The 288,358-nt window shown below is 40.1% G+C and overlaps 1 protein-coding gene, 1 long non-coding RNA gene and 2 other non-coding genes across 10 annotated transcripts; 2 read left to right on the top strand and 2 right to left on the bottom strand.

Annotated features, from left to right (window-relative positions):
- Nucleotides 1–96,777: 96,777 nt before the first annotated feature.
- Nucleotides 96,778–139,223, bottom strand: LOC120892932 (uncharacterized). Of its 3 annotated transcripts, none has more exons than XR_013423878.1 (7): nt 138,476–139,223; nt 125,546–125,800; nt 123,592–123,672; nt 122,241–122,435; nt 104,394–104,523; nt 102,530–102,649; nt 96,778–98,191 (listed from the first exon to the last, which is right to left on the bottom strand). It is a non-coding gene; the product is annotated as an uncharacterized LOC120892932 (long non-coding RNA). The 3 variants fall into 3 exon arrangements; XR_013423879.1 differs by lacking the exon at nt 138,476–139,223 and adding an exon at nt 138,277–138,402; XR_005737770.2 differs by lacking the exons at nt 96,778–98,191; nt 102,530–102,649; nt 104,394–104,523 and adding an exon at nt 120,841–122,023.
- Nucleotides 109,311–109,417, top strand: LOC120883777 (U6 spliceosomal RNA). The gene has a single exon (XR_005725976.1). It is a non-coding gene; the product is annotated as a U6 spliceosomal RNA (small nuclear RNA).
- Grhl2 (grainyhead like transcription factor 2) lies at nt 138,258–285,930 on the top strand. Of its 5 annotated transcripts, none has more exons than XM_078016847.1 (16): nt 138,258–138,414; nt 180,553–180,748; nt 188,884–188,951; nt 193,360–193,753; nt 199,539–199,594; nt 201,609–201,765; nt 205,226–205,337; nt 226,628–226,722; nt 243,950–244,108; nt 252,582–252,669; nt 253,118–253,257; nt 258,456–258,487; nt 265,520–265,611; nt 269,725–269,810; nt 281,021–281,085; nt 283,036–285,930. In XM_078016847.1, exons 2-16 carry the CDS (start codon nt 180,581–180,583, stop codon nt 283,148–283,150), a joined length of 1,827 nt encoding a protein of 608 aa, XP_077872973.1. In that variant the 5' UTR covers nt 138,258–138,414; nt 180,553–180,580; the 3' UTR covers nt 283,151–285,930. The 5 variants fall into 5 exon arrangements, with proteins under 5 accessions (XP_077872973.1, XP_040149738.2, XP_040149737.2 ...); XM_040293804.2 differs by lacking the exon at nt 138,258–138,414 and adding an exon at nt 138,488–138,617 and having other exon boundaries at nt 265,523–265,611; XM_040293803.2 differs by lacking the exon at nt 138,258–138,414 and adding an exon at nt 138,488–138,617.
- LOC120883869 (U6 spliceosomal RNA) lies at nt 181,467–181,573 on the bottom strand. Its single transcript, XR_005726048.2, has one exon. It is a non-coding gene; the product is annotated as a U6 spliceosomal RNA (small nuclear RNA).
- Nucleotides 285,931–288,358: the final 2,428 nt, after the last annotated feature.

Genomic DNA, 288,358 nt, shown 5'->3' with positions numbered 1-288,358 from the left:
CCCTAGGATAGGGGCAGAAGGAGCAGCAAAGCAATACATCCAGTTAACCATTCAGACTCTGGAGTTCACGTTCTTTGTTTTCAGGAAACTTTAAGAGCAGAGTCCATGAGTTTTGCTTATAATCTGCCTGGCTGCTCATTCATTTGTTCTGTTTACAAGATATTTAATACTCACATTGTTCTGACAGTATGCCAGGAATCTTCAGCTGAGATAGCTTTGTGTGGTCAACAAGCTGATTGATCTCCTTTCTGATTTGTTTGGTGTTTGGTCTCATTAGTTGAACTCATGCTATGCAGGTTGTTAAATATTTTGATGTAACATCTCTGTAATGGAATAATAGTTTATAAAACCAACCAAGTTTTGTTTGTTTGTTTCTTTTCTTTTTTTTTTCTTACAAGAATCTCATAGTGTTCCTGGTACTTCTCCTGTCAGTTTGCAAGAATATTCCAGTCTATGGTATTAGTCAGTAAAAGCGAGAATATGCTGCAATAATAATAAGAAAAATTACAAAAATCTCAATGGCTTAACATAAAATAATTTATTTCTCATTCATGCTACACATGGGTCAGTTCAGATTCTGTCTCATACAGTAACTCAGGGACTCAGGCTAATGGACATGCCATTATCATATATCTGTATTATGTGGGTATGTCCTCCTCCTCCTCAGTAGTCACAACAGGAAAACTGAGCACATGGATATTTGTATATGAGTGCAGGGACATGACATTCATAATTTTAACTCACATTTCATGGCCAGAACTAGTCAAGTAGCCCTACAAGGTGCTTTGCCTCATGAAAGGGAAGAACCAGCAAAAATGTTGAGATAAGAAAGAGTCAACTGAGTTTCAAAACCTTTGGTAATGAGAAAAGCTGGGAGATATAGAGGTATAAAATTGCAAATGTTTGGGTTTGAGCCTTAGGAACTCTACCAAAGAATTCAAAGAAATATATATATGAATACAGAAATACAGACTGGAGAGAAAATACGTAAAAATTTCTTTTTTTTTTTAAAGAGAGAGAGAGAGGAGAGAGAGAGAGAGAGAGAGAGAGAGAGAGAGAGAGAGAGAGAGAGAGAATTTTTTTTTAATATTTATTTTCTAGTTCTCGGCGGACACAACATCTTTGTTTGTATGTGGTGCTGAGGATCGAACCCGGGCTGAACGCATGCCAGGCGAGCGCGCTACCGCTTGAGCCACATCCCCAGCCCCAGGTAAAAATTTCTGATAATTATTCAAAAAAAAAAAAAAGAGGTGAGTCAAAGGGATAAGTAATGGGGTTAGACTCGGGTAGAACTCTGAAAAGGTTTCCCTGGATTGAGAGGTAGGTTTAGTAGTATTTAAGAGTCTAACAAAACTGTCTCTCTCTACCCAGAGATCTTATTGATAAATCCGCTATGAAAAAGGAGATGGAGATGGCAGCATGTAGTATGTCTGGGAGGAGAAGGTCTAAGACAGTCCTTTGCCTTCTTATTTTCATTTATTTATTTATTTTTGGTACTAGGGATTGAACCCAGGGACGCTTTACCCCTGAGCCACATCCTCGGTCCTTTTTTTTTTTTTTTTAAATTTTGAGACAGGGTCTTGCTACATGGCCCAGGGTGGCCTCAAACCTTTAATCCTTCTGCCCCAGCCTCCTGAGAAGCTGGGGTTCCAAGTGTGTGCTATTGTGTCTGGCTGCATTCTTATTTCCTAAAAGCACACACACAAAAAAGATTCCCAGATCCCAGGGATCTCCAAGAACATGTCAGAGGTAGACTGGGAGAGGGCCAGACAACCTGCAGAGCCTCGTGGTAGGAGGATGCAGAGTGGGTGGAAGGTTAGACAACCTTGGGAGTAGATGGAAAACAGATGCCCTGGAGACAGCAGCAGAGAAGGCTGGAGACCACAGACCTGCAGGGCCATGTACGCCTCCAAGGACAGATGACAAGAACTCAGACTTCTGGACGTTCTTTGCATCCTTCCTTTAATGTGTGGCTCTTGACCCTTTTCTTTCCACACCCCTGTGTACCATAACTAGATCCCTGCTCCAGTTCTTGCCCTCACACAGGATTCCCCAGCACCTGTCGATGTAACACACACATCTAAACCCAATACAGAAATCATGGGTCCCAGCAGAGGACTCTGGAGTGTCCTCTAGATATGGCGACTGGCTTTCCCCAGAGCAAGGGATTCAGGACAGCAGGACAGATGTTGCAGTGTCTTTGATGGTCTAACCTTGGAAGTCACATTCCATTGTTTCTTCATAATTCCATTGGTCAATCCCACCAAAGTCACGTGGATGTAGAGTCAGAGAGAACAGTGTCCTAAAAGGGGAACTAGGGTTTGTTTATTAGAAGTCAAGTGCCTATTGGGTAGGCAGAACCAGAGTCCACTACACCTGGTAATAACCTGGACTACTCTCTACTTCTTTACCCCAGTCAGCTCTTAGAAAAATGGAAATGATTTGAAAATTCACCAGGAAGTATTAAAATTGATGTTATACAAGAGTTATTCATCTGTATGTTTTCATGGGAATATAACGTTAGTCCCAAAGAAGGAAGCTATGAGGAGGTAATTTCAGGAACTGGTGAAATCCACATGACAGCCTTTTGGAATAGGAAAGCAAAAAGAGTCCTATTGCCCCTCAAGTGAGGCTACAGTCAGCTCTCCATGTCCATGGGTTCCACATCCATGCATTCAACCAACTGTACATGGAAAATATTTGGAAAATAAAATTGCATCTGCCCTGAGCATGTACAGACTTTTTTCCTGGTCACTATTCCATGAACAATATAATGTAACAACTATTTGCCTAGTGCTTGCATGGTATCAAGTGTCATATGTAATCTAGAGATGATTTTAAGCATATGGGAAGATGTTCATAGGTTACATGTAACTACCATGCCTATACAGGGGACTTGGGCAACCTTAAATTTTGGGATCTGTAAGGAATGGATCCAATCTTCTGTGGATACTCAGAGATTATATTTCTATATCCCTACTTCTAGCTATCCTGCATCTGTTCATTTTATGCCACATCTTAAAAACAGCTCTGTTGAGATATGCTTTATATACAACTATACACATATTTAAAATAAAATTATTTGATAAACTTGACGTAGATACACTCCCATGAAGCCAAGCAAGATAATAAAGATATTTTTCAACACCACAGCTTTTGCTGTGTTTCCTTGTAATCCCTTCCTACTGCCCCACCCCGTCACTATAGATCAGTTTGCATTGTCTATAATTTTATATAAATGACACCATATGGTATGTACTCATTTTCCTTTGTCTTCTTTCTCTAAGCATAATTATTTTGAGATTCATCCATTTTCTAATGTATATCAATAGCTTGTTATGGTTTAGATGTGAGGTGTCCTCTAAAAGCTCACAAGTGAGACAATGCAGGAAAGTTCAGAGGAGAAATGATTGGGTTATAGCCTTAACCTGATCAGTGAATCAATCCCCGATGGGATTAACTGAGTGGCAACTGGAGACAGGTGGGGTGTGGCTGGAGGAAGTGGTTCATTGGGGGTGCGGCTATGGAGTATATATTTGGTATCTCAAGAGTGAGACTCTGCTTACTGATCATCCTGTGAGCCAAGTCCCTGTCCTGCATGATGTTCAGCCTCACCTGGACCCCTGAGGCATGGCACTGGAATTTTATGGACTGAGACCTCTGGAGAACTACTCCATTGCATGAATATATCACATTTGTTTATGCATTCACCTGTGCATGGACAGAACTTTCAGATATTTGGTTCATTTGATTCTAAAGTATTTCATGTTTTTTGATGCCCATTGTAAGTAATATTTCAATTTCTGATATTTATTGCTAGTTTATAGAAATAAAACTGATTTTGTACATTAGTCTTTGTGTCCTTCAACTTTGTCAAATTCACATATTTGTTCTAGCAACTTTTTAAGATTCCTCTGGTATTCTACATAGTCAAACAAGTCATCTGTGTATACAGATGATTTTCTTTCTTCCTTTTCAAGTTGAATAACTTTTATTTATTTTTCTTGCTTTATTATACTGGCTGGAATATCCAGTCCTGGCTGGAAATGATGAGAGAAGATATCTTTTTCTTGTTCTTCTTCTGTGTTGGTTAGCTTTCTGTTGCTGTGATAAAATACCTGAGAAAATGAACTTAAAAAGAAGGAAAGGTTTACTTTGGCTCCCATGGTTGCTTGACCCCTTTGCTTTGGGTCTATGGCAAGGCAAACATCATGGTACAGAATGTGTGGCAGAGGAAGCTGCTAAATTTGTTGTGACTTGGAAGGAGAAAAAGAAAGAGAGGAAGGGGCTGGGAACAAAATATGTCCTTTGAGAGCATATCTCTAATGGCCACTTCTTCTCACCAGGACCCACCTTATAAAGTTTCCAGCACCTCCTAATAGCCCATTAACCTATTAATCCATATATGGATTAATTCATTCATGAGGACAGAGTCCTCATGATCTATTCACCTCCTGAAGACCCCACCTCTGAACATTGCTCCACTGGGGACCAAGTCTTCAACACATGAGCTTATGGGGGACATTTAAAATCCAAATAATAATATCCTCTTAAAGGGAAAATATTGAATCTTTGAAAGTATTGAAAGTCAGAAGGATTTGATTTATTTTTTCCTACTAAGCATATCAACTATAGGTTTTTGGCAGGCAAGATTTATCAAGTTGATAAAGCTTAAATAAAATCCTCTTGTAACCCTGTTCTTTCTGTAAACTTTTTTAAAATTCAAGAGTAGATATTGGACTTTATTAAATACTTTTTCTCCATCTATAAGATTATCATATATTTTTATCTTAACATGATGCATTGCATTGATTGATTTCCAAATATTAAAACAATCTTACACTTCTGGGTTAAACCCCAGTGACTTAGGTATTATTGGGTTTGAATTGTTAAAACACAAAGAATATTTGAAATTATATCCAGAAGGGATTTTGGTTTATAGTTTCTTATAATATCTTTGTCTGATTTTAGAATACTGGCTTCATATAAAATGAGTTGGGAAATATTTTCTCCCCTTTGATTTCCTGGAAGATTTTGCCTAAGTTTGGAATCATTTCTTCCTTAAGTCTTTGGTGGAATTTATCAATAAAGCCATCTGTTCTAGAAAATGTCTTTGTGGGAAGGCTTTTAACTGCAAATTCAATATCTTTTGTAGTTACAGGGCCATTCAGGTTATCTATTTCTTTCCTGAGTAGTCCTGTTAATTTATAGTTTTCAGGGACATTGACCATTTCATCAAAGTTGTCATGTTAATTGCCATAAAATTGTTAACAATTGTCCATTTTTATCCTTTTAGTATATGTGGAATCTATAGCAATGTCATCTGTCTCATTCTTGATATTGGTAATTTCTGGTAATTTGTATCTTTTTTCTTCTTGATCAATTTGGCTGGAGATTTACAAATTTTATTGGTCTCAAAGCTTTTGGTTTTATTGATTTTACTCTATTTTGAGGGAGGGGGGCTTATTTCCTTTACTGATTACTTTCTTTCTTCCTCTTCTTCTTCTTGCTCTTTTTTTTTTTTGGTCAGATGAGGTTTTGCGATGTGGCCCAGACTACCTTTAAACTCATGACCTCCTGCTTCAGCCTATCTGGGATCATAGGTGCATGCCTGAGTGTCTGGCTTTGATTTGTACTCTGACATTCATTAGTTTCTTGGATTTACTTACCTCTTGGCTTCACTTGCTCTTTTTTTTTTTTCTACTTTCCTAAAATAGAAGCAAAAGTCATTGATTGGAAAGCACTCTTTTTTTTTTTCCTAAAATTTAGATTTGGCACTATACATTTTCTGCAAAGAACTGCTTTAGCAGAACTCCACACATTTTAAATTTTTATTTTCATACACTTCAAAATACATTCTGTTTTGCCTTTTATTTCTTTTTTGACTCATGGGATAAAATGTGCAATTTAGTTTAAAAATCCTTGGAGTTTCAGAAAGCTTTAATTTCATTATGGTCATAAAATGGGCCTGATATAAGTTGAACACTTTCAGAATTATTGAGACTTGTTTTATGATCTAAAATATGGCCTATGCTGGTCAATGTTCTATGCACACTTGAAAAGGATGTGTATGCAGATCTTGAGTGGCTTGTTCATAAATGTCAGGTAAAGTTGGTTGATGATGTTATTCAAAATTTGCATATCATCGTTGATTTTCTTTCTACCTGCTCTATCCATTGTTGAGAGAGAGGTTTTGAAATTGTAGACTTTTAAATGTCTCTCTCCCAGTTAAACCAGTTTTTATTTTATGTATTTTGAATCTAATAATAATTTGAATTATTAGACACATAAACATTTAGGATTGTTATATTTTCCAGATGAATGGACCTCTTATTTTTTATTCCTGGTAATATTCTTTGCTCTGAAATATATTCTGGCTGGCACTGATAAAGCACTTTGTGCATTACTTTATTTAACACTAGCAATAATCCCACAAGGCAGGAGTAGGGGATTTAGGTAGCTTATTCAGGTCCAGGATTTGAAGCTTTTAGTTTGCTTCAAGCAATCACCTTCTTAACACCATTAATAGGGACTACCATGAGCTATTGTTAAATCAAAATAAAGCAATTACAATACTTTGAGAAGAAGCACTTCATGTCAGGGTATCTGATAAACAAAGATAACTGGGAACAGTTATCTCTGCTCTCTGAACACAGTATTTGCCCTAGCAGACTCACATACAGGCACGCTTGGAGACTTGCAGGTTTGACAGCTAATAGAGGTCAGTCACTCAAACCTCTTTGCTGCTTCCTCAGATAAAAGTGTTGAAGTCACTTAAAAAATAAAATGTGTGTTTGTAAGAGCATAACCTTACTGCACTGACTTCTATTCCTTTGATAAGCTTCAGCGAAAAATAACCATGAAGTTAAAAAAAACAAGCTATTTTACCATCTGAGTTATGCTTTTGCTCTCAGAATCTTGTATAAAATTTATGTTTTCAAATCATATTTCTCTTATAATAGTCCTGCAGGAAGTATAGTGGATTGTGCATTTGCATTAAAAGAATAATTGTTGCTTTAATAGAAGGAGGCTAAACACACAATGACTTTGTTATTTTTTTTGCATGACTATGCTGTATGGTAGGTATTCTTATTTTCTTTTGGTATTGGGGATTGAACCCTGGGGTGCTTGCTTTACCACTGGGCCACATCCCCAGCTCCCCCATTTCTTTTCTTCCCATTTTGAGACATGGTCTCACTAAGTTGCTTAGGGCCTTGTTAAGTTGTTGAGGCTACTCTCAAATTTGTGATCCTCCTGCCTCAGCCTCCTGAGTCACTGGGATTACAGCACCTGGCTCAGGTATTATTTTCATTTTACAAATGAAGAAACTGAGTCTCAGGTTTACACAGCCAATAAATGGGAAAGAGATATTGTGACATCAGATCTCCTCTTAGCACACAGCATGACTTCTGTTACTAGGCAATGCATCCATCACCATTTTCTTCCCATAATTCATATTTATTAAATGTAAAGGCTAAAGTAAAATTTAAAAATAAAAGATTTAATCTTGTAATTTCTGCTTTTAAATGGAAGCATATTCCCTGCAGGAAGAGTATGTAATTGGAAGCTGATGTTTGGGTTGACGAGTTCTATAAATGTCATACTAAGTTGTGGGTTGGAACACAAATTGTTGCAATCCATATTTAGTTTAAAGTTTGACAGCTGATTCACATTCTGACCAAGTATCTGATACACAAAATTCTACTGTGATGTTTTGGCCAGCAGATGGCGATATTGTGTCATAACAGATAGAAATCTTCATTAGGACCTCAGGACCTCAGGACCTCAGTCACAGATACCAGTAGTCAGTCACCTAATGGAAAGGTAAATTCTCCTAGTACATTTCACTTTTTTAGAGATCCCCAATCCAGTCATTTCAGCATCTAAGATCCCACTCAAAAAGTTAAGCAAGGTAGAAAACAGAAGCATTTGCTGCAGAAAAATGGTTGCAGAGTTGACGCATAGAGGTGAGTTCCTGTCACTTGTTTGTGAGAGGTAGTGAGCGCCTTCACTTGGGGTCTAATGTCTTATTTTAGAGATGGTTCTAATCTAACTTTGTGGTACATAACAGGTTAAAAATAGCTATTTGGAAGAGGGAAAACTGTTAGAGGCAGATACAAAGACTCAAGTTCAGAAAGCCATAGTAAGACTGAGAAATTTAAAAAGAAAGAAAAGAGAAAATAAAAGAACCAAAAAAATTGGTTCTTGAAACATGAAGACCTGGGACTAAATAGACAGAGACAGACAACTCCTGAGTGTATCCGTGTATAAGAGCTCAGCTGAAAAGAAGGCTTCAGGCATCTATTGAGTGTGAGTTATGTTTCAAATGCTCAAGTTTATAAAGCAAGCAGATGTATAATGCAGTAGAGATGAAGAATATTCCATGGCAATGGAGGAAAAGGGTTTGCTGCCAGCAGCAGTTTCAGTAACAGGGAGAATGGATTCTGCACAGCGAGAGAAAGCTCTTGGGCTCCAGAGGCAGATCCTCCGGGGAACACATTCCAGCTGAGATGTGTGTGGTAGGAGCATCAGCAGGTGTCTGGCACTCCCTAAGCCTGGATTTCCTCATCTGTGAAATGGGGACTGAAAGGTTTGGGTGAGCAAGACTAGAGATAACATAGGTCAGGCCAAGCATATTTAAATTTCATTTTTAAAATTCAAGTTTGGCAAAAATGCAAATGGAAGGTCAAAATCTCCACTGTTATTAGGATTCCCAGAACCTTCAGTTTCCCCTTCCCTTTGACAGGTCTGGGGCTGGTCCCACAGTCAGGTTCAGGGTTCTGGATGCAGCTGGCAGTACAAAGTTCTCTGTGCTTGCTGCAAAAGTACCCAGCACCCAGCCCTGTCTCTGTGACTAGGGGTCCCTAAATGACTGCTCTGTCTCCTGCATCACTAGTCACTCCTGGAAGAAAGAACACTAAGGGCCACTTGAGCAATTAGCTGTTCTTAGTGCTGTTTGTCCTGCAAATACCTCTAGCCATGTCCTTACTGAGGCCCCACATTCCAGTATGGCCCATGCTTGCAGGGTCCAGGAGCGATTTGGCTAAGCCACTGTCAGAAGATCCAATCCAGGTTCATGAACAGCACTGACCTTGGGATGAGCCACCCAACTTTGGACAGTTCCTGATAGGCCAAGCCTGTCTGTTTCCATTATGTGGAATATTCATTCCCCAACACCTCCCTGCTTCCCCCGCCTGATTACTTTTAGCATCTGGTGGCTTTGAGGACAGCTCAGTGATCCCATGTTGGGCTGCAAAGTAGAATCCTACTGTAATAAAGTACCTTAAACTTGGTGGCTAGTGGTAGGGTTCTTGCCTACTGTACTTGAGGCCCTGGATTTGATCCTCAGCATTGAGATGGGGGGAAAAGTGGGAATAAAATTATTCTCTCCAACCCTGGAAGTCAGAAGTCTGAAATCAGTGTTGCTCCCTCTGAAGGCTCCCTTGGTGGGTAAGTACATGTGTAGCATTTGTTGACAATGCCAAACTGTTTTCCAAAGTAGATCCACAAATTTGCATGCTTATCCCAAGCATGTGAGCATTCCCCTTGGTTTACATCTTCATCATCATTTGATATTGGTCAATCTTTTTAATTTCAATGATTCTTGTGGGAGTGTATCATAATCATTATGGTTTAATTTTTTTTTCTGGTACCTGGGGATTGAATCCAGGGGTGCTTTACTTTGGTCCACATTCCTAGTTTTTTTCATTTTTCATTTTGAGATGAGGTCTCACTTATGTTGCAGAGGCTGACCTTGAACTTGTGATCTTCATGCCATTGCCTTTTAAGTAGCTGCACCACGGCTCCTAGCTGTTTTAATTATTTTTGCCCAATGAATAATGAAACCAGTTTAGTGATCATTTACGTATAATTTTTAGGTGTGCAGTTTAGCTTCACTATCATTTGAATATCTGTATGTGTATATGAAGTATCTATTCATCTCTCTTGCCTCACTTTCTATTGGGTGGTCTCTCTCTCTCTCTCTCTCTCTCTCTCTCTCTCTCTCTCTCTCTCTCTCTCTTATGCTGGAGGTTGAACCTAGGGCTCCAAGAATACTAGAAAAGCAAGCACTCTATCACTGAGCTACATCCTATCCATTTTATTATCTACCAATAATTTTTTTATTATTACCAATAAATTGTCTAGGCTGGTCTTGAATTTGTGGTCCTCTTGCTTTAGCCTCTGGACAAGCTGCTATTACAGCTTGTCTATTGTTTTTGTAGAATTAGCTTGTAGGAACTCTATTCTGAACACTGTTGCTTACATATATTATAAATTTATAATCTGCTTCATCATTTGCCCTTTTTACTCTTATGCTGTTTTTTAAAACATATACATTTCAACAAACATTTTTAAAACAAAAACATTTCAACGTATACAAAAATAGAGGAAAGTAATATAATGAACCTACATATTTCCATTGCCAGTTTCAACTCAAGGCAAATGTTTTTCATGTGTATATCACCCCATCTCTTTATCCTATCTCCTGTGCCCACTCCACAAATGCAGAATATTTTGTATCAAATCCCAGCTATCAGTCCTTTCATGTATAAATATTTTAGTACGCACTGCAAAGAGATAAGGACTCTTAAAATAGCAAACCATTACCAATCTTAAAAGTATGAACAAGAATTCCTTAGTATCTACCAATAAATGCTAGTTTGGTTTTATATTTACTTTACTACAGTGTTTTCTCTGTTTTATTGTCTGACAATAAAAACAGTGATTCAGTTTCCCATCTCTGTGCATTTTCTTCCTTTTTCTTTTGTTATTGGACTAGCTAGCTCTTCAATAGATGTGAGTAGCTTTTAGTGTTTTGTCTTATTGTCATTGTTGGCTTTTAAAATGTGGTTTCTCTAGCATTTATGACAGGTATCCCTACCTTTGCTCTCTATGTTCAGTTCAGACAGTTTCATGTCTTTAAATTCAAGATGTTTTCTTCTATAATATCTAATCCCAATCTAATCCAAATTTCAATGTATGCTATTAATTCCATACAATGAAAATTTTATTTTTATATGTATTTTTATTTATAGAATTTCCATTTATTTTATAAATTTCTTCCAATGCTCACCTCATTATATTTATGTTATTTTTTATATCCATTAGCATATGGAACATATGTTAGTAGCTGTTTAATATTCTCTTCTGCTAAACTTATCATCTCCATCATTTCTGGATATGTTTCTATTTAATACTGTTCTCCTGATTATAGATCACATTCTTCTACTTCTTCATAAATGTACTAATCTTTTTACTGAATGATGAACATTATGAATATGTTAATATATTTTGTTGTATTCTTTTAATATTGGGCTTTGCAGGTTGATAGGCAGAATTAATACTGTCTAAATGGCCACATTACCAAAACCATTATACACATTTAATGCAATCCCCACTAAAATACAAATGACGTTCTTCACAGAACTAGAAAAAAACAGCTCTAAAATTCATTTGGAAGAATAAAAGACCCAGAATAGCCAAGCCAATCTTGAGCAAGAAGAGTGCTATTGGAGGCATCTCAATACCTCATCTCAAATTATACTATAGAATTATAGTAACAAAATGAGCATGGTACCGGCATTAAAACAGACATGAAGACCAATGAAATAGAATAGAAAACACAGAGACGAACCATATAGGTACAGTCATCGGATACTTGACAAAGGCACCAAAAAAATATGTTGGCTTTTTAAACAAATGGTGCTGGGAATACTGTATATCTACATGCAGAAGAATGAAACTCCATCCCTATAGCTCACTCTGCACAAAAGTCAAACCAAAGTGAATTAAAGATCTAGGAATTAGACCAGAAACTTTGCAACTGCTAGAAGAAAATAAGGTCAGCACTCCAACATATTGGTGCAGCTACTAAACTCCTTAACAAGACCCCTAATATTCAAGAAATAAAACCCATAATCAATAAGTGGGATAATAATCAAATTTTAAAAACTTCTGCACAGCAAAGAAAACAATTAAGAACTTGAATAGAGAACCTACAAAAATGGGAGAAAATTTTTGCCTCTTACTCTTCCGACAGGAGACTAATATCTAGAATATTTATAGAACTAAAAAAAACTGAACACCAAAAAAATCAATTAACTCAATCAATAAATGGACAAATGAATAAACAGATATTTCTCAAAAGAAAAAATGTCAATGGCCTATGAATATATGAAAAATGTTCAACATTTCTAGGAATCAGGGAAATGCCAATCAAAACTACATTGAGATTCTATTTCACTCTGTTAGAATGGCAATCATCAAGAATACAAATAATAATAAATGCTGACAAGGATATGGGGGAAAAGGTACATTGTTGGTGGGACTTCATATCAGTACAACCACTTTGGAAAACAATACAGAGATTCTTAAAAGAATGGGACTAGAACTACCATATGACTCAATTAACCCACTCCTCAATATTTATCCAAAAAGAATTATAATCGGCATACTATAGAGATAAAGGCACATCAATGTTTATAGCAGTGCAGTGCAATTTATGATTGCAAAGTTATGAAACCAGCCCATGTGCTTGTCAACAGATGAATGAATTAAGAAAATGTGGCATATATACACCATGGAGTTTTACTCAGTCATAAAGAAGAATGGAATTATATATATCATGTACCTATAAATAGTTGGAACTGGAAGACATCATGCTAAGTAAAATATGGGGGGTATGGATCTCACAAAAATAGAGGGACGATCAGTGGGTTAGAGGAAGGAAATTGGTGGGGAGGGTGGAAGGACAGGAAAAGGGAGGAAATGAAGAAAGAATCAGAAAAAATTAAACTATATATATATATATATATATATATATAATCAGACAAAATTAAATCCCACCTTTATGTATCTATAAAGCATCAATTAAAAAAACATAAATAGAAGGAAGACCAGTAGAATAGAGGAAGGGCAACAGGGGGAGGGTAAAAGGAAGCAGTGGAGACTGAAATGGAGCAAATTAAATTCCATGCATGTTTGATTATGTCAGAATGAACCCCACCATCATGCACTAATAAAAGCATTTTTAAAAAGAGTATTGGGCTTTGTTATGTCTGGCAGTTTAGTTAGTTGTGGATATGTTTGAGACATTAGTGGATTATTTTTTAGCACATTTGGGAAGGTGACCTGGAATACTCTCTGCAGCTATTTTAGCTCCCTTATTAAATATGACCCTTCTGCAGTCTCCACTGAGTCATCTGTGTATTCAACCAATCCTTTCCACTCTAGTGGGTAGGAATTCAAACATCCCCTGGCTGTCTCGTATTTAATGTGAAAATATATTTTAGGTTAGCTTTCTAGCAATATGTTGCCAGATTAAAAGTCATGTACATATTAAATGTTGATTAAATTTTTCTTCAAAGGGGTTTTACCAGTTCCTTCTCTCAGTAACCACATATGAAACAACATGAGTTTTCAATAGCAATAAACATTGTACCAAGCTCGATTTTTGAAAACTGGATGGCTCTAACATTATAATCTTATTCTCGTATATTTTTATGATTATAAATTGAGTATTTTACACTGAAGGGGAATTTGTATCTACTGAATTTTATTTATGGTTTATTTTTGTACTGGATTGTTTTTCAGTTTTATAAGAGATTTTTAGATGTTTTAATTTAACACTTACACATTAAAGGAATATATATTACATAAAGTTGCCTCCCACCTTGATATTTGTCATTTGATTATCCTTAAATGCATAGCTTAGCTGTTTTTTAAAAGTACTTTATTTTTTTGAGAGCAGTTTTAGATTCACAGCAAAATGAAGAGGAAGGTACAGAGAATTCTTATGTTCATCCTGCCCTTACCCATGCAGTCTTCCCCGTTATCAACATCTCCCACCAATGTGGCACTTTTTTTTTTTTTTGTATTTGATGAACTTGTATTGATGTATCATCATCATCACCTAATGCACTAGATTTCACACTTGCTGTACATTAGATGAGTTGGGCAGATGTATAGTGACATGTAGTTATCATGGTATCATACAGAGAAATTTCACTATGCTAGAAGTCCTGTGTGCTCTTCCCATTCATCCCTTTGCTTCCTCTTCCCACCCTTTCACCTTTGGAAACACTGATCTTTTAACGGTTCCACAGTTTGGTCTTTTCAAAGCTTGATAGCTCTTTTCTTTTTAGTGATGACTAATATTCCATTTTCTCCATGTACCCGAGTTTACTTCTCCATTCATCTACTAAGAAACATCTTGGTTGCTTCCAAGCTTCTACAGTTATGAATAAGCTGCTGCATAAACATCCATGTGCAGGGTTTTATGTGGACATAAGTTTTCAACTCCTTTGGGTAAATGCCAAGGAGTACAATCGCTGGATTGTGTGGTAACAGCATATTTAGTTTTGTAAGAAATTGTCTTCTAAAGTGGCTGCATCATTTTGTATTTCCACCAGCAATGAATGAGAGTTCCAATGAATGAGATATTCCACATCTTAACCAGCTGTGGGGTTGTCAGTGTTCTGGGCTTTGGATGTTCTGTTGTACAACTTATGATGCTTGCCTTGTGGCTTTGGGTCGTGTGCTTTGCTATGCCACTCTGAGATTATATTTTATTTCTCTACTTCCATAGTTTTTAAAAAATGTTAGAACATCTGTCTTATGTAGGATTTACCTCTATTCTATGAGAAATAGAGGAAGAATCAAGTTTTATATTTTTCCAAATAGCTGGTCAGTTTCCCCACAATTTATTGTCTAGTCTAACTTGTCTGACAGGTTTGAAATGCCACCTTTACAAGATTCCAAGTAAGCATATGTGTTGGCTTTCTTCATGGGTTCTCTTTTTCATACCATTGCATCTCCTGTTTATATCCTTACTAGATGAAGAAAATGGGACTCTATTCATTCACAGGCTTTACTATCCATTAGGGCTTCTCTCAGTACGGACTCTTTCCCCTCCCTGGGAATTTTCTTTGCATTCATTCCTTTGAATTCCAGTTGTACTGTAAAATTCTTTGTTACAGAATGCTATTGTTGAGGTAACATTAACTCTATTGACTAATTGCTTTGAATATGATTTGTCCCTCATGGTGAAGGTTGGTCCACAATGTAATGGTGTCATGAGGTGGTGTGGCCTATAAGACATTTAAGGGGCATGAGGGACTTGCCCTCAGGGATGGATTAATGTTGTTGTTGTTGTTTTTTTCAAGAGATTGGGGTAATTCTTAGGAGTCTATATTAGGTTTTATGGGACTGTATTAGTTACCACTGGATGCGATTGTTATAAAGCAAATTTGGCTTTCTCAGCTGGCTCTCCTACCTCCTCTCTTGCCATATGAATTTTCTCTCTCACACACATATGTTCCTGCCATATGATGCCATCCACCATGAGGCCCTCACTAGAATTTGGTGTTGGCATAATGCTCTTAGACTTCTTCATAAAGTATTCAACTGCAGGTATTTTATCATAGCAACACAAAACAGAATAAGACATTGATTTAGAGATATTTGGCTTTTTCACAAAAAAGTCCTTTTTTCCAAAAATAAGAAACTTGCTATCTTACTCAATCCTTTATTTTTCTATGTATAAGCTTTCCATATTTTTTATTTAGTTTTTCATATTTTATTGGTTGTGTTAAAAAGGATATTTCTTGTTATATTTCTCAACTGGTTATTGTTTGTATTAAAATATTATAATAAATTATTTATATTAATAAATGAACTACCTTTTGATGTTCTCTTTAGTTCCAAAATTTGGGGATGAGCTTCCTGAGTGCTCTAAAAATATAATCTTCCTGTCAGTAAACCATGATAATTTTGCCTCGTTTCTAATATTTACACTTCTTGTTTCTTTACCTAACTGCACTGGATGGTGCTCCCAGAACTCTTAGGCGACTGTGGGAGTGTGACCACTGTGATTCGTCCCTGATTTGAACATTGTCTTTTGTCTTTGGTGTGGGAAGGCTTGCAGCTGAGTCAAGGTCAGAGCTTCCCTGCTTCTTTCCTAGGCCAGGCTGGGAAACTTGGGGAGTGCATTCTGCCTGGGATCAGTCACCTCACTGGGGCTATGCACTGAGATGTGAGCTCAGTGGCAAAGGATTTGTTACTTGCTGTATTCACTATGGATGTCTCTCTCTATTCCAGTCTGTAAGAACGCATGATTGAAAAAAGTAGCTGCCTCAGACAGGACTTAGTTATTTCTGGTTTCTTAACCAAGCAGTTTCTCACAACATACGTCATTTCCAATAGTATTTTTTTTTTTTTAGTTATTAACTATAACTCATTTGCCTTTCGCCACTGGGACCTTGTGTGTGTTTATTCAAACAGTCTCTTTTTCCAACTGCATTTTAAGTGTTTAAAGTTCTAGAATCAAATCATATACCTTTGCACACACCCAGTCCCCAGCACGAAGATAGCATTTATTAAACCATCAGCAAGTGATTAATTAAAGATAATTATGTGAAAGCACTTTTACCTTAGGAGAGTACACAGTACACTTTGTATAAGACACAAGTTTTTAAGAGTGATGAGGCTGGTTGTCTTAGTCATCTCTGGGTATCCTTTCCAGGATCAAATGAGAGAATAGATAGGACAGTCGTTTGAATATGTGGAACATTACTAAAGCTGACTTTCCATTTCACATATCATATTGTAGTGAAATGATGAATTTTGTTTGTATTCTTAACTAGACCATGACCTTTCCAAGGATAGGAACTAAATTTTATTTATCCTTGAATTCCTGGCACCCACCCCAGGTCTTGGCATGTTATGAGTACTTAATCAATGTTTGTGGAACTGAGCAGAACTATAATCAGCAAAAAGTCTCATGATATGAGGACAGTTGTGCTGTTGGTCTGAGGGTCACATGAGACACAGCTCCCATTAGAAACAGCCACAATGGATCCACCACCAAAAAAGAGGCCCATCTTTGAGGACTTCCAGCATCAGTCCTTGGAGTTTCTCAGCTCTGGTTTCTGATGGTTCATCTGGGAATGAACTCATGCTCTGGGGCTGTATCTACTGCTATTAAGAGCTATTAACTTATTTTATCCTTTTACTATTTTTCATTTCACTTAGGTTCATTCCCTAATCAGAAGATATGCAATTTGGGGGAATGGATATTATTATATTTTAAAAAGATTTCTGTGCTCCAGACACAACATATTATCCCTAGTGCTGACCCAGGCTTATCTGAGTCTATTTTCTGCTCTTCTGTCCCTGGAATGATCTCTTAACTTCCCTAGCTACTGATTTCCATATTTCTAAACTCTGGAATCTCCTTTTGCTGCTCTCTGGATGCTTGGCTCATGAAATGGTACCAATAATCACCATTTATGGTGGGGTGACCCTCTGCCAAGCACTGAATGCTGCGCTGTTTTAGTCAGCTTTTTTGCTGCTGTGACCAAAAAGCCTGACAAGAGCAATTTTAGAGGAGGAGAAGTTTATTTGGTGGCTCACGGTTTCAGAGGTTTCAGTCCATAGATGGCTGGCTTCATTCCTCAGGGCCTTAAGTGAAGCAGAACATCATGGTGGAAAAGTGAGGTGGAGGACATCTTTTCAAGACGTGGCACCAGGAAGCAAAGACAGACCTCTGCTCACTAAGGATAAAATATAAACCCCAAGGGCACCTGACCACCTCCAGCCACAACCTACCTGCCAGCTAATCCACTCAGGTGGATTAATGCACTGATTAGGTTAAGGCTCTCAATCAGTTCACCTCTGAATTTCTTGATTGTCTCACACATGAGCTTTGGGTGGAACACCTCATATCTAACCATAACAAGCACAAAACACAGAGAAAGTATCACCACACGTACCTTGCCATGACCATACGTTTGGAAGTTCTTTTCTGCTTTCTTCAAACAAGACAATTTGGCCATCGGGATTTCGGGAGGAACATGCAGTCTCAGTGGAGAGTTCAGGTTGCTCTACTTCATGATGTGATTGAAGACCTCAGTAAAATTTAACATGGTTATTCAATTTCCCAGTTGACTTTGAAGCACCTTAGAAACTGTCTTGAAGGTACAAAGTCTGCCAGTTTCTAAAGTGTGGGGAAATTGCAGCTGGGGAGTTTTAAAAGGACACCCATGGCTTTTGGCCTGCCTGGGTGGAAGACCTTGTTTGAAAACCATATTCTGGGCATATCTGTAATCCCAGTGGCTCAGGAGGCTGAGGCAGGAAGATTCAGAGTTCAAAGCCAGCCTCAGCAAAAGTGGGGCACTAAGCAACTCAGCGAGACCCTGCCTCTTTAGGGCTGGGGATGTGGCTCAATGGTTGAGTGCCCCTGGGTTCAATCACGCCAGGGCTCGAGTCCGTGCAGACTGGAATAGTGGTTCCTGAACGTTTTGAGTTTGTCCCTCACTAGTGAAACTGAAATCAGTATTGTGTCCATGCGTCTGCATTTTAATATCTATTTAAAAATTTTGAGCATATACAATTACACCATAAAATATACCATGTATGCCATAAGATATATATTAAATAGGAATATTTTAAAAGATATGAGACAAATTGAAAAAAAACTTAACAATAATATTAATATCTATATGAGACCAAATTATAGTAGAAGCTATATGATTGAAAGCTTTTTGTTATTACTATTTTTAAAATCTATTTCAGCACTCCATAATTCAGTATCTGAGTCCAAAGTTGGCTTATATTAATACTGATTTTTGATGGCTGTCCAGGTCTTAAAAAATTATCTCATAGGACTGGGGATATAGCTCAGTTGGTAGAGTGCTTGTCTTGCATGCACAAGGCCCTGGGTTCAATCCCCAGTACTACAAAAAGAAAAAAAAAACAGAAAAGAAAAAATTACATTTAGAGATGGAAAAGCAAGTAGAGAAGCTTGTCATTGGCCACATGTACCAAATGATATTTGTTTTCTACTTTGTTCACATTGTTCACTTTATAGAAAAACAAATGAAAGCCCAGGGAAGTTCTGAACTTTCCAAGAGCCCCAGTCTCCTGACCCCCAGGACAACACTTCTACAATCCAGGGAAAACCAGGTTCCATCCATTGACATCTTGCTTTACAAAATTCTCATGTCAGTTCACATGGAAGTGTTTGGGGTTTGTCTCTCTCCAAGTAACTGATTTCTGAAGGCAAAGGCCATGTCTCTCTTTTGTTACAAGTCCCCTCCGTGCCTAGGGGACAGTGGGGGAGAAAGGAGAGAGGAAGGAATCTGCTTCCACACCTCCTAACCCACAGCCTGCACGAGCTGGGGCTCCCCAACACATAGACTGTCTCCCCTCAGAGGGAAAGTTTCCTGCTTGTGCTCAGAAGCGTGCTTCTCTCTCCCATCTGAAAGTGTCCAGTGGTTCCTGGCACCTGGACCCAGCATGTGATTATCAGCCATCAAATTAACTTTATTTACCTTTTTGTCATAAACACAGGGCAGTCGGTTCTTTGTTTGCAGTGGCTTATTAAATCACACACTGATTTATGAAGCACAGCATGGCCAGAAGTAGAAGTGCCGATTAAAAGGGATCATTTATTCGAGTCAAACCTCAGAATAGGATTAGCCAGGACTTCCTGTGGGAAGATTGTGAAATGGCCCACTAAAACATCTTTGTGGGCTGTTTCTCTTAGGTCCTCCTATTTTCCTTCTTGTTCTTATGACATAATGAATCTGGGAGCACATGATATCACAACCAGGTATTTCCACTGGCCTCCTGAGAGTGAGCTTCAGGTAGGGCCAAGTGATTTCTGGAGAACCAAGACAGTATGCAATCCACTTCTCCTGGTGGAGATGACACAGCTCCATTTTCATTTCAGTTCAATAAGACTAAACTGGAGTTCCATGGGAGAAGCAAATTCTTTTGTTGACTGAACACTCATGTTGGCTTTCAGCAAATTCACACACACACACACACACACACACACACACACACACACACACACCCTCCTCTTTGGGAGGAATTACTCCTTCTCCCATGGACTCCAACCATGTAGTTCTGGTCATGCAATCACAACATCTCCTTCGGATCACATTGAGAGGAGGGATATGACTCAAATCATGCCTGAGTTCTTTCCTACCCCAGGGAGACTTCATAAGATTGGAAGTCTTCCATGATGGTGATGGTTGGGGCACCATAGTCTCAATGGACCAGGTTGGGAAGGTCCATGTAGACAGCATTCCACAGCCATGTTCCCTCCCTGTGGATTATTAAGTCCATCCATCTTTGGAGGAACATAAGAGCTTATGAGTGCAGAGAAGCAAAATGAGAACAGAAAGACAATCATCTTTAGCTACCACCCTGGCCTTTCCTAGTCACATGAGCTCCAAAATAACACCTTTCACCTAAACTAGTTTGAATTGAGTTTACATTACTTAAAACTAAAATTACCCCAATTAAAATGACTCTCCTTTACTTACCCAGTGCTTGGATCCATGGGCAGTTTAAGAGGATGAAGATGAATATATTTTACATCTGTGCTCAAGGAACTCAGAGTCTATGGGAGGAGAAAGATAACAAATAGCAACGCCGAGGCTGCTGTCAGAGAGGAAATGGGTACCGAGTGGGAGGGTTGAGGGAAAGAGCTAAAACCAAATGAAAGTTTGAACCTGGCCTGCAAGTCTCTGGAGACCAAGCAAATAAAGACCAACAGGGAGAGCACCTGTCCCTTCACTTACAAGCATTGCCCCAGTCCCTCATCTGCAAATTGGAGATAGTAATAGTGCCTATCTTATAGGTGTGGGTGAATATTAAATGATAGAATGCTTATAAAACGTTTAGCACAGTAAAAGTTTAGAAAATATTCATGATTGTTATCATCTCACTCTAAGGGCAAGAACCACAGCCATATATTTTTAGGGAGGACTGAAGGAATCCAGTCCTAATTTTGCTTGATGGGTTCTCCTGGAAACTAGAACATGAAACAATTCTAGTGAACCTTGATGACCAGGTGATTGAGTTTTGCTTATTATAAGGATCGAGCATTCATTGTACTTGGCACACTGTTGGGATTTAGCAGAAATAGCATCAAATTGGAAATCTGGTTGTGACAACAAAATGGATTGAGCTAATATGGATATTCCTTCTCCTATAAATACATAGAAATGCTAGATAAGATGAAACTAAATGACTTCTTCTGATTAGAGAGAGAGAGAGAGAGAGAGAGAGAGAGAGAGAGAGAGAGAGAGATGTGTGTGTGTGTGGGGGGGTGGGGAGAAATTCTTTCCAAGTGCCTGAAATACAGAACCAGAAATGAAAAAGATCTAAAACAATTATAATGAAATGTTAATATGTGTTAAGCTGGCTACTAAGCAAATGGGTGTATGTTATATAATGTTCTTTATTTTTTTAAAATCAGTTTGAAATATTTCATGACTTAAAGTGATGCTTTCAGTCACTTATTTTTAGATACAGGATAAGTGGCCCAGGCTGGAATTGAACTAAGGATCCTCTAGCTTTACTCTACCAAGGAGCTGGGATTACAGGCATAAAAGTGCTGGTTTTTAAAAGGAATACAGAAGACTTTGCATTGCAGCTAGTGCCTCTGAGTCTAATGTTGCTGCATAACCTTGGCAATGATCAACTCAGTTTCCTCATCTGCAAGCCATAAAAGGGTGATTGTGGGTTTTTGTAGAAGGAGGTTATACCACATGCCCAGGCCTTGGGCTCAGCGTCCTCATTTTCCCTCTTAGTTCCTTCCAACCTAACAGCCTCATGAGGCATGGATCATGTTCTTAGTGACTCCTTCTGGATCCAGAATGAGCCTAGGACTACCATGGACATCAATACTATAACATGCATGGCCATGTTAAGCACCCAGCGGTACTCAACCACTAAGCCACATCTCCACTCCTTTTAAAAATATCTTATTTAGAGACCAGGTCTCACGAGTTGCTTAGGGCCCTACTAAGTAGCTGAGGCTGACTTTGAATTTGCAATTCTCCTGTCTCAGCCTCCCAGGTTTCTGGGATTACAGACATGTGCCTCCACACCCAGCTCCAGGCCAGTTTTAAAGCATGTTGTTCTAACTACATATGGTAGTACATGCCTGTAAGACCAACAGCTCATGAGGCTGAGGCAGGAGGATTTCAAGGTCAAAGCCAGCCTCAGCAAAAGTGAGGCACTAAGCCACTCAGTGAGATCCTGTCTCTAAATAAAATACAAAATAGGGCTGTGAATGTGGCTCAGTGGGCTCAGTGCCCCTGTGTTCAATCTCCATTACCAAAACAACAATAACAAACAAAAAACATGTTGTTCTAGTTGGCTTGTCTGTTTGTTTTCTCACGATTAGATGTGGGTTTGATGTTTTCAGCAAGAATACAGGATACAGAGATAGTGTTCCTCTCAGTATATCCCATTTGTGTTGTATAAATTCTGTTAGTTCCTTTATTGATAAGGTTGCATTTATCTCCTGGATAAAGTGGTGGCTCCTGGAATTCTTCATTATGAAGGCAACTTTTTTCTTTATAATTAATGAATAGTCTTTGTGGTTAAACAGTGGTTTAACATCACACAGTGGTTTTAACATCAACTGATATATTTGCATGAACCATTGCGGTGGTTATAACATTCTTGGGCTTCTTTTTTGTCTGGCTGCCTGTTCTCTGTATTGTTTTACAGTTTCCTGTTTCCTGTAGTTCATCTCTTATGTTCCAACCCTCCCTAATCCCTCACTTCTAAATCTGTGACTCATTTGCCATTTTGTTTTTCTGTCTCACCTATTTCTCTTGCTGTGATCCATGATCTCATCTGGTTGGTGGTGTGCCTCCTTCAGAGTTTAGCATTGTTCATTTTGTAACCCAATATCTAATACTCTGACCTGCCTAGGTTGACCTGCAGTCCATCTCTTGTGAACTGTACTTCCACATGTCCGTCATGGACAGTTCCTGCATGGGAAATGGTAGATTCTGGAACTCTATCTAAATATCATGCTTTCAAAACAATTTTTTTAAAAACCAGATTCACAGTAAATAATGCACAAACACATGCACAATTACCTTTAACTCTCCTACTTGTGATGCATTCTGCTTGTATTTAATTTTATATTTTTAAAATGCTTTTCAACCTACCTGATTTCATATGCTGCAATGGCTGTCAGTCCCATATTTTTAAAAACATTGTGTTAAAGCTGAATGCACCAGATGCTCAGAGATCCCTCCTTCTTGTCAATACAGAACATTCATTTGGTGACCACTCTGTCACTGTCTTATCTGAGCTATAATTATGGAAACTTAGGGTTGGAAGGGCCCTTGAAAGTCTTCAACCTCACTCTCCATTTGTCACTTAATTCTCTCCACCACTATCCCACCTACTTAAGGTATTATTAGCTTCTCTTTAAACATCTCCAGTGACGCAGAATTTACTACCTTCCCACTTTGGTAAATTCCCAATCCTGGCTAAGGCCATCATTTTGTTTAAGGTCTGAAAGGCCATGTAGGACTAGTTGACTCCCTCTTACACTTGATCGGTCACTAAAGATGGCCATCATGCCTTCAAGTCCTCCTTTATCCATTTCCATCAGTGAATCCCTGGATTATCTCTGCGTGATTTCTACAATTTTTGCCTTTGTGATCACCCACACTGGGGCACTTTTGTCAATATACTTCTAGAACTGTGACATTAGCATTGGGTACATTATTCTGGCTCTTTTCTGTTGCTATATTTTCTCTTAGGTTGTTGTTTAATTTGTGGTTTCATGTCTTGTCTGCCTTATTGATTAACATCCTTTATATATGGTGACTGCATTTTATAAGGGAAACATACTTTACTTATGTAACTCTTACTTATGTAAGTAAGAGAGTCTTTATCCTCCAATAAAACAAAAGTACATCCAAATAATGTAGTTTAGAAGCTACATGCTCATTCTATTGATACCTTAATCACTCTTTAGAAATTACATTCCATCTGGGAGAGAATGATGGAGAAACATTTGCAGCAAGGCACACAGGGGACTTTCAAGTAAGTTCAGGCCTGACTTCTTGGAATACAACCCCATACAGTCATTCAGGGCTCTGTTCTCAAAAAGGTTCCTCACTTGGTTTAGTGCTTTGCTGTTGTGGTTAGAAATTCTTGATAATGTTACCTTTGAGCACATGTTTTGTAAAAGAAATTTGATGGGACATTGGGACATGAATGTGATCAGAGGAGAAACATGGAAAAAAGAAAAACTTTGACATCTCAAAATATTGAATAGCATTTTATTCTTGCTTTTTGAGCAAGGGAAACTTCATGTTCATTTTGCACAAGTCCAATAATTATGTAGCCAGTTCTGGCTAGGATTCTGTTTCTTAGCCTGAATGGTAAATATGTAGGAATATATTTTATTATTCTTTGGGCAGTTTATATTTGTTTTATACTCTTTTGAATGTATGATACTTTTATAAGAAAGTAAAATAAGAGAATATTTTAAAAATCACTCAAGAACTGCTTTCAGATCCTGAGGGACTCTTTTTATAGATCCAGGAAGGGCTGGTCTACCTTTTGAAAAAATGCACTTTATTTTTAGATGCAGTCAAAGTACTTTTGGATATGATTCTGATGGAAATGTCTTTGGTAATGACTTTAGTGGGAAATGTCACCTTAATTTACACATAAAATTGTTATTAAGACTGATTTTACATATGGTTATAAACTGAGCTTTAGAAAGCTCTAAAAAGTGTTTTGAATATTCTTTGTTATATTTAAACATCACTAGCTTGCTTAGAAGCTTCTGGAACGACCTGTGAAAGCCACAGTCCTGTTATGATTATTTAGAAATTAGGCAAACATGTTTATTTCTCTATGCAGTTCTTAGACATTGTGAAAGAATATTGATTTATTTCATAATTTGTTCTTCCAAAAATTTAAGGACAATTCACTTTGTGAGAGAGCATAAATTATCTTTGGCTTTAAAGAAATTATATTTGTTATTTGGCTATAATTTATGTAGAAAACATGCATCTATGATAAACAGGTGTCCTTAATCGACACTCCACTCCACCTGAAGACTTGATATAAGGTCTGAAGATAATGTTATTTACTTTTAACTAATCACCACCTTTTCCTCTGCTTGGTTGGACATTAGGTAGAACTTTATTTTTCTTTTCCATGACTTTAATCATTATGGCTTAATTTAAATCAAAATAGATGAGCCAGATCATTGTGTCTGAATTCTAAAGTAATATCTAACACATTTAACCTGTAAATTGTGCTCTGCATAACTTCTGGCAATGGTAACACAGTGGACATAATTAATGACATTCATGGGCTAGTTTTTCCATGATGCTAGTTTCTTTTTTTCTCTGGGAAAGGAATAGGACAGAAGAGTCATTAAGGTGATAAAATAAGACACTGTGGTCCATGAGATTTCCCATCTGTCTCAAGTGCTTTCCTGTTTCACCAAGTTAGCAGGGAGCCTGACCCCTTCAGCTAGTTCTCCATTAACCAAGAAAGGAAGGTATGGGACTCTGGCACAGACTTCAGGGAGCTGGTCCCCAGGGTTCAAGACTGGTATTCTATGGCTAGCTCCTGCCAGTTTGCTAGAACCTGTTTTGCACATTTTTTCCCAACTCATATTGAATTAACCTCGTGTCAATAACCTGAAATTGGCCTTGGTGGGATTGTTTTCACTAAGGAAACAAGAGAATGCAAAACTTCTCTTTGGGGGCAGACCATTATTAAAACACCAGCTCACCACTAGCCAATACCATACTGAGACCAGGGCCCACCAAACAGAGAAAGACAAACAGAGAAAGCTAGCGGGATGTCTGTTCACTCAAGGTTTACTTGATCATACTGCAGGAAAATAACCCAAGATCAAAATAGTGAGGTCTGACCTAGAAAGCTCACACCTGTAGCTTGGCTGACTCTTGCAACAGAATTTATTAAATCTTCCTTACATTTTTCTACTCAACTATTTTGGGAGAAGGGGCACATTTGTTCTTCCATGAGCAGGCCTGGCCTGTCATGAGAACTAGAAAGATGTCCATGGGCATCATTTGGAATAGGCCCCTGAAAGCCATATAGTCTCTTTGTATATGTGATCATTTCTTTTTTATCTAAACATCAAAGGGAAAAGAAAAGAAAATTAGATAAAATTTTATTTGTTAAAAGGAAAAATAGAGTAAAAGAAAATATTAACCGAATTTAAATAGAAGAAAAGGATTGAATAGCTTGTTTATAGTCTTTCTCATGTCTGTAGTTTTCCACTTGATTTTGCATGCGTTTACACATCTTAGTGGAATGCATACATGGTAACCATTTTGAATGGCACACGTATTGTCATCCTCTGTGAATTGGGTGGAGAGCGAATCGACCGGTTGAAGATAAATGCTGTTCAAGAAATCCAAGGCTGCATGTGTATTGGACAGAGCCTGTCATTGTTATTCCCTCTGCGGATTTGAAGTCAAAGGGTGCCTGCTTCCATTCCAGCTCACATTGTCTAAACTGAATGGAGAGGATGATGGATTGAATCCACTTACCAGAATGACATAGACAAAGTCTTACCCAGAAATGTGCAGTGTTAAATATTTTTCTCTCTGTAGAAATGAAATAATTTCTTTTCCCCCTTTTAAGATTAATATCTAGTTCCCAGTCTCATTAAATTGTCATTTTTACATTCAAAATTGACATTACTGGTCATATCAGTTTTATTCTCACTTAACACTGTGAATACTTTTATAAAAAGGCACATAAAATTTTCACTTCAGAAATGTCTGGAGACTCTCTTCTGTTTTTGTGTGATTATATGTGGAGAAGAATTAAGGGTAACTACTGCAGGAAGTGTGAGAAACTGGTAGCATTTAATTAAATGCGTTCTGAATGTTTGGGGGAAATATTCTAAGTTTATTCAACATTTGGGCAGCTGCCATCTTTTTCAGATCACAGCTAATATTCAACTCTGGAGGAAAAAAGGCTTCTAATTCCAAAAATTATTGAATGCTAAATACCTTGTTGAAAAAAAAATCAAGGCTGAAAATGTCAACTTTGGAATGTAGGAAAACACTGAGGTTCTCATAGCAATGTTAATTTGCTCTTCTCATTAGCCATTTTAGTGTTGGTAAAGATGGGAAAACGTGACTCCCTGTGAGTGATGTGGAGTAAGCTCTTAATTAAATTACAAGGTTCCTCCATTTCCTGGCTGGACACAGAAAAGACTTTGTTGGACTGCTAGAAGAAGAAGAATAGGGCCCTTTGTGATCCTGATAAGTGGAACCTGTGGCTGGGAAGAAGTGAGAGAGAAATGCTCTTGGAAAGACTCTGGGCTGTAAAGGGCTGGCCAGGGCTAGTCTCCACTGCTTTATTATAAAGTAAGTTGCTTTGGTTTGGTTTGGACATGGTTTGAGTATATTTCCCAAAGATTCATGTCTTGGTCCCACACATGGCGGTGTTGAGATGGTGAGACCTTTAAGAGGCGGAGCCAAGCGGAAGGTGATTAGGTCATTGAGGGTGCACCTTCAAAAGGGATTAGTGTAGGAGGTCTCAAAGGACCTCAGTTCATTCCGGTGAGAACTATAAAGGAGCCTGGCATTTCTCTTCATGTAATTTCTCCCTCTTGCTTATGTCTTACATGATGCCACCTACCTCATTGTGATGTAGCCAGAAGGCCCCTGACCAGAACTGAACAGAGTTGGTGCCATGTTCTTGGACCGCCAAAATTCTGAGCTCAATAAACTTCTTTTCTTTATAAATTTTCAGCTTTAGATTTTTTTTATAGTAACATCAAACAGTCTAAGACGTAAGTTAATGACAATTGAATTTTATGATGGCTGCCCCCACTGAGAAGCAGATGGCCTTGCGATTCTGGGAGATTTAGAATTCTAGGGGTACTACACAGTATTGGGACTTAGGACCCCAAGGCTCACAATCTATTTTTATGGGCTAAATCTTACATTTTTTGCTTAACTATCTTTAATTCCTGAATTGTTCTTAAAACTATGGCCATCATCATTGGTTTCTGATCTATCCTTTTGTCCTGCTTCCAAAAGGCCATTGCTCAACAACTCCTGAAAATGGCACTCAGGTTAATGTCTTATTGTAAAATAAATCTTTGAGATCATCTGTACCAAGTGCCTCAAAACTGGCCTGGAGAGGTAAGTTCCAAGAAACTCATCAGGTACAGAGCTACCTGATGAGTTAGGGACAAAATGGAAACTATATTTCCAGACCCTTGCTAGCTAACTGAATGATCCTGGCATTTAAATCTCTGACTTGGATCCCACATGAAACAGAGATAGCAATGCCTATTTCACATTTTTCCATGTGTGACAAATTAAATGAAATAATGAATTATAACTGCTAATCCAGTATCTTTGTTAAGACCTCATAATTTATTTATTTAGATTCCTTTTCTCCACTCTCTTCTCCTTGGCCATACATATGTTGTTCTAAAAAGGATTTTAAATGGGATGCTTTGTGCATATTGTTTGTTTTCTTCTTTTCCCAATTCTAAATTCTTTGTTTATCTGCCTACCTGGGATTTCTTATTAGGGAAGGACAAGAAATGTTGTCAAAGTGATGTCTAATTGGTTCCTTGCAGCCCCAAACATACCATTTACTATATCTGATTCCTCTGAATCCTTAAACTATTTCAATTTGGATCAAGTCCAATCAACTATAAGCAAACGTTCAAGGTATTCTTAGGGAATAAATGAGAGGCAGTCCATAAACTCTAACCCAGTGATTCTCCACCAAGGCAGTACCTTATGGTCCCTTGGAAACCTGCCACGATACTACTGCTTTTAAGAATGAAGAGCCTTTAAAATTTCATGCAATTTGACTCAGAAATTCCACCTTCAGAATCCATGTATTCTAAGGAAATGGAAATGTGGACAAGGAAATATGCTTAGAACATGGCATGCATTTTTTAAAGCATCTTCCAAGTACAGTTAGAACATTGGGGAATGATTATGTAAAATATGATATATGTATAAACTATTGCAGATCCCTTTAAAATTAGATTTATGCTATAGTGTTGGAAGTCAGTTAGCATGCCACTTGGGGTGAAGAGTATAACTGGAGAAGCATGTGCAAGGTTGGGGGTTTATGGGGTGCTGGTAAAATCTATTTTTTCATCTGAGTACTTATTATACATGTGTGTTCACCTAGCAAAATTGATCAAGCTATGCTCTTGGAAAACACACTTTCAAAAAACAGTAAAATATGCATAAAAATTACTAACTATTTTAAGTGTACAGTACAGTAGTGTTAAGCAGGTTCACACTTTTTTTGTGATATCAAACTTGCAAAATTGCCATTGTATCCATTAAGCATCAACACCCCAGTCCCTCTCCACCCACCAATGGCACCCACCATTCTAGTTTCTGTCTCTGAATTCAATGACTCTAGTTGTCTCATGTAAGTGAAATCAGAATAGCATTTATCTTTTTGTAACTGTCTTATTTCACTTAGCATAATGTTCTTATGTTTCACTGGTATTGTAGCCGAATTTCCTCCTTTTTAAGGCTGGATCATATTTCATTATACATATATCTCCCATGTTTTGTTTACCTATATATCCACTGATAGATGCTTGAGTTGCTTTCACCTCTGGGTATTGTGAGCATTGCTGCTATGAACATAGATGAACAAACACTGATTCAAACTTCTGCTTTCAACTCTTTTGGATATGGACACAAAAGTGGAATTACTAGAAATATATGCACTTTTAATGCATATGTTATACTCCAATAAAAATTAACTTAAAAATATCAAAGCCTGGTTTTACCTCTAGAAGTTCTTAGTGAAAGATCTAGGGTCAACCTGGGCATCAGAATTTGTGAAGCCTCCCCAGGGGATTCTCACATACCACCAAGGTGAGAAGCCCTGACTCAAGAGTTGTGTTTTGTATATTCTCACAAACAATTGGCAGAGAGAAGTACATAATTCGGCATCTTTTAATTCGGAATCATTTCCATCACATGGTGACCTAACCTGACCAGGATGGTTTGTCAGTCAATACTTGTGCTTCCCATCAACTGCAGGTAGAGGGAGTCGGCACACTTGGTCCTCAGCTCAGCCTTCAACAGGGTGCACAGAGCTGGCCTTTCTATTGTTGGAACAGGGGGTGGGTGCCTTGGAAAGGTGACTGAAGGAATAGCAGGGAGGGCCTCACCTCCACACACATACAAAATATTTTTCCCCCCAAGAGCTGCCCTCAAGTCTTCATCTCCTTTTTTTGTATTATTGAAAATCCTTCCAACAAATAAACCACTTTTAAAAACCATCTGGCCCTGGAGGGTTTATATGTGGACTATCAGCCATTCAAACTATATATACTATGAATCAGTTCAAATAGATGTTTTTTCCATAAGAAATCAGGTCTTGAACGCAGGGTTTTCCAGCCTTAGCATTATTGACTTCTGGCTAATTCTTTAATGGTTCAGGGGTTGTGCTGTGCATTGTAATACATTTAGCAACATCTCTGGCCTCTAGCCATGAGAGATGACACTAGCATTCTACCCTCAGTTGTAATCAGTAAAAATGCCTTTAGACATTAATTAATTTCCCTCCCCCATCAAGAATCATTACATTGAAGGAATGGGAATTTGGAGGGAAGAATAAGAAATTTTAAAACAATGAAAATTTAGAGGTTAGTAGAGCTGGATCAGGTTGACACCCTCTGACGTCTCACCATCTACTTGTATGTCAGCTGCAGGAAACCCCCTGATTTGTTGTAGGAGTGACAAGCAGGTGCACCATGGGAAATAGCAGGGCCCTGTTATGAAATATATCTTACACCTACCTAGAAGCTGTGCCATTTGGCAGCTTCCTGCTCTCCTCTTAGCCCTTACTGCTTCCAAGATGTGAGATGTTGTGCGGTTAGGTTCATTGTGGAACCATCTTGCTTCAGGGCCACAGAAATGTTTCCAGTTTTCCTGGTGACAAAGCTACCTCTTGTGAGTGCCATAATTACAGCTTGTTCATGAACACAGCATCAGGTCATTCACCACATTTACACACCAATTCAAGTTCCCAAAGTGCTTTCATTCAAATCTGCCCTGATTCGAATGCCCCTGCTGCTGACAGTGGAGACATATGTAAACACAGACAGAAGGGAGGCACGTTGCTGCTGAGGACTGAAGTCTGCTTCCCTGAGGGACAGGAACCTCTGGCCCAGACGTCCAGCCACCTCTTCCTTTCAACCCCTTTGCCCTCTTTTGAGAATGACATTTAACAGCTACTTTCCAAGACTGTCTCTGATGGATACCTTTCTCCCTCCACTTTGCTCTCTCCACCTGGCTCCTGTTTCATCAGGACCCCCCTCTCTGAGAGGAAGAGTCAGCCAGCACAGCTGGAGGTGCAGCTGGCTTGTGCCTGAGCCTCCTCTGGGCAGCTCCACCCAGCTCAGCTCCTGCCCCAACTGGGCGGCCATTTTGCAATAAGAGGCACTGAGTAAACAAAGCATTGCCCCGGGAGATTGGCTCCGATTTAACAGAGGATGTGTGCAGGCTTTCAGTGCTCCTCGGCCCACAAGCTTTAACCACTGTACAAACTGATTTAGAACACTAAAGCACAACTGTTTGTTTAGCGCCTTTATTGACTCAATTCCGGCCTCTCAGGCAGGTGGCCTGGCGGCCACTAAGTCATTGTCCTGACTTGGTTCTCCTCAGTGACACTGTGGCCTCCCTGCAGAGAGTTCCTCTTTTTAATTTCTTTTTTCTGGTCCTTGGAAAATCAGCCTATCAATTCAACGCTTACAGGTGTAGTGTTTCATTTTTAAAGAGGCATGGTTCACCCAAGTCACTATTTTCAGCTGTCACATGGTGTTTGTTGTGTAATAGGGACTTTTTCACTTTCCTCTTGGAAAGCTTAAGGCTGATTTCATGAGGAGTGCTGTCACTGTTCCAGTGTATTAACTCCTTCTGATCCTGGGGCCTCATTTGTCAATGGGTTCCAAAGTGCCCTAATGGCCAATTAAGATGGACCACAAAGCTTCTGCAAACCTTCCGTGGCGCCTAATCCACTGCTGATTAGGCCTGAAGTAGCATCTTGGAAAAAAGAAACAGGAAAGAAAAAAATGTTTTCATTGTCCATTGGTATAATGATATCATTTATTAAGCATATACTCTGAACAAAGGCCACGCCTAGTGTTTCTGTTTAGGTGCATTTGCTAAGTTATCATCACCATGAACTTTCATCCTGGACCTTATTGCTACCTGTTGTCAGGCAAGGAAAGTGAGGACCAGAAAAGTTAAGTGGCTTGCCCATCATCAATAATATCTGGAAGTAGAGCAGGGATTTGAGCCCAAATCTGTCTGACTCCAAAGCCTGTGCCATGAGCCCCACCTCAGCCATCTCTGTATGACCTAGCCACCTTCCCATGCACCCCAGTCCTTCGGGAGAAAAGGAAACCCTAAAAGACCTTAAGTAGGGACAGCAGTCATGGGGAATTGTCCAGGGAGCTCAGTCAACGGTGGCACAGGGCATGCACACACATTCACCCAGACACACAGGCACACACTTAGACATGCATATACATTTATCTGTACACTCAGTTTTTAAATTTGCATGTGCATTCATATACTTAGGAACACACACTGCCACACACACACATGCACACTCACACTTTCACACAATCTACCATCAACACTTATATGCACGTATTCATTCACACTCTCTACATCATTGTGTCACACACTCCCAAATGCATTCATATAGTCACAAACTTCCCATTTATACAAATTCTTACATACTCATATACATTCATTTACATAATCCGTATACTTGCACACATGCACTCTCAAACACAGAGACACACAGATACTCATGCATATGCACACCTCTCCCTTCTTGAACAGAAACTGAGCACACACTGTAGTTCAAGGTCAGGAGGCTAATACCTAATGTCAATAACCTAGCGTATACTGTGGGGTCCTGCAACCTTCCAAAGTCACTTGAAATAATCAGAGAACGTATAGAAAGGACCCTGAAAAAAAAAAAAAAAAGAAAGGACCCTGAACTTGTTGCAAGGAAATTGGTCTCCATGCTAACTTTAATTGCCCTTAGCATTCATGAGTCAGGTGCTTGGCACCAGGCCCTCTGCTCAGAGCACACCCTTTGGAGCCTCAGATATTAGCTCTGTGACCTTGGCAAGTAACTTACCCTTCTTTTGCCTCCGTTTCCTCATCTGTAGATTGGTGCTAATGTTTGTGCTTACCTTATAGAATTATAAGTATTAAAAAGGCTAATGCAGCTAGAGGACCAGGGTGGGGCCTGTGTGTGTTTAAAAACAGTGGGCTATTGATGGCTTGGCTTGGCTCCCCGTTATTAATCAGTAACAATGAACACTAACAGCCTATATCAATTTGAGATTTTGATACAGAAATGTCTCTAAGGAGACATTTATCAAGCATTAAAGTCTTTCTGTTCTGGTAGCTTCAATTTAAAAACACACTGGAAAAAGCTGCAGGGCAGGGGAGATGGCCCTTTACCTTCTCAGTCTCAGAGCATCCTTGACTCCCTTAGGTGATCAATAATAAACTCAGTCACCCAGGTCAGATGGGCAGCATTGCAGACAGCTGGAAAGGCAATTTTCTGCCCTCCCCCCGAAGTTAAATTAATTAATCTTCATTTTATGAGAATTTTGCAAAACCCAATTGGAGAAGGAATCATGCAATAAATAAGAATTTCATTTTTGAGCTCAGCTTCAATTGGGAAGAATCTAAGAATTAACATGTACAACCTGTTATTCAAAGACATATAAGATACAAAAGATGGAGGTATATCTTGAATCTTCTATAAGTCATAGAAGAAACAGTGCAGTTATTTCAATTAAGAACAGCTAGGTTAAGGACACATGATTTTTGTTATTTGTTTCCTTGGGTCAGCACTGAAATCAGTTTTCAAATCCTTCAAGTCTTCATTATCCCATCACCATCCTCTTCTGGCTTGTTTGCTCAGGTCCCCTGTGGCTTGTGGCAGTGGCAGTAACTGGGGCTGTACCTTCTCTCTCCTTTGTTCTGTGCCTTCTCTCTTCTTCTTTCCACTTTGGTCTTATGTAAAATGATCTCTCAGAAAGTCACCAGAGCAAATGCAGTAGAAGTCCCTCTCTTTTCCATCACCTCCCACCCCTGAGGTAGGTTAATCAGAAAAACACTATTTACCTTAGAATCCCAACTATTTCCTTATCAGCACTCATCTCATCAAAGGAGGGACCAGAAAGAGGCTGCTTTAACGGTCTCCAGAAATGCAAGTTCCTCTTTCTCCTTCATCTTGTAAAAGATGAATGGGGGGTCACCCCTGTGATTTTGTTTTACAATTTAATTTGCTTTTTGTTTAAGTTTACACCCATGTTTACAAAATAACTCCTATCTATGTCTAGAGAATTGTTAGAGAGATATTCACTGAATGCCGGGGAAAGTAGCATCTACGTTGATCCTTATTTATTACATTGATTTCCACTGTGCTTTTCTGAAGTGATCATGCATCTAATTCTCTATATAAATATAGATAATTCATTTTCTTTTCTGTATAGTATTCTGCATGTGAATATATCACAATTTATTTATCTATTCTATTGTAGATGTTGATTTGGTTATTTTGCAGTTTTGAGCTATTATGATAAGTGGTATGAACATTCTAGTATTTGTCCTTTGGTAAACACATACAGGTATTTCTGTTGGGTATGCACATAGGAATAAAAAAGGATATTCAAATGTTCAGCTTTACTAGTTACTACTAACAGTTTTCCAAAGTGTTTGCGCCAATTTAAATTCCCATCAGTTATACCTGAGGATTTCCATAGAACTGAAATGGAGAGTTTCAATTTTTACAAGATTTGTGCTTGATGATAATCCTGGAAATATTTTCCTAAGTCCAAAGATGATGATATATGGAGTTTTTCCAGGGAGTTCAAAGGATCATTCATTTTTCACATCAAAAAACCTTCTATGAAATAGATGGAGATGTATCTTATGCTCCCTGAAGCAGAGGAAATACAACAAAAAAAGATGGAAAATTTTTTTCTAAGTGCTCTGCTAAACTCCTATCTCTAACTCCAGCCCCAGGGCTTTGATTTCATCCACATGCATATTTGTGAATTCATTTCAGGAATGTTATGCTCATGCTGGCATCTCTACTATCACATTTGCTAGTTTCAAATAACAAAGTCTGAGTCTACTACTCCCATGCCTTAGGCATTTGATAAGTTTCCTGTGTTCTTTTTCCTGTTATTTTTCTATTGCCAGTTGATTGCATAGACCAGGACTGTTGAACTTCCAGGGAGAAAAAAAGAGTAAATTTAAAACTTTCCTTTAGTTTTGGTGACCCAGATGGGACAATAAAAATCACTCTACTCATTTTAGGGGCTGTAGGTCAGGAAACTGGACCCCCAACTAAGCCAGCACAGATTTAAGAAAACTAATTTTCAGGGGGTATTTACAGCTTATAGCAGTTGGGTAAGGATGCAATTAGCAACAGTGGTCATGCTGCCGAGGCTTGGCCTGAAATGTTATATCTTCACATGTGACCAGACCACTTTAAGGAAATGAAGATTGACTTTATGAAGTCAACAAGAGTCCTTAAGAGAAACTGGCACTAGGGAGTTATCAGTTATTCAGAACCCAAACCCTTAGCAGCCTCATCTAACCAGAAAATGGGGAACAGAAACTCCCCTCACCTGGAAGGTGTGAAGGTTAAAGACCTGGGCTGGCTGCCTTGGAGGGTATGATGCAGGCAGGCTGTCCCCTTGGAGTCTGAAAGACCAGCACCTCTTTGCGGGGACTACTCAGCAGTTGCTGTTCCCATAGCTGCCAGAGAACCCTCCTTCCTGAATGGGGCGAACAATAGAACTTGTTTCTGTCAGGGAGTGAGGACATGGAGCTGCTCAGGATCCCAGAACAACAGAAGACAAGAAGACAAGGACAGAGCAAGGAGGAGGACCAGTGTTCTCTTTTTATTTGGGGGGAAAGTATGTCTGCTGGATTAATGAAACCACAACTGCTGGTTTGAGCTGACACCTTTGACCTCTTTGTGTCTGGGCTCTGGGAAAACATGCTACCAAGGAGTTGGGGGTGTAGTTCAGTGGTACTATGCTTATCCTGCATGCACCAAAAAATAAATAAAAAGAAAGATGTTACAGTAGCAATTAGAAGAATTGTTCGCTTTGAAGTCCTAAATAAATAAATAAATCTCCTAAAGAAAACAAACAAATAAAGAGCCCCAAAATCTAATGCCATGAATCTTCCTAGCATCTTTTAGGCAATTAGCCAGCCAGTTGCAAACTCTCATTTGTCCAAGCTTGAAAATGTCCAGTTAAAACTGTTCTGAGAGCATTAAATGGAAAAAGAAATATGTCCAGGCTCCTTGCCTGGTTGTGCTTCAGATGCATCTGGAAAGCTTTCTTTTCTTTTTCTCTTTCCTTCCTTCCTTTTTTTTTTTTTGTACTGGGCCTTGAACCCAGGACCTTCTGCATGCTCTACTATTGAGCGAACCCTCAGCCCCTGGAGAGCTTGTTAACCTATGGATTTCCCTGAGCTAAGGGTGTGGCTCTCTGGTAGAGTGCTTGCCTAGCCTAGGTGAGGCCCTGGGTTTAATCCTTAGCACTGCAAAACAAACAAACAAAAAATACATTTCCCCATCCCCACTCTAGAACAATGGAGTTGAATTCCTTGAGGTTGGGACTTAGAAATCTGTGTTTAGGTTCTCAAGTGGTTCTGATTTGACTGGAGGCTACTAAACAAACAAACAAATAAACAAACAAAAAACCATGGGAATGGTTGTTGCTCTCAGTTAGTGTAAGAAAATGATAACTATCCAATACAGACTCTATAGCAAAATCCCGATCTAAGGAGGAAACATTAATTAAAGAAAACCTTTTTCCCTCCTTTAAAATATTCTATCATAATATAATGCTTTGCACACAGAAGAAAGGTTCACTTGTTGACTTTGATTCCAGTGTAATCATAATAGTAAGCAACAATTACATGGCACTTAATAATTTGCTGAATCCTTTCATGTTATTTTATTTCATTTAATCACTCAAGACCTCTTTAAGGTAGAAATAATAATCCCCAATCAACTGATGAGGACACAAGGCTTGGCAGTAAAGTGCCTCTGCTAAGGACATACATATAAATGGCAGAGCTGGGGTATAGAGCTGATCTCTCTATACCCTACTTCTCCAGGCATAAAGCATTTGACAATTCTCAATGAGTTTTGAATCACACCCAACCCCCTTCCCTTCCCTTAGATATGTTGTGAGTATCTCCCATGTACAGGTAATCTGCAGTGTACTAAGGAATGGGAGATTAAAGAGAAAGTCCCTACCCACAGAAAGATCACAAACCAGCGGGAAGATGGCAGATCATTGTGTAGAAATGCACCAAAGGTCAATGGGACAAGGTTAAAAGAGAAGAAGGGATCACCTTGCACATGTGAGTATGTGGGGTTCCTATTCCCCACTTCGAGGAAAAGTCCAGATTCCTGAAGATAAGAGGAACTTGCTTTGATGTAGTCTCACTGCAAAGAGGGGCTATTTCATTTTGAAACAATCCCTCTTCCTTCAATATCCTGTTAGTGTGGGCTTCAAATGTGTCTTGAGATATCTTTGTTTATGTTCTATAACACGTGTTTATTCCTTCATGATGAAATTTAAAAGCATGCCGTCTTCTTAGTAGTTCACTTACATAATTTTAAAAGAATTATTAATGTGCATAGGATAAATATAGAGAGGGCCTTGGGGATTCCTTTCTTGGTCTGATGTACAGGAAAATCTATTTCTAATGTACCAGGAAGCAGTTTTGTTTATAATTGCTACCTGGGCTAAAGAAACTGGGGGTAAGTAGGTATGTGTTTTCATATACCGGTGGCAGAGGTTGGTAGCAGACAAGTGTTCCAACATATTATTTCAATCCTTGTTTGCATTAGTGACAATAAACTACCTATTTTGTTTGCAAACACCTAAGTTGGTAGGTGACTACTGGATACCAGCAATTTCTTAGGCTCAGGATCCACAATGGCAAAGGAGACTGATCTATCCTGCCCTACTCTTTTCCAGACTACTGAGAACCAATGAGACCTTTCTAGAAGACTGAATGTGAGCCTTCACTTTACATGATTGCTTACCCTGCTGGACATTTCTGGATGTGGGACACACTGTCGATTGCCTGTTGATCGGTGGGCTGGTTCATCCTTTACTTTCTGGGCCTCTGTGCATTTTTCAAGTACTTGTTCTCCTTCTCCTCCTCATTGTGTCCCCCTGTGTCATACTCTTCCCCTGCTCTTTTTTTGCTCCACTGTCAGGGACTTTTAATCTAATCTTTCACCTTTTCACTGAAATTATCTTTTCCCCCCTTTTCCCAACTCTAAATAATAATACCTGATAATTGTGTGGGCTCTTCAGGCATTTAATGGGGAAAGTCCCATCATCACCTGAATCAACAAGTATCCATTGAGAGTTTGCATCCGCCAAGCTCAGAGCTCTGTACCAGGCCTCACAGAGAGTTCCCGGGCTGGTCCCAGAGCCTAGGCTGTGACAGACTCAACCACAGTCTCCTAATCCCTGATGCTAGTTCTTTTACTCTGTTGCAAGGTGATTCTCTAAGCAGCAGACCCTGAGATAAGGATTCATGTATAGGACTTTTAAAAGAATTGCTTTTGGGATCAGTACCTGTAGAGAGGAAGGGGAAGAAGCAGGATTGGGTAGAAGGAAAAGTTGAGCCACAGCACAATCTCAAAGGAAGGGTCAGGAGACTTGGAGTTCCCTAGACAGGATGACTCTAGAGCCATCTGACAGCTGAAGGTCAGGTCTCAACAGTGGGAAAAGTGAGTCTGTTGTCCACTGGGATGGACCTGGGCAGTGCACCCCAGCACCACCACCCCAGCCACACTCCCACCAGCCACTCAGCATCACATTCATCCAAAGAGGCCAACTTGGTTTGCTGCCTGGAACCTCAGTGCTCAGGGAGTGCATGCAGAAGGGCTGAGCTCCTGGAGCTAGGATTACTGCCATGTGACCAAATGGGTGTGATCAAATGAACAAGCAGATAAACAAGCAAAGACCAAAGGTGGGCAGAGGTAGGCAGTCCCATTTCCTGCATCTGGTCTTTCTTTTTTGATGCTATCCTTTATCCCTCTACTTGGAATATTCTTCATAAATCTTCACATCTCTGTTTGCATGAAACATCCTCTCTGCTGTCTCCTCTGCTCCAATCTGTATTAAGATCCTACAGATTTATTTGTAAATATTCTGTTCTTTGCCTTTGTTAAAACCTGTCACTCTGGCTGGTAGGGGACTATTGTGTGTGTATATGTGTGTGTGGCGGGGGGCTATCAGAGATTGAACTGGGGGGTCCTCAACCACTGAGCCACATCCCCAGCCCTATTTTGTATTTTATTTAGGGTCTCACTGAGTTGCTTAGCACCTCACCTGAGGCTGGCTTTGAACTCCTGATCCTCCTGTATCAGCCTCCCGAGTCACTGGGATTACAGGTGTGTGCCACCAAGCCTGGCTTGATAGGGGACCATTTATCCACTCTTTTCTTGCTATTTTACTCAGGGCCTTAGGAAGGCAGGCATACTTTTTTCTTCTTACCTGCATGTTCAGTGAGTTTTCTAATATAGTACATCTTCAATAAACACTTTTGAAATGATTGAATTATAGCAAGGGCTATATCTGGGTTCTTTGATGGCAAATGATAAAAACAGATTCTGGAATGATTAAGTAAAAGAAATGTGGGGGCCTCCCCAGGATCACAGAGAAAGCTGGGAGCAATAAAAATAAAAGAAAAAAACCCCAGACAGCACCTAGCAGCTCTGGAGGAGTCACGAGGCAGGAGCTGGACAAAGCAACCATTTTTGATCTCTGCCATTTAGCTTTTTTTTTTTTTAATCTTTTTTTTTCAGAGTTTTTTAATATTTATTTTTTAGTTTTCAGCAGACACCACATCTTTGTTTGTATGTGGTGCTGAGGATCAATCCCGGGCCGCACGCATGCCAGGCGAGCGCGCTATCGCTTGAGCCACATCCCCAGCCCTTTGCCATTTAGCTTGAGTTGGTTTTCATAGTGGACAAGGCTACAGGTCTAGCCTGGGTCATATGCTGTCCTGTCTAGAAGAGGACCAAGAGCTGATAACAATCCTACCACACTGTCCAAAAGGAAATCAGGATATAATACACATCCCCACTACAGAGGGAGAAAGGACAGTCCTAACTACTTGGGAGCAGGCAGGCATAGAGTCTACCTCTTATCCCAGTGCCAAGCATTATGGCTGCCCCCCTGCTGATGTTTTAAGGCTGGGCAGGTGTGGCAGCCATCACCTGTGCCCATCCTGTACCCTCAGCTCTTGTCCTTTCTGTACCTGCGGATAGCTCTCCCGTTGCAGTACTGAGACTTCGGCCAGTGGACCATGCTTGTGCCTGGGTGGGTGTGCTGAAGTTCAGGAAGTGTTGGGACATTCCACCCTGGGAGCAGTCTGCAGCCAGGGACAGCGAGGAGTTGCCCTTGTTCTATGCAGTTACCCGGAAGTCTCCGTGGTGACTTCTTCCCAGTCACCTCAGCATCACCTGCTCTCTTGGACACTGTAGAGACCTCCCCGCTTCCCTGTCTCACCTCCCCACTCCTCTACTAGCGATTTCTAGAATGACTTTCCAAATAAAGGACTTTCAAATCTTTGTCCCAGTTCTCCTTCTGAAGACAGTAGGCCAGAAGAAAGAGCTGAGGGACAGCTGTCTCTCAGTTATTCCTTAAAGACAAAAAACCGTGAGGCAGCTTCAGAGCATTTGCCTTCGGGTGGACTTCTTCTCACCCCTTCCTTGTGGCCCTCAGCCGTGGGCCTTCCACATTGGCTGGTCCCAGGGACTATGTGTGAGCAGAAGGGTGACTTCGTTTCCAACCAGCCTAAGGAGAATGTCATTCTGTGGATAAACTGCTGTTGAGGGTCACCCCACATACCAGGCCTCCAAAGAGGAACAGAGGCCCTCTGGGATCTGTGTTGCTGCGATAGCCTCTTGTGGCCCTCCTCCTTACCTGGGAATGGGATTTCCACAGTGACGGTCCCAAAAGATCACCCACATCATTTCTAAAATGCCAACCTCTGGAATAATGCCACGTTAGTTTCTGGTGAAGGTGGGAGGCCTGTCTCAAAGTGATCTTTAATGTAGAGCTACTTTTGCTCAAAAAGTTCCAACAGCTCCCATCAATTACAGGATGACATTTGAATTTTGAAGTGGACTCCTCTGGCTCTTCATATCTGCCCTACCTGCCTCTGTAGGACTATCTTTGGCCACTTCTCCCATGACCCTGCCTATTCTCTCTGCCTCTGCAAATGAGCCACCTGTTGTTCTATCCTGAGCCTTTGCTTTTCTTTGATCTCTTGAAATCTCTCTTCCGTGAGGTTCTTGAGAACACTTCCTGCATACCCACTCTTTCCCTCTGCTGTGTTTGGACTGTAACAGTAGCACTTCACAAGCTCCATTACAGCTGGCCACATGCAAGTCTGATTCCTCTAACAGAATATAAGCAGTCTGAAGGACAGAGTCACAGCTTTGGACTCTCCATGTCAATAGAGCTCCATAAATTTTATGATGTTTGAAATAAATAACAAATACAAGATATTAAAAAAAATTTCTCCTTTATTCCTATCCGATATTTCCAGAAGGAATGAGCTAGAGAGAAACTGTTTTTACAGAAAATTCACTTTAATATAATGTCCCCAGAGACAAGATTCTAAAATAAATAAACAGCAGGCAGCATGAAGAAATCCTAGAACTATTCATGGTACAAACCTGAAGGTTCCATTAGGAAATGAAGTGCCTGGGGCCAGAATCTTGGGACAGTTTATGGGATGATCTCTTCCTTAGACAAAAAGTTTTTTTTTTTTTTAAGTTTGTCATATACTTCTTTCAAATTCAAAACTCAAATACAATCATTGTATACACTTAAGTCCTCAAAAGGAACTTCACTGATATTTCCTAGCCAAGAACCTCTGGCAACTTCAATATCAATATTCTTCATTTTTCTCTAAAAGATTAGAGCAGGCCTATGAACAATGAAGAGTTTATGAACACCTAAGAGAGACTGGGGTTCTAAAAGTTCGAGAAGTTTCTTTGCCAAGCAATCCCAACCATACCCACCAGCAGAAAGTGAAGCAGTAATGCAACCAGGTTTTCTGGTCTTAAGCAGGTGAGCACAAACATCACAGACAAGTAGAATCCCACCCTCTCCCCTAAAAACCTTGTTGGTTTCTTAGCACTTACTACGTGCCATACACCATGAGCTTGAGCTCCATGCTTGTATATCTCATTTAATCTTTACAGGAACTTGGGAGATAAGAAAGACTTTTATGACTTGCATTTTGCAGATGAAGTTTGGAGAATTAAGAAACTGCCCAAGGTCATGGGGCTTCTCAGCTACAAGGCAAGAGTGGAATCCAACTCAGGATAATTCTGAAGCCAATACCCTTGAGCTGCTCCTTGTGAAATTACTGCATGTTAGAATCATCCTGGCATCTTGGAAAACTGCAAAAGAATTCAGACAAACAGCAATGACAAAGAGCAAAAGCAGTCTCTCTCTCTCTCTCTCTCTCTCTCTCTCTCTCTCTCTCTCTCTCTCTGTGTATGTGTGTGTGTGTGTGTGTGTGTGTTTATTTATGGTGTTAGAAAAAAATGGAGCAGAGAAGAGAGAGAGCTGTGTGGAGAAATGGTGTGTTGCACTTTTAAGTAGTGTCAGGAAAATGGCTAGGAAAATCACGTTGAGCTAACCTATCAGCACAGATCTGAAGTGCTGTGTGGATATTCAGGAAAGAGACTTTCAGACAGGGACATATGGCAAGTACAAGGCTCCATTGTAGAGCAATTGGCTGGTCTGGCCAGAGTGCCTGGGGGGGGGAATGGGGGCAGGGGAGCAGAAGATGAGGTCAGAGAATCACGAGGGACCTCATAAGCCGTCTTTTCCCTCTACATAAGTCTACTGGTCAAATTACTCATATTTTCACCTTTGTGCAAATATTTAAAATATCTTATATATAAAAGTGAGTCTGACCTGGATTACATTAAAGTTTAAGCATCTGAGCTAATGTTTGGGTTACAGAGAGGCTGGGTCAGAGAATAAGATGGGAGAGAGAAGCAGCCAGGGAGCTACCTGACCACCCATTGGGCCTTCTCACTCTAAAATGGCAAGGAACATCCCAGGAGCAAATCAAAAGATCCCAGCTTCCTCATTTTAAAAAAAAATTGGAACCAAAGATTTGTGTTTTTATTTTCCCAATTTCTGTTTATGAAAAATCAGTATTTTTTTTCTATCTTTGCTTAGTTTCTCTTGTGCCACCTTTGATTTTTATTCCACTTTCCTGACCTTGTTACAGGCTGCATCTATTTAACCAGCCACCATAAACCTGTCTTCCTCTCCTCAGTTGAATTCCCTTGCCCCACCCCTAACTCTAATTAGGCCACAGTCTTGGGTGGTGGCCATATTCTTATTATGGCCTCTGCTCTACTACCTCCTCCTGCTACCACCATCTTTTATACTCTCTTCCCACTCCTATTTGCTGGTCTTGGTCTCTGAGGTAGACTATAAGGTTGATGGCGCCTACGAAACGGTACCTCAAAATAGTCACAGCTTGCGTGGTGCCTCCTAAATTGACTCTGGGGATGGGCCATATGACTTGTTTGGGGCCAAAGGGAAATAGGATGTAAGTAGATGCCCCACTAGCACTTACACATAGAGGCTTGTATTCTGGAAGTCATCTGCCATATTGTGAAGTCACTCAGGCCAGACTTGACAATTGACACTATGCATTCAGAGACCCTAAAGGGAGAGGCGCCATCTTGAACTATCCATTGGAACATAAAGCTCCCAGGTGAACACAGTTTGGTTCTTTCAGCCACAACATGTAAACCAAGATAGCTGCACAGCTGAGCCTCTTCAGCTCCCATAAAAACTGAATATGTCTATTCAAAAAAACTGAATAGACATTACATTTGTTTTAAACCACTAAGTTTTGTGGTATGTTATTACTCACCAATAGATAACTAAATCCTCACCTCATCTGGATGAAAGCCCATATGTCCCAGGCCAGGCAGGTGTCTGCATGCCTGTGACAGCCTCCATTTCTGCCTATTTGTCCACTTCCACCAAGACCTGAACTTGAGGTCACATCTGGTTCTAGACAGTTCAGCATTGGAACCTTCAGAGCAGGAAACAAATTGAGAATATACGCAGAGTTCATTTCTCATGCTGTGTTATGACTTGTGTCATTCCTAGGGCTGCATTAGATCTGTCATTGTGCTGATTCATCGTGCTGGGAAATGAATTTCTGTCTGCATGTCTGCCAGCAGGAACCAAGTCTTTATGGTCTTCTTGCACAAGTGCACTCTAACAGCCTCTTCCTTCTGTCCTACACAGGAAGGAGGACATCTATGTTGAAACCTTTATTCATTAATGTATTTCTTAAAAGGTTAATTGTCTTAAGACTCAAATATTTAAAATTTAGCTTTAAAAATACTTAAATAAAATATTATCTTACTTCTCAATAAGAGAGTTATAGTCTTTTGCGTGTGTGTGCAGGTGAGTGCTGGAGAGAGAACCCTGGGGAGCTTTAGCACTGAATTATATCTCTAGTCATTTTTATATTTTACTTTGAGACAGGGTCTTGCTAAGTTGTTAAGGCTTGCCTTTGAACTTGCACTCCTCCTGCCTTAGCCTCCCAAGTTATTGGGATTACAGATGTGTGCCACAATACCTGACTACAGTCTAATTTTTGAAGGATGAGTTGCAAGCTCATGCTAATAAACTTAGGACACTAAATGTGCATAGAAGGGCTCCAGACTTTTAGAGGAGTGGTTTCCATCAGAAAATTGTCCTTAAGTGATTGCTAAATATGACACATCTGGTCAGAATGACTCTGTACCTTGTGTACCACAATTGCAGAGGTGACTGGTCGATGTCACCACTATATTCTCTTTCTTTGGCACACTATTGGGCAATGAAATGTGTTTAACAAATATGCATTATATGAGTAAATGGATTGTCTTTCTACAGAATTAGGTACTTTGGAAATGATGTTCTATTTCCTATAAGAAACCATATATGGCGATAAGATGAAAAGGAAAAAATGGAATAAAGAAGCCACTACTGCAAATAAGGTAAAAACTAGGACTCTTAATTCCTTAACTGATTATTTTTCATTTCATTTGAAATTTGAAAGCAAAGGTGAAAGTTTTTGAATGCAAAGGAGACTTTTAAATACAATTTTTAAAAGTAATATATGTTTGCTTTAGGTATTTTAGAAATACAGATAAGTGAATAAAATAAAAACAACCTCTAAAAACAATGAAAAAATCATTGTCTAACCTAACTACCTATAACAAAAGAAAAATTATATTTTTTTGTAACTTGCTTTATTCCTTACCAATACATTATTTTCCTTTTCATTTATTAAATCTTCTCTGCTGTTATCTGTTTTGTGTGTGTGTGTTTGCTGGGGTTTGAATGCAGGGCCTTGCACACGAATCCTGAGCTCTACCACTGAGCTACATGCCCAGCCCTGCTCTGTTTGATTTATTTGTTTGTTTGTTTATTTATTTATTTCTGAGATAGGGTCTTACTGTGTTGTTCAGGCTGGCTTGACTCCAGATCCTCCTGCCCAGCCTCCCAGGTACCATGGAATACAGGCATGTGCTACCATGCCTGGCTTTCCTGTTATTATCTTATCTAGTTAAATTGTATTACTCTATTATGTTGACTGGGGGTACCAAAGGTCTTTTGTTATTGTTTTTGATGCTGGGGATGGAACTCAGGCCTTGCATATATACTAAGTATGAGCTCTACCACTGAGCTACACTACCCCATACAAATTTTTCTTTTTTACCAGCCCTCTAATTTTGGATGTTTATTTAGTTTATATTTTTTAAAACTACAAGTAACAGTGATATAATAAACATATATGTAAAAACATCTTTGCCTATGTCCATGATTATTTTTCCCAAGGCAAAATTCTTAATAGATTTCCTGAACTGAGTGGTTTGCATTTAAGTCTTTTAAACATATTGTTAAACTTTGCTCCACAAAAACATTCGCTGTTTCTATTCCCTACATTAGCTCTTAAGAGACTCATCACTACTGATTATTATTCTTGCTTTTGTTACCTTTGTAAGTAAGATATAAAATTTTTATTTTATGTATTGATTTGCATATTCTCTTTACCTAGGAATGATACGAACTCCTTATGATATGATTTACAAGTATTTTGCCTGTGTGGTCATTTGTCTTGCATTATCTTTTGTAGTGATTTTGACATTTATATTTTCAAAAAAGGAAACAGTCAAACTGATCTGTCCTTTTTCTTTATAGTTTCTACCTTTAGTGTCATACTTAGGCTCTTTGGGTTCCAACTATTTTAAAAAATACTCATATGTATTTTCTTTTAGTATTATTGAGGTTTTGAAAAAGATTATTTTATGTTTAATCTTTTTTTATTCTTGCTCTTCACTGTGTCTTTCCTTCTGCTTTTTTTCTTTTAGTTTAATTTCTTGTACTGCTCCAATTTCTTGAAATAGATATATTGATATTCAACTTTCCTTCCTTTCTGAACTGCATTTAAGGCCCTATGTTGCTCTCAACAGAATTCCAAAAGTTTTGGGGTATGCTCCTTTTTTTTACTATTCATAATATTTTCTAATTTCTGTTATGGTTTCTTCTTTAACTCATGGATTAGTGAAATGTGTAGTTTTAGACTTCCAAACATATGGAGGATTTTTAGTTAAGATTTTTTAAAAGTTCATTTCTAGTCTAATTCTACTCCAAAGAACATATTTGGCATGACTCCTGTCTTAAAGCATACGGACAATTTTTGTTTATATTCCATGTGTGCTTACAAAGGGCCCCCAACTGCAGTTGGTGGGTGTAAGGTTCTATATATGTCAATTAGATTAAATTTATTTGTCTTCTTCTCCACGTTTCTTTTTTTTTTTCCCCCTGCTTCTTCTATCAGATTTGTTGACAAATGTGTCAAATCTCCCACTTTGATTTTGGCATTTTCTGTTTCAGTTTTATTCACATTGTATTCTGCTGGCCAGTGGTAATCTGCAAACTGTCACCCCAAAGCGCATAAGTAGGAAATTAAAATAAGCATTTAGTGACTATATTACCAATTTGATATTGCTACAGCATGCATACATGTGATCACTAAATTTGTATTCTCTTGTTTTTTAATAGTTCATTTTTATTGTATTTTTTGGAAGTAGAAATCTGCAACAGATTAAATTTGTAACGTCCCTTCACTACAGATCACACGAAAAGCACTACTTTATCTGTACTTCAATCAATCCTTGTTCATGAATTTCATCCATGTTATCAAAGGCATAGAATCTTAGAATTACAAAAATCTTTCCAGTGAACTAAAAATTATATCATTATGATTAATCCCATTTATCTCTGGTAATATCTTCTGCATCCAAAATCCACTTTTGTGATATTAAAAAAAATGGCTCCAGCTTTCTTTTTCCATCCATTTCCATACCTTTGTACTTTAGATGAGTCTTTAATAAGCAGCATACAGTAACTTTTTAAATCCTCTATGACAAACTTTATTTTTAATTGGAGTGTTTATTTATACTAAAGGTAATTACTCAATGTTTAGATTTAATCTGTAATTTTACTATTAGATTCTTTTTCCTCTTGCTGGTCTAGATTCCTTTATTCTTCTTTTTTGCCTTCTTTGGGGCTCAGAATTTTTTTTTTAATGAAAGAAGGCAGTCTCTCTTTTTTTTAAAATACTTTTTAAGATGTTTGGACCTTTATTTATTTGTTTATTTATATTCAGTGCTGAGAATTGAACCCAGGGCCTCACACATGACAGGCAAGCACTCTACCACTGAGCCACAGCCTCAGCCCCCCAGAATTTTTTTAATATTCCATTTTATTTCTTCCATTAGCTTAGTACTTCTATATAATTTTACTTTTCTGTAAAATATCCATCCTTCACTTATTAAAGTCTAATATTGCTTGGTATTTCTACTCTTTTCCAAGGTAATGTGAGAAACTTAGAATAAGTTATGAGGAGGTAAACTCCATTTACCTCCTCATAACTTATATGCCAAAATTTTTGTTTAATCTTCATGTATATGTTACCATAAGGCATTATTATTATTATTTTATACAGTCAGTTGTCATTTGAATTAGCTAGATATTTACCCTTTTGTGCTTTTATTCTTTTTGTGACCTTCATTATGAGATAATGTCATTTTTTCTGGCTGTTCTTCATTTTTTTTTTTTGGTCTTTAGTTTTACTATGGTAATTTTAATTTTATTTGTCATGTTTTGGATTTGTAGAACTTCTCAAATCTAGGGATTGATGTCTATCTTCAATTTTAGGCAATCATCAGGTATTACCTCTTAAATATTGCCTGTGCCCCATTTGGACTTTTTTCCTGAAGATATCCCAATTATACATGTATCACAAATGTTTTACTACAGACTCTGGTTTTGTTTGTTTGATTGGTTATTGTTGTTTATTTATAGTACATAGGCATACCAGATGTTGCTATGTTGTCCAGCCTGGCCTTGAACTCATGGGTTCAAGCAATTCTTCTGCATCAGCCTCCCATGTATCAGGGACTACGGTTATGTGCACTGAGCCCAGCACTTTATATTCTGTTTTTAATGCTCTTTTGTAGTTTCTCATTTTTTTTCCCTCCCCTCTGTGCTTTATTTATTCTGAGCTAGTTTCCAGTTTTCTAATTCCCTTCAATTTAGTCTTAAACTGTGGTTCAACTTACCCACTAAGTTGTTATTTTAATTATCTTATTTTCAGTTTTAGAATTTTCATTTGATATGGTTTTATAGTTTATAATCTTTTACAAAATCCTCAGACTTGTGTTGTATCTCCATAAACATAGCACCCTTGTTTTAAAATATGTAATAATTCTATTTTCTGTATTTCCTCTTAATCTATTTTTGGGTTCTCATATTCTTTATGAATTTTATTACAGACATCTAGTATTGTGAACTAGGTTATTTATTTGGGGGTTTCAGGCATTGCACATGCAAATTATAGAACAATTTAAGGTCTATGAGGACTTTATCTTCTCTCAGAAAAGATTTGTATTGGCTTTTAAGCATGTACCTGAGGTTCTAACAATTCAGAATCAATCTGATCCTGTTTCAGGCATTCAAATGTTTGGAAATTGTGTTCAATGTGAGGGTTCCTCTATTCCCACATGTACTTCCTATGTGTAGCTCTTCCAGATCTCAAACCAATGTATTGGGAATTTTCTAGAAGCTTCCTTTTAAAATTAACCTTCTATTTCAATTTTTGTTCCCTTAATTCCTCAAGACTTCAATAGTACTATAGTCTGTCTGCTTTGAAATTGGTCAATACTTCTGGGAGTAAAGCATGGCCACATTCCGGACTTACCCCTCTGAGTTTCTTTAAACTCTTAGATCTTTTTTTTTTCCCCAAGAATCAAAATTTTATTTAACATTAAACATTTATCAACTTAGTTTATAATATTACAGAATAAAGATTAAAATGTGATAATCACAACAAAGGCAGTAAAATTTAACAAGTTCAATACTAATTCAGAATGAAAAGAAAAAACTCTGCACATTGGGGAATCTCTTAAACCTGAAGAAGGGGTCTTGAAAAAATAACAGTTAACATAATACTAATTATTGAAATATAAAGAAAAATTAATAAAATGCACAAAGATTACAAAAGAAGATAGTTGAACTAGTTTTATTGCCATCTAAAATGATTGTTTACATATAAATCCTAAGAAGACTTCAAAAAATAATGATGTTACAAGATAAAATGTCAATACATAAAAATCAACTGGATTTCCATATACAAGTAACAAAGAATGGGAATATGAGATGTAAAAATTTACTGAAAGCATCAAAAATATAAGATGCATTCTTAATGAGTATGTAGGTTCTTTACTGTCAATACTGAAAACATTGAACACTTAAATACTAAGGAGTGTATAATGTTTATTGCTGAGAGGATTCAATATTTTAAGGTTTGAATTTTCCACAAATTGTTTCTTACTTTCAACAGAATTGTTCAAAATTCCATCTGGCTTTTTTTTTTTTTTTGGTAGAAATTGGAAGGAGACTTCAATTTGTTTAGCAGTACATCTTGGTGAGAATAACCAAAATAATATTTATAAAATCAAAAAATGTCCATCAAAAGATGGTGCAGTGGTCCATGAGTGTAATTCCAATGACTTGGGAGGCTGAGGCGGGAGGATCACAAGTTCAAGGCCAGCCTGGGTAACTTAGTGAGCCCCACTGAGTTCCAACATTTTCCTGTTTCTTCTGATTGCGGTTCTGTAATGTCATTCATTCATATTCCTATGTTCTCTGAATTACCTGAGTTAGCCAGGTGCAGAGGAAGCCTTAGTGAAGGGAGGGCTTGCTGAGGTTCCAGCCAAGAAAACCCAGTTGGGACAGTCAGCCCCTGGTCTAAAGGGCATGAATAAAGCTGGCACACTCCTCTTGGTTTCTTTCTTTTTTTTTTTTAAGAGAGAGTGAGGGGGGGGGGGAGAGAGAGAGAGAGAGAGAGAGAGAGAGAGAGAGAGAGAGAGAGAGAGAGAGAATTTTAATATTTATTTTTTAGTTCTCGGCGGACACAACATCTTTGTTTGTATGTGGTGCTGAGGATTGAACCCGGGCTGCACGCATGCCAGGCAAGTGCGCTACCGCTTGAGCCACATCCCCAGCTCCATCCTCTTGGTTTCCCTGAGCAGCCAGGTAAGTTCACATCCCGCCCCATCCGAACTTGCAGGGGACGGCTGAACTCTTAGATCTTAACTCTGTTAATCTTCACTGACTTTTTAGCTCATAGATGCCTTTATATTTTATACCTTTTTCAGATTTTCTGATCGTTCTCAGTAGGAGCATGGATCTGAATGTCCTAGGCTGTCATAGCAAGAAGACTGAGGTTCTTTTTCAAACTTTAATTCACTTGGGATAGATTTCATTTTGGGGTGAGTTATCATTATATTCCCAACATCATTCATTGAATAATATTTCCATAATGGTTAAAAACCATCACCATTATCAGATTCAAATGTTTTTACAATTGCCATACTGTAAATGATTCGAATCTGATTCTGAGCTTTTTATTCTATTCTACTTTTAATATTTGTGTACCAGGACCATATCATTTGCTGGTGTCAGTCTATTACTATAATTTTTATTTACTTATTTATTTATTAGTTATAGATGGACACAATACTTTTATTTTATTTATTTATGTGATGCTGAGGTTTGAGCTCAGTGCCTCACACATGCTAGGCAAGTGCTCTACCACTGAGCTATAATCCCGGCCCCATATTATTATAATTTTATAATACATTTTCAATATAGTGAGAAAAGATCTCCTCTGTTCTGTTTCTCTCTCTTTTTACAGATTTTTTTTCTCATGTCTTTTTTCCTGTGAGATGAATTTTAGAATCTTAATTATATTTCTCCACCAAAATCTCATTAAAAATTTGCTGGGAATTTTATTAAATGTATATATTTGAAATTCATCACTTTAATATATTTTTTTAATGTAGTAACATGCCTTAAATCTTTCATTACATAAGTCTTTTAAAATGTGTCCTAATCTAAGAAGGCAAAGGAGCTGGGCTTCCATACTCCCAAACCAGTTAATCATTGGATAAGCATGGCCTAGAGAGGTACAAATCACAGGTACTGCTTGTGCAGGTAATGTGTTCTAGCAACCCAAGGAAAGTTATTCCAAAGAAAAGTCTATAGTTTTAAGCTCTTAGAAATCAAAGCACAATGAAGCCAGGGGAAGAGCACACAGAAACTGTGAAGGGGTGTGAGGGGGGTCTGATGGACCATAACACATGTGTTTGTTTTGGGTGTGTGTACATTTAGTAGTTGAAATTTTTCATCCAATGTGACCAGTGTTTTTTCTTGGAAATCTGCCCAGCTTATTCATAGTAGCCTCTCTGGAGCTGCTCCCTGGGCAAACAATAGAATCATTTCAGTTTCCTTCTTCCTTAACTTGAGCATCACCTACAAACAAAGTATTGTAAACCCTACTTTGCTGCACTCCAGTATCTGTAACTTTATATTTTAGTACAACCTTAACCCCACAGCTGCCCCCAAAACTATGAAATACAAAATAACAACCACAGAGTGGTCAAGAAGAAATAATTGTAAAGTATGGTCAAGCATATATATTGGTGGCAGAAAGGAATTATGTGAGTTAAACATGGCACGTTTGTCAGCAAGCTGTTGCTTCAGTTCCAGATTGGGTCTAAGTTCTAAGAGAAGGAGACTGGGTAAATAGGGAGTGACCTCTTTTCACAAAAGGTAAAATGTGGCAATGCAGAACCAGGCTGCTCTACATGGGTAGCCTTGTAAGGATGACAGTGACTCAACAGAGCACACATATGATGGGTGTATCTATCTGCTGTGGGCTTTAGACCATTCTGAGATTCTAATGTGTTTTGACTTTGGAAGCATCTGCAAGAAGTTTGTTTCAGGGGCCCCATGAGTAGGAGAAGAGATGTCAGCAGCCCTGGGAGACCTCATAAAGCCTTTGAGGACAGCAAGTAACTATGAGATAGGCATCTCTCCAGGAAACCAGAGTTGGAGCAGAGGTGAGAAAGAGAGTGGATGTTGTGCAGCCCATGTCCATGAACACACCTGAGATGCCTGCCACAAATAGCTGGGAACGAGATGGCGTCGACTTGAGGAGGCACACACCAAGCCAAGACTAGATGTGCAAAGCATTTCTTGAGGGCAATGCCTATGATGGAATAAAAGAAGGAAGCTAGTGAAGGTGAAGGTCAACTTTCAGATCATGATGCAAGTCTGACTCCTGTGAAGAGGGATTAAGTAGAAAGAAAGTCTCGGCCAAGCTGATGGGGAGGGGTGAGCCAGCTTTTCCTGGTAGAAGTCCCATGTCCTGCAGGAACTCATTCTGTTCAGTCTTTGGCTGGGAACAGCCCCTTGGAAACACAGTCTTGGGACAAATGTGATGGTCGATCCAGAGAGGCAGCAGTTGGATCATCAGACAATCCTGTTCCCATTGTAGGAGATCTAAGCATCTCCTCTTCCTGGCCACCACAATTCTATACTACCCCACAGGGCCAGAAGAGAGAAATATCTTTTGCTAAGAATTTGTAAAGTTTGAAGCCTGGGCTAGTGTGATGTAGGTGGAGAAACTTGGATTGCAAATTTGGTTACAAATTTTTAAAACTTTGGGATCTTAAAAAGTTATAGGTCTAGTTTTTGGAACTCCTTTATCCAGAAATGGGCTTTTATTTCCTTATGATGTCTATTAAGTGAAGCAAATCTATAGTAGATAAAATTGGAAGGCATCTAAGACATCCTAGGATAACTGACTTGCACAGAGATGGTCAGAATGAGATTTTCTCACCTCAGTATATCAAAAGTCAATATGTTGTTACATTGTCTAAACCCACACAGGATTAGCTAGGGTGACAAAGGTGAGGACACGTGAAGAATCCCGGTAACACAGGGGAAATTACAAACATCTTCTACTCTAACTGCTCAGAATTACCAAGGATTTGAAAGTTGCCCAAGAAGTCCTATCTAAGGAAAAGAAAAGCTGCTCAGCATAGCCAGCATTTCAGAACACTGGTGACTCCTCCCCTAGAAAGGTGTTTAATGGAACAAAAACCTGTCCAATATGCATTTGCAATGATGCCATGGGTCAGGACTGTCAACTCAAGAATTATTTGTTCAACTGGTGCTTCAGCCACATCAAGTTGAACTTGTTCACCAACACATACACTAAGGGGTCACTCCTGGAAAGGGAGAAAGGTAAATATAGGGCAGGTAAAAGAAAGTGTGTGTAGAGGTAGCAACTTACTGAACTGGTTTTACCAGGAACCAGCAACATAACTTCTAACTCTACTCAAAGATTTGATAAGTGTGTACCTGACGGATCACCAGCCATGATTTGCAAGTGTCCTGTTTTAATCTGTGGAGGGGACATCAGAGAGATTGTTCTGTTGGTCCCACAACATTACCCACTTGGATCAGATTGCTGGACCAAACTGAAATGGTTCTAATGCAATTATTATTGAGCAAATGAATGCATGTGAAGAAATTTTAAGGCAGCTGTTCACATCTATGGTTGTGCTCAGCTCAGAGCATGGTTTTTGTTGGTGTGGTGGGACTTCCACCAAGAAGATAATTTCCTGGAAATTGCCCAGACATCTTCATCTGATCAGCTCTGGAGAATCCTGAAGTACATCTTGTTTCTGTGTTTTCTCTTACAAAAGTTGTTGAACCAGAGGCAGGAGTTTCTGGAAGACCAGATATTGTCTAAACCCTTTTCAAACACATAATCCCAATCTGTAGAAATGAGTAGCTATGGTTGAAGGGATGAGGAATGGCGATTGGGTAAAGATGGAGATAATATGTGCCCATCTCTCTGTTCCTGTGAAGTCCTTGGAGTCTCTCTTCGGGGCATGATTTGAGAACTACGATAAAGGAAATCTAGGTATTTAGAGTTGAATGGATTGATCAGTGACATTTTTTCAATCCTAGACTGCTTGTTTGACTATATGATTACAGAATGCCATCCCACATAGATTAGTCCAAGTTCTCTGGTGAATATAGATAAACTTTTCTAGAAAGAAGCATGATGACCTGAACAGAACATGAGCTTCAGATTCAGAGAACTGGATTTCAGACTTGACCCTGACACTAATAAGCTGTGTGATTTCTGCAAATAATTTTTCCAAGTCTCGGTTTCCTTCTCTTTAAAATGGGGAGAATAATGTTCACCTCAAACAACTGTTTGAGAACATCCATGTGACATGTACATGCCCTTGGCTGAGACGGACAAGAACTGTGTAAACAAACATTCTCTAGAAGCTCTTGTCTGGTTTTTCTGACACCCCTTTGTACCTTCAGAGTTCCTATCTTTGGCTACTTTGTATCTGGCACTGCAGGCCAATATCAGTGGGGCCTAGTGGGAAGTCCTTGGGTCATGGGGGCCTTGCACTTGGAAGAAAATACTGGTCTCCTAAAGTGAATTATCAGTATAGGGGGTTGTCATAAGAGTGGATCTGAGCCCTGCGTTGCTATCTGGTTCCCCATTCGATGGTGTCATCTCTTCCTTTCTTATGTGCGCTCTCTCTCTCTCTCTCTCTCTCTCTCTCTCTGTCTCTCTCTCTCTTTATTTTGTAACTTGCCCTTTTAATTTTTAAATTTTAATTAGGTATATATGGCAGCAGAATGCATTTTGATTCACTGTACACAATTGCAGCACAAGTTTACATTTCTAGGGTTGTACATGATGTAGAGTCACACCATATGTGCAGTTATACATGTACCTAGGGGAATGATGTCCATCTCATTTCACCTTTCCAATCCCCATGCCTCCTCCCCCCTCTCTCCCCTTTGTCCTATCAAAGTTCCTCCATTTTTCCCATGACCCCCCCCCACCATTATGGATCAGCTCCCACTTATCAGAGAGAATATTCAGTCTTTGGTTTTGGGGGATTGGCTTATTTCTCTTACCATGATATTCTCCAACTCCATCCATTTACCTGCAAATGTCATGATTTTATTGTCTTTTAATGCTGAGTAATATTCCATTGTGTATATATACCACAGTTTCTTTATCCATTCACCCATTGACGGACATCTAGGTTGGTTCCACAGTTTAGCTATTGTGAATTAAGCTGCTACAAACATTGATGTGGCTGCATTACTAGAGTATGCTCTTGCCATCTGCCGTGAGGTCCTCACCAGAGCTCAGCTAATGCCAATGCTGTGTCCTGAATCTCCAGAACTGTGAAATAAATAACCTTCTTTTCTCTATAAAGTTAGCCTGCTGAAAGTATTTCATTATAGTTATAGAGAATAGATCAATATAACTGGAGTCTTGTCTTGGCCTGGCGGGAATCCAACCCTGAGACCCCAGGCATGTTACCATACCTTCCTCATCAGTAAAATGAAGAAATGATCCCCATAGGCATCAACTGTGAATATGGGAACCTGAGTTACCTGCATCATTTATCCCCTTGTGTCCCACTCCTACAGGCACGTGGGAAAGTGGATGGAAAGTCAACCCTTCCATGGGCTCAAGTCTTAGGGCAGGCAGGGTACTACTTTGGGTCATTCTCTACAAGTGACTCCAAATCTGTGCCTCGCCTCTCTATCAGAGAAATTGCATTTGATGAAATCACTTGTGTGAAACCTCTTTATATTCTGCGTGCCAAGTACGTATCTTATGTCAGGTTTTCTGGCTCATGAGAAAAGAAATCCTCAGTTCTTAGTAAATCTAGCAGAAGCAACACCTTGGGCTTATCCTAATTCATGTAGAGAAGCCACCAGTGTCTATAGCACGTGATCTCACAAGTCCTTGATCCCCTGATGCCTCCCTTCTGTTCATTGTGGAAGGGCCAGCAGGAGTGAAAGGGTGTGGGGTAGTGAGTAGCAAGGATAGTAAGTTTGTGGAGCCTCATCACTGTGAGAGCCAGGTAATTTAATCTGGGGACTGTCAGATAAGCAAACAAATCTGTTAATGGTAGGAAAAAGAGTCCAGCTTCACAAACTAAGAAGAAAGATTGGGCCAGATATTAAAATGCCCTTTCCCCTTCAGAATGTTTCTCTCTCATTGCTGATTAAAAAAAAAAAAAAAAGATGAGGCAGGCATTTACATTTCACCTGGCACAGGAAGCATCATGGTAGATGCATGTTCCAAATGTTAAGAAGCCTGGCAGGAAACAGAATTTAGCAGAAAGGAGGTGAAAAAACAAGCTGCTACAGAATCCTTTGATTCTGAAGGAAAAATCCAAGGAGCGGCTCCACAGGTTGCCTTCTGGGGCTCATCCTGAGGCCAGGTAGGGTACCATCTGGTGTCATCTCAAGTGACCCCAAACCTGCACCTTGCCTCTCTTAAGTTATCAGAGAGATTGCATTTGATGAAATCATATATGTGAAAACTCTCCTATGTGTGCCAAGTGTGCATCTTGCACTGGGCTGACTGTGTTTGAGAATACTTCCGAGTAGAAGGGGACCATGAATAACAATGTTGGGGATGATGATGGTGGCTGAGTTCCATCCAGCACCAAATTCTTTTTTTTTTCTTTCTTTTCTTTCTTTTTTCTTTCTTTTTGAGAGAGAGAGAATTTTTTAATATTTATGTTTTAGTTTTCGGCGGACACAACATCTTTGTTTGTATGTGGTGCTGAGGATCGAACCAGGGCCACACGCATGCCAGGTGAGCGTGCTACCGCTTGAGCCACATCCCCAGCCCCAGCTCCGAATTCTTGCTCTTAGTTACCAGGCTATACAATGCAGTCCACAGTGAGCAGGGTGCATTTAATGAGCACAGAATCATGCTCAGCCTCTCCCAAGCATTTTACATAATCTCATTTAAATATTTACAGCAGCCTATAAGGTAGGAGCCCTTATTATTGTTGTTGGTCTTTACAGAAGAAGACAATGAAGCTTAATTGGTTCTGCAACTTGTGCAAGGTTACACAGTAATTCAAGCGATCCATTTTGGATGCAGCCCTGGGCAGTCTGATTGGCAAGCTCCACTATTTGCCATTAAGTGAAACTTCAAGAATCCATCTGCCTCTCATGGACCCAGCAGCACACAGAAATCTGGATTTCCAGGGTCCATCCCATTGGTTTGGAAAGTTCAGTGTTATATTTTAACTACTTAAGGTCTTTCTCATGAAAGCAAGATCTGGCACCTCATGGATTCTCGATGGTTTAGAGTTTGGAGCAGTTTCACTTCTCCCCTATTTAAGCTTGGGTTTGAAATATTTATTATGTACCCCCAGTAACTTCCCAGGCAAAGGCAATCCTCTATATATAAGTTGAAGGACAAGCTTTGCCCCTCCCCCCAACTCCTTGACATTGAACTTTGTCCCAACCTTTCCAAAACTGATATATTTGCAACTCAGCATTTATTTTGCTCCGATTTTATATCCCGTCAGGCTCTCCGCCCTGTCATTAGGGAGGGCCAAGCTGTCAGAACAATGCTGGCCATTCTAAATTGAGCCTCCACATCATAAAGGGCTTTAGGATTTTCTAACACTAGCCCTCCTTCAGTCTGAACATTCTAATCTCTTGCAGGCTTCCTGTCCCCAGATTTAACATTGCCTCACCCATTTGAGACCAGCCCTTTTGAAAAGACCCACTAAAGCGTTTCTAATGTCCACCTGCATTTCCTTCAGTGAATTTAGATGTAAGTTTCCTGGAGTCTTATCAGGATGAAGGATCTCAAGCCATTTCTGACGTAATCTACCCCCTTCTCAAATCCTCCTCATCCATCCCTTGTACTTTGGTTCCAGATTAAGAAAATATCAATTCTTCCTTACAAACGAATGCAGGTGCTGGCCGCCTTCCACGATTTCTTTGTCCTTATCTTTTGTAGGTCACATTATCCTTTGATATGTAAGGAAGAAATTATTTTTTTAACATCCTTGATCTTTGTTTACTATTGCTTTTGTTCCTTGGATGCTTTGAAATGGCCTTTTTGACATCTTTCTAAATACTTTGTCTTTATGAAGCAGGACCCTTACCTACTCAGTGCACTCTTGAGTGTTGATTTCTCATCTGTCTGGCATTTGGCCCAAGGTCAGTAACTTTTCCCTTATAAAGGGCCAGGTAGTGGCTTGTGGGCCACGGGGTCTCCATGGCAACTACTCTCCACAGCCACTGTAGTGGGAAGGCAGCCATAGAAAATGATTAACCAGTGAGTTTGAGTGTGTTCCATTGCCCTGTTTACCACAGAAGGGAACAGTGGCCCCAAAAGGCAAGGTGACCAATCCACCTTCATGGAGATGGCATGTGAGCGGAAGTGAATGCAGGGCAAGAGTAAGGCAATAGCGTGACTCTGTGACTGTTCCAGCCTCCAACACGTAAACACGCGTTGGCGCCATTTATTAGCAGGATAAGAGTTATAAGTTGCAGAGTGACTCTATTCCTAACAGGAAACAGTATTTTTTATCTTTGGATTTAAGTAAAAACATTTCATGAGCACTTTATCAAAGGAATGCATTACTCACTGCCATAAAATATGACAGCATTTTTGCTGAATATGCTTTCTTTTATTGTTGTTCTTATGATGAAGGCCACATTAGACAACAGCTCAAATCAATTCAAGGCAATTTACAGATGCCTAACATTTATGACATTTAAACTAAAGAAAAAGAAGAAAGAAAGGAAGTAAATTTATCTTGAAATTTTTCTTGGATGAATTACACTAAAGTATCACTAGAAGAATAATCACCTTGACCAAAGAGCAAAGAAGACACATGGGGGAAAGAACAGTGTCTTCAATAAATGATACTGGAGCGGGACACAGTGGCGTAGGTCTATAATCCCAGCAGCTTGGGAGGCTGAAGCAGGAGGATCACAAGTTTGAGGTCAACCTCAGCAACTTCCTGTTTCAAAATAAATAAATAAACAAACAAACAAACAAACCAAGAGGGCTGGAGATGTAGCTCAGTGATGAAACATTCAATCTCTAGTACCAAAAATAGATAGGTAGGTAGATAGATAGATGGATAGATAGATAGATTAAATAAATGGCACTGGAGTTTCCACTGGTAGAACAATGAAAAGAGATCCACATCTCTCACCATATTTTAAAAAAATCAACTCAAAAGAGATCAGAGACTTAAATGCAAGATCACAAACTATAAAACTAGAAGAAAACACAGGAAAAAGATCACTGACATTGGAATGGGCAAGGATTATTATTTTTTTTTTGGATAAAACCCCAAAATGAAGGTTAAAAAAAAGCAAAAATAGACCAATGGGAATGCATCAAGCCAGAAGTCTTCTGCACAACAAAAGAAACAATCAAAAAAAAATGAAGAGACGGTCTACAGAATGGGAGAAAATATTTGAAAACTATGCATCTGACAAGAGATTGATATTCAGAATACATGTGGAGTTCAACTCAATAACAAACAAACCCCCAAAATAATCCAACTAAAACTGGGCAAAATGACCTGAATTACCTTGCTCAAAAAAGACAAACAATGGCCAACAGGTATATGAAAAAATGCTCAGGATCACTAATGATCAGAGAAAAGCAAACCAAAAACAAATCAAAACAAAACAAACAAAAACCCCCACAGTATCCCTCACCCCAATTAGGATGGCTATTATCAGAAAGATAAAATATAATAAATGTTAGCATGGATGTGGAGAAATGGAACATCTGTAGACTATTGGTGGGAGTATAAATTATGACACCCATTATGGAAAATGCTATAGAGTTTCCTTAAAAAAACTAACAGTAGGGGTTGGCTTGTGGCTCATTGTTGGAGTGCTCGCCTAGCATGTGCAAGGCTCTGTGTTTTATCCTCAGTGTCACATAAAAATAAATAAACAGATGCTATTATTTTTTTAAAAGAATTCAGTTAAAAAAAAAAACTAACAGAAGTGGCATTTGATCCAGAAATACCACTACTGGGTATATACCCAAAGGAAATGAAATCAGCATTTCAAAAACACATCTGCACTGACATGTTTATTGCACAATTATTCACAAGAGCCAAGATATGGAATCAATAAATATCCATCAAGGGATGAATAGATAAAGAAAATGTAGTATATATACACAATGGAATACTAATTGGTCATGAAAAAGAAGGAAATTCTGTCATTTGTGGCAACACGATGAGCCTGTGGGACATTATGTTGAGGAGTTAAATGAGCCAGGGCAGAAAGACTAAGTCTGCATGTTCTCACTCATTGGTGGAATCTAGAAAAGCTAATCTCCTGGAAAAATAAAGTAGAATGATGGTTATGGAAATTTGGGAAGGTAGGGATGATAATGTTATATATAGAAAATCGCCTGTCAGGCCTTTGTGATTCAGGAATTCAACCAGACACACTAAAGCCCCCAGCCAAGAGACAGAGATCCACCCTTCCTGTGGGAATCCCAAAGGTGCAGGCTTCTAAAGCATTTCCCCTTCTTCAGGACTTCTCAAGAACTTAACCGCTCATCACACAAAAGCATCCCTGCCTACCCACCGCAGAGCAGGAAGGAAGTGGCTTAGCTTTCTTTTTGGGAAACAGAGCCCCTGGGACGGCCTGCCTTCCCTGTTCCCTCAGCTAGACCTGAGAAGGAGAGTTGGGCTTCCCACAGCATCTGTGCAAAACTCCTGGGCCTTCTCACTCTCTTCTCCCCTGGCTGGTTCTTGGACATACCTTCAGGGCTATCTTCCTTTTCCTCTCCATTTCTAGATCTTTAGACATGATTTGCGCTTGTTGATTCATTTATTATTTATTCCTGCCCTCGATGTCCAGTGTGGTCATGACCAAGTACCGCACTGGGGATACATGTGAGGGAGAATAGATGGAGGAGGTCCTTTGCTTTAGGAATTTACAGTCTAGCAAGGAAGACGTTGGTCAAGAAATAATCGTCTCCGTACTTACCTCTTGATGGCGAGTGCTGTGGAGAACACGTGTTCACTCATCGTTTATAGAGAACCTGCAAATGGCAGGCTGAGGACACAGTGTCCAGCACAAAGAGAGTCCCCCTCTGCTATCCCTATTTTTGTGGAAACAGACCATTAATCGAACAATCACACTCAAGAATGGTACAATTACTACGTGAGCATTTAACAGGGAGAGCTTAACAAAGCCTGAGACTCAAGGGTCGCTTTTGGCCATGGTGCTAAAGCAAGTAACTGGAAGGTACATAAGAGGCAATGAGGCCCAGCGAACTCTTCTGGTGTCTCTGCCACATACCCAGCAGCAGGTGTGACAGGTCACTCCTCCATGGCTGTGATTTCTGTATCTACCTTTTATCTTTATTTGGACTTGCCAGGAGCCACACAGACTACTCCAAACTACCCCCCCCCCCCGCCACCACACACACACCTAAAACTATACCAAGGCATCAGCCTACCTGGCTGTCATTCCTGGTACCAAGGCATCAGCCTACCTGGCTGGCATCTCTGGTCCCTGATTGCATACTTCACACAGAGAACACCCAACTGCCTTGGCTTTGCTAACCTATTACCACAGGGCTGGGACATAATAGCCACTCATTAAATTGTAACACTTAATATAAAGCACTTTATTTTCATTTCTTTGATAATTAGCTGTGATCCTTTGTGGGTAGGTGCTCTCTCCCATTATTCTCATATTCTCTGCTCCCTGGGGAAAACTTATTATTAACACGCTTCTATCTGCCTGATAACTACCCACAAACACAATGACAATAATAAACTTATACCTTTGCATCTTTTTACTTTGATAAACCTAAACCCCATAGCAGAAGATTAGTGGGAGGAATGTGCAGGGCTTCACTGATTTGCTTGTAACAATAGGACACTGCTCACCCAGGGACACAGCTTGGATGACAAGTCCACCTCCTGTCCCCATTTATTCTTTTCCATTCTTGCTCACCAGGAGTGTCTGGGCTCAGTGAGTTAAGAAAGACTCCGAGCCACAGGAACACAGAGTTCTTTCCCTGTTTTCCCAGTGGCTCTCTGAGCAAGCCACTCAAGGACCTGTGGGGACAGAAAGAGCCACAGGGCAACCCTCCTACTGACTTCTTGGGAGGTCAGAAGAGAGTCCTCATTAAGATAATTTTGGGAACATTTAGCAAAAATGAAGTTCAGGGTCAATGCTCACCATGGTTCACACTAAAGCCCTTGGTGATGTTGAGGAAGGCCAGGTAGTGCAGAGGGCAGGCACTGGAGGGGCCAGGGAACGGCAGTGCCTGCCCTGGGGCTCAGCTGAAGGACACAGACAGCCCTTTTTCACACTTCACTGCTCTCTCACGCAGTGTCCCTGCAGTGGGAACAGGCTGCAAGACCCAATGGCTCCAGTGGCCACCCAGTTCTTGTCTTGGGCTTTACTGATGGACCACAATTCATTTCCCTGGTCAGGAGGTGGGCGCCCCCTTTGATTCACGTAACCACTTCCTCTGATGTCTTTCTCTGGCCCTAATTCTTGAATGGCTCTTTCCTTTCTCAGCACAAGATGTATGATGATTTGAAGGCTCCTGGAAACCATGAACCTACCTAGGTCTGAGCTTTACAAAAGATTGTTTTAAATTGTCTATGTCATATAGTCATATGTTAAAGAATAAAATAGAGAAAATCAGGGAGCAAATATCTTAAATATGACTATTATAGGTTAAGTATCCCTTATGAGAAATGTATAGAGAAGAAGTATTTCAGATTTTAGGTTTTGGAATGTTGGCATAGATCTGCTGTCAGCTTTCTGTGACTACAATGAAATAATTGAGACCATCAACTTAAAAAGAGGAAAGGTTTGTATGGGACTCACTGATTTAGAGATTTCAGTCTAGGGTCAATTGGCTCCATTGCTTTTGGGCCTGTAGTAGGGCAGGACATTGTGGCAAGTAGCATGTGGTAGAGCAGAGTTGCTCACCTTGTGGCAAGAGGGGAAGAGGCCAGAGTCATACCATCGCCCTCCAGGGAATGGCCTGAATGACCTGATTTCCCCACTGTGTCCCACTTAAAGGTTTTTCACTACCTTCCATTAACACTACGGGCTGGGATCAAACCTCCAACTCAGGGCCTTCGGGGAACACTTATCCCAATCCTTTCAACTGGTACTCCAGATTTCAGACTTTCAGATTAGAGATGCTCAAGCTGTATGACCATTTTGATGTATTTTTCTCTGTCTCTTCTCAAAATTCACAAGGCCATCATAAATAAGCATTAAATTCAGTGCCCTGCTTGGCTTTATGTGTCTATCTGTTCTTAATATTGTAATAATTGTAATAATTTTGAATGCCTAGGTACTTCACTGTTCATGGAAAGAACAGATCCTGTTTATCTTAATTGCTCCTTAGGTTTTACATTTTCTTGCATCCAGTCTTTTCACTGGTTAGGATGGCACACTAGAAGGATCATTTTTGTATAAGATCCAGGAACATTGGTGACTGATGGTTCAGGGTTCAGTCCCCCTCTGGAAAGTTCTCTAGGGTGGAGGAAGCTGGCTTGACTCTACCTATGCCCCTTTCCTATTGCTAGCTTGGATTCAGGTCTGGCTGGTGTGTAGAACAAAGTCCGGTTCCCATGTCAATTTATGACAGTTCTGAAGGACCAGCAGAGTGTGTTGGTTTTCTATGAAACGGTCTGTGGCTCTATTGCAATGACAATTCACTCTCTCTCTTCACCCTATCCTGCTCCCCTCATTTCCTGGCAGGTGCTATTTCTAAGATCTCCCCAAATCTCTGTCTCAGAATCCATTTGCATGGGACCTGACCTTAGCTGCCAAAGTCTGGTTTTCCTCTTTCTGTCACCGGAATTTCTCACAAGTTCATTCAATTTTTCTGTTTTGTTCTTGTTTGGGTTACAACGGCTTTAAAATACCTCTTTTAAAACTTTTCAGTAGACTTTATATTTTAGAGCAGCTTCAAGTTTAGAGTAAAATTGAGCAGAAGGTACAGAGAAATCTCATATGCCCCTGCTCCACACATGCACAGTGCCCCCATTATAACATTCCTTCCCTGAGTGGTGCATTTGTTACCATTGATGATCCTACATCAATACATCTTCATCACTCAAGGTCCTCAGTTTACATTAGCCCTCACTCTGGGTGTTGTATGTTATATGAGTTTGGACAGATGTATGTGACAGAATCATACAGAGCCATAACAATTCTCTGTCCTTCTATATGCCGCCTGCTTAATTTCTGGCCACCACTGATTTTTTCACTTCCTCCATAGTTCTGCCTTTTCCAGAAAGGAATTATAGAGTATGTAGCCTTTCCAGATTGGCACTTTTTCTTAGTAATATGCATTTATGGTTCTTCCATGTCTTTTCATGAAAATCCTTCTTTTCTCTCTTCGCCTCACTGTTTCTGTTCCCCACCATCTTTTCTTTGTATGATCTGACTGTTATACAGATGCTAAATAGAAAACTTGAAAGCTAATGGTCCCATCTAATGGTTTTCCTTAGAAATAACCACGCTGCCCAGGAGCAGTGTTCAAGTGTTCTGAAATCTAAGGAAGCAAAAAATTGCTGGATGGATTTTATCCACTGGGTCAAATGAAGTAAATGCAGCAGGAACTGATATATTTATTCTTCCATAATTAATTAAGTACATGCATTAAACCCACGGGTGCAAACCTGAAAACTTGATAGAAAAATCAAACCAGTGATGACAAAATTATATGCTTTGTTGCTATTTTATTGTATGTATATTTCACTCTTTCCTTTAATTCACTCTTGTGAAAATGAGCCCACTCCTGCAATAACAAACCCCTTTCTGTGATAATGACATCAATCCACTCATGAGAGCAGAACCTTGTGTCCTAATCATCTCTTTAAGGCCCAACTCTCAACATATGTCTTGGGGATTAAATTTCCAGCACATGAACTTTGGGAACATATTCAAATCATAGAAGATGCATATTCTACTAGGATTGCTATGACAATTCTGTATTGGAATTTTTACAAAACAATTAGCAAAAAGCCCAGCACTCAATGAGTAACTGTTCAGGAAAGCCAGGCATGGTAGCACATGCCTGTAATCCCAGGACTCAGGAGGCTAAGGCAGGAGGATTGCAAATTCGAGGCCAGCCCAGGCAATTTAGCAAGATCCTGCCAAGAAGAAGAAGAAGAGGAGCAGGGAGATAACTGCTGGGCAGGTCGAGTCCTGCTGCTCAGATCAGCTCTCTGGCTGCAGTTCTCTACTTTCCCCCATTCTGTTTGGTCTGAAGGCAAAATGGATCAATATGGATTAGGTGCACAACTTTCTCAGGTCACAGGATCAGGAGGAAAGTTACAGGATACAGAGTGAAGACATCAGAAGCTCTGGCATCTTTGTGGCCCTGCCTTTTGACTTGGCTTCGTGTCACCTTCTCTCTGCACCCCTTCTCCCTCCTGCAGCCAGTACAGGGTTCTCTCATGACTGCAGCTATCCCTTGAGCCCTCCAACCAGCAGGCATTACCTGACTCCTGGACTCCCTGGAGCGGGGATCTGTTGCCTGCTCTGGCCTGGATGACCTGTCCACCTCCCTGGTCTGTGCTGAGCCTTGGCTTTAAGGAGCTGGTCTCACTCAGTCCATTGGTTTGTGTCTATGGTCCAATGCCCTGGTCAGAAAAGTACACCCTGTGCCACAGAAAGATATCTGTTCAAAACGGTTCAGTAGACAAGGATGGATGGTCAACAAAGACAGTACCAGAGATTATAAAAACCTGTAAATGTGGGATGCTCTATGAATCGAGATGTAAATGAGGACACACTAGTCAAGCGTATTTTCCCTGATCATCCTTGAATGAGTTAGAAATTTAGGAAAGAGAACGTCTTGATTTTGACCTCTTTCTCTCCTGAGCTCCTACTCGTGTGTTCCCTAGATGTCCATTTCTTTATGGGGCTTAGAAATGGGGACACAGCCACTTTCTGATATACTTCTATTCACTTCTCAGTAGCCAGGCTTTCCTTTCTGATTTACTGTGTCTTTTCTCGTCTAAATATATGATGACGACAACTTCCAAGATTTTTTTTTGTCCTGCTTTGAACTACTTGTGAAAAGCAGGCAACAATCAAATGTCCACAGAGTTTCTTTGGCTCCTTTGCAACACTTCAGCTCATCTCCTGTTTCAGGAGAGACAGGTCCTGCTTTTTTACCTCCTTCCCTGTCCGGTCAGATCTGTCCATGCCAGATCCCACAGGTGTCATCTAGCAGGGAGGTTTCCTTCCCAGGGGTTTTCTAAGCCCCATGGACTCCTTCTACGAGCTCCTTTTCTTTCTAAATCTTCCTGTCAGTACTGACCTTCCTCCAAGTTGGTCTTCATGTGCACTCTGAAACTTTTCTTTATTGAGATCGAACTCTTCTGCATCATTCACCTCGTTGGCCCCAATCGCCTCTCCTTTCTTAACTCAAACCTAAAACCTGGCACACCCCAAGAGCTATCTTATTTGAAGTCCTTTTAAGGGGACTTCATTCCTCTTTTCTCCCACATTCTCGTGTCATGTCATTTGACCACAGTGCTTGCTGGAACCCTTTGCTGTTCAACTGCAGATTGTCTAATCACTTTGCTTGGGTCATTGAGAGCTTGTCTTCCCACTCACCATTCTCCTCTCCCCCTAAACCCTGCCATCCTCACAGACACCATAAATAGCTTTGCAGACAATTTATTCAACAGCCTAGCCTCAAGGTGTCTGACACCCTCTGTTCCAGCAATTTTTGCCTGCCCACCTGCCCATCTTCCTGTCTTCCTTCCTTCCTTCTCTTCCTCCATTTCTTCCCATAAACATGTATTGAAGATCTCCGCCAAGCACTGTGATCAGCACCAACACTCCAGCAGGGGTCCAAGATGTTACTAAGTGTCTTTGGTCTGTGGTAATCTCTGGTGGTGATATCTCATCTTAGGCACAGAGATTTGACGAGCCCCGGTCCTCCCTTGCTCTCTCCTATACTCACTTCCTGATCATCTCATCCAGTCTTAAGGCTTTAAGATTCACCTTTGCACTGATACCTCCCAAATTTGCATCTCCGTCTTGTCCCAGTGCCCTAACCTCCAGTCTCCTATGTCCAGTGACGACTTGATATGTCATTTAAAATGTCTCCAGAGACACTCCTCATTCTCCAGCTGCCCTATCCCCACCCTGTACCTGCAGCCTTTTCCTCCTTCAGACTCTATCTCAGTTACATGGCAACTCCTTGCCTCCAGGTTTCTGAAGAGAAAACCCTGGGTTCATCCTTAACTCCTCCCCCTCTCTCACATCCCCTTTCAGTTTATCTGCATATCATTTAGGCTCCACCTCCAAAATAAATTCTGAGTCTGACCAAGTCTTTCCATAGACTTACTGCTACCATCTCCTCCAGGCACCATCTCCTCTCAGTTGGATTTTTGCAGAAGCCTTCTAACTGAGCTTCAGGGCTTGCTCTTCTCCAATCTAGTCTTGATACAGCTGTCAGAGGGATCCTGTTACCACCTGGATCCGATCCTGTCACCCCTTGGCTACAAATGCTCCAATGTCCTCCCATCTCCAGATACAAACCAAAGTGTCTCGGTGGCCTTTCGGTCATGACTGACCCACTGCAAACTTGCCGACCTACTTCCTGTCACTCCCTCCTCATGGCCTCACTGGCTTCTTGGCTGCTTCTTAAAGACACGATACACATTCCAGCCTCAGATCCTTTGCTCTGGCTCTTCCCTTGGGGGAGGAAAATCTTCCCTCAGAAATGTCCCTGCCTCCTCCCTCACTTCCTGCATACCTCTGCTCCAGTGCTGCCTTAGTGGTAAGGCCTCCCCTGGTCACCTGATCGTTCAGTTGACAACAATCTCACTCCTGCCTCCTGTTTTACCAACCCTCTTATACCTACCACTGCCTGCTGCATGGATTTATGGTTTAGCTTGGATGGTCTCATGCAGGAGGATTCTGGCTTGATAAAGTCAGTGACTGTCCACTTGATTTACTGCTGTACCTCAGGGCCACAAACTCCTGATGTGCAGTGAGGTCTGGTGGTGACCTAGATCTAGAAGTCTAATTGTTGAGCCTTCCTTGTCCACTGAATCCTCTAAGTCAAACAAAAGAATGGAAGGGATGGGAAGAGTTGGGGGTCTGGAGACACACTCTTTGTCTCCCCCCACCAAGGAAGTCCCCAACATACCTTGGCTGACCCCGCAGGCATCTGAGGAGCACAATTCTGAGACCAGTGATCCAGGAGATAATGTCAACCTTGTGACTATTTATGGGGTTAGAGGATGTTTTGTCCTGTGACTGTCCCTGTGGACACATACACTGGGTTCTTTTAAGATGTTCTCTAATTAAATACCTCTACCTCCAAAGAAAGTCGCTCTCCTTCTAAAAAGATAGAATTTGCTTTGCAGTGATTCACTTTGTGATGCTGTGTTCTGGAATGCTGTATGGTAAAAAGCAATGACTTCTTTGGGCACTTCTTGGTGGTGGGTGAAGAATAAGAAACCAAGATGTTCATTTTTCAACACATTTGTGAAGTGGCTGTCTTGAGCCAGGTGCCTGTGGTTACTGGAGATCCCACTGTCAACCAGACAGGGAGAAGGCCTGACCTACGGAGTTGACATTTCAGATGGCCACGCAGATAGAAGACACTCCATAAGGAATTATTTATTTGAGGGTAGTGTTGCATGCTAAAAAATTAAATTAAGACCCTGCCATAGAGAATGACCGGGGATTTGTAAAATGACTGTAGTCTTGGTCATTGTTCAGTTGTCCTGAGATTCAAGCTAATTTTCCTGTCTCAAGACTGAAGTGTAAAATTTAGTGTTCAGAATGATTATCCAGAGGAGCTGAAATATTAAATTTGTTAAACTTATTCTCATTTTTAAGGATAGAAAATAGAAAGGAAAAAGGAAAGGAGGAGGAGAAGGATAAAACAAGGTTCTAGAAAACTTTGATACAAGATAGACAAAATCCATTTAGCCCAGCAAGGACTTACTGCACTGATTAAAACTGCATCTTATTTCTTTGGCTATTTAGATAGGAAATATAGGAACTAGTACTTATAATTACTTATTTTTTTCCTGATTAAAAAATCACCTTTCTTTAGCAGAGAAAATTCTGGAGTGTTTTTAATAACTAAGTGCCTTGAGTTCAAGTATATCTCATTCTATAATCTACTTCCTTCTGAATTTATGAATGATATCCTCATTATTTGTGGTCTTTGTATAACCAGGAAGAAAAATGTCTTCAAATATTACACTTTGGGGTGGAGGTGTAGTTCAGACACCATAGGGTACCACATGCTTAGTATACTCGAGGCCCTGGGTTCAATCCCCAACACATAGAAAAAAGTTTACATTTTTTGCCAAGATCACAATATATGTTAGATCAAAGTGATCCAACTTAATTCAAATTGATTCACATCATTACTGATGTTGAAAAGGGTTCTGTGTTCATGCTGGCCATACCAACCACTTTGGTTTTCTTGCCAAAGGATGGTTGGAATCAGGTAGTTGACTAACAAGAGGCAGATGTGTCCTTCAGAGTGAATCCAATTACGCTCATTGTGATAGGGAAAGGCCCCACATCACTTGGACACTATTCCCTTCCCATTCATAGACACAGCTTTTAAACTCAGAGATATAAATAACACACACATAAGCATGGAGGGGAATTGAAGATTTTTCAAAACAAATTTCTTTTTTAAAAAATTTTTTTATTATTATTAGTTGTTCAAAACATTACAAAGCTCTTGACATATCATATTCATACATTTGATTCAATCGGATTATGAACTCCCATTTTTACCCCATATACAGATTGCAGAATCACATTGGTTACACCTCCAAAACAAATTTCTGTCATATTGAGGTTTGTGGAGAAAACAAACGGCTTGGTCAGAGAAGAGGCTCTCTAGAATGTTCCTGGTTGAGGTGGCACCAGTCTAGATAGATGCGAATTCAGGACTGTGCCATGAGTAGGATCTGGAGTTTTAAAATATAGGTCCCATGGAGATGCCTGAGTGCCAAGCTGGGACATCTTCTCTTCAACCGTGACACAAATAGTTAATAATAATCATGAGCTTCCCAGTGCATAAGAGATGCTATTTGTTACGTTCATTAGTTCATGATAGCCATGGCACATGTATACCATTGTTACACACATTTGTCAGACGTAGAAATTGAGGGTTAGTTGGAGAATTTGAGTGATCATACACCATAGGTATAAGTGAGGATTCCAACCGAGGCAGTCAGCTCTGGAAACTGCACTCATAAATATCATGCATGAAGAACGCCATTTTCATCTCATTGTATGTCGGCATTGCTTGTAAATTTTGTTAGAAGTGAAAAGACAGTTTATATTGCTAAGACCCAGAATTCCCTTCCCAAACCAGGTTGAAGACCACCCACTGAGAGCAATCAGAACATCTCTACTTAGTGTGGCCCTACTTTATCAAGAAGAGTCAATTGTAATCTCCTCAGAAAGCCTAAATCTTTACTTTGGGGAAGGGGCTTAGAGCACTCCCACAAAGCCCAGACACCTGGGGCAATAATAACAATGAGGGGACAATGGCACTGCTTGATTTTTATCTAGTGCTTGCTATGTGCTAGGGGTGCAGGCATTGTGCTAAATAAGTTACATAGATTATTTCAATGTATTCTTTTTCAAACCTTAGGAGATTGGTGCTGTTGTTATTTTGAACATTCAGATGAGGAAACCAGATTTAAGTCATTTGTCTTGCTCAAGAACATTCAAGACAGAACCTTGAGTGACAGATATTTCAACTTTCATCTACCCCATTGCAGAGCCAGAGTCCTTAACCATTAAATTCCAAGGTCAAACTGATCTAAGTGTCCAGGGTATTTGGAATCAGGTTCCATGCCTGAGTCAGAAATAATCAGGACCTGCTAAAAAGAAGGTAGAGTGAGGGTATCACAGTTCATGGATCCATGGATGCTTTGGTTAATTCTCTTATTCAACAAATGTTTCTTGTATGCTCACTGTTTGCTCAGCTAAGCTAGTTCCATTCATGAGCTCTTTAATTCATTCAGCAAACATTTACTGAGTGCTTCATTCTGAGGACATAAAGATAAGTAAGTCCCTGTCTACAGAAGCTCCACCCTGGCAAAGAGGTTGTGTTGACAACTCTGGAAAAAATAATCAGTAACCCAAACAAACAAACATACCAACCCCCACCAACCCCAGGGCTTTGTTTCTAGAATGCACTTTTCCCATCTGTGGGAGCCTGCTAGGACCCGGAGCTCACCTATGTCTGTGTATGAGGGAAACTGACTTCATATCAGCTGTTGAACGACACATATGGTGCCCATCTTAGACTGTACTTCATCATTCACTAGTGGGTTTGAGATATTCAAAAGGTAGATTTATATCTCAGAAGCGGGAATGAAGATCAAAACTCTGTACACTAGGACTTAATAGGAATTGGGGTAAAGTGGCAAAAAGAAGATGGGGATGCATTGATGGGCTTCAGGTGAGACAAGCCCCATGGCAGGGCAGAAACTAAACAAGGCTCTCTGGAGGGATACAGCAGAAGAAAGAAAATAGTTGACAGAATTTTAGAACGCTGCTATTTAAAACACTGTTTTAAAGGGAAGAACTACGGAATGAAATTGACCTAATTATGCTGTATACATATATGAATATACCACGTGAATTTCATCTTTATGTATATCTGTAAAGCATCAACTTAAAAATTATAAATAAATGGAAGGAAGACTAGTAGGGTAGAGGAAGGGGAGATGGAGAGGGAAAGAGCAAGCACTGGGAACTGAAATGAAGCAAACTATATTCTATACATGTGTGATTATGTCAAATGGAGCCACATATTATGTATAACTGTAATGCATTAATAAAAACACTTTTTAAGCCGGGCATGGTGGTGACACCTGCAATCCCCGCAGCTCACAAGGCTGAGGCAGGAGGATCGCAAGTTCAAAGCCAGCCTCAGCAAAAATAAGGTGCTAAGCAACTCAGGGAGACCTTGTCTCCAAATAAAATACAAAATAGGGATAAGGATGTGACTCAGTGGTTGAATGTGCCTGAGTTTGATTCCTGGTACAAAAAAACAAGACAAAACAAACAACAACAACAACAAAAAAGCTACTTTTTAAAAAAGTCCTAAAATGTAATCATTGAAAACTTAAAAAAACACACAGAGAGTTTGAAGTTGTTGACTATATCATGCTTGACTACAATCTAATCATCTCCTAACCTCCCCCACCAAAAATCTTCAGAGGAAAGTCTGACATGTGGGTGTTATTTGGAGGACAGAGAGGGAAGAGGAGGCAATCTGAATTGTAAATTGGAATTTGGTTCAGTAACTATTTATGAAGCATCCAGTATGTGACCGGCAACCCCGGTCACAGTCAAATGCAAAACTAAGCAAGAAACAGACCCGTTCAGTAGGATACAATAAATGCTAAAAAAGAAATGAGCAGAGTGCTATGGGATTCAAAAGGGGAGCCTCCCACAAGCAGAAGGCCTGCCTGAGCGGGAACCTGCTTGGGCAAGGCCTTGCAGTACAGGGAAGACGAGCCTGGCAGGGAGAGGCTACAAGAGCATTGGCAAATGAGAGAAGCAAAGATGCTTGGGGAGGAACAGCAAGGTCTGTGGGAGGAGCCCCAGGGCTCTGCCAGACTCATTCACTGCAGGACTAGGGAGATGGGAGAGGGGGGTAGGTCATGGAAGGATGGGTGCATCCTGGGTACATTGGCTATTCATCCATAAGTCCCAGTTTCCAGCCAGGTACAGTGGCACATGCCTGTAATCCCAGCATCTCAGGAGACGGAGGCAGAAGGATCGTGACTTCAAAGCCAGCTTCAGCAAAAGTGAGGTGCTAAGCAACTCAGTGAGACTTTGTCTCTAAATAAAATACTGGGGATGTGGCTCAGTGGTGGAGTGCCTCTGAGTTCAATCCCCAGTACCCGCCCCCTGCAAAAAAAAAAAAAATCATAAGTCCCAGATGCCAAGCTGAATTGAGAAAATATGTATATCTGTCTAATTTATAAGACTTCCCCCCCCCAGAATATATTCTGTTTTTTTGTGTTTTTTTGTTTTGTTTTGTTTTGTTTTTTTTTACAGCAGGGTTGCAGTGACTTTTCTTTTATAAAAATATAGTGATCATTAAATGGTCACTGTTGATTCTGAATGCCTTATTTGGCAAAATAAAATATTGGCAGGTAACTCTACATGACTTCCCAATGTTATCTTATTTTACCATTTATTTTATTTTACTTTGCTTTATTTACCTTTCTTTTAAGCTGCCCTATGAGATCCAGCTGCTGGAAACTGGGGCTGGGGGGAGGGGGATGGAGAAGCTCAGCTTTTGCTGAGTGAGCAACAGAGATTGGCATTTCAGGATGCAAACTGGTGAGGGATGAGGACCTTAGGGAGGTGGGTAAGGAGGCTGGAGTCACAAGCTGGGTGTAGTGTGGCATCACCAGGGACGTAAGGGAAAGATGGGAAGGGCAAGTACAAGAAATACTGGGGCTGTAAAAGTTCCAGGAGCTGCAGAGCCCGTCTGTTCACCTCTGGATTCTAGGCTCTAAGACAGTGCCTGGCCCAGTGGGTGGCAATGTGCACTTGTTGGTGAGTGGACAAGCTCAGGATTGACTGGACAGGGGAAGTAAAGGGTAGGGGCTGCTTAGTGTGATTCTTGTCTTGTTCCACTGGGTGGATGGTGAAGCCTCCAGCTGAGATGGAAGACAATAGGGAGAGGCAGAATCGGAAGAAAGGACAACTTCTGCTTTGGAGGTACTGGGTTTGGGGACTCATGGGATATCCAGGACAGCAGGGAAGCCCTTGGTGGATCTGAAGTTCTGGGAAGAGGTCCCGGCTGGAGCTGAATTCTGGAATTTCCCCTGACACCCCTTGAATATAGCCAGCTGTGGAAGAAGGAGGGAAAGTGTTTAAAGAGCTCTTTTACATGACTACTATCTGGCACACCAAATTTTATTGAATATGCCAGAAAATATGAGTATAAGAAACAGCTGCTGTACTCATGCTAAAAGGCCAGGCTGTCCTTCCCTTGCAAATTCAGATCTTGTAGGCTACCCAAGTTTCTTCTTCTAGGTTGATGTGACGTTTATTCTATTTTGGATTTATTGCAAGAACGAGAGGCAGAAAAATAGATGAATGAATAAGCATGTAGGATGAGGTTGATGAAGGATGGGGATGATGAAGGATGCTTGGTTTTTTGAGCTCTTGATATTTGGCAGGCACCATGCCAACACTTGCCTACTCCTCTGTTACAACCAAAGAAAGACCTACGTCTGGAGAGCTGCTGCCCATTTTCCCTGAGCCCCGAGTGAACACAGTCTCAGACCCAGACAACAGTGAGGAGCCAGGTCAGCTGGAGCTGGACTCAACAGGGTCACCAGCTGGTCCACAGCAGACAAGAAGACTCAGGAGTGTGGGAATAGATACTGTTGTTGTAAATCTTGAGCTTTGGGAGATTCATTACACACTATTAGGTGGCAACCGCTCATTGATACAACCAGCAATGGTGCCAAGAGGCATTTGGGAGAGTTAACCCCCTGATTCTCAAGCCACCTCAAAAGGAACAATCTAAGAGAAAAACAGAGTGTGCTATGCAAATGGAACATTAAAAAAAAAAAGCCTTAACAATGACCTTCTGACCATATGAGCCACACTCCGCTCCCATAGGAATTCTGCAGCTGTCACTGTGAATTCAGTTTCTGCCTCAGAAAATGAGCACTGCTGTGTGGGCATAGCCACCTCCAAGGGCACAGTCCATTCTCTTTACACTACTCTTTGGTTTATGGTAGCTCTGACCACCACCACCCGCCACCCCAAGTTAAAGATAAAAACTGGCATTTCCAGGGTTCCTTGAGGTCTGGAACCCTGTGGGATGTAAGCCAAGGTCTCATCTGGGGTCTATCAACAGTAGCTCTGTGTGAAGAACCAGGAAGAAGATGTGGGTTATGGATGCACCGGAACAGGATTGGGTTTGGAGGGAGAAGAAAGGTGATTCTGGAGAATGCTTTTCATCTAAAGGGGTTGTCACCTCCTGCCAGAGTGGATATGCTGCTAACTTCCTTCTCTCAAACTCTACCCTGAGATCTGGGTAAGATGTTCCGGTCTGCTGCCAGGAATGTTGGGGATAATGTGCTCCTCTTTCTGCTTCCTTTAGTGTCCATTTCACTCTTCTCTTGCATTGAATGTAGGGGGCATAAGATGTCAACTAATTGTCAACAGTTCCTTTACTTTGGCTATTTCTCTTCTTCTCTCTTTTTTTCCTCCTCTTTCTCCTTTTTCCTCCTCCCACTCCTCTTCTCTTTTTCCTCCTCTTCTCTTTTCAACATCCCCTCTCTCTCCTTTCTCTTCTCAGCTCTATCCCCTCATTTCCTGGGAATAGGTTCTAGTTGGTTCTATGTAGGCCAAACAGACATCTTGAAGGCAACTGGACTGACAGAACAGGATCCTGTTGAATAAGCATCACTGGAAAGAGCCCATCTCTTGTGAATGGGTGTGGGGTGCTAATTTAAGAGAATATTGAAAGTTCAGCAAAAGTCCCAGAGCAGTCTGTTCTTGGCAGGGTCACCCCTGTCATTCCTGTTTCTGATATTTCACACTGTGCTGGGCACACACATGGAATCCTCAGAAAGTGCAGACTGATTCTCTGATTGATTGCAGTAGCATTTTTATACCAGGAAAAATTATCATGGCAATGGTAATCCGTTTGGAGGGGCCAAGATTTCTCAGCATCCTCAGGTAACATCAGACAAATAACCAGTTAGCTAATGAATGGTCGTAACACTGCAGTCCAGCACGTTTCCTGTCTCTTCCTCACTTCTTTTTCCTGTTCTTTTACTTCCTTCAAGTAGGAGTCCAAACCTCCATCCTTCATTAACAGCTCTGCTTTGTCCCTTCCAATCTCCCCTATCATAATGGTAAAAGGGGGAAAATAATAATTCAAGAGCAAACAGTGGACAGGGCTCTGAGATCTTAATTGGGTTTTGGTGTTAGTATAATCTAACTATGTCACCCTGGGAAAATTACTTAATTTCTCAACTATAAAAGAAAAGAGAGGATACATGTTCTGTATACTGTGGTCCAGGATTCTTAAGAATCTGCAGTGTGATTCAGGGTCAGCCACAGGGTAGGAAGGCTGATGGAGGGCCTTCCACCAAGAAGACCTGAGATTTTATAACACCAGCTATAAGATTGAGAATTCTAAAAAATTTAACACTCTATCATTAAATGTGCAAGAGATCTAAATAGACATTTCTCAGAAGAAGTACAAATGGCCTACTACCAAAAGGAATCTACAGGGTCAATGCAATCCCTACCAAGATACAAATGACATTCTAGAACTAGGAAAAAACAGTTCTAAAATTTATATGGAAGAATAAAAGATCCAAAATAGCCAAAGCAGTACTTAGCAAGAAGAGCAATGCTAGAGACATCATAATACCTGTTTTCAAATTATATCAAAACTATGTGGAAAAAAACACATGATATTGGCATCAAAACAGAAATAAAGGCCAAAGGAATAGAATTGAAAACAGAGAAAACACACATAGATAAAGTCATCTGATATTCAACAAAGGTGCCAAAAACATGTTGGATAAAAGATAGTCTTTTAAACGAATGGAGCTGGGAAAACTGGATATCAACATGTAGAAGAATGGAACTAGATCTCTGTCACCCTGCACAAAAGTCAACCCAAAAGAGGGTCAAACACCTAGGAATTAGACCAGAAACTATGCAACTACTAGAAGAAAACACGGGGTCAACACTTTGGCACAGGCATCGACTTCCTTAACAAGACCCCAAAGCTCAAGAAATAAAACCAAGAATCAAAGAGTGGGATGATACCAATTAAAAAGCTTTTTCACAGCAATGGAAACAATTAAGAACATAAAGAGAAAGCCTACAGGATAGAAGATCTTTGGCAGCTACTCCTCTGACAGATGATTAATATCCAGAATACATGAAGAACTCAAAAAAAAAAACACCAGAACAAAACAACACCAATAACCCAATGGATAAATGGGCCTAAATGGACATTTCTCAATAGAAGAAATACAAATGGCCAACAAATATATGAAAACACGTTCAACATCCCTAGCAATCAGGGAAATGCAAATCCAAACTAGTCTGAAATTTCATTTCACTCTACTTAGAATGACAATCATTAAGAACAAAGTAGTAGTAAATATTGACAAGGATGTGAAGGGAAAGTTATATATTTTGGTAGAAATGCAAATCAGTACAACCACTTTGGAATGAAGTATGAAGATTCCTCAAAAGATGAGGAATGGAGCCACTGTATGACCTGGCAATCACAATCCTTGGCATTTATTGAAAGAAACCGAAAGCAACATACTATAGTGACACAGGCACAAGTTTATAGCAGTACAATCCACAATAACCAAGTTACAGAACCAGCCCAGTTGCCCATCAACAGACAAAGGGATAATGTAGTATCTAAAAACAATGGGGTTTTATTTAGCCATAAAGAAGAATGAAATTATGACTTTTGCTAGTAAATGGATGGACCTGGAAAGCATCATGCTAAGTCAAACAAGCCAGAGTCAGAAAGTCAAAGGTTGAACATTTTCTCTCATATGTGGAAGCTAGAGATAAATAAGGAAATAAAAAAGGGTAGGGGGAATCCCCTGAAAATCAAAGGGAAATCAATGCAGTAGAGAAAGGGGATTAAGGGGGAGTGAGGAGGGAGGGAAAAGGGAAAAACTGACCAAAAAGGAAACTGACCAAATTGAGCTATGTACATACATACCACCATGAATTCCATTTTTATGTATATTTATAAAACACCAATTAAAAAATTTAAAAACACCAGTTTAATAGAGGAAGGAGAACTGGAGGAGGGAAAAGAGGAAGAAAAAAAAGTACTAGAGATTGTAATAGCACAAATTATACTCCATGCATGTATGAAGATGTCAAAATGAGCCCCACAATTATGTATGACTAAAATGCACTAGTAAGAATATTTAAAAAATAAACACAAATGGCCAATAAATACATGAAAAACTATCAGGGAAATGCAAAGCAAAACTACAGTACAATTTCATCTCTTTAAAACACTCTCCGTATGTTTTTCTCAGGTCAGCATTTCACTCAATTATCCAGACTTTCTGGGTTTTATCTAAGAATCAAGGACAGATTTCTAAAACCTCTCTGGAACCACAATGTTTTAGCAACTCCAGAAAACGAAGTGGCCGTGCTTCAGCACTAAGTGATGATTTCCACTGCAAAACATGGCTGTTAATAAAATAAAAGTTTCCATTTCTTCATTGTGATCATTGGAGATGGTGTTAAGGACACTGGTGCCAGCTGGTCTTCATAGCCCATGGGAATTTTGCAAATTATTTCCTTAGGCTCATTTGGATCATATAGAAATATGACTGTTTTTTCCCCATGAAATTAGAAATCCCAAAGAAAAATTTGTCTTCAATTTAGATGACTAATTTTTGCAAACTCCTATATCAACATGCCAACTTTATTAAGTACATTTCCTTCCAGTTGTTTTACTTGTTTCTGAAGTTCTTTTTTAGTTTTGGGGTCAGATAAAGCTTATAAAATACAATGTAAAGCAAAGTGAGTAATAATTAATAGTTCACTGGAAATGTATTCATCCTTTGCAAATGCCTAGGACACTGAAAGTACAGCAAGAGTAAAGGTCAATGGAGTTATAGAGAAATGGTTTGTTTGCTCCTAGGTTGTCCTCCCCCCCAGCTTTCTGTGTATTAGGTGGAAAAGACCTGGAAAGTTACATTGTGGGGTGGAATAGTCCTTTACACCTGAAGACAGTGCAAAAGATTATTTACCAGTGCATTAGGGATATACACTATTATATTTTGCCTATTGATTTAGCACAACTAATTGTACATAAAGATTTTATAACATAAAAGAGAAAAATATTATATTTTTACTTAAGTATAAATTTTAAAAATGATTTAATCTCACTCCCATTAGAATGGCAATCATCAGAATACAAGTAACAATAGTTGCTGGTGAGAATGTGGGGGGAAGAGAAAACCGTACATTGTTGGTGCAAATTAGTACAACCACTTTGGAAAGCAGTATGGAGATTCCTCAGAAGAACAGACATAGATCAACCACATGATTCATATGACTATCCCACTCTTTAGTATTTACCCAAAAGGACTAAAATCAGCACACTATAGTGACAGAGCCACATCAATGTTTATAGCAGATAATCACAATAGTCAAAGTTAGGAACTTTATCAGATGCCTGTTAATGGATGAGTGGATAAAGAAAATGTAGTAATACACCATAGAATTGTGCTCAGTCATAAAAAAGAATGAAATTATGGCACTTGCCCCTAAATGAATGAAACTGGAGAACATCATGCTAAGTGAAATAATCTAGACTCAGAAAGTCAAGGGTCAAATGTTTTCTTTCATATGTGGAAACCACAGCAAAATATGGAGGAAAAGCTGGGCTCTGGGGGACACTTGGAAAAGTAAGGGAGTCCAATGGACTGGAGGAAGGGGATTGAAGGAGAGGAAGGAGGAACAGAAAGGGGAGAAACAGTGGAGTGAGGTTGAAAATTCTGCTGTGTACGTGAGTGTGAATATACCACAGTGAATTCCACCTTTATGTATGCCTGTAAAGTACCAATTTATAAAAACAATAAATAGATGGAGGGAAGGCCAAGAGAGTAGAGGATGGGTAATGGGTGGAGGAAAGGGGGATAGAGGGAAAAGGTACAGGGAACTGAAATAGAATAAAATATATTTCATTTATGTGCAATTATATCAAAATGAACCCACTACTATGCATAATTATAATGCACTAATAAAACATCTTTAAAAGACTACAAATGTGATCACCATATGACCCTGCTATCCCACTTCTTGGCATTTATCTAACGGATCTAAAATCAGCATACTCTAGTGATATATGCATACCAATATCTATAGCAATGCAATTTACAATAGCCAAGTTAGGGTGTCCATCAACAGATGAATGGATAAAGAAAATGTGGTATATTTGCACAATGGAGCTTTGCTCAGTAATAAAGGAGAATGAAATTATATTATTTGTTGGCAAATGGATAGGACTGGATAATATCATGCTAATAATCCAGTCTCAAAATCAAGGGTTGAATTTTTCTCTCATATGTGGAAATTAGATAGATGGGGGGATGAGAGAGAAAGAGGAAAAAGAATAAAGAAAAAAGACTAAATAAGGGATCTCACAAAAAGAGAAGAGAGACCAACAGAGAAGAGGGAAAAGGGGTCAAGAGGCTGGGAAGAGGAAAGGGTACGGTAAGGACTGGGGAATTAAATCTACCAAATTATGATTTGTTCATCTATGAATGTATGAATATATCACAATGAATCATTCATGTAGATATAAGAAATTATAATGCCCTAGTTAAAATAGCAATAGCAATAATAGAAGGAGATCAATAGAGTAGAACAAGCAAAGCAAATCTGGAGAGGGAAAGGGAAGATACTGGGGAACGAGATTGGTCAAATTGTTATCTACGTATATGAATACAGCATAATGAATTCCATTACTATGTATACTTATAATGTGCCAATAAATAAAGATTAAGAGTTCTGCTGCTAAGTGGGACAAGTTGATCTACGAGGCTCTTTTCCATAGCAGTTAATGATGTTAGAAGGGAGCAGGGAAGGTGTTCACAGAAGCTTTAAAAAGAGAGTGCTCTAATTTCTTCTCATGTAAAAGGATCCTGGACTTCAGGTTCAGGACCATTGCTCTGTCAACTCTTTTGTGGACTGCTCTAAGACCCTGTGACCCTGGCCACCTTCTTCTTGATTCTCCACTCTTAGCACCAACTACTGGTTTCCACCCTTGTAGCTGCTAAATATTTACTGAGCATCTACCCACCCATACTTGAATGCCCATGTATATAAAAATTCAGAGACTTCCAGGAATATCTCCGGATACTTTGTCTATGAAAAAATTTCTATAGGCATTTAGTAATTCCCACCTCTGGGTACCCGTTCTGTTTTGTTATAGCTGTCAAGTTCACCACCTTTTATTATACATCATATCTCTAGATGTCACATTGGATCTGACTTCCTTGACAATGGGCACTGTGTCTTCCAATTACCTTTGAGTTCCTGGTACCTAATGCAGGGCTCAGCTCCAACAGAAACATGGTGCTTGAGAAATGGATGAGTGGATGGACCAATGGATGGAAGAGTCAACATATCATTCTGTCCTCACCTCTCATAGTCCTCCTCTAATCAATGAGAAATAGACTACTTGGTCACATTTGTTTCCCCAGAGCCTAACGTGTGTGAGGCCATGGGTTCAATCCCCAGGACAGCAAAGAAAAAGGAGGAGGAGGGGGAGGAGGAGGAGGAGGGGGAGAAGGAGGAGGAGGAGGAGGAGGAAGAGGAGGAGATGAGATGGCAAAGGACACTGAGAAGGAATGGGAGGCAGGAAGAGGACTGAGGCAAACAGAACATCAGAAGGAAGACACAGTCAGTAGTGTCAAAGGCCACACTGAGATCGAGAGGGTCACGTGGCCCCTCTTGACCTACCTTTAGCGTAGAAGAGCTCTGAATGAACTTGGATGTGCTCTTCATGCTCTGTTATGGTTTGGATATGATGTGTCCCTCAAAAGCGCCTATTAATGCAAGAATACTCCAAGGTAAGCGATTAAATTATGAAATCCGTAACCTAATCAGTCTGTCCTAGTTTGAATGGACTGACTGGGTGGAAACTGTAGGCAGGTAGGGCCTGGCTGGAGGAGGTGGATCACTCGGGCATGCTCTGGAAGGGCGCATCTTCCTTAAAGCCCCTCCCCTCTTCTTTCTCTCTGCTTCCTGACCCCCCTATAAGCTGAGCAGTTTTTCTCTGCTGGGCCCTTCTCCAATGATGTGCTGCTTCACTTTGGGCCTAAAGTAAGAGTCAGCCATTTATGTAGTAAGATCTCTGAGTCCCAAATAAATTATTCTTCCTCTAAGTTGCCCTTGTTGGGTGTTTTTGGTTGCAATGATGCAAAAACTGACCAAACCATGCTCCATACCCTCTGGAAGAAGCAAATTTTCCAAAAGATCAGAGGAATCTCTTCCCCATACAGACATATCCAACTCTGGCCACAACCCTTCCTCCATTGCAAAAGCTAAAGCTGGATATGGATTGAAGAAGGTGAGCAGCTCTTCCTGCTGAGGTTTAAGTCTGGGGTGATTCTAGCCTCAGATTCCCCTGTGGTAACACAGCCAAAACTAAGCCATGACTCAGGGGGCAATCAGAATCCCAGCTAGAGCTCCAGTGTGGGTTACAGTGCAGCAGTGTTAAGCCAGGTGCATGCCAAGAAGCACTGGTTGTAGGGACTGAATATAGCTGTGAAAATAAAACAAATCTTGTAGTTAAACAAGAACCAGAAGATCAGAATCAGCTTGCGGAGCCAGAGTCTGGAAGATAGAAGCTCCCAGTCAAGAGCGAAAGAGAAAACTCTGGAGTTTGACTTCAAAGAGTGGAGTGCAACGACAGCCCCAAAGTACCAAACCCATAACAGAGATTGAAAAACCAAATGGCGGGCTGGTGCTATAGCTCAGGGGTGGAACCCTTGTCTAGCATGCAGGAGGCCCAGGGTTCCACCCCATCCCTCTGCAAAAGGAGGAAGCAGGCAGGCAGGCTAAGAGCACTGGGGAAGGCGAGATGATGCCTGGGAAATGAGAAGGTGTGCCCAGCAGGCAGTGGGTTTTCCTGTGGCATGCTGAGTTAGAGACATTGTGAGCTGCACTAGGAAGAGTGGCAGATTCAGAAGCGGCAAGGTCATTTGGGGCAGAGGGGGTGGGGGGAAAACGTCCAAACAGTGGCCTGGAGTGTAGGGTTGGTTCTGGCTGCAGGTGGCTGGAAGGGGGAGCAAAAGGCTGCAGTCCAGTGCACTCTCAGCATCTCCCCAGGGAAGGAAGAGCTACTTTTAGCCTGGTGTTGTTTCAGGGTGCAGCTCTAGAATGAAACTGGACCCGCTCCCCTCATCAATGCCAGCTTTTGACTGGGAGCAGGCAGAGCCCTGGGCCAGGCAGCCCAAATTCCCGCCTACACAAAGCAGACACCCAAACTCTCCTGGCCTGGGCCACCTGTGTGGGGCCTGCTGGGCAGAGCTCAGAAACAGTGTCTCCGTTACTCTGAGTTCAGGAAGTCTCCATTATGCTGAGCTGAGTGCTCCTAAGCAGGGCGCTGCTGCTTTGTTTAGAGCTGCCTTTGAGCAGAGAAGAACAGAGATACTGGTGTCTCCTCCCCAGTCAGGTGCTCACTTTGTTCTAAAGGACAGTCCCACTGTTGTGCACTCTGTCACCTATTCCACGGCCTTCTTCTCAGCCTACACTCTTAGGCCAAGTGAGCAGGAGATACTGCAACCTTGATTTAAAAAGCTTGAGAGCTCCTGGGCAGAAAGGAGAATACAGAAAAAAAAAACATGACAAGTGAGAATGGGAAAGGAGAGCAAGCGTGGAGACCCCAGCATGGAACATTCTAGAAGGACTTGAAATGAATCTACATATTCAAAATATAATATAAAAATAGAAAGCCTTCCTTCAGTTCAGTAATCCCCTCTAAGAGAATGAAGAAGGCTGGGAGACATTAAAGAGTGAGAATCCTTTTCTGGCCTCCTCTCGATAGTGCTATTAAGCTCCTAATAGATTCTATTTTTCTTTTATTTTTTTCCTGCCTATAAAATAGGTCATCTCTATCCACAAATCCCCAGGCAGCTATGTGAAATATATTGAAAGCATTGATAAAGATGCTCGGAGAAAATAAGTATAGCTGGTAAAGACTGGGCTACAGATTGGTAAATTCCTCCATTCCAACTGTTTTTCCAGTTGAAGAATATTTCACTGAGCATGAATGGATATTTCAACATTAACACAAGGAGACTTCCTGGGCTGCCAGCTTGGCTCTCCATCTACCTACTGGTCAAACTGGGTCAAAATATTCAATTCAGTCTCCTCATATTTTCAGTGGAAATGATTATATCTACCTTAAAAGTACTAGTGAAGATAGAGGGATATAATGGATACACAGCACATAGCATAATGCCTGACCCTTAAGCATAATGCCTTTGTGCTCAATAAACTCACCTCTGTGACAAGGTTTTTCCCTTAGTACAATGTGAGCCAGTAATCCCCTTCCCAAGAATGCATCTTAAGAAATGATGGAAACAACAGATACGGGCATAAGGGTGTTCTTTACAAAATTAATGACAGTACAAGAAAAACTGGAAAAAAAATAAATGAAAAAATATATTTATTACAAAACATACATTTTATGTACTATTCTGCAACCATTAAACTGCTATGAAGAATAGACAAAGGATTTTGAAAATGGGGAACAAAGTTGGAGAATTTACACAAATCATTTCTCATTGCTGTGAGAATACAGAAATCAAGAGAGTATAATACTAACAAAATGATAGACATACAGATTAGATTAATGAATTAAAATTAAAAGTCCAGAAATAAATTCTTACATTTATGGCTAATTGATTTTTTTACAAAGGTACCAAGATGAGTTAATGAGAAAAGGAGTCTTTTTAACAAATGGTGATGGGAGAGTTAGGTTGGGCCCTACATCATACCAAACACAAACAAAAAATTGGGCCCTACATCATACCAAACACAAACAAAAAAATAACTCCAAATGGATCAAAGACCTTAATATAAAAACTGAAAGTACAATTTTTTTTTTTTTTTTTTTTAGTTATTGGCAAACACAACATCTTTGTTTGTATGTGGTGCTGAGGATCGAACCCGGGCCGCACGCATGCCAGGCGAGCGTGCTACCACTTGAGCCACATCCCCAGCCCCTGAAAGTACAAATTAATAGGATAAAACAGGGAAAAATTCTATTAGGCCTTGGGTTATACAAAGATTTCAGAAATGTGCTGCCAAAAGTGCAAACCCTAAAAGAAAAAATAAAATTAAATTTGACTTCATCAAAAATTTAAAACATTTTTCTTTTCAAAAAATACCACTGGGCTGGGTGTGGTGGCACACAAATATATTTATTACAAAACATCCATTTTATGTACTAATCCAGCAGCTCAGGAGGCTGAGGCAAGAGTTGAAAGCCAACATCAGCAAAAGCGAAGTAAGTGCTAAGAAATTCAATGAGACCCTGTCTCTAAATAAAATTCAAAATAAGGCTGGGGATGTGGCTTAGTGGTTGAGTGCCTCTGAGTTCAATGCTCGGTACCCCCGCACACACAAAAAAATACAATTGGGACTAGGGATACACACTGATAGAGCACTTGCCTAGAATGCACAAGGTCCTAGGTTTGATCCCCAGCAATGCAAAACAAAAACAAAAGTCACAGCAAATCATATATCCAATAAAGGATATATATATATATATATATATATATATATATATATATATATTAAAACTCAGTAACAAGAAGGCAAAAAACCTAATTTTAAAACAGCAAAAGATTTGAATTAGCATTTTCACAAAGATGCATAAAAGACCAAAAACATGTTCAACATTGTTAGTTATTAGAGAATGAAATTTGAAACCACATAAAATACCACTTTCCACCCACTTTAAAAATATAAAACATATAGACAAGAATGGATTAGGGATGTACCTCAGTAGTGTTTGTGTAGAATGCACGAGACCCTGGGTTCAATCTCCTATGCTGAAAATATATATGAGGATATGGAGAAATTGGAACATTCATTTATTTATTTACAGAAATGTAATATAGTACATTCACCTTACAATAAATTTTTGTAATATTTTTGAAAAGTAAAACTGGAGTTATCATATGATTCAGCATTTCTACTCCTACTTATCTGGCCAAGAGAAATGAAAGCATATGTCCACACAGAGACTTATGTTTACTGCAACATTATCTATAACAGCTAAAATCTGCAATCAATCTAAATGTCTATCATTTGGCGACTGGTGAATGGAATATTATTCAACAACAAAAAGGGGGAAACATCTGATACCAACTACAACAGGGATGGACCTCAAAAACGTTTTGCTAAGTAAAATAAGCCAGACATGGATTTAAATGAAACCTCTAGGAAATTCAAATCTGTAAGAATAAGAGCAGAGCAGTCTTTATCTGGGCAGAGGGGAGAGTCAGGGAGCTGCACATGGGCACAAAGCACTTTCAGGAGTGATGGAATGTCCCCAAACTGGATTTATTGAAGGCTGGATAACTCTATAAAATCTACTAAAAAGCCATTGAATTATACACTAAAATGTGCAAATTCTGTGGTATATAAATTACACGTCAACAGTATAATACTTTTAAAATTGTTATGGAGATTATGTGACAACATGAACAAATTATATTTAAGTAAAATCAAACAGCTAAGGCAAAATATGAAAGAATTTAAAATAAAAATATAGGCGCTAAGGTGTTACTCATTGGTTCAGTATGTACTTAGCCTTTGCAAGGGCCTGGGTTCAAGTAATAGCTTGCAAGAAATAAATAAGTAAAATACAAAGTACATATGATTACAGTCATGGATAAGTCAAAATAAAAAGGGACTAACTATGGAGCCATAAAGGTTGCCATATCAATAAAATGAAGGAGAAGCAGAATACTGTTTTTAAATAACATATTTCATAATATACATATATAAGTGATGAGAACATATGTATTAATATTAATACATATTGCTATATATTAATTAACACAATTGATATATATATTAATAATATGTATAAATTATGAGAATTTTATGTGAAACCAGTTCTCACACTTTGGTATATTATAAATCTCCACAAATATTTACTCCAGAAAAAATAGATTAAATTTTAATTGCCTCCTCTGTACTAGGTTATTTCTCCCCGACTTCCATGGTCTTCTTAGTCATCCTAAGCTAAAGCTGAGGGGTCATGTTACCTACATCTCTAAACAGAAAAACACTAGGCTGGCTCAAAGCAGAATTTCTTTTTTGGGGGGGTGTTAGAGTCTGTAAACAAGTCAGGATGGCGCCTGGCATTTTGCCAGAGGGAATGGTTTGTGAAGTAAGGCCAGCGAGCCATTAAGTGTGGATATTCCTTATTGGTTGACTGCTGTATCTAGTTTATGTTAATTAGACAAGCTGTGTGGAATGTATAAATACCCCTCCTGTCCTACAATAAATGGCTCCCACTCCTGCTGTATCAATCTACACAAGTTGTTCGTCACCCCCCCCCCTGTTATTTTGCTGCAGCCGGACTTCAGCAGGGGGGGGGGCTGGTTATCTGGACAGTAGAAATGAATTTCCAGGCACCAGGTGTCCAGTCCTGGTGCTTGGACTTGGCTTTGGTTAGGATTTACCTTTCTTCCATCGTAAACAAGTGAAATCCCGAGTTACTGAGCAAATGATTCCTACCTCACAAACCGTGAACAAGTTCCTTGTCACATAAATTTCCACTGTATGTGCTGTCCCCTTGTCTACCGAGTGACTTTCCTAGATCTGCCCAGACTTAGCATCCATCATAACCTTTTACCTTATCTCCTTTTCTCTCCTTGAGCACTGCCTGCATCCACCCCTTACCCCATAAGCTCAAGCTTTCCCTCTTCCGGGTTCTAATGGTACACACCATTACTTATGGCTTGTACCTACCTATTTCTGTTCTTTTACCCTGTGTTGTAAAATTTAATGTTATAATCATCTGCGAATTCCAGCACATCATGATTGTGATGATGATAATGATGATGATGATTATATTAGTCTGTTAGGGCTACTGTAGGAATACCTACAGACTGGCTGCCTTAACCTACAGAAGTTTTCTCAGAGTTCTGGAAGCTAGAGATTCAGGCTACTTGTTGTCAGGACTGATTGCCTTCTGAGGCCTCTTTCCGTGACATGTAGATGGCCACGTAGCACATCTGCATTTTCCCCGTGTGTCTTCGAATGGTCTTTCCTCTCTCTATGTGTGTCTGTGTCCTGGTCTTATCATTTTATAGACAACAGACATGTTGGGGCCCACCCACATTACCTCATTTTATCTTAATTACCTCTTTAAAGCCTCCATCTCCAAATTGCCAAAGACAGCTCCATTCTGAGGTATCGGGGACAAGAACTCCCACATATGAATTGGGGCATTTGGGCACAAATCAGCTTCTAACAATGATAATGAAGAGGAAGAAGACAGCTACCATTTATTGAATGCTAACTACATTCTGAGCACTTAATTTTTTTTTCATCTGTTATTTCTTAGTCTTCAATAACCCTGTAATTATGATCAAAACTACTGTCATTTGGGGCTTATAGGTAAGGAAACAAGGCTTCAGGGAGATCAAGTAACTTACCCAAGGTCACAGAGCTAACATTTAGTGGAAATGGGATTTAATCCCATGCTACTTTGCTTCCAGAATAAAACTCTGAATCACTCTGCTCTGCTGCCTGGTATATAACAGGCCTGCAGCCCATGTTTGAAGAGTGACTGAGGAAATGAATGAAATGATGAATAGCATGGCCAGATACATTTAGGTTTAGGTGCACTACAGACTGTAGCATGGTTCTGAAGTTTACCAAAACTATACATGTGAAAGTTTGATAGATTGTTATCCTAAAAGACAATTTTATTCTTGTCTTCTAATGCAGATGGATTAGAAAGGATTCTATCAAGTTAAAACATCAAGAACTTTTTGTTTAAAAATCACAAGTTGAAATCACACAATCAGAGAACACCCGAGCTGGGAGAAGTCTCACAAACCAAATACTTTAAACTTATTCTTGAGCAAAGGAGGAAATAAATGCACTGACTTGCCATTACTTTAATGAGATGATACACATTATTAATTATGCATCATTGTTCACATTATTTATCATTGGTGTGAAGTAATCAAATTAGGTTTTCCTCTTCCTCAAGATCATTCTAGAGCAGCTGGGTCATTATGCATGTGAGGAAGCAATAGAAAAGGAGATATATTTCTTCAAAACTACCCACTAAATTCTGTTTTATCATTTGCCTTTCCCCATTGTCTGTCATCCAAGCTAGAGAAAAGGGTCTTTTTCTTCCATACACTGGCTTAGAGGAGTATTTCCAAACCATTGTTAGTGGGGGAGGGGAGCAAATTTTGTAAAATTCCCAGGGAGATTGTTGGGCTGTGCCTGGGAACTGACTTGTATCTACAGCCACATAGCTCTTGACATCATCTCCTGTCAGGGTGCTGGACTCTACAAGCTCAATCCTAGAAACTCATAAATAGAAAGAAACTCAGAGTGTGTTTAGTCAAGCTTCCTCACACCAGGAAATGATGTTGTAGGAGGTGAGAATCAATCAGAAGTTACAGCATTGGAACCAAGGGGCCTATTCCATGGATCAGCTAATATTGTCAAGTTTCACTCGGGCTCAGCAATCTCCCTAGAGTCAGGCAGGATTTTACAAAATGTGATCTGCATACCACGCATGGCTACGTAAGATATTGTTAGCTATATTTTTAGAAAACAGGACCATATTATTTTTAACTAGTTATATATTTATTTCAACTAGTTTAAGAAAAAAATAATTAGCCCATCAAAGCTATGAACTCATAGATAAAGCTAATCTGGGAGGAGCGAACAATTTTATTCAGAAATATTCTACTTTGGAAGTGAGTTGTTTTAAAGGAGAAATTAATACATAATATTAGGCAGTATGATGGTATAGCAAAAATTATGAAGGGGTGGTATTCTAATTGTTGATGTGTGGGGTACACTGGATTAGAATAATCATCTCCTTTCTAAAGATGCATTAGCTGGTACATGGAGAAGAAATGGGAACTTGCTTACAAATAGGATGAAAATATTTTTATGCACAATTCAGAGATCTGCTCTTACCCTGCTGTAGCCCTCTCCCATGAGCGCTAGGGCTACTCATTCTGTGTGACAGGAATTTCGATGGTTTTAGGGTCGCTATCAAATGGAACTCTTTTCCCCCTCTGAATGAACATAGTAAATACATCATGAGAAAGGGTTGTTTTTTTTTTTTTAATTTTCTTGATAGACTCACATATTTGGTGCTGAAATGAGGAAGGAAGGATCCCACTGCCAATGTTCTCATGGTAATCTGTCACTTATCAGATCCTGGTCTTTTATCTGAAAATTGGCAGATTAGACAGCAACCAGTCGACACTTGTTCTCCACAGCTGCTGTTCTGACATGTTTACTGTGAACAAATACATTTTGTTTTTATAGGGTGAATAATATCCTGAAAGGGCACCTTAGGCTTCTCATTGCCCAATTTCAGCTGGTCCCACATATCCTTAGCCTTTAAGTCAATTCCTTTATTTAAAATGCTTCGTTGAGCCTTCAAAATTCGCAAAGATGAGTAATAAATTAAGGTAAGGCTTTCCACAGAGTTTTACTGTGCTTGTTTTTCTTATTCACAATGTTCCCACCTTAATGATTTGTATCCGGAACATTTGTAATCAACCAGCAAAGGCTAACAGCCCCCCCAGCCCCTAGAAGGATCAAGCTTTAATCCTCAGATTTCAAGCCTGTGGGACCCAAACTCTAGGCCTGGCCTCTTTAGCCCAGTCCCCAGAGGCCCATGGGTAGTGCATTCAACCTCCCACTCCTACTGAGATGTGTGGAAACATTCACTCTGAGGCTCTATCAAAGGAATATTCCACAACAAATTGGAACAGCATGAGCTCAGCTCTGGGATCAGATCTCAGAGGCCTGTGAACGGTATGTAAGACTATAATCAAGGATGGGCAATTCCTGGGCTGGCTTTCAGACCGTCCCAGGGAACATTAGGTCCAAGGGTTCTACCAAAATGTTCCACCCTTCTGGATATTAAATGTAGTTTGAGGCGTCTTCCTGGTCTTAGCCCTATATCCTCCTTCTTACTTTCTTAAGCCTCTTTGGTCAGAGGCCATGAGATCACAGTAGCTAAGAATTTACCAGGGTTGAAACTGCAACTGCTTGGCAGTTGGAGGCCCCCAAGAGAAATGCAGCTCCAAGGTTGGGAGAGACCTTCCCTGCCAGGCACTCGTAATCTCTCAAGTCCAGGCCTTACCTAGTGCAGCTCTCCGAGTGTACCTGATTTTCCACACTCCTTTTATAGCTTCATGCTAGATGTTCTGAGCACGTCCCTGTCTGGTTTCTGGTCCTGGCTGGTGCCCATCCTGTTCCCAGAGGTAGCTCTCCTCTGGACTCTGTTCCTATCCAGCTCTTTTGGTTAATTCCCTCCACTTCTTCCTGTCATCTCTCTCCATCCGCATGTTTTGAAGCTATCCTCCCACCTCTTCTTCAACTGGAAACCGAGTTAAAACACTTCACTGCTAGCTCAGGAATTCTATGAAACACAGCTGCTTGAAGTTGACATCGGTAACCTTCTCTGAAAATTTCCATAGATCCATAGAGGGTCTTCTTCAGGCCAACCACTTCCCAAAGAATTTGAGTTGGAGATGTAAATTTTGGAGATTCTCTTTAAAAATTAGAAGAAAATGGTGGAAAATGATGACTGGAAGAAAATGCTTAGTGTATAAGAACGTGTCTTATATTTCTGCATCATCATTAAGGGTAAGGATGCCTCTTAAGAAATATCTCTAATGGTTCCTGACCATTAACAGATTCTGAAAAGCAGGCTATAGATCAGGTGAACTGGGCTCTGCTAACTGTACCTGGAGAGGATAAAGGTCTCAGGAAGACCCCTTCCAGAGGCCAGAAGCCTGTGACACAGTCCAGCTAAATGACTAAGTCAGTCAGATCCTTCTCCCAGGGATTTAGCCAAGACACCCTGAGGGAAGTTAATTCTCCAGGAACATGGAGCAGAGAAGGAGGAGGAAGGACAACGGAGGCATCATAGAGAGAGCTGCTGTGCTGTGAAAGGGAGAAATGTGAAAGGAGCAGATCACTGAGCTGCGTGGCGTCTGTCTTTCCTGAGGTTGGGTTCTCCATTTTCTTGCATGTGAATCCTTTCAATAAACCCAATTATTTCTGGAACAACTTGAGTGAGTCCTAATTAAAACCATGATACTATCTCTGAGAGAGTCTTCTGGACACTCACTTGGAGACCATGTGAGCTCTCTCCAAGGACAGGTAGGCTACTGAGCCCTAATGAGCAGTGGCTTGAACATTAGCCCAGGAGATACAGTCCTCTTACCAGAGATGACCAATAGTTTCTTCCACTTCCACTGTGGGAATTTTCAGGTTTCAGGGATAAGAACCAGTCCTCTGTATGATCAGGGCACTACTCAGGGAAGGATCGGTTCTTACCATGTTTCCATTTTTAAGTGATACAGCTCAGGACTGGACCACCTTGGGTCACATGCCAATTCCTGGCAGAGTGTGGTAGCGTAGGGTGAGGAGGAGGATTCGAAGAAGTATAAATTGATTGGTTGTCTCATCAAGACTTCTCTCAATAGGTAAATGTAGTTTCTCCAAAGAAAATCCGACCACTGCTTTCAAACGTAAGGGAAATGGATTCTGGAAAGCAAAAGCAACAAATGCTTGCCAGTGGCAGAACTTGGATTCAAATATATTTTCTACAACTTCCTAAGCTGAAGAATAATAATCTTGTCTTTGGATTAATAATCAGACTCCCTCCAACTTCTTCATATTGGCCCTGGTTTTCCAACTTGGAGTCTTATCACAGCCAACTATTCTTTCTTCCTTCCATCTTTCAATTATTTAAAGTTAATCAGCATACTTTCCCTCTTCAATCCCCCAGCCCTAATCTCCTCAACTCTTAGCTATAAAATATAAATATAACCATTTCCTTAAACTGTTCCTCACATGATATGGTTTGAATATCTTCTTCACTCTGATTGTTCTCCTAGAGACCAGATTCAGATTCCTTATTTTCCATTTAAAGTGGAAAAACACTTTTTGTTGTGGTTGTTGCTTTTTGCAGTAATGGGGACTGAATCCAGGGCCTCCCACATGCTAAGCAAGAGCTCTATCATTTGAAAACATTTTTTTTTTAAACAGCATCTCACTAAGTTCCACAGCTAGCCTCAAACTTATAATCTTCCTGCCTCAGTCTCCAAAATAGCTGGGGAGAAACCACCTTAGGAACAATTAAAGTAGACATTTTTGACATGCTTTGTCCCAAACAAAACAGAGCAGAACACCTCAGAATTGCAAAACCTTAAAGACCACATGGACATATGCTTCCACATCCTGCTTAGTGTAGACTCTAGTGTCTGATGGGTGATGTTTTGCATCTTAGCATTGCCATTTGGTAGCTATGTGGCCTCAGGTAAGTAATTTAACCTCCATGAACATGTTCCTTATCTGTCACTTGCAATCATTTTATGTATTTATGGCCCCTATTAATTTATGTATTATTTATGCAATCATTTTATGTATTTATGGCCCCTATTAATTTATGGTCCCTATTAATGAGACAATATCATTCAGAGTATATTTGCCCAGACCACAGCAGGCCTTCCATTTATTATTATTATTTATTATCATTATTTTTAACTACTTAATTATTATTTATTACTATCTCTTCATTTATTATTATTACTATTACTATTATTGTAAGTAAGTGGCCATCCAGATTCTTGATGGCCTCTGAAAGTGGGTCAGTACCCAAGAGTCACAGCTGTCCTTCAGAGTTTGCTCAAAGGCACAAGAGGAATGGACTACCTAAGGAATGCAAAGTTCAGCATTCATATATACATTAAAATAAAATAATATCAGTTAGGAAATAAAATCAGGACTCTGTAGGAAAATGTGCAACTCTACAGGGCCAGGAAAAGGCTTGGGGTGCTTCCCTTCAGGTAAGAAAACTGCAAGCTAGTTTTGCTTTTTTTCCCCTCAGGATTTGCAGAAAGCAGTAGATATGTCAGAATCCATAAAGATCGAGTTCCAGTTATCAGGAGTGAGAACAGATATGCAAATATTTGTCATTGATAAGATACGTTGTGGTCAGTGACTTCTCACACCCACAGTAAGCCTTGCTCCACAAGACTTCTGAATTTTCTAATACCCCATGAATTAGATAATTTAAAGTAGCCCTGGCATATAAATGGAGTATATGGCCTAGGAAATGGCCATTGTCCTTTGCCTGCTGAGACAGAGCCGCTGAGGGTGTCTTAGTGTGTCTGGGGTGCGGCAGAGGTGAAGTCAAGGTCTCTGGCATGGCTCATGGAATAAGAGACAAGGAATGTGAGTGTGCACCACTAAGAGGCTGTCTAGGAGACAGTTGGGGGTCACATTTTGGAGTCAGAGATAATAATAGACTCTGAGAAGTCTAATTTGTCCATAAGGAACAACACCATCTTGTTCATCATCATATAGTAAACCCCTGGCTGGTGCCTGCCTCAGAACAGGAGTTCAATAACTGAGGGAATGGATAAACTGTCTGGGCTCAGATTCTAGCTCTGCCACTTACCAAGGGTATGATCTTAGGCAAGTTCTGGAATTTTGCTGGGCTTCCATGTCCTTGTCTGTAAAATGGGGATCTTGATTCTATCTACCTGAGGGTTGTTGTACAGATTAAATAAGAAACCGTGGATAGTTTGGCATGGCCTGTAGGAAGAATTCAGTTACTGCACATGGCTATTGTTCTAGCTTTTTCTTTATTATTTCTGACTTGTGATGAATTCTGTTAAGTGACCTGTGACAAACAATCTTCATATTACACAAATAAAGAGTTAAGTTGCCCTATTAGTGCCTGTTTTACCACTAGCAGTAGTTAACAAGGGGACAGTTAAGTTTTCCTTTGCTTGTTTGTCTTCTGCCAATTGAATTTTAAGATGCTCTACTTGGCTGTAATTAACTCTTTGAACTGGCAGTGGTAATCACCAGCACCTTCTTCCTGGCCTCCCTCACTGCACTGCCTGGAGGGGATAGAAGCCCCTGAAACTGAATCTTAGGGCTGCAGACCTCTGGGGCGCACAGAGGAATACTAAGTGAATATCATTTATTTGAAGCCAACTTACTTTCTTCAGGGAGAAGAAATAATATGAAAGAAGAGGGAATTTTTTTTTTTTTTTTTTTTTTAGGGAACTAATGTGGTAATTTTAAACTAAGATTGATTACTCGGAAATTTTCAAAGTGTTTTGAGTTTGTTTTAGCCATGTTCCCTATTACAGTTTTCAAACCCCAGTTTCCTTGAATCAGAATTTCCCCCTCTAATCAGCCATGAATATGATATAGGGAAGTTGAACTGACACTATCAAAAACCCCTTTGAATTTAAAAGGAAGTCATGTTTTGTAGGCAGGTCTGTGCCTGTCAAGATTCTATATTGCATGTATATCATACATAGATACATAATATGAAATATTATCCAAATCTCTGATTATTTTAAACTCCATAAAAGAGAAAAGCTGATTATTTGCAGTTACTTTCTTTGAATATATTTTACCAAAACAGCAAATTTTGGATCCTCTTTTTGTAGTGCTGGGATTGAACCCAGGGCCTTATGCTACACAAGCACTGTGAGGAGTTACAGCCTCAATTCCAAAACTTTTAAAACATAAGCATCACCTACAATTTATTGAGAGGAAGAAAAAGAGCATTATTTTGTCTTTGGAAGCATCTTCTGCAGTAACACTAAGAGAAATAGTCAACGTTTCTAGACCATGACAAGCAAGACATTACCCTTCAAAGAATGTATCTTCTACTTTCAACAATATTATGGCCTCTTTAAAGAGGAAAAAAAATTAATAATAAAGGATGAGGATGATGACTTCTCAGTTCTATTATCTTTGGCATTTTGTACCAGTCTGGGGTTTCTCAAGTCTTGAAACAAAAAGCCCACATTCATTTTAGACATTAAAAAAAAAGTTCTGAATGCCTTTGCCATTTCTTCCTTGAGCTGTCTTTAGGGAACTATTTATTTTGCTTCTTTACTTTGCAAATAGCTAACGGCTTCCAGCCAGGGCTCAACCCAACCCTTTTGTGCCCTGCAGTCATCGATGGTCTTTAAAAGAAAACCGATTCTTTGGAATGCAGTGCGTGCACATGCCTGTCCTCGCAGCAGGCCCCACCTGCTGAGCAGGTAAACCAGATCTCCGGAGAGGCCTCTGCAGCCACATTCCAGCCCAGCAAACTCTTACTCTCTAATTGTTACCTGTCAAACAGGTCAACCAGGCACTTGGGTCTGGTCCAAAGGCACGCATGTTCCCACGAAACCCTAAACCTGCAAACCTTTGACCTTTCCATAGTTTCTAAGTTCCCTTGATTATTTTCACCAGGCTGATGTAAAGACGAAGGATGACTTTTGACTGGCCACAGCTTCCCTGTTCTCCCTTCCTTTGCGTGGTAAACCTGTTGGTGCACTGTGTAGGGTACTTGGACTCTGTACTCTGGAGTCATTCAAGATGGCAGGCAGGAAGGCACAGCTGGGATAGCAAGGGCGCCTGAAATGAAATCAGGGAGTCCTAAATCACTTGTGAGGGTCACAACCTGCCCACCCTGACCAAATAAAGAATGAATTCCCTAGAGTGGGTAAAAACTGTGAGCAGGGGCTCACAGGCAAAAACCTCCTGCCTCTGGGCTGGCAGCCCACACCTCAGCCTGAAACCCACTACTTGGAAGAGCTTGAGCAGGTTACAGGAATTATTCAGGCCTCACCTTCTCTCTCTAGTAAAATAAAGAAATAGCCTCTCCCAGCACTGGTTCTACATTGTGTGTGTGTGTGTGTGTGTGTGTGTGTGTGTGTGTGTGTGTGTGTTGTGGGCAATTTGCAGTGGTGGGGATTAAACCCAGGGTCTTGGGCATACTAGGCAAGCATTGTACCACTGAGCCACACCCCAACCCCAGTTCTGTGTTCTTTTCTCTCATTGATGCCTGCCACTTAGTCGGGACATCACACCACAGGAACGTGCTCCTTCATCACTTCTATTTGGGATTGGAGCGGGTAGGTATGGCTGACAGGACCCTGGATCAGGGAGGGCTTGTGTTGATTGAGTTACTAGGTTAGGGGACTTCCTTTAGTAGAAAAACCCTGGGCTTCCTCTTCTTGGGGACATCTGGGTAGGTATATAAACCATCTTAACCTCAACTGCCTTCTGGATTTCACCCAATGAGTTTGTTTTTTCCTAATTGAGAGAGGTGACTGTTTCAATGGCTTCAGAAGCACTGACTCGCAGTTTTATTCTGCCCATAACAAACTGAGAATCAAAACTACTGTCGAGGACAACCGAATCCAAAGGCTTCATTTTACAGAGGCAGAAACTGAGGTCTGGAGAGGAGGTACAAGTGAGCGGCCAGATGTCCCTTAACGAGTCCACTTTCTCACTTAAGGGACCGTGGGAGTCGTGTGCAGAAATTGTGTGCGAGCGAAATCACTGTCAGAGAGGTGACATCAGAAGGTGCTTCCAGGACTAGTCCGATTACAGAATTTCAAAAATCCAGCCAAGGAACATGAGCCTCTCAAGCCGGTTTCTGAGACGGTGCGGTGTGGTCAGGCCAGTTTGCTGGGGCTCTCTCCCCTTTTTGAGCCGTCAGGTTTTTCCACCAAGAGCTCAGGATTGCTTTGTGCAGAGCAGGAACTGGCGCTTCCTGCTTTGTTGGTCCAGCTCAGACTCGTCTGCCAGAGCCAAACCGGCTGGGCTGGATCCTGAGACAGAAACTTCCTCAGGGCTCTGGGCTGGTGGAGGCGGGCAGTGTGCAAACTGTGGGCCTGCTTAACATCTTCCTCCCAGCTGCTCACTTCTGCAAGTTCAGAGTGTGGAGGGTCTGCCCTCCAACCAGAAGCCCACCTGGCCTGGCCTCTGGGGGCTGTTGATTCCTCCTTTGTGCTGTGAGCATCATTATCTCACAAAGGGACTATAAGTACTGAAGGAGCCTTCAGAGGTCAAACTGGACAAACCAGTACTTTCCTCCCTGGAAAGATCTCCAACTGGGCATGATGGTGCATGCCTGTAATCCCAGCAGTTTAGGAGGCTGAGGCAGGAGGATCCCAAGTTCAAAGCCAGCCTCAGCAACTTAGTGAAACCCTAAGCAACTTAGGGAGAACTTGTCTCAAAATAAAAAATAAAAAGAGCTGAGGATGTGGCTCAGTGGTTAAGCATCCCTGTGTCCGTCCAATTGTTCAATTCCTAGTACAAAAAAAAAAAAAAAAAAGCCAGGAACAGGTAGAAAGTTTTAACAGTATGTATTTAACACAGCTAATTAGCATATCTTTCTGTTACCAAACACAAAAGTGATCATAAATAATAAACTTTTTAGCTGTTAACTTTGATCAAAGCCCAAATGCCTCCTAATTTTAATGCTTTGGCCAGGTTTAGTTTACCACGTACAAGCTGTGGAACATGAACCAAGTTTCATGGACTTTCTCATCCCAAACTTCCTAATCTCCAAAGTGGGAACTATATTGCTCTATTTACCTGAGAAGGGCCTTACACACAATATACATTTAGTCAGCATCAGCTCTTTTTGATGTTATTAATATAAAACCTACTAAAATAATGACCTACAGGGTCCAGTTTCATAATGATATGTCTGATATTTAGAAAGTAGCTTCAAACTAACTCCACGCTCTTGCCTCGTTGTTCTCGTACTGTGAAGGGAAGACAGTTCCTCACCTGCCAGAGAGGTTCCGTCCAGGTAACACCTTACCTTCTAGATTGTCTTCCCTACCCTCCCCCACCCTGCTTACTGTCTGCACTTGCCATTTCTTCACATAGAAGCAGGGATTTTAAGCAGATTTTTAGCATCAGAAACAAAGCATGATTAGAAAAGGCTCTTCGATGGAGAGGGTGGTTTTGAACTGTGGTCTATTCCAGCCTGTCTTCCTCCTCCCTTGGCTGAGCTAATTCACTGTCTGCAGAACCATGACTGATGCTGAGCATTGTTCCTTGCCCACCCTCTCCTTAGGCCACCATGCTGATCACAAATCAAGCTTTCAGAGAAAGGAGAAGAATCCCAAGACTGAGCAGATCCACCCACGGGGTAATCAATGCCCAAATCCTCAAGGGGTGACAGTTCTAATTTTTCATGTCTTGGTCTTTCTAAAACAGGTTCATGGCTACTCCAAGCCTACAACCTGGCCTGTAGGGACAGAAGGGAGAGGAACAGGTCCAGTGAGGTTTGTTGGACATTTGACCCCAGGGAAAAAGTAGATCAGTCAAGGTGCTGGTGCACTCCAATATTTATTGACTCCTGCCACTCAACCCACTGTGACCAGTGCATCCCAGATCCCATCAGTTGCACCTCCTAAGTCCCTCTCAAATCCTTTGAGGACTTCTCAGGCTCATTGTCTCCATTGCATTTCTGAGCACCAAGGATTTGTATTTGAATTGATACCACAGCCTCTTAACTGATCTTCTAACAATGGTTCTGTGGCCTCTGGTGGTCCTGTCAGGTGTTTCTCTCCAGCCTCAGCCCTGGTCTCTAACCTCTCTCTGCTCTAGGTCACACTCTTCTCTCTGCTTAGAGTATTACCCTACCTGGTCCCTCTTCATCCTTCAGGTCTCTGCTTAGAGATGGGCTTTCTACAGGGTGTCTACACCTGTGATAACTAGTCTGACACCCTTCCAACCTCCAAGTAGTGTCACAGGGGGCTTGACTTCCATCCCTGTCACCACGGTGCACTGTGCCTGGTGCAGTGCCTGACTCCCTGTGGCCTTTCTGCCTGTGTTTTCTCATAAGCTGTATAACTGTCCTAGTATACAAATGTGACCATGTCCACTTACAGGTGAAGAAAGTAAAGTTTAGACACATGACGTAACTGGCCCCAGGTCATCCAGCTAGTACAGAGGCAGAGACCACATTGTAATCTAGGCTCCTGGGATGCTGAAACCTATGCTTTTAGCTTCTATAGATGCTGTCCCATGGAATGCTCAATTCACTCCCCAATTAAACAAGGCAGGGGTCAAACAGTTAGTTAATGAGGGGCTGAGTCACTCATAAAGGAGATCAAAAGGTTCTGGCTCCTCTGAAATTCAAATCCAAGCAAACCTGTGCCCACCTCTAAGGAGGTGTGGGCTTCTTAGGAGCAGTTACCCTTTGAGTCACCCTAGATTATCATTTTTAGTTCTATGCATATTCAAAAGACATGTTCAAGGCTGAACTTTGAAAATGTTTTTATAATGATTAAGAACAATTTGGAATTATTATCCTATGTACATATATAACTGCACAACGGGTGTGATTCCACATCATGTACAACCAGAAGAATGGGAAATTATACTCCATTTATATATCATGTATCAAAATGCATTCTACTGTCATATATAACTAATGATAACAAATTTAAAAAATTTTTAAAAAGAACAATTTGGACACAGAGTACACTTTTGCTTTTTGATTAGACTCTGGTATTCATACAGAATTATGAGAAAATGGTGTCTAAGGGGAAGGTCCTCCAAATTCTTACAACATCATCACAAGAATCCTTGTTGAGTATCTCGGGCTTTATTACACTCTAGGGTTTACTATATGCAGTCACTTACACTACCAGCAAAAGTCACCCTAAAAATAGGTGAGAAGGTGACAAACTGGGGGCTGGGTGTAAGAATGCCAATACCCTACCTTCCCAGGGACCCTCAGACCACCTGAGTTCAGAGAAGAGAGACTGAATTTGAAGCTAGTGAAACAGGGACAGGTGTGGTGGCACACGCCTATAATACCAATGGCTCTGGAGGTGGAGGCTGGAGGATCACAAGTTTGATGCCAGCCTCAACAACTTAGTGAGGCCCTAAGCAATATTACAAGACCTTGTCTCAAAATAAAAAATAAAAAGGGCTGGGGATGTGGCTTGGTGGTTAAGTTCCCTGGGTTCAATCCCTGGTACAAAAAAAGAAAAAAAAAAGAAAGAAAGAAAAGAGAAAGAAACAGGACTGTCCTGTGATGGGAGAAGATGGCCAGTGACATATTCAGATGGCAGCTTGAATTTGGTACTTTTTGACTGTTTTAGAAAGGACATGGGAAAGTACAAACCAAGTATTCTCTAGCATTTCAGTCAGGCATTCCTGTGGGGACTTTAGGATTAAATGTCTGCATTAGAGCTGAGAAGGGCATGAAGGCCTGCAATGATCTAGACTCTTGCCCCGGAAGAGTCTGAGCATCAACATGATTTAGTCCAGGGCTTCGGTTAGAAATGAGCATGAACAGCTGGATGCTGTGGTGCCCTTTTGTATTCCTAGCAACTCAGGGGGCTGAGGCAGAAGGATCACAAATTTGGGGCCAGCCTCAGTAATTTAGTGAGACCCTCTGCAACTTAGTGAGACCCCGTCTCAAAACAAAAATAAAAAGGAGTAGAGATGTGTGATTTTGTTCCTCCGGGCCCTGTCTTCTCTTTGCTCCTAGCCATAGTCTGCTGCATGTTCTACTGAAGAGAAGATGGGATGCCAGACCCGAGAAAAGTAAGATTAGAAACTTATCAAAGGCAGCAGGATCATGGAAATAATGATGAGGGAAAGGAACGTTGTTCTTAAACCAAACAGCCTAAGTCCTTTCTGAGGCAAGGCTTGGCACCAAATAGTGAATATAATAAAAATTAAGGTTGATTATAAAGGGACAGGTGGTAGTGGTGTTTATAAATGTTACTTGAATATGGAAACAGAACCGAAGCCCACTGAGACAACAGTATCAGCCATTGGGTCAGCGAAGCAGAAGTCATGTTAGACGTGGAAACATTCATGACAGAAAGGACAATGGCTTCTGAAGAAACCAGCTGGGACTTTAGGAGTAAGCACGAGCACACTCAAGGCCTAGGGCTTGATACCTAGCTCTGCAAATCAAAGGAGTGTGTGAAGGTCACCTCCCCATGTGGCAAGCCCTGCTCCTGTTTATGGAAGCCCTATGCCTAAACTTGAATATCAGAAAACTCCAGGAATCAATTAGTTGCAGAGTGAAGCAATTGAAATGCATCCAACTTCCTACCTGTAAAAGGTAATTATGTTTCATAATAATCTATGATCATAACTTTCAATGGTATGGGAATACTGGGAAGAGGGAAAAGCCAGTGTAAAAATACTGACTTTTTATAATAGCCATACATGTGCGCACGGGCTCACATGTACACGTGCATGCACGTAGGCACACGCACACACAGCTTATGCTGCTCAATTACTTTAACAGGAAGTTCCTCTGTGGAAGTATATTAGGATTGAAGATGCATCTGAGTCCAGAGCAAATCAACACCAACCCAAGGAGACATTTTGGAGAGAAAGAAATAATATCATGGGCTAAAATTGGTTAACATTGGCTGGGGAACAGGCTGGGAACTACCAGCTCAACCTTTCTTTTAAAAGAGAAAATGAAAAGGTATCTATCTATCTAGAGGACATTAAATACGATTCTTATGCCAGCAAAAATTTCAAGGAACTTTATATATTAGTACAAAAAGGAACCTTCTGCCTGTCTATTGTGTGCCCTTGAACTTGTCAAGGACTTTCTGAGATACAAAGGAAATAAAGGTCATGGTCACTTACCTTCTATTTTAATCTAGTTGGGAGGACAAAATAAATGCATGCACATTGAAGCAAGGGACAAGTGAAGCAGGTTTGGATGGTTTACATTCCCCAGGGCCACAGGAAGTCAGGGATCATGAGCTGTGGAATCAATGAGAGAAGGAAAATCAGTAAAGAAATGAATTAGAGTTGGAAAGTCCCAGAATCCCCAAATAAATCATCCCTTGGAATCTTGCTAAGTATTCCCAGGGCTTATTTTGCTCTAGGACTCATCTGGTGGTATTTGTTTTTGGAGGTACCAAGGATTGAACCCTGAGCCTTGCATATACTAAGTAAATGCTTCACCACTGAGTCCCAGCCCCAGCCTTAGGACTTACTACATGTCCAGTATCTGAGGTGTGTGTTGCTTCATTTAATTCTTATCCCACAACCAAAAGACCCTAATATGGTCCCTGTTTATCAGATGAGGAAACTAAAGCACAGATAGTATAATCCTTTGGTCCTAAGACACAGGACTAGTGAGCAACCTGCAATATTACCCGCTCACCTCACCAGCCAGAGTAAATGCTTACTAGCTGTTGCAGGTGCTTGGTCCAGTGGAGAATCTATCACAGATCTCATCATCAACCTAAATATTTCTTCAAAGTAATGACTGATTTAAAATACAGAAATTTGGTTTGAAAATCCCATAGCTATCAGTACATGACCTAACTAACATAGCTACTATACAAAGGATTCTCAATAGATTACTAGCACTTAGGAGGTTTGCAAAGTTGATGTTGAAGTCTTCTCAGATGTTATTATACAGAATTCATTATACAGACTATATAATACAAAAATTTAAAGAATGTTTGTATATAAGTTTAATTTATGAACTTATAGAAGTTTACAGAGTATATTATACAGATAATTCTACAGGGTTTGGCAAAATTTTATTCTTTCTTAAATTGGAATGTCTGATTAAGTTAAATTAAGTGCATACTACCTGATTTCTTGAATCATATTTTGCCTTTGACCCTATTAAGCCTTTAAGAAAGATCCATGGGAGGTGGAAGTCTTTTACCCAGTGACAATTTGGAACAAGCCAAGAAATGGCTGAACTTCACTGACATTTCACTGAGATAACACACTGATCTCTGTTGGAGACCATCCTTTCTACTAAAATCCAACTTGAGAGGACATCAGGATAAAATAAAACTGTGAGATCTCAGATTCTCAACCTATTTTTATGGCATTAGAAATATGTTAGATTAGTTTTTTAAAAATTATTTATTTGTTCTTTTTAGTTATATATGAAGATAGAATTTTGACATATATCATATACATGTATTTTGACATATCATATATACATGGAGTATAACTTCCCACTCTTGTGCTTATACATGATGTGGAGTTACACTGGTCATGCATCCATATATGAACATAGGAATGTTATGTCTGATTCATCTACTGCTTGTCCTATGCCTATCCCCCACTCCCTTCTCCTCATTCCCTTTTGTCTAATCCAGGGAACTTCTATCCCATCACACCCCTAGCCCTGCTTATTGTGAATCAGCATCTGCATATCAGAGAGAACATTCAGCCTTTGTTTTGGGGGGATTGGCTTATTTCACTTAGCATGATAGTCTCTGGTTCCATCCATTTATCAGCAAATGCCACAATTTCATTCTTTTTTATGGCTGAGTAATATTTGTTAGATTGTTTTCTTACAGCCGCTCATACAAGAGTATTTGGATCCATTATTATAGTTAATACATTACACAAAACATTTGGATTTTTTGCATGTATTGGTGTAAAAATATCAATTATGTAAAAACAAATAAGCAGTAAAATATCTATCTCATAGACCCAAGAGAGGGTATTTATCCCAGGCACATTTTCATACATCTACACAAAGGTACTCGAGATGGGAGGATTGTTGAAAGGCTGTGGTGCTGGGAGCCATCAGTGTGTGGAGAAGACCAGGTGTGTGCATGGGAAAGGTGATGGAAGCCGACTGGATCGTCTGGTTGCACCTGCAGCAATACAGACAGAGCAGAAAAACTAACCATCAGAACAGGTCTCGAATGCAATGCAATCAATCAAGTAAAAATGCAGGCATAAAAAAAACAGCAAAACATGTTTTTATAAGAATGCATATGCACACAAGCATATACTGCATCTACATCAAATGCATTAGGATGGGATCCTGGGCAATGAAGAGGAAAGAGAATAAAGGCAGAAAACTAGAGGGGAGACTCTCATGAGCCAAGAAAATGTGCTATGAACTAATGAATGTGACCAGCTCTACTCTCCACACCCAAGGTCCAAACCATGGAGAAGAAATCCAAGCAACTCAGAAAGGGGTTTATTTTGGGTGTTTATCCTTGTAGCTCCTGAACCAGGTGCTTAAGTGTGAGGTTAATGATTGCCAGGTGGGTTCTGAAGCGCTCTGGATACACTTGGGTGCTTTCTAGGCCAGAGGCGCTCAACCTTGTGTGCACATTAGAGACATCTGGGGATACATTTTTAAAAAGCACTAGCAGGCCCTGCCCTCAGAGATTCTGCTTCAGTACTCTGAGGAGCCAGACATTGGGACTTTTTTTTTTTTTTTTTTTTTTGGTACCAGGGGTTGAACCCAGAGGTGTTTAACCACTGAGCCACATCCTCAGCCCTTTTGTTTTTTTATTTTGATACAGGGTCTGGCTGAGTTGCTTAGGGCCTCACTAAATTGCTGAGGCTGGCTTTAAACCTGCAATTCTCCTGCCTCAGCCTCCTAAGCCACTGGGATTATAAGATTGCACCACTGTGCCTGGAGACATTGGGATTTTTTCAAGGTGATTCTAATTACATTTAGAATTTAGAACCATTGCTTTAGGCTCCCCCATTACTGGCTTTTTTCTTTTTTCCCTAGTTGCAAATATTATAATTTTGGGCATATGAAAAGAGACTACTGAAAGCAGATTTTTTTTTCCTTTTGCAAAACACTAATTTCATTATTTTCAAAGAACACCAAAGACAGCAAAATTCATTTTATTCCTCTAATCATACATCCAAACTATTTGCTGGGCTGCGATAGGTGGGGCACTGAATAATTCTAGGAAATATGTCCACAGTGCAGTTTATACAAATAAATTCTTCTGCAGTTGATCAGTGCATAACCTGCCCTATTGTATATAACAGCTCAAGTGTTCCCTTTCTGTCATGCTGTAGACTAAGTACCTTGGCTATACTGGTGAACAAGATGGTATGATCACTGCCCTGGTAGAACTGGTAGACTTCCAGGGAAGTCGGTCACATGGATGGCTTCCATGAAGTGTGACAGTCCTGGGGTGGGAACTCATATCAGGACTCCTTACACAGTCTGGAGGAGGGGGGAAGGAAGGGATAGTTTGAGGAATTGAAATTTGAATCTAAACCTGAAGAATAAGTACTGGGAATAGAGAGCAGGAAGAGCTGTCCACCTGGAGGAAACATCCCTGTAAAGGCATGGGAACTTTCCTGTGTTCCCAGCATAACCCGGAAGTTAGATGAGAAACAGGAATGAAGGAAGCAAAGCCTGGTCCCAAGGGGTCTCCTGGGCCAGGCAGAGAAGTTTGGACTTTACCACAAGGATGCTGGGGGTGAAGTAACCACACCTGGACTTGAAGCTCATTCTGGCTACAAGGAGAGTGGGTGGCAGGAGCCAAGGGTGGAGGCAGGGGACTGGTACAGAGCTGTTGCACAGATCTGGGTGGGAGGAGGAGGTGGTTTGGGTGGAGCAGCAGAAGGAGTGAGGCAGACTCCTGTGAGAGAGGATCAGGAGAGACACAAGGAGGGTGCCTGGATCTGAGGGAGTGGGTCAACAACACTAGTGGTGATCTGTCTGTTGAGATAAGGAGGAGGAGAGAAGAAGCTCTGGTGGGAAGATGGATTTTGAGGGACTGATCTTGCAGGTTCAGTTCCTGGGAGCTAGATTCTGAGACACAGTTTAGAAAGCAGGTTATTTCTTAATATCTCAAAGTTTGCTCTTGAGGGTGACACCTGCAGGGTGGGGACAGGGCAGGAGTAGAGGAAGGAGACATAGAGCTGCAGGTCAGGCCTAAGGATGGCCTTGACTGTGGGATGTGGAATCTTCCAACAGGCAAAGAAACTGAACAGGGCTGGGGATGTGGCTCAAGCGGTAGCGCGCTCGCCTGGCATGCCTGCGGCCCGGGTTCGATCCTCAGCACCACATACCAACAAAGATGTTGTGTCCGCCGAAAACTAAAAAAAAAAAAAATATTAAAATTCTTTCTCTCCTCTATCTCTCTCTCTCTCTCTCTCTCTCTCTCTCTCTTTCTCTCTCTCCCTCTCTCTCTCTCTCTCTCTCTCTCTCTTTAAAAAAAAAGAAACTGAACAGACCCTCCACAGAAGAACAAATATGATCCAGTCAATAAATATGTGTTTAACACCTCTAGAAATTAGAGAAATGCAAATCAAAACTACACTGAGATTCCCTCACTCCAGTCAGAATGGCAATTATCAAGAATACAAGACAATAAATGTTGGTAAGAATGTGGGGGGAAAGATTCACTCATGTATTGATGGTGGGACTGCAAATTGGTGAAACCATTCTGGAAAGTAGTATGGAGATTCCTCAGAAAACCTGGAATGGAACCACCATTTGACTTAGTTATCCCACACCTCAGCATATACCCAAAGGATATAAAATCAGCATACTACAGTGATGTGGCCACATCAGCGTTTACAGCAGCTCAATTCACAATAGTTAAGCTCTGGAACCAACCTAGGTGCTCTTCAATAGATGAATGGATGAAGAAAACGTTGTATTATAAACAATGAATATTACTTAGCCATAAAGAAGAATGAAATTATGTTATTTGCTGGTAAATGGCTGGAACTAGAGACTCTCATGCTAAGTGAAATAAGCCAATCCCCCAAAACCAAAGGCTCAATGCTAACACACAATAAGGGGGGGGGGAGAATAGAAATTCATTGGATTAGATAAAAGGGAATGAAGGAAAGGGAGCGGGAATGAAAATGGGAAAGACAGTAGAATGAATGGGACATAACTTTCCTGTGTTTATATATGAATACTCAACCAGTGTAACTCCACATCATAAAAAAACACAAGAATGGGAAGTTATACTCCATGTATGTTTTTGTTTTGTTTTGTTTTTAAAGAGAGAGAATTTTTAATATTCATTTTTCAGTTCTCGGCGGACACAACATCTTTGTGTGGTGCTGAGGATGGAACCCGGGCCGCATGCTTGCCAGGCGAGCGCACTACCGCTTGAGCCACATCCCCAGCCCTCCATGTATGTTTAATATGTCAAAATACATACTACTTTCATGTATAACAAAAAGAATACATAAAAATAATTTTAAAAAGGAAGCAAAGTTTCTTTGTACAGTTTTTTCCACATTTATTAATTGATTAGAAACTGCATGATGCTGATTTTCTCAGGAAATCTGTGTAGTAGATTGGCGCCCTTTTTAAAAACAATTTTTCTTTCTTTTTTTTTTTTTTTTTTTTTGAGCAATGTTGACACAAAGCTGAGTCATTTGGCAGGAAAGTTTGCCAGTAAGAGTTGGGAGTGAGTGGGAGAGGCGTTTTACCACTTATCAGCCAGAAGACTCCCCGATAATAACCCCACTGGGACAGCACGTTCATGTCAACCTTAGGATTTGTAACATATTAACTCCATTTTACAGTTGAGGAAATTAAGTCTCCGAAGTCAAAGCAGCTCACAAGGTCCCAGAACCCTCACATGGCCTATGCTTCCCAAAGCCCTGGGCACCACACCAAGCTGTCTCAGGAAGAGGAAGAAGCCAGAGGGGACCGAGGTACCAGGTGGCACCTGGGAGGGGTCAGCTCAGGGGCTACCACCTGCCACCCCAATGACACTCCTCACATGGCCACACCTACTTGGCAGCAGCCTTTGATCTCTCACGTACACATTTGAAATGAGGAACAGTGTGACCAGGCTCCAGGGAAAAGAAGACAACATGGAAACCTGAGAATTGCTGGCTGGGGCTGTGCCTGGAAAGAGATTTGGGCAGGTCAGTACAGCTGCACAGTTTTGCCAGAACTTTATGTGTGCATGGGGTATGTGAATGTGTGTGTGTGTGTGTGTGTGTGTGTGTGTGTGTGTGTGAGAGAGAGAGAGAGAGAGAGAGAGAGAGAGAGAGAGAGAGAGAGAGAACAAGCAGGAACATTTGTGTCTGTGAAGGAGACGTATGTATGCATGTGAAGGTGGAAGTGTTAGTGAGCTGGGGTGTGTTTTTTGCCCATGGCTATTCCTGAGATCAAGTGTGTGTGTGTAAGACTGTGTGTCTGGGCTGTGTGCATGGCTGCAGGTCTGAGAGTGTGTACATGTCTGACTATGCTGCAGGCGTGTGCATGTTCCACCCTTAGGGGTTCAGATTAAAGGTGCCTTTGCTCCCTGGGGTTACTCTGAAACATCTGCTACTGACTGACTTAGATGCTAGAGTCATCTTCTGGCTTTCTTTAAGAGGACCAGTCTGAAGGAATACAGGCCCACAGTTACCCTGAGTCACTAATCCCTGGGAGAGAAATTCTTCCACCCTGGAAGGTATCATTTAGAGACCGTCTCAATTAGCAATCATAACACCTGAAGCTTTGAGCACTTGTATGTTTATCTTTCTCTTCAAGTTCACTCTGTTGGCTCCCTTCACCAGCCAAGTTCAAACAATCTTCTGTCTGGCAGCCACAAAGAACTCCCCAGCCCCCACCCCAAAGTAGTTAGAACCAGACAGAAGTTAGGCCGATTTCCATGATCCCTGTGTGTGTTCTGCTGCTGTTTCAAAATTTGCTTTAGTACTTGCTTCCGCAGCACGTATGCTAAAATTGGAACAATGCAGAGCAGATTAACATGGCCCCTATGCAAGGGTGATACACAAATTTATGGAGTATTCCATATTTTGTGCAGTTCTTAGAAGGTTAGTTGACAATTGTATATTCTTTCCAAGAAGTTAGACTCAAGGTATGATGGATAGCACCCAATATTAAGATTGTGACTTTCATACAAAAATATACATGTAATTGATCTATGAAATGAGAACGGAGAAATGTTGCGAGTGAATTTGTTGTTAGTATATACCTTGGAGATGAGAAAGTGTCAACATGTTTCTCCCCTTCATTTACCTTTATAAATAAAGAAAAATAATAAAATGGTGCTTTATCAGGTGCCTACTTCCATCAAGCACTTGTGATGGCTAACAATATTAAAAACACACCCAACAGAAATGCGAAAACACACACACACAAAAACTCAACAAAACTCAACCACAGGAAGAGAAATGTGCTCCCAGGTGTGCATTCTGTTGCTTAATTTTCACTTCTGGTAAAACAGAACCATTAGAGATGCCACATTGGGAAATTATCGGATTTAATGATCTACTCTGGATTTAATTATTTTGCTACTTAATTTCCTCAAGCCTCAGTTTCCCCATTAGTGAAAATGGGGACAATGCTGGATGTATCTTCTAGGTTTGAAGAACAAAATAAGATAATGCATAAAAAGAGCTTAACACGGGCCAAGCACCGAATGAGCAATCAATTTAGTTGTGTTGTTATTTTCACTGCATGTTAGGATTTGAATTATATCATATGGCGATTCTTTTTGATTATGTGCACATTTCTAGATGGGATTTCCTCTCTGCAGCCTGATGGAAAGAGAGGTGAATGGATGTTATTGGAGTCCTACACCAAGTATCCTAGGAGTAGTTGTGGCTTTATGGATGGCAGCAAGGATGCTCAGGCTGCACTGGAGAGTACAGGACTTGGGATTTCCTTAATTGTCCCCTTTGTTGGACATTTTGCATGGGCTGGTTTGGCTTGTGGGCTCTGTGATTGTCAGGCATGGAGCAAAGCCAAGAGAGATGATACCCTGTACTCCACCATAGACCAGGCTGTGACTGCCTGATGCACGGTCCTGGAAGACCTCTGGGCCTCCTTGAACTGGTGCTCTCCAAGGAACAATAGAGCTTCAAGGCAACCAATCTCAGAGAACCTTCACATCCTGTGTCACACACAGCCTGTAGCACAAATACCGCCACACGCTCTTTACTGAAACCAAATGCCTAGACACACAGTCATCGCGAGCGCTCATTCCTTAGTCTCCAGGGAGTGGGTGAGAGGTGATCCATGAACTGCTCACATATGCCCCAGCACTCAGCTCCCACACATGCAAAAGCCTCCTTGAACTCCCAGCTTCCCCTGGCATTGCCTGGTTTTCCCAGGCTCCTGAGGCCTGCACAATCTGTGTTGACCAGCATGGGGAGGGGCCCCAAGAGTTAATCCTGCCAGATGAGTCATCCATGTGGATGTCTGTCTCCTATTCTTGCTCTCCACCCAGCAAGTGCTTTTTCTCTTCAGCCCCATCCTCTCCTCCCCTCCCAGATCTTCTTGCTACCTGGCACTTAGTAGGTACTTTAAATAATTTGTCAAATCAGGGTACAATTATAAAGCAAGTGGACAAAGAAATGAAGTCTATTGCAGGATGAGGAAATGTTTAGAAATAACCCCTCAAGCCATTACATTGAGATCCCACAGGTTATAGTCAACTGTCTGCAAACCCCCCAGACAGTTGAGGAGTCCCAGCAGCCAGAGTCCAAGTATCCTGCTCTTGCTGTGACACTGTGTTCTATTTGTTCCTTCTCCCCTGCTCTTCATCTATTGCTCTTCTTTGAGAGAGACTTCAGAAAATGAGGAACAGAGGGGGTCTACCTGGGCTTCTGTTGGCCCCACCTCTCACTCGTCCATTAATGAGGGTATAACTTAGGCTGCAATCCAAACCAATAATTGTGGACTGAGAGCCTGCTATGTCGACAGCCAGGTGAAAATGAGGGAGGGCAGGAAACTCAAGCAGAGAGGAGCAGCATGCAGCTTACCCACCCAAATGGTCATGTCCAAACCTCAAGTCATGTCTACACATAGACCTGAGAAGGCAGCAGGTTTGCCTGTGTGCTTTCAGTGTGAAAAATATGTTTGTATGCACTTGTGCGTGCATGCGTGGGTGCATGTGTGTGTGTGTGTGTGTGTGTGTGTTTGTCTACTGGTTCCAGAGAAAGCCCTTTTCTCCCTCAGGTAAAAGGGAGAGGAAAGGAAAATGTTATGTAAATAATGAGCCCATAACTACACCCTGTTCATGTATGAAAATTCCAAGAATGATTAAACCTGACTGTGGCTCCAGGATAAACAAAAATTTTACCTTGCAATCTCCCAGTGTGCTTGCTCTCTCTTGCTGTCACACAGACACACACAATATAATGGTGCATGTCTACTACCTTGAAACTGGCCTGTAAAGAAGGTAGTAAAGTATGATGGAAAGGCAAAACCAACCCTGGTCAAAAGATCTGATCCTTGTCCCTGCTCAGTCACTTAACTACTGTCATCCTGGGCATAACAGATAATTGCTCCAGGGCTCAACTTGTCTATTTTTAAAAAGTAGAATAGTAATATCATTATTTATCTGCTTTACAAGGATGCTGTGATTACAGTTGTGCTTCATAGATGAAAAACACTCATTAGAAGCTGAACTTGTGTGCGTCACACAGTTGAAGACTTCCTCAAAAGTCAACTGTGGAGGGACTGGGTTTGTAGCTCAGTTTTAGAGCGCTTGCCTAGCATGTGTGAGGCACTGGATTCAATTCTCAGCACCACATATAAATAAGTAAATAAAATAAAGGTCCATCAACAACTAATAAAATGTTTTTTTTTTTAAAAAAAAGTCAACTATGGACTTCAATATACCTCTTTCAATAGGGAAGAGACCAACTAGACAGATCAACAAGGAAGCAGAAGACCCAAACAATACTATAAGTCAATAATACCTTGTAGATATCTATAGAACATGCTACTCGAAAACAGAGTACAAATTCTTAGCCAGTGTGGTGACTGATGTCTGTAGTTTCAATCTCTCAAGAGGCTGAGACAGGAGGATCACTTGCAATCAAGAGTTGAAGGCCACTCTGGACAACATGGTAGACCATGAACCATCCCTCCCCTATCTCCCACCCCACCAAAAAGGATACACACTTTCTCAAGTATATCTGGAACATTCTTCAGGAAAAACTCTGTTAGCCTATTAAACAAACCTCAATACATTTAAAAAGATAATCACAATAAAAAGAATGGTTTCTGATCATAGTGGAATAAAATTAGAAATGCATAGTTGGAAAAAACTGGGGAAACTCATAAATGTTTAAGATCAAATGACACACTCCTAAGTAACCAATGGATCAAAGAAGAAATCAAAAGGGAAATTGGAACCAAAAAACCCTTGAGATTAATGAAAATGAATTTACAACTTGAGAACTTACAGGACGCAGCTAAAATAGTGCTAAAAGGGAAATTTATAACTCTAAATGCTTTTAAGGAAAGAAGATCTCAAATAAATAACCTAAACTTCCACCTGACGACACTGGAAAAATAACACGCCAAACTTAAAGCAAGCTGAGAGAAGGAAATAAATTAATAAAACAAAGACTGAAAAACAGAGAGAAAAATAAATCAATGACACAGAAAGCTGGTTCTTTGAAAAGATCAACAAAATTTACAAACATTTAACTTTATTGACCAAAAGTCCCCTGTAAACAGACTTCATTGTAGATAGGGTGTTCACACCATCTATTCATCTTTTACCAAGGCCACAGAGGCTTTGAGAATCCAAGTATTTTGACTCCACCAGGGCTTCTGACACTCAACTCCTTCATTTACCTGTGATACCAAATCAAATGCTTGTGTATCTACTCTTAGATGAAAAGAAATATGTAAATGATTGTAGCAAATTTTACCATGAAATTAAGATCCTAAGTCCTGGAATAAGTCAAATAATTTCCTTCTACTCTTTCATGTAAATCAAAAAGTATCTTAGATTTGCCTCAAGTACTCCTCCAAGTGTTGTACCTGTTTTTTCTGGTTCCTTGAGAATAACCCAGGGCTATAATAGATGTGGCAAGAAAGAATTTAAATGATGTGCCTATAAATAGCTGTTCTCTTTCTGGGTCATAGTGATTCTTCTGGAATTATAATCCTGGACAGGAAAAAGTAGGGCAGTAGAAGAGCTGGGGCATGCATATATTAGAAAACAAGGTCAAGTTGAGGGAATGAGAATTCCCAGAACACTCCCCACCTCTTTCAGTTTTACAGAAACACTGCTCAGGTTCTGTGCAGCAGAAGCCAAGGATGCAGGACTCAGAGAAAGACAAACTTGGTATTACAATAACAAAATCAAAATCCCAGAACAGTGCTCTAATGGGGGATCCTAACATGTTGGAGCTTATGCATTCTCTAGGATCTCATGCAGAGGGCATGGGTTGGGGAAAAACCACTTTCAAACATCTAGATTTTGCTCTTTGTAAATAATAGTTTCTCCCTGGATTGCAGCAACATGATATCGCTTCATAACACAAGTTGAGCTTGCTCTTCTCTTTAGTGTGTATTTCATTTAGCTAATCAGAGTGTAGAACTTATAGACAGCAAGGGTTTTTGGTCTATTCAAGTGAGCTTGAGCTTGGGTCAGGAGAAGGAGTATTGAGACTATAATAATAAAAGATATTATACATACATACAAATGTATATGTGTGTGTGAATGATTGGGATTGAACCCAGGGCCTTGTGCATGCTAGGCAAGTGTTCTACCACTGACTACATCCCCAGTCCAACAGACAATATTTATTGGGCACTTGGTATATTCACGTGGTGTTTGAAATATTTTATTGAATGAAATTGCTTAATTTTCTCAAATACTCTATTGTTGCCAGTGCTGACTCCATTTTATAGATGAAAGAACTGAGACAGAGAAGTTAATCAGCTCAAGGTCATAAGCAGGGTAGTTGAGTTCCATTAAGTCTGTTTTCTTTTTCTTTTCTTTCTTTCCTTCCTTCCTTCCTTCCTTCCTTTCTTTCTTTCTTTCTTTTTCTTTTCTTTTCTTTCTTTCTTTTTTTAAGAATTTTTTTCCGTGCTGGGATTGTGGCTCAGTGGTAGAGTGCTTGCCTTGAACATGTGAGGCCCTGCGTTTGATTTTCAGCACCACATAAAAAAATAAATAAAATAAAGGTATTGTGTCCAATTAAAACTAACAAATAAGTAATGATTTTTCCACAATACCTTTATTCTATTTATTTATTTTTATGTGGTGCTGAGGATCAAACCCAGAGCCTCACATGTACTAGGCAAGCACTCTACCACTGAGCTACAGCCCCAGCCCTGTAACCCTGCTACACAAATATCCCCTTGGAATATTCAGATTTAGAATCTGTCTCTACTAAGCACTATTTATTATTATTATTATTACTATTATTATTATTACTATTATCATTATCCTCATTATTTCTTTCTTTTGAATTTCTACCTTTCCCCCTCTGCTCATGATCCTCCTTAGTTACTTAAATAATGAAATTAGGAATCATACTATGATAGAAAGTTAAACTGCAGCTGTAGCTCAGTGAGTTCAATTCCCAGCACTGGAAAAAAAAAAGTTAGAAATGGAAAGGACCTTTGAATTCATGTGAGCTCAGTCTATCTTCTAGAAACAAGAAGACTGAGATCTAGAATTTTCACATGGTTGTTAGATGGTTATTAATTATAGAAGAATTAGTTAAATACAGTAAAAAATAAATTTCAGTAGTTAGAAACCACTGTTATGGTTTGGATCTAGACATGTCCCTCCAAAAGCTCATATTTTAAAAGCATAATTCCCCATGCAGAAAGGTTCAGATGTGGGGCTTTCAGACAATGATTAGAGCTATAACCATATCAGTGGATTAATCCACTTGGTAGATTAATAATTTAATTGGACCACTGAATGGTAACTATAGGCAGGTGGAGCATGGCTGAAAGAAGCAGGTCACTGAGGGTGTACCACTGGGGATTATACTTTGCCTGTCTCCTTGCTCTCTCTGTGCCTCAGCTGCTGTGAGTGGAGCAACTTTCCTCCAACATGATATTCTGCTTCACCCCAGGCCCATAGCAATGGAGTCAGCCTTCTGAATCCATGAGCTCAAATAAACTTTATTTTTTTAATACTGGAGATTTAACCCATGGGTGCTCTACCACGGAGCCACATCCCCAACCCTATTTATTTATTTAGAGACACTTCATGCTAAATAGTTTAGGGCCTTTCTAAGTTGTTGAGGCTGGCTTTGAATTCAGGATCCTCCTGCCTCAGCCTTCTAAGACAATGGGATTACAGGTGTGCCCCACTGCGCCCAGCTCCCAAATAAACTTTTTTCCCCTTTAGGTCATATTAATCAGGTAATTTGAACATTTGTATAAAAATTTAATTAACAATTCTTTGTACCAGGAGTAGGGGTGTTGCTATAACGTACCTGACCATGTAGTTTAGTAGTCCTTGGAACCGGTTTATGGGAAGAATTCAGAACAATTGTGAGATTCAGGTGAAACAGGTGTAGAATGTTCTAAGTGGAGTTTAATGAATGATTCTTGTGGAAATCCCAGAAGACCAGAATGCTGAGAAAAATGCAGAGAGTAAGGACTGTGCTCATGAGCTTTCAGATGGGAATGAGGACTCGACTGGTAATTGAAATAGAGGCCATTTGTGTTACATCTTGACAAATAACCACTCTACATTTTGACCATGTCCCCAAACTTCCTGTAAGGCTAAATGTAAAAATGATGGACCAATTAGTATGACGGTACAAATTTCAAGGCAATGCAGTGTTCAGGTGGTGGCATTAATATTGCTGGCTGAAAATCAGAAGTAAAAAGTATGGAGGAAAGATTTGAAAAATTTTCAGTTGGGCCAGAGAAGAACATAGGTCCTAATAGGACCAAGGAAACTGTGGTTGTTGAAGAGATTATGGTCATTAAAAAGAAGCTAAGTACTGAGAGACAATAGGAAAGATGGCTTGAGAGCATCTCAGGAGTCAGCAAGCCTACACCCATGGCAGACTCAAGGGTGCAAAAGTAAAAAAATAATTTAAGAAACTATAGGGTATGGGGAGCACACGCCTGTAATCCCAGCAGCTCAGGATGGATGGCAGGAGGATGACAAATTCAAAGCCAACCTCAGCAACTTAGTGAGGCCCTAAGCAACTTAGTGAAACCCTGTCTCTAAATAAAATACAAAAAAAGGGCTGAGGATATGGCTCAGTGGTAAAGTGTTCCTGGATTTAATCCCTGGCAAGGTGGGAGAGAAACTATGGGGGGCACCCTGCTTACACAGGAGGCCCTAAAAAGTCATTTCTACTGGATTTATTTCACAGTGTTCATTTGCAAAAAGCTGACCAAGAACTATCAAACAATAATTTTTTCTCATAGATCCTTCTAAAATAAATTCTGGGTCTTTCTGTAAATGAGAGCTTAACACAAATATTCTGAACACAGGGTGCCTTTAGAATCACCCGAAGAGCTTGTAAAGAACACTTATGTCTAGACCCATTAAAGAATCTCTGGAGTAGAGCTCGAGCAACTGCATAGATTTTTTTTTAAATCATCTCCTGATTAATCCCAAACATAGTGAAGTTTGAAAATCGTTAGCTTACTCAATACTTTTATACCCTATTGCATGGCCAAACCAGCTCTTCATTTCCTCAAGGACTCCATTGGGGATGGTGAAATAGTTTTTTATTCCACCAAGCTGCACTTCCCAGAGTTTGGACATCATCTTAGAAAAGCAAAGTTAGCATGGCTACTAGTGTCTTAACCTGTTTGGGAGGGGGTGGGGGGGGGAAACTACCTTCATAGCATGCAATCATTTCCTAAAAAGCATGCCATTAAGTTTAAGCAAGTGAGTGTAGAAGAGGAAACACAAGCTTCTGGAAGTAAACTGGCTTATGTTTGTCTAATGCAAACATGTGTTGCAGACCTATCTGATATCCTTCTGCCTTAATCTCCCCTCTAATAGCATGCAAAGGTCTTTCTTGGGCTCCCAGTACCACCATGTGATCCCCAAACTAAAACCAAGTTAAAATCTAAAGATAGTGATAAAACAGTAAATATATGCATCCTCCCAACAGAAACAACCAGTCTGCTTGCCCAGAGGGCAAGTGTTCATGTATCAGGAGAAAGGAATGAAAGGAGAGGAAATAAAATGTCATCTGCCCAGCTTGGTCCCCGTGCCTTCTGCACTAAATAAACAGTCATTTGAATCACTTTGGTTCTTTTTTATTCTACAGAATGGTAAAGATCAGCTCTGTACTGTTTTTAGGGCTGGGGTTGCATAAAACTGCATTTTGTCAGTTTAAATAACTCATCTTCAATGAGTGTTTTTTGTGGGTTTTTTTGTTGTTGTTTTGTTTTTGTTTTTGTTTTTTTGTTTTTTTGGTTTTTTTTACAAACCTAGGTATCAAATAGAGCTGAAGAAAGCAGGGGGCGGGGGTTAAAGGGCTCATTTGTGATGTTTGCCTTCAGTAACAGGAGAGGGAAAGCAGAACACCCAGGGCTGGGTGATGCAGGCAATCAAGGCACAGGATTAACACTAAGCTGAAGGAGGAGGCAGGGACACAGGTTAGATCCAATGTGCCAGTGTATTAATGTAAGCTCTCTGAGAAGCAGCAATGAACAGAGACTAAGGCATCAGGATCCAAAAAAAAAAAAAAAAAGCAATTACAAATAGAAAAAATAATTAAAATAATTCTTATACTTTGAAATAAAAAACAAAGCGTGTGCTAGGAACATTGAATTTCTCTGTAAGTCATAGCTGGGATCATCTTGATACTGATGAAAGGATGTGTGTCAAATGATGGCCTTAGATTCTGACATCTGTGATTTTTATTCCTATAGACCTCTTGTTTCTGCACATTTCACAGCATACAGAAGATTCAACTGTAACACCCCCATACTTGCCTTCCTCCCCTTCCATCTAAGGTTTGGCCCATCTTCGAATGACAAAGAGAGCCCTGAGAGGTGAGAGCTCCCCACCCCGTGACCCTTTTCAGCCCAGCGTGGGCTGGAGTCAGGGAGGGGGCAGGCTCACCCCCATCAGAGACAGAGTGGCCTAATCAGGAGCCTCAGCCATTTTCCCAGGTGGAAAACTCTGGTGATTAGCCAGATTGTAAGCAGAGATAGGGATCCTCTGGCCAAGGTTTCTTAACCTCAAGGTTTCTTAACCTTTCATTTGCATATTCACCAACAAAGATTCTCATTGTTAAGAAGCTGCCTGAAACCTTTTTATATGCATTTAAACAAAGCGCTGGTTGCTTTCTCTAATCCCTAGGAGGAAGATAGAGAACCAAAGGGTTAGTAAAGTCTTAATACATGCTAGGCCCCTTACAAAAACAGCCATTTAAATCCCTGTTATTTTGGATCCAGTGAGGTCAACCTTATTAATTTTGATTTATAGAGATGGGGAAATGAAGCCACAAAGAGGGGACATAATTTTTCCAAGATCACACAGCACCCAGCGGTGGAGGCATATTTCAAACCTGGCTCTAGAATCCTTGCTATTGGTCTCTGTGCCACACAACCTCCTTCTCTACTCTTCTTTTGGCCCATCATTTTCTTATTCCCTTCTTTCCTTTGAAGAGAGGTTTTACTAGGCACTGCATCTTCCTGTCCCTCTCTCCTAATTCCCAGTGACAGGGCAGTTGTGGCAGACAGAGCCCCACTCCCCACCGTGGGGCCTCAGTAAGCACTTGGGAATCTCTAAACAATTTCAGCCTGATGACATTTTATAACCAGAAGGAAGAGTAAGCTGGGACTATCTTCTGATATTTCAGTCTTGCATCTCTCCTCTGGCTGTCTTATGTTCTTATGATGATATGATTCCAGTCCATCTTAGATCTCCAGGGCTCTGGAACAAGGGAGGGCAGGTTTGAAATGCATTGTGGTCCTTGTGTTGGTGAGTTCTGTTTTCACATTTGAATAAGGATAACGACGGACTCTGATGAACAGCACAAGAAAGAATATAAGCAAGGGTCTTAGTGTGGTGGCTGGCTCACAAAAGGCACCTCAGCAAATGCTCCTCTTCTTTCCTCCTCCCTGGAGTGGAGCACAAGTGCAGAATTGTGTGCCTGTCACCTCACAGCAGTCACATGGCACATTTTGCAGGGCTGGTGAGGGTGCTGAGCAGATGCCAGTGGCCCTCTAGCTGAGGCAAGTTCTTTGCCCTTATTTCTGGTTGCAGAGGCCCAGATCCAGATGACCACCTCAGAGACTTCACTGGTAAATGTGATTAAAAACTGGAGGTGAATGGTGGGGAACAGAGGGCTGGGGAGGTAACTCAGTGGAAGAACCCTTGCTTAGAATGTGCTTGCTGAGGCTGGTATGGGATATGTGAGCCTCCTGCCTCAGCCTCTGAGTGGATGGCATCATGGTGCACCGCCACATCCTGCTTAGTTTTTAATTCAACCAAATACACTCAAGTTTGTCTCCACTGCTTATTAGCTATTTATTATTAGGTATGTTATTTCACCTCTCTGAGCCTCAGGCTCAAATGTTTTCTGACATCTATGGAGTTGCTACCACATAGCAGACATTTTATGCTCACTTATCATATATATTTCTTACATAAAAGGGCTTACATACATAAGCACTCTGCAAGATGTTACTACATCCTACTTATATTTTATGCCACTGCTTATTTATTTGGTTAATGAATACCTTCTTTTATTTTTTAAAATAATTTTTTTAGTTATACCCACCAGTAGAATGTATTTTGACATACACACATGGAGTCTACCTTATTCTAATTAGGATGAACAAATATCTTCCGAGCCATGTGCTCAATGACTTCATATGTTTGTGTTCAAAAAACAAATCAGTTCCCTCCTCCTTCTGCTTAACTCACCCCACTGTCACCACAGAGTTCAACGATTACATTGAATCACATAAAATTTCAGATTTCAAAAATTAAAAAAAATGGTTAAACACATGCAGAAATAGAAACAACATCGCTGAAATTCATTTGGAATCTCAAGCAGCCCCAATTTTCCAAAACATTTTTGAAAAAGAAAAACAGGTTAGAAGACTCACACTTTCTGGCTTCAAAACTTACCGCCAAGTTACAGTAATCAAAACAGAGGGGTATTAACATAAAGATAGACCCATAAACCAATGGGACAGAAGAAACAGTCCAGACATAGGATGAGGAGATAATTGGCAAGGGGGCTGAGATCATCCAATGGGAAAGGACAGATGGTGCCAGGAAAAGTGAATATCCTCATGCAAAAGACTGAAGTTGGACCCTAGTCCAATACTATACAGAAAATGAACCCAAAATGCGCCAAACACCCGAATGTAAGATTTAAGCCATAAAACTTTTAGAAGAAAACGCAGGGCAAAAACTTCACAGAAATTGGTTTCAGTAGTGATTTTTTTTTTGGGGGGGGTATGGAAATCAATGGCACAAGCAACAAGAGAAAAAAAAACAGACAAATCGGACTTTCTGAGAAATTTTAAATTTTATTCATCAGAAGACGCTTTCAACCGAGTTAAAAGGCAATCCACAGGAGGGAGAACTACTTGCGAATCATACATCTGATAAGGCATCAATAACCAGAATATATAGAGAAATCTTAAAACTCAGCAACAACAACAACAACAACAACAAAAACAGATAATGCAATCTACAGGCAGGGGACTTGAATAGACATTTCTACAAAGAAGATCTACAAATGGTCAATAAGCACATGTAAAGATGTTTACCACCAATAATCATTAAAGAGATGCAAATCAAAGCAATGGGATACCACTTAATATCCAGGGGTGGTCACTACTGAAAAAACAAAAATCAGATGTTGGTGAGGATATGGAGAAATTGGAACCCTGGGCACCACTGGTGGGAATGTAAAATAGTATACCTGCTGGGAAACAGTATGGGGCTCCTCAAAAAATTAAAAACGGAATTACCATTTGATGCAGCAATTCCACTTCTGAGTGTATATGAAAAAAAAAACTGAAAGGAGAGTCTCAAAGAGACATTTGTACACTCATGTTCAGTAGCATTATTCCCAATAGCTAAAACATAGGAGCAACCTGTGTGTATATCAACAAAGGAATGAAATAGCTAAATGCGGTGTATACATACGATGGAAAACTATTCAGCTTTATAAAGGAAGTTATGACACGTGCTACCTGGATCAACCTTGAGGACATTATGCTGAGTGAAATAAGCTACGTACACACACACACACACACACACACACACGTGCACAACCCCTCCCAAAAAAACTAAATATATCATTCCTCTTACAGTAGATAGAGTAGTTAAAACCACACACAAAAAATCAAAAATCAAAAATACATAAAATGGGAGTTGCTGGGTGGGGGATTGGTGAGGGAGAAATATGAGTCAATATCTAATGGGTACAGAATTTCCATTTGGGAAAATTAAAAAGAGGTATGGACATGAATGGTAGAGATAATCACACATTATGAATGTGTTTAATACCACTAACCTGTACAACTAAAAACTGTACCACAATTAAAAAAAACAGTAATTTTTAAAGTGGTTAAATAGCAATTGCATATGCTCCAACATAATATGGAAGGGAGAAGTCCTGCTTGATTTACAGCAGTATCCATCTGCCAGTAGAAACTTGATTGGATTAATTTTTTCTTGACTTCTAAGAAGGCAATTGTATATATATATATATATATTAGTTGTAGTTGGACACAACACCTTTATTTTACTTATTTACTTTTAGGTGGTGCTGAGGATCTAACCCAGCACTTCACACATTCTAGGCAAGCGCTCTGAGCCACAACCTCAGCCCACCATCTCTGGATTTATTAAATCTGAATCCAAAAGCAAGTCATCAAAATAAACTGTTGAACACTCACCTAGGCATAAAACCAGAGCTCAACAGCAGTGTCCCACATTAGGAGCTGACACGTGGAAAGGAGGATACAAAGGTGAGACAACAGAGGCAGGAGGCTGGACAGACTGACCACAGCCTCCAGCCTCAGCCTGGGACATGCCAAGGCTGCTTGGGCTCTCTCCCTTTCCTGAAGCCAATCCAATTAAGCAAGAGGTACCTGAGAGAAAATGGTAGAGTCACTCCTTATGTCCATAGGTTCTGCACCTATCTATTCAACCAGCTGTGGATCAAAAATGTTTTTGGGAAAAAAATTGTCCATGCTGAACATGTGCAGACTTTTTTCCCTTGTTTTTCCTGAACAACACAGTATGGCTATTTACAGCATTGACATTGCACTGATCATTACAAACCACCTAGAGATGACTTAAAACGTACAGGAGGATGTGTGTAAGTTGTATGCAAATATTAAGCCATTTTACATAAAGGACTGAAGCATTCTTTGATTTTAGTATCTGTGGAGGGCATGGGGTGGGGGGAGGGTGTCCTGGAACAATTCCCTTGTGGATAAAGAAGGATGACTGTACTCCTTGGAACCCAGGTGAAGCACTGGAAAAGGAGACTTCTGGAAAATCTTCTGCCCAGATGTAATGGTCCTTCTATAAAAATTGGGGCAGCTCATAGAATTCCACTCTATTAGCATGAAAATGCCTTTGGCCATGTGATTACCATATCTCATCAATAACTGCTGTCAAGGGCAATTATCTATCATTATCTATGTATTGCCTTACCCTTTTAATTAGGATGCTAATGTGCAGTGTAAATAAAGCCTTCTTTGCTAATTTCAGTTGCGTACAAAGAAAAGTCTTTTTTTCTTTTTCCTCCCCCCTAGGGTTCTGGGGACTGAATTTACTCCGGTTCCTGAAGTGTGGAAAAAGTAAACACAGTTTTGTTTGGATTCCACCCTTCAGTTTCTCCAGACTAAGACACAGCAAAATGCCAGAAAGTGACCCCAAAGAAAATAATTGTTTTGGGGCATGAAAATAATGAACGGCATGAGAATGTTAATGGTAATGAAATGCAAAAGCAACAACAACAACAACAACAAAACCCTAGAGATTGTATAATTAAAGAGATTACAAAGGAAACACTTGACCTATTTTCATGTGCTTTGCATTTCCACAGAAAGGTAAGCAATTTTAAAATTTGTTAAATTTTACCTAAGCAGGTATTCATGCCATTAAAAACAAGGTCTCAGGTGGCAGTCAATATCTCACATGGTTACATCAAATTCTGATACAAGAACTTAATGAAACAATTATGAGAAGTATAAAAATACACATTTAAAAAAAATCTCCAGGCACAGTGACACATACCTGAAATCTCAGCGACTTGAGAGTTTGACGCAGCAGGATCAGAAATTCAAGGCCAGCCTGGGCAACTTAGAGAGATCCTGCCTGAAAATAAAATAAAAAGTGCTGGGGATGTAGTTCAGTGGTAGAGAGTTTGCCTAGCATGTACTAGGTTTGATCCCTGGTACCACTGAATGAATGAATGAATTAACTAATTAAATAAATCATCTACCTAAGTGACCTTAGTATTTCTTTGTGGTCCTGAATGATCCTTGCTTGCAGAGTAGACTAATTAGTGAGAATTTACTTACCTCCAGAGAATGTACTAATAGCTCCTCAGGGTACCGGTGTCTCACTGTACATCTCAGCTCATCTCTAGCAACAGTACATGGCATAGTGGATCAGCACTGATGGACCCACCAATGGGATGGCATGGACCATTTGACCCAGAGCTAACACACTCTGATGGCTTCTCCCTGGGATATGGCCTAAGTCTTGAGCTAAGGGGCAACACAAGGCATGACAGTGCCCTGAGTTGACCTCAACTAATGCTGACTACCTAACAGTCAGGAGCAGACCAGCTTCTGCCCTTCCTGAACCCAGATGTTCAGATTTCCCTTTGAGTCTGTCAGCTGCCCAAATCTTTCCATTGAAATCTGGTCCTGGTGTAGGTTGTCAGAATTCATTTCTTCTAATTGTAACTGAAAAAAAATCCTGAGGGACACAGCTCCATAGCAGTGTGTGTGCTTGTGTGTTTTCAGCCTGGAGAATTATCAGTACACGTGTACACCATGTTATAGTGGACACCTATTGGATTGTCAGTCTGATCCTTCTAAATTGATGGTGGGTGCTGGAGGAGAGGCAGGAAGGGATAGCTGTTTCTACTTGAGCCTGTCTGCCTGCCTGGAGGCTGCAGATTGGCCCATGGGTGAACAGCTGATCTAACCCAGGCCAATCTGAATTTTTTCTCCTAGGCTTTTGGAAGGGGAGTAGGGCAAGAGGAGTGGTAGAGGAAGACAGGAGGAGGGAGAATGGCTGAGAAAAAGGAAGAGGGAGTCAGTTTTCTCCACGTGGCTTACACAGTGGACTCAAAAGCAGAGCAAAGCAGATTGCCAAGAAAGAAGGAAGGGCCTGGTCAGAGAGAAGCCCAGGAAGAGGCAGCAGGAAGGTGCTCTGGGCCCTGTGCCAGCCCCTGGCAGCAGCCCTCTTTGAAGCCTGCCTGCAAGTGTGTCTGTATTCTGTGGGACACCCTGGATCCTTATAATGTGATTCCACTTGTAACCAGCTCAAGTGGGTTTCTGTATTTGCAATGCAGAATGCTAACTGGATCAAACAAAAGTTCCAAGTGCTGTGGGAACCCAGCCCAGAGAATGACCAACTCTCTAGTCGTGAGAAAGGGTCTTTTAAGGATGCCCAGATGAGGTGATGTTTCATTTCTCTTTTGTTTAGGACGTCTGCCCTCCTTTCCTTACACACTATAGCGCCGTATCTGGGGTCTTGCATATTATGCTGTACTGCTCCAAACTTAGCATTGAAACCTGTGAGATTAGTTTAATTCTATTTATAATAGAAAGCAGCTATGTGAATGTAGGTATCTGTTTTTATATTTAGGGTAACTATTCCCAAGATCCTTACAAAATTAGGATTCCAATGTTGGCATATTTCCCTTGGGATTCCACATGGTACTGCATATAATCACTTCCATTTGTATGTTCCATGAATACAGAGCAGATTTCCACCATAGATTAGGATTACAAGCCATCAGACATTGATGCTATCCTCCACAGGAACACCAGCAATGGTCACATTTCATGAGTTTTACCCAACCTTTTCCTGTCATGGTCGGCACACCTAAGAATTCTTTGGTCCCATCTAAATCCTCGTTAATGCCATTCAATAAGAGCTAACTGGAGGGTGGTGTTTCTACCTGCCTTTTCCTCAAGAGAATACCATCGTTGGTGGTTTGCCAGTGGCTTACCTGATTTGAAAATTTGGGAAGATAAACTGGGTATGTTTGTTTGGCTTCTTGCTTTCAGCTTCATTCTCTTGAACAAAATCTGCTGGAGGGTTTAGTCTGTAGGCCTGAGCGTGGGTAGGGCTGGAACCTGGAATTCAGTCTGCAGGCTCCAAGTGGCTCTTTTCATCAAATTGCATTCTCAGTGGTGCCTCTCTCAATGGAAAAGGTGACATTTTAGCCTCCATCTTCAACCTCTGTTTCTCACCCTGTTGAGAACTTAGGTTGGGAAAAAAGATGCAGTTTATTGGTGACCCAACAACTGCTCCTCCCTTTTTGCTGCCCTGTGTTCAGCACATTTAGTTGGTTCCCTGTGCTGATCAGGGAAAATCTCCTTTGCTACATTCATTAGATGCTGTTATAAGCCCTCCATCTGTAACAGGTTTAAATGCCCTGGCATCAAATTCCTAACTACATTATTGCAACAACTTCATTTTATTCAGGTATAAAAACAAACTCTATTCTCATTTTCAGTTTGGTAATGTTTTCATCTTGTATTGTTTCATTTATCCTAGTTCTTCATTTGATTTTAGAAGAGAAAATCTAGCCTTTAAAGTCAGTCATTCTTTACATAACAAACACAGAACAATATTCTTAATTTCTATAGAGAAATAGGATTTCTTTAAATTTTTTGTCTAAACTTTTTTCTACATTAATGATAAAGACGTGGGTGTGGGAAAAAAATGTTAGAAAAACAGTAGAAGATTGATGATTAATGAGAACTGCCACCCAGCCTGAGGATGGTAGAGATGCAAAGTTTGGCAGAAACTCAACAAATAAGGGACACCTTTGCTTAGGGCCATTTTTGCCATTAGGGCCCTGTGTTGCCAGATCATTTAATTTTTTTTTAAGAAGATGAAATCAATTTTCATGGGAAATTTTACTTTAAAAATACTGTCTTCGGTTTTTTGTTTTGTTTTGTTTTAATCACTGAGCATATCAACAAGTTAATACATTCTTGGACTGAATTCCTCCCATCCCCCATCCCCCAAGGGCTGCCAGTTTGCCTATCATCAGAAACAACCAAGAGTTTCTAAGGTTGTTTGGGGGAAGTGGCTGCCTATATCATGAAATCTGTGTCAGGGAGGGTCTAGGCCCCTCTTAGGGGACAGGCAGTCTTCCCTTCAAGGGACTGAGTTGCCTGCAGCGGGGAGCGCAAGGGTGGGGAGGCTAGATAGATCCTGGCTAAGGACTCATTTTGCATTTGCCTGGGACAACCCAGATAGCTGGTGACTCACCAGTGCTTTCTCCCAGATTCTAAGCCTGCAAATTCCTAAGACCTTTCTTTCCCTTCACTTTTGTTTACCTTCTAATTTACCCATTCTCTTGGCTTCTATATATTTTATTTTCACAAATCCTTTTAATAAGTTGTATTCAACACAGGTTTGTTTCTGTTTTCTCTTTAACTTTGAAAACTATATATATTCAGCAGGCAGCCTTCAAAAGTTCCCCTTGATCCAGCCTTCCTGGTGTAATTCTCTGTCACTTGAACAAATATTGATCTGCAATTGGTTTTTCCAATAGCTGACTTAAGGAGCAAGACCTGAGAGCATCTCTAATATCTAACATCTCAATAGGAGCCAGAAGGAGCTATATATAAGTGGCTCAGAGATTGTCAAGATACTCTCTGATGGTTTATGGCAATTGACCACAAGAACCAGGAAGGACACCTGCATTAAGCAATGTCATAGGGCTTTCTTCCTGGCAAATTAACAGCTTAGAACCTGGAAATCTTCAACAAGGAGATCATCCATGGCTTCAGAAGCCCTCCTGCACATGCTTTCTACCCCACACCTGAACTCATGATAGTCCCCATCTACCGGGCTGGAACATTTAACTCATCTCCTGCTAAAAACATAGTGAAAAACGTACTGAGCTCTGCTTCTTCTTTTTTCTTAATATTATTTTTTAGTTGTAGTTGGACACAATACCTTTATTTTATTTATTTATATATGGTGCTGAGGTTCGAACCTGGGGCCTCACACATGCTAGGCTGAGCCACAACCCCAGCCCCTGAGCTCTGCTTCTTAATTAGGCAATACCACAGAGGTTCCAAACCCTCGCAGTCTGAGAAAGTCATGGAGCACAGAACCCTGAGAAAAGTCAAAGCTTTGTGCGAGGATCACCTAGGAAGAATTGACACCACTTCATGCAGGGGAGGGACTGACTGTGCCAAGACCAGGGAAGACAGTAGAAACAAATCTTCCTCATCAGTGAATTCTACAGATGACTGCCTTAGATTTTACTAAATCTCACTGCTCCCATTGGGTTTTACTAATTCATATGGCTTGGCTTGATATTCTACATCCATGGTCCAGTTTCAGTATCTCTTTTTGACCCATTTAATTTTAAGACCCTCCAAATAACCTTACAGGCATTTTTTGTTTGTTTGTTTGTTTTTTACTCAACTCCTAATTTTCATTCATAGTTTATGACTCTGCTCCTATGGGGTTTGGGGGTCCCAGGGCTTGAACAAATAAAGCTGTCTTGGTGTGTAGCCTCAGACTCCATACCAGACCATATCAGGCCACTTCCAACAGTATTGGGAATGGAATCAGATAATGGAGGTTATTTGAATGAAGAAGGTCTTAATTGGTAGATTAGGTACTGAGGAATTATTGGAGGTTTTCAAATAGGAAAGGGGCTATCTCATAATTCTGAGTTATTTGAATATATTTTTCCAGGTTGAGACTCTTTCAAGATGTTGAGGCAGCAACAATAAGTATGCCTTACTAAAAATCTCAGAGGGAACGTTCCATTCTATAAGCCCCAGCTGTGGTCTTTGGGTTCTCATTTTGGTATTTTCTCTTAAGTCAACGTCATCTTTTCTCAGTTTATTTATAATTCATTTAGGCCATCAAAGCAATAATAATAATTTCCCCAACAGAGAGAGGCTCTGATGATCAATGGGATTCATAAAAACATTTTCAGACAAGAATGGAAATGAGCCTCCTTTGTGGAAGCACATGCCTGGAATTCCAGCAACTTGGGCAGCTGAGGCAGGATAGGTTTTGAAAAAAAGGCAGATAGAGGTTTGAATTGTGGCTCCACTGCTTCTGTTATGTAACATGAAGGACAAATTTATCACCTGTACCATGAAGCTGTTAATACTGTGAATTCACTGTTGATTTTTTAAAACCAAATGCCAGTCTCTCACTTGCTTAAGATAATCTACTTTGTCCAAATATTGAATGAATATTCCTTAACCACATGGAAGGCAGATCCAGCTCTTGATCTACACTGACCAGATGACCTAGCTCTGACCAGTGAAATACAAGAGGAAGTCTGATGGGTCTTCTGGGAAATATTTTCATCCCTGCAGTGGGCAAGTGCCCTGTCTACCTTCTTTAGGCCTTTCAACTTGATTATGGAATGACATGAAACTTTTTATCATGTGTGGTAGCAAGTGAAGATTCTGACTCAGATCTCTGAGTTATGGGGTTACTACTGACCTAATGTCATGAATACAATCCTTCTGTACCAGTCCCTAGATATCCCATTAAAGGATTGAATGAGGAAGCAAGTTCAACTGGAACTCAGCAGAGGTACATAGGTGCTTATAGCACTTTATTTATTTGCTCAATATCACTGACTAAGCTGTTTAATTTGATGTCTCTCTCAACAGTACCCCAACCATGGAATATGGAAGAGAGTCTGTGATTCAGAATCTAGAGTGGGTGATGGTCAAAAACCTAACACTACACAAGTGAAATCACTGTTGATTTTTAATCAACAGTGCAATGACAAGTGTGGCAAGTCTTTTAAGAGGAGGAACATTGTGCTACATGAATAAATAATGGAGAAATATGTCTTCCCAGTATACCTTCCCTTAATATGGGAGAGCTGAAGAGCCCTCCCTGAGGGAGAGACGATTGAGCATTGAGCCATGGGGAAATTGGGAGTTACTTAGATGAGGGAGGAAGTAAGAGTGTTGAGATTTATCTGCCAATACAAAGACCCCAGGCAAGAGAGAACCTGATATGTTTGTAAATTGTTCTGTAATATCTTAGACTAATTTTATTTTGATTAAAAGTGAATATAAATACATATACAGGTATATACATACATATATATATATATATATATATATATATATATATATATATATACACAAGTCTAAAATATATTTGTGGGTAAAACTATTTAGTTTTAGTCAAATAATTTACATTGAGTAATGGTAGTGAAAATAACAATGATATTATCAAAATACAACAATCCATGTCTGGTTCCTTCCCATTTTCTAGTTCTAAGAGATAATCCTTTTTCATTACTTTAGCTTTCTTTAAAAAATTCTAGCATTTACTTCTATATTTCCAAATAATTAGCTGATGGGCTAACCTAGAATGTATTTCCAATTTTTCCTTTCTTGCCTGCCTCCACCTCAGGGCTTGGGAAAGCCAGCCATGCTTCACATGGTGTCACTGTGTGCCCTGGTTCTGGCCAATGAGACATCAGATGAGAGTCTGTTGAGGCTTCTAATGTCACTGCTGTCATCACTGTCCTGATGAATGGCATAGTTGGGGCCAGGACACCCCTCCCTCTTCCCTGCTGCTGGAAACAGTGGCTAGAGTTGAAGCCACCTTCTCGTGCCTACAGAGAAGAGGCCAGCACAATCTCCAAGGTGCCAGGTCAACATCACTGAGCATCAGAACCAAAGCTAGTGCTGCTAACTTTCAGACCTTCACTGTTAAATGAGAAAAACTGAATGTATTTTTCTAGATCTTCATCTGCAATGTTGAGCAAATAAATAAATGCTATAAGAACTTATGGAACATCTGCAGTATTCCAGGTGAACTGGCTTCCTCATTCAAGCGTCTGAGATGGGTAAGCAGAACGGTTAGGATGCTCAGAGCAGCCAGCTGGTAGGGGCCCAGCATGGCTAGCTTTTAATTGATGAGTTTTAGGCAACAAGTGACTTCCTGTTGTTCTAAGGATGATTTAACTTTCTTCCACAACCCTCCCCTTCCTTCCCACCCACACATCACCAGTAGCTTCCTCCTTCTACCTTCCCGACTGAGTTTTAATGGAATTCCATCATTATGATCTCTGCATATTATTATGTACTAAGTAATATGATGACATTTCCATTCTTGTACAATCCACTCCCCCCCCACCTACCTGGAGCTACATATTTGCTTAGTTTTCTCTGAATCTATTATTTAAGAATTTTTCAATATAATTTTCCATATGTTAAATTTATCAGTGGGATTCTCTCTTTCATCCCCCCCACCCCAGAGTCTTCAGTTGAAAGTGAAGAAGCGTTTACCCTACTGCTAAAAAAAACTCTGACACCCAACTTTCCTCACATCTTCTCTTTTGCTAAGACTATCCCTTTTCTGGTACTCCCCAATGTCTTCAAGGAGCATGCCATCCAACATCTACCTGAGAAAGGGTACAGGAGAGACAGATTTTGAGATTCAGCATTCTGAAATTAAATTTTACTCTGCTTGTATGCTTCATCAATTTCTTACCGAGGCCACAGATTTCTGTATTTAGAGACATTTTTCTAATATTTTCGAGCAGGAAGTTATTGAAAACTTTAATATGTTGTGACGTTTCCCCCCCTCAATGCTGGGGATTGAACCCATGCTGGGCAAGTACTCTCGCCCTGAATTGTACACTCAGCCTTTATTCTGATTCTTTATCCTTCATGTATGAGCTATTTTTCTTTGCTTTTTTTTTTTTTTAAATTTTTACTCTTTGGAAAGGCAAGTCTAGAAATGTAATGATAATTACCTCAATTTATGTATTTCAGAATTCACTGTGGGTTCTATCAATCAAAAGTCATAATAATTTAGTTCTTAAAAATCATATTTTACTTCTGTAATATATCTCCAAAAATAATAAATTAAAAAATAAATTTAAAAAATTGTATTTTATCTTTTTTTCTGATAATCCCCCGATTGTTTCCTCCACCCTCTTTGAGATACCTGCTATTGATCATATAACTTTAAAAATGGTTCTTATTGTCCATGTTTTCAGTCTTTCTTCTATTTTCTGGGACAGTTCCTAGGTTTTATCTTTATATATTCTATTAAAGGCTCTATTTTAGCTTTTATATTTTTAATGTCTACAAGTTCATTTTGATTCTCTGATACTGATTTTAGTGTATTGATCTTGTTTTGTGGATGCAATATCATTTTGGGAGGCATTGCTGGGATTGAACCCAGAACCCTGTGGTGCATAACTAGGCAAGAACTCTGCCATTGAGCTACAACCCCAGCCTGGATACAATGTATCTTTTAATGTATTCATTACATGAGCTCTGTTTCATCTCTGTACTATCTTCCTCAAAGTTATCCTTTTTGTTAGACTTCTGGTCTTGAGCCTACATTCTGGAAGTGCTTCTCAAATATTGGTGATCCCTGGCCTCATGCTTATATTTCACAGTATAGCATAAAAGGCCTGCCAGAAGTCTCTTAGGGACAATGAACTTTGTTGAAAGGAGATCTCATAGAGAGGTCTCATCCTCCCTCTTCTCACTTTTTTCTTCCTTTCCTCTGTCTCTCCTACTCTTTTTCTTCCCACTCTTCCTTCTTTCTCTTTCTCTCTCTTTTCTTTCTTTCTTTCTCTTTCAATATCAGCAGACCTTTTCTCTAGGAATCTATTCAGAGAAAGACCCTCTGATCTCCTATTTTAGGGGGAGAGAGACAGTGGTGGTGGTGCTGGTGGTGAAACCTTGGGTCCTGGCTCAAAAGTTATGTGGAGGAAGCTTGGAGATGGTATCTCACTGATGAGCTGCAACCTTTTGCTTCCTCTCTTGGTTCAATGCCTCACTCTTGAGGGTTCTCCTGATGCCCACAAGCCTGAAATCTTCCTGCTTCAATTTGACTAGAATACACTTCTGTCTCCTGCTAACACAGACAAAGGGTGGTGCCTTGGGCTGAGGCTGAAGAGTCACCATGGTCAGCTCCAGCAACTGAGACATTCACTCTTTTGAAGAAATATGAAAACCTCAGCTGACTGCTGGCTGAATAGGTGGCTCCAAACTTCAAGGGAACTGCCATTGCACACTTAGCTGGTCGAGTTACAACTCCTTCGCCAGTTTCAAATCCAGGCATCCAGGTATATCTTATTCTTCCAAAGATTTCTTCTTGGGGTTAATAGTTGACTGAACAAGATAGTGTTTTTATAGTGCAAAACAACTAGGAGATACCACCTGTCACTGGTCCACAGTAGATTCGATGATGCACCTGCTACAGTGGCCCTGTGTAGAATACATAGTGGGACAAGGAGCAGCAGGAAGACGTATTCCACTAGATCTGCAGTTCTTTAAAACTGGATTCTTCTGCCCAGATATCCCATAATGGCATTCATGTCTCCAGTTTTCACTATTAACAATTCACCATAATAAAATGACAACAGTTTAGCATTAAATACTAAACTTTCTACTTGAATAAAATGGAATTAGTCATCTTAATGGATGCTAAAGACCATTGCTTAAGTGACAGTATAAATGATATTATTTTCCTCACTAGAATTTAAATAAAACTTTAATCTCATAAAATAATTTAGCCTTAAAATAGTACTCACCTTTTATGTGAACATGTTTTGCTTCTGACTCCTAAAAAAGCTATCAAACTCCAGACAGTGCTGAAACTCCTCAGATCATGATGCATACTATGGAAGATTCCATGCTCATGTTTTTAAATGTGCTAACTGTTCCAAATAAGGGCAGTGATCAACCATTAAATAAAATCACTGGGCTAGGCATGGAATAATCCATACACGTAAAATCCACAGCTTACCCCCTGATTGTTTGCTAGAAAACTCCATGTTCATGTGAGGACAATGATTTCCAGTGGCCAAGGATATGCTGCTTCATCCTGTCGGAATACCATACCACTGTGCTTCTCCAGCTCAACTATGCATCACTACACAGGTGGGTTTTTTTTTTTTTTTTTTTTTTTTTTTTTTTTTTTTAGAAACACTGCTGCTGCTCACTTCCTTGAGTTTCTGATTCAGTGGGTCTTGGGTCAAGTTAGTGAATTTGCATTCTTAACAAGCTCCCAGGTGATCTGCTGACCGTTCATCCAGGGACCACATTTTGGGAACCACTGTTGAACTTCAATATTTATGGATGTAAATGATTGGAGAGAGAACAGCATAGTCTCATGATCTATGTGACAGAAACTTGCATATTTATTTACAATTCCTCTGCCAAAGGAATCAAAACAATTGAGTAACAGAGGTAATTTCATAACTGAAAATACAAAATCATCCACTGGAACCTTATCCATGAGTCTAATCAATCAATATACCAGGAATTAGCCAATTAAGGGACTATCAAGCCACATAATCAAAGTTGAGTTATTAGATGGTAGAGAAGAAGAAAGGAATCTTTACCACTATAAACCAATGAAAGAAATAGTTAAGCCATAAACAATGTGTGTTTTTTGCACAAATGATTTTGGGACAGTTTGGTAAAAGCTTTTTTATAAGATTGGAAATAGAAGTCTGAATGATAAAGACAGATTGACCTGTACTTGTTTATCTTCATTTCCCTCTTAAAAGGATAGTAAAGGAACATAAAAGGACATGTCCAAAGGGACAAAGAGAATAAAAAAGAGTCATCAGCAAGAGATGTACTTAAACACAATTCTCAAAGATGGGGTGGAAACTGGTTTAAAATTATAGTAGAAGTGATTCTCTAAAGTGGTCATAGAGGTCAGTACAGAAAAAGCCGGGTTGCCCTACAAAACCCCTGTGATCTAGGGCTTGGAGATGCCAGAGATCATCATAGAGAGGTGCTGATGAGAGACCTCAGGATAGCGGAAGGATAAGAGAGCCGTGAGGAGCAAAAGTCAGGGGTCTGGGTAAATACTGGCAATTGAGTCACTGAGCCCTCTGCCATCAGAGCTTTCACCAGTCATCAGCAGTTGGCAATCAGAAAATTTTACTCTCCATTCACAAGTAAGAATGTGGTCAAAAGAATCTCATCAGAAGCCCTGTGGGGGAGGGGAGTGTGCTTGCTCTCTGGGGGACCTGCTATGTGATGATCAGGTGAAAGCCTGTCTCTTCCTGCAAATAGATCTTGAATATCAGAGACCGAAAGTCTTTTCTTTTGGGCTCTTCAGCCACTTATGAAAAAAATGCCCTCAGACCTTCTTGCCTGGTTTCTTGCAGCCAGCTGGAGAAACAGGAGAGAGGCGCTTACACCAGGCACAAAGAAAGGCAGGAGTAAAGCCCTGTAGGAGGGGAAGAAGCATGAAAAGCTGTACAGTAAGCAGTGGCTCACCGGGGCCCCTTCCCCTGAAAGGCTTCCAGATTGTTGGCAGCCAGGTGAACGCCCCCTCGGGCAAGAGACTGCAGGAGATTTCTCTCGAGAAACTGAAGAGCCCAATAGAAAAGACATCTAGTCTCTGATATTTGAGATATCTTCCTGTGAAAAAGCAGGCTTGATCAGCACATGCAAGCCCACCAGTGAGCAGGCACACTCCTCCATGCCCACAGAGTTATGTGGAGAGGGTCTTATAACCTTCGTTCTTAACTATGAATAGACAGCAGTTTGCAGACAGCCAATGAGAACCTCTACTATGGTGTCACCAAAACAAATGCATGGGGGAAAGAAAAAAGCCAACACAAGGCAAGAAACAGAATAAAAACTATAATAACTAAAGACAGAATTATTGCATCCATGACATAATCACAGAATCATATTGAAAGGATAACAGAAAACACAAAATGAAAGCTTAAAATACCTGAGATAATTTCAATAGCAAGTAAAGGAAGGAGATATCCTTCAAAATATAACAAAAGACAAAGAAATGACCAAGACGAGGAGGAGGAGGAGGAGGAGGAGGAGGAAGAGGAGGAGGAGGAGGAGGAGGAGGATTCTAAGAGTAATTGGAGTCTAGCATAGTAGCACACACCTGTTGGCAGGAGGATCCCAAGTTCGAGGCCAGCCTGAGCAACTTAGTGAGATTGTTTCAAAATAAAGAGAAATAAAAATTGTTGGAAATGTAGCTTAGTGGTAGAGTACCCTGGATTCAGTTCTCCAGTACTTAAAAAGAAGAAAAGATAACCCAGAAGACCCAATATTCAACTAAGAAGAGTTTTGAAAAGAAATAACAAGTGTAGTCAAGCATTAAAAGCTTTCTATGTGTCTGACACTGTTTGAAGAGACTCAGATGTATTGTCAAGGTAATTACTATTATGATCCTCATTTTATAGATGAGGAAACTGAAGTACAGCAAAACCAAGTGACTTGCCCAAGGTCATATGGTACAGCTAGGATTTGAACTCAGGCAATCTGAGCCTTCATGCGTTTAATTACACTACTAGGATGACCTGAGAGAAAATTATTATTATTATTATTAAAATGTTTTTAGTTGTAGTTGGACACAATACTTTATTTTTTTAATGTGGTGCTGAGGATAGAACCCAGTGCCTCACATGTACTAGACAAGTGCTCTACCACTGAGCTACACCCCCAGCCCCTGAGAGGAAATTATTGAAGAAATATTTAAAAATAATTTCCTGAACTACACATAAGCACCCACACTGAAAGTGTCCAATTGAGTGGCCAGCAGGATGAACAAAAGAACATCTGGATTAAGGCGTATAATTATGACATTTCAGAATACTAGACATAAAAAGATCATTCTGCAAGTTTCCAGAAAAAAAAAATCCCAAAAGGAATGGGAATCAGGATGACAATGGAATTCTCAGCAGTAATACTGAAAGCTTGAAGATTTTTTTTAAAGTAATTTTTATGGGATTATCAACGAAAAAGTTCAATTTAGTATTCTACACTTGGTCAAACTCTCCATCAAAAAGTAAAAGTTGAAGGCATTTTGAGTATGTAAGAATTTAACATTTTACCTTCTGTACCCTTCTTGGACCATTATTGGACCATGTGCCATAGAAAATGAGGCACAAACCAAAAAGGCACCAGAAGGAGAAAGGGAATTCTCGCCTAACAAATTAAGGAGCATCCCTGAATGACAATGGAGCAGGGGTCCACAGAGATACTCATCTCCATTGTAACACAACAGCGCAGTCCTGGAGGATTGAGGAAAGATAGAATTGCTTGTTTGATCACTTGAAAAAATAAACTGGGTGGTCATTTGATAGATAAGTTGTAGAAAAATACAAGGATAGGCATATGATAAAAGAGACAAAAGATTTTATAAGAAAGAAAACAAGCATAGTACACTAGTTGGCTGTGCTGTCCCTGATGTTTGCACTATTTAGTCCCTAAACTATGAAAATGGCTAGAAGGGGAAACTGGGTAGAGTGAAAGGGCTAAATCCTTACCTAAGGCAACAGGTGGTCAAAGCACAACTTCTATATTAATAAGTCAAGAGATAGCAGCATAAATTATTTCAAAACAGGGAGGAAAATGACAATAGAGAAAGCTGAAAAGCAGAATCCTCTGAAAGGGAGATAAAGAAGGTAGAGTTGTTTTGTGTTAAAATATATTATGTTTAAAAGGTATATGTGTGGAGATATATATATATAAAATTGTGAAATTCATTTGCTGAGAATGAAAACGTGCAACAACCAAACCTTGTTTTATTATGTATTTTTCAGGAATTTGTGATCCATAAAAAATTAAAATAGAAGTCGTATCAAGTCTGGTAGCATTTGCATTAACTTGTAGTAAAATATGGTAAGCTTTCCACTTTCTCCGTTATTTCCACAATCCACGTGTATGGGCTAGATCCTCGTCAGAACTTCCACAAATACTTCACTCCGGTAGCAGCGGTTATAAATTACACCTTTGCTAATTCGCGTTGTTCCAACCAGGAGGAACCGAACCACAAGAAAGCCAGTTTCATCCTGCATTGTTCCCCCTAGCAACCATATTAAACGGCAAAGATAAAGAACCTTTGTAGTAGCTGCTTCTATTGAATTACAATGTAAATGTTGATGCCTGCCTGGAAACGTCAAATGACAACAGGGTTATAGAACAGATTCAGCTGTTGTTGGCAGCTCTGGAATCCCAGGCTGCAGAGTTGAGATCAAAGAAGGGCTCCTGGGCCAGGTTAAGTGTCTATTCAACCAAATCTCCGTTTTCTATCAAAAAAAGCTCGCCACTCCTCATCAGCTCAGCTCATGAAAGGATGTCCACCTATTTGAAAAGCTGTAAACTACCTGGATACGAAAAGTGTTTGCCGTAGATAAGAATGTTAAAAATGCAATTACGCAACAGACCCCACAAACTTTGTGTTTCTTTCCCGCCTTGACAAAAAAGTAACTTTAGTCCCTTACTGTTCTGCCGCAAACCCTTCTTTTACAGTGGGGTACTGAATGCCTTGTGGTGTGTTGCCCATTTGATTCCGGTTTGCATGGGATTTCTGAGTTCGGTTTTCCATCGTCCTTCCGTTTGACCCACAATCCCTAGTGCTTGCAGGTGCTGCTTTCTCCCGCCCCCCCCCCCCGGTTCCTTCTCTCCCACCAGTCCCCCGACCTCCCCAACCGGCCTCGGGGAAGGTGTACAACGTAGCTGGAAGTCTGTTCCAAGCGCTGACCCTCAGCTCCCGCAGGCTGCCGCTGAGCTGCAAGCGTGCCACCGCTCCACTCAGGTCAACTTTGGAGTGAGTTACCTGCACTTGGAGAAGGGCCTTACCTGAGCGCGCCTCTGCCAATGGCAGCTCACCTGAGGGAGCTCCGCAGCCAATCACCGCGCAGCTCGTCCCTCGGGCTTGTACCCTTTAGTGAAAGAATTCAGCTCCTTGCGAGAAAGTTACCTGTGGCCGCCCAAGTCCGCCACTTTCTGCTCTGTGTCTGCCCATTGCCACGATCCAGGAGGACTCCGCGCCGCCCGGCCGCCTCCGAGCTCGGGCCCCATGTGAGGGGCCCCCCCCTTATCCCACCTTTCCGGCTAGGTGAGGGCGCGAGCGGGCGAGCGAGCGAGAGTGGTGAGGGGGGACGGAAAAGCAGAATTACCTGTAGCTCTTGTTCTGCCATCTCGGGCGCTCTCACACACCTTCACCTGCACAGACTTGAAAGTCCAGTTTCACCAGAGGCTGAGGCTCCAGGAAAAGGGGAGCGAGTTCATTGGATCAAACATGTCACAAGAGTCGGACAAGTAAGTGGATCACACGCGCCGGCTGCTGCTGCTACCACTTTGGGCTGATGGCAACTGGTTTGTTATGTTTTTTTTTTTTTTAAGTTGCTATTGTTGGTTTTTTTTTTCTTTCTTTTTTCTTTTTTTTTGGTGGATGCAGACTTTCCCGGATTATGTTTCTACCCTGTTTAAGGGGGAGAAACCCTACAAGAACGTGGATGTTTAATGCCCCATTTGGGCCTTGAGAGTAAAGTAGTTTCCTTCCTCCCTTACGAATGATCTCAGCGCCCGCTCCCAGGACGAATACTTGAAGAGTGACAGATTTTGGTAGCTGGGGGCGGGAGGCCTGTTGTTCCCCCTCTCCTGGAGGTCCTCCTGTTGCCTCAGACTTCTGGGGACCCCTTTGGAAGTTCCGTTGACTTCCTTCGATTTGTCCAAAGGGCCTGCTGGAAAAGCGGGTCTTGGACGCTTTTGTGTGAGTGCAACAAAGAGCTTTTATATCCAAGCAGAAACGGCCATCTTCCCGCACTGGGGCAGAAGGGTGTGCGTGTGTGCGCCCGCGTGTGCGCCCCGGAGCCAGGCCAGGCGAGGCGCGGGGCAGGCCGGGGTCGCGGGGACCTGGGGCAGTGTCTCCCCACACCCCGCCCCCATCCTCCCTGCTCCCGCCCCCGCTTCCCCTGTCTGCGCCCGCGTCATTTGGCCACCTTACGCAGGTGCTGGGGCACAGGGCCTGGTGGAAACGTGAGGAACTGATTTGAGGCCCCGAGTAAGCGCGTCGGCGGGGCTCAAAGGGGCGTCTGTAAATGAGCAATCGCCCGGGCCCCGATGTCATCTCACGCCCTGGGAGCCCGCAGCTCTCGGCGGCCGGGCCAGCCCAGGCGCAGCAAGCGGGAGGCCGCCAACTCGGGCGTGGCGGGAGGGACTGCAGGGGTCGCGCAAAACCTTCTCGGGGACTCTGCCTAGAAAGGCTAGGGACCGGGGGCGGTGGAAACTCTAGATTCGCGTCCTTCCCTTCCGGGACGGGAATTCTAGACTCGGCCTGGAGCAGCGGCCTGCGCGGCCTGAGCCGCAGGTCGCCGGGGCCTGGTTCGTCGCGTCTAGGCGGCCTTCCAGAGGTCCCGGCCCCCGCCTTTGGGACGGCTTTGTGCTAGTCGGCGGAGGTGGGGCCAAGGGCGGGAGCGGGAGGGAGCCGGAGGTGGGTCTCGCTGCCCTTCTTGGGATTCGGTGGCGACACTCCCTGCCCCCTTCTTGGGCGCGTCCGGGTCTGGGAACTGGTTGCGTCCTTTGGCAAGAGAGTGGAGGCCGCCTTTTTGCTTTCCCTGGTAACTTTACCCTGGTGTTATGACCATCCCAAGGAGACCTTCCTGAGGGTGTCTCCGCCTGGGCAGAGGCCGGGCGTCAGAAGAAGTGACTAGGGACCATCCCAAACTGAGAGACCACAAGGGAGGAAGGATGAGGGGTGGAGGGGAAGGACCATCTTCACAGTAAAGCGCTGGTAGGATTGGGGAATCTTATCACATGCTGTCATACTTTTAAAAACTACCAGCTGTAGGTATCACTGTGGCCTCCAAAGGAGAATTAACTGCGTATTCCATGCAGGATGGGAAGAACTGTAAGGGGTTAAAGGTAGGAGTTGAGATGGGAGTGTATGCTAAGAGAAGACCCCCATTCACCGAAAAACTCTCAACAGTCTAAGGAGCCTTTCTGAGTTTGAAAATTTAAAAGCCCAAAGCCAAGTTGATAGCAGATTTTTTTCTTTGTTTGGTTTGTTTTGATGTTTGTATCAAAAGTGGTTGCAAAATTTAGTCTAATTAATCACACAGTTGACATATAGTTTGCTTAGTTTTGGGATACATGGCATTACTATTAAAAATAATAGTAACGAGTACTAACTGTTTTTACTGAGATGCATTACCTAATTTTTATGGGTAATAACTATCTAGGATTTCCTGTACTTAACATTTAACAAAAGTCGTTTTGATCTAGTCATGGTTTCCAAAACTTCTTTTGTGTCCTGGGCAAAGTAATACTAACCATACTGCAGAGATCCACAGTGTACCTCTTTTGGCTTTCTCTGCTTGGTCTTGTTGAGAAATGTTTGAAATAATACACGAATTTTGTATCATTTTTGCAAATTCTAGCCTGGTTGTCTTCATGTTAATAATCTAATGGAGACTTGGCAGGGATGGGTCCAGGTTTTATGGGCCTGAAGCTTAAGCAATTGTGTGCATTAGATGGGGGTGGGGACTGTTAAGAGCAAAAGCACCTGGGCATAGTGCTTAGTCTTCCTCACCTGAGCAAGTGAGGGGCCCGAAGTCTGAACATTGTCAGCTTCCTGGTGGATCGACCCTATGGCCTGCCTGTATTTTGTGGAAATAATCTAGAAAAGTACACCTTGGATATTTTTTCATAATCTCAGTAAAACATAGGTGATCTTTTTAGATAGCATATGAAGATATTTCCTGTTGCCAAGATTGGACTGGAGGAGCATCACATTTTTTACAGTGTGGACTTTTCAGATTGAAACGTTCTGCTTTTTGTGTTCTCCAGGGCTGATGCTATCGCTCATTAAAACAAAGTTTTGAGGACATTTTGTCTTTATACATATTTAAACATGGTCTGCTCCCCCATTTTGAATTTTGTGAAGATTTATGATCTTTGTTCACAAGCATGTGTATAAGCAAGACACTGATAGTTAAGAAACTATGTTACTGCCAAAATTTATAAACTATATGTAGAAGACACACACACACACACACACACACAAACACACTCACACACACTATTTGGTTTGATAGAGGCATTTTTTAATCAATTAAACATTTTTTTAAATTTTAAGTTGTAGTTGGACACAATGCTTTTATTTATTTTTATGTGGTGCTGAGGATGGAACCTGGCACCTCACACATGCTAGGTGAGCACTCTACCACTAAGCTACAACCCCAGCCCCCTCAGTTAAACATATTTTGATCACCTTTTTAAAAAAAATTTTTTTTTGAGTTGTAGATGGACACAATGCCTTTATTTTATTTGTTTATTTTTATGTGGTACTGAGGATTGATGCTAGTGCCTCACATGTGTTAGGCAAGCACTCTACCACTGAGCCACCACCTCAGCCCCCCCCCATTACCCTGGTATTTGCAACTTATTCAGATGGACATTGTAGGAGAAAATAAAAATGTAAAAGGTGCACCACACCAAATGTAAGAGCTTACACTTTAGAAAAAAGTGAAACATAAATAGGCCTGATTTTCATTATGACAATACCTGGTAAGTGCATAAAAGCTATAAAAACAATATAATAGTTACAAAAGAGTTTTAAAAATATACAACACAAGTCATGACAAATACCTACTTCTCCCTATGCACCCCATTTTTTTTTGGTCTAAGTTAATTATTTTTAGCAATTTTTTTGTGTTTTTGCTGAAGGAGTTTTGCTATTATACAGAAAATGCTCAAGATCTCATGTGGACATGTTTTTAGGTAGTTGGATGCCTTTGTACATTTAATTAAACTTTCTACTATTTAGTTTTATAAATGTATATGTTCTTTTCCGTTTGGCTATATAAAATATCTGAGATTACAGATGTCAGTAATTTTTCATATCTTCCTCAAACCAATACAAATATCCAATATATATCTTACTGGACATTGATGCCAGCAACGAGATTTGCTGGTGAATAGAATGTAGTCCTGGCCTTCAGGGTACTTATATTCTAGAGTATATGAGGGAATGGGCAGTAAATCAATCAAGAAGTAAATATATAATAAATTAGATGATGGTAGGTACTATGCAGGAAATTGAAGCAGGCGGAAGGAATTAAGAGTAATGAGGAGCTAGTTCATAGACAGTGTCCTGGGTCTATGATGAGATGACCTGTGAATAGGGACCTGTAGGAAGTGAGAGATGGAGCCCTAAAGATCAGATTTGAGTGGTATAGGCAGATGGTATTTCAAGTGCAAAGGTCCTGAGGTGAACATGCTTAGCATGTTCTAGAACCAGAATGGACTCCAATGTGGGAGAATCAGAATTGAAGAGATAAAGGTACCATCAAGTAATTGAAATGGTACCATCAAATAATTGAACATAATCAGTTATCTACTTATTAATGCATACATTTGCATACTCAAAAACAGATAAAATTATGCTTGCAAATGATTTGGTAGTTAAGAATTAGTAATACTCAAAGGGAACAAATAAAGAGCCAATTAATACCATCAGTCCTGCCTCCTTCCCCAGGAATCATCAGTTTAATGCTTAGGGCCCAGTGTTCTGTTCCCTACAATGTATTAATTCATATGTACTCCCTTATTTGAGAGATGAATAAATGCATACACACTGAAAGTTAGAACTGAAGAAGAGGGACAAAGTATAGATGGTGTTTGTTCTAATTCTCTCACTTCTGTAAAACCCCTAATTGTACTTACCAACTTTCAGCAATTATCTCAGATTCTAACATTAGCCTTGTGCAAAATAAAGCTTGCCTTTCTTGCTTTTCTCTTGTTCTTGTTCAATTTCCACAAACTGCATTCACCAGAAAACAGACTTGCTAAAAGTGTCCAGAAGAGAATACACTGCAAAGAGTATGCTATGGTTAGTTTCTTAGCTTCATGACTTAAAATGAATATAAGTGATATATAGAAAAAGTAAACCTACCTGAAAAATAAGAAAGTGCTAGACAACAACATGAAAACCTAGGCTGATAAAAAAAAAAATCGAGGGTAATTGCATGTGTGCTGAATAATAGGAATTCCAGTAGAAATCCTTTAAATCATGGCTTCCCAAACTTCTGATTCTAAAAATATCACCTAAGGCAATTAACAAACTGCAGTCATGTAACCCCATCCTAGAGGTGTTGAATTAGATTCTCCAGGACAGGGCTAGGGAATCTGCATTTAAGCAATGTCCTTAATATTTTATGATTAGGCTCATTACAGAAATACTGCTTTAAATGAATACTTAATTTTACATAATAAATGTAATGTATATGCGACTTTACAGGTGTATAACTCGTGCTTAAGTGACATGACACCTGTTGGCTTTTATTTTACCTTATATTACATCTCAATGAGCAGCTTCTGATGTACTTTTAACTTGGATGCAATCCTTGGGTCCCTTCTCAATGTCATTTGCTTCCTTTGTCTTGCTGATCTGTCTCTTCTGAGAGAAGGTGATCCTTTTGACAATTATGTGTTTCCAGAGCTGCTAATGACCTCTTTTGAAGTGGTGTCACCCAAGTGCAGGATTCTGGCAGGACCCCACTCATCTGGGAATTGAATTGGAGTTAGAAGGCAGCCTGTCCCTCTCCAACTTCACGTTATAACTTATAAGTAGTATTCATTTTTCTGGGGACTGTTCTTTCATTGAATTATATTCAATTTCTAGCCCATGGCAAAGAGTAAAGAGCTCCAATGTGATGTTGGTCCCTGGTGAAACGGTTTGACAGTTCGATAGTCTACTGGACTCTGGAAGTAAAAACAGGGAATTTAGAAAAGCAGCCAACTAAGTCAAACACTTAAAGAAACATTTGAACAATAGCAATAGCACCAGAAAATACATGTTTGGAAATGTATAGATAATTTAAATAAGAATTTAAAAAATGTTAAGTTGTTAAATTTACTTTTTAAAAAGTCTTAGATAATTCAGGCAACAGTTTTAGTTTCTCTTTATGACTTTGGTCTAAGGAGGCATAAATTTGTGGTTAAAAAATGAGGGATTTGGTTAAATCCTATTTTTCTCCTCCCTGGTCTGAACCTACAGGTGTTCCTTCTTCTTCCCTCTCTCCCTATGTCTTTGATCTGTCTCCCCGAGTCACTTTCTTGGTTTTTTTTTTCTTCCATATTGCTCAGCAAGAATTGACACATCCCCTGTTCTATTCGTGGAGAGGAATGTGAATCTGATTTTAGGTGCTATTTTGGTTTGTGAATTTTGCCGCCTTCTTGCAGTACCTACAACCCCAGCAGCCCATCCTTGTTACCTGGGCCAATAGCCAAGATGATGGCAGCAGGTGATGTCCGCCTGTTCAAAGTTTAACCTTGGACAAGTTTCAAGTGTGTTTAGTGTAAGGAAAACTGTACCCTACATTCATCGGGGGTCCTCATTCATGATGTCTGGCAATCACTTGGGGTACTGACGCTTACTGTCTGTGGGGAGGTATCCAGGGACTCCTGTTCAACTACACAAACTAGGTCTACCCTGAAACAAGGGAATGCTCCGTTTGGCAAACTTGTCCAGGAAAAATTCCTTAGCGAGCAGCAACAGGCTGAGTAGGAATTTCAGCTTTGGCCCAGGATATCTGGTGGGTTGCTTAGTAACAACAACTCATAGTCCCTTGTCAGCTTCACTGGCCTTCCAACTTAGGCCTTCAAAATTCTGATTGCCCCTTCTGTCCACCTGCCTATGCAATTCCATCCTTTAGGTAAATCCACATTCCTAGCATCCGTTTTGTTTATTTATTCGTTTCTTCCACTATCAGCAAAATGCATTTTATGCTGTACATTTCTTTTTCTTTTTGCAGTGCTGAGGATCCAACCGAGCGCCTCACTCATGCTAGGCAAATTCTCTAACACACACCTCAACCCCCAGCCCTGCTGTAATTTCTTAATAGTAAATGGTAACCAGATCTAGACTGTCTGGGTTAAGTGGGACAGGAGCAAGAAAACCTTCTGGGAAGATCCTTACCCTCCTCCTGCCAAGTGTATTGGGATATTGGGAAGTTAGAAATGTTTTAGCTTGATGCGTTTTGGTGAGTGGTAATAATATTATTTACAAAAACAAGCACATTCTGAATTGCCTCATGTAGAACCAATCACATGCACATTAAGAATTTTATGGAAAGGGCTAGAAAAGCCGGCATATTACAGGGGATTTCGACATAGATTATGAAAATGTCAGTAAGTTGGGGTTGTGGAAATTGCTGGTTCATTTGAATGGGCATTCAATGGAAAGCAATCGCTGCCTCTGAGGATGAAGTGCCTTATTTTACTTTGTAATGAACACGGCAGTGAACTTTGAGGGGAGCATTTTTAAAGTGATCTGATTTCACTTGCACTCCCAAGGAACTGTTTCCTTGGGAAATGTGAATGTAGTTACTCTCTGTGGCAGAAAAGGAAAACAAAATTTGGTTGCTGCCTTTATTTTGTTCCTTACCTTTCATCTGAACTCTTGAATTCACAAATATAACTAAACCCTGAGAGTCCAGAGTCTCTTTTTTTTTAAGGGCCCATGCATTTGAATCAGGGTTGTGTTTGTTATCTTTGCAGTACAGGGATTGAACCCAGGCCTGTGCATGCTCGGCAAGCACCCTACCACTGAGTCACATCCCTGGCCCCGGAGCAGAGTTTTCTAAGACAGGGAAAATGTGGGAGTGAAGGGGACAGGAAGGGAGATTAAAAAGATAAGAGCCAGCAGGAACAAACTGCAGGAGCTACTGTGGAGTGGCAGAGTGTGAGTTGCCTGGCAGGAGCTGGGGGTCGGGTGGGATGGCCTGTGGCTATTTGGCCCCCCTGGGAAATCGGTTTTGATTTTAACTTGAAGCTCACAATCCTAGAGCGAGGACAAATCCTAAGGATCATTTAGGGCATGTAAGTAATCAAGTTTAGGATTGGGAATTAAAAGTTTTTAGAAGAAAAGAGTTGCATGTTGGGATTGTAAGTGTGAATGGAAAATCTGAAGTTTTGACTAGTTTGAAAAAAAACATTGTTTTCCTTCTTTGAGGCAGAGTGGGAGAAGGGAAGGCACTGAGTGTTTGCTTCTTAGAACATGAACATGAGCCTACAAAGTAACTGCTTAAGATTCTGATTGCGTTACTGTGAGTTCAAATGGGCTTTCTTTCCCACACTCACCACACATCACTGTTTTAGTTTTCAGTTCAGTGAGCCCCATAAAGTAACTGCTTTCTGTACTTCTTGGATCTAACTTTTCAAAGAAGCGAGGAACAAAAGTAGCTTTCTCCTCGTTCCTGTATTGCCAATAAGATAATTAACATAAGATCAGAGACTTCTCCTTTCATTATTTTTTCTTCTGTAAAATGGAGTTGAACTAAATGATCTGAGGATAATCACCTCTTGAGTCTCCTTCTCCTCCTCCAGAGTGGTCTGGCTGGTGGAGCCTCCCAGAAGGAGCAAGCGATGCAGGCAAGACAGGAAGGAGACTGTCCAGCACGGTGGTTTCCGTGTAGGAGCCCCCTTTCTCTCCTTTCAGAATCAAAGGTGACGGGACTAAAATGACAAAGCAATAGACAATCTGGCAGGCAGGAGGAACTGTGAGGGCCACATGGAGTTCAGAAGGCAGCCGGGGCGTGCAATCCATGGTTTTCCAAGAGGACAGCTCACTGGGCTGCTAAACAGGTGGTATGGGGAAAATCAGATAAAAAGAGCTGGCAGGACTCTGGGTACTTCTTCCTAGAGGGGCTCAGGCAGTGGCTTTCTCTAGGCAGGCTCTTGGAGTGAGGCAATATCAGAATGAAGGGAACACTGAATAAAACTGAATATTAATAAGCTGAAAACGTTAAGGAGGTGAAAAGGAGGATCACCTCCGCCTTCTTCTTTCCCTTTTCTTCTCTTCATCCTTTGCCCCTCTGGTCTTTCTCTTTCTCCTAAGCCTTCTCAACCTCCTCCTTCTCCTCCTTTTTCTCTCCTCCCCCCTCTTCTTTCGCTCCTTTCTCTCTCCTCCTCCCCCTTCTCCTCCCTTCTCTTGCTCCTCCTCCCTTCTCCATTTCCTCTTTCTCCTCCCCTTCTTTCTCTTTCTCCTCCTTCTCCTCCCGTTCCCTTTTCTCCTCCTCCTTCTCTGCCCACTCCTGCTCCTCCTCTTTCCTTCTTCTTCCTTTTCCTTCCCCTCCCTCTCCCTGTCTCTACTCCTTCTTTTAATAAAACACAGTTCAGAGACACCCATTGTTGGAAAATATTGCTGAGCCAATAGTGAAATAGTTTTCAAAAAAAAGGGCACTGTATGATACAAGGAGAAGAATAGCAGCTGTAGATTCACTTCAGTACATGCTAATATGTTATTTTACTCTAGGGCACACGACCCTCAGGAATAAGACCTCATCTGCTACTCTACGGGGCTGTACAATGTCAAAGCCTCTGTGTGGGTTTTTTTCCTCTGGCAGCAGCCTCTGGGTGGTGCCCATGTTGGAAGAGTTTTGATCAGGGCACAAGACATTGATGCTCGTCTGCAGACCAGAATCTGTCTATTTACTTTTAGCTGCTTTGGAGTCTTGGTGTACACTTTTTTGGGGACACTGAGAGAATTTAATTGCTTTAGGTGGCTTGACTGTTTTTGAGATGGTAATAACAAGAGAATAAGGAAGGCTGAACTTTTTCGAGGCAAATTATAGTGCATCGGGAAAGGTTCTTAGGATCGTTTGAATTATGTCATAGGAGCCAAGACCCGGTGTTTTGTATTCGTTTGACTCCTCAGGGTCTCTATTCAGAGGCCTTTGCACTCTATCCCATTCCTCAGACCTCTCTGGCTGAGAGCCTTCCTGTTAGATTGTCCAGTTCCTCGACCATTATTTTACCACACCCTCTGTTGTCCCTTAGTCACTTGTACCTGGCTACCATATAACCTCACCAGGGTCAGTCCTAATCGCCCTCTGTTTTCCAGCCTGCACCTGAGTTGAGAAGGAGGAATCACACCCCAGGTAGGTGGATGCCTTTGGGCAGTCAGCACCACACAGTTTCTGGCCAGCGTTCTCATGCAGTGTCTATAAGAACCCAATACCTTCCCCCCTCCTTGCACACTATCCACCACCCACTCATCTGAACACTGGTCTCTCATTTCCAGAAGGAATCAGAGCCCTTCACAGAAACATTTTTTCAGCTTTCTGCTCCCATCCTCATCCCTCACCCATCTCTCCTGGGCATCCACCCCCATCTTTTCTCCATTTCCAATACCTGTACTTCCTACCTCACTCCCTCCAGTTGTTCCTGTTCTCTCCTCTGTTTACCACCCTTTCTCCTCTGCACCTTCCTAAATGTGTGACAGTGTGTTCCACCACCTTCCATCCATTGGATTTGGATAGGCTGGTGGCAGTTGGGAGTATTTTCTTCCTGAGGGGAATGTCTTCCCAGGCTGGCCCTCTGATCAGGTCTGCAGAGAGGCATATCTGGTTAGTCTCAAAGCTAGGGTCTGTCCCAGTGCTGGGCCCCACCAGAGTCCTCAAGCCTTGGTGCATGCTTTTTAAAAATGTGTATCTTACATAGTTTGAAAACATTTTGATAAAGGTCAAATGCCACAATAGAAATATGGTCAAAGAATGTGAGCGGACAAGTCACAAAACTTATGCAAATGACTTAGTAAAAAGCATGAGATAATATTTAGTTTTATTAATAATCCAAGAAATACAGATGAAATAACAGAAATGATCCAAGTTCTCCTATAAAATTCGGATTAACAGAACTAGATTTTGGGAAAAGACCAACACTGAAGGATTATAAACCCTTCCACTTTCTAGAAGGCAGGTTGGCAAAAGTGATTGAAATGGCTTTACCCATTGACTGAATTCCAATTTTAGGGATTTATCTTAATGATATAATCAAGGATAAATGTAGTATTAGTTTTGAAAGTGGAAAATTTGAAAAACCTTAAATGCGTGGCTCCAGAGGGGGTTGGTTTAGTAAATCACACAGTTTGACACTATAAATTACATTATGAAAGAAATATTTAATGGTAAGAAAAATTCATGATATATAGTAATACAGTTAGTGCAATGTTTATAGACATAGAAAATGAAAAATAAATAATACAAAAAAGAGTTAAAAGTGGTTTGCTCTCTGAATGGAGAAAATGCAGGTACTTCTGTGCCTCTCTGTGTTTTCCTCCTTTGTTGAAGTGAGCTTGCGATGCTTTTGTAGTTAAGGGGAAATTTTAAAGGTGATTTGTAAAAACAGCCATTCTGTCATGGAGACATTTAAAAATAACAGATCCAAACCCTAAATAAAAATAGAAAAAGCCAGCTGCTTGGTTGTTCCAGGTAGAGTCGAACGGATCCCTGGTCTGCCACGTGGGCCTCCTGCCCGGTTCCTCACGAGCTGTAGATGGTTGGATCTGAGTCTCAATAAGCCTGTCTTCTGGATTTGTGTGTAAGTCCAACTATTAAATCCGAACATTTCTCAAAATAACCCAAGAAGGGTGTAGAGTTTCCGATTTTGGTCTGATTAGAAGCAGGGGACTAAGAACAGGAGAAAATCAAGTTCATTCCCCTGAGTAGGCTGCCATGTGAACACATAGTTCCTTCTGGAAAATTCTCTGTAGGCGGGGCTGCCTTTCCTACTGTCTCAGATCCCACCTGAAGGCTTGCTGGAGTCACCTATTGCTGGTTCCAATTGTGTTTAACTTTCTGAGGGAATGGGAGAAGCTGGGATATGATTTTCTTTAAATAACGAAAAGCAGTGTAGGCAAGTTTGAGTTTTTATGATTTTTTTTTAATGACTATTTTTTCCATAACGTCGACTTGCTTCTCCCCGGAGGGATGAGCATGTGACTCATCTAACTGCTTCTACAAGCCGATACACAGATCAGGCCAGACAAGCTTGAGTCTGTTAGCTGAGCTGCAGGAGATTGCATCACTGCGTTCACTGCAGGCGCCTTTAAGGAAGCTTTGTGGCAAACATGAACTTATTTGCTTATCACCCTATCCAAGGAGCATCCACAGCAGGGAACAAAAAGTACGTGATGTGAACTTGCAGGGAAAAAAAAAACGGACTTACAGAGTCACTGAATTATGTCAAGAGAGGTGTTGGACAGGGGAGGGAGAGGGAGGGAGGCAAGAAAGAAAGAAGAGAGGCTTTTAAAATGAGTGGAAGTGAACTTTTGTAAAATGCGAGCAAGAAAAGCAATCTCTGGCTGTAGAAATTAACAGTTTGCAAAACAGCAATTAGTTCTGGCACACTTTTTGGTTGTATATTCACAAGTGAGATTTGCAGTTGTCCCCTTCTCTCTCACTCCTACCCGCCGCTCCCCTTCTCCGAACAGAAATTCATCACAACAGAAATACTATATCTTATGTTTTCAAAAAAAGTCATTATATTCTTTGAAAATCGAGTCCAAATAAAGCCTTCAGAGGCTTGTGGGAAGCAATTGAGGAAAGGGCTACAGCCGGTGTCTTTTTTCTCGTGCATTTATTTTAATTTTTAAAAACAACCTAAACCATATGGTTTGTTTTTATATTTAGCCATACAAAAGCACAGACTTGTTTATGGAGTTTGCTCAAACACAACTGGGACACAATTCATTGATCACTTCTAGCATCCTGAAGTTGAAATGAACTGGGGTAGCAGTATTGTGCGCCTTCTTTTTGCTCTTTTGACTTCCTGATCCTTCCTAAACAAGGAAATACCTGTGTGGTCGAATCTCAAAACATCTTTAGTCCCAAGTTCAGTGAACAAAGCTGAACGTGCTATTCAGAACCTCCACAGTTAACTGGATTTTTTTTTTTTTTTTTTTGGTGTTGGGGATTGAACCCAGAGCCTTGTGCATGCAAGGCAAGCACTCTACCAACTAAGCTATATCCCCAGCCCTTGCCAGCTGGATTTTATTGGGGTGATTGTTATACCAAAAATTTCTAGAATACAAAAAAATTGAAAATGTTTTCATGATTCTGAGATTTTTATTGTGCTTGTATTGGGTGGATTATTTTATAAATCATTTGTTTTGAAGCACTTATAAATGACCTCATGGCTTCAATGTTATATATATATATATATATATATATATATATATATATATATATATATATTTTTGCAAGCTTCCTTTAATTATAACTGTTTTATGAAATAGTTTTGCATGTATTTTCTTTTCTATTTTTGCAATAATGGGGACATTCTACCACTGAGCCACATCCCCAGACCTTTTTATTTTTCATTTTGAGATAGGGTCTCACTAAGTTGCCCAGGCTGGCCTCCAACTTTCTATCCTCCTGCCCCAGCCTCTTGAGTCGCTGGGATTTCAGGTGTGTACCACCTTACCTGGTTACATATATTTTCTTTTGTAAGAAGCATTTCCTGGTGAGCCTTTTTTTTTTCTGATTATGAAAATAGTATGTGCTCATGAGGAAAACCTAGAAATTAGAGAAAAGTATAGAGAAGAAAAATCCTCATTAATTCCAGCACCCTGTTAACATTTCATGCATTTTCTTATAGTTTCTAATATGTGCATGCACATTATATTAAGGTGGTTATAAGAGTATGCAAATTACAAACACCATTTTTATATCATTCATTGCATTCTTCATTTTTCATTTAATGCTCTGTTATTATACTAGTCTTAATTATTCTTCTTACAGGGCCTTTTAAATAATCTATCATTGAAAGATAAAATCTATCTCCTGCTTTTTATATTTAGGTTGTTTTGAGTTTTCATTATAATAAATCATGTTTATACATAAATTTTTATATCTCTGATTATTACTTCAGAATAGATTTCTAAAATGTGAGAACAAAAGACATCAATATTTTAGGGTTCTTGACACATAATTTGAAAATGACTTCTAGAAAGATTGTAACAACTTATGTTCTGTCAATCATATTTCAGGGTGTCTTTCTCACATAGTCTCACCGTGTAACAAAAACTTTTTTCAGTTTTTTTGTCTATTTGAATGGCAAAAATGTAGTGTATTTTTTGCAGTTTAATAATTAAGGAGATAAAATAGTTTCTCAGATTTGCAGTGTTAATTTATTTCCTTTGTAGTGAAGATCCTGCTCTTTTCCTGGCTGCTGTACATGGTAGTGGTGTGCTCTGGAGGACCGCAGCTGGCTGAGGAAGACTTTGGGCCTGAGGTCCAGCTGTGCTTCCCTCTGGTGTCTGCCTAGGGGAAAGAGAACCTTCCAGCACTGTACAAATGCAGCATGTGGATTGGCAGTGGCCTGTTCTTTGCTATGCACTCATTTTTTCAAAAAATTGAGGTGCTGATATTTTTATCATTGACTTATAAAAGTTCTTTTATTATTTATTTATTTATTTATATATGACAGCAGAATGCATTACAATTCTTATTACACATATAGAACACAATTTTTCATATCTCTGGTTGTATACATAGTATATTCACACCATTTCGTGTCTTCATACCTTTGCTTTGGATAATAATGATCATCACATTCCACCATCATTAATTACCCCATGCCCCCTCCTTTCCCCTCCCACCCCTCTGCCCTATCTAGAGTTCCTCTATTCCTCCCATACTCCCGCTCCCTACCCCACTATGAATCAGCCTCCTTAAATCAAGAAAACATTTGGCATTTGGTTTTTTGGGATTGGCTTACTTCACTTAGCATTATCTTCTCTAATTCCATCCATTTACCTGCAAATGCCATGATTTTATTCTCTTTTATTGCTGAGTAATATTCCATTGTGTATATATGCCATGTTTTTTTTTAAATCCATTCATCTATTGGAGGGCGTCTAGGTTGGTTCCATTGTTTAGCTATTGTGAATTGTGCTGCTATAAACATTGATGTGCCTGTGTCCCTGTAGTATGCTGTTTTTAAGTCCTTTGGGTATAGATCAAGGAGAGGGATAGTTGGGTCAAATGGTGGTTCCATTCCCAGTTTTCAAAGAAATCTCCATACTGCTTTCCAAACTGGCTACACCAATTTGCATTCCCACCAGAAGTGTATGAGTGTAGCTTTTTCCCCACATCCTAGCCAACATTTATTGTTGTTTGTATGCATAATAGCTGCCATTCTGACTGGAGTGAGATGAAATCTTAGAGTGGTTTTGATTCGCATTTCTCTAATTTCTAGTGATGATGAATATTTTTTTCATGTATTTGTTGATTGATTGTATATCTTCTAAGAAATGTCTTATACATCTAAAACTATTAAACCTTTCATTAAAATTCTGGTTATTATTTTTTCAAAATTGAGTCTATGATTTAAAAAATATTCAGAGGTTTACTTTTTTTTTGATGTCAAATATATTGCTCTTGTGTGTTTGTGTGTACTCCCCTCTCCTTTTTTTTTGGTGGGGGAGGGGCAGGGAGACAATGCTAGGGATGGAACCCAAGGCCTTATGCATGCTAGATAAGCACTCTTCCACTGAGTCACACAGTGTAGGTATTTCCCTTTTTTTTTTTTTTTAATGTTGAAGGTTTAAGATCAACCTTTATGGATGTAGTTCATCAAATTTTTCCTATATTTTTATCTTATTTTAAAGGTTATTTAAAGGCCCTGTAAGAAGTTAATTCTTTCTCAGTTGTAAAAGATCCTCAAATAACAATTTTCTTTTTTTTCACCCAGAGGTGCTTTAACCACACATCTTCAGTCCTTTTTATTTTTTATTTTGAGATAGAGTCTTGCTAAGTTGCTTGATCTTGAACTTGTCATCCTCCTTCCTCAGCTTGATCTTGAACTTGTCATCCTCTTGCCCAGCCTCTCAAGTCATTGAGGTTACAGGTGTGTGCCACTGCACCCATATTATAAAGATATTTTTTTCTTCTGTGCTGGGGATTGAACCCAGGGCCTTAGGCATGCTCAGCCAGCCACCACCATTGAGCTACATCCCTATCCCCCCAAAATAACAATTTTCTACCTGCCAACCTTTTGAAATCTCTTTTTCTACTCCCTTTTCTACCCATGTACATACACATTTAGTGCTATATGGGGATGACATAGTGATTTATATACTATTTAGTAACTTGTTTTAAAAATCGTTATTTATCACAGATTGTTTTCCATGGCAATAAATATTTCTAATGACCTCATAGTTTTACATTGAATGGAAATATCCAAATTAATTCAACCATTTTCTATTGTTGTAGATTTGGATTTTTTTCCTCTCACTTTTTTATTGTTAAAATCAATACTCCAATGATGATTCTTAAACTAGATCTAGATCTTTGCACACTTCTTAAATAATTCCAGGGAACACAAATTCTTGACCAAAAGGCATGCACCTTTTGAAGTCATTTGGCTCATATTTCCAAATTGCTATCCAGATACTTCCTCCTAATTAATGGTCCCACCAACGGTGAGTGTGAGGGAATAGGATTCTACATCAGTTCTCCAACAATGCATGCTATGCTCTTTTTAGGCTTTGCCAACTTGAAGAAAAAAAGAAATCAAGCTCAAAATGAGTTAAAAATGGTAACTTCCTCCTTCCTTCCCTTCCTTCCTCCTCCTTCTTCCTTCCCTCCTTTCTTTCTGGGTGCTGGAAATCCAGGCCAGGTCCTTGCACGTACTGAGCAGCTCTTCTACCTCTGCATTATACCCCAGTCCCTCAGGTTGTATTTTTGATGCTAATGGAGCTCTATGTTTATTTGTTTGGCATTTTCATATCTTAAAAGCCCTTGGGGTTTTGTAGAAAGTTCAGCTATAGATTGTTTTTTATGGGAGTGTTGAGCCATGATCTCTTCTCTTAGGACAAATCCCTGGGCCTGACAACAATTTCCTAACAGTCCTCATCCCCTTGCCAATGAGAGCAATGACTCAGACCAGCCCTCAAACTCCTTAAATGAAGGCCTAAGTTCAGAGAACTTAATCAAGGAATGGGACCATATCCCCATGCAGGCTAGTGCTGAATGAGCTCAGGATGAGGGTATCCCAGCAGTAGGAACACTGGCAAACACTCATTTCATTGTCTGTTTTATTATGTGCCTAGGGACTGGCTCCAGAGCTAGGCATCAAGACCTCCAAGACGAACTAAAACTGCCAAGATGAGCCGGGCTAGTAGTTTAAGGTTTAAGGTTGTAATTAGAAAAAATATATATAACTTAGAAAAGAAAATTGCACATTTACAGCCCATTCTTCAGATAATTAGTTGTGGGAAAAAATGGAGACAGGTGCAGAAATGAGACAAGATAGTGAGTCTTCCAATTTTTTTTTAAGAGAGAATTTTTTAATATTTATTTATTTTTTAGGTTTGTGTGGTGCTGAGGATCGAACCCAGTGCCCTGTGCATGCCAGGCGCTACTGCTTGAACCACATCCCTAGCCCCAAAGTCTTCCAGTTTTTTGCTCCCTCTTCCTTTGAAAAGTCTTGCCATTGTTTTTGGATCCTCAGGTTTGGTCAGGGTTTCATCCATTCATTTCAATTTTCTTTTTGGCCTGTTATTAGTGGTTAAGAAACACTTTGGTTGTTTATCTAAATAGCAGGGCTATTTAAAATGAAGTCACTTTTCAAAGATAAATCTCCAGGGCCCTGTAATTAAACTTTATATTTTAAAAAAAATCCTTTTAGGGCTAGAGGTTAAAGCATCTGTTTGTGTTCTCTGTCATCTGTGTGTTGTTAAGAGAGTTAAAGGTAACATCTGCAGAAACTTGCATTTTATAAGAGTGACGCGACAGTTTTTTGAACTGAGATGCAACATTAAAACCTCTAGGACAATTAGGAATTTGCTTTAGAAATGTCGGTGGCATTAGAGCCAGCTGCATTAATCTGGAGTCATTATTTGGTGAATTATCAAGGCTATTTCCTTCAGTCTTCTTCTTATGATTAGCCTTTTGGATGTGTAATTTTTCCCCCTCTACAGATCTAGCAGAGAGGGTATGAAAAGGAAATTTCAGCTTAATTAGTTTGGCTACTGATTAAAAGAAAAAACATTTAGTTCCAGTAGAAGGTTGAACTCATTATTTTAAATACATTCTTAGATTATCTAGGATTTTGTATGATCCACACGCGGCATGTTCTTGAGGCTGAGGTTTAACAATTCCTTGATTAGGAAGTCTATCATTTGCAAAGTACAAATAATGACTTTTCCCCCATGAAACCCATAAAGTATTGTGCAAATGAAGCGTAATCTTCCAGTAATTGGTCATATTGCATATTTTTATCTTTTTTTGGAAACTAACTCTGTATTTGTCTCTGTATGAATGTTTTTTTTTCCCTAAATATTTTAATGGCTGCAGAGCATTAGATGTTATGGATTTACTGCCATTGACTTATATTTTGTTTGTATGGAGGCTGTTACTATAATTTTCACTATTAGAATATTAAACATTTATAACAATTCAGCCTTGCTCAGTGGCACACACCTGAAATCACAGTAACTAAGAGGCTGAGGCAGGAGCTGGAGGCCAGCCTCAGCAACTTAGCAAAATCTTGTCTCAAAATAAAAAGAAATTAAAAGGGCTAGAAATGTAGCTCAGTGGTAAAGTGCCCCTGGGTCAATCCACAGTAACTGTCCCCCCCCCCCCAAATCTTCAGGCATAAAATCTCTCAAGATTTTTTGATCATTCTAGAATGAATTTCTATCAATGGCATTTACCAGCTTAAAAGTCACACATATTAAGATATATTTCCATTGCATAAAAATGATGATTTAAGGAGAAAAAGGATATCCACTTCTTTTATGATTTTGTTCTACCACTTTGAACTGAATTTTAATGTTTTTTGGATATTATTGCATGTTTTTCTAGACATAATACCACATATGAATGTGAATACATTTGAGGGTTTTATAAGTTTTCACTTGTTTTGTTTTTTACATAAGTGATTTTATACATATTGTCCTATGAATTTAATTTTCTTGTCAATAATTCAGAAATCATCTCCTTTTTAATGATTGTGCCAGGCATGGTGACACATGCCTGTAATTCCAGCTGCTTGGGAGGTTGAGGCAGGAGGATCTCAAGTTCAAAGCCAGCCTCAGCAACTAAGTGAGATCCTGTCTCTAAATAAAATATTAAAAGGATTGGGGATGTGGCTCAGTGGTTGAGCACCCCTGGGTTTAATTTCTGGTACAAAAAAAAGGATTGCATATTTACAAAAAAAATTGTATAATATTCTCTGAGTGTAAATATAGAAGTGTAATTCTGAAGCAAAGGTTATATGTATTGAAACTTTTGATAGCTTGTTCTTGTAAATTAAAATGCTATTTTTAATTTAAACATCAGTGATGTTTTAATATGCCTATTTCTGTATACCTTTATACAGAAATGGGTCCTATCAATTTTTATAATTTCACCCCATGAACAATAGTGTATTATATGTTTCTTTAGTTCTTATATTTAAAAGCCATTTGTATTTCCTTTTATGTGAACTCTTTTAGTGTTCTTTGCCTGTTTTGTGTTTATTGAATCTCATATTATCTAATAAGTTACTGTAATTGGTCTTTTCTTGATGAATTTCAGGAACTATTTATAAATTGAGAGATTAGCTCATTGTTTACCACCATTTGTCCTTTGACTACTTCATGTGTTTGCTCTGCAGAGATTTTTAATTTTTAGGTAACCAAATTCATCTTTCTCTTTTGCTTTGCTTTGTTTTGCTATTGGCTTCTAGGTTTTATGCCTTGCTTAGGAAGACTTTCTCTGCTTTAAAATTACAATTGAAAACCAACAACCCAAACTTTTTTTCTCTTTTTGGGAGGGGTGCTAGAGTTTGAACCTAGAGCCTCAGGTAGGCTAGACAAGCACTCTACTACTGAGCTGCACCCCTAGTCTTCAAATTTTGTTCTATCACCCTATAGCTTTTATGGTTTCACATGTCTAATGAAAGTTTTGGTCCATTTGAAATTTATTGATGAAGAACTGACGTTTTTAGATTGCTTGTTTAGATGCCCACTCTATTGCACTAATGTAATTTATTGAATAATACATATTTCCTTCACTTATTTGAAATCCAATTTTTATTATACATTAAATTCTTAGGTGAATTTGGGACAGTTTCTGAACTCTCAATTCTGTTCTTTTGATCTATCTGTTTATGTCTCAAAAACAGCTGGTAATTTAAATGTATAAAATGCTGTAATATCTGAAAGGGCTATGATATTATTCTTCTTTTTAAAAATCTTCCTACATATTTTTGCTTTTTTTCATGTAAATTTAAGAATGAACTTCTGTTGTTCTGAAGAAATCCTATTTTGGGGGTGGGGAGAAAGAGAAATAATGCATTAGCTTTTCTGGATAACTTTGGTATCAAATTGACACTAATATTGGGTACCCTATAAGAATAGATATGTTTTGCTTTACTTATTTAAATTTTCTTTGATGTTCCTCATATAATTAAAATATTTTTTTCATAGATCTTGCATTTTATTGCTCATGAAATGCTTTGATTTTTAAATGTTATTGGAGTTTTCTAGACATGATGTCATATGCAAATGTTTATTCACTTCTAACAGTTTCTATACTTTCACTTTATTCTGTGAACCTATCATTACAGAACCATGTTAACAAATATTGATGAATAGGGTTGAGAGTGGGATGGTTGTCTAATGTTGTTAGGGCTTCAGCATTAAATACAATCTAGTCTTTGAGAAGTTCTTGGTTTTGTATAATCTTCTATCTGGCTCCCCAACTGAACTCTTAGTGTAGTATCTATTAAGTGATTATATTATTTACATTTGATAGTTCTTACCTCCTTCTTCCCATTGTAGATTTCTTAAATTTTTCTCTTTATTACATTAGACAGTTTCATATACACTGTTGAGAAGGAGGATGGCAGGGATGTTCCATAAAGGAAGTTCTTTGAATGTCTCACTGCATTGTCTTAGCCCATTTGGATTGCTGTAACAAACTACCATAGACAGAGTGGTTTATAAACCTTAGAAATTCATCCTTCATTGGTAGACTGTAAGTTCAAGGTCAGGTTGCCATTATGGCTAACTCTGGTGAAGTCTTTTTCCTGACTTAGCTAGCGTTCTGTTCTCTTCTCATAAAGACACTAATCCTATTCTTGGGAGCTCCACTCTCATCACCTAATTACCTCTTAAAGAGGCCCTCCTCCAATACCATCACATTGGGGACATTGGGGATTAGATTTCAATATGTGACTTTTGGAGGGACACAAATATTCAGTTCAATGCAGCTATTAATAAAGATTTCCACATTGAGCTTTCTCTTTGTTATCCTTTCAATGTAATGATATTCACAAATAATTTTTTTTTATTTATTTTGAGCAGACTTTTATCCTTGTGATATGCCTTATGTGGTCACGATGTATTAGTATCATCATCATCATCATCATTATTTTTGTTTTTATTTTTTTATTTATTTTATTTTTTTTAAGAGAAAGAGAGAGAGAGAGAATTTTTTTAATATTTATTTTTCAGTTTTCGGCGGACACAACATCTTTGTTTGTATGCGGTACTAAGGATTGAACCCGGGCCGCACGCATGCCAGGCGAGCGCGCTACCGCTTGAGCCACATCCCCAGCCCTATTTTTGTTTTTAATAATAAATTCAGTTCATCATTTTTTGGGAGGATTTAATTTTTTATTTTTAAACTGAAAAAACCTTATTTATTTTTCTTTTTCAAATTATATTTCTTTGTTAACTAATATTTTTTGGGGGGGTAGGGGTGGGAAGTGCTGGGATTTGAACCCAGGGCCTCTCGCATGCTAAAGAAAGTGCTCTACCAGTGGGTGTCACCTTGTACTGATGCATATTTTTTAACTGAATATTTTGTATCTATATTTGTCCCAATGCCAGTGCTTACTGTTGGCCTAGCTTTGAGTAAATTATTTAGTCTCTCTGTGCCTCAGTTTCTCCTCTATAAAAAAGGGATAATAGAGATCTTGCCTCTCAGCATTGGGGTGAGATATACAATCTCTGGAGCAGTTCATGAGACATGGGGAATGCTCATAAATGTTAGCTGTCATGGTTGCAGCCGACATGGGTCTTGTTCCTGGGCATAGGTGTCTGCTCTTTGCTGCATTTTGATGTCCGTGTTAGGCCGGCCGATTAGGACGAGTTGGGAAACTCTCCAGGTTTTGTTACACTCTGCAGTGATTCAAACAATGTTGGAGTGATCTATTCCTTGAAGGGTGCCTGGGCCTATGAAAGTCTTTGACTAACCTTTCGATTTCTTCTATGCTTCCTTTGTCTTTTCAGGCTTTGAGTGGAGGCCAAGTCTTAGCATTTGTGTTTTACAGGAAGAAATCAGTTTCAGATCTCCTTTGTATCTGAGGTTGGGACTTGTCACCCTTCGTGAGATTTTACACGTCTTGCTGTCATCCTCCCCCCGAGCCCTACCCTTACACATGTGTACACAAGGACACACGTGGACCTGCTCACACTCACACCGAGGACAGCTCATCTCTGCCTTTAGGAATACTTGGCTAGAAAAACTGGTCACCATAGAGCAGTGATTCCTGCAGACAGAACTGGGGCTGACAGGTGAAAGTGAAAATAGTTTGTCTCACTTAGTTCAGATCCTCTAAGAGGCAGACGCCATGATGAGACTAAGCAGAGAAGGACTTTATTGGGGGAATGCCCCTGTGAGGGGATGGCGTGGGGAGCAAGGGCAGCAAAGAGCCTCTGACTCTTAGGGAGTTTGACCTCAGTCCTGGAGAGCAGAGGGGATGGGGTGGAAGCTTCTTTTGGCCCAGCAGTCTAGGAAGGCTCATGTGCCCATTGGGGAGGCCTGTGTCTGCCCTGGAATTGGACCAGTTCAGTTTCTGGCTGGAAAAACAGCCCCTGGGCGGCCTGGGCCCATGGACAGTTCCTCTCCTACAGCTAGGGAACAGCGAGGTGCACTCCTGTAGCTGCCACAAAGTAAATCTCTTAACAATTAGAGCTTCCTACAGTGCCATGAGCTACTGTTTAAAGCTGTGAGTTTTTGTTGTTAGAGGTGTTTAAGGAAGGAAGAGGGAAGGCTGCAGGCATGGAGGCACACACCTGTAATCTTGGAGGCTTGGGAGGCTGAGGCAAGAGGATCCCAGTCTCAGCAACTTAGTGAGGCCCTAAGCAACTTAGCAAGACCCTGTCTCAAAATAAAAAATAAACAGGGCTGGGGATATGGCTCCGTGGTTAAGCACCCCTGAGTTCAATCCATGGTACGAAAACAAACAAACAAATAACAAAAAGTGAAAAAGGGAAGAAAAAAAGGAAAGAAAAGTTTAAAATGGGATCAGAAAGCCTGGATCTCTTTTGCTGTCTTTTGGAATCTCTGTTGAAACCAAAATATGATGTGTTTTGGGCACCAAATTTTCAGATTTCAGTGAAAGGCAGTTCAGAGGCTTGATCAGGGGAGAGTCCAATTTCAGGCAGGTGGATTGCCCAGAAAACCAAGGGGTTAGCCTCAACTTCTTCTCTCTGTTAGGGACTTATGTTGGGACCACTTGTGTCTACCAAAAAAGGCTTAATGATATTTAGCCTTGCCTGTAATCCAGCAGCTTGAGAGGCTGAGACAGGAGAATTGCGAGTTCAAAGCTAGCCTCAGGAACTGCGAGGCGCTAAGCAACTCAGTGAGACCCTGACTCTAAATAAAATACAAAATAGGGCTGGGGATGTGGCTCAGTGGTTGAGTATCCCCGAGTTCAATCCCTGGTATCAAAAATAAAATAAAATAAAATAATAATATTTAGCTTTAAAATCACCTTAATGCTAATAGCTTGTATAGATACAGTGCAGAGTGTGTCATAGGTATTAAGTACTTTATGTGTATTAACTCAGTTCTCAAATTGAATCTCTAAAGTTGATAAGAAAATGGGTGCATGGATAAGTTAGTAGCTTGCCCAAGGTCATGAGCTAACGTAGTGCCTTATGGTCTTTTATCTATAAATTTAACTGCCTTCCTGCTTGTTCTCCAATGGGGTCTTTGTTCCTATTTCTTAGGAGGTTCCCATTTACCTACTGTTTCTTACCAAAAATCTGTAGTTTAGTGGTTGGAAACAACCAACCGTAGGCTGCTTCTTGGCTGTAGGCATGTTGTACAGGATCCACCTAGAATTTTCTTAAAATACATATTTTTTAAATTTTTTATCAAATAATTGTATTTAGAAATGCAATTAAATAATATTAGAAAGGTTTGTGAAAAATAGCCATTTCCTTAGACCTACTCTTCTGCCTGGATCCTGATATCCAGAGGCAGCTAGGCTTGATTCTTTGGTATCTTTTACTCTTAATTTACCTCCATTTTGTCTTAGTAATTCATACTGCAATTTCTTGAACTATCCATTTTAAGTGTAATCTATTAACTTCCAAACATGCAGGTAGAGATTCTACCATTCCCCATTTGTATGAGTGCTTTGTTTTTCTGTCTTTCTGTCAGCTGAGATCTGTTTGGGCACCCTGTCAAGGTCAGCTTGCAGCCTAGGCTTGTGATGATGTTGCAAGATAGGAAGGCTTGGCTTTGTGTGCCTTGGGAAAATGTTCTGTCCTGAGTTCAGTCCACATGTGTAGGACAGCATCCTCTTCCTGGAGGGAGGGATGCCTTGGGGGGTGTTAGGTCAGTTCCTTGCTTGACCACAGAGTCTTGGACCTCTGCTTTGGTTTCTTCTAGTTTCCATTTCCACTGTCACACCTCTCGGACTCTAAGTTTAAAAGAAAAGGGTACCTGAGGATGTTGGAGCCATTAATAGTTCCCAGTGGAAAATGACCATGAAACTTCATCTGGAGCTTTCAACAGTCTTCTTCCTGCCCCTTCCCCAAAGTCAAGTTTTCCTTCCTTCAAAGAGTCTTATTGCATTTATCTACTGTATTCATCAGGATACTCCAGAGGAACAGAACTGACAGAATGTATCTGTAAGAGGGAATTTGTTCAATTGGCTTGCATGATTAGGGGCTGGATTTCCCACAATGTCTGCCTGCAGGCTGGAGAGCTGGGGAAACCAGAAGCTGCTCAATCTGAGAAGCTGGAAGCCTCAGAATAATAGGGACCAACGATGCTGCCCCAGTTTTAGGCTAAAGGCCTGGAAGCTCTCTGAAGAGTCACTGGTGCAAATCTGCATTCAAAACCTAAATAACCTGAAGTATTGTGTCCATGGGCAGGGGCAGTGGAAAAAAAAAATGCATAGGCTTAAGAAGAGTTGAACGAGTCCATAAGTGAACTTTCCCCTTTTTCCACTTTTTTTTCCAGCCAGGACCCCAGCACTTTTGGTAGTGCTGCCCACATTTAGGGTGGGCCTTTCCCCTTAGTTGATCCACATGCCAATCATCTCTGGAAACACTTTCACAGACACACCCAAAAGTGCGCTTTACCCATTTTCTAGGGATTTCTCAATTCAGTCAAGTTGACAACCAAGATTAGCAATCACATCTGCCATTTTGTTTTCAGTTCTATTAAATATCCCAATCTCTGCTGGGGATGATTTACTGATGCCTCCTTCTTCAACTGGGTCTAGTCCTTCTGGATGGATCCAAGCCTTCATAACAACACAGAAAGCAGGGACAATGTCTGAACAGTAACCCAACTAGTCACAAAAGCCACTAGGGCTGTGCTCTCAATCCAGTGGCCTCTTTCTGTTAAAGAAATCAGTCTGTGTATTGCATTTAATTCAGCTCTGTAAAATACTTTTATTGGCAATATTCTCATAGTTGTTGAGAAACTTACATAATTTAAAAAATGCTTACTTTCCTCAGAGATGAGATAGACAAGATGAGGCTTTCATAGAGGGCCAAATAATCTAAAAAGCACAGCACTGACATTTGGTTTTCTTTCAGGGTTTTAGGTCTGTTTGAAGTTGTCTGACACAGCATCCCCAGTGTAGTAATTAAGCAGCTAGGGTTCCTGGAAAGCTTTATGCCTCTTGCAACCCCACCTGTCTTTCTAGCAGGCTGGTTTGGTAGCCTCTGCTTGATACTTGCGAGGCTGGGCGGGAGAACATCACATTGCCAGGCAGCAGTGACACCAGGTAGAAAAGGCTAGGTAACTGGGTTCACCCACCCCTGGCTTATTCACACTGATCTTGTCACACAGCCATCAGGAGAGTCAGTGTCGGCAGGACCCTACAAATTTTTGAGCTTTCAGCCCCAACATGGTCTTCTTCATTTAAAATGCAGGGTTGTGCACAGCATAGCTTTTTCTGAACTTCCCTGTGCACTTGCCCCAAGGTGGAGACAACCACATCATGTATTGCCCTGCTCCTAGTCTGCAATTTCTGTACTGAACGTGACTTTTTCACTAGGAAATTATTCATATGAGGAAGGGGAACAGTGAACAGGTCCCCAGCAGTGGCATCCACAAAATATCTCCTTGCTTGGTGGAACTCCACCTCCATTCTGGTCTTTCCTTGTGTGTTAGGTTATAAGATGCAATCACTCGGCAGACTCTTGATTCACATCTTGACTATTTTTGCCAGTATCTCTGGTCACCAATATGACACACAACCTTTTTACGTACTAACCCTTCAATATAGAGCAATTCATTCTCAGCTATCCATAGCTGTGCTGGTTGAGATCATTCTGCAATTCCTCTCTCCCCGCCCCCGCCCCCTTCCAGACTAGAAAGATTTCAAGTTCTTTTCATCTCTGTTGATAAAATGCCAATAGTGGAGGGAATGACTTCCCCCAGAGGCTTTTCCAAGAATTCACCCCTTTTTAGGCTCCCTTCCAGATTGGGAGGATATTAGCAAAAACCCTCTATCATTTGTTGATTTAACTGTCTCTTTTGCTGCTAAAGGTGAGCCATTGGTGTGAAAGTTGATTGTTTCTTGTGTTCAGACACATTTGTCAGAATGTGGGATTGTGCAGTGGGTAAATATTTGAGACACACAAACATACAGTTGTTTGTCCCCCCTTTTTTATATCTGCTTATTTTTAATATTTAAGTGATTAAAGTTATCATTTTTCTTCATAAATTCTTCCATTGTATTTATGCCTAAATAATTGATATCAAATACAAATTAGATTCATAATAGTCTGCATTTTTTGTATGGTTGAATGTAAAGCTCAACTAAAATTTGTGTAGAATTTATTTTAATGGACTCAATTGAGGGTCTAATTTAAATCAACCAACACACAGGTCAAATAAAACTCCTCAACTACTTGTCCAACATCATTTAATAGAAGAGAAAGTCTTTCAAATCTCTTCAGTCCCTCCCTTTTTTGGGGGGTGGGACAAAGGAATTGAACTCAGGGGCACTGGACTACTGTGCCACATCCCCAGCCCTATTTTGTATTTTATTTAGAGACAGGATCTCACTGAGTTGCTTAGCGCCTCACTTTTACTAAGGCTGGCTTTGAACTCCTGATCCTCCTGCCTCAGCTTCCTGAGCCACTGAGATTACAGGCATGTACCACCACACCCAGCCAGTCTCTCCCTTTTTTCCCTTCCCTTCTTTACTTGTGAACATTTTACATAGACATATAATTTACTTGCTCACAGCCCCTGCAAGATCCCCATGACATTTTCTCCCAGTACCCTGTGCTTTTTCTTTATCAACACTTGTCACATCTGCAGTTGTATATTCACCTGTAAAAGCTTCACTAGGACAGAGACTGGATCTGTGTTTTACATCATTATATTGGAGTATTCAGAGGAATACCAGCCCATTGTAGGTGCTCAGTGGATCATTATCTGTTGAGTGAATGTTATCTTAATTTTCAATGATTTTAAGTAGCAGTACTCAAAAACAAACAAACAAAAACATCATTTTGGGCTGGGGATGTAGCTTGGTAGTAAAGTGCTTGCCTATCAAGCATGAGGTGCTAGGTTTGATCTCCAAAAATACTGTCTATGGTATAATATTCTAGTACATCTTTATGCCTGGGCTTAGCATACCTAGGGGTTACAGCCTATTAGGAAAAAAAAATACTTAAACGTGCGAACCCTCTAGGCCATCATTTCTAGCTTTCAGAGGAATCTCTGGTGAATGGATTACTTGGATGAACAAATGAATGAATGAATGTGAATGAATAAGTGAAAATTTCCTAGTTTGTGCTTCCTACACCTAGATCAGCACAGTAGAAGATCCATAAAGTTTTATTCAATGGATTGGGGAAGTTAATAGGGATTGTGGATGGAGGAGGGAAACTTTTGCATGAAGATGTCCATAATGTTCACTTCACCCTCATGGAAGAAGGCTTAAGTGTTCACAAAACACTACAAATTAGCCAACAATCTATGTGTTTTCCAGCAACTTGTCCTTTAATCATCTTAGGGTTAATCCCAGGGAAATGGTATAATCTCATTGGACTTCAGTTTCTCCATTTGTAAAATAGGCAATTTAGAGTGGATTGTCATGATAGTGTTGATAATGATTTGCATTCTATGAATCTATTGATAAACACAAAGTCAAGCTGAACCTCAGGTCATTGGCGAGCATTAGAGTATGTCTACCTCTGAGTAGTTAAGGAATTAAAGTTGCAAACAATACAGTTTGCTTTTTTTGAATTTTCGTTTCTTTCTTAATAAGCCTTTTTGGTTACAGACTATTTGGGCCTAGAGAGTAGAAATCTATTCTTAAAGAAATCAAAGGGAACTTTTCCATACAGGTGACAAGAGAAATGTACCTGGTAGAAGTCTTGTGCCTTGGACTGGGGGACTGTATAAAGATGGCTGTGACCAGGCTTTATAGGTGGGTAGCAGAGGAAGATAAACCAGGAGTTTTGGATGCCACAGGGAGGAAGTTTCCTGGCTCCCTCACTCATTTCTCCCATCTATTAGCTAAACGGTTTTGTCTGCATTTATATTCAGCTGCATGAGCAATATTAAAGGGAAATGGCTAAGTAAAGACAAGCCACTCACAGTTCAACCTCCAAAAGTTAGTTGCTTTGTTTTCTTTAGGTTAATAACCTGCTTTTTTACTCACATACTTATTGCTTGGTTTGTTTCAGCACAGTTAGTACCACAGTCATCAGCTGGCAGGTGGGTATTAGAAGGCTCCTTGCTCAGTTTGCCTGAGATTCCCCTCACTGTCTCAGGGTACACCTTCATCACCTGTTTAGGGAGGTAGCTGCTAGGATTCCCTAATGGAATGTCAGTGTTTTTCTCTTTCCAAATAACTGAATCAATTTTGATTATTTATATTTTTTTCTCAAAATGTTTCCTTTTTGTCTGTTTTCAAGTTAATTAGCATAAAAGGATTCATAATGCTTTTTTTTTTTTTTTTGCGGAGGCGGGGGGTGATGAGGGATTGAACCCAGGGGTGCTTTACCACTGAGCTATATCTCTAACCCCCCCGTTTTTTGTTTTTTTTTTTTAATTTTAGTGAGACAGGGTCTCACTAAGTTTCTGAGGTTGGCCTCGAATTTGAGATCCTCCTGCCTCAGCTCCTGAGTCACTGGGATTACAAGCACACCCAAACACGCCCAGCCAGAATACTCTTTGAAAAATGTGTGCTACATTTAAAATTCTCCTTTTACTTTTCTAATATTTGATTATCTTTGTCAATTCGTTAGTTTTTTTCCCATTTCAAAGAACCAACTTTTGTCTTAAATTGTTCTTTCTAATGTCTTTAATACTTTCTATTTTTACCTTTATTATATCCCACTTTCATTTACTCTATGCTTATATCATATGCCTAACTCTTTAACTTTAATCTGTATTCATTTCTAAGACAAACAGTTAAAGCTATGAAATGACCTCTAAGTTCTGATTTATTTATATTCCACAGCACATGCTACATATTTTATTATTCGAGTTCTAAGTTTCAAAAAATTTTCTTTAGGAGCTATTTTTTACTAAAAATATTTAACAGTATATTATAACTTTTATACATATGGTATTTAAATTTAATCTTTTTTGATGACTTGACTTTTAAATTTTTATTGCAGTGCTGGGGATCAAACCCAAGCCTCCACCCATGCCAAACAGGTATTCTACCAATGAGCCACATCCCCAGCCCTTTAAATTTGATCTTTTTTGATGTTGACTTAATATTTAACTACATAGTGGTCCAAGAATTTCATTTTTACGGTGAGAGCTCTTTCAAAATGAATAGTCTTGTTTAATGGCCTGATAAATGGTCATTTCTTATGTTTCCTGGGTGCTTAAAAAAAAACTTTTTTTTTTTTCAAATCTAGTTTGGATTTATTTCTTTCAAAGGTGGAGCTACTCATTTTCACTTATTTCAACTGCAGATATATAAACATTTACTTTTCCTTTTATGTCATTATTTTAATTTCTGTTTTATTGATCAATATTTTTCCATGATTTAGCTTTAATGATTTTTCTAGAGAAATGATTCTCAATCTCACTATTCTTACAATCCTTTTAGCACTCTGAAATTACTGAAGAATGTTGTGTTTGAGCTTGTGTTTATGTGGGTTATATCAATACTCATCATATTAGAAGTTAAAGAGAAATTTTAAAAATATTTACTAATGATTCAATTAAAAATGATAGTATTACCCAATTGTGTGTTAATATCACATTGTTAAAATGAAAACTAAAATTTTCAAAACAAAAAATTTAGAAAAGAGAGTGGTATTATTTTACATTTTTGTAATTCTCTCTGATGTTGACTTATCAGAGACTTCTAGATACTTCTGCTTCTTCAATCAGTATATTGCACATTGTTATTTTGTTTGAAGAATCCTGTTTCATAGCTGTGGATATGCTCAGTTGGTAGAGTGCTTGCCTAGCATGCTCAAGGCCCTGGGTTCAATCCCTAGCACTATCAAAAAAAAAAAAAAATCCTGTTTTACACTGAGAAATGGAAAAGGAAAATGTGCTTTAATAGTCTTCTCAGATAATTGTAGATATTCTTTGATATTGCACTCAAATTCCATAACTGGTAGTTTCTGAAAGGTTAATTGTATTGTAGAAACCAAAATTATATAATGAATTTTCTATACTCTATTACATGAAAATCTTTAGGCCTGTCTTGTACTTTGAATGGATCTTTTACTTGTGTTTGATTTTATAACATAATGCATTGGTATTTGCCAATATTGGTTATGTTTTCAGACCTTCCAAATGCTAACATTTTCCCTGATACATTAGTAAAAAATGGCATCCATTAATATCTCCACCAACTGCATCAGAAAAATTTCAAGTATGAGGAAATTGTCAATACTGGTGGATGCAAATTTTCTACATTTCTAAATTTAATATTCACTGTCCTTCTTTCATGTGAAAATGGAATTCCCAGAAGCAAATTCATCTAGTTCAGCTCCAACCTGGACAAGGCCTCTTCTTCCAGTCAGTCATTGTGTTTCAGTTAGCGGTCCCAAGTGCTTTGTATGACCCTCCGGCAGTCACATGTGGGATCAAGAAGGCACATACCCAGAGTTTGGGATTAATAAAAATAGGATTCTGTCCTGTTTCATAAAGAGTATTTTGAGCTTGTGGCCCAGGAACGTAATTCCTCTGGTACAGTTTGATGTCACTGCTCTGATCTGCATAGAGAACCAGAACCTCTACCTACTAGTAGTTTTGTACCATGAGTGCAAATGTCAATACAGTGAATAAGGCAAATATGTCTTAGTGTAATTTCGAGAACCATTGTTTCTCCTCACAGATCCCTGAAAGTATCTAAGGGACCTCTCTTCAGGAGTCTGCACACTGTGTTCTGGGAATTGCTGCTCGACAAGTTCTACAGCCCATCTTTAATTAGTAATTATTACAAATGGATTTTTGTTTTGTCTTGTTTTTGCAATGCCGAGGATTGAATCAAAGGGCTTTACACATGCAAGACAAGCAGTCTACCACTGAGCCACATCCCCAGCCCACCATGGTGTTTCCGATCAGCATATTTAAACTTATGTTTTCTATTAGCATTGGGAATTAATTGTTATCTATGACTTTTCCAAACAAAGCAAAACCTTCAATATAGTTGTTAAACAATTACTCTCCTACCACCTCTGAGATATTTCATTTTCATTTAGCATCATATTTAAGAAACCTGTCCTTGGGACATAAATTTTATTTCCATAATCAGAAATTCATTAAAATTAATATTTTCCTGGTTTATTTGATATTCTCTGGTAGCTATGCTGATTTTCTTTTCTATCCACACACACCTTTTTCACTTTGATTCAAGGAATAATTCTTTCAAACAGAATAGATGAATAGAAGGATTTTAAAATCCTTCCATGACTAAATATGTCTTTGTTTTTCTGTTACACTGGATTGATCTTTCACTGTGTTTAAAATTCCATGTTCAAATCCTTTTTCTCTTGCCCTGCAGCATTTTGGGATGCAGATAAGAAGTTTACTGACTGCCTGTTTCTTGTTGAAAATTACTTAGTTTTTTTTTTTTTCAAGTATGTGTAGCATTTTTCTATTTTAACTTTAACATAGAAATATCAGCAGAACATGGATGGATTTATTTCTTTTTATTATTCTTTTCAGCACTTTGAGGCCTCTCCTTCTCAAGAACCATTTTTCCTCTGCTCAAGGATATTTTTCTTTCATTATTGTTTGATTATTTATTTCCTCCCTGTCACTCTATTCTTTGTTTTCTAACTCCTGTTAGTAGACTATTACCCAGAATCATTCTGCAGGCTTTTAATTTGTTTCATGGTTCTCTTATTATTTGTTTAGAAACTTGATGGGGCTGGGGATGTAGCTGCATGGTGTAACTCTTGCCTGGCATGCACAAGGCCCTGGGTTTAACCTCTGGCACCAAAAAACAATAGCAACAACAACAACAAAAACCTGGATACTGCTTTGCTTTTGTCTCTAGGTTCCCTAATCTATTCTTTGCTATCCTTTCCATTCAGCCTTTATACATTTTTAAAATTCAGAAATCATGCGTATCATTTTGTGATTATTTTTTCCATGTAGTCCATGCTTGTCTTATGGATGCAGTATCTTCTTTTTAACTTTAATTTCTATATCTGACATTAATTTATCTTGGCTATTCTGTTTGTCTTGGAGTTTTTCTTTCATTCATATAAGATTTCCTTAAACATCTGGTGATTCTTAATTCTTCTATTAAAAGTGAAGAGTTAGACCCCTGAGCGTTGTGATGCTGGGGGGGGGGCTTGTCAGCAGGGTGGAGCTCACTGTTCCCATGGTGGGCTGTTCTGCTAAATATCCTGGCCACAGGTGCTGCGGGACCTGGAGGTTTCCTTTGTATATGTTCAAGTGAGGCCCAAGGGGACAAACTGTGGGTTGGACACATTAGAAAATTTTTAATGTTGCTTTAAACTCATTTTTAAAACACTTTTCCCCAATTTTTTTGTGGTAGTTTAAAGTTACTCTAGGTATTTTATGAAGTTGTTTCTTTCTCTGGCTCTAGTACCCCTCAAAGGCAGACTCCTGCATTTAAGAAGTGTATGTTTAGCTAGTTCCTCTGGATACCCTGTGCAGCAACTGGTTTGGTCATCCATCCTGAAGACCCTCAGCCTTTACCCAGCTGAGTGGGATCCACAGTCCTCAGTTATGCATTAACCCTTCCTGTACTCTGGCTTCTCTTTTATCCCAATTTTTTTCTGCTTTTTATCTTTGTGACAATTGCACTAAAATCTCTCTTTTCCACATTGGCTATAAACTTTAGAGGTAAATACAGGAAAGGTTTTGAAATGGAAACCTGTCTTGCAAGTCTTGTAAGGTGCTTTTATGCTTGCTTTCCTGCTGCCAGAGGTTTGAGCACTATAAGTTCCTTAGAAACATAGATTCCGTTTTTAAATCTCATAGCTATTTTGGTTACAAAATAATTTTCCCTTTAAAAATAATGCTCTCTAAATATAGTATTTCCCTTATTTCTCAATTCTTTAGTTCATATATATTATATAGTCTTTAATTCATGTATATCACATAAATTATTTGTTAACATTTTTTTTCCAGGAGGAAGGGTGAATCAGGCGGTATAGCGATACCAGATTTCAAACTATATTACAGAGCAATAGTGACAAAAACAGCATGGTACTGGTACCAAAACAGGCAGGTGGACTAATAGTATAGAATAGAGGACACAGAGACTAATCCACAAAGTTACAACTATCTTATATTTGATAAAGGGGCTAAAAGCATGCAATGGAGGAAGGATAGCATCTTCAACAAATGGTGTTGGGAAAACTGGAAATCCATATGCAACAAAATGAAACTGAATCCCTTTCTCTTGCCATGCACAAAAGTTAACTAAAAATGGATCAAGGAGCTTAATATCAAATCGGAGTCTCTGCATCTGATAGAAGAAAAAGTTGGCTTCGATCTACATATTGTGGGGTCGGGCTCCAAATTCCTTAATAGGACACCCATAGCACAAGAGTTAATAACAAGAATCAACAAATGGGACTTACTTAAACTAAAAAGTTTTTTCTTAGCAAGAGAAACAATAAGAGAGGTAAATAGGGAGCCTACATCATGGGAACAAATTTTTACTCCTCACACTTCAGATAGAGCCCTAATATCCAGAGTATACAAAGAACTCAAAAAATTAGACAATAAGATAACAAATAACCCAATCAACAAATGGGCCAAGGACCTGAACAGACACTTCTCAGAGGAGGATATACAATCAATCAACAAGTACATGAAAAAATGCTCACCATCTCTAGCAGTCAGAGAAATGCAAATCAAAACCACCCTAAGATACCATCTCACTCCAGTAAGATTGGCAGCCACTATGAAGTCAAACAACAAGTGCTGTCGAGGATGTGGAGAAAAGGGTACACTTGTACATTGCTGGTGGGACTGCAAATTGGTGCAGCCAATTTGGAAAGCAGTATAGAGATTCCTGGGAAAGCTGGGAATGGAACCACCATTTGACCCAGCTATTGCCCTTCTCGGACTATTCCCTGAAGACCTTAAAAGAGCGTACTACAGGGATACTGCCACATCAATGTTCATAGCAGCACAATTCACAATAGCTAGACTGTGGAACCAACCCAGATGCCCTTCAATAGATGAATGGATAAAAAAAATGTGGCACTTATACACCATGGAGTATTACGCAGCACTAAAAAATGACAAAATCATGGAATTTGCAGGGAAATTGATGGCACTAGAGCAGATTATGCTTAGTGAAGCTAGCCAATCCCTAAAAAACAAATACCAAATATCTTCTTTGATATAATGAGAGCAACTATGAACAGAGCAGGGAGGAAGAGCAGGAAGAAAAGATTAACATTAAACAGAGACATGAGATGGGATGGAAAGGGAGAGAAAAGGGAAATTGCATGGAAATGAAGAGAGACCCTCACTTCTATACAAAATTACACATAAGAGGTTGTGAGGGGAATGGGAAAATAAACAAGGAGGGAAATGAATTACAGTAGATGGAGTAGAGAGAGAAGATGTGAGGGAAGGGGAGGGGGGATAGTAGAGGATAGGAAAGGTATCAGAATACAACAGTTACTAATAGGGCATTATGTAAAATTGTGGATGTGTAACGACGTGATTCTGTAATCTGCATTTGGGGTAAAAATTGGGAGTTCATAACCCACTTGAATCTAATGTATGAAATATGATATGTCAAGAGCTTTGTAATGTTGTAAACAACCAATAAAAAAAAGAAAAAAACATTTTTTCCACACAGCATTTAAAAACAGACATCCTCTAGTTATGTCAAACTAAAAACGAATAAGTATTTACTATCTATCACCTCACATAATTTATTCAATAAATATGTGTTGCCTGTCTGTGCACACTGTAGAATGTGCCAGGATCTTGGAATTCTACAAACAATTTAAATAAATGATCTTTCTCTAGGGAGCTTACAGAGTCCCTCTTTGCACAGTATTGCTCTGAACACACCATCTCAATTATTCTCATGTAGAAAGTTGTTCTCTTGTCTCTAGTCTACTTCCTAGTGCCCCCTTAGTGAGTAACTCTTTTTTTTTCTAATTACGAAAGTGGAGTATAGTCAAGAATTGGCAAGAGAAGGATGCTTAAGAATTCATACTCTGGGATGCAATCCAAGTGTGACCTGATTGCTACGTGACTCTTGGAAGTTACTCAGCGATTTTCTCATCTGTATAAAGAACATGATAACCATATCTGACTTTAAGGAGTATGTGATTTAACCCATTTAAGGTACCTATGACATGATCTGCCATATATATGGCCAGTGCTCTATAAGTAGTGTGATATTATTATTGGAGATTATTTTCAAAGTGAAAAAGTAAAAGTTCACCTATAGTCACTGTTGACATTTTGAATTTTGATTAACACACACACGTACACACACACACAAACTAACCAATTTTAGTAATCTTATAGATTACCGTGTTTATAAATTATCTCCATTTACAAAATTCTTATCTGTTTTCTTCCACTTTCCATTGTGATATTTTTCTCTTTATGATTTATTTGTAGTACTTGATATACCTTTCCTGCAGCTTCTTAATATTTATTCCTAGATTACTTAATATGTGACCTAAGAGCATGCTTAGGGCATTAGCAAAGCTGTAGCACCAAAGAAGAAAGAGAGAGAGAGAGATTTCATTTCAATTGGTGGATCAATATATTTTGCAATCAATTTGTCTATACTAATTCCCATAGACATAAATTTCATTTCACGGCTTCTTATATTTAAAATCCATGCATTTTACTTGGTGAAGGTCATCATAATTTTTTTCTCACTGAATTAATTGAATCCTCTATTTTCCCAATACAAGTGTCTTTGACATGAAGATGGTCAGTACCACCCCAGGGTTATAAATCCATCTTACTTCCCTTGACTCCTGCACAGGTTAGGTCAAAGGCAAGAGGTCAGAGTCATTAATCACAAGCAGTGAGTGTAGAAACTTTCCAATAAGTTTCAGCCCTGGTTCTACCATGGGAAGTGTCTGTTATCTCTTGTGGTCTGCCTCTAGCAAATACCAAAAGGAGGGACGTTACTGAAAGTAGCTAGCAGTGAAACAACTAGCATCATTGGCATTTCAATTGTGACATTAACCCTGGCTAGAATAATTGGTTCATTAATTTACGCTTGAAAGTCTTATCCTGTTAATGGAGAAAATGCCAAGAGTCTAAAAGAAAATAACAATCGTCCTTTTTTCAAATTTTGCTATTTGTGGTCTAAATATGGTTGAATTTTGTTGTTGTTGTTTTTTTGCATGGAAGTTGAAGTGATCATGTGAGTCAGTAATTAGCTATAGTGAATCAGCTACAAGAAACAGAAATGGATGGAGACCAAATGTAAATATTTGTGCTGAAGACTCAGAACATGGGTCAAGATATTTGGAGAATAGAACTCATGTGATCTCAGGATAAAGGCTACAGGTGTGTTGGGGGGTGCAGATTTGAGGCAGAGTATATGATGTGAAATCCTGAACCTTATAGAAAAGCTTTGCTACTTTGTTTATTTATTCTTTTTAGATATACATGACAGTGGGGTGTATTTTGACAGACTATACATACATGGATAAATTAATCTAATTAGTATCACATTCTTGTGGTTATACATGATGTGGAGTTTCACTGGTGACGTATTCATATATGAACATTAAGAAAGTTATGTCCAATTCAATTTACGGTCTCGCTACTTCTTCTTAAAGGGAGGGAAGTCATATGGTGGTGACTGAAGATCAGAGGTTTGGCTTTCCTATATTACCTTGCTCCTCTATAATCTTCTTTGTGACACAGTGAGAGGGCACTACTCTATACCTAGCTCTCTGCTAGGAGCGCTGCATATATTTCTCCAATTAATTTATACAAAAACCCTTCCATAGTGAGGAAGCTGAGGTCCAGACAGGTAATAATAGCTAATGAGTATCATGGCCAGGGTTTGCATCTAGGACCATTTCCTGGGGGCATTTTCTATAAACAATTATTCGGACACATTTTTCAAGACCCATATTAGATGTTTCTTAAGCCGTAAGTGCCCAGGGCCAGTCTAGGTAGCTAGTTATATTAATTTACTTGGGGAGATGTGTTTGTGAGAATACCCTGGGGAATAGGGTGGAAATTGGAACATCTAGAAGAAAAAAAAAAAAAAAAGACAATGCTAGAGAAGAAGAGTTTCCAGATTTTAGACTGAAACCAGACTGGTCAGGGATCCAAGACAGTCCAAGGACAGTGGCGCAGGGGAGCTGCTGGGGTTTTGTTGAATGGAAGTCATTTCTTGGAGTCCCTGGTGGGTCTGACCCTTAAATGAGTCTTCTTTGCATAGTAGAAATTATGTGATATACAATATAATGAATAATATGCATGCCATAGGAATTCTTGGCAAGGGATGCTCTAAAGGAGTAAAATTATGTAACATTTTCTATTGGATAGAATGTTGCAACTGGACTTAGAGTAGTTGTCAGGGAGGGGAACAACCTCAGAAAAGGAATGCATGAAGTTACCTTCATGCACTTCTTTAGGGAACTGCAGAGAAAGTGGCTTTTTAAAAAAAATTTTACACACACAAATATTTATATTTATATTTGGGGGATATTAGGGATTGAACTCAGGGGTACTCAACCACTGAGCCACATCCCATCCCTATTTTGTATTACATTTAGAGACAGGGTTTCACTGAGTTGCTTAGCACATCGCCACTGCTTAGGCTGAGTTTGAACTTGTGATCCTTGTGTCTCAGCCTCCTGAGCCGCTGGGATTACAGGCATGCACCACCACACCCAGCAATGTTTATATGTATACATTAAACAAGTAGAAGGAAGTAAATTTTGAGAAACAGATTGAAGCCAGACAAAGGAGGAATTTAAATGTCAGATGGAGGATTTGGGACTTGATGGTATAGGTAGTAAAGAATTATACTACTCTCTAGAAAATCATGTTCTGTGAAGATTATTCCAGAGGATTTCAATATGGTTCAAAGAGGGGACAGAGACTAGTTAGAAGCATGAAAAGCTAAGACTAAAGCTGAATATGGTGACTGACTTCCTACAAGGGACACATATTTTTAGCAGGGGAAGATACTATGTGCTAAGTTCCCTGCCTGTGCTCCTTCCCAGAATGTTTATTCTGTGTAGAGGGAGGAGGAGGTGAAGGTGAAAGCAATACACTTTCACTCTGATCCTGGCAGAGTGATCCAGAGTTTTTGTGGACCTGTAGATTATCATCTCAGTCAGGTGAGTGCCCCCTCCCTCCCCCCTCTCTCCTTCAGCTGATGACTCAGTTCTCAAACTTGCTTCCAACTTCTGCGAAATGAAGTCGTGGCTCAAGAAATTAAATAAGGGGGGGGGGAAGGAATTGTATGTGTGATCTAACTTGACCTTAGCCTTGCTGTGAACGGTCTGGTGCTCATTTGCATTTTCCTTCAAAGAAAGACCCAGGTAGCCAGGGGTAGCAAGTTTGTAGTTGTCATTCACAGTTCTTTGTCCAAGGCTCCTTAGAACACAGCAAAACTAGAACTTCACAAAGGACATTTGAGAAAGTGACCAAAGCAGAATTTGAATTATTATTCCCAATGAATGATCATAAAAACTTCACGAAGTGTTTTTAACTTTGGTAAACACTGCACTGTGAAACTTTCCTTTCTTTACAAGTCTACATTTTTGTTCAGTGTACCAGAGAGATGATTACATTTTTATTAAACCAAACTTCATTCAATAGTGCTCTGTACTAGAGAGATTATAATCTATGAAGAAGAAGAAAAAAACCCCACCTCATTGCATAGTTAAAGGAGAAGAGGCCACAAAGGGGCCATTAAAAGTATGGAAAGAAATGACCAGTAAAATTGTGCTTTCACTGTATAACCCTTTCCATTTATCATGTAAGAATTTATCAACAATTTCATCCTAGGGGAAAGGCTGATGAATCTCTTACATTCATGAGCTAACATCTGTGCTAAGAGCAGATGACATCAGCAATCCAGGAGACTTGGCAGGCAGGATCCCACGAAGGAAGACTCAGGAAAAATATTTCCATGGATCAGGACAGCACTTAGTATAAATCAAGTCTTGGCTATGATCTCTTAGCCTGGGCTTCCTGCTGAACTTTTGGAAATTAGCCTGTATTGTAATTAACACTCCTCCTGCAGTGAAGCAATACATGCTTCTCTCAGGCAGGAAAGAGATCTTTTTCAGTGGTGAGATTCTTGCAAATATGTACCATTTTCAAGTGATGATGGTTTGACTAACAATTTTTTGACTTGATGATGTGAAAGCAATGCACTCTCAGTAGAAATCATACTTTGAATTTTGAATTTGGATCTTTCATCAATCTTGGAGCATCTGTACCATGAAACTCTTTCTTTATTCCTTCCTATGGGACTGAGCAATTTAGAAAGCATGCATGATGTCTTGGCCCTTAGAGGCAACTGCTGGGGGCTCAGAATCTATTTCTACAACATGGAGGTGCTACTTTATTTTTAGATCAAAATGTGCAAATTTCTCTAGCAGACTCTCCAAAATGAATACAGATGTGCTCCTGTTGTCAGAAAATTCCATTATTCTGCATTATGAAATGTATTCTTCAATTTAAAAAATATTGCCCACATCTCTCCTTCTCAAACTGACAAGCACATTCCTAACTCTGTGTCTTCCAGTTCTGTTCCTCCTTGGTTCTCTGACTAGGTTGGTCTCTTCTGTCATGCACCTTCACAGCACTGTTCATTTGCTTTCTCATGCTCTTGACCTTTGCAATAGCTGCCCTCTGTCTAGCCTGCCAGATGATAAGCAGTGAGGGATAGAGACAGTGTCTGTCTTGTCCCTCCATACTCAACATCTGGCACAATGTCTGGCACCTATTGGGCTGTTCATAAATGCTTAAATAAATGTTTTCTTTTTAATTAATGGTTATCTTTAGTGCTTTTAAATTATAGTCAACTTTACCAAAAATTGATGTGTACACAAATATTGCAGAACTGTGAAATAATAGCTTTATCTGTCATTTGCATAGCACAGGGCAGTTTACAGGACCCTATTTTATCAATTATTTTATTTGATCTTCACAATCACATTGTGAGGTAAGTAGTGGCCATTGCCATCCCTATTTTAGACAGAAGAAACTGAAATTTAATGTCCAGCCAGCTCTCCTTCACAGTAGGTGACTGAGCAAGAATTCACTGTAGGGCCCATGCTATTCCTTGTCACCACACTGCCTGTGGCTTATAAGCCCTTTGATCAGGGGTTTCCCCATTTGCTCCAAGAAACCTGATCATACACTTTTAATTCAATTCATCTGCAATTGTGGGCAATATTCTTTCCTCCTAATCAGCTCCACCAAACAACTGGGACAAAAAGTTCAAACCAGAGTCCTAGAGACCATCTATCCTAGAATTCCATTCTGCTAAATGTACTTTTTCCACCTGCCCCACCCCTACCCTCAGATGTATTTTACCCCAGACCCATTTTCTGACCTTCCACCAGTGCCTGGCATACCAGCATAGAAAGGGCCTTCAATACACTCTGTGTTAAGGGTTCACACCAGCTCTCCATCACACAGGGAGCCAGAGGCGACCCTGAAGCAGTGTCAGCAAAAGGAGACCTCTTTTATAATAACTGTGGGCCATCAGGAGGTGTTGGTAGATGCATATCCTTTGATTACCACCAGTGTTGCCTAAACTCATCCTGTCACCTGTCTGTGTGACGTTGCTGTGTGCCAAAGCAGGTGTTACTGAAGTACAAGGTCTCATTGTTCCATTTGGTTCCACTTCAGTGAATAAGCAAGAGAGTCAGGAAGTGAGGGAAAAGCTTCTCCAGGCTCTTTTACTTGACACTCTGGATCCCAGCATGAGGAGCTGCTGGAACGTCATGGTCTTTGGGTATTTGAGTCATTCTCACACCCACCTGACGACACTGCCTTGCGTGTTCATTGTGGAGTTGCACAAGATTGACCCGGCCAGGAAGGTTTGACTGACTGCCCCTTTCCGTCTCTACTGAAAGTTCTCCAGATGTACTCCTCACTCTCCATAATGGTCTTCATAACCTGTAGCTTCTAAATCACTGAAATACAGTAGAATCCTACAACAATGTAGGTTTTGTGTATCACCTGTCTCGTTGCTGTTGCTGCATGTTCTTATTATGCAGAATTATCTGTATGTAATATGCTGTGTATGCCAGGGGGCTTATATTGCCTATTTGCTTGAGAAAGGCTTAGATTAGTCTGTAATTTGCTAGTAATGCCAAGCATAGATTAAACTAGATAAAAACAATGTTTAATAATCATTCCTGTATTGATTACATTTAATGTATTGCACACACTTATAATTAGAACTCAGTTAAATGAAACCTACTCTCACAGGGTTGCATTCAGTACTTATTAACAAAGAATAATTAAATAAAATTACTTAGAATAATTGGATATGGAAAGCCACGTTTGAAGGGGACCAACTTAAACACCACTTAGGCTGCCTTTTAAAGGCTGTTAGTACTTTTCATAGTGAAAAAAATTAATTAGTGATTTTATAAATGCAGCACATCAGTCGCCTTAGTTTTATCCTTTCCTTTCTTCTCCCCCATTCTAGGAAACTAGTATACAAACCAATACTCGTCCACATAAAGTATTTTGTTAGGGGCACAAAGGAAAATTCCCTGATAATGAACCCCACATTTCTTATGTGTTCATAGTAATAAAAGACTAGTGGCCTTAGTGCCCATGCCCAGTGACCCTCCGTTCAACACCCGAAGAGCCTACACCAGCGAGGATGAAGCCTGGAAGTCGTACCTGGAGAACCCCCTGACAGCGGCCACCAAGGCGATGATGAGCATCAATGGGGACGAGGACAGTGCTGCCGCCCTAGGCCTGCTCTACGACTACTACAAGGTGGGTTCTGCCCTCTTGCTTCCCCACTCTTTCTGCCTCCAGGGCTCCCCTGCTGATGGGAGGAGCAGGCCAGGGGACGTCTGTGGAATTCAGCCTCTTCTGTTCTCTTTGCCTCTTTGCGAACTCATCTGTGAAGCCCAACCTCACACCCACCAGAGGAAGTTTCCGTTTGGGGATAACTGTTTCTCATGTCCTTTGTGCACATTCAGAGGTATTCTGAAATATATTTCTTAACATCATATCACTCATACTTCCTTACTGGCATGTTTACTTTGTGGTTATGATTTTTGGTGAATAAAGCATGTTCAAAATTTAGCTATTGCTCAGTTCTCTGGTCACTAGGTTGCCTCTAGAGTTTTCAGTTTTATAGGGAATATTTTAGGGGATGACTTGCAGAAATTTCAGTCCTTACTGCCTCCATTTGTTTCAACAGGCACTAAACTTCTTTTTTTTTTTTTTTTTTTTAGGCCAGGGGAAGGTTTCTACAACCTGTAAGGGGCAGAGTTGGGAAATTGGCAAATGCAGCAGGGTCCGGGCAACACAGCTTTATTCTCAGGCATACAGCAGGTGCTAGATAATTGCTTCTGCCAAGCATTGTTGCGCCAAAGGACGCAGCACGTAGCTCATCCTATTCGCGGATGTAGACGTGTAGGCGGGACAGTCCCTATGACGCTCTCGCCCTATGACGACATGGCATCCTCACAGGAGGAGGGTGTTCAAAAATATGGAACGCTTCACGAATTTGCGTGTCAGCCTTGCGCAGGGGCCATGCTAATCTTCTCTGTATCGTTCCAATTTTAGTATATGTGCTGCCAAAGCGAGCACTAAACTTCTATTTTGAAAATTCTGAAAATGAAATAAATGCGACCTATAAATGCTTGCTTTATAGTACTTACAAAATAGAACATTTCAGGAAATCCCACAAGAAGAGACAGTCTGTCTTGAGGGACTATACCTGATATGACCTACTCTCTTAGCAATGTTGAAATGTAAATAAAATAAACAAAGTGTTTGCTGAAGGATGGGGATACATTGCCTGGATTTGACTGTGAACATCTTTGTTTTATGCTGGGAATTGGCACAAAGGTGAGCTGGCTGTGTTGCTCTTATCTGGGGATGAGAGCCCTCTCTCTGCATCATGGGACCAGCATCCTTGGACAATAACATCAGAAAGAGCAATTTCCCTTTTAGTGATCATCAGTCTCTGCTTCCTGTTGTCTGAGATGAAGAGCAAGGGTGAGTGACAGCTGTGAGGGATGGACAGGCCAGCCAACCAGGGTTTTTTAAATGAGGATATTATTAACTCTAATGAACACGTCATTGTTGCTGGGGAATGCTGAGAACGCTATGAAGCGCTTTTCATGGGTACCCTTGCTGGTCTAGGCAGACATCCCCTTTATCCAGTCCAGCAGAGTTGGCAGATGTTGTGGTCTTCTATGAAAGTGTGAAACTCCCAAGGTGACTCCTGACGTGGTGAGAAGGGCCTTAACATTAGGAAAAAGTGACTTTCAGATGCAAGGATGCTTTAGAGTCTAAACTACATTTCATCTCCTGACAATAAAGGAATAACTTAAACATAAAAAAAAAAAAATAAGCCTGAGAACCAAAATGGTTTCATGGTAGACTTTTCTTTCTTCTTTCCTGTTTGTGGTTGTTTCTTATTCTTTATCTTTTCTGATTAAAGATCTCATCTGAAAAGTACAAGGTTAAATTCTAAATATTTTGGAGTGAAAATTTTCAAAAATCCTTTTGGGGATCATTCGAAGCTCAGATCTCATAAAATCTGCTTCATGTCCTAGATCATTTGTTGTTTTAGTTTCATCCTTAGAAAGTAGTTTTCCCTAATGAGAGAAAAATAATCAAAACTTGACAGTTTTATTTAATTTTTAAAATCCATGGACACATCATTAAAGTGATTCTGATTTAATCATTCAGATAATTACATTTTTCTAACTTTTGTAATGTTGGTATTTCAGTTAATAGTTTACTATTTAAAAGAAATATATTGTTCTTATTTTATTCTGTCATTGTGAAATGAACATAGTTTTAGATGTCTATATGTGATGACAATTCTTTACTTTTAATCAGTGAAATAAAAAGACTTCCTTAAAATGTATTTTATTTCCCATAGGGTCAGAGAATAATCTAGTATTAGTAAATATTGATAATCAAGTATTATTAAATGTGGTACGTAGATTACCTCTCCTCTGACACAATTGCTGAGATTCAAAGGAAAGTAGAAATATTGTTTTCTGTCAATATTGTGTGACGTAGGATATGGAATACAATAAAACTCAAATTGTAGCCAAGTCTACAGCTCTTTGTACCGAATTAATATTTTCCAAGATCTGTTAGGGTTCTGGCTCCCTTCATTTCCCAGAAGATTTGCTTTCTTTTTGCTTGAAACATTTTAGTGCCTGTGAAAAGTTTTATTGGACTTGTTTCCAATGATCATTTTTGAGGCTTTGTCTGTTCTCTGGGATGCCCACAGTGTATGTATACTGGGTTTAGAGTTATAAAGTTAAACATCCTGGGATGATAGACCTTCCCCTATGGCAAAATGACATGTTAATGAAATAGGAGTGATTTCTCACTTTTTAAAAAATATAAACTGGGAAGTTAAATTAATGTTAACAATTACTGTCACATCATCATTTAAATTTTATCAACTTTTTATACCTCTTTTGAAGTTTGAAGGCTGAGGCAGGAGGTTCGCAAGTTCAAAGTCAGCCTCAGCAACTTAACAAGGCCTTAAATAACTCAGCAAGACCCTGACTCTAAATATAGTATAAAAAAGGGCTGGGAACGTGACTCAGTGGTTAAGCACCACTGGGTTCAATTCCCAATACCAAAAAAAAAGAAAAAGACAAAAAGAAATAGTGCTCCCTGTCCTTGGAAATTGGCAAAGGCATGTCTTTGTATAGTACTTTATAGATCTCAAGTTTTGTTCACCTACATTTTTAACTGTCACCACAGGATCATTGCAGTGAAGCCCATCAGATTTTACATTTTATAGTTAGACAACTAAGTGGAATTTACCCACGGTCACAAGACAGTCCTGGGTTTCCTAATATCCATTTCATTACAGTGCCCACTATCTTAAAAATGCTTTTATTTGAGCCTATTTGTAAATAGTTCAAAATTTTAAAATATACATTTGAAGCTTGCTATGTTGGGTATACTAATTAAGTGGTATTTATTTAAAGAAAACTTATTGAATCTCTTATAATTTAGGGACTCAATTCCAGTGTAGCTCTCACTGCAGTTTAAGCTACTTACCAAGAGCAGCTCCAAAGTCAAGTGGAAACTTTCTAGAATTTCAGGCTTGACAGAAAAACATAACAGATTTAATTAGTTAGATATTTTTAAAAAGGAGTTGAATTTATGTCTTAGTCTGTTTTCTGTTGCTATAACTGAACACTACAGACTAGATAATTTATGGAGAGTTAAGGTTTATTTAACTCATAATTCTGGAGGGTGTGAAGTTCAAGGACATGAAACTGGCATTTGGTGAGGGAATTCTTACTGCATAATAACATGGTAAAGGATATCACATAGCATGACAGACTATGTATTCTAGCTCAGGACTCTCTTAGTCTTTTCATAAAGTCACAAATGTCACTATTGAGGCCCCATCCTCATAATCTACTCTGATCCTGATTACTTCCCAAATGTTCCACCTCCAAATCTCATTACCACGAATTTAGAGTTTAAGTTTCCAATAGGTGAACTTTTGGGGGATGCGTTCATACTGTAGCAATTTATTCTTACTTTAATTTTCCTTGAGAGTTTGTTATAATCTGGTTTGTTATAATCTGCCTGGTGAGTAGGTTCCTGTCTGTTCTGCTGACCTGGTAGTAGTGCTGGAAGTAGTTTGTTGGTTTGTTTATCCAACAAATATTCACAGTTTAGCTATGATCTTCTAACAGTGGTGATAGATATCATGAGGATTGGATATCCACCTCAGAGAAGCCACAGAGTCACAGGCCAGGATAAAATACCTATAAACCTGTAACCCACGCATGGAGTAAGTGCTGTGTTTAGGAGCAGTAAATTGACTGACAATTTTCCAGAGTCCACAGTCATACCAGAGGGAGCAATGCCGGCTCTGCTGCAGAATACAGGAGGTTGTCAGGTAGACAGATGAGGAGAGAACCTGTCAGATAAAGGGAACAGGAGACAGAAAACATGGGCTGTAAAATGCCAAATTGAACTCAGTGGAATCCAAGTAATGGTGCAGCTGAACAGGGGAGGGAACTGAGGTCAGTCACAAAGGCGGCAGCTCTGTTTTGAAGAGCCTTGCCAGGGCAGGCTGGAGGGCAGGGGCGGGCCAGGGTTGGGTGCATGGTCTTGCTTTTTGCAAAATAAATGAATGAATGATAAATATTTATAAGCTATTGAGAATTATTTTAAAAAATCAGCTTTTCTACTTTTCTTTTTTTCTAGCCTCCTTGAGGAATAATTGACAAATAGAAATTATATATATTTAAGGCCAACAACTTGATGTTTTGGTATATCAGCTTTTCATTTAAGTTTGTGCAAATCCATATGGACAAGGAAGAAAAGCTTACCGAAGAAAATGAAAAGTTTATAATCCTTGTGTTATAACATTTGACTTAAATTCCCTCCAATTCCAAAGGATTTTGAGCTCAGGTATCATAGACAGGAGATATTATCCACACATATTATAGCAGCAACATCAGAGAGGTGGATTGAGGGGAGATAGTTCAAAAAGCAGTCCATTGCATTAGTTCAGATGAAAAATACTGACCTAAAAGATGAGTATGGGGGAGGGGAGTTCCCTGGATCAGCATTTGTGAGTGTTTTTCCTAAATCATCCATTCAAACAGGCACTACAGAGAGACAAAGCAATATACTCAAGAAATTATTAAGTATTCATTTGAATAAAAACTGGCAACTGATTGTGTGTGAGAGAGACAGTTGCTGGGGGGAGCTCAGAACTAAGAGCAAGATGCCTAGATGAGTCTGGGGTGATCAAGAGTTTGAGGAGCTTGTAGGAAGTCCAGGTGAGATATAGTAAATGTGGATCTAGTGCTCAAGAAAGGGGGCAGAGTTCAGAGGTCTCAGTTTCTCTGAAAACAGTCTGCAAAGCCCAAGGTGATCATGGTTCAGAGAGGCCTGGATTGCAGCAAAGCCAAATAATCAGCAAACAGTAATCATCTCTATGGCTTTTGCTCAACACTGTAGAATGAGCACAGCTGTCTGCCCAGAGCTCATCCTAGTGGCTCTGGGCAACAGTAACATTCCCTTCCATTCGTCTTTGGAGTGAGTTTGGAATCCCCATTTTTTTTTTTTTTCTATTTCTTCGGTTCTGCCTCCCCTAGGCCATTGGAATTGATGAATTCATTCTTGCAATAAGTATTCTGAGAGGACCTACTATATCCTAGGCACTTAGGACATTACTACACAGGATAGGTACTCATGGAGATTGTGGTCTTCTCATGGATACAGAAATTCAAATGGGACTTGAGGTCTAGTCAGGACTATAAACCTGGAAAAGGTGTGGAGGTGGGGAGTGGGTTGTGTTCCAAGCTGAGCCAACTTTGTGTGAGGGCTCTGTTTTGAGAAGGAGCTTTGCATGGCCATAGACACACTGTGGCTCAAGTGTGATAGGGAGCAACTGGGCTGCTAGTGCTGAGATGAGAGGCTTTTTGGAGGTCATGTTCCTGAGAGTACGAGAGAGTTTTAAGTAGCAGCATGAGAAAATCAGACTTGCATTTTTATGAAGACCACTTGGATGCAGAAAGGAATTGTGGGAATTGAGTGAAGAAGAGGAGAGATTCAGAAGACGGTTGCAGCCCAGGCAAGAGGCACTGGGGGCTGAGTCTAGAGGGTGGATTTTAGACACAGGGTATTTCATGCCACCTGGTTGGTGGGGAATGATTCAAACAAGAGAACGTGTTTATGCCATAACCCAGAACCTATGGAAGGAACCATAATGAAGTAAAACATCTGTCCTGGTGCAAGGCCCTTCCTCACTTGGCTTTCACTCATCTCTGAAGAAACCTCTCCCACTTATACATTTCTTGCTCTGGCGATGACTTCCTTATTCTCTTATATCCTGGAGTTTTATAGAAGCAGTTCCCATAGCTAGAAAGCCTTCTCCATCTACCCAATAAATTCTCTCCCAATCTCAGTGATGCCGAAGGTGTGTCCTCTAGGTTTCCAGAGCACCCTGCACATAGCTCAGTTTTACATCAAATCTCTGAGGACTGGATTTTTTAAAAACACTATTAGGGAACACTACATATGTGTAGAGAAGCCAGGTGCTTCCTGGTGGGGATGAGCTGTGTGGTGAACCAGGACACAGCCGCAGGAAATCTGGGGAGACGGGGTCTTCTCAAATACTGTTTTCCCCCTACCACCTTAAAAGAACACATTCTGGTAAAATATGCATGACATAAAATTTAGTCATTATTAAGTGCACGGTTCAGTGGCACTAAGTAAGTTATGTGAACATTTCCACCATTCATCTCTAGGACTTTCTCATCTTCCCAAGCTGAAACTCTGTACCCATTCACCACTAACTCCTCATTCTCCCCCACCCGACCCCTAGGGATTTCTATTCTGACTTCTGTCCCTTTGACCTATTCTAGGTGCCTCAAATAAATGGAGTCATACAACATTTGTCCTTTTGTGTCTTAGTTTATTAGCATAATATCGTCAAGTTTCATCCATAGTATAGCATAATTGCCATAATTATAGCAGAATTTCATTCCTTGTTAAGTCCAAATAATATTACTATGTATGATATACCACATTTTGTTTACCCATTCATCTGTTGATATATACTTGGGTTGTCTCCTTTGGGTTATCATGAATAAAGCTGCAATGAACATTGGTGTACTAGGTATTGAAATTTTATGATCTGTCCTCTTCAATACATGACAGGAACCATGTTTTATTCATGCCATTTCTATCTAATACTTAACAATGCCTGGTACATTGTAGACTCCCCAAATTAACATAAAGGACTTACAATTGATTTATTTTACTTTAACAAATACCTATAAAGCACAGGACCTTCTAAATGCTTTTAAAAATTTATCTCATTTAATTTTACTAAAAGCCTACGAGGTACAGGATGATCATTAAGCTCAGTTTACAGAGATGAGGAAAGCTGAGTTTAGTCAGAGTCAAGCCCAGGCAATCAGGCTTTAGGTTTTGACCCTTGGTGACCTTGCTGTCACCTCCCTAGTCCAGCTACCTGGGCTTGCATACATATCTGGGCCATAGGAATTATTCAAAGAGTCCAGTGGAAGAATGTTTCTCGTCAATGTGTTTATATCTTAAGATGTGAGGCTGCATTTGGATGCAAAGGAGATTGGTTAAAAGAAAATCTGAAGATGTATTGAAAATCCAAAGACAAACAGGTAAAAAAAATAAAAATGAAACAAAACAACCCAACAAATCCCAATCTACTTACTCATGTGTTTGGAAACGATGGCCAAGCAGAGGATCCATGATACAGCAGGGAGATGATGGTTGGAGAACTGCTGGTGGGGTGTCCTCCTAACACCTTTTCAGTAACACTTCAGGTAACACGTTGGCATTAGGGTTAAGATGATAATGAAAGTGCACTGGAAAAAGAAATTGTGGAGTCAAGTTCCCAAGCTGTGTAGGGAGGGTGGTTAATGGGTGGCATATTAGCTGCTTGTTCCCAGACTGGCTGAGAGTGTGGTCCCCTCCTCAATCCCCCTGCTCTTGTTGGCACCTGATGTCCCTTATCAGAGGGATAGTCTTTGCTCCTTAACAAGATGCTTTCTGTAACTCCATGATGCTTTCTATCTGCTCAAAGGCACCCATGTCCTGACTCAACCATAGAAGTTGCTCCTCTCCAAAAGTGGGGAGGGCATGGAGGTATCAGGGCCAGGGACAAGGTCATCAAAATCATGTCTGTTGTGACCTTATGTTTATCACCACCCCCTTTTATTCTGGGTCCACTGTCATTGTCACTCAAGCTCCTCACTCTTTAACATCTCCTGACAGTAACAGATTTGCCATTTCTTCCCAGAGAATGTTCCATTGTGATTTCTGTGTTTACACTGCTGTCTGGTTCTGCACACGGTCACTGTTGCCTGCGTGTCAGTCTGATTGATTGATCATGTTTCCAGGTTCCTCGAGACAAGAGGTTGCTGTCTGTCAACAAAGCAAGTGACAACCAAGAAGACCAGGATAAAAGGTATGATGGGTGTAAAGGAATCTACTGGACCCCCAGAGTATCTCCTTTTCTACATTTTTTTGAAAAAAGTAGCAGTCAACTAATGAAATTTTGTTCTTGAGAGATGATGTGTTCAAAAAGCTTTGCCCTCCTCTGCCTGTTGGAGTTTGGACCCAAACTGAATCTCTCAATAGGGAGAGAAAATTCCATTGTTTTGATTATGCATCCAGAAGGTCATCAGCAAGCTTTTCCGATGAGGAGCCTGCCAAGGAGGCTTAGAAGCCTGAGAATAGGCTGGCAAGGGAACCGACTGCTGGGGTAAACATTTCCGACCAGTACCATGGCTCCACCACTGCGCCAGGCCTGGAGGGAGGAGACACGGAAGGATCAGGATCAAGGATTCCTCTTCCTAAGGGAGGTGATAGGGCTCCTTCTTAGCCGAGGGAGGCAGCTGGTGGAGGGCCAGGATCTGTGTGAGTGCTCTTTAGGTGCAAAGGTGGGAAAGCCATTAGGAGATCATTGTGTCACCCCCTGTGCACACACACCTTTCTGCCCCTTTTAATTAAGAGCCAGTAACAACCAGGACACAGATAAATTGATATTTAAAAGGGGGAAAAATGTCACCAATTTTATGTCTAATGAAACCAATTGGAGAATGTGACTTGAAATCTGTAGCCCATAAATCTTCAGTCTTGACTTAGGTGACTTAAGGTAGAACGTCATACCACTGTGGTACAGCAGGGTGCTGTCTTTTGGTTCAGGATGATCCAAACAAAAGGAGGGGACCACCTTTCAGCTACTTCCCTTCAAGTCATCTACTTTTCCTCTGCAGTGGGATGGAGAGAAATCACAGGGGTTTTCTCTAGAAGTTTATTTCACATGGAAATATGAAGCCAGGAAAAATAAAATCTCCAGCCAGTGTCTATGTCAGAAATGTACCTGTTCTGGATAGAAACTGCTATGACATTATGATCTTTTTTTTTTTGCCTACTAGCAGAGGTCACTCTGCTTCCTAGCATCCCTGGGCTCTGCAGCCCCTGTATATAACCCACCCCAGCAGATCATACTGTCTGTGCCTCATTCACTGTTCCACTAGGGACTTTCTGAAACTATCCTGGGGTCTCAGGACCTCACCCTTCAGGTCTTGTGACATTTCCTCCATACAGCCAGTCTTATTGAGCTAATGGCTTGTGCTGTCTGCTAAGCCTAGGCCAATAATCACAATGGAGTCAGGGCACAATGAGCCTAGGCAGTGTGCTCTGTCTGCATGATACATCAGAGGCAAGAGAAGCCATTTTTTATTAAGGCATATTTTAGAACAATATTTCAAAGTGACAGCACTCGTTGTATTTCAGCAATTATTTTTGTGATTTCCATGAAGCACCTTAAAAAAAAACCTGGCTAGGAGGTAGAATAAAGCACCTTGTATAGAATAATTATGACTTAGCAGACTTCTCACTGAATCTAATTTGGAAGGATATCATTTTGATCTGCTATGTGTTCATGAATTAAGGTGCCATGTGCTAACATGATATCATTACAACTGTTTGTATACAGAAGTTACTACTTGGGGAAAATAACAGACTCTCAATGACACAATCCATTTTTTTTATAAAGTGTATTCAGCGCACCATTCTTTGTATGGCAATTTTTTCTTACAATATAGTTCAATTCTAAGTTCTATTGCAGGTAAGCCAGTATCCCACAATAATTCTTCTTTTGTTCTAATTTCCCATTTCTTGGATGTCTTTCTAAAATTCTCTGGCATCAGCTTCTGAAGTTAATTTTATGACAGAGGCATAGTCACATATCATAGTGTGGTGTCTGAGTCGATTATTTCCTGGTGATATGGTAATAACAATTCAGCTAGATTTATACAACTCTATAGTTTGCTTATTTATGTGTTAATAAGAACACCAGAGGATATTTGGACTTGTGCTCTTTGTTTAAAATTAATGCTTTACATGAAATAAAGAACTGAACAATCTGGCCTGAAATAGACTATAGACAAGCTTGAATATTCTGGCAAAGTCAAAAAATGTGCCTGTGTGAAGTCCAGAGTGGAAAGTGGGTAATTGCCTTGGCAACCAATCAGGGTAGACAAACCCATTATTACTCAATCTGCAGAACCTTATCCACAGAATTTTTTTTTTTCTCCACCAGAGGGGTTTGGTAAATTCTAGGTTCCAATTTAACTAGTGAAGGAATGACCAGGGGCCCTTACTGTGTTCATGATGTTGAGGCCCACTCAGGGTGGTCTTGTTATGGCAATACTTTTTTCTGTTTTTTTTTTTTTTAACACTGATTTTATCATGAGGTTTCTTTTTTAAAAGAACAACCATTAACATTCCATGCAATGTTCTAAACAACGGGGCTTAGGAGGTGCTGATGTAAATGGGTGGTCTGGCTTTTGGCATTATCCTCCTAACTGGATTCAGATGAAACATAATTTCTAAATCTTCACTGTGTCTTATATGTGATTCACTCCATTGATCCTACCATGAAATCGGGTTAATGCTGAAAGCCAGAATGTCTGTATGAGTTCCTAGAATTATTATTATTGTTTCCATAGAACTGTGACAGACTCAGAGATGTTTAGCTATTTTTCTGTTGGCTTTGTTCACGGGGAACCTTTCTTTCTTCAAACTTCGCTTTGAAGTTTTATCTGAAAATTCAAAGCTAAAAACACCCATGTCTTGCTTGATAGGTGAGCTCAGAGGCTATTGGACTTCTTCTGATAGAAAGGAGCCACAAGAGCCCAACTTTTGGAAGACAAAATTTTATTCAAATATTTCACTCAATGAGAGATGCTAATCAGCCCCAGAAATTTCATGCTATATAAAAAACAAACAAATTAAAAAAAAACAAACATCCCAGATTATTTAAGACAAAGATTCATGGAAAATGTGTATTTATCTCCATAATATGGAGAATAATCATAAATGAATAAAAGTGCTCCTCTTCCAATTTTACAGAACAGAGGGATCTTGCTAGTAAAATCAATAATTATCTTCCATTTATATGTTCCTCTTTGCTTCTGCTCGTTCCTGGAATTCTTTGGTCTAAATAAAAGTATTTCATTCTAACCTGCCAAGAATTAATTTTCTAAACCCACTCCTTTCTCTCTACCTGCCAAGAGGTCAGAGATCTTGTTATCCATAAGCTCAGTTATAGCACTTTTTTTTTTTTTTTTTTGGTACCGTGGATTGAACTCAGGAGCACTTGACCACTGAGCCACATCCCAGCCCTATTTTGTATTTTATTTAGAGACAGAGTCTCACTTAGTGCCTTACTTTTGCTGAGGCTGGCTTTGAACTCAGGATCCTCCTATCTCAGCCTCTGAAGCCACTTGGATTACAGGTGTGCCCACCACTTCCTGCCCAGTCATAGCACTTCCTTAAGATCCAAAAGCACCTCAGTGCTAACAATGTCTATCTATGTACTCAAGCTATTTCTCAATTTGGGAAAGATACTTTAATGATAAATTCTTATTTCTTTTTTCCTTTAAGAAATTTAACCCACAGAATGGTGAAAAATATCCCTCCTTCCACTCTTCAAATTACCATGCTTATCCTGTTGTGTTTCTCTCTTTCTCTTAAAAACTTTTGAGAGTTTGCAACCACATACAGAAGTGCAAAGGACAGTACAATGTCCTCCTCAAATGCTCATTGCATCTTCCAATTCATACTGATAAATTCTCATCACACCACCTTGATATCCACAATTTCCCTCTTACTCTTTCTTCCTTCATTTTAATCCTGACACCACCGTCTTTTTACTTCTAACCTCTAAAAACAATATTTTATTACATAAACACAAAATCATTATCACAACCAACTAAGTTAATGCTACTTCCTTAAGTTCCTAGTCCGTAGTCAATTTCCTCAAAAAGTCTCCTACTATCTCTTCAATTTGTTCAAGTCAGGGTCCAAACATGATCCACTCATCCACTCATCATACTTGATTATTAGGGTTTTTAAATAATTTTTGATTTAAAACTGTCCTCCTTCCTCTGTTTTTGTTTGTTTGTTTTTTGTGCCTTTGACTTGTTGACAAATTTACGTCAGTCAGGTGTGCTACATTCTGGTTTGTTTCTTTTTGTTTTTTAAATATTTCTTCCAGTTCCTGTATTCCCAAGAGCTGAAAGTTAGGTCTAAAGGCATGATCAGATTTAGGGTCAACTCTTTTTTTTTTTTTTTTGAACAGTGATGCTCTATGGTGGCACTGAGTAGTTGACATTGGGAGATACCAGGGACATGCATGGCTTGTTGTCCTGCTTCTGGTGATGCAAAAATTCCTTTGCATTCTGTTGTGAGGTTCCCTGTTAACTTTCCCCTGCGTGGCTGCCCTCATCGGGTATTTCTTGCGAGTGGCAAAGTGGTGACTTTTCTAATGGTATGACATTGCGGGGGTGGGTTTGTACACACAGAAACTGTCTTGGCGCCAGTGAAGCCCAGAGTAATTTGAGTGGAGGAGAAAACCGCGTGCAGGTCCTAAAGACGGTTCCGGTGAACCTTTCCCTAAATCAAGAGCACCTGGAGAATTCAAAGCGGGAACAGTACAGCGTCAACCTCACCGAGAGCCCCGCCATCATCCCGGTGTCAGGGATCACCGTGGTCAAAGCTGAAGATTTCACGCCCGTGTTCATGACCCAACCTGGGCACTACACCCGGGGAGACGGGGAGGAGCAGCGCGTGGTTATCTTTGAACAGACTCAGTACGACCTGCCCTCCATCGCCAGCCACAGCACCTATCTCAAGGACGACCAGCGCAGCACCCCGGACAGCACCTACAGCGAGGGCTTCAAAGACGGCACCGCGGAGGTGAGCCAGGGCTGAGCTCCGCTGAGCTCTCTCTTCTCTTTTTAAGTGGATTAAATGAATGGAAATGTGAGTTTAGGTGTTTTTATGTGTTCGTTGGTATTCTGGAATTTTCTCTAGGTGAATGGATGTGTGTAGAACATTGCAAATTTTTGGCAAGTCTTAAATGACAGATCCTTTTAGCTTTGGTCTAAAGATTAAATATTTTTGAGGCATTAAAAAATATTCTTCCCAAGTGTAGTGGTGTACATTTGTAATCCCTGTGGCTCCAGAGGCTGAGGCAGGAGGAGCACAAGTTCAAAGCCAGCCTCAGCAACTTAGCAAGGCCCTGTGCAACTCAGTGAGATCCTATCTCTAAATAAAATACAAAAAAAAAGGGGGGGGGGGCTGGAAATGTGGTTCAGTGGTTGAGTGCCCCTGGGTTCAATCCCTACCAAAAAGAAAAAATGAAATTGTTCTTGCTTAGTAAAGTTTCCACCTTGACCTCCTCTAGTAGTAACCTCCCAAATGATAGGTAGCAAAAGACATTGCCTATCAACTCTTTTTTAAAAACAATGTCATTTTTAAAAAACCTTGTTAGATTGAATATTTGAGGAGAAGGTGTTCTATCTATAGTCCATTTTATGTGTGTGTACTTTGTATTTTATGCTGGAGACTACATATTTTCAAGTGCCCATAGAATGTACAAGAACAATAATCTTTGCTTCTTTAAGTTCATATGTTCAGAGTGCTGAGTTTGAGAGATTTGGTTTGTATACAGTTATGTAGCTGTCTTTGGAATCATCATGTAGAAAGTTCCTTCACCCTAAAAGTTCCCTTAAACCCCCTCTTCCTCTTTGGCTCTTGGGAAATGCTAATCTGCCTTTTGTTACTATATTGTTGCCTTTTCTAAAATGTCAGGTAAATAGAAGGATAGCGTGTGTATAGTCTTTTATGTTGTCTTCTTTCACTTAGCATAATTTTATGTTTCACTTATGTTGCTTATATGATTTTTAAAAATTGCTGAGTAGTATTCCATGGTAAGTGTATGTCACAGTTCATTTACTTTTGTACCAGTTGATAGATTTTGGTTGCTTCCAGTTTGGGGCTAATATGAATAACACTGCTATAAATATTCATGTGTTTATTTTATTTTATTTGGTCCAGCCATTTTTTTTTTTGTATTTTATTTAGAGATAGGGTCTCACTGAGTTGCTTAGGGCCTGGCTAAGTCACTGAGGCTGGCTTTGAACTCACGTGTGATCTTCCTGCATCAATCTCCTAAACCACAGAAATTACAGGCGTGTACCACCAAGCCCAGCTTCATGTGTATCTTTTAATGTGGACAGAGGCCTGTCATGAGCAAATACCTAGGGCTGGAATTGCTGGGCCATTTGGTAAATGTACATTCAAGTTTACAAGGGACTCCCACACAGTGCTTCAAAGTGATGGTACCATTTTCATTCCCATTGGCAATGTATGAGGATGCCTGCCTTCCACACTCTTTCTAAAACTGGGTATGTCACTCTTTCTAACTTTAGCTATTTTAGTGATATAACATGGTATCTCATTTTGATTTGAGTCTGCATTCTCTGATTTCTGTTGAGCTGTTTCATATACTTATTTGGCCCTCCCTGTGACTTCTTTTGTGAAGTATTTGTTCAAATTCTTTGCCCAGTTTTCAAATAGGCTTATTTATGTTTCTTTCATTAGGTTGTAAGAGTTTCTAAGTAGTGTGAATATAAGCTCTTTATCATCTTGTTTTGTATCTTGTACCTTTTAGTTTCCTGAATGTCTTTCAAAGAGCAACAGTATTTAATCTGATGAAGCTTACTTTGCCAATTTTGTCCTTCATAGTTGATACTTTTGGATATTGTTTAAGAAGTCTTTTCCTATCCCAATGTTACAGCAAATTATTTCTTCCCTGTAGATGCCTAATAACTTTACCTCTTACATGTAGGCTTCTTATCCATTCTTAGGTAAACTTTATATTTGATATGAAGTAAGGAAAAAAAGTTCTGTTTCCCCCCACACACTGATAATCAGTAGTTCCAGCATTGTTTGTTGAAAAAATGATCTTGCATTCATTTAATGGCCTTGAAATCTTCTCAGAATATCTGTTCATGATATAATCATGGTCCATCTCTCCAATATTTGACCTAGAATATGTAATGCATACCTTTAGTAGATCATCACCTTCTTTACCTTTAGGGAGCAGTGCGTCTAGATTTTAGATACTCATTGGCTTTCCAATTTTAAACATGATGGCAGAAGGGGGAAATGGGTGGTTTTTAATTTCCTAAAGAGGAGAAGCATGGTGGCTGCATGCCAAATATCTTCAGCTGGCTGCTTATTTGGGACAAAAATGTAGTTACTGGAGTTTGGGATTTCATTGCTAAATAATAATATTTAAAAATAATAAACACTTGGTAAGGGTTGGGATTGTGGCTCAGTGGTAGGGCACTTGCCTAGCATGTATGAGATACTGGGCTCAAACCTCAGCACTATATAAAGATAAATAAGTAAAAAATAAAAGTATTGTGTCCATCTACAACTAAAAAATATTAAAAAAAAAACCCCAACACTTGGTAAACACTTGCTGTGTGCTAGGCATTCATCTTAGTCTGTTTGTGCTGTAATAACAATGCTGGAGCCTGAGGAATTTTCAATGAGTAGAAATGCATTTGACAAGCTGTTCTGGAGGTTGAGAAGTTCAAGATCAAGGAGCCACATATGCTAAGGGCCTCCTGCTACATCATCCCATGGCAGAAGGGCAGAAGGGCAAAACATACACACGTGTGACAGAGTGCTGAATTTGCTCTTGTAACAAACCCATTCTGGCAGTAAGAACCCACTTTCTTGGGGCCGGGGGTGTGGCTCAGTGATAGAGTGCTCACCTAGCATGCATGAGGCACTGGGTTCGATCCTCAGCAGCACATAAAAATAAAATAAAGGTATTGTGTCCACCTACAACTAAAAAATAAACATTAAGCAAAAAAAAAAACAAACACCACTTTCTCAGTAACAATCCACTTCCACAACAGTTACCTTTATCCAGTCACCATGGCCGTCCTCACAATCTGTCATCTTTTAAATATCCCACCTCAACACTATTACATTAGGGTTAATGTTTCAACACAGGCACTTGGGACACATTGAAACCAGAAAACATAGCAGCATCGTTCTAGGTGATGTGTACTCATTAATCCTCCTGAAAGCCGCATGAGGGGGTAGCATTATTGTCAAATTTATTTTCTTAATGAAGAAACCAGGGCATAGAGAAAACAAGAATTGGTCACTTAGCAGCAAGTGGGAGTGATGGAACTTGACCCAAGCTGGCTGCTCCAGCTCCTACATCCTTAACTTTCACCTCCATACTCTTGGAGAACACTGTATGGGACCTTCCAATTCTCAGTAGTTCCATTGCTTAAGTCAGTGACTCGCCAAATGTTTGTTTAAAATCTGGGTGTCCTTTATCTATGGCCATAGATAGTTCTTATCTTCTGGGTGGGGAGAAGAGGCTGAAAAGGTTGGCAAGCAGCATAAGCTCTCTGCAGTCCTGTGGGAGCTGGTGCACCCAGCCCTGCCACTCCTGACACCAGTCATTTAGGGGCACCTGTTGTATTCTCTACAATCAGCATGACCAGAGCCAGACATGAGAAATTCCCTGCCCCTAAGAGGCTATCATATTTCTTGGCGTTTCGTGGCTTTACAACTAAACTTTTATTATCCTCATAATAAAAAAGGAAAAAATGTCTTACAGTTAGCTTCCTGTTATGATGCTGAAAGTAATTTTAAAAAGTTTCTTTTAGCTGAGTGAGGGATCTTGTAGAGTCTTTGATATATTGTTGAATACTCGATTTATCCCCCCTGCAGTCAGGGATGCTTCTCTAGGAAAAACAAATAACTGAATCTACCACTCCATAATCCCAGGTGAGGGATTAGGTACAAGTTTCTTCACCAGTGGGTTGCCACTGATGTATTTTCTCACACTTTCTAGAGACATTCTGTTAGTCACAGAAGAGTGTGTGGACATGGTCCAATGTCAACGGAAACATCATACTATTGGGGGGATGGGATATCAGTTGTGTTTGTGTTGTAGATAAAGAGCCATGTGAAAGGAAGCTATTGTGTTCGGAGCTTTATTTTGGAGTCAATGAGAAAGCAAAGGAACTTGCCAAAAGCTAAAAATGAAGCATTTGGGTTGAGCTGCTGCTCTTCTCGTCTTGAAGATTGGAGTTTGTCTTGTAGATTGTATTTCAGCCTGATGTAAGTTAAACCAAATGATCTGCTATGATCTTGAGTCCGCTTTTTTTTTTTTTTTTTGGTTGTTGTTGTTTTTGCAACTGGTTCTAAGAGCAAGTTTGAAGTATTTTCACCAAGAAAATTTAATGAAGGAAAATTTGTCTAAAATCTAGTGCTTCTTTTAGACAAACTAAGAACATTTCTGGAACTCTTGTTGAATGAGTGAATTTCATTTTGCTGTTTGGGATGGATTCCTCTGTGTGTTTGTCTAGCAGGAGGGAAGGGAGCAGTTTGGATTGGATACTGTCCAGATGTAGGGGCCCTCAGAAACCAGGTACTTGGTAATCATTGTTCAAGGGATGGGATGATCAAAGTGGAGCTGGGGATGTCTTTGCAAAGAAAGCTGAAATCACTTAGGGAAGGGGATGTTACCTGCTCTTGTAGCTGTGCTATCGTGTCCTGGGCTGGATACTGCTATTCTTCTGCCTTGTCTATCCTCCCCCAGAAGCACTGAACTCTCTTAGGACCATCCAGGCCAATTGTCAGTGTTGATTTTCACTTTCTCAGTTGTGTATTTTTTTTGTTTCTCTACTTGTTGAGAATCCTGTTGTTTTTCTATAGAGGGCTTGCACACTATTTATAATTTTTTCAATTTCTTAGAGATATTTGAAAAATAAAAGGTCACAGTGAGAGGACTGGGTGTGTGTGGCCAACCTAGAATACCAGTATTCTATTATTCTTGCTTTAGGATCAAGAGTTAAGGCTTTGAGGCATATACTTTTGAAAATGTTCTAAAATGTAGCAAAATGCATTCTATTTGAACCATATATATAAACAAACATCTCTGGACCCAAGCTTCTTTTTGTGCAAAACTAGACTTAAAGTTTCCTCCAAAACCCTACTCTTAAAATGTTTCCATGGAGATCCCTAGAGAAGGGCCTTGACCATGCTCAAGCTGTTGCCACTTACTAGTGCTTAATACACATCCATAGTGCTCACTATGTACCAATCACTGTTAGTAATATTTTGTTAACCTATTTAGTCCCTCTAATTGGTAGGCACTTAACAGATGGAGAAAATATCAAGTTGGCTTTATTTTATAGGAATATCAGGTAAGAGAGCTAGAAGTTGGCCCTGGACAGTCTTGCTCTAGAACCTGTGCTTCTAACCACTCTCCTATGTTGCTACATTATGTGCCCTCTGTGTTATTAATATTCCATGAATTCAGAGTTTGTGATATTTGTAAGAGTGTTGGAGAAAATAAAAAATAAAAGTGATATTTTATGTTTGAAGAAATAGTTTCTAACTGCAAATGCTTTGGGAACACCTGTGGACATATGAATAACTTCCAAAGCCTGAATGTGTCTTCTGTTGAGTGTAGCCCTCAGGGAGGTGGTATGTGAGTTCTGTAAAGAGGTGGAAACTATTTTTGTCATTTGAAAACATAATGCCCCCAATACACAACTTTCCTTTCTAAGGGGAGGCTAAAACAGAATATACTTATCATTTTTTTCCTTTGGTGTACTGACCTACTTTTTTTTTTTTAATGACTTAAATTTTGCAGAAATTTCGGAGTGCTTCAGTTGGGGCTGAGGAGTACATGTATGACCAGACGTCAAGGTAGGTAAACCAGAAGTTGCACCTTCATTAAGGATCCTTTAACTGTTCCTGTAAGTTACACTTTTGAACAATTTTTTCTTTGTGTACTTTCATAGAACAATCTGATTTCCTTTGCCTTCCATTCTTTGCTCTGTGCAAATGAACTTCTACATCATTATTTCCAATCTTGACAGATTACCTTCTAAAAAATGGAAATGCATAGATGATTTGTGTGTAAAATCCAAAGCACTGTGTGATTGGCTCTCAGTTCAGTCACTTGGCCTGATTTCTTTTCTGCTGCCACCATTGTCAAATGGTTTGAGCAGGTCTCTTAGACCCTCCCAAGATGTGGAAGGAGGAAGGTGGGCTGAATCCAGAGTTTTTACCCTATGTTCTGGACAGCCTGGGGGGATATGAACCTCTGCAATTATATTAAAAGTTGTTTATTTTCATATGTGACTATTTCTGGGAAGAGGGTTCCAAGCTTTCTTTATATGTTATAAACAATCTTTGACCTAGTTATCTAGGTGACCAGTAGCTTGTAATCAGGTCTAAATTTTATTATTTTATGGTACTGTATCATAATTGTTCTTTTGGGCAAAATATCACTGCAAATGGTTCTGTTGTAATTGATTTATTTCCCATATGCTCTAAGATACATATTCTGGAATTTGCTTAGCTCATTTGCTTAAGCCTCAGATTTTTATCATATAAGAAGAGTATTATTTTCCCCCTTAGAATTCTTTCTCATTATAAAAGTTAAAGTACAAATAAAATAATATTACAGAAGTAGCTAACATAGAAGGCAATAGTCTCTCCTAATCCTTGCAAATAGGCCATTTTAAGAGAGAATTTGAGAATCACCTTTGCATCCAGTCTTTTAAAGACTGAAATGAAAGGACTGAAAAAAAATGGAGAGGGTCAGATGATTCAGAAAATACAGTGTTTGTAGCTGTGGCCCATCCTACAGTACAGCAGAAGCCCACCCTTCCTTCCTTCCTGGGGGTCAAACCCAGGCTCTCACACATGCCAAGCAGGCGCTCTGCCTGGGAGCCATATCCCAGCCCAGAAGTAAATATTTCTGAGTGAACATGTAAAACAAAAAAGATTGTGGTCACATCTATTGTGTTCATTGTAAACAATTGATATGTTCTTCAAAGTTGGAAAAAAATTGGTGTTTTTTGTTTTGTAAATTACATCTTTTAAACAATGTTTAAGGAAACTGTTTAAGCAAGGATCTGCAAACTTTCTCTGTGATGAACTAGATAGTGCACATTTTAGGTTTGTCAAGCTATAGTCCTCATCACAACTAAGAACTGCAGTTGTAGCATGAGGGCAGTCTTATACAATACATAATCAAATTAGTGTAGCCATGTTCCAATAAAGCTTTATTTATGCACACAGACATTGAGCAGCTTGTGGTCCACAGATCATCATTTGAAAACCCCTGATTTAGAGTAGCTTTGTCATAAGTTCTTTTGCAGATTTCAGAACAAGAAACAAACACGGAAAATACTCCCTGTTGGAGAACTAGATTCTCAATAGAATGTTTGGTTCTGGATTTTCGTATTTCAAAATATTTTTAAGTGAAATATAGCTATTGGTAAATCTTGGTTAGATACAAAGAAGGTTTGGCAACCTGAAATGAACAAAAGCATTCAGATTTTTGGCAAGTGGTTAGGATAAAAGTGGCAAATTCTATCAATTGTGAAGTTTTAGTTGGCATTACCTGAATGCCAACTAAGATATACCAGAGGTTCTCTGCAACAAGCTTGCCCAACTGGCCAAGCACACCCTGGACTTTCTCCCCTTCTAAACCATCTGTTTTATGGAACACTATTAGAAATGTTGTATACATTGTACCAACAATGACCTTTGGTCTGGTCTCACCTCTTTTGCCATATGCTATATTTTGTCTCTATTTAAAGTAGAGTAAACGTTGGTTAATATTCATACAAAATGCTCTTGATGTGGAACAGGTCAGGAAGGTAGAAATGTCCAGGGAACACATCTGACCACTGTTTTCTGTTCACAGCGGCACATTTCAATACACCCTGGAAGCCACCAAATCTCTCCGTCAGAAGCAGGGCGAGGGCCCTATGACCTACCTCAACAAAGGACAGTTCTACGCCATAACACTCAGTGAGACCGGGGACAACAAATGCTTCCGACATCCCATCAGCAAAGTCAGGGTATGGGCTACATTTCTCCAAATGAAGTACAGAGAGATCAGATGAGTGAAATAGCTACCTCACAGCCTGTGGAACAGCATGGGAAAAAACTTCCAAAATAAATAATTCTAGAACAAATATCAGAGAGTTGGAGCAAGAAAACTTATTGGCTAGTTCCTCGTTTTGATCAGTAACCAATGAACCCCAGGGAAAAAGTGTGGTGGAACAGGCTTTCTGACTGTATCCAGGAAATTTTTCTTCTTTCATTCCTGCCTGGATGCTGTATATTTGTTTTCAATTGATTTTAATTTTTCAAATAAATAACTGTAAATCAGGACATTTCTGTGGGTGAGACGAGCTATTGCTCGATGTAAGAGAGAAAGAAATTAATTCTGAGTCCCTGGGCCCTTTTCAACTTTGTTTGGAAGCCTTCTATAGGCCAGGGCTTACTCAGGGTTCAAGGGATGAGGCCTGATCCCCACCAGAAACAACCTGGGGGAATTTTCAGGTTCCTGTGTATTAGTCCTATTTGTGAGAAATGAAACTGGATCCCTAACTCACTGCTTTGGAATCTTGCCAGTTTCTGGTATGCTCACTACTGCCAAGAAGGGTAATCCTTGGTAATCCCTCTCTACTGAAAAGGAAAATTATAGCCAAGCTCTGAAAAGAGGTTGAAGAACTTTCACAATCTGTTGTAAAGTAGACTTTTCTGGTCTTTGTAAAAATGCTTTATGCGGTTATATCCATGGTGCCCGGCTCCCCTTACTTCGCCTATAGCTTCTTCCGGATAAGCTCCTGGGAATGCTAGGAGGGGAATAGCGTGGCATGCTTAGAGCATGGTGCAGGCCAAGTTTACTTCCAGCACACATGGAGCCAAGGTTTCACACAGGGGCTGAGCTGATTGTAGGTCAAAAGGTGCCCAGTATGCTGTGTGCATCAGGTGAATTAGAATGCCCCCACCCCTGTGGTCAAAACCATGATGGAGGATATACCATGACAACGACCAGCCACAGTGAGTCATACCAATTGAGAATTATTGAATATCTTTCATGTGTTGCATGACTAGTAACTCACTGAAACTAACAACAACCCTATGACAAAGACACTCTATTATCATAGTGTTACAGATAAGGAAACTTGGACTTTCAGAAGCTGGTAAGTGGCCAAGGCTACAGGAACCTAGGACATATCCCAGGCCACCAGACTCCTGAGCCCACCTCTCTGAATCACTAACATGTGCTGTGTTGAGCAGCCTAGGTGGGTGAAAAGCAGAGAAATTTCATCCTGGTCCACCTCTGGATATTTAACTTTGACATACTGTCACATATGGGTGTCTGAGAAGAAGAAGACACCGGATACATTGGCTTTTCTTTTTAAAAGTCTTGTAAATTCCAAGTAAGAATTTAATTATATACATCCTCTTAATCTCACCATCACCATCATCCTGAAAAAATGGTGGACTATTAATATTCTAAGGCATGGCACCAGTATGGAGTACAGAGACTTTCCCAAGAATCCCACTTTGTGGGAATCATAGAAGTACTTTAATACAAAAAATATATTTCCTTTTGTTCTATTTTGGCTAAAATGAGAACCCCTCCTTTTCTTAAAGATTTCACTCTAACTTCTAATCTTGACAGTAATTTGGTATCTCTCAGAGTAAATCTTTCTCACCCAGCCCCTCTGGGACAGCAAGGAGTCTAAGGTCGAAGGAAAATACTTGTAGTCTGCCAGCATTTATTTCCAAGAATAGTGTAAAATTCTGAATCAAGGCATATAAACTTGATGATAACAGTTTAAAACTGATTTTTTTTTGTTTCTTACAGAAGAAATGAATTTTAATACCAAGAATGCGCCATTACTTATGCTAATTTAATCTTTTGCTAGGGAAAAAATTACTTTAAATGTTATTTTTATTTTGGGCCAGAAATAAACACCAGGAAACCACACAATAAACTTCTAAGTATATATGGACACATTTGTGGAAAAACAAGGGCTGGCTGAGCTCAGGGCTCATCACACAGTGAACAGCTTCCCCTGCAGCCACTAATCCTTTGACACTCTTGATGCTTGTGAATTCAAATGACATGGACACATATTTCTAAGCTAGTTTTTCTAACAAGCATCTGCTGTCTTATATAGAACATGTTCATATGTCCATTAGGAGTGAGCTGGGTTTTGAGTTGACAGTCAGCCACCAGCATGAATTTGCTGTCTGTTGACATTTCTCAGGTTCCAGAGCTACAGTGCCGAATAGCAGACGTTCCTGACCTTGTTGAGTTCAAAGTCAATGGGAAGACATTGCCATTGGCTGAATAATTAAGTGAATGATTACAAATGTGTCAAATACTACAAAGGAAAAGTTTTTTTTTTTTTTTTTTGTGCCTAAGGATTAAACCCAGGTCCTTGTACACACAAGGCATGTGCTCTTCCACTAAGCTACATCCCCAGCCCAAAAAAGTTCTGAAGGAAAGAGAGTCAATGAGTTATTCTTTTGCAATAGTCAGAAAGTGTCTAAGAAGTACTTTGGATATGGGATGAGAGGAGAAGCATTCCTGGCACTGAAGTTTCAGTGTTTTGTTTGTTTGTTTTGGTACCGTGTCTATTTTGTTTATTTTTGGTGCTATCTTCCATTTTATAAATGACAGTGAATTTATGGGTGTTTAGTTTAATGAGGCTGCTTGTAACTTAGAACCAAAAGAGGTTTTGGATTTTTATTTCTTCAAGATATAATCAGTTTCTCGAGCTTATTTTTCAAGTACCTCCCTGTTAAATTTAAATAGATAACATATTTGCCCTTGTTTTTTTGTTTTGTTTTGGGTACTGAGGATTGAACCCAGGGTGTTTAACTACTAAGCCACATTCCCAGCCCTTTGTTTAAATGTTTTATTTAGAGTCAGGGTCTCACTGAGTTGCTTAGGGCCTCACTAAGTTGTGGAGCCTGGCTTTGAACTTGCAATCCTCCTGCCTCAGCCTCCCAAGCCTCTGGGACTCCAGGCATGCACCACCGTGCATAGCTGCCCTTGCATTTTTCAGCATATGGAATATCTGTAGTTTAACTCTGTGCATCAATAGGAATTCATCTTTCAGCATTCCCCTCATTTTCTTAATATTTCTCTCATTACCTCCCCTACTTCAACCCAGGCACTAAATTCGGCCAGAAGTGGATATTGCTTCTTTACCAATGGTCCCAAATTCTGTTTTGGGATACAAAATTTCAAAAGTATGCTTATTTACAATATAAGAAAAAAATATTTTGGTGTTCTGGCTGACTTCACGGAATAATCAAAATTGCTATAGGATTCTCTTTTTTCCCTTTGTGTGGTTCTCATTTTCCATTTTTTTTTTTTTAAGTAAGCACATTTAAAACAAAACCATCCATACACCTGAACTCGTCTGGGCTCTCTTGCTTAAGAAACATACCCTCTAAGGCAACAGAAGCACTGGGCAGAGAATAACCTCTCCATTCTCCCCTCTGCAGAGTGTGGTGATGGTGGTCTTCAGCGAAGACAAAAACCGAGATGAACAGCTGAAGTACTGGAAGTACTGGCACTCTCGGCAGCACACAGCGAAGCAGAGGGTCCTCGACATTGGTACGTTGGTCCTGACTTCCTTCGGGTCTTGATACACTAAACTTTGTGATGCCAAGGGGAGGCCCAGCACTGGGATCACAGCGAGGACCCTGTAGCTTTTGTACCATGCCAAGCACCAATCTATAGCCCTCCCCTGTGTTAGTACAGTTAGCACAATCAGCCTTAGAAATTAAGAGCCAAGCATTTCTCTCCCCTGAAGGTCAACCAGGGCTTGGATAATAACAGCCGTACATCAGATTTGCAAGAACCATTTGGGTATCTAAAACACATTTTCATGCCCTCCTTGTTTGAATCTAGGCAGTCAGCAGATTAGATGAGCTCTTGTTCCTATTCCCCCCGACGTGATAAAGATCAGGCCTGTGGTGCTCTAAGGCCCTTGGCAAAGTTTTGAGCAAGATCTAGGGTCTGGTGCTCTGTGCATTGTTCCTTCCACATCCCACACACCTAGTGCAAGTAGTACTTGGTGGTCAGGCTAATGACCACTGAAGAGACCTTCTCTGCCAAGGAAAGAAGGAATATATGTGCCAAGTTCATCGTCTGGAGTCTGTACACTCCTAAATATAATGTCTGTTCTCTGGAGACCATAGACCCCTGGACAGTGTTATCATCCATGGTCCATATAGAAAGGTAGAGCCTATGCCAAGAAGTTCAGTGGAAGGAATTCATTGCCAAGGTTGGAGAGGCTGAAGGCACAGTGAGGCAATCCTGCTATTACCTGTTGGGCTGGAGAATCAAAGGGAGGTGGTGGTGGGCGTTGGGGAGCCACCCAGCAGGAGCTGGGACCACAGAGGGAGCAGTTTCCCATTAGGAGGCGAAGCCACAGAGGAATCACTGCCAGAGACTTTCAGTGCCAAGAGGGAAGAGAGGAAATGCCCTGGCTTCCCTTGTCTGCCAGTCTCCTGCCAGTGCTTCTCATAGACCACATTTAACCCAAAGCCAGAGGGCATATGACCTTAAAAAATGCAATTTTTAGGAATTGACTTCTGAGATACAGAGCCAAGTAGGGAAAGTCAAAGCATGGATTTCAAAGGTCTCCAAAAGTGATTGAAAACACAGCCAATAAAGCAAGCATTTGTAAGTATTTTAACATTTTAGTTACATGCTATTACCATAAGAAAGAAATCTTTTCTCATATTCCAGGCTTCATTGCTCCATTTTGAAAACCACGGGGCTACAGTCCCCATGAGTATAGGCACAGAGAAGGTTTCCATTGTGCTGGGCATCAGAAGGCATCACTGAGCTGCTAGAAGGATACTTTCTTTGATTTCTTGCATAATGTAATGAAGGACTTTTCAGACCTTCCCTCTCAATCTTGCTAGAATCCCTTGACCAGTGGCAGAGTTTGGTTAGTGACTAGGTTAAGGTTAGAGACTCAACATAGAACATATTGAAACTATTATTGATTTGTCCTACAAAATAGTAAAGCCACTCCTACCCCTCATCAAACACACACACACACACACACACACACACACACACACACACACACCTGTGATAACTAGTCAAACATATTAATCTAATGCCCAAGGAAACGGGTCTAGAAAGGCTCCCTGACCTACTGTCTCATGTGACTTGTCCTCAGTAATTAGTACAAGTGCTGGAATAAAAATAGTCTTCCTGCCCTGGGTCCATATATAAAATCTAAGACTGAGATATGGGTTTGGGGAACTTGCCTTAGCCTGCTTTGTAACTAGTCTGCATAAAGCAGAGGAACAATTTTATTTTATTTGAAAAGTTAGCCTTATAATTATTACCCAAGAAAATGAGAGGAGCAATTAAATAGAAATTTGGGCTAAGTTCAAGTAAGGCAAATAATAAAAAGCATTTTACTGGCATACCTGTTGATTCAACTTTGATATTGTAACAGAGTTTAGTTTTCTGAGCCCAGGATGATTTCTCAGCTCTGGTAACCCTTCAAATCTTCTTTTATCTCTCCTTTATCACCTCTCATCTTCCTTCAGACTTTTGTCCCTTATACAACCCATGTATATGTGTGAAAGCACACACATGCACATGGACAGAACACATGCTTTGTCTTTGAAATCTATGACTTTTAATGAGGAACATCATAAGAAGCTTCACACCAGAGACCAAGGTACAAAGCCAGTCCCTTGAATTCAATTGGTGCAAATGTTTTCTGTGCACAAATGTTTTCTGTCTATCCTTAACCTCAACTTGACAGCTGCTCACAGGGTGAGAAAACGTGCAAAACTATCATAGAATTCCTTATAAAAGTCAAGCCAAGTATCCCTCTGCCAGGGTTGTAAACATGTTTCTAATACAAAAGAGAACTGAAGTTGAGAGGCCATGTACCTGGGTACTGTGTGCCATCATCCATGGGAACTCAAGTGTGGGAGGAAGAACAGCCCTAAGGCACCCTCCCTGTACTCTACCAGGAGTCTGGCAGAGGATTATCAATGCCTGCTAAGTGTGCAGGAAGACCAGAGAGCACGTGTACCATACATGAGCCAATTTTGATTGACAGCCTTCTAAGGGCCCCAAAAAAGAAGGGAAGAGTTTGAAATTATTTAAGGAAACTCTTTTTAAAAAAACTTCCATGAGGCTGAAAATTGAAGTCAGGGCTCAGAAATCATAGTTTCCATATCTCCTCTGGTGTCTGTGGTCAGCAAATTCAACTGAGCCATCCAGGTGGTGACCTGAAGCTGGAATTAGAGTCCAATTTGGGGCCTTTCCTCATCTCCCACACCTAATCCTCTGAGTGGCCCTCAATGTGCTAGCCAGGCTCTGACTGCCAGACCCTGGGGGAATCCTGTCTTTGGTTCCCTGCAAAAGAGAGCAGGGTTCTGAGGCCCAGGGAAGAGGGAGAGCTTGGAGCTGGGTCTCCAGCCAGGTTCCTGTGGCTTGAGTGGAGATTCCAGGGTACTGTCTCCTCACTTATTCCCTTCTGCCTGGGATGCTGTTCACACTGATACTTAGGTGGCCTTTTCCCTAATTTTTTTCCTAAGCCTTGTCACCAAGGTATTCCCTGTCACCTACACACCCTCTTCATTCTCTAGCTCCATTATCTTTAACTTCAGGGCACTTATCACCACCTGACGTGTTATTTATTTGTGTTCATATTTCTTCTAGTTTTGCTTCCTGCTACATGGTAAGTTGCATGAATGCAGAGCTTTCTGTTTTGTCCCTTGCTCTAGTCTCAGTACTTAGCGTCTGCAACATACTGAGTGTTGGTCAGTATTTCATGAATGAATGAATAAATGAATGGATGAATGTGGGCAGGAAACTCTGATTATGCTGGTGAAGGATGGGCCTGAAGGAGTGAACCTTAGTAACAGCTACCATTGCCTCCTGTGTTTCAGGCTCTAGAAACATCATCCATTAGCATTTTCTCCTTCATCTTCAAAACAACTATGATGGGGTTTAAAAGCTGAGATGGTGAGGGGTAAGAATTTTATCCAAGATTCCACTCTTGGTAGATAGGGTGGAAACCCAAGAATGGCAGAATTTGGTCCTCTCTCTCAGCCATATATCACTTTTGTATCTGAGCCCCTAGCTAGCTCCTGACACCCCAGGCACGTATTATGTGCAGAGGGTCTGAAGATATTCATTAATTGATGTCCTGCCTTTTGCCCTTACCTTCCAACACTGAGAACATTTTACAGTCTGGGTGGAGAAACTGTTAGCTGCTACTCATTCTCCAATTTCCAAAAAGCTAGTTCAGATATGTGGTTCTTAAAGTATTTGGGGGTGGGGAAAGAAACATGAGTAATTATCTCTGATAAAAGTAAAACAAACAAACCCAGGCCCAAGTGAATTCTGCTGCTTTTCAAAACACACAAGCAAAGTTCTCCATGGCTCACAAGTTCTTTCTTGTAAGCTTCTTGAATAATAGCAATTACTCAGGGTCATAAATAAGTTCATACTCTGCAGCCCAAGGGACATTCCTGTGTCAATTATACCTCCTATGTGGAAAAGCCACTTAATTTTATTTGTAGTTTGTCTCTGAGTATAACAGCCCCATTATATTGAGACATGGAGTTAATGATGAGCCCATGTTTATTAACACCAGTTTGAGAAAATGCATACATTTATTGAGCACCTTCTGTGTGCCAGGCTCTTTGTTAGGCACTGGTGAGAAAAATGGGATTAGCCCAGGGTCTTTCTCTCAAGCTGCTCAAATCTAGAGGTAAAAAAGATGAACAGCTAAAATGTCAAATGGTAAGAGGTAGCACAGAGGAACTCTTCCCAGAGAAGATGTTCTGGAAGGATATAAAAGGCATATGAGGTCCAAAAGGTAGGGGAGCAGTGGTGCTACAAGCCGAGGAAGTAGCACACAATGGGTAAAATGATCAAGACAAAAAAATAAAATAAAATAAAAATGAGATTGGAAAATTGTTTCAAGTCCATAAAACTGTTAGCAAAATTGGAGGGACATGAATTACCAAGCACACTAGTGAGAATTCATTGAGCCATGCAGAGCAGGAGAAGGAAGGAAGTCCCAAATAAATGAGACTGGGAAAGGGCTTGCTTTTTGGGAAAGGAAAACACAGCTTTACTGTTAGGTGGGTGTGGCACCCAAAGGGAAGGGGCTGGGAGACCTCAGAGTGACAAGGATGTGAAGCCTAGATGGAACTTGTTGGTCTCCAGCTCTGAAAGGACCCCTGTGTGGAGCTCTCTTTATGCAGCACAGGCTGAAGTCTTTGGGGCCAATGCTGGCTGGCTGTGTCCAGGAGGACCATATACTTGAATGGCCCCTGATGTTAGAAGGTCATTGCCACTTCTATCCTGTTGGCAAACCTCAGAGCTGCAGGTTAAACATCAGGGTCATGCTGATTCAGCTCCTTTGCAAACACTAACTCCAGCATCTTTACAGAGGAACCTCACTAAGCCAGATGTTGAGGGTAAATAACCTCAGATCTTCTTGTCCCCTGTTGCTTTAACACTGTCATGGCTCCACAAAGTCTTGTTTTGTGGCTTTGTAGGGGGATATAAGAGTGTGCATGCACTTATATTCCATATTGAGGTTTAACATGTTTTTTCTATTATTGAACAAAGTAGACTTTGAGATTCAGGAGTACATAAAAGAGGAAGCATAGACATTGTGCCTACATATTACCATTTCTCTAAATGGCTGTGGTACATGTGTGCCCCTATCCTCCCAGAACTCCTGTAAGGATAGATGGGTGGAAAATATGAGGGGTAATAGACAAACAGAATACTGTGATGAAATTTCTATTTAATGAGTTGAATTTTGAGGCTCTGGATAACCTTTGACGATGTATGGCAGGACTGTAATGGGATGATCTTGTATTTTAGAGAGGGGATTCTGGGCCAGCCAGGAGGAGGGGATACAGTGGAGTGGAGACTGGCAACCAGGAGGCCAGTGACAGCCAGGGGAAGGACCAATATGCAGAGGCAAGAATTGTGAAGGGGGAAATACAAAGTTACAGAAGAATGAGTGATGAACCATAGGAAGGGCAGACACTTGCTGACTGGCTGGCTATGGGGATAAAGGAGAAAGGCCGTGAAAGGAAAACACAGTTTTGCCAATTGGGTGGGTGTGGCACCCAAAGGGAAGGGGCTGGGGAAGCAGCACGGCTGGGTCCTGGGGGAGTGGAGGTGGACCAGGTCCTGAGATCAGTTGGGCACCTGTTGATTTTAAAGCTCCTCCACACCTGGAGCAAGATGGCAGCCCTAGACTCATTTGCATGGTGGAGTTACCCAGTTGGGCTCAGCATATGAGCCATCTGAAAAATATTTGAAATGAATTACCAATCAAATTAAGACCTGGATTAGATTTTGAATCTATTCGGTGTATCATTCCAACCCCACTCTCTGGGGGTGGGCATCTTTCAGTTTGTTACTTTTCAAGTGGGGAAGGCAAATTAGAAGGGGCTCAACAACTAATATTAACTTCACAGAGTGAAAGCCAGAAGCTATGACAGTTAATTTGTTAACATTTATATATCATTTCTCCCTTCTGAACACAATTCAGAATTCCCTCACTACTTTATGATGCAGATGTTCCAAAATAATACACATCATAGTATGTGCAATTTCAGAATTACCTGATTGCCTGTTGGGATTAATGAGACTGATTCCACCAGTACATCATTATTTTTCACTTATAGCTCATGTTACCAAAATTGGTACAATTTTGTAGCTAATTGTGAAACCAGTGGTATGCCCTTTGTTCAATCTCTGACTTTAATCTTGGTTCACCGTAATCTTGCCTGTATCAGGATGTATTAGTTATTTGGTTACATTAATCCTTTAATTTTCCATGGTACTTAGCTGACAATTAACTTCATTCTCAGTTATTAGCATGTCATTAGAGGATTTTTGTCTGCACCTTAATACAAATGTGTTTATTAAGAGCCATTTTAATATCGTGCATTGTTGATAGTAGTTTTGTATTAAAGTAATACTTTCCCTGAAGACTTAAGTTCCAATGATATCAACCATTTCTCCAAGTTGACTTCTCCATGTTTCTCCTTGAGGGACCAGAAAACCTTTGGAAAGATTCTCAAACAAGAGCTCAGATGACCACCGTGAAACCTTGGACTTCTTTCTCTTCTGGAGTCCTGCTCTCCTCTCAAGGAATTGTGATTCAAATTAAGCAGCACAGTTTTCCTGAGATGTCTAGAGGCAGCTGGCTTTCTGAGCGACCTCGTTCCTTCCTGCAGTTTTTATAGGCAGTTCTGGGCTGGGCTCCTCTGAGACCTGTGTAGGAGGTGGGGAGATTTGAGGTTGTGTGTGGGAAAAAGCAACTATGGTCTTTTTGGAGGTCAGGTGGCCAGATTGTCAAAGAGTATGAATTCATGGCCCAACAGGCCTGGGTGACAAGAAAGAGTCCTCAGCGTCCACTACTCTATCACACGGGTTTTCTACCCTTCTATTAAGCTTAGCTCTCAGGGGGCCTGCACTAGCCCCAGACTTCCACACACTTGCTATCTCCTTGCAGAATGGAAAACGTGGGTCTTTTCTCCTTTAAAAATAACTCAATGGCTGGACGCGGTGGCACATGCCTGTAATCCCAGTAGCAACGGAGGCTGAGGCCGGAGGATGTTGAGTTCAGCAACATATTGAAGCTCTAAGAAACTCAGTGACATCCTGTCTCTAAATAAAATATAAAAAAGGGATGGGGATATGGCTCAGTGGTTAAACACCCCTGGGTTCAATCCCCGGTACCAAAAATAAAAAATAAAAATAACTCAAGCAAATGGAATTTTATTTTCTGATGTTTTTCTAGGCTGTTTCCATACTTCTTAATAGACAGGATAGATATTTGATAAAAAGCAAGACAACAAGAGCCCCCAACTTCAAAAATGACCTCTGAGGCCTGGTGAGAGTTCAGGCTACGAGTCAGCTGTGTCCCTTCTTCCCCTGCAGAACCAGGCAGGTGGGCACCAGGAGCTCTCAGATTCTTTCCTCCCTCACCAGCTCTCACTGTTATCACCTTCAACGCAGCGGGAGACGTACTCTGTTTTATAGGGAGGCGCCGAAGCCACGGTTACAGAAAATTCCTTTTCATCTTCAACTTTGGTTAGAAAGCATTTATGCGATAAAAGCATGGTAGGGTATGAAGGTTAAGTATTTCAAAGCATTGTAAAATGCAAGTGTTCTTTAAAGTTGAACATTTGTTCAGGCAGAATAATAATAATAATTTTCAGTAATAACTGAGCCATTCATTGCATGCAAGTCTTGGTATGAATCTGAGAAACTGATTCTGTTGAGGCCAACACCTGTGTAGAGAGAATCATTTCCCTGTCAGAGTGAGTGACTAGGGTGGCCCTAGAGTTCCCCCTGCTTCCCTTCAGAGAAGGGTCAAGGTCAGGGCTGGAGTCTATAATCACCCAGAGTTTTGGAATCACACACCAGTTCCTAGTCCCCAGGGTCCCTTGAGTTATTGCTGGGTCTTCCTCTTTGCTACACTTCTGCCCCTCACCCTAAGCTATTATTCAGGTTTTTCTAGTGTGATCTATCTTTTATTAAAATTTCTTAATGTCACATCTATGCGAGTTGCCATGTTTCACTTATTAGTTTAATTCTCTCCAGCCACTGGGTCCAACTTTTTGAATAGAAGAAGAATTTCTTTTTTAACTTCTATATACCCAGCACCTGATACAGAACTGGGCATAGAGCAGGTAGTTGTTCAACCAGTGTTTAGTGGCTGATGAACAAAGTGCTCTGGGCAGTTTTATACTTAGGTGACAGTTATGGTAAATATGCCTATTTAACCAGGAAATCTGGCTGGTGTCGAACTCTTCCCTTTCGTACAGAAAGAGGTGTTTTAGGTAGCATTTTTCTGGATGCAAATTGTGCTTTTGGTACTTTATTTTGATGAAACTTCAGCAACTCTTAAGATTTAATTGCTAGCACAGAAACATAATGTATATACTAATAAGTGAGAAGAGTTTTCTTTTTTTTAAAATCTTAACTAGAAATCATTACTATTTGCCTGAAGCAAACAAATGAGAAATTGTTAAAAAAAAAACCTTAAAAAAATTTGGAAATTAAAAATTACAATTAATGTAGCCTTCTATAAACATTTTCCTTTACTATTCTTTTCTGGTAAGGAATTTTCCTAGTCCTGGAAATATTAGGGCCCTGAGTGTTTAACCGGAAGGAATGTTTCAGAGAGTACTGAAGCATGGAATGGATACTTGAAGCCCTCTTTAAGATTGTTTTATTGAGAGGGCTGAACTGCCCCATAGAGATACTGGTTTAGATGGTAAGATTTCAAAACTAAAGCACACATATACACACGCTCACATGATAGACCCACCATGTGTAGTTCTGTCAAATGCTAAATTTCCTATCTTCTTTTTTTAAACATTTACCAGACATTGTGTTGTTTTTCCCCTGATGGACCTTTTTCTATATTCATAGTTATTATACTGTGTTTTCATCACATAATTTGTACTTTTAAATTTGATTTCTTTTTTATTTTTTTTTTGGCTTGGAACCTAATTATTATTTTTTTTCAGAGATGCATTTAATGATAAACCTCAGTTATCATGATAGCCTCTATTTTTAAATCATTGCATTGACCTAAAAATAACAACAAAAAAAAAAACCCTGAAGATACAGCCTGATAGTTTTGTGAGAATAAGATGATTCCTGAACAAAAGTATAGAGTTAGTATTTTTAGCTAACCTTCAGCACTTTCTGGAAGCTTCTCTGACCCTGCGTCTTTTAACTGAAATGAGTGTATATCTTTGAAATAGCCCCAAGTGCAAAATTAGACAAAGTTAGTTTTCCTGCTTTGTTTACAAAACCTAAACAGCAAGACTAAGTTTTTCTAAAATTAAATTAAACTCTTTGAGGTTGTGGAAGCCAAAATAAGATGAAATTAATCTGAAGAAAACTGTTTGAACCTACTCCAGGAATGTGGAGCCACCAGTTGTGTTTCAGCTTTTGAAAAGATGAGTATTGAGGTAAGCGAGGGCTTAATAGGTGATCGGTCTACATCCTCTGAGGCTGTGCCATAGCATCTCTGTTTTAACAATAGGACACCAGCTTAGAGGGGTCCTACAGCTTTTCCAAAGTCACAGCCAGTTCAGGTGGCTTCTACTTACTGTCCCCATATGCTGTGGCCAGCATTACAAAGGTCAACTGAAGTTGCAGCTTCTTTCCTGTGAATGACATATTTATCTTATTGAAGACATATATTGAAAGGAATAGAATTTCATATTTGAAACAATATAGAAATCCTCTAATATAATATTAGAAATGAAAGAATATTGTAAAAGCAAACAGGAATAGCAATACAAATCATTTACATAGCACTTAGTGAAAAAACAACTTTTCTAATACAACCAGTTAGATTAGTCATTTCAGTCCCTCAAGCCACCCCTACCTTTACATCACGGGACAGATTTATGTTCCCATGTCTGCCCACTAGTTCAGTATTTGTGATAGGGCAGCCAGAGACCATTGGGGAGGTAGAAAATGGAAATTCAATCTTAATATACATTGAGACTCTGAAAGAATTAGGCTTTTGATTCAAATTTAGTGAAAGATAATCCATTTGAAGATTGACACGACTTATAATACATCTGTGTATGGCACCACCCATGACCAAAAAAGTCATTTTTATTGTTTAAATCTATTCAAGTCTGCAACTCTCAAGTATGACTATCGATGTTTGAAATTATTTCTGACACTGATGGTTGTTAGACACCAGGATGGGATTTTTTTAAAAAAAATATTTATTTTTTTAGATGTAGTTGGGCACAATACTTTTATTTTATTTATTGTATGTATGTGGTGCTGAGGATCAGGGCCTCACACGTGCTAGGCGAGCACTCTACCACTGAGCCACAACCCCAGCCCCAAGGATGGGCCTTCGTCAGACTGTGAAATGTCTTACAGAATACAATTCTTGAAATTCTTACTAATAATGGAAAAGCACCATCATTTGAGGAAGAGTTCCAATTATATTGTTTTAAGCAAGTGATACTGTTTCTCCAAAATATCATCTGGGTGGGAAGAGGTTAGGGAGTTTGTGGTAGAGGGAGCCAATGAGGGTTGATTAACTACTTTGGAGGTAACTGCTAATCCCATGTGCCCATAACTTCTTATCTTCACACAAACCCCCAAGTTTGTTGGTGTGTCAAGTGAAGAAATAAAGATTAGAAAGCCAGACTAAATCATGAATAGTTCATGCCGAGTAAAAGTATAAATTATTTACCAAAATACCATCCATATCTTTATTCACTCAGAAAATTCTTAGAAAACACCAGTGTTTTTGTTTGTTTTATTTGTTTTTTTGTCATTTATGAACTAACTTTGTGGACCAGGGATGAGATAAAATTAAATCTCTCTAAGTCACATGAACTGATGGGAAGAGTTTAATTTCAAGCCTATCCAAGTTGATTAGATTCAAAGCTATAAGCCATGATTCATGTACAGACATATGTATTTATAGACACATGCATGTGCATTTGAGTGTCTACACATAGGGTATGAACCATGTGGAATTACATTTGTATGTGAAAACAGCATTCTTTAAAAAAATGAAATCAAATAATATTAAAAATACTAGCATACATGAAATATAATGGATCACAAGATAAAATGTTTTTCTTATTTTAAATTTTCATTCAATAAAATTCAAAGTCTTTAACATTGGCCTATATAATTCCTCCTCAAGAAAAAACAGAGAGTAAAGCAAACACAAATAAAATACTGGATTAGCTTAAGGAGAAAAATCCCCAAAGAGATGTCATCTTAGATGATCTCTGTGAGGGTATTATTAATGATAAGTTGCCGCAGTCCAGCTGCAGCAAAATAACCGGGGGGGTGGCAAGCAACTTGTGTACATTGATACAGCAGGAGTGGGAACCGTTTATTGTAGGACAGGAGGGGTATTTATACATTCCACACAGCTTATCTAATTAACATAAACTAGATACAGCAGTCAACCAATAAGGAATCTCCACACTTAATGGCTTACTGGCGTTACTTTACAAACCACTCCCTCTGGCATTTTGCCAGGCGCCATCCAGACTTGTTTACAGACTCTAACAATAAGTCATGGAGAGTGCATAGTAATAATGCTATTGATTATGACAGCTTTAATAATATCGAAGCCTTGTTCTCTGATAGTTGTGTATTATGAACTCACAATTTCAGTTTCCATTATTTTTCTGGATTATTTACCAAAAAGTGCTCATTTGAAAGATTATATGTCACAGAAGTCAAAAGTTCCAGCTTTGTGTATAGAAAGAACTTTGTAGGTTCCAATCCCAGCTGAGTCTCTTATAAACTGCTGTGGTTTGAGTGTGTCCCCCAAGAGTCCATGTTGGAAATTTAATCCTCCAATTCGTGTGCATTTGGAGGTAGGGCCTTTGGGAGGTAACTAAGATTAGGTGAGATCCTGAGAGTGGGGGCCCCTGGTGCATGGGTGACATTAAAAGAAGGGTCACCTGAGCCAACGAGCATGCTCTGTCTCACCATGAGATCCCGTGTGCTGTGTCTTAAATTAGCAAGAAAGTTCTCACCAGATACCAGCCCCATGCTTTCGGACTTCCCAGTCTCTAGGACTATGAGCTAAATAATCCTCTATTCTTTGTAATTTTTCCATTCTGTGGTCTTCAGTGATAACAAACAAAAACAAACAAGATACAAACTGTGGGGGAAGGGAGGTACTGGAAGTATTTGCTTATTTTCTATTTTAGGCAATGGGGAAAAAAAAAAAGAAGAAGAAGAAACTGAGTTGTCCCTGGTAATGTTGGTGAAGTGTGTATATTTAGAACAAGGCCTATTACATACTTAGCCCTCAAAAAAATGGTATCCATTTTGTTTGGCTCGTGGACCAGGACCAAACAATGGAAATGCATTTAGGGCTTCTCAAAATCAGCTCAAATGTCAGCCCAGGTTACCTCTGGCTTATAGTGCTTTAACATTATAAGAAAATAACAAGCTCTTTAGCAAGTTCTTGTGAGTCGCTCAGGTTTAAAAAGCTGTTTCTTCAATTTTGAAAAAACAAAACATAACAAAAATCTTGGAACCCACTTAGATTAGGGTTTTAGGGTTTATTTATTTCACTTATTGCAAGTCAGAGAGAGTGCTCCTCAGATGACCCTCTAGTTAATGTTTGAGGACAGGCAGGTTAGAGTTAAGTGGGGGCCAGGATGGTTCCCATCATCCATTATGGACAAGTAACTTCTGTTCTAGATATTTTCCTATTTTGTCAATGAGGAAATACAAGTTCAGAGAGGTTTGGTTAACTCCTTGAAGGTCCACAGGGTTTGGCGAGAAAAGGACAGAATTTTTAACTACTGCCACTACTTCTCCTTTTGGCTGTCACCCTGTAGATGGACTTGTGGCACTATGACCCCAAATACCTAAAGTATGCCAGGTTTTCAGCATTCTTTTTTAAAAACATCTGCATTGTACACACTGAATTGGCAATGGTGCTCAGAGCCATTTCCAGCATTCCAGCATCATTATTTTACTAGTCCAGGCAGAATCCATACCTTTCAGAAGAGAAGCAATTTTTATATTAATTACACCACTCCTTTTAATCTCCAACAATATATACAAAATAATTAAAAGGGGCAGTTATAATTTACCATGAAGCTTAATTAGGGTAAAGAAACTAGCATTTCCTTTGACAGCATTCCAGCATCGTTCTTGCTTATACATCAGTTAGAAGAAAACCCAGTCTTCAAAAGTCTGAATTGACAGACCTATTAACAAACCACTGATTACATACAAAAGATAAAAAATAAAAAGATAACAAAAGGATTCTCTATCATCCCTCCTGTAAGAATTAAAATAGAATTGAATCGAATTCAATAATTCCTGTTCAGAATCTAACTTGCCAGAAATATGCATGGTGAGCCTTGCACTCGTGCGAGCTTAGCAGCCCTTTTATGAAACAGTGTAAAGTTCGTCAGTCTTTTCCAACCCTGGTTTTCTTAGAAGAGCTGCCTTTTTTTTTCTTTTAAGGTACTAGGGATTGAACTTGGGGGCACTCAATCACGGAACCTCATCCCCAGCCCTATTTTGTATTTTATTTAGAGACAGGGTCTCACGGAGTTGCTTAGCACCTGGCCATTGCTGAGGCTGGCTTTGAACTCACGATCCTCCTGCCTCAGCCTCCTGAGCCACTGGGATTACAGGCGTGTGCTGCCTAGGACTGAATTTTTAACTTTTCTCTCAATCTTCATGTGCTTGCAGAATATGGAGATGTCTTCTTGTTTGCCTCTACCTACACAGCTGACCCAACCCTGCCCTCCTTTGTCAAGGAATTTGCAGTGGTTCAAAATTGCAGTCTCTCTCTGCCTCATGAACTTGGTTTTTCTCAGTGCTTCTTCACAACTCAGTTGCATTGAAGGTCATGCTGTAGTACCAATATCTGATGACAATTTATTGTTTAATTTGCAAGCTAAATATAGGCAGTGATTTACAGTATGGCCTTTGGCATCAAACAGACCTGGATTCAGAGGACAAATTGGCTTGTTACCAGATATGTGATTTTCCACAAGCAGTTTAACTGGAGGAGAGTACAGACTCCTACCTCATGGAAGGTTGGATGAGAACAATGGTCTCATGTTGGCAAAAGGCTTGGCACAGGCATGGGATGGGCAATTAAGTTCTTGATTGGGTTACTTTTTATTCCAAGATCATTAACATTTTAATGCCAGGAGATGAAAATGCCTTTATCTGAGGGAATGGGCATTTCTGGATGGGATGCCAGGCATGAGGATGATCACATCTTGGAGTGGGTAGTGCCTAAGTCTCCCTGTGTACGTGACTGTCTGGTCCTCTGTATTTGGTGTTTGTGTTTATCAAGAGAGAAAGCTTTTGGGGAAGAACAATCTGTCACAGGAACTTCATTGATAGTTAATAAAGGACCTCAGTGACAGATGTAGTGCTTTCTAAGACTATGTTTGGAATGAACCAAACATACCCAAAGGATCCAGTCTTTCTTTTTTCACCATAGAATCAAATTTGCCAAAATGTAGAACCATTGTTACCCAAAGTGGTCCCCCGATATGCAGCAGTGGCCCTGCCTGGGAACTTGCTAGAAAAACACATTCTTGGACATGTTCCAGATCAACTGAATCAGAATCTTTAGGTTGGCTCAGACATATGAATTTTACAAGTCTTCTAAGTGATCCCGATGTACCCCAACACTGAGAAGCATTGTTACAGAGTACTTGGTACACACAAGCCTGTCAACTCTGGGAATCCAGAAACACCCATTCTACTTTGGGGTCCTCCTAACAGGCCCTAGACAATATGCATAGCTGTGCATTCCTGTACTCTAACATATCAGGAGCACAGCCTTGGATATGACTGAGAGATTTGGGTCCTATCTCAGGATGACATTAACAATGAGATCAATTTTATTCTTGCTTTATTAGACATACTCCTGTGACTATGGTTTTGCTCTTTTTGATACTTCAGGTTGGGTGTATACTTTAGGATTGTTCACTTGTGTGTAAATTACCAAGACTATTAGTCTTATTAAGAACTATCTTCATCCCTCGCTCTCCTCTTTTGATTTTTTTTGAATGGGAAAAAGTCATTAAAGAAAAATCAAGAATTCATTGAGATGTGGTAATAACAACATTGTAAGAGTTCATTTATTTCCCACTCTTCAATGTCCACCCAGAAAACATTAATTAGACTACTATGATGGAGGCTAAATCAAGGACATAGGTATATAGCTAATGTCGATATAGACTTCCAAATGCTTCCACGTGCCACTTTTCCAACTTCATACTTCCTTCTAACATTGATACAAGTTTTATGAAGATGTATTATTCTGTACAGTGCAGATTAAAGCACAACTTTAAAGAAGTGAGATGAAAAAGGGAAGGCCTGTGAGTGAAGAGAGCAATCATAACTTAAGGGTAGACTGGGTGACATGAAATCTGTCCCACCAGTTATTGCCAGAGTTGATCTGGTGATCTTGCTGGGCGGGCTGGTGTGTATAAGAACTACCTTCTTAAGTCATTTGGCATAATTGAAAAAAAAATTGTTGTATTCAATAATAATTTTGCTTCATCATACTTTTTTTTAGAAACACCTAAGTCAATTTCCTATTTATATTCTCTTCTTCACCAAATAGATATTGGTATTATGTTTATAAACTGGTGTATCAAAAATATAGTTTTTAATATTGCTCATTACATTTTTTTAGGGAAATTTGATTCAAATTTCAATATGTTCACATCTATATGCTTTATAATTCTTTTCAAGTGGGGTGATTATTTTTTAACCTATAATGGCCCTTACACAAGAGCAAGCCATTCATTTCAATCATGCTTCTTAGTTATGGGAAGGAATCTCATGAAGGACATTGAATGATGACATTCAAAAATGATATATATATTTGGGGCTGGGATTGTGGCTTAGCGGTAGAGCGCTCACCTAGCATGGGTGTGACCCGGGTTCAATTCTCAGCACCACATAAAAATAAAGGCATTGTATTGTGTCCATACACACACACACACACACACACACACACACACACACACAATTCTCTCTCTTTCTCTCTCTCTCAAAAAAAAATGATATATATCCATGTCCCAACTCCAAGAACTTGCAAATAAGACCTCGTTTTAGAAAAAGGTCTTTGCAGATATAATTAGTTAAGAAACTTAAGATGAGATCATCCAAAAATCCAATGACTGGTCCTTAGAAGAGAAGAGAAGGAGGAATGCACACAGCGATGCAGAAGAGAACACCTTGTTGGCAGACTCTGACAGGCAGCACATCAAGGAGCCTGAAGCCTTGCTGGCCACCATCAGAAGCTAGGGAGGCACACCGCAGATTATCCTTCAGGGCCTCCAGAAGGAACCAACACCCCTGACACCTTTATTTCAAGCATCTGGCTTCCAGAACTAAGTGAAAATCCATTTTTGTTGTTTTGGCCATTTGTGGTGGATGCTCTAGGAAACTAATAGAGCAGCAGGACCTTCTACTGGCTGCAACTATCAACATTTGCAAAATTGGGGCTTCAGAAACTTTCATAAGGAAATTAGTCAAGGACAATTTACTACCAGGTTGTACATGATTCTACTGTCGTGTATACCTAAGTTCCTATTCCTACCCCATAGGTCATAAACCCTGAAGTAAACGGCACTTATCAAAGGATATGAGCACAGCTTCCAGAAACAGGAGATGCAGCTCTTTGCATTCTATTCCCTCCATGAACTGTCTGACCCTCTGCAGACAGAAATGAAGGGTAGAGAAGAACAGACGTTTCCCATTTAAGGCTTCAGAGAAGTGTATGATGTTCATCTCTTGGTTATACTTTTTGTGTTTAGAACATCTGTGAATCCATCCACACATTCTTTAGTTCAACAAATTTATTGGGTGCATCTTGAGCATATGATGTTACCCTCTGAGAAAGCAGCAGTATTTAAGATCATTTCTTTGGCCTGTAAATTGCTAATGAGAAGTGCTGGTGAAAAATGGTAAACAAATAAATGAAGTACTCGCACATGCTGTGAGGGAAATAAACAAGGTAATAAAACCAGTAAAACATAGTCTTACCCGCCCTTTTGTTTTTGGCATTAAAAAAAAAGCATATTAAAGACATTTGTCTAATTGTCTTGTTCATTTATGTATTTACCGATTTATATTCTGGCTCTTTCTGGACTGAAAGAGCCACACTGTTGGGGACCTAGTCTTGTTTTCTGCTGTTCCTCCATCTGAGGACAGCGCCTGGAAGCCAGGGGCTCATCCTGAGCATTTGTTACAAATGTTGATTGACGAAGAGAGGGGATCTCTGCCTGATTGAGGGATCTAGTAAGGGTTTTGTTTTTGTTTTTATTATACCTGTTTCTGAAAATGTTTTTCCTTTTTCAGATGACACATGTAAAAATTTTTTTTATCATATTGGTTCTTCTTAGTTATACATGAAAATAGAATCCATTTTAATAAAATTATACAAGCATAGGATATATTTTATTCTAATTAGGACCCCATTCTTGTGGGTGGGCACCATGGTGGGGTTCGCTTAGGTATTTTCATATGTGTTCATAGGAAAATTATGTTAGATTTATTCCACTGTCTTTCCTATTCCTATCCCCACCTCCCTTCCTTTCCATTCCCCTTTCTCTAATCTACGAACTTCTCTTCTTCCCTTTCTTCCCCTTGATTGTGGTTTAGCTTCCACATATCAGCAAAAGCACTTGACCTTTGTTTTTAGGGATTGGTCTATTTCCCTTAGCATGATGTTCTCCAGATCCATCCATTTACCAGCAAATGTCGTAGTCATTCTTCAGTGCACATTCTTTATTGGAGAAAATTTTCAGTGAGAGAAGCTATGAAAAACTAAAGCCCTATAACCCAACAAATAGCTTGTGACATCTAGAATACGTGTTTGACCTAAGCACCTTGGTTTGTCTTAGTTTCTACCTATGACATTTGCTTTCGTATTTACAGTTGACGTATAAACTGTTTTTTAAAATGCTGATTAAAAACTCAAACAAAATTGTAACACAATCTTTTAAGCCAGTTATAAAGAATCCAGGAATTCAATTTCTTATTCAAATTCAGTGCTCTATTTCTCTCTTCATAATTTTAAGAGATTGTTGGCCAGCCGAAAGCACAGGTGTGCATTTAAAACCATCTCATATAAAGTCATAAATGCCTTAATCTAAATTTGTAGAATATAAAATTGTTTTTCTTTGCTTTTTGTTTTCTCTTTTAGCTTTAAATATTTATTTTAGAGTCAGTAAGAAAATTTGAATATCCTAAGAGAAAAAAATGTGCAAACAATAGAACTGGAAACAGTTATATAAGTGAATACATTTTAAAAACTAAGAGAAAGAATAAAAAGAAAAGCCAACAGCCAGAAACCAAATGAAAACTATTCAACCTCTTTAGCAATCAAGGAATTACTGATTAAAATAATAAGGTGGCAGGTTTTGCATGTCAAAAAAGAACTGATATTGTGAATATTAACTGTTTCAACCTTTTTAGGAACAATTTGACAAAATCAATTAGTCCTAAAAATATATTGCTCTTTGGCCTATTACTTTCACTTCTGAGAATATATCTTTGCTTTTGTTATTTATTTATTTATCAATCCAGGAGATTGAACGTAAGGTGCTCAACCTCTGAGTTACACCCCCAGACCCTGGGAATATATCTTAATAAAATATAATGAAGTACATATAAAATTTTAGCTGTAAAGATAATTAAATGAAATGGTATTTTAGATAGCAAAGTGCTATGTTTTCTAATGACCAACATGAGCAAAATAAAGTTGTGCCACAAGATCTAATGTGGTGATACTTAGCCCTTAACTATGATTTTTTAAAATTTTTTTTCCCAATATTTTAATTTTTTTCGTATTAGTTATGCATGATAGTAGAATGTGTTTTGTCATATTATACATATATGGAGTATAACTTCTCATTCTTCTGGTTGTACATGATGTAGAATTACATTGGTCATCTAATCAGATATGCACATAGAAAAGTATGTCTGATTCATTCTGCTATCTTTCCTATTTTCATCCTCCCTCCCTTCCCTTCATTCCCATTTGTCTAATACAAAGTATTTCTATTCTACTCTACCCCCACTCCCCCCTTATTGTGAGTTAGCATCCACATATCAGAGAAAACATTCGGTCTTTGGTGTTTTGGGATTGACTTATTTCACTTAGCATGATACTTTCCAGTTCCATCCATTTACTGGCAAATGCATAATTTCATTTCTCTTTATGGCTGAATAATATTCCATTGTGTATATATACCACGCTTTTGTAACCATTCATCTGTTGAAGGGCCCCTGGGATGGTTCCATGGGTTAGCTATTGTGAATTGAGCAGCTATAAACATTGATGTGGCTCTATTACTGTAGTATGCTGAGTTTTAGTCCTTTGGGTATAAGCCAAGGAATAAAATAACTGAGTCAAATGGTGGTTCCATTTCAAGTTTTCTGACAAATTTCCATAGTGCTTTCCTAGTGGTTGTACCAATGTATGAGTGCACCCATAATGTATGAGTGTACCTTTTTTCCTCACATCCTCACCAACATTTATTGTTGCTTGTATTCTTGATAATGGCCATTCTGACTGGAGAGAGATGAAATCTCAGTGTAGTCTTAATTTTCATTTCTCTAATTGCTAGAGATGCCTCAACAGTACTTTTACACCAGTTTATTAACATGGGAATATGCTAAAGTTGTGCTAAGTAACAACAATGGCAACGAGTTAATTAAAAAATAATTGTAGAAATATTACGTATTCTGAGAAAGGGAGAAAGAGAGGAAAGATAAAATGTACACAGATGTATTTAAAGGTGGTTATTGTGAATGAGTACATTGTGGTTGCTTTTAAGTATTTTTGTTATTTGTTCATAGCTTCTGATTTTTTTTATGGTGAACACACACTTTTATCATTTGTTTGTGTACTTTGTCTAAAATGTAAAGATATAGCTGAGCACAGGGGCACATGCCTGTCATCCCAGCAGTTCCAGGGACTGAGGCAAGAGGATTGCAAATTCAAAGCTAGCCTCAGTAACTTAGCAAGACACTGTCTCAAAATTAAAACAATTTTAAAAGGACTGGGGTATGTAGCTTAGTGGTAAAGTGTAAAGTGCCCCTGGGTTCAATCCGGAAGGAAGGAAGGAAGGAAGGAAGGAAGGAAGGAAGGAAGGAAGGAAGGAAGGAAGGAAGGAAGGAAGGAAGGAAGGAAGGATTGAAGGAAGGAAGGAAGGGAGGGAAGGAGGGAGGGAGGGAGGAAAGAGGAAGGGAGAGAGGGATGGAGGGAGGGAAGGAAGGAAGGCAGGCAGGAGTAAATCTATGTAGTTTTTCTAGGGGAGGTGATTAGGAATACGACCAAATAACAGGAGTGAGCAGTTTATACAAGGAGACACTCAGTTGGCTAGCCTGTATGTGAGGACCTGCCTGGACCCATAAAAAGAAATTTAAATACAACATCAAGGGGATTCCACTCTACACCCATCAGATTAGCTAAAGAAAGGGAAAGAGAATTGTGAGGTTAAATTGTGAGGTTAGATTGGCCAACCTGTTTTGGAGAGAGTCTGGAAGGTCATTCTGGAGAGCACAGTTGGTAGGTTTTTCTGAAGTTAACCATCAATTCAGTCTCCAGGAGTAAGAACTTCTATTGCAGTGTTGTCTGCGAGAGCAGAGACTAGTGAAGGGTACATCTCTGGAGAGAGGGGATAAATAAACCGTGCTGATGGTTGCCATATTGTTCTTTGCAGCCACAGTTAGAAATAGTCTTGCAACCTGCATTGTGGTTGGTTCTGAAGAGGTCCAAAGTGAGGGTTGTAACCTAAGATACAGGGTGCCTGGTTAAATTTGTGTTTTGATAAAAGCAGCCAGGATTTTTTTTAGGATAAGTATGTTCCAAATATTTGCCAAACCTGGCAGCCTTAGCCATAGCATAACACAACTTATCAACAATTAAGTTACATATACAAGCAAGTCAACCTAACATGTTTCGTAAGCACAAAAGTGCTTGATATGCATTCTTATGAAATGCATTCTATGAAATACTCTGGCATTTCTAGCAAATTTAAGTGGTAGGAAAGAATACAGGCAGAATCAGGAGAGAAAAAACACCTAAATAATTTAAACCTAGTAAAAAATGAAACTGATAAATCAGATAAGGGCATTGCTTCACTTAGATTTTCTCTTTTAATAGAGAAGTATGCTTCTCTGGGTAAATATTAACCAAAGAATACCAGTAAGCACCTATCCTTAACTGTTGCCATAGAGATGGACAGAAAAATCGACAAACTTTAAATTTCCCCATTGGAAAACACATACCACCAAGTAATTTTTACTCTTTTTTGAAAACTTTTTCATTTTTACTCTTACAGCTGATTACAAAGAGAGCTTCAATACGATTGGCAACATTGAAGAGATCGCCTATAATGCTGTTTCCTTTACCTGGGATGTGAACGAAGAGGCAAAGGTGAGTGAATTCTTAGCATTGGTTCATCGTTTATGCTTTTCAATTCACATGCCCGCCCTCAGCACAAGATTCTTTTTCTAAATGCTGTACAAGTAACTTCCTATTAACTTGAGCCAGAAAAAAAGGAAATGAACCTGTTGTCTTTCTCTCCAAGGTCACACATTTTCAGTTATATACTGCTCAGTGCTGATTTTGGGGTGAGGGGAGATGAGGGGGGTTTGTCTCTGCTCTGTGGCCTCCCATAGGTGGTGATGAGTCAAGCTGACTCCCCTCCCAGGTCCTTCAGGCCATCTGAGAACTTGGAGCTAAGGAAGATAGTCCAGAAAACCTTTCCTCCCTGCACTGCAGAACCCTCAAACCCCATCTCAGGCTTTTCCATGAAGCCTCCCAAGGCAGGGCAGGGCTCAGAGCTCATGTCTTTGGCTGGGAAAGGGAGGGGTGCAGGAAGCAGGACGGCAGGGCTGTGAGCTTCACCACTGGGTAATGCCCCCACCATGAATTTGAACCACTTCTTTTGCTGGCTGTTTGACCTTTGTCTGTTCCTCTGGGGACCAGTGTGTTTAAGAAGCACAAGGGTAACACCGTGGCAGCCAGAGGTACACCAAGGACAGATGCCCACCATTGCCTATTGTGGACAAGAAAGCAAACATATGGAAGTTTGCTTTCGAGCCCCAGTCTCTGATTTTAGGAGAGCTCCAAACAGTTCTGCCAAGCCCACTCTGAGTGTCTTAGCTTCTGATCCTTTATCCTTATTTTGTACTTAAGGGAAGGTTCCGGATGAAATCTAGGCGTGTTTTCTGCTTCAATTCTGTACCACCCAGGTGAGTGTTAGAAGGTCAATGTCAACAACTCCTGTCAATGCCGTATTGTCCTCGGGCAGGGGCAGGCTGGGTGAGAAAGGAAACTGGCTGGGAGTTTGCAGCAAGACTTCCAGAGGAAGATGAATTGCTCAGTGTCCCATGTCACTCATGAGGAAAACAATGTGGTTGAAATTGGCTTTAGGCTCAAGAAAGGTGACCCAAATGGGCACATAGTGACAGAATGTCAGCATAGCCTTGAGAATCTTCCAGGGGATTAGGGCCTCCCAGGGAAGGAAGCAGACCTTGCACGGACAAGATCAGGCGCCATCCTGAAGTGCAGGGAGAGTGGGTATGTGAGGCCCGTGGCCCCTGCACTGGAAGTTCCCGTGTGCTCTCTGCACTCCACTGACATCCTTGGCTGCCTGAGTACCATTTTTCCTGCCCCTCCCAGTCCCAAGAACTCCACCTCTGGCCTTGTGCAGGTCTGTCCGCACCTCTCTGGCTCCTGTCCAACCCCTACTCACTGCAACAGTGCCTGCTCTTTCTCTTTGTGCCGATTCTCTTGGAAGCTGGGTGATGGGACTGGACAACCAGGGGCAGTCTTTGTGATGGCACACCTCCAGAAGGGACTAGAATCCTTAGCAAATCAATCGAAATTCTCTGGGCCTCCATTCCTGAATTCGAAACAAAATAGACATTTCCAAATGTCTGTTGTACCAAGCATCATGCTGAGGGTACAATGCATGGTGATCCAGTGCTCTGGGGAGGGAGGCAAGGGAACCACACTGTCTGACGGTGTGAGCCAGGGAAGCAGGGCCATCTCAGGGTCACTGGGAAGACAATGTGATCATGTCACTGCAAGTATTTATCAGTGTTAGAGCAAACTATAAATAGGAGCTCTAATCATCACTGTAATTTTCATGATCATGCAATCTGTGATAAGCAGTGCTAGTAGGTGAATGTGTTAAGTGTTCTGTGTCGGTAGGGACCTTTTAAAGAAAATGCCTAATTCGGAAGGGACAGCTCTGAGGTAGACCAGTGAGATAGTTGATTTGGGCCCGAGTTGACCTTTCAGTCCAGTTCACTCCATACCACTCATTGGCCATGTGCAGGAGCTCCTTCTTGTCTAAATGTGTGTTTACACATGTGTACACAAATATACATGTGCATGTTGGTGTGCCTATGTGTGTTGTTCCAGATGGTCAAGTTTAAGTTTACATATGCTTTGATAAATGACGTTGAAGGATATTTTATAATGCTCACTGTAGCAAAATTTGTTTTATTTCTTTAATGTCTATTTTAAGTGACTATTGTTTGGTGGTTGTGATTGTATTAGGTCTGGGTTAATCGATAAGTAATAAAAAATAGTTCCCTTTGGTTTTCTCCAAACTATGGAAGGGCCTTTAAAGAAAGCTGTGATAGTTAAATCTACTTTATGAGAGAGGCTGCAGAGCCTAGGGCACTTCTTTAAGATATTATTGATTTTGTAATGAACAGGCTGGAAAAAAAATAGGATGGTCGTTTAAAAAAAGGTTTTTGAACAAAGCCAGCAAAAGGTGTCAGCCAGGCACAGTGGCACGTGCTGTAATATCAGCTACTCAGGAGACTGCGTGAGGCAGGAGTATCATAAATGTGAGGCCAGCCTGGGCAAACTGAGGAGACCCTGTCTCAAAAAATAAAAAGGGCTGGGGAATGGAGCCAGTGATAGAGCACTCCTGGGTTCAATCGGCAGTACCAAGAAAAAATACAAAGTGTCATCTCACAGTGGAATGATTTGTAATTTCCATATTGTAGACTTCTTTTCAGAAGCAGTTATATTTTATTTCAAATTCCTATTGATGACATCCACCCAGAAACCTTTGTAGGTTTCAGGACTGGGGTCCCATTCAGTGTCACATGATGCTTTTGGCTTGTGTGGTCAAAGGACACAAACCTGCGATTTCTGCCTTGTGTGGACCACAGAACAAATGTGGGTATATTGTACATTTATGTACTTATATTTCAAATTTTAACATTTTTGTCCACATTTAATAATAAAGAAAAAAAATTTAAATCCAGATTCTAGACTATTTTGGTAATTAAAGATTCTGGCCAGAGTGTTTGCAAGGAGAATAACCTTCATGGCACTCATTGGCACTGGCTGTTCTTTATTGCTTTTCTTAGCCTTCTTTTTTCTAGAATTTTCCATGCATGGCCCTGTTGGACATTTGAGTTTTTATGCTCTACCCCGTCACCTCCAAACCACACGTACACAGCTTGGATGTTTGCTGGCTTTCAGTGTTGGGGAAGGTAGTGACATACCAAGGGTGGGGGGCTTGGTTTAGCCTGTGGCTCAGAGAAAGGTGTGAGGCGTACCACCAGCACTCCCTGGCTCCTTTGCCAGTCCTTAGTGCACCACAGTGAGTGGCAGCAGGCCAGAGGCACACTCATGTCACCATGGTTGGAAGGAGATGCTGCAGCATCCTTTGAATGCCTACCAAAGTCGTAAATGTTGACCTCTAGAGGTGTTTAAAGAAACCCCAGAAGTAAGATGGATCTGCATGTGAAGACCCAGCCACAAGCTGGAGGAGATCCAAGTTTTATTGTTGTCTTTGTTTTTCTTTGCACAAGGTTTTGCAAACCAATTTGAAGCAGGCAGTGTCAGAAGAGATGCTACCCATGTGCTTTGAGCAATAGCAGCATCATTTGAGAAAACTGTGCCTTTTTCCAAGGTGACCATGCTGAAGGATAGCTTTTCCTTGGATATTCACATTTTGGTGCCTTTATTTAAAAAAAAAAAAAAGTCCAATATCTGATACTCTTGCTACATACATTTAATCAAGACCTGGAGATAAGGATCATAGAGTTTTCCAGGACACACTCTGCTTGTTCCTTCTGTGGCTGACTTACAAGTTATTTCTGTCTCCTCTAGCAGACAGAGGAAAGGAGGGGATGTGAGATGCTAATCATTCAGGTTAATTTAGTTATACGAACAGTATCTGCCCAGGGAAGGTGTTAAAAGTATTAGTCACATTGAGGTTTGGGGATTACTCCCCGACTTCCAGGGTGTCAACTGCAGCCTGATTCTGGCGGAACTGCTGTTGCAGGGTTCTTCCACCCAGAACCGGTTTTGCTGGTTGCGCCACAGTGTCTTTCTGCAGGATGACACAAGCAGCCAACTTACTCTTCCACAGGCCCCACTTCTCCCTTGGGGTCTGTGCCGTCTGCAAGTCTAGGTAAGGTGAAAAGTGTCACTGCTGTCTAGGTGGATGTGGCTCTGAGTGTCCACACTTAACAGCTTGGAAACTGGCAGGAGATGGGTGCAGGGCGATGCAATGGAAAGAGTATCTGACATGGGGTTCAGGCGCCCCGAGTCTAGCCCTGACACTGGAGTAGCTGGCATTTTTTTTTTTCATTGGTTGTTCACAACATTACAAAGCTCCTGACACACCGCATTTCACACATTAGATTGAAGAGGGCCATGAACTCCCAATTTTACCCCAAATGCAGATTGCAGAATCTCATCGGTTACACATCCACAATTCCACACAATGCCCCACTAGCAATTGTTGTATTCTGCTACCCCTCCCATCCCCCAGAGTAGCTGGCATTTGACCTCCTGTTTCCCCACTTCAGTTTGCTCGGCTCTAAAGTGGCGGGAAGCAGGGAGGAGGGCCCTTCCATGTGATTCTAATGGCAGGACTTATGTACTACCTTCTGTCATGTGACTCCCATTTACAAGGATGTTTTAATTTTACTTTCTCCCCTTAGTCAAACACAAGTACCCGGAAAACTAGTTTTGATGGTCACTAATCCCCACAATGAGGGATTCCCATGCAAGACTCCCCTGAGTTATTGGTGAGCAGTGACTCAGAGTGCCAGGAGTGAGCACTGCCTTTCTCCAGCAGTGATGTCATCTCCAGAGCAGGAGTGCTGCCAACCCACACCCCGGGCTTCCCTGTCTCCCAGGTTCTAAGGAGAGTCTTGAAACCAGGCCTCTATTTTCATCCAATGCTGTTTTCTCGGTCACATTGATTTAGAGATTACCCAACCCAGTGTGCTGTCACAACCTCTCTTGTGGGACACAGGAGAAAGACATGAGCATTAAGGTGCTACTTAGTGCCTTGTACTGACATTTGAGAGCTGAGTTTCCTTTTTGTGTCTTTTCACTAGTACACTATGCTAATTTCCCCCATCTCTATGCTTTGGCCTTCCCATCATTTATAAATTCCTTAGGATGAAGGAAGCTCCTTTCTACTACTCTTTTTCTTTTAATTGTTCTGCATCCAACCATTTTGGAGTGGTCTTAATTCAGTGAAAATCTTTCTCCTCCCTCTCTACCATAATCAAGAAGGCAAACCCACTACCAAGCCCTTTTGCTATACCTGTGCCTTTATGAGAAACCTGTCATATGATTTGATAAAAAGAAATTGTGTCTGTGGGTTACTCTTTTCTGCTCTCTAGCTTCCTATATGACCTCCTATGTGACGAGGTCCACCATGCTCTCCTTTCCCCCTTCCTATTGAGCTGCTGGGAGATTGGTTTGTCCTGCCCTCCCCTTAGTTAGATCATTGAAGAACATTCTTTCTGTATTTGGAAGCTAGGAAAGGACTTTTCAGACAAGAAGTTATTGTCATTCTATAGAGGGCCAAAGACATAAATAAGGCATATATTTTCATCTCTATTAACAAATTTTTGTGGCAAGATTGGGGTTGGGCAGACTGAGACTTGGTTGGGGTTGGATGAGGATCAGAGAGGTTAAGAGATGTCATATGTAATAGTCCTTTCATCTCAGATTCTGATTCCTTTCTATAAGGACCTTTAATATTCCAGACACTACAAGATTAGGCAGAAGTAAAGGTAGATCTCTTTAAATCCAGAGCCCATGTTATAACCATCCCAACAGAAGGGAATCTGCTTTTTTTTTTTTTTTTGTCTTTAGACCAAAGCATGCTATGATTTTCCTCCTCCAACAAATCTTTAGGTTACAAATTCTTTGTGTCCAAAAAGAAAGAAAATAAATGGTCAGTCTCACTTCCATGAACAAAGCAGTTTAATCAGGTCATCCTGCTTTTGCTACCTGCACTGTGCTCACACTTTGCTACCCCAGGCCCAGAAAAGATAGTTTGCTGATTCAACTATTTGAAACAGGGCTATTCCTATTAGTGTCTTTTGTTGCCCTGGTACTTTCCCTGTTCATATCATACATGTCATTGACCAGAATGGACATGGGAGTGAGGACTATTTGGGAAGCCTTGTCCTCTTCAGGTGAGTGAATGTGTATGTGTGTATGTGTGTGTGTTCATTGACCTCAAACTATGGAACTCCCTTGCATAATTATTTCCTCACTCTGCATTAACTAAAGATCAGTTCTAGTATTGTGACTCTGAAATGTACCAGTGATTCTTCTTCCTATCTTTGCACATTTATTCACCATTTCCTCCATATATTTTTTCTGTTATGAATAGTGGAGAATGTTTCTTATTTTTCTTATTCATTTTTTGCAAAACCTGGCAAGAAGCATAGCATTTTAAAAATCTCAAGCAAGAAAGAGTATTTTTGTCAGAGAGGATAAGGTTGCAGAAGACACCCACTGACTATCAGCTCTATATGTTTTGTGATTTAAGAAATTCAATAAACAAATACTCACACTAACCCAACTAGTGAATTGGAAGTGAATGTCACATGTAAGCCAATACTTATTTTGTAGATAGATTCCTCTAACTTTGGGTCCTTTGGGATGCTTTAAATGAATTGGATTTACAAAAGAAATTTATGTGTAGTTTTTGAAGCTTTAGGAAAATGCAAGGTGGGAGTTGGGGTAGGCATGTTGACGTTTCCTCTGGGCCCCATTTCCCTTAATAGTTTCTTTAATTATTACCTAGTGTCTGATTTTGCTTTAATATCAAAATGATGGAATTTAAGAACTGAGATTGAGGAATGGAAACATGAATGCTAAGATGAGTTGGCTGACTGAGAAGGAAAATACAAGTGAAGACTCAAGGTAGAAAATTCTCTCATCCTAATGGGAAAGACAGTCTAATGAATCAGACATAATTTCCTATGTTCATATATAACTACACAACCAGTATAACTCTATATCATGTACAACCATAAGAATGGGAAGTTATACTCCATGTATATATGATATGTCAAAATACATTCTACTGACATGTATAACTAAAAAGAACAAATAAAAAATTTTTTAAAAAGTTCTCCTATCCTTAAGGAAGACAGTGAAATTGATTTAATACCCCTGCATGACTCTGCAGCTGCCCTGGATTTAAGCATGCATTTGGTGCCGCCTAATTCATGGTGACTACACAGTGACAGTAGCTGCCTTACTTCTTATTGTGAGACATAACTGGAGCTGTTGTACAGGGTGACTTACTCTTTCCATGGGAAGTCCAGGTGTCTTTCTTTTTTCACTGTATTGAGTTGACCCTTTTTCTTTCCAGTGCCATCTTCTCAAAGTGCAGCTGGTGGTCAGCAAGGTAGCCTTAGTTTTCGCTCCATGAGCTGCTGTTGGCAGGAAAAAATAGTTTCCCTCAACTTATTATCCCCATTTTACTAGCTTAGAGACAGGATGATAGAAATAGCAGGACTATGATCATAGCCTATGAAAAGGTGGTAAATTGAAGAAAATATGTGCATTCTAATCTTCTTGTACATTGCAAATAATTCAATCTCAGAGAAAAATAAGATCATGCTAATTAAAAGGCTGGCTTGAAATTCACTATCATGGTGAATCTATTATGTTGTTCCAAATTTGCTATTTATCTTCCTTCCTACTTTTTTTCTGGGTCTTTTTTCAGCATTTTTTTTTTTTTTGGTCTAAAACATTTAATTAATTTTTATTGTGTCCCCACTAAATGCCAATCAGAATACTTTTGAATATTTGTGATATTTTCATGAATCATGCCTCCAAAAGGATGCTCTGAAATGGACAATATTCTTTCTCTGTTGAACTTTGTTTCAGGACACCAGGGGAGAAAAGAAGTTGTATGAATATGGATATTTAGCCTACAGGGATTGCCCAAAGGAGACCATACTCCTGAGGGACACATTGCTTCATGACCTTGCTTAACCCTCTCAAAACATGATGCCTTTGCCTGGAAAGTTCTATTTCTGCTTACAAGACAGTCCAGGATGAAATAAGGTTCATAGATACTAACAATAAAACAAAAATATTGCCTAAATTGGCCTGATTTTTAATATTATGGAAGGTTAAAGAATATTATAGGTCATATTCTGTGGTTTTCAAAAGTAAAGATAGGGTTGGGGGAAGCTCCTGGGAGGAGTCCTGAAATATTGAGTTACACACTGCAGAGCCGGGCAAATGGCAGTTTTATGTGTTTGCTGGGGCGTGGTGTGGGTGAAGGAAACTTTAAAAGGGAAAGGTAAACATTTGCTGGAGTCTTTGGTATTGAACTTAAACAAAGCCAGGCCTTTGTTCCAGTTTTATATGGTAATGGATGGCAGGAAAAACTATAAAGCTGGAGTTAATTCATTTATAAAAGGAATAATCTTTGGAAGGCATCTCACTGAAGATATCAATGATTTGATCTTTTGTTAGAATGTGGAGTATCCATGGTTTCTGGCCTGAATTCTACTCAGGGCTCTGTAACTAACAGGTATAAACTGCTGTGTTGTGCAGAAAAGTAGACTATAGACTTGGGTTTCATAAAAATATGGTGTGTGCTTGTGTGCACAATGACTAATATTTGTTCGGTAATTACTATACACCAGGCATTCTGCCAGGCACTTTATATACACGTTATGCAATATTCAAGCTTTTAAGTAGGTATGATTTTTCATTTAAGTAATGAGGAATTTAAAGTTCAGTCAGCTTAGCTACTTTACCTAACATAATGCAGCAGCTAATGTATAATAGAGGTGGAATTCCAACCCTGGGCTCTCCGGTTCTGAAGCATGTGCTCTTCCCACAATGCTTTTTTGATGTTGGGAAAATCTAGCAGTGTTATCTCTTCCATTAACTCTGACAAGGTACAGACATTCCTTGGATGCAGCATGCCTGCTGTCCATGAGGCACTAGCCCAGGAGAGGGGAAATTTGTGGACAAGTAGGCCTGGTAGAGCCCCTGCTCTCAAGCCATGTTAGGGCTAGACCTAGAACTGAGACATGGATGTAAATAACTGTAATGTGAGGTAGAAAGGGACAACAACTGATGGAGGGAAAATACTAGAAAAGTTCTAGAGACATAAGTTCAATTTATCTTAAATTTTTTGGTCTACTTTTTATTTGAAAAATATATGATAAATGCAATCAACACCCTACATCTAGATCAACTCATTGTTAGTATTTTGCCAGATTTGCTTCCCCCTGCCCCCTCCAATTTCATCACTTCTATACTTCAGCACATCCAGAGATTCCCTTTCTGTGGAATGAGGAAAGACATGAGGAAGGCTGCATGAAAGCTGTGTCTTAGGGGTCAGGTAGAATTGAATCGTTGGAAGTTGGAAGAAGGAACATGCCTGGTGGGAGAATGGGGTGGTCAAAGATGCAGAGGCTAGAAACAATGAAGAGCAGGGGGATTGTGGAGCTCAGGAGAGAAGTTAGACTTGCTTGTTCAGAGGGGTTGATAGAAGTCAGGATAAATGAGAAAGGATGAGACTGGTGGAGAGAATTGGAGGATGGGCAAAAGAGGGTCACAATCTGGGCTTCAGATATCCTGCATTTAGAGGAATAGAAGAAAAAGAACCAGAGAAGGAAAGATGGTGAGTAAAGAGAGTAGAGGGAAAGAAGAAAAGAGGAGGAAGATGAGATGGGTGAGGAAGTCAAATGCTTCAGCGTGGGGGTTTTCAGAGTATGGTTCTCAACAAGCAGCATCAGCAGCAACTTAGTAAGTTGTTAGAAATGCGAAAACTAGGGTCTCCCACCCAGACCTGCTGAGTTGGAAACTTTGGGGGCTTGCCTATAACATAGATGTTGAGGGCTGTGGCTGCAGCTGTCTGCTGTACTTGGCCTCAGTGTTAGACACTTAGGCTCAGCAGTACGTTGTTTGATTGCAGTACAATCCCTGTATAGTCCCCTCCTCTGCCTTCCAGGCTCTTTTTTATCCTCCCAAATAAAAACCCTGCTTACCCATTGTCTGCTTTCTTTGCTATTTTCAAAGTCAGCATATACTTTCCTCCCTTCTGTATGTCTCCTATCTCAAGACTTCTGCAGGAAATCTTCCCTGGCTGCCTTATTGAGTTCTTTCCTACTCTTTTAAGTCCTTACAGCAAGTGTAGTCTGGATCATCTTACTTAATAGCTAATTATATACATTCCACCTCGGTGACTAGAACAGTTGAGTGAACAGTGCTCTTTTCCTTAAGGGCAGGACCTTGCCATAGGGACATTCTTTATTTCACATGGCATCCACATACAGCATCTTCCATAGGATGGATGGACGGATGCTTAGATAGATAATCATGGTCATGCCAACTCTATAGTTGATGCTCAACTGACGTTTGTAGGTAACTAGTTACATAGGTAAGTAGGTAGGTAGGTAGATAACATTTCCAGAGAAATCCGATCAGAGCACTTAACTGTATTATCTTGACAACTTCAGCTACTCATATCAGTCTCAGCTCTCAGGAGGTATTACTTATGAAAACAAGAGCATAGATAAAGGGGGAATTCACATTTAGAAAAATAATTTATGTTCCCTTAATTCATAAATAAATATTTATTGGTTAACTACTGTGAGCCTGGTGCATTAGAGTCAGCTTCATGGAGCAAGCAGATAATAAATGCCAAAAAAAATGTACAACATAAATTCAAATAATGCTAAGTGTTATGAAGAAAACAGGAAAGAAAAAATTGATAGAGGTGTGCACCACTGGTCATGGACTGAGGGTGTTGGGAGGAGGAGAGAGGCTACTCGTGTGGGTGTCACTTTCTGAAGAATTGACATTGGACTAAAATGTAAATGAGAAGGAACTGGCAGTGTGGTGATCTGCAGGGACAGCGGAGGAGGCAGAGAAACAGCAGATGTCAGAAGCTCTATAACAGAACACACTTGGCATGCTCTGGACACAAAAACCTGAGTACTGGCATTATGAAATCATGGTAGAATATTTAGGTACATCAGGTGCATCTGTGTGTGCTCAGATTTTCAGGAGAAGACAGTGAAATATATTTTCAGAAAAAAAAGATAAAATAAAGAAATAGATTAATCATTTCCTAAAAGTGTTGTGTAACTGGAAGTTTCAAGAGATCTAGGAAATTTTAGATTTTCAACTGAATAGCAAGTCCCCTGAGAGCAGTCAGTCTGCCCTGTCATTCTGTCTTCACCTTGTCTCCACAAAATGCCAGTGTGCCAGCAAAGACACTTAATAACTGTGTGACGAATTCCTGCCTGAAATAAATGAATCAGTGCCCCAGAAGGACATTTCCACATTTTAATAAGTCCATGTTTAGTCATTTAGTCTATTGTCTGCCTCAGTCGAGCATTTTCATTCAAGAGTGATCTTATAAAAATGGGGAAAAAATGATGAAATTTAAGAAAATTATCTACAAGGTCTTTCATAATACAAAGAACCAACAAACGAACAGGGTAGTAGAAAAACTGGCAATTGTACACATATGTGCATATAGTTTGTGGAAGAGGAATGTTAAATAATTTTTAAAATTATGTTAAAATTATTATTTCTTGATGTGTACCTGTAATTTGGAGGTCAATGCATAGCAATCTCTTGGAAAAAGTCTCTTTAGAATTCCAGTCATTAACAAATAAGGATCTTTTTAAGTCTTTAACCATAAAGATTTTTAAAAATGCAATAGTTTTTGAAGAGAGAGAGAGAGAATTTTTTAATATTTATTTTTTAGTTTTCGGTGGACACAACATCTTTATTTTATTTTTATGTGGTGCTGAGGGTCGAACTCAGCGACCCGCGCATGCCAGGCGAGCGCACTACCACTTGAGCCACATCCTCAGTCCCAAAATGCAATTGATTAAAGAGGCAAATAAACACATTACATAAAATCATGGGTGTTGTGATTTTTTTTTTAAAATCTCAAATTGCTTTCTAAATCAATCAAAGGTAGAACCACTTATTTTAATGGAAAGCCCTCAGAAAATCTCGGGAGTTAATAATCAAGTTAATGTATGAATTCTAAAGCTCATTGATTTGTATTTATTTTAATAAATCTTTCTACACACAGTGCACAGCTGAGATTTATTGAGTCCTCATCTTTCTGAGTAGGAACTACAAAATGAGAATAGGCATTCATATGTAACAAATGATTTTATTAAAAAATGTCCAGTGTCATGAGACTGCCACTTTTTAGGAAAGGTCTTGGTACAATTCAGAAATAATCTATCTGAATCAATCTTTGAGCCCATGACAAAAATAAAATTGTATCTATTATCCACTTGAATACACCCGATTTAATTCATTTTTTCTATTCAATGTGCTATTAGAATTATAGAGTGAGAAGTAACTGAGATTTTGATAATATTATGTGAACTTATCTGTAGCGTTCATAACTTGGGTGACAGATCAATTATTTATGACATTTGTCTGCTCTTTACATAATTGGTATTCCCACTGAAGTCAAAAAGAACTCTGTGTGCTTGACATTTGGGTGAACATGTGGTGGATGAAATCATGCCTTTTCCTTAGGCCTCTCCAATACAAGTGCTTTGTAGATAAAGATTTCAGCTTTGTCCAAGAAATCAGCTCTCACATTTGCCTGCTGTGCATGGAACTGGGACATGATTGGGATTGCAAAATAAAACAATTTAATGCTCCTCTGTTCCCAGGCAAAGTTTTAGTTAATGTCCTTCCCAACCCTTAGCCCCAGCCCTTCAGTTAAAGTTCAACCATTTGGGTTTTGAATGCAGCACAGCTAGACTGTGACTGATGCCATCAGGCACTGAAACTCCGCTTTCCATTGGCGGGAGCCAGGTAAGAGGAGAGCAGCGCCAACCCTGTTATAAAATCCCTGCCTGTTAGGATCACACCCAACACGATGTAGCAGAGAGGCAGAGTCTCGTGTTGTTTACTTGTTGGGAAAGCAGGATGCCTCGAGTCAAAGGGAGCCCATTAGGCCTTGAACCAAAGACTTTTCTCTATTAAGAGAAACTGCCTCAAGTGTCTCCCTGTGGAATCTAGTCTGTGGTAGCTTGTGTGACCTTTAAAGACCATCTCTACTGCATAACTGATTTTTATAGGCCCTCTAAGGAGGATTTAGTCTATTTATATTTCCAATAACCATCTGTGATTTCAGTGAATTTGTCTACTTAAGTGGCCCTTGTAAACAGTCACGATCCATCACTCCGGCTCTCTTAGTTGAGACTTGGAGCTGATAAAACCGCAATGAATATTTCTTGCTGCGTGACAGACTATATATCCACCATGAGTGATGCATCATTAAATCGGTGAGCCAACCATGAAATCCAATAGCTTAGGAAATATTCTTCAGAACGCTTTCTCCTCTGGCTTCTGTACTACTAGGCAGGCTTTTTAAAAGAACACACACACACACACACACACACACACACACACACACACACGTCTGGGTTACTCCTGGAGCTCTAGGAAACATTTTCTGGACTGAGGGCCATGTGGATTACAGTCACCACCAGGAAGCTCTCTATGAACCATGTGGCTAGCATGGAGGATGACTGCTCAGCACAGTGAATATTTGATTTGCTGACATAAAACAGTATTTATGCATTCTGGCCAAGATAACCCCATATTGTCAGTAATAACAATAAAAGAAGTCAAGGGTTCCTGGAAAAGAACTTTTATGTTTATATATTAAGGATCAGCATTCAATGAAGCTATTGTCATCTTTCCAGTGCTGCCCCATTATCTTTCTCACCATCTCATTTCTTTCTTTTTCTTTTTCTTTTTTTGGCACTGGGGATGGGGATGGGGGATGGGGATGGGGATGGGGATGGGGATGGGGAGGGGCACTTAACCCCTGAGCCACATCCCCGGTACTTTTTTGTTTCTCCCACTTTTTTTTGTATTTTATTTTGTATTTTATTTAGAAGCAGGGTCACACTGAGTTGCTCAGGGCCTCACTAAATTGCTAAGGCTGGCTTTGAACTTTCAATCCTCCTGCTTCAGTGTCTCAAGCCACTGGGCTGGGATTACAGGTGTGTTCCTGGCTCACCATCTCATTTCTGACTTCTGTGATTGTAGAAACCATACCTAGCACATCTGTGCTGGCAGTCTCGAGACCTTGGAAGGCATTTTAAAATATTTGTTGCATGAATGAATATTAAATAAAAATTCTCTGCCATTAAGGAATCTCCAAGAGCTCTAGGTAGCATTTTCCGCCTTGGTGACCATCGCGGGCAAAATGCTTTTATGCTAGAATACCAGTAAGAGCATTGAGCCTGGCGTCTTCTTTCTTGGAAGTCCTTGTCACTCAGTTCCCCTACATTATATGACACTGGCATTTTTGGTTGCTCTCTTCTTCTTTCCCATTCCTCAGTATTTATAAGGCCCCCACTCGGAGCCTAGCATGTTTGCAGTTTGTATTTCACTAGTATCTTCCAGGCTCAGAACTCTGCTCTACATTCTAGGAACCTCTGGACATATGTCTCCTTAGGATAATCTTGACCACAGTGTGTTGGTTATTGCTGGATTTCTTATCTCTCTTCCCCTTGAACTGTCAGCTCTATGAGGCAGGGTTGGCTTTCCTCTTTACTTCTGACATCCAATGCTGTTTGACCCATCAGGGGCTTCTGTGGACATTTACAGACTGAATGAGCAAATGACTTAAAGAAATGTATGAATAAAATGAGCGTATCCACAGTTAGATCAACTTAAAAAAAACCCCTTTTATTGTGTATATTTAAGGTATGCAACATGATGTTATTTATTCGTTTATTCATTGGTACCAGGGTTGAACTAAGAATCTCTTAGCCACTGAGATAGTCCTTTGTTGTTGTTGCTTTTATAGCTTAAAATTTTTTTGAAAAAATTTCGTTCTTTTTAGATATACATGACAGTAGAATGTATTTTGACATATTATACATACATGGAGTATAATTTATTCTAATTAGGATCCCATTGTTGCAATTGTATGATATGGAGTTTCACTGTTCATATATTTATGATATGTCTGATTCATTCTATTGTCTTTCCTATTCCCATCTTCCTTCCCCTTCCTTCATTTCCATTTGTCTAATCCAATGAATATCTACCCCTTATTGTGTGTTAGCACCCCCACCCCTTATTGTGTGTTAGCATCCATATATCAGAAAGAACATTCAGCCTTTAGTTTTCTGGATTGGCTTATTTCACTTAGCATGATATTCTCCTGTGCAACATGACGTTGAGGGATACATATAGTTAGTAAAAGTGATTGAAGCAAATTAATGTATCCATCACCTCATACAGTCACCCTTCTTTTGTGTTTTGGGGGCCAGAGAAGCTGAAGTTTACTTACTTAGCCTGAATCCCATATGCAGGACAACTTCATTACTTAGAGTCCTTCTGGATCTCCGTCCCTGTTCATGTAGTCAGGTCATCTTTAGGCATTTGTTTTCAGATGGAGGGTAGAAATGTGAGAGCCTGAGGACCAGTGCACGTGGCTATTGTACTTAGTGTGTTATTAAGATCTGTCATCTGGACTTGTCACTACTGAACCGGTGCCTCGCAGGTGCATGTCTCATTGCCAAGTGACAAGCTAAAAAAAATAAAGGAAAATGATGTTTAGGGAGATACAGCACTAAAAAGTATGTGCCTGGTCACCAAAATTATCAAATGATTATAGGCCGAGGACTTGAAATGAATTAAATCAGGCCTCATAGTTACACAAAAATATTAAAAAGAACTGTGAGTCTTCACTTCCTACAGGGCGAATCTTTCTGGTTTCTCTGTGACACAGAAGTCTTTATGTCTAGGGTTTGAAGGTGAATAAAAAGCTCAGGGGATCAAAAAAGAAAATACACAAATAAAGATTAAATAATACATCAGATGAGGTGGTTTTCAGAATACATAATTGTACAAATTGAAAGCAATGAATGGTTCAAACTTAAAAAATAAAATAAAATATAAGTAAGCCAGGCAGGGTGGTGCAAGCCCATAATCTCAGCAGCTCAGGAGGCTGAGGCAAAAGGATCTCAAGTTCAAAGCCAGCCTCAGCAACTTAGCAAGGCCCTAAGTGATATAGTGAGAGTCTGTCTCAAAACAGAAAATGAAAAGGGCTGGGGATGAGGCTCAGTGGTTAAGTGCCCTTGGGTTCAATTCCTGGTACAAAAAAAAAAAAAAAAAAAGAAAGAAAGAAAGAAAAGTAGTACATGTGTCATCAAAATGAAAATAGTACAAAGGAAATAGTCTAGTAAGACTGGTTCTTCTCAGAGACTACCTCTTAATCGTCTATGTAGTTCCCACTTAGTGTGGGTGCTATATTTATAGCTCAATTCTGTGATAAATCACCTTATCTATTGACAGCTACCCAGTGTATAAGATAAGGATAAATTTAGTGCACTTGGATCTCTTTCTGTTTCTTTCAACATTTTATAATGAAACTACTTTCAGTTCTTTTGTTAGTCATTGCTATAATCCTCAGTACTTTACCTGAGTTACTCCTTTTTTTGGATTCACACAATCTCTGTTGTATTTCTTGATGCTTCATCCTATCTGATGAGGGTGTCCATGCCATTACACTTTCTACCTCCTAACATGGAGTGTATTAGTATTTACCTTCTGTCCTGTAGGGAGGGATCTTAATGATGATTCAAAGGGAAAACTGAAAGTTGAAGACATAGTAATTTGCATGGGTCTCTTAGCTGGTTAATGCTAGAGCTGGGGCTTAACCTTGGAACCTTTGACTCTTGACCTAGTGGACTTTCTGCAGAACAATTCTGATTCATTCGTCAAATGCTCATTGAATACCTTCTCTTCTGCAGGAACTGCACTAGGTGCCAGATCCTTGGTTTGGTAACTTGTAAACTTTCTCCTTTTTTGTACTCAAAAACAAAATTAAATAATTTTGGATCTGATACTCAAGATTAGTCAAGTAAGAAAGACAGACATATCAACAGTTAACTAGTTCCACTGCAAGAATGCACAAAGGGAGGTGTTATCTGAATTTATTTATTTTTAATCCCACAGATCAGAGATTAGAGAAACTGATCTATGAGAAGTGACAACTCGAATATGTTGAGAAGACAGTGTTCATCCATTTACACATGTTTATGAAAATAAGACTTTGCTGACGTATTTTCAAGAAACTTAATAAATGGTCTCTTTCAATCGAATATGAAAGGAAAAGAGCTTAGAATTTTATAATTATAAATTATATAATGTATGTTACGTTTTATGTATTCAACAGGCTTTTATGTGTCATAATATTCTTCAATTGCTTTATAGGTTTGTTCATTATTTTCCCCTCGAGTTGAAGGCTGATGCCTATTTTTGGAGATCCTTGGTTTGGTAACTTGTAAACTTTCTCCTTTCTTTCTCCCTCCTTCAGATTTTTATCACCGTGAATTGCCTGAGTACGGATTTCTCCTCCCAGAAAGGAGTGAAAGGACTTCCTTTGATGATTCAGATTGATACGTACAGTTATAATAATCGTAGCAATAAACCCATTCACAGAGCTTATTGCCAGATCAAGGTCTTCTGCGACAAAGTGAGTAAAGATGACAGTTTATCATAAAGGTATCTTTGTTATTAGATATTGCCTTTAATGACATTTCCCCCTTGTCACCTTCTCTTGTCTAGTAGTGTCAAAATTATGACTTCATCAATCACCATGGGCGTGGTAATCTTTTAATTCTCAGTTCCCATTAGATGGCTAGGAAGTGACCAGTCTGTTTTGGTGTTTTTTTTGTTGTTGTTTTTTTTTTGTTTTTTTTTTTTTGTTTTTTTGTGGGATAAAAATTTTATTTCAATTAAGAAAAATATTTTTTTAACAATACAGATTACTAACAACTTCTTAATCAGTTGGAAAACAGAAATATTTTAGGAACAGTATCTGCATTACTCAGAATTCTACTGATATTTAAGTAAAAACTTAGCTGAGGATTTTTTGAGAGTCTTTTTTTTATTAAAGTCTTTGAATATAAAGACTAAATTTGATTGAATAGTACTCTATTGAATCTTCAAATATACAACAAAACTGAATCAAGTCAAAATTGTTTCATGATTTCAATCATGAAAATCAGTGTTTAGAAAAATCCATATAAGAAATTACCTACAAAATTTGTAAATATCATTAAAATTTAATATACTAACATTCACATTACATTAAATATATATTAATATCGAATGTTTATACTCCATTTTAAGTAAATTTCACTTTTAAAAAATTTGCCTTTAAAGAATAATTAGGAAGAAATTATTTTCCAAATTACTGTAAATGACAACAATTATAGCAATAAAAAGAAAAATTCAATCATATTTAACAGGCACCTTATTGTATTATGACATGGGCAAAACTAACCAGACATGTGAAAATAATTGACACTATACAGAATTAAAAATTGATGTATGGCAGGTGCCACAGTGTATACGTGTAATCCCAGAGACTCTAGAGACTGAGACAAGAGAATCAGGAGTTCAAATCCAACCTCAGCAAAAGCGAGGTGTGTTTTTTATTTTTTGAGTTAATCATTTTACAACTGTTTTAATGATTGATTGACATTGCACAGTGTCTTGGTCATCTCAGGCTACTGTAACAAAATACCACAGACAGGGTGGCTTCGACAACAGAAATTTATTTCTCACAATTCTGGAGGCTAGAAAGTCTAAGATGGAGGTGCTAACTAGTTTAGAAGTGAAGGTCCTCTTCCTGCTTCTAGGTGTCATCTTCTTTCTGTGCCCTCACATGATGGAGAAAGAAAAACCACTTGTGTGTCTCTTTTTATAAGGACACTAATTGCATCATCAGGATCCCACCCATATCACCTCATTTAAACCGGGGGCCCCACCTCCAAACATCATCACATTTGGGTTAGGGGTTAGAGCTTCAGCATATGCACGAATGGGGCAGGGACAAACATTTGGCCTATAACCCACTCTGTGCTATGGTCTGATTTGATTAGATAACTGAAATAATAGATCAGTAGTTTTTATTGCATGTAGATACTATCTCATAACAAACATAGCAATGTAACTTTATGGGTTAAATGGGCCTTATCTAGGTCTTTTTAGAATGGAAACACCACCTGTAAAGTGAGTTCTTTAGTATACATGCACTCAGTAAACATGTGCTTTGAATCTCCATAAACTTTACCATAAATATGGCTCAGCCATTAGAATAGCAAAGTTTAAAATCCCTTGGCTAAGTGACAAGAGATCCTCACAAATCCAAATATGAGTGGGACTAAGCATCAGTAATGAGATCCACAGCTAAGAGGGAAAGTCATGGGGCAATTTGATGGCTGAAGAGCAGGAAACCCTCCAGTAATCCCAAGGGACACCCCAGTACTACCCTGGACAGCACAGAAGTGGACATTCTGAGCATGGTGTGTGTGACTAGGGTGGGAGGGAACAGAGTCTGTGGACTCCAGTTTTCTGATGAGTGCAAAGGGATTGCATATGGAAATGTTTTGTTCTTTATAAAAAGTGATAAAACTGAAGTTTTCTTTTAGAACAAAATCTTGTTCTGGGGAAAATTGCTGAGAGTAGAATCAAATTGAGTTTGGGTGAAAAGAAAAGGGAAAGTTGAAATAACAAGATTCTTTTGTGAACACACTAGAAGAGATTGTGAGGCCGGAGGAAGTATGCTGGCCCATATATTTCACTTAAAATTGGCCAACAATAAACTGTCATATCCCCCAAAAAGAGATTAAGATCAGACTTTCCTATGGGCAATGAATGCATGTTGCAAAGACATCACCTTAAACTGGTGAAAGCTACAGTCCAGGGTTCCAAATGAGCTAAATGAAGTTAAGAAAACAATAAAGTTAGGAAGATCAATATAAATCACAATTGGAAAAACTCATACACATGATGTTGGAGAAAAGATGATTTGAAAAGATATGTGTTAGAATTCAGGAAAGAATTTAGAAATAAAAGAATAAAATATTTCAGAAGACAACACAGAAAGCAACAACACAGTGCATAAATACGACAGATGACATCATAAGGAAATGTAGGCCGGAAAGTGGTATAGTTTTTAAAATTGGAAAAAAAGAATTATGACCGAAAATAATAAATATAAAAAAGAAATTAATTTTCTTTATAAATATATTTTGAATATGTGTGTATGTATTAGAAATTTTTGAGCAAAAGACAAAACGATGGAATGGAACAAGTGCTAAGAATGATAAATTAGGAAAACTTGAAATGGAAAGTATACATATTTAAGTGGTCTATCATATACTTGGCAAAATTGACCCAGGATAACTAGTACCAAGTAGTTGAGCTATTGGCCTTTCAAAACTAGAAAAAATATTCTTTGGAGAACTAAGTAAGATAATCAGTCACTAATAAGAAACATTTATCATCAAACTTCAATAGCAATGCCTTGTCAAAAGACCATGATATTTAATAGATAAAGAAAATATAATCAAGAATTTTATATCCAACCAAATTAACTTTCAGGTGAAAGGACTGCAGGCACAAGAAGCCAAAATAATAATAACGATAAAAAATAGCAACAACAACAACCTCCCCACCTAATTTAGTGAACATTCCCTCTTGGAAAATTTAGTAGAGAATGAACTTTAATGGTAACATCTACAGCATTGATAAAAGTGCTGATGGTGAGCATGAAGAACATATTTCTCTATAAATCTGATTCTACATGATGGGAGAGACAGGATGGTCTGATGATGTAGACATAATACAATTATTTAAAAATCGGAGAGGATGAGGAGACTGTATGAAAAATAGAATAAGCTGACTAACCGCTGTTAGGTATGAACTGTGAGTGAAAGGACATTATTTCAGATTAGATGCTGGGGAAAAAGAGGCCAGTAGCTGGTCGGTACTGCCCATTGCTCTGAAATCAAGAGCCGCAGTCCTGGGCTGGGGATGTGGCTCAAGCGGTAGCGCGCTCGACTGACATGCGTGCAGCCTGGGTTCGATCCTCAGCACCACATAAAAAACAAAGATGTTGTGTCCGACAAGAACTGAAAAATAAATATTAAAAAATTAAAAAAAAAAAAAGAGCCGCAGTCCTTATGTTAAAGGTCTATAGTGACATTAAAATATCCGAAAGTTAGGGTTTAGCAGTAAAAAGGCATGGGGAGAAGTGGGCTCCATGAGCTGAGAGCAATGACAGCAGAAGGTAGAGATGATCAAGAGAAGGGAGACGTAGTAGCTTCTGCCACACAGGGCTGGAGGGACATGCAGCATAGCAATGTGCAGCCCTTAACTCAATAGCCTTTCAGGCCATGGTGATTGTAATTAGTGTCAATTACTCAATCCTCAGAGCAGCACCATGCTCTGAGGGACTGTGGGCAGTCTCCATAATACAGGCCAATCACATCAGTGTACACTGTGGGTCAAAAGCCATAAACCACTTGGCCAAAGTCATACAGTAGATACACAGCTGGATACAAATACAGGTCTGGTTCCAAAATCATACTATTTTAATTAATTAATAACTTTATGCATAAAATAACAAAATGATAACTATTTTAAAACCTCAAAAAAGACCCAAGGTAGGCTTTAAAACCAAAAGAAAATCAGTTTGTCTTTAGTTCAGCATATTAAACATTAAGAAAACATTTCAAATTATGTACAGCATAGAATTTTCAGATGTATAAATGGGAAAGCATTTAGATAATTTGAATTCCCTTACTTTATTCCAGAAAGTCCAAGGGAGATGGTGGAATCCTCCTCCATGAAGGTTTACTCCATGGGAATAAGGAGGAAAATTAAAGGCAAGAAGAAAGGAAGGCGGGCTGGGGATGTAGCTCAGGAGCAGGGAGTTTGCCTATCACATATAAGGCCCTGGGTTCAATCTCCAGTACTCCCCTACCCTGGAAAAAGGAGGAAAAAGGGAGGGAAGGATGGGCTAGAAATATTTAACAACCAATTTACCTTTACTCTGGCAACTGGAATTGGGAATGGGAAAAAGAAAACCTAAAAAAAAAGTTCATATAATTGTCTTGTTGCATAGTGTTGAAGTGATAAATGCCAAAAAACAAGACCCAAAACCTTGCAGAATGAATAGAACATTAGAAAACTAGAAAAAGAGGGGCTTAAGAAACTAAGAGTATCTTATAAATTTTCATTCACAGTTTACCTCTAAAAGACAGAGGGTGGGAAAGAGGATTGAATGGGTTTTTCTAAAGTATTTACTGCCAGAACTCATGCTACCTACCAGGGTCATCTGTAGCAAGAAAAGAAATGGTTGGAAGGCTCACTTACCCAAGTGGGCATGTTTGTAAACATAAATATCTCCCCCAAAAGAAATCATGTTAACCTACATTTTGCCAATCAGAAAATAGGTGGCATTTCCAGTAGCCAATTATTTCAATTAAGTAAATAATAGGGTGAAGTAGAAGAACATGGTTGGAGAATGTGGAGTTAATGGTATTTACTCTAAGTAACTAGTGAAGTAATGAGTTTCTAGTGGGTGTTAGAAATCATATTGCTGAGGATTAGGAGGGAGACCAGAAACCAACATGGGAAAATCTCATGGTACCATGTAGGGGGATTGACTGTAATTGCTGTCAACTTCTCTAATAAGCTGGATAGAGTCTTTTGTTATAATTTTTCATTATATTATATTTTACACTATAAATAATTACTCCCCTTAGTGTAATCACTCCCCTATATTTATAGTTCTAATTTCAAAACCCAGGCAAAAACCCACTCCTGGGAGATTAGAAAGAGAAATAAAAATTTTATTTGTATATTTTTCAAATAGGTGTAAAAGTACAAATGCTTGATTTAAATTATCTTCTAAAACAAGGGTGGAGAACTATTCTATTTTAAAACCATAAGTTTCCTAATCACAGTCTAGAATCTTTAACAGATGCAATTCTGCACTATTTATAATCCTCCAGCTTAATTTCTAATTAATATACCTGTGGGTCTACAGGTGGAAAATAAGGGCTTTCTCTAATTTTTTTTTTTTTTGTAATATGGAGACTTCTATTGAAATGCATGTTTATGCATTAGAAATTCAGGAACTAAGGCTGGGGATGTGGCTCTAGTGGTAGCACACTCGCCTGGCATGCACACCGGCGCTGGGTTCGATCCTCAGCACCACATACAAATAAACTAAAGATGTTGTGTCTGCCGAAAACTAAACAATAAATATTAAAAATTCTCTCTCCCTCTCTCTCTCTCTCTTAAAAAAAAAAGAAATTCAGGAACTATCTGTATAACTACCTAGATAGATAATTGTGTATACTATTTTTATGTCTACATTTAGTTACTTCCATAATCTTCCATGAAAAAAGAATTTGTATTATTGCAAACAGTAACTATACTGCACCAAAACTTGAGAATGAAGTTGCAATCTTAAAATAAATTTAAGAGAAACAATGTAAGTGTTAAATAAAAGATAGAAATAGTCATTCTCTCTCCAGTGTTGGCAAAAGCAATCACAATGAGTTCTAAATAAGAACTCTTCAGATACATTTTTCAAATTTAACACTCCATAGTGAAAGAATATTGAGATGGGGAAATTATTTTCAAGTGATAACTTTCATCCTTGTAGCAGACGGTACTCTTCTGGAAGAACTAGACCTTCTTTTTACATTTTAATAAGAATAGAAGTAGTGTTTTCTTTAAGCTTCAAGTCACAAATAATCTTAGCAGGGAAAGGATTCTTGAGAGACCTTAGGAGGGAAGCTATCTCCATCTTAATGGAGTAATTAAAACTTCCCTGGGGCATTGTCAAGTCAAAAACTTCATTTTTGCCAAGCCCAAAACTTTATTTTAGAAAAGAGAACTGTGGTTCTCCCAAGAGTGTTTGTATATTGTTAGAATTCTTTTGTCATGTTGATATCTGGGCATTCTGGGCAGGAAATTCCTTATATAGAAGTGGCACCAAGACTGTGTTCTCTAGAGATCTGCTCTGTTCTATGTCAATCCCTTAGTTTTAGTATATCAAAGAATGCCTAAAAATCTACATTGAACATATATAAATCTTGAAAAAGAATAATCCCAGACCTATTCCTTACAGAAATAGTATTTAAAAACAACAACAACAACAACAACAATACTAATTTAGAAACAAAAGTGTTTGGCCAAAGCCAAACTTGGGATGTGTCTTGGATGAAATGTAACTTAGATGAAAGAAAGCCAGGATTCTATTCATGTTAAATACTATATTGTACAGAGTTCCCAACACAGAGAAAAATAACTTTTATAAACCTGAAAAAAAAAGTGAGTACTTTCCTTTATGAACTTTAATATTTTGGAAGGTCTCTTGCTAGTATTTCACATCCATTTGAGCAAGGTAATGTCTGCATTCAACTCTTTATTTTCTGAAAATGGTACATTTTTCTAGATACAAACACTCTATAAAGAGGATATTTCAATAATTTCAATAATCTCCCCCTTGCTACGAATTTGCATAATCTGTGTCAATGACAAAACTAAAAGGGAACACTATAAAATAATCACTCCTCTTAGTGTAAGTAAAACAATTGCTCCCTTTGGTGGTTTTGGATATAAAATATGTATTTAAATTATCTGGCTTACATACTGTAGCTATTCTATGGTATCTACGTAAATCTCTTAGAAATCACCCCGCACAGGACAAGTGCCACGTATGTATTGCTATTATTATTAATTCTTTAAGAACTGGCTCAAAAGCCATCTCCTTTAATACGCCTTTGTTGACCTCAAATCCCCAGTGTTATGGCTGGCCTCACCTTGGCCAGATTGGCAATCCATTTTTCTTTTTAAAGAGCCAATTTGATAACAAAAAAGTTTATGACATTGTTTTAATTCAAACCATCTGTGTGTCTTTTTCTGTGTGCTGCCTGTTTTATGATCTTTGTCCCCTTTGCATTAGTATGTTGTTCTTTTCATCTGACTCATTATCTATTTAGAGTTGGACGCTTTATGTGATGTTTTATTGCAAGTATTTTCACTAAACTGTCTTTTGCCATTTCTTTATTGGCATGCAGAAGATTAACATTTTATCTTGTCAAATCACTTTTGTGTGTGATGATTTGGGAGCAGTTTCTAAAGAGGTAGAGCTTGGTGGCCAGACTGAGCTTCTCTACTCCTTAAATCTGCTATTACAAGGGGCAGGATCTGCAAATAAAGAAGTTGTATAGGCTGGGGTTGCCCATGGGAATGTCATCTGTCTAGGGCATTATGAAAACATGATGCAGAAGAATTCTGCAAAAATGGAGAGAAAGCAAAAAGAAATCTTGCTGGAATATCTGTACTGGGGATAAGAATAGGGAAATTAGCTAGCAAATGACCAGGGTTGCAGCAATTGATGACAGGAAAGACTGATTAAGGTAATGATCAACTGGTTAAGCAGGGTGAGACTTAGTAACATTGGCAAAGGAGCCAATGGAAAAATCAAATTGCAAAGAGCAGAGGGGCAGACAGGAAGAGAATAGACACAACCTTGTCTATTTGGTTGAATGAGCACCATTTCTAAGAACATACAAGAATATTGATAAGGAAACAAAATTGTACTTGTGTGTACAAAGCGATCCCATATCTTTGTGTGGCCACAAAGTAAGGCAGGAATTCCCTCCCTTTTTCTACCACTGTGGTGATTTTTTTTTAAAAGCTCATAATAAGCAAAGGAAAAAATTTTATAGGGATGTCACATTCAACTTTAAAGCCATCTCCATGACTAGGAATGAGTTTAATTGGTCAATGCTTCATCTTATGACGTTTTATTGTAATCACTAAAATTACTTACTGGGCATTACTGAGTTAGAGAACAGGGTTTTTCCACACTGATTCAAAACTGAAGTTCTTTAAATAGGCAAGATACCAAAAAAGGAGAAAATCTGGGAGAGATGGGATCATTCATAGGTCAAACACATAGCATAGACTCATGGGAGTGCTCAGCTTCCTGAATTGAAGGCTGATCTTGCTTCAGGGATGAACATGGAACTTTCAGGTCTCCTTGTCATATCACTGTGATTTGTATATGTGAAAATTTATTGCATGTTCTGAGAACATGCCTGACATGGTCTGTGTTTGTTTTTCCCTATCAGGGAGCAGAAAGAAAAATCCGAGACGAAGAGAGGAAGCAGAACAGGAAGAAAGGGAAAGGCCAGGCCCCCCAAACCCAGTGCAACAACTGTGAGTTTCTCTGAAACTAATTATGCTAAGGAAAAGGCTCCAGGTGGGCGGGGCCCCTTGGGTAAACAGGTGAAAAGAAGTGCATTACAGAGAAAAGCATAAATGTGGAAGGCATGGCCTGCTGTCTACTAGCAGAGCAGTCAGGGTGATTGTCCCAATGAGAAGCAAATAAATTCACATGAGCACACTGAGGTCAGAGGGACTTTGTAATACGAACACTGACATCCTCCTGTAGGGTGTGAGGACCCAAGCTCCACCTACAGTGCTCACTTTTTCTATTCATTGATGGATGGGGGGTTGGGGGAGATTTTTAAATTGTGTTCACACCTATGGTATGTGGAAAGCTTTGTAGGAGAAAGCCGTGAACTTTTGCTAAGACAGGGCTGGTAGTTGAGGGTTCTCAGTCATGCATAACCCTGTCGTTTATGGGTTTTGTGGTCGCGTCCAGCCTCTGATGGGAAGTTGGCCGCCATACCTTTACAGAAGAAGAGTGACATCACCTACTTCAAAACCATGCCAGATCTGCACTCACAGCCTGTTCTCTTCATTCCTGATGTTCACTTTGCAAACCTGCAGAGGACTGGACAGGTAAGACCTCCCTGCTGACTGCCACCATTGTCCATCTGTGGACCTGGTGGTGCCATAAGACAAAAATGCTTTAGGCACTTTTGACCACAGAAATAAAACCCATCTTCTATTCATTAGAGGAAAAGTCAACACTATTGTCTTCAAAAATTGGATTTTTATGGGAAAGAATGTCAGGTCTTCCCTTACTAAAGGGAAGAGGAGAACTAGTGAAGTGTTGGTAATGCAATGAAAGAGGAAGCAAGCAAGAAGACTGAAAACCTGTAAGAGAAATTGTTTGTTGGCTTATCATGGGGGATTAGCCAGAGCAGCAGAGCGCCACCTAATGCTAGAAAATATAACTGCATCTGTACCTTCATAAAGTTGAGCAAAGGGAAAAATTATTTGATTAAGTAAGGCCCTGTCAACAAATTTTCCTTTGGTAAAATAACAGCTTTCATTGAGTTGGTAAATCATTTCTCATCTAAATGATTACAAGTGAGATTAGAGATCTAATACTAAAGCATCCTGAAAGTCTAATAATTGACTGTTTTTATGGTTCCTCAGGTTGGTGGAGTGTTATGCAGCCACCAAAAGTTTAATTATGGAAACCATATAACAACATGGAAAATATTATGATAATGATCAACGAAAAAAAATAGGCTGGGCATGGTGGTGCAAGCCTGTAATACTAGCAGCTCGGGAGCTGAGGATGGAGGATCAAAAGTTTGAGGCTCAGCAACTTAGTGAGGCTTCCTAAGCAACTTAGTGAGACCCTATATCAACATAAAAAATAAAAAGGGATGGAATGTTAAAATGCTTCTGGGCTCAATACCTAATACTAAAAGAAAAAAAAATAGTAGGATATCAACTTGTGTCTATACCATAATCCTAGTTATCTAATTGGATTTGAAGAAAAATTGCCCCTATTTATTATTATTATTATTATTATTATTATTATTATTATTAACTGGCTTATGAGAGAAGGCTGATCTTTTCCCCTTTTATTTTTTGTATAGTTCTCTTATGTGATAAATTAAAATTGTGGGGAAAAGAAAAAATATATTTCCTTAAGAATTAGCCAGAATTGTCTTTTTTTCTTTAAAGAGAGAGAGAAAATTTTTTTAATATTTATTTTTAGTTTTTTCGGTGGACACAACATCTTTATTTTATTTTTATGTGGTGCTGAGGATCAAACCCAGTGCCCTGTGTGTGCCAGGCGAGCGAGTTACTGCTTGAGCCACATCCCTGGCCCCAGAATTGCCTTTTACCAGATCAGTTGAGTTTGGAATTTTGCATTGATTAGTCTTGTTTTGAATCCTGGGTCCCTTGAGGAAAGATCTGTCTTGAGGAGTGGGGCACAGCAACACACTCAAGTTTTTCTCTTGTTCTAAGTGTGAAGACACTCCCTGGAATTGATCTTAGTCTAGAAGGAGAAATCATTATTGGCTTCACTCTCTTTTTCTGGAGAGTATTTATTAACCAGAGGGGTAGTGGTGATGGTGGTTACTGTTGCCATTCATGACGTCACATGGTAACAAAATACCTGTGGCTTTTCTTTGGAATGATTTCCAGTAAAAACTAATTTAATGTTTCCATCTTGTCTTACTTGTTTCATAGGAACAGGGACACAAGGGGAAAGGAAAAATTTTATAATTTATCCAGACAGGAGTTACAGCATCTAATTTTTTTTTTTAATTCCCAAGTATGTGATAGAGATTTTGTCTATATTATCTTTACTCCATGATCTTATGGAGCTGGATTTCTGAACCTTCCAGGAGAGAGGATCATGGAGTTAGATTGATCTTACTGTTTGTTGTCCTGATTCTGCTGCAGTTCTGTGTCTATTCTGACAACCTGATCTTCTCTCTTGGCAAGATTTCCCTGAAATATACAAATGAGTTTAAGAGCAAAGGTGAGCCAACCTGGCCGCCCATGACTGTCCATCCTCGGGCCTCACTCGCCCCTCAGGGTTGCGAGCTGGGTTCCCAGCTGAAGGATGACTCAGAAGGAAAGTGAACCCTTTACAGATTGTTGGTTTCAAAGCAGCCTGATCAGCAACCCCCTGGGCCATGGGTGTCCTTAAGCCTTGCTCTCTGAAGGCCACCCTCACAGAGCCCTTAGGCTTCCCCTGTGACCTTGAGGCAGAATGAAGGAGTCTGTGAGGGAGTCCACCCTGCACTCCTGGTGGCAGAGGAACACTTATCTGTGCCATAGAACAGCCTGTGAACATGCCATGGTTGGTCAACTTGCTTAGCTGAAGGAAGGGACAGTGGCTAGCTGGGGCTGTTAAAGTGCCTTTTCTAGGAAAAGCTCCATGCTTGGGGGATCTTCCAGAGGCAGGAAGGAAGTCACAGTGCTCTGGCCTAGAAATGAGGATGGGGCTGGGGTTGGCACACTTGGACATGCAGAACAAGAGCTGGTGTCGCAGGGCGGAAGAGAGATGGGTTTACCAGAGGAGAAGGGAAGCAGGCAGCAGCATGCAGCTTAGTGACCGCTGCAGGTGTGGGTCTTGCTAAAATCAGCCTCACTGCAGCTCTGGGCACAGCAGGGTCAACTGCCCTGTGGCTCTCACAGTCAGTGAGTGCCAAGCCATGTTGAGGGCTCCCCACTATGGCACAGCAGTTCCTATTCACCAAAGAATACCTGCCAGGAATATGGTTTAGTTATGGTCAGTCCATATGTCTCCTGTTCCCCCATTAACTCATTGACTCACATGTGGATTGGAAGATTCTTCAGGTGGTTATTAAAAACTGGTTGACACCAGGGAATGAATCCACTACATAAGCACCATGGATGCCTTTAGTCTCATATCAAAGCCCCATGATCTCGGCTGCTCATGTTGGGAATGCCTTTAATAGACAAGTGATTAGGGGAGCTTGGGGGAGACCTTGGCACTTGGAGGCATTGTCTTTTGGATAATGTGAACTTTACAGCCTTCCTCAACCTAAGGAGCACCCTTTCTTCCCTGCCCTTTAATAAACATAAATTTATTGGCTTATATTTCTGGAAGCTGGGAAGTCCAAGATTGACAGTCTTCTTGCTGTGTTTTTTTGGGCTTCTCCACAGGTAATAACAGGTCATTATTGGAAAAATGGAAAAAAAGGAGAGTATCCTTATGTGTGCAGGATGGTGGGCAGGGACAAGAGACGTTTTAGCCATAGTTTGAAGAATCTTTTGGTGGGAGGGCCACATGACATGGCGGGTCATGTGTCCCCCCTCCCCCATACCACACACACATATGCAGGTGACACCTTGCTCTTCCCTGGTCAAGCCAGAAAGGGTCTCTTGAATCATGGTTTGTCCACAATCTCACCCCAGCTCACAGTAGTTTTGGTAAGGATTCAGATTTGAATTCAGAGTTAGAATCTCCAAGTGGGTTCCAGGAATTTACAATAATATGTCTCCATGTATCTTTTAGGCACTTTAAGGTTTGAAAAACATGCTCAAAAAAATTGTGATTATACTGGGCATGGTGGCACATGCTGTAATCCCAGCAGCTTGGGAGGCTGAGGCAGGAGGATTGTGAATTCAAAGCCAACCTTAGCAACTTAGCAAGGCCCTAAGCAACTTAGTGAAACCTTATCTCTAAAATATAAATATAAAAGGGCTGATGATGTGGCTCAGTGGTTCAACTCCCAGTACCAAAAAAAAAAAAAAAAAAAAAATGTGAGTGCAAGGGGCCCAATGGCTGACAAGGAAGAAATGGTAGCTTGTTAAGAGAGAGGAAGTGAATGGACAGTGACAGGAAGGGTCAAGGAGGGGCTGCTCAGGAGGGCAGGGAAACCCTTAGGAGAATGCTCTTCCATGTTGGAACAGCAACCACATCTCTGCTGAGCAGACTTACCTTGCCAGGGAGCAAGGCAGGCGGGTGCATGATGCCACATTTGCAGAAGCCGATAAAACCTAAGTCCCCCCCAGGAACTTCTGTGAAACAATCTGGGTATGTGGTCAGTAGCGTGGTCCAGGTTCCCTCACTCATGGACAGCCCGTTTCTGGTCCATCACAGTGACAGGGGCTCTGGATGCCACACTGAACCTTGGAGTGAAAAAAAACTTACTCTTTTCTGCTTAAGAAGAAGAAATAAGGTATACATTACGACAATAGCCACACCCCCCCAAAAAAAAGTTTCAGAGGAAAAATTTCCCATAGAAATCTGAGCTAGTAACTAGAATGACTCATTCCGGAGAGTCACACCAGGTAAGAGGGTTATTATACAACCAGGCCTGTGCTTGGCAGCATCCCACGAGCTGCCAGGAGCCTTTGAGAACATCGGCGGGGAAGGTGTCTGTCCAGACCCATGCCGGGCAGGGACAATGACTAAGGTCTTAGAATTGGAGACATCTTTAGAAGTGAATATGTGAATGTTTGATGCAGATTTGGGTATCATTTTTCCACCCAAACACAACTGGCCCTGAAACACACACATAAAGCTCACAAAAGGGCCCAAATTAATTTTTAGAAATAATTGGGTGAGGAGGATACACATACCTAGCAGATTCCCTCTGAACTTCTCCCATCTTCCATCAAATAATAAGGATGCTTTGCGTTTTTTTTTTTTTTTAAATTCTGATTCTGTTGGCCATTCACTGATCATCTAATGATGTTTGTTTTCAGAGAGATTCCTTGTGGCTACGAATGGCTCTCAGAGTCATGAGACATTCACCAGCCTGAATGCTACTTCTAAATTTGTGTGGCTGCGGGATGTGAGGGTAACCCAGGCTCTTTTAGGGCCACAGTAGTTGAAAGGCATGGGGTTACTGTTGATCTGCCATGGGGCACTCTTGCTCACCCCCTCCCCAGTAATACAGTGCGTGGAGGCTGCTTGCTTGTAGACCAGGTGGGATTGGTTACTCATAAGCCCTGCTCTCTGAGCCACCCTGCAAGCCACAGCTTTTCTAAACAATGGATTTAGATCCTGCCAACATATCTTCTTGATGTCAAGAGCAAGATTTGGCTTAGGGCCAAAGTAATCTGATCCAATTGACTTCAGCTAGAAATAATCAGATTTCCTATTTTATTTCATGAAAATCTAAGAATTAACCCCAAGGAGAATATGAGGCGGTTAAAAATTTGCATTTCCTTAGAAACACAGTCAGAGCATCATTAAACACATTTGTGTTTTGTCTTTTTAAGAGACAGTTGGCAAAGTCTGTGTGTCACATGCTTTATTTCCATTTGCAGTCTCTGACCTACAGTAAGCCTATTGTTTTGTTCCACAGGTGTATTACAACACGGATGATGAGCGAGAAGGGTAAGACACTTGGTTATTTCACCTAAACACCCTGAGTCAGTTCATGTCAGTAGATGTGGCACTGAGCAGGAAGTGGGACCTTCCACTCAGCTCAGCACTTAGGAGCTGAGAAAGGGACAATCTGGGAGGGAGGGGGATGGCCCTCACTGCCCATTGCTGGTCCCAACACAAGATCAAGGTTAGCCTGAGGCAAGAGCCAAAGGAGACTGCCTTACTTCCAGTATCCCTGGATCACACATATCTCTTGAAGGGCCCACTTAGCTGGTTTCCATGGGACTTGGAAAGGCTGAGAACCTGCTTGCTGTCCTCTAAAATTAGATTAGAGGTTGTCACTAAGGCTGCCAATGTTTTCCACACCATATCTCTGTATAACAGTGATAGGGATGTTATCCATCTTTGCAAAGAACACGTGCTCACCAAAACCTGGTACTGCAGAATTTTAGGGGCAGTCAGATCTTCAAAGTTCTTTCTATTCTTAACTCATTTTGTAAACTTCAAAGTCTAGAGCCAAGAAAGACCCTTCAAAGCTATTGAGCTGAGGGCTTCTTCTAGGCAATGGTAACATTTATACTGTATCTTTGAGAGATGGTCAGCCAGCTTCTGCCTGAATGTTGCCCGTGACGGAGAGCTCAGTGTGTGTGTGTGTGTGTGTGTGTGTGTGTGTGTGTGTGTGTGTGTGTATGTGTGTGTGTGTGTATGTGTGTGTGTTTTGTGAGGAGGGAGTGTCATTACTGTTATACCAGTCCAGCTCTTAGCAAGATGTATTGTCTGTCGAGCTGATATCTACCTGCTCTTGATTTCAACCCATCATCTCTCAAATTCTGCCCTCTGGACTAAGTCACATTCTCCCTCAACATCCAAATATCCCTTCCCTCTCTGCAGCCGTTCTTTATATTCCTTTAAAATATACCCCTCAACATCCCAATTTCCCTCCAGGGGTACTACTGGAGATTTGTTAAAAGTCTATTTGTCAATAGTCTCCTTAAAATTGGCCTTTGGAGAAAAACATGTGTTAGAAACACATGAATTCAGATTATATTGGTATAACTTCTTATGACTTAATTGTGTTTTTTTTTCTCTTAAAGCAATATAGAACTCCATTCTTTTTCAATATCTATATTATGCTTTTAGTTTGCATTAGATATGCGTAACTAAAATTTCTAGATATTTTTCCCATCCAAACCACAGTCAAACCTGTGCTTCCTATTTCTAGGAAATGAATATATTCACTGGTAAAAACATTTCACAGCTGGTAAAGTAAATGGAGCAGATGTTGCTGGGCTCATTCCTAGAGCAGAGGTTGGCATATGATGGTCTGAAGACCACCTACCTCATGCCTACCATCTGTTTTTGAACCATTTGCAAACTAACAATGGCTTTTACATTTTTCAACAATTAAGAAGAATTTCAAAAGAAGAATAATATTGTATGACTTATAAAATTTATGAAATCCCAGTGTCCACAAATAAAGTCTTACTGGGACCCAAACATGTAGATTCCTTTATGTACTGTTTGTAACTGCTTTGGTTCTATAACAACAGGATCAATAGTTACAACAGAGGTCATATGGGCTGTGATGCCTATATATTTATTGTCCAGCCTTTGACAGAAAAATGTTTGCCACCTTCCTTTCCAAAGGCAAAGAGTCTCAAAGGAGTAAGATTAGTCCCCAAACTTGGGATAGAACCTTGTCTATGATTTACCTCCAAGTTTGGAGTTCTAAATTTTCTAAGTACTTACTAGATTGGTTTTTGTATCTTGGCACATAAATAATACATTTCCAGTGGCTGAATGAACAGAAATGATTAGCACTATCAATTCTAATCTGTTATTCATGTATCTTACAACAGACCATGTGGTGGCACAGAAAGAATATTGAGTGGGCTTAGGAAGCCTGAGTTCTTCTCCTGACTGCCATTTGCAAATGTGAAGTCTTGGGCCAGCTCCTTGATCCCTGTACTTTGATTTTCTCAGTTTTGCACTTGTAGATTTTGTATAGAACAATCTCTAACATTTCATCTAGCATTAACATTGCACTTAGTATTATGAATAAAGTAAAATAAAATAAAATAAAAAACTCCAGAGAAAACTTAGTGTCAGAGTGAGAAGTCTGAGATCCTGAGTGCTTCTTGAAGAGCAGATCTCAGTTGTAAATCTCTCTTATCCCAAATTGCGCTTTACAAGCTGACTACATTTAGATGGCTATTGACCTGCTTGTAACTCCATTGGTTCTGCTTCTCTGTAAGAACTACCCTTATATAATTATGAATCCTGAGACCCAAGTCTCATACTCTTACACATCTTCTAACCCACATTTGATTGAGTAATATGGGCAGCATTGGAGCCTCAGAGTTAATACATAGTAGATAGTTGGCTATTGTTATTTGTAAAAGTAATATTAATGTTCACTGGATACCTTGGCTAGACACAGAACTAGGCGCCTTATATGCAGTATGCATTCAATTCTCCCAGATTTCCTATTACCTCCATTTGATTATGAGAAAATTGAGGCTTCAGGAGATTAGAAAACTTGCTAAAAAACTTGCCTAAACCTGGCTAGGAAATGATAGAAGCAGGAATTAAAGGAATATCTACCTGCACTTCCCATTACCTGCTTTTAACTATTGTGCCTTATTGCCTAACCCTCTCAATTCTTGATCTGTGGCTGCAAAGGAGGCATCAAGAGACAGGCCCTCATTGAGATATCTTTCTGGCTTGCACTAAAGCACAACCTTGGTTCATCCCTTGAAGTATGGAATCAAAATTGTGAAGAGTCCCCATGAGTTTACATGGCAGTGAGGACCAGATTTGAGGCTGCCATATGTATCTCCTGGCCCTGAGCAAGTACCATCTTTAGTAACATGTGCACAGCCTCCAACAGGAGTGATTCTTAGGCCAAGTCCTTCATTTCTTTATGCTTTTCAAGGGCTCTCTGCTTAACTCCTTAGTCTGTTGTCCTGTGTTGCTTAATGTAGTACATGCCTCAATAAGATGACAGAGTATCTGGTTCAATTTTTTCTGCCTCCTTGCTCTCTAGAAATTTGAACTTAAGTCCTAGATAACTTTGCAATCCCAAACTTCGTTTATCTAGCACCACAAAATTGTCAAAAGCTATGCAAGTTTCTTTGCCCTTCAGTTTGGCTTATCAGTAATCATGGAAATGGGTGCCATGATCTTTATCCCAACCTAGAACCAACAGATGCTTTAAGAAGGAAGCGGTCGCTGATTCTCCTGAGCTCATCTCTCTGTGGCTATCTTCTCTGAGCTCTCTACTCAAATTCTGGCTGTCTTATGGGCAACTCTCTAGTACGTTCACTAAGATTTTTTAAAATTTATATAGACAGTTTTTCAAGTTATTCTTGGCTGGAACATTGCTCTGCCTCAACCTATAACATTTTAGTCAGAAAAAAAAAATTTGTACTACCTTTTAAAATGATCTCTCTGGAGTCTACTGACCTAATCATTTGTAACTTACATTTTTTTAGTTCATTATTGCCATAGTAGCTCCTAACCCTGTGGTTTTTTTTCTTTCTTTTTCTTTTTTTTAATTAATTTTGTCAAGTGAATTCTGTACACACTTCAAATTAACATTAATTTTTAGTTGACTCCCCCAAAAAATAATCTGTTGAAAATAAATTAATCAAGATTATATTCCATGAGCTGGGATTATGGCTCAGTGATAGAGGGCTTGCCTTGCACATGTGAGGCACTGTGTTTGATCCTCAGCATCACATAAAAATAAATAAATAAAAATAAAGATATTGTGTCCATCTACAACTAAAAAATAATTATACTCCATAATATAAAAGACTTTGTGAGGACTTGAATATAAGATGAACTCTAATTTCTGATACTAGTGTAGAAAGGGGACTCCATTTATTTAGGGTATTCACCATAAATAACATATATGGGCCATAAGCAGAGTTACGAAATGAACAAACCATGTTCCCATGGTGATTGCCACTCTTTTCTGTACTTCAGTTTGACATCTCCTCACTGGGCACCCAATACCTAGGGCAGTTCAGCCTGGTGGGTAGAACACAACATTATCTCTCCTGGGTGTGTCCAGAGACTTTTGCTTCAGACCAGACACCTTCCCAGTATTTTCTGATGAAATGTAACAGTCCTCTGTTTCAACCTCAGGGGCTTGCTTTCACTGAGATGGACCCTATAAGCAAGCGGCTGAAAGTGCTGCTGGCCCTGGGCCACTCTACATATTGACCACCTTGTAGTGCCAGTGGATGGAGATTGATGTTGGAGAAATCACCTTTTCCTTGTCCTTGAAGCTTTCTGTGGTATAATTCACTGTAATTGCCCTGCGCATCCGGAGACCTGAAATGCGTGCTCTTTTCATCCGGCCAACAGGCCAGTCACACCTGCCCTTCTTTTCTGGCCTTGCTTTGAAAACAAGTGGAACAGTTGAATTCAGAGCACACGAAACTTATTGACCCCTACTGGGTTTATAGATTAGAAAGTGTGGAAGAGCATATTTGAACTCCCAAGAGAAATGTGGTTTATCCAAGGTGCTATTTTTAATGGCAAAGTCAGTCATGGCTCAGAATGGGGTGCTATTGAGAGTCAACAGAACTGGGAAAATATAAATAAATCTTGCTTGGGAGAAAAAAGGAGAGAGAGCATTAGCTCAGGAACCTTCACACAGCGTGAAACAGTGTCTGGTGATATTTCAGGCCATTTTCCTATTATTAACCTAATGGCCACTGGCTGCTGTGTGAATGGATTTTCAATCTTTCAGTCCTGAGGTCATGGTCACTCTAGTTCCAAGACATGACAGAGTAACATAACCTGCTTTTAGGACACAATAGTGAGGGGAAGACAGAGGGAACAGTGTCTTACAAGCTTACGAAAACCTTCAGCTGGGACTTGAGGTTTAGATTTTTTCCTCTGGCTGTTTTCATTGTCTGACATATTAGGGAATAAAAGAAGACTGTCTCAATATTATTTCTTATACCTTACTCATCATCTCGGATTTATTGAGTAACTTTATGGTGAGACTGTTCCTTCAGAGGTCAGAGATAGGCTCTTTGAACAGCCTGGTTCACTTACTGCCCTGCTTAGGACCCTTAACCCACTGAAACTTCTGGTCCTTGCCCTGTTTGGCTCAGAATGTTGCTGAGACTTAAGTGATGGAGGAGATGAAGCTTTGTAAAATCTGAAGTCTTATCAAGAAGGTACCTTACAAAGCTTCCCTTCCTTAATATTGAGACAGGAACTCTGGGGCTAGACTACCTTGATTTAAACCCTACTTTATAATTTACTAGCATGGAATCTTGGACAAGTTTCTCAACTTCCCTGGGCCTCTGTCTCCTTGACTTTAAAAAGAGACATTGACATAGAAATGACAATATTTAAGGTGATAGAAATGCTAATGACCCCAAGTTGATCATTATAGATGGTAAACATGAACTCACTCATATCCATTGTCTATGAGTGAGTACAAATATTATACGTCAATCTAAAAATAAATGTCAGAAATTAGTTAATTAATTAAATTTTAAAAGGAGGCTGTTGAGAGAATGGAGTGAACTCACATCCGAAGTACACTCACAAGAGGTTCCCTGATCCATTGAAAATACCTCTGAAGAGTTCAAGGAAGATGGTGATGATAAAGTTGGAGACATTGAGCAAAAGAGAGATGGAGAAAATGAAATAAAACAGACAATTTGAAAGAGGTCAGAATTTCTGCTCACCATCACAGCAAATAGTCCAAACCACCACTCGGGTCCACTCTAAGGTAATGTTCCCTACATGGGAGGCTGACATTATATGGTCCCAAGCTTCCAGTTAATGCAAGATCCTGCAACTCCCTGCTGGCATTATTGTCACCAGGAAGTTATTTGTCAATTCTCGAGTGGAGTTAATGGTAGGGTCCAGAGGTAGAAAGAGCACACAATATGGAACTAGGAATCATCCAGAAAGTATTTCTATAAATTACAATAGCTTAAGCCAATGGGGCTTTAATTTGTCTTCTCATATTCTAGCTGGTCCAAAGGTAGTCTAGCCCCAGAGTTCCTGTCTGAACAGTTCTGCTGAACTGTCTGCCTGGCATTGCTTCATGGGTCTAGGAATCCCCAGAGAATAAAAATTTTGAAAATGTTGCAGTCTTCTCCTTTGAGAGCTTAAAGAATAGTAAGATTCCACTTAAGAGCATTTTCACAATATCAGTGACTTCTAATTTCTGTTCCTCTTAAACAGTCCTTCCCTTCCTTACAGGGACATTGGAAGGAAATACAGAACCATCAGTACTGACCCAGCTGAGGTCATGCAGGGCCTCATCTCTATGGGCTTCCAGGAATGGGGACTGGAACCTCCCTGGAGAAGGCAGGAAGGACAGGACAGGACATCTGGGTCTGAGAGGAACTCCCACTACTGCAGCCTCATCTCCCCTGACCAGGAGAAAGAGAGAGGGGGATGACATCAGGCATCAGCACAGTTTACAGCTAAGTCCCAGCCAAGCAGGCTGTGGCCTTTACAGAGAGGTTAATCTCAGCTACTCAAGAAGCTGAGGCAGGAGAATCACAAGTTAGAGAGCAGCCTGGCAACCTAGGGAAACCCTGTCTCCAAAAAAAAAAAAAAAAAAAGAGCATTTAAGGGGCTGGCAAGATGGGGCAGAAGAAGAAGAGGCCACAACTGGATGGGAGAGGGCTGACTTGGGGATCACACTGCAAGCTTCTGCTCCCCTCCAGGGCTCACTCTGGCTTCCCCCAGCCCTGATCTTCTCAACAGGAAGAGGACAGCAGTTGAAGTCTAGAGTGGGCAAAACCCAGCACTCTCCCCTTGGTGGATCCATAATCAGCAATGTAGAACAGGTCTTAGGTCCACGCCTCAAAGATGGCAGAGCATTTTCCTGCTCCCAATAGGGATGAGTTGGGACCTGCAAGGGCAGGAGGGAGGCTGGTGAGTGGCTCTCTGGCTGTGGAGAACTAGGGGTGGTGTAAACAAGGGACTTACATGAACTTGTGTTTTGACACCTTGTCTGCTGCCCATAACAATTTCTGCTCCTTTTCTCCTCAGCAGTGTCCTTGTTAAACGGATGTTCAGGCCCATGGAAGAGGAGTTTGGCCCAGCACCTTCAAAGCAGATGAAAGAAGAAGGGATAAAGCGAGGTATCTCTCCATTTGGGGCCTGCCACTTACCTGGGTCCCCTGACCAGCCCTCCCAGCATGAGGGGTGGGGCACTTCACCAAGAAGAGCTTGCGGCCCTGGCCTGTGGCTCGGGGCCAACCCTCCTGAGTTTTTATTTACACAGAAAGCTCACGGTCTTCTCCTTTGCATTACACTGTGCCCTTTTAAACATCTTGAGTCAGGCTTATTCTTTCTGGGCACTGATGCTTTCCTTTGTCTTGGGAGAATGGTAGCAAATGCACTGACTCATCCAGCAGTCAGATACCAGGTTAAAAAGAAACTCTTGCTGGGTATGTGACAAAAATACCTCATTAGAAGGAGTTACTGGGCCCCGGGTGTGACTCAGTAGTAGAGGGCTTGCCTAGCATCGTGTGTGAGTTCCACTCCTGGGTTCCATTCCCAGCCCTGGAAAAAAAAAAATAACCAAAAGAAACAGAACCTGAGGACTGTTCATAATGAATGCAAAGAATGATTAATCTCACACAAATAAAGAGACCTTTGTTTTCCATGATGTCACAACTTACTCATTTTCTCAGGGACAAGGGTCTCTGACTCCACTTCATCAAGAAGGAAAGAAACAAACATGAGAGTCAATGTCCTTCCTCAGAGTGAGAGGGAGGGGGGTGGAACAGCCGTCTCGCCTCTGTCCTGCTGCAGCCAACTCTGAGGGCTTCCAGAGAGTTTAAACTTAGAATTTACAGGACCTTTAAGGCTCTGCACCATGTCAAATATAAGCATGGCTTTGTTTTGCTTTTGAGAAATTTTTTTTTCCTATTTATTGTAGTGGAATTTGAGGGATGGTCAAGAGAGGTCCTTAGTAGCCTGCTTCAGCTCCTTGGAGTTGTATGACCTTGGACATGTCCTTCACTCTCTTGTTCCCCAGAGTGCTCATCTGTTAAGTGACAATGATGAAAGTAGATACCCAGAGAGCTGTTGTGAGGACTGATAGGTTAATGTATGTAGGGTTCTCCATTCAAGGGCTTGGCACGTGGCAAGCATTCCATGTTTACTATTATAAATGATTATTAGGCATTTATCCTGATAAGTTACATTATCATAATTGTGAATTGGCAATTAGAATTTCAGAATGGAAGGAGACTACAGGCAACATTTAAATCTTTAAAAGATTTTCTGACTCCACAGGCTTCCCATATTCGGTATTCAAGTATCTATATTTTTGAACTCCATTCCTAGATGTCTTTTCTGTTCTAGAATTAGAGCAGAGTTCTGTGGAAAACAAGAATCCAGAGGCTTACGTCATTGTAGCTTACTTCCAGAGTTGGTGCTTGGTGGCTAAAGATGATTTTTCAGATATTGTGAATCCCACACGAAAATTTCCACTAGAACTTGTTGTCATTAAAAGGAAAGCTGTGGCTTTGAAACATAGAGACACATGAGGGCGCCGTATCCTACCAGCAAAAAGCCCCGGGCTTGGAGCTTCCTCTCTGAGCCGAAGTTTGACAGGCTCAGGGAATTAGGGTCACTGATGGTTTCTATTGTTTATTTGTCAGAAGTTCCCCAAGAGAGGGAATGATCGCAATTATCTCCAAAGCCATTATTATTGCTTGTTTGGCTTTGTAGCCACCTGTCAGGGGGTCTGGTCGGAGTCACTAGGGGGCTGTCCCCCGTGGCTGTGTGCCTTCAGCTGTACAACATCTGGGAGACTCTTGCTGCCCTTGGCAGAGCGATTATTACACTTATGACTGCTCTGCCACAGACAGGAGCTCAGGAAAGCTGACTCCCTGGGCAAGCCATCAGGGCGTGCTGTGAGCCCTGTATGCCCAGGTGTGCCCGCCAACAACCCAGCAGGAGAGGATGGGACCGCCCTGCCCTGCTTGAGGTTCTTCAGTGGCTCCTGAACACCTTGAGCACATGCAGCCATTCCTGAAGCAAGCTCGGCAGCCCTCTTAATTTCAAAGATAATAATTTGAAAAGAAGCAATTTGTAAATACAGTGGCAGCAGTGCTCTTTTTTATAGAATGTGGTTTGGGGTTTTCTCAAGGTCAGCCTGCTGGAAATTCCTTTTTTCTCTTCTTTTTTTTCATTCTTTTTTTTCTTTTTCTGTTGAGAGCTTTGGGAAGGCGTAATAATTTTTTTTTAAATCTGTAACAGCCACCCATGTTTCCCCTCCCCTTTTAATTTTTCTTACTGAGATGTAATTGGGGTGTTATGTACTAATTATTTTTCTGTAAACTGCTAACATGGAGTCCTCTGTAATAACCCTTAGATCACTAGGTCATCTTAGCTGAAATGGAGGCTATAAGATATTCCTTCAAAAGGACTGATTTTGCTGATCTTTAGAGGCATGTTCACTCTATTTAATAGATACTTTATATTTGATAAAGAGAAGAAATTCTGTAATACTTAAACTCACTTTTTCCTCCTTTCTTCCCTTTCTCCCTCCCTCGCTCCCTTCCTTTGTCACAACTACTGAGCATTCTCTGCTACAGAAAGACAATTCAGGCAGAGCCCCCATGTACCCATGTTGAATTGACCTTTGGAAAGCAGTAGCTTGGATGAAGTCCTTGGGAATGGGGGAGGTGGGGGAGGAGAAGTGGGAGTTTGGATAAGAGCTGATTTCACTTTCTACCTCCAACTTCATTCTTCTGGCAGATGGCAATTGTAGCTCAGTTGGTTTTCAATTGTAGTTGGGACCTAGGCTCAGTGGGGTTTTATGACCTGGGCATTTTTTCCTAGTGTGGCCAGGTGCATGGGGCTTTGGTGTTTTGACTCTCCTTCTTCCCTCTGATGAATCAGAAGTCATGACACCAGGAGGAGGGAAACAGAAAGGGCAGTCAGCCCACCAGGGTTGCAGAGGCACAGTTGCATCTGAATGGCAGTTGCCAGTTTCTTCTGGGAACTGAGCTCCATCACAATTGCTATTAGGAAAGGAATAGTTAGAGAGGACAAGGATGAGCAAGAGAAACAGCAGCCAGCAGTTGTCATGCCAGTAGGACATGGGAATATATTACCCACTCTGAGCTCCATTTGCAATCTCTTATTCTCTTATTTTAAAGAGAAATGAGTAGAAAAGGCTGTATTCTACTTCACTGAGAGCACAACTGCTTCCTAATAGCTTTTCCAGGTTGAAAACTAGGTACTTGCCCTGTACTAGCAACATAGTAAATATGCCATGTGGACCTTATTTCACCGACCCCCTTATGGCGACCATATGCAGTCCTCTTGTCCCTGTCTTATAGAGAAAATCTAGGCTCAGACAGGTTATATGACCAGGCCCATATCTTAAACCCCTGGCCCAGATGATGTGCAAGGGTGAAGGAGACATACATACATGCCCTGCAGCTAGGGACTTCTAAGGAATGACTCAATGACATAAACAGACACCCTGGTGATACCTACCAGGCTGTAAGATGCTTTGACACATGCATTCACCTCTGAGTTCTTCAAGGTGGGTATGTGATCTGCTTAAACCCAGATCAGTGCCCCTCCATATCCTGAGCCCCTTCCTCCACTGACCCAGGACCTGTGCCTGTCTGGAATCTGCTGTCCCCACCCTCTCCACCTTGTCACTTGCAAGCCCTTATAATCTTTATGACTCAGATCTCTCCTTCAAGGTCACCTTTTCTGAGCTTGACCCCACCCTCATCCTGGCAAGTTCAGCCTGTAGAGCACTCTAGACTCTGCCTAGCTTATTTCTCTGCCTCTCCAAGTGGCTCCTGAACTCCCTAAGGGCTGTGACTGGAACTTAACTGTTTGCTATACCCTCAGCTTCTAGCGCACAGGGCCTAGAGGTTGTTCAGTAATATTTGTTGAATGAACAAGTCAGCAAATAGAAGAAGAAATTTGTAGGAAAGAAGTCATAAAACGATTACATATCCATCCTGAGAAATTCATATGTGTCAAAGCAACTGACAGCCTGGTACGTGTTACCACGGTGTCCGTTTATGTCATTGAATCACTCCTTAGAAGTTCCTATCCACAGGGCATCTATGTAGATGTCTTAGTGTCCCTTCTATGTCATCTGGTCTGGGGTCCATGCTTAGCAGGTGATGACTGCCTGAGATTTGCCTATATGACAGAAAGCAGACCTCTGGGCCTCTTCAGTCACACAGCCCTTGTCCCTTCTCTTTCAGTGCTCTTGTATGTGAGGAAGGAGACAGATGACGTGTTTGATGCTTTGATGCTGAAATCTCCCACGGTGAAGGGCCTGATGGACGCGGTAAGCTAAGAGCCCCTTTCCACATCCAGGGGACCAGTGCTTCTTAGCTAAACCCAGTTATTAGAATGGAGCCAAATGAGGTTTATATAGAAAAAGGAAAAGCTGAGATCTGTGGAGACACTGATTTCTAAATGTTGTTGCTCATTAGCATCTTAATATGGGAATTTTGAAACTGCCAGTTCTCTGTCAGTTGAAGACTAATCACAGTAACATGTGTGGAGGAAGATTAAACCGAGTTTTCATTTGTCTCTTTGCATGAAACCAAATTAGATACATTTAGCTTCCAAATATTTGCACAACAAAACAACTAAATGTCCTGTTAGCTATGGTAGTACAAAATAAAACTATGACCTCTTGGCTAAAGAAAAAAATATATTGTAGTGATTTGTGGTATGATTCTTCCACTGCTTCCCTGATTTGGACTAGTATTAGTCAACTTGGACCCAAGAAAAATTATCTTCTATTTTAGTCACATATTAACCACCCAAATGGGATTTGACTTTAAATTTTAAACTCCCACTAGTCCCCTGCCCTGTACAACTGAGTAGTAGAAGATCCAAGTTTTTTATACTGATGAAAATACCAGGATGGCCTGAGACACAATCTACAATGGTTGGTTGTTCTAGAAAACTTCAGCATTGGAAAAACATCTTGGATTATGGGACCCAATGTAAAAATGTATAACAAAGATCCTATGAGTGGAATCGTACAATGTGGACTTTTGTGACTGATTTCATTAATTTAGCATATTTTTTTTAAATGTTCATCCATGTGATAGCATAAACCCAGGCTTCATTCTTCTGATAGATCAGTAAATTTTCATTCTATGTATATGCCGCATTTTGTTTTCAATCCATCAGTTGACGGATATTGGATTTTTTTTTCCGCTTTTGGTTATGGTCAATAATGACACTTTGAAAATTCATGGTCAAGTTTTTATATGAATTCCCATTTATAATTATTTGGAGTATATTCCTTGTGGGATTGCTGAGCTAGACACAAAAAGTCAAATAGCATATGATTCAATTTGTAGGTAATATCCAAGGTAGTCAAATCGGTAGAGAGAGCAAGCAGGTGAGTGGTCGTTTAGGAGTTGGAAGGAGGAGGTGGAGGGATTTGACTTGATGGGTTTCTCTTGGGAGTGATGAAAATCTTCTATAATTAAAGAGAGATGATGGTTTTATAATATTGTAAGTGAACTGAAATGCCACTGAATTGTGTGATTTTTAAATGGTTAAAATTGTGAATTGTGTGATATATGTACTTAGTATTTGTTGTTCATCAGAAATTTTTTTTAGAATAATGCATAAAAAAGTTACCAGCGCAGATTCTGTGCTGCCTCTGTGAGGCACTGTTAGCAGGTCTGTAGGCAATCCTAAACAGGACATCGAGGACCACTCTCCAAACCACTTATGGAAGGTTTGGTGATTTTTGTTGTTGTTGTTCCACAGGACTTTTCTTTGGAATAGAATTTGTTGTTACTGAGTCTACTTCACAAAAAGAAAAATCAAAAACAGAAATGAATGTTTCTATATCCCAAGTCAAACAAGATTCTTAAGATGACCCTAAAATTGCCAGAGGATGGACCAATGAGCCAGAAAGGCCCATTCAATATCCAGACCTCTCTGGGCAACTTTGGACAATTTCGTACTCGGTCAGTCTGGCTTTTCAAAGACCACATTGTTGAAACTGACTTCCTAGGACAGCAGCGAATCCAAACTCTGATTCTGATGAAAGGGAGGTGGAGCGTGGTTGAGCCTGGGGATTAGGCATCTGTTTTCACCAGCTCCTCAGGGCATTCTAAGAGGAGTGAGGTGTGGGAACCTCTCATCTAGACCAGTTGGGTGTGCATCCGCTATGCTGTGATCCTGCCTTTGTTCTCGATGTCTTTTATTTTCCTTCCATAACATCTGGCTGGTTTTATAAATGTTCTGTAGATGTGATTTCACTGAACCACTCCCACCAAAACTGCGGCCCAGCACCTTTGCTTACTCTTCCCACCACAGAGGCATCTGGCTCTTGATGCCTTATAAGGGGAGCTCATCATACCTGCCTTGCTATGGCTAGATGCAGGCACAGAGGCTGGAGGTGATGCATGACAGCTTTTGACTCTGTAAATCAAGGAAAAATCAGGTTTCCTAGGCCTATTCTGGTCAGATCCTTCAGGGCAGTGCAGACTTCATCTCTCCTTTAAGTCTGGAAAGAAAAAGTTTTCTGAAAGCACCAACACAAGCTATTTCCTTGCTGCTGGAGTTGCACAGATGTGCTGGACAAGAGAGGCCCCTTCAGGAGCCTCGGGAGATGTGGGCTGGTGGTGAGCTGTGAAGAGATGATGTGACAGCCCTGCAATTAGGGACGGCCATGGAGGATCCCGGGCTCTGTTCAGCACAGACTTGAGCGCATTGTGAAGATGGTAGAATTCTGAAGAATACTGGATCCTGCTCACTGTTGTTATACCTTGAGTTTATTTGGGGTCCTGTGTGAGGTGACAAAGCATAACTAAGCCAGAGTCTGGGTTCACTGAGTACCATGATCTCACTAGTGTTTAATATTTTATTATAATCCTATTTACCAATATGCATTTGAATATTATAATATACATGTGTGTATATATAATACCCATACAATATAATAAATGCATACATATATATATATATATGTGTGTGTGCAATATGTATAGTGCAATTATACAGTCATCCCCCAGTATTCAGGACCGGTTCCAGGACCTGCTGCAAATCCAAATCCCAGAAATGCTCAAGTCACTTAATACTTGCATACAACCTACTTTAAATCATCTCTAGATAATTATACTACCTCATGCAATGTAAATGCTAGGTAAAGTTTATATATATATATATATATATATATATAAATAATTTTTTTATCCACAGTCATTTCAACCCAGTTTCAGAATAATATCATCATGCATGGAGGTTTATATTTTTAACAACTACAAGTCACATAGAACAAATGCTCAGTAAGAAAAAGAAGATCCTAACTTTTAAGGAAGTTTGCTTAATTAAGAGATATTATATTTGACCTCAAGCCATCATTTGAACCCTGACACTGGTTGAAAATAGATTCCCCTAAACATAGACCCAGACCCTTTTCACTACTGTGGACCTAGGACTTTGCTTCCCTAAGTAGGTCCATCAGAATCTCCAGGGTTCATTGCAACGATGCCATACCAGAATTCCAACTACAAACTTTAGTGTTAGGTTTTCTAGAGGTGGCCCCCAGCAGAGCATTGATGAGAAACTCCCTGGTTGAACTGAAGCACACTAAAGTTTGAGAGGCACTACCTCGTGTGTCCCTTGACTGGGAACTGAGACCTCAAGTGCACATTCACTTAGAATAGGGATAAGCCCATACTCTTGTGAAGCCAAATCCATGTCAATATAGCTTTAAGCCAAGGAGTGGCCCTGTAAGCTATTTTGTAACCTTACCCCTGTGGATTTTAGGAATTGGCCTGGGTCCAGGCTACTTCCTTCATCTTCATTGATGTTTTGGGAGAGGCCAACTGCTGTCTCTGTTGAGGAAGGAACTCAGTCTTTCAGGGCCAGCAGACTTCACCATTCCAAATGCAAAAACATAGCTTGTGTAAAGTAGGTGTGTGCGGCCTGCATTTGTTTCTGAAATGGGAGCAATACTCACATTGCTTTACTACTTTTCTAAACAAGCAGTTAAAAAGTTGGTTCGGCTGGGCATGGTGGTGCACTCCTGAAATCCCAGCAGCCTGGGAGCCTAAGGCAGGAGGATCAGGAGTTTAAAGCCAGCTTCAGCAACTTTGCAAGGCCCTAAGCAAGAACTTGTCTCAAAATAAAAAGGGCTGGGGATGTGGCTCCATGGTTGAGCACCCTGGGTTCAATCCTCAGTACAAAAAAAAAAAAGTTGGCTAGGCCTCAGCTTCCTCATCTATAAAAGGGAGTCACCCAGAGCATTCAATGTCAACTCAAGCACTGGGTATCTATTATCTGATGACAATGATGTTGGTGACAATACGGGAAGACGTGGATTGCTTTCCAGTGCAGAGCCTGCTCTTACCTCTCCTGTTGAACCCCCAATCCCCCAACATCTAAGGTGTTACTGAGATGTAGAAGAAAATTCATATGCGAGGGTGAGCCATAATGTTTTTTCTTTTAAAAAACATCTTGGAAATTGGTGGTGAAATGTGGATTAGTCATCTAGAGAGAACAGCACGGTCCTGCCCCACTTCCTTCAGGTGGGAACTGAGGTTTGAGTCAGAAGGTGCCACATCAGGCAGATTCGTGAACAGTTCGGGGGTGGTGACAGTGTTCCTGAAGCCTACACACATTTCCTACATCCTGTATGCCTCTTTAGAGCGTGGGGCGGTTCTGCTGTCTAGAAACTGGGGTACTCTTATACTCAACAGACACTATACTCTTCCTAGAGATAATACTTTTTGGGTTTCCCCCTTGAGATTGCCACATAAGATTAACGTCCCACCACGGGGCAGACACAGCAGTGAGTGGAAGAAAAATGGATTGGGCAGCTTGACTGATGGGGACTCAAATCAGGACTGTGTAGCTCTGAGTATGTGAATTTTAGACTCATTCATTTCCTTCCTGGAAAAAGTGGGGGTGGTACCTGCCTCAAAAAAAAAAAAATAGTTTTTTCAGTACTTGGCCTCTTACTGTCTGGAAAAGAACTCTGAGCCACAAAAGAGTGGAGCCATTGCTCATCTATGCCAAATGGGGTCACTTCTCTGTAGGACAGAATGATTCTTCTTATTTCATGGCCTTAAATCTTTCATATCTTCCTTTCACCTGCCAGAAAATCATTATCCATAAGAATCTATTACTCTGATAGAAAAAAAAAAAGGAAAACAAATGTTCTCCATCAGCCAGATGTTACTGAAGAGTTCGTGCTTGGCATCATGTGGAGGAAATAGACTAGTTTTCTTTTTTACCTGCGTGCTTGATATCACGTCAGTCAAGTCATTCACATAGCACTGGTGATGATTCATTCACTTTAGCTTCTTTATTGTTATAATTAAACTTAAAATTTTAGAGTAAAGGATTTGGCAGTGACAGTGGTGGTGATGGTGATGTGAATTTTTTTTCTGTTTTCTTTTTCTTTTTTTTTTTTCAGAGCAGCTTTATAATTTTATGAATTATGAGTTCTACCTCTGGAACTCCTTGCTCATCCTCAAACCCAGCAAAGCCACTCCTACCTCAGGGCCTTTGCATTTGCTGTCTCCTCTGTCGGCAGTGTTCTTCCTCCATGTCATCAGGGCTCACTTCTTTCAGGTCTCTGCTCACATGTGGCAGTGTAAGTGGACCTTTCCAGAACACCGACATCAATAGCATTTCCGTCACTCTCTGTCCTCTTACTACTCGGTTTAACTTCAGCCTGACATCTTTAATGTTTGTTACATGCCCATTGTTTCTCTTTCCCCCAGTAAAATAGAGCTATGTCTCTTGTTATCTGCTCTAATCTCTAGGCCATTGCGTATAAATATTTGTTGACTGCACCAGCATCTGCCACCACGTGTCACCATGCTGAGTGCTGTGGGTGGCTCCATCTTCATAGGCACCACTTCAGTTAGCTCTTACAACATCCCTTTGAGCGTGGCCAGTAAATACTATCATTGCCACTTCACAGATGTGCTAACAGGCTGAGATGGGGAGGGGTTCCCAAGGCCTAACAGATCCTCAAAATGGTGGAAGCAACCTGAATCGTCAAGCAACTTAAGTCCAGTTAGGGATAGTCCATATATGAAAATATTAGAAGGAGAATAAACATTCCAAGTCATGCTCACAATGACTAAAGGAAAAGGTTAGGCAATAGTAAGCATTTGGGCAAAGAGTATTAGTGCTTGGTGATTGATCCCACACAGTCCCATAGCTGAGTTCAAACCCTGATTCTGCCACTTAGGAGTGATATGACCTTGAGCAAGTGACACGGTGCCTAAATATCAGTGTCATCATTTCTGAAATGAGAAGAATAATAAGAGATATTATGAGGATTAAAAAAAGGAATATAGTATTGGCGCAAGAATTAAATGAGTTTGTGTGTACGGTGCTTCAAGTAGTCCACAGAAATACTCTGTAAGTGAATATGCAAATGTAGCAGTGGATGGCTGAGTGCTGAGAGCTGGAGAGGCAGATTGTGATTCCTCCAAGCTGAAAGGGCTGGAGAAAGAGGTAGGATGTTCTCTCTTAATGAAGCTAGCCAAAGGAAATTGTTGCTTATGGCTTCATTGGCACTGCTTAATTACCTGAGTGAGTCCTTCATGTGTGCAGGTGACAGCCTATCTTCCCTGGGGCTCTTGACAGGTCAAATATAGCTTCCTGGAAATTATTTGCAAGCAAGACTCCCTGGCTTTCTTGATGTGCATCTGAGGGTCCCTGTGGAATAGCTTATAACTCCAAATGAAAGTAGTTGACTTTGTGAGCAGGAGGCATGTTGAATTGCATGCTGATGAAATGGATGAGAGTCTCCATCTTCTACTATCACATAATATCAAGTTGTTGGGCAAAAATTCTCCATGAAGTAGAGTTCTAATAATTATAGATTAAGAGACAACCAATAACACAGTGATGAGATGTGTCTAGGACCCAGGACCCTGCTGGGTGTCAAGGAAGTCTTTGGAGGTCTTTACAAATATTCATAATGGTTTTAAAAATTATTTTTAAAAAGTTTGCTCTGCTCAACTACTTGGGAAAAAAAAAAGCAGGGGGAAAATATCTAAGCACTCCTAATCACCCCATGACAGAACTAAACAATAGGACATTTCCCATGCATAGAAGGGAGAGGCACTGGGTGATTTCACCCAGGCCCAGGGCAGAAGGAATCTTCAATAAGCCCCTGATGGAGGGCCAGCTTCCGACACACAATGTCCTGCACAGTCTCACTTCTTTCCAGGGTTCTGAATTTGGCAAAGCACACCTCTCTGCCTTGCATGGAGGCAGAGAATATCGTCTTGGGGTGGCATGTTGTCAGCGCCTTCGATGACTACATGGAGAGCAGACCCTGGCCTTCTGCAGATACCTGTTTCAACTTTACCAGGGCCTCCTGGTATTGGCTAGGGTCTGTGAATCTCGCTCCCAAACTGTTCTAACAGATGCCCAGTTTCTCTAAAAAATCTGAAGCCCAGACGGCCAGGTAGTTCCTTTTTAAATCCTGTCCCTGACACTAGCTGAGGGACCTGAGAAAGTTGCTGAATAACTAGAAGCTTCAGTTTCCTCCTCTGAGACACAAAACTCTTTCTTGAAAGTATCTGTTTTATCCTAACCATGTGAGGACTGATAGATGCAGAGCTCCAGGCGGATGTGCTCGCACATAGTGAATGTTCAGTAAATGCTTGCTGCTGCTCGCAACAGACCCAAGTAGAAGCTGAAATTGTGCATATTTTATGCCTTTTGTCTAATTCTGACTCTTATGAAATGATTCATGATCCAAGGTGTTTTCATTTATCCCTTGGGGAGCAGAGAGTCAAATCCCTGAAAAGAGAAGACCTAAGAATCCTAAGAATCAGTTCACTTCTCTTTCAGAACAAATGTATCTATATCTATCTATCTATCTATCTATCTATCTATCTATCTATTGATGTTAAGTAGAAAAAAATTTATTTTATTTTATTTTTCTATTTGCATTGAAAAAAGAATTCCAAATGACACTAAACCAAGTTCAAAATACTAACTCTTAGAAGTCAACCAAGTCAGAATAATAATTAGGTACCAATAAGATGGACCTCTAGAAACTGTGAGCACATAGCAAGCCCTTGAATACAGCAAAATATACTTTTTAGGGCTTCTTACCTTTATGTGTCATGGATGCCTTTGGCAATCTGGTGAAATCCATGGATCTTTTTCCGAATAAGGTTTTAAACATATAAAAAAAGATACATAGGATTGCAAAAGAAACCAATTATATTGATAATACTGTCATCACAATATCAAAAACCATGTTTGTGATACAGGAATAAATGTGCTCCTTATTTATGCATTAAATACTGTGTTCTATGGTGGGATTTGTAATTTCAAAGTGTGATGGATGAGTGTAATCAATATTTTGAAATATCTGCAGAATTCTAACATGACATGAAAATATCTGTAATTTCCATTGGCAACAAGACACAGGCATTGCCAATATTGCTATATGTTCAAAGGAAATGCTAAATTCCAGGTAGAGTTTAGTGAAAAGAAGGGTGTATGTTCTTCATTCAAGTTCATGTACACATTCTTTGGTCACCTGTAGACCCCAAGTTAAGAAGCCATGGCTGAGACCAGCTGTGCAGAGGAAATAGCTCCGGAAATAATGTGAAAGCAGATTAATATTTCTCCTCAAACATATTTCCTGTGCACCAGCTCTGTTAAGTGAGTGGTTCTAGAATCCCAGGAATGGATAACTAGTGAGTTCACCCTTGAGAATTGACTACATCCGGGTCCACCTTCATCCCTTCACAAGGCTTCACTCAAAACTCGATGGGTACAGAAACCAGCTCACCTTGGCAGATCCCTTTTGATGTGTAAGTAAGGGCACCAGGAGATATGATAAATAGTGCAGGGGCCAGCATGAGAGGAAAAGAGAAGGAAATAGAAATTTTTCCAATTCAATGGAGGAGTAATGAAAGCTGTGTTAACTCTACATTATTGAGTGTCTTACCAGACGTGGAAATCTTGACATGTTAACGGAAACTCTTTAGTGTTAGTTTTGGTAGATATGACTTAATATCTTCCCAAGCAGTTACTACAGGAATTTGAGTTTCTAAGGAAGAGATGGTGCACTACTGTATAGCCAAGGTGATTGTTAAAATCTCCCCCAAAGATCTAAAAATGTTTTCTGTGGTCTGTAGGGATTAGTCCACTGTCCTTTGGTTTCTAGTATTGCAGATAAGAAGAGTGAAGCTAGGTTTATCCTCCCTCCCAGCTTTGGTAACTTTTTCTCTCTGTCCAGAAGATGCCAGAATGTTTTCTTTACTTTTCCAAGTGACCAGATGTCTGAGTCTTTTCTCACTGATTTCCCCTGGGATTCAGGAGACCTCTCTCTCCCCTTTCATCCCAAAACATGGGTCTCTCTTCTATTATTTAATTATTTCCTCCTCTCCATCTCTTCCTTCTCTAAGATGGTTTTTGTATTGTATGTAACTGACTATTCAAGTTTCTTCCTTTCCTTCATGATTTCTGTCTATATTTTGCTTTGCATTTTGAGATAAATTGATTTTTCCAAATAATATCTGGCTTGTTGAAATTACCACCTATTGCCTGAATCTTGAGATTCACTAATCATATTTTTAGATTGAAATTTTGCTCATGTGCTTCATAAGTGTTCTTTGTAAGTGTTCTTTTGTCGTCTTCTTCAGTGGGCTTTTTGTTGTATTCAAATGGATGCCTCCTATATAAGTTTTGTCAATTTTCTTTACTGCGTACAGGGCCCACTTAGATGTGCTCTTCTTTACACTTGACTCGTTTGGGCTTTGGGGAACCTCATCAGTGACAAATCAATGGTGTGTGGCAGGCAGAGGTGCCGATTATCCACTTCTCTTCACTCCCCTAGCCCTCAGCCCAGTGGTTCTGCTCCTTCTAAGCATATTGGGGGGTGGAGAGTTTTTCTACAGGCTGAGAAGAAGAATGGGAACCTGCGATTCTCGGCAAAATAAGCTCTTCCCAAGATCCAAAGTAGTCTCAACTTTCTTCTAGAGCTCTCCATCCTCTTTTTCTAGACTCTGGGAGACTTTCAGTAATCAAGTCCCAAAGCTCACCTGCCTCAACTGCCTGTGAGCCTCACTGGCCCCTGGGGGAGTAGAAAGAACATGGCAGGCATTTGAGACTGGTTTTCCCAGAACCCATCTCTCAATTAGTACTTGGTGTTTATAGAAGTGGCATAATGACTGTGAAAATAAACAGGCCAGAGCTGTACAAAGTACAGAGCAGAACACTCTCCTTGTTTCTGTTCATTTTTCAATGATAGCCACTGTTAAAAGATTGACGAGTCCCTTAATAATAAATCTATATCTAAATCTCCCTCTCTCTATATATATATATTTTAAAATACAAAAAAATCATCCAATATACACTGTTTCACAACTTGTTTATCCCTCAATTAATATGTTATAGATATTTTTAAAAATGTGAAAACCTGTAGGCTTCCCATGTGTTTTTAATTGACTGCACAGTTTTCAATTGTGCAAATATCAAAATGTTTAATGAATGTTTGTTATATATAGTTTTCTTCATTATAAACATTGAGTTTTTGAAAATCTTTGCATACTTATGCATGTATTTCTGTAGATTAGATTACTATATATGGCACATATGAGTCAAAGGATATATGCATTTTAAATTTTGATAGTTTCTGCCATATTTTTTTTTCCCAAAAGGTTGAACTTGTTCCTCTTCTTTCTATGGAATACAAGAGCTGTCATTTCTCATACTGTGACTGATACTTGTATTACTATTGTTTTTTTGTTTCTGTTAGTCTGATAAATTAAAAGTAGTATCCTACTATTGCTTTAATTCAAAAAATTGTAAATTGTGAGGGAAGTGTTGCATTTTTTCATATGTTTATTGTCTGGGTATATTTTCCTTCTGTGAATTGCTTTCCCAAGTTGTTCCCCTTTTTTTCCCCCATTCAATTGTTAGTTTATTTTTTTCTTGATTTGTAGCTCTTTTTAACTTAAAGTTAGCTCTGTATCTATCATTGCCAGTTTTTTTATGGTGGTTTATATATACAGGTATTTAAAATTCTGTTGTTTAACCTTTTAACATTTTTTTCCCACCAGATGTCAGTCTCATTTAGAAAGATCTTCTTTACTTTAAGATGATAGTTATATGAAGAATTTACTCCTGGTTTCTTCTTGTGTTTTTATAGTTTTGTGTTTCACATATAATTATTTGATCCACCTGAAATTTATTTTAATATAAGGAGTAGAGAAGGGGTCCAAGTTAACTTGTTAAATTTTTTTTTTCTATATGGCCACCTACCTAATCCAGCATCATGACTGGATACCCATCTTTACCTGACTGATCTGAAATACCACCTTCTATCATAGATTGAAACCCTAAGTGGCCAAATCTTTTTTGTCAAATTATTAAGGTCTGTACAAAGTGAGTGTTTTAGACTTTAACTCATGAGTCAAGACCATGATGTTCTCAGGAAAATGCCCAAGAGAGGGAAATTGGAACCTTCTCCCTTGCCCCAACTCGGGCTCCCCTTCACCTGCCTTCTTGTTATCGGTGTTGCAGATCTCTGAGAAGTACGGGCTGCCTGTGGAGAAGATAGCAAAGCTGTACAAGAAAAGCAAAAAAGGGTAAGAAACAAACTGAACTTAAATTGACTTTCACATCAGACACGTCTGCATGATGCATTTTTAAAAATGGTTCCTGTCTTTTGTTACCTGCCATCTATCTTTATAAAACTGGTGTCGTCCTTCTAGAGGACGGCAGAGCAGCCTGTGAGTGCAGTGCATTTTGAGGATCTTTAATGAGGGAGGAAGACATCACATGGTCATGATGGTAGCTGAGATGCCCTATTCCAATGGCAGGATTAGCAGGTGGACTAGAGGGGTCTGGAGGTGGCGAGGACACGGGGAAGAATGGCAAAGTCATCCCTCTGAGAAGAGTGGATTCATAGGAAGTCACATGTGGCTCTTGAGGTTGGTTTCAGGGTGGCATGATGGGAACAAAAAGTGGACAGAGGGAAATTTTCCAAGGTGATGATTAACAAAATGTTCTCAAAGGATCCTTGGATCTGCTTGTTCTTGGTGTTATTATTGGATGTGCAGTAGATTCTAGGTCCTCTGCTAAGTGCTTTACATTGCATTCCTCTATGTACTCCTCACTCTGTGGCTCAAAGTTCAAGTGCTTATTAGCACCAGCGTTCTGCTATCTACTTTTGAGTCCTCCTGAGGCTTCCTCTTTTTGAAGTTTTAAGAGTAATAACCACAGGATTTAATCCTAGGAGAATGTCTCCATTGACTCTATTCCTGCAGCTATTTTCCTACAAAAGCAGGAAGTAGGTCTTTACATTCTTCTCTGGGCCTTTTTCATAAAGGAAATGGATAATGTGGGATTCTCAGGCTTTCTGAGTGATAGAACCTCTGGCTTATTGGAGGTCAAGCAGGAAACCCTTCAACTTGAACTTTCATTGGAAAGCTCACAAAAGTGCACGTCACAATTCTGTCCAAGGTTAATGCAGTAGACTGGGTGTATTCCTTTGAGTGGTGTCTCAAAGTCCTATTGCTGAGCAGAAATCCTCAGTGCAGACGCGTGTGCTGCCCATAGTAACAATGAATGTGCTTCTAGCCCTGTGATAGATAAATGCTTGTAGTCCCCCAACAACCCTCTATAGCTGGATGGTTCTTAGTTTTGCAAAAGAATAATTGTGATTCTAAAAGTCTAAACAGCTTGTGTGATGACACCTAGCTGCAAAATGATAGAGTCCACGGTTCATTCTCCAACTAAGATCTGTATGACTTCCAAAAATGAGACTGACTTAAGGACTTCTAAACCGTGGATAGACTCTGGAAGTTGTTTTCTTAGAACTAAATCCACCAGGGGTAGCTAGCCAAGGAATAGGTCACAGGAGGTGAAGTAAGAGCTTCTGAGTGAGGCGAAGTAAGTTTCAAAACTTAGGCTAGCCACGAACAAGGGGGATGAACCTGGGGAAGTGGTTTCACCTTTCTCAGACCCATTTCTCATTTGCAAGTGCTGATCAGAAAACCTACCTTCAAGGTTACCATGAGGATTAAATACAAGATCTCTGATACACAAACACATGTTATGTATTCAACAAAAGGCAGCTGCAATTCTGTGTATTCTGCTTTCCCTGATAACAGCAGAGGCCACATGGCTTAATGAAAATGGACAGGAGGCCTCCCTATTTAGATTGTGGTTCGGTCGATAGCTAACTCTGTGATTTCTGGCTCTGCTAACTTCACTGAGCCTTACTTTAGTAATCTATAAAGCACAAGAGTTGGACTGAATTGGACGGAACATTCTCTTAAATCCTGGTTAATAAAGAGCCATAAGGGTAGTTCTGAGACACTGAGGTTTTACTTTCCTCAAACTGGGTTTTGGGAAAACAAAAGAAAATGAGGGCCTTTCCTGGCCTGATCTCCTCTCTCTACCACTCCTCTCAGCCTCCTTTGCAAAAGAAAGGCTGAGAGAGCACCCCTCCCCACCCCCTGCAGCTTACCCTTATACTGAGCTTGCTGTTCACAGTATCTTTGTTCTCTACCCCACCCCCCACACCTTGGCAGCATCTTGGTAAATATGGATGACAACATCATCGAGCACTACTCCAACGAGGACACCTTCATCCTCAACATGGAGAGCATGGTGGAAGGCTTCAAGATCACGCTCATGGAAATCTGAGTCCCTGGCTCAGCGTCCCCTTGGCAGGAGCTCTCAGCATGTTCCTCTCTGGGAGAGATGGGGCCCCCCTGCTGCCTCCAAACCTGGAGACCCATCTCACCCATCTCATAACTGCTGTTACAAGACTGTGCTGGGAAGCAGGCCAGGCCGAAGGCGCCACTGATGGTAGTGTGCTGGACCCATCCACCAGCTCGCCTGTGTGGTTGAAGCCTGAGCCCCTCAGGAAGTGGCCTTGGGCCTGTGGGTCCTTATTTATTACCCACCATTTTCCAGAGCCTGGAGTCCAGGCCCCCTGGGACTCTGCAGGTTACTGCGGGCTCCACATGAGACCGTCCAGAGTCCCCTGTCAAGAGAAACACAACCACTCATCCCAAAGAGCCTGAAAAACCCTCGCTCTTTCCTTCCTCCTCTACATCTCTGGACAAAGTGAGCTCTTCTTGGTGCGGTAGTCACAGGTTGGGTAAGAGGTGGCTGCCTTCTTCCTGGTTAGAAACCTTTAGGTTGCTCTGGGTAAGGTCACCTTGCTAAATACCTCTGGGGGATCCCAGCAAGTGGCCCTGGGCCTTATACAAGAGGACATTCAGCTACCGTGTAGGGGGGAAGGAACACAGACAATATGCCAGATGGTCATGTATATATTGTTTATAATATTGCAATAATATATTTTACTTGTGGTTTGTGGGCGTGTTTAATGCCACTGGCCTAGGGGAGGCACATACCCGGAGACTCAGAGATTTCCAACTCTGCACCTCTTCAGGATGCATGCCAGGCCAGGAAAGTGGCCTTTGAGGTGTTTGGTAACTATGCCAGGTACCAAGATGGACATTCCACTGGGCTGGTCTGGGGGAGACTTGTTTCCCATCCCCAGAGGGAGGGCCCCATCGGTGGGCATGACTTTCCCTCAAGGCCGTGGTGTTTGTCTCCTGCTGATATGCTGTTCTGGACTCTTCCTTTGAACTCTCTTTTAGGAAAGACCATAGAGAAGAGGCCCTACCTTCTTCTCTGGTTTTGTTACAGGCACAGCCTGAGCTTTGTGGAGAGACTATGCAGGGGTTTGCGTAGGGCCCCGTCACTGGAGCTGTTGCAAAGCTCCTTGGCCATCATAAGACTCTTGGACATTGTGTAGTGCCTCATAGTTTACAAGCATGTCCTTCATCTCAAGTGGCCCCTTTAAAAGCCCAACTGCAGTGCTGAGAGTCGTGCCAACAGCTCAGCTCTGAATTGCAGGCCCAGGCTTCCTCCTGTGGCTAAAGACTGGGAAAGTGGGGATTGTCTGCCTCTGCTCCAGGGTGCTGGGTTTTAACAAACTGTGTGAGTGAACAAGAAAGCCCCATGAGCCTCGACTCTTCTGATGCCAGGCTTAGGAGGATACTGGGAGAGAGGAGGAGGAATGAGGAGGTGAAGAAAAGGAAAATGCTTGAACATCAGAAAAGGATGCATTGAGTGGGCCACTGTTCTCTTAGAGGGAACGGGTAGGGGTATATGGGTTTGTGGGCTGAAGCACTAGATTTTGTAGCCACACCCAATATCCGGATATAGGACAGACTCCGCCTAAAGGTCCAGATTTGTTTGTAAAGCACTTTGATGTCTTACCTGGAGGTCCCATGCCCAGTGATCCTGCCCTTTCCCCTCTTCTGTCTCTGAGGCCCAGAGCAGGAGGGAGAGCTTACTGTAGCCCAGTTACTGCCTCTTGGGGCTCAGAGGAATTGAATGGAATGGAGAGCAAACTTCCAGGAGTGGTCAGGGGGCACTTTTTTGTGTCTCCCGGACATGTTACCCATTCCAGTGGTGCCAAAGGTGTGTATGCTGGGTTCAGCTCTGCTCCATTCTGTCCCTTCATTCTACACTCCAACTGCCACACCCTGGACCTGCAGCATGGGGACCATCCTGGGTACTAATGGGCCTCTGTTCTGATGGACAGATTCAGCATTGGAAATACACAATGTACTATGCACTTCCCGTGCTCCTGGGGTTAGAAAAAGTTTCAAGCATGGTTGGCAGGCCTGATGGCTGGGACATAGGACTCCAGAATAGGGAAAAGGCAAAATTTGTGCCACATGACACAGGCTACAGACCCCTCTCTCTCCGCCCCTGTTTACTGGTCTCATCCTAGACAGAAAATAAATCAGAAATGCCTTTGTATTTGTCTAAAGTCCCTGAGCAGTCACTACAGTGACCATTGCCAGGACAAAGGATATGAGGCCAGGGCCACCAAAGGGTGGTACAGTGTCAGGTCCCATCCGACCATCCCCTTCTGCATTCTCAGAGTGACTGGTGGTCAGCTAACTTGTGAGTTTCACTGTAAGTTAGCAGAGCTTTGATGAGCACATTTCCCGAGGCAAAAAAAAAAAAAAAAAAAAAAACACTCCAGAAAGATAGGAAAACATGCCTCCTCTTCTTTCTTGTTCCCTTGATCATACCCAAATAAATAAGCTTCTTCTCCTTCTCCTTCTTCTTCTTCTTCTTCTTCTTCTTCTTCTTCTTCTTCTTCTTCTTCTTCTTCTTCTTCTTCTTCTTCTTCTTCTTCTTCTTCTTCTTCTTCTTTTGTAATTCATAAAAGATGAGGACATGTGAAACAAGTATTTTTCTTATACATCCCAAATTGTTTAGAATTTACCTGTGTTTGGAAATTGGAACCAACAGAAAAATGAAATCAGATGTCATCTTAGAATTGGTTCCTGAAAGACTAAGGCATATCCCAGTCCAGAACCTTGGGAAGTGTGAAATGAATCAAACGTTTATTTTTCTTCTTATTTAAAATCATGAAAATGCAACCAAAATAGAGGGTTTGTGCCAAATTCTAAGAATGGCCCTTTCTTAAAGACAAGCAAGGGAGACTGTCATATGTACAATATGCTCCAATGTTAAAAAAAAAAAAAAGGTAAATGTAACTTAATAGTTTTGTAAATGGGAGAGGGGGAATCTATAAACTATAAATACAGTTATTTTATTTTTTGTACATTTTTAAGAAGAAAATAAATATTCATAACATAAGAGAAAGACAACAGAGTCTGGTGTTTTCTCTGAGGTGAGTGTTGGGGCTGATGGGAAAGAAGTCTCTATGTGACCTGGGAAAGTTCTAGGCTCCCTAGCACCTTCAGGTCCTGGACTCCAACAGAGCAGGCTTGTGCTCTTGAAGTTACACAGAGCTGCCCCACCCCAGGGTTAAAGCAGAAGGCAGTGAAAGACATCAAGAGACCTTTGGTGGGGATGGCAGGCCCCTCGGAGGGCAGTTGGGCTGGGAGTAGGTCCCATTGTTCACTTCTCCCATGCTCACTCCCAGGTTCACTGTCCCTCGGTTGATTTCCTACAGAAGATTCCTGCTTCCTTAGTCCATCCAACCAACATCTACAGACAGAGGCTTAAACCATGTGGCTCAAACTCTATCGCATCAAGACACTCCCTGCCCTGGAATCCACACTTCAAACCACCTTCCTCACATATATTGGGGTTTCCTTGGTGACCACTATGTACATATATTGGGCCTCTGATCAGCCAAAAGCATCCCAAGAGAAGAGCATGGTGAAAAGGCAGCCAAGATGAATTTCACTGCTGTTTTTCCTGAGCAGCAATGCTATCCATGCATCATTCAGGAAAGAACTTGACTGCTGTTCTGCTATCGGGCAGAGATGTAAGCTATTTTGCATCTGTTTTTAAGGCTGGACAGAAAGTTCTTGCTGAGCCATGAACTTGGTTTCCTACAACTTTGCTAATAACTCCTAACTCCCCCTACTCTAAGAATGGCCCTTTCCTAAAGAAAAGCAAAAGAAACTGTCATATGTACAATATGACAGTCTCATCCCCCATCTCCAAGACTGTAATGCTTGATCCTGTTTGGGGTCATTTGGTTTTAATCAGCTTTTTTTTGCTGCTGTGACTAAAGGGCCTCACCAGCACAATTGTAGAAGAGGAAAAGTTTATTTGAGGGCTCACAGTTTCAGAGGTCTTAGTTCATACAAGGCTGGCTCTATTCCTGGATGCTCGAGGTGAGGCAGGACATCATGGCTGAAGAGTGTGGCAGAGAGAAGCAGCTCACATGGTGATCGGTAAGCAGAAGGAGAGAGACTCCACTCTCCAGATACAAAATACATACCCAAAGCCACAATGAACTACTTCCTCCAGCCACACCCCACTTGACTCCAGTTACTACTCAGTTAATCCCATTAGGGATTAGTTTACTGGCTAGGTTAAGGCTATACCCCAATCATTTCTCCTCCAAACCTTCTTGCATTGTCTCTTCTGGGGAACGCCACATCTAAACCATAACACCATTGAACACTCAGAGCCCCATAAAGTGATTTCAATGCTACTATAGGAAAGATACGTCTTGAGAAAGAGGGAGAGAGAGAGTCCATCAGCCTCCCTGTCTTTAAGAGTGAGGAGTACTGGTGGATGAGCTGAAAGGTTGAGGTTGGCAGGCCCAGATATCCCACATTTTGAAATCTTTTCATTTCTTATAGGGAACTACAAAATACCAACCACTTCCTGGAATAGTGCTGAGAAAATAAGTCATGAAGTAAGGCTTTCTGTGGCCCTGTTCATCCTGAGCTGACCCCAAGACTTAGCTCTAGACTGCCATCATTGTTTACATCCCCAGGGATGTCTTGGACTATGTATTACACATGAGCACTCAGTACAGTGAATTCCTAGGACCTGTCTAAATCCCAGACATGTGGTCAGGATTAATTGTAGCGAAACCTGCTAGAACTGAGTAAGTCCTTGGTAACATCCTTGGCAACCCTCGGCCTGAACAGCTCTTCCCCATGCAGAAACAAGCTTTCTATTTTACATCTATTTGACTGATATTCTACTGACTTGTGAAATACAGGACTCAATGCTTTTCTCTTGTTTTCTTCAACTAGCTCAAAAACTAGAAAATTTTAGAAAGTGTGAAGCACACACCTGACAATAATAGATGCACATGGGAAGCATCTCCATTTCTTCTAAGGGAAGATCTCACCTTGATAGAGAGAACTCTGACTCCACCCCGGCCAGTATATTCCTTTCATTCTAAACCAACTGAGGTTGGGTTGGGACATTGACCAAATGCCTTGGAAGTGGGAGCTTCAGGATTGGAAATGTGCTAGAAGCTGCCAGAATGCAGGTGTGTAGGCTCCACACTGGGTTGAAGGCTCCCAGACAACTTGTTATGGTTTAGATATGAGGTGTCCCCCAAGAGCTCATGTGTGAGATAGTGCAATCATTTTC

This window comes from Ictidomys tridecemlineatus, chromosome 7 (assembly GCF_052094955.1).
Source record: "Ictidomys tridecemlineatus isolate mIctTri1 chromosome 7, mIctTri1.hap1, whole genome shotgun sequence".
Classification (NCBI taxonomy): domain Eukaryota; kingdom Metazoa; phylum Chordata; class Mammalia; order Rodentia; family Sciuridae; genus Ictidomys; species Ictidomys tridecemlineatus.
This window is presented reverse-complemented; position numbering and strand designations above follow the sequence as displayed.

Excerpts from the sequence above, each read along its gene's own strand:
- Grhl2 (XM_040293803.2), top strand. The coding sequence starts at position 138,598 with ATGTCACAAGAGTCGGACAA. Across the intron at positions 199,595-201,608 it reads ATGTATGACCAGACGTCAAG|CGGCACATTTCAATACACCC; the intron begins GTAGGTAAACCA and ends TTCTGTTCACAG. Across the intron at positions 253,258-258,455 it reads ACCTGCAGAGGACTGGACAG|GTGTATTACAACACGGATGA; the intron begins GTAAGACCTCCC and ends TTTGTTCCACAG.